Source organism: Dasypus novemcinctus, chromosome 12, assembly GCF_030445035.2.
Source record: "Dasypus novemcinctus isolate mDasNov1 chromosome 12, mDasNov1.1.hap2, whole genome shotgun sequence".
Classification (NCBI taxonomy): domain Eukaryota; kingdom Metazoa; phylum Chordata; class Mammalia; order Cingulata; family Dasypodidae; genus Dasypus; species Dasypus novemcinctus.
In genome coordinates, this window is record NC_080684.1 from 22,425,115 (window position 1) to 22,706,645 (window position 281,531).

General features: G+C 46.2%; 12 protein-coding genes and 4 pseudogenes across 26 annotated transcripts; 8 read left to right on the top strand and 8 right to left on the bottom strand.

Moving 5' to 3' along the window:
* Positions 1-22,864: 22,864 nt before the first annotated feature.
* LOC101421738 (peroxisomal targeting signal 2 receptor pseudogene) lies at positions 22,865-24,199 on the top strand (annotated as a pseudogene).
* A 31,385-nt stretch (positions 24,200-55,584) lies between these two features.
* Positions 55,585-61,399, top strand: MMP19 (matrix metallopeptidase 19). Its single transcript, XM_004468290.5, has 9 exons — positions 55,585-55,805; positions 56,116-56,201; positions 57,128-57,258; positions 57,424-57,639; positions 58,096-58,341; positions 59,104-59,232; positions 59,824-59,988; positions 60,124-60,251; positions 60,420-61,399. Exons 1-9 carry the CDS (start codon positions 55,719-55,721, stop codon positions 60,849-60,851), a joined length of 1,620 nt encoding a protein of 539 aa, XP_004468347.2. The 5' UTR covers positions 55,585-55,718; the 3' UTR covers positions 60,852-61,399.
* A 96-nt stretch (positions 61,400-61,495) lies between these two features.
* Positions 61,496-66,919, bottom strand: LOC101431469 (transmembrane protein 198-like). 4 transcript variants are annotated; one of them, XM_012528932.4, is made up of 5 exons: positions 66,840-66,919; positions 64,571-64,831; positions 63,403-63,984; positions 62,794-62,954; positions 61,496-62,679 (listed from the first exon to the last, which is right to left on the bottom strand). In XM_012528932.4, exons 2-5 carry the CDS (start codon positions 64,743-64,745, stop codon positions 62,542-62,544), a joined length of 1,056 nt encoding a protein of 351 aa, XP_012384386.1. In that variant the 5' UTR covers positions 64,746-64,831; positions 66,840-66,919; the 3' UTR covers positions 61,496-62,541. The 4 variants fall into 4 exon arrangements, with proteins under 4 accessions (XP_012384386.1, XP_023447434.1, XP_023447433.1 ...); XM_023591666.3 differs by lacking the exon at positions 66,840-66,919 and adding an exon at positions 65,840-66,012 and having other exon boundaries at positions 62,794-62,951; XM_023591665.3 differs by lacking the exon at positions 66,840-66,919 and adding an exon at positions 65,840-66,012.
* On the top strand, positions 66,315-80,495 carry DNAJC14 (DnaJ heat shock protein family (Hsp40) member C14). Of its 2 annotated transcripts, none has more exons than XM_058308054.2 (7): positions 66,315-67,370; positions 67,818-69,283; positions 78,216-78,322; positions 78,530-78,649; positions 78,993-79,153; positions 79,245-79,347; positions 79,523-80,495. In XM_058308054.2, the coding sequence occupies exons 2-7, from the start codon at positions 67,874-67,876 to the stop codon at positions 79,731-79,733; spliced, it is 2,112 nt and encodes a 703-aa protein (XP_058164037.1). In that variant the 5' UTR covers positions 66,315-67,370; positions 67,818-67,873; the 3' UTR covers positions 79,734-80,495. The 2 variants fall into 2 exon arrangements, with proteins under 2 accessions (XP_058164037.1, XP_058164038.1); XM_058308055.2 differs by having other exon boundaries at positions 66,338-67,249.
* A 192-nt stretch (positions 80,496-80,687) lies between these two features.
* Positions 80,688-83,756, bottom strand: ORMDL2 (ORMDL sphingolipid biosynthesis regulator 2). The gene is made up of 4 exons (XM_004466074.5): positions 83,660-83,756; positions 82,597-82,771; positions 82,262-82,413; positions 80,688-81,188 (listed from the first exon to the last, which is right to left on the bottom strand). Exons 2-4 carry the CDS (start codon positions 82,768-82,770, stop codon positions 81,053-81,055), a joined length of 462 nt encoding a protein of 153 aa, XP_004466131.1. The 5' UTR covers position 82,771; positions 83,660-83,756; the 3' UTR covers positions 80,688-81,052.
* Positions 83,757-83,996: 240 nt separating this feature from the next.
* On the top strand, positions 83,997-147,106 carry SARNP (SAP domain containing ribonucleoprotein). Of its 2 annotated transcripts, XR_188498.3 has the most exons (13): positions 83,997-84,097; positions 95,957-96,056; positions 98,895-98,941; positions 99,565-99,632; positions 103,227-103,278; positions 104,362-104,435; positions 104,865-104,893; positions 107,353-107,378; positions 109,333-109,401; positions 133,014-133,103; positions 136,670-136,841; positions 137,016-137,062; positions 140,962-147,106. XR_188498.3 is itself a non-coding variant. In XM_004466073.5 (11 exons), exons 1-11 carry the CDS (start codon positions 84,062-84,064, stop codon positions 136,709-136,711), a joined length of 633 nt encoding a protein of 210 aa, XP_004466130.1. In that variant the 5' UTR covers positions 83,997-84,061; the 3' UTR covers positions 136,712-136,982. The 2 variants fall into 2 exon arrangements, 1 of the variants encoding a protein (XP_004466130.1); XM_004466073.5 differs by lacking the exons at positions 137,016-137,062; positions 140,962-147,106 and having other exon boundaries at positions 136,670-136,982.
* On the bottom strand, positions 140,923-150,662 carry GDF11 (growth differentiation factor 11). The gene is made up of 3 exons (XM_004466071.3): positions 150,077-150,662; positions 144,855-145,252; positions 140,923-144,291 (listed from the first exon to the last, which is right to left on the bottom strand). The coding sequence occupies exons 1-3, from the start codon at positions 150,510-150,512 to the stop codon at positions 143,911-143,913; spliced, it is 1,215 nt and encodes a 404-aa protein (XP_004466128.1). The 5' UTR covers positions 150,513-150,662; the 3' UTR covers positions 140,923-143,910.
* Positions 150,663-163,648: 12,986 nt separating this feature from the next.
* CD63 (CD63 molecule) lies at positions 163,649-166,803 on the top strand. Its single transcript, XM_004466064.5, has 8 exons — positions 163,649-163,778; positions 164,302-164,369; positions 165,233-165,418; positions 165,599-165,673; positions 165,775-165,870; positions 165,978-166,115; positions 166,364-166,447; positions 166,646-166,803. Exons 2-8 carry the CDS (start codon positions 164,304-164,306, stop codon positions 166,709-166,711), a joined length of 711 nt encoding a protein of 236 aa, XP_004466121.1. The 5' UTR covers positions 163,649-163,778; positions 164,302-164,303; the 3' UTR covers positions 166,712-166,803.
* Positions 166,804-167,670: 867 nt separating this feature from the next.
* On the bottom strand, positions 167,671-171,295 carry RDH5 (retinol dehydrogenase 5). 3 transcript variants are annotated; one of them, XM_023591040.3, is made up of 5 exons: positions 170,694-171,295; positions 169,505-169,832; positions 169,059-169,317; positions 168,310-168,473; positions 167,671-168,024 (listed from the first exon to the last, which is right to left on the bottom strand). In XM_023591040.3, exons 2-5 carry the CDS (start codon positions 169,812-169,814, stop codon positions 167,801-167,803), a joined length of 957 nt encoding a protein of 318 aa, XP_023446808.1. In that variant the 5' UTR covers positions 169,815-169,832; positions 170,694-171,295; the 3' UTR covers positions 167,671-167,800. The 3 variants fall into 3 exon arrangements, with proteins under 3 accessions (XP_023446808.1, XP_023446807.1, XP_023446806.1); XM_023591039.3 differs by having other exon boundaries at positions 169,505-169,846; XM_023591038.3 differs by having other exon boundaries at positions 169,505-169,851.
* A 146-nt stretch (positions 171,296-171,441) lies between these two features.
* Positions 171,442-175,076, bottom strand: BLOC1S1 (biogenesis of lysosomal organelles complex 1 subunit 1). The gene is made up of 4 exons (XM_004466061.5): positions 174,899-175,076; positions 174,129-174,201; positions 171,931-172,063; positions 171,442-171,645 (listed from the first exon to the last, which is right to left on the bottom strand). Exons 1-4 carry the CDS (start codon positions 174,957-174,959, stop codon positions 171,535-171,537), a joined length of 378 nt encoding a protein of 125 aa, XP_004466118.1. The 5' UTR covers positions 174,960-175,076; the 3' UTR covers positions 171,442-171,534.
* Positions 175,077-182,939: 7,863 nt separating this feature from the next.
* On the top strand, positions 182,940-203,919 carry ITGA7 (integrin subunit alpha 7). Of its 8 annotated transcripts, none has more exons than XM_058308057.2 (25): positions 183,360-183,946; positions 188,097-188,224; positions 188,325-188,404; positions 189,323-189,578; positions 190,085-190,216; positions 191,515-191,722; positions 191,834-192,027; positions 192,390-192,478; positions 192,582-192,709; positions 192,879-192,974; positions 193,105-193,166; positions 193,315-193,484; positions 193,913-194,062; positions 195,199-195,314; positions 195,872-196,064; positions 196,152-196,232; positions 196,314-196,393; positions 196,507-196,581; positions 196,741-196,843; positions 197,387-197,563; positions 197,761-197,892; positions 200,720-200,833; positions 200,996-201,094; positions 201,194-201,319; positions 203,237-203,919. In XM_058308057.2, exons 1-25 carry the CDS (start codon positions 183,741-183,743, stop codon positions 203,465-203,467), a joined length of 3,426 nt encoding a protein of 1,141 aa, XP_058164040.1. In that variant the 5' UTR covers positions 183,360-183,740; the 3' UTR covers positions 203,468-203,919. The 8 variants fall into 8 exon arrangements, with proteins under 8 accessions (XP_071074949.1, XP_071074950.1, XP_058164040.1 ...); XM_058308058.2 differs by lacking the exon at positions 190,085-190,216 and adding an exon at positions 190,482-190,601 and having other exon boundaries at positions 183,364-183,946; XM_071218850.1 differs by having other exon boundaries at positions 183,375-183,946; positions 189,323-189,918.
* Positions 203,920-204,143: 224 nt separating this feature from the next.
* Positions 204,144-206,278, bottom strand: TMT1B (thiol methyltransferase 1B). Its single transcript, XM_004466060.5, has 2 exons — positions 205,647-206,278; positions 204,144-204,595 (listed from the first exon to the last, which is right to left on the bottom strand). Exons 1-2 carry the CDS (start codon positions 206,142-206,144, stop codon positions 204,359-204,361), a joined length of 735 nt encoding a protein of 244 aa, XP_004466117.1. The 5' UTR covers positions 206,145-206,278; the 3' UTR covers positions 204,144-204,358.
* Positions 206,279-210,480: 4,202 nt separating this feature from the next.
* On the bottom strand, positions 210,481-211,974 carry LOC101441347 (E3 ubiquitin-protein ligase RNF14 pseudogene; annotated as a pseudogene).
* Positions 211,975-225,518: 13,544 nt separating this feature from the next.
* On the top strand, positions 225,519-237,915 carry LOC101419993 (COP9 signalosome complex subunit 2-like; annotated as a pseudogene).
* An 11,583-nt stretch (positions 237,916-249,498) lies between these two features.
* Positions 249,499-250,436, top strand: LOC101419544 (olfactory receptor 10P22-like; annotated as a pseudogene).
* Positions 250,437-257,454: 7,018 nt separating this feature from the next.
* LOC101419109 (olfactory receptor 10P1) lies at positions 257,455-258,399 on the bottom strand. The gene has a single exon (XM_004466189.1). It carries the CDS (start codon positions 258,397-258,399, stop codon positions 257,455-257,457), a length of 945 nt encoding a protein of 314 aa, XP_004466246.1.
* Positions 258,400-281,531: the final 23,132 nt, after the last annotated feature.

The window sequence follows — 281,531 nt, forward strand, 5'->3', positions numbered from 1 at the left end:
CCTGGGGTTTGAACTGCGGACCTCCCATGTGGTAGACGGATGCCCTAACCACTGGGCCAAGTCTGCCGGTGTTTTTTTGTTTTTTAAAGATTTATTTCTTTCCCCTTCTGCCCATTGTCTGCTCTCTCTGTCCATTCACTGTGTATTCTTCTGCGTCCGCTTACATTATCCAGTGGCACTGGAAAACTAGTGTCTTTTGTTCCATCTGTGTGTGTGTGGCACCACTCTTGGGCAGGTTGCGCTTTTTTCATGTGGGGCAGGTCTCCTTGCAAGGTGCACTCCTTGGGCATGGGGCACCCCTACGCAGCACAGCACTCCTTGCCCGCAGCAGTTCTATGCATGGACCAGCTTACCACATGGGTCAGGAGGCTCTGGGGATTGAACCCTGGACCCTCCATATGGTAGACGGACACTCTATCAGTTGAGCCATGTCTGCTTCCCTGTTGTTTTTGTTTATTTGTTTGTTTTGAGGCACTAGGAACTGAACCTGGGACCTCCCGTGTGTAAGCAGGCGCTCATCTGCTTGAGCCCCATCCACTCCCTTTCTTAGCCTTTTTTTTTTTTTAAGATTTATTTATTTCTCTCCCCTTCCCGCCCCCCCTCGCCCCAGCTGTCTGTTTTCTGTGTACATTTGCTGCGTGTTCTTTGTCCACTTCTTTTGTTGTCAGTGGCACAGGAATCTTTCTTTTTTGTTGTTGTTGCGTCATCTTGTTGTGTCAGCTCTCTGTGTGCAGTGCCATTCTTGGGCAGGCTGAACTTTCGTGCTGGGTTGCTCTCCTTACGGGGCACACTCCTTGCACATGGGGCTCCTCTATGAGGGGGACACCCCAGTGTGGCACGGCACTCCTTGCGCACATCAGCACTGCACGTGGGCCAGTGCCACATGGGTCAAGGAGGCCTGGGGTTTGAACCGTGGACCTACCATGTGGTAGACGGACACCCTAACCACTGGTGATTCTGCTTCCCCCTTTCTTAGCCTTTTGATCTCAGCTAAAATGTTATCACTGGGAAACCTTCCCTTACCCTCAAATATTAATTTAGGTGCCTTTCTTATTTTCTTCTTCAATACCGAGCACTTAGCTTTATAGTGGTATTTATTGTACTATGTTGTCATGCCTCTTTGTCAGCTCTCCTCCTCATTAGAGCATTACCTCCAATAGCCCGTGGGACTGTGTTTATCATCATTGCATTCTCAATGCCTAATAGTAAATTTTCAAATATTCTTTAGTGACTGAGGCCACATCTATGTGTAGAAACCGAAGATGTGGAATAATTTGTGCCTTGCACAGCTGAACAGTTAATGGGGACTTGAATAGACATCTCAATGTGATACCAATGGCCCAAGTTAACCCTGGTAAGGACATTATAAATAAGATTTAATTGACTTACCTGTAAGTATTTTAAGTTCAGATGTTTTTACGAATTTGTACTTTAAAAATCATTATTAAGGCAAAAGGAGTTACCATCGCTATACTTTAAATTTCCTGGGTCTTTAATGGCTAGATAAAAGTTTACTTTGATACTTATTGGGCCTTGTCAGTCACTTTGCTTGTCAGTGGAAGGATTCAATGATGTATACATTGTGGAACCTTCACTTAAGAAAGTTAAGTCATATAACTCACTAAGTCCTAGGCAGAAAGAATTATATGCTATGATAGAAGGAGCAGCAAGGTGTTGAGGGAGATGTAAAAAAGAAACCATTGAATCTCATTGGGGAAAGTTTTAATGGTTAGTTGGCTTTGAAGTAGGCATGACTAGCATTTCAAGAAAGGTAGGGGATGGGAAACGGACTTAGCCCAGTGGTTAGGGCGTCCATCTACCACATGGGAGGTCTGTGGTTCAAATCGGGGGCCTCCTTGACCCATGTGGAGCTGGCCCATGTGCAGTGCTGATGCGTACAAGAAGTGCCCTGCCACGTAGGGGAGCCCCACACGCAAGGAGTGCGCCCCGTAAGGAGAGCTGCCCAGCACGAAAGAAAGTGCAACCTGCCCAGGAATGGTGCCACACACACACACGGAGAGCTGACACAACAAGATGACACAACAAAAAGAGATACAGATTCCTGCTCCGCTGACAACAACAGAAGCGGACAAAGAAACAAGATGCAGCAAATAGACACAGAGAACAGACAACCGGGGTGGAGGGGGGGGAGAGAAATAAATAAATAAATAAAATCCTTAAAAAAAAAAAGAAAGGTAGGTGAGAGCAAGTATGTGCAAGGGCTTGGCAACATGAGAGATACACGATGAATTTGCTTTCAGTTTTTCGGGGGCACATTTCCTTACATAAAATTAATATTAATTGCTTGATTTAAGAAGAAAATTTTAATGTATGTTTTTAAAAATGTGCATCATGAAATCAATTTAGAAAGTTGTGACCAGTAGTATTTTCTTTAAATAGGTGATAATAGAAAATAGCAGAGCTTGATACTTAATAAGGGTGAATATGATGTGATAACTTTGCTTCAGTTACATATATATGCATATATTTATGGAAGTACTGGGTTAGAATATAAGATATATTCCTATCTTGGGTTTTAGGAAAACAAGTTTGAAAGCCACTGATACAATCACTATTGAGGGGCTGAGGTATCTCCTTCTGGTCCCTATATTTGGAATGGGTGGAATAGAAAGATATTAGTGTAATCATTTCCCCAATGGATGCTTGTAGTAATGGAGAAGTAAATTAGCCCCTGACTTCCTGTTCTATTCCAGAGCCTATGTTACTGTTCATTTGGCATTTTTCTCTTCCTTGCATGATCTCCTAATGTATGAAGAGCAAGGATTCTAGGGATCTGGAAATGAGCTATTTTAGAACTTACCATTTCCTTCAGGGGTCAGGACCCATGTATTCATTTCTTCTTAACATAAGGTGGTACCATGAGGGGTTGTATAGTCAGAGTTCTCCAGGGAAACAGAACCAACAGGAGTAATATGTATGTTTTGGAAAAAAGCATATAGTTTTACTCCTCTAGGTAATCTTTTCTCTCCGGGTCTTGGGCATTCCAGGTGAGACATCTAGATCTCTCTTCTCTCTCCTCTCTCCAGCTATAACCTAGGCCTTGAAATTGAGAATAGAGAATCAGGGATTGAGAGAGTACAATCTTTTATCAGTATTTTCATCTCCCAAGGATCTGGCTTGCTTTCCATTCTCCCCTGGAGATCAAAGAAAATGCTAAACTGCAATGGAAGGGATGGAGGTTATACCCCAAGATGAATCACTGACTGAGTAGGATAACAGAATTAGCTGAAAGGAAGGGAGACGGGATGTTAAAGGATCTCTTCTTATGGAAAGCAAAAAGTCATAGGAATTGATTAAATTCAGCATTATTCAAGAGCCTTCTATAGGCCAGGAGAACATAAACTTCAATGAGTTTTGGCACCTCCTTTCTGGAAGCTCACATTCTAGCCAGAAAGAAGGACTCATAACCAACTACCTACAATGCATGGCATGGGTGCTGTAAGGGTATGGGAGCACAGGAGGAATGGGAGCATGGGGAAAGGAGAGATTTGTTCTGCCTGGAAAGTTCAGAGAGGCTTTGCATCTGATCAGCAGGAATTCATCTTGTAGAGCAGGAGAAGGAGAGTCATCCTGGTCAGGGGAGAAGTAAAGGCATAAAGGAGACAAAACAACATTGTGTCTGAGAAAAGGGTGGCTAGGTCAGGGAAGTGGACCGGTAGTCACAAGACAAACGACTGTGAATGTCTTACTAAGAATTTGGGGCTTCATCCTATAGGCAATGGGAAGCATTCAAAGGGGAGTGCCATGACCAGATGTCTTTGGGAAAAATAACTCTTGTCCAGGAAGAATCTAATTGGAGTGAAAGAGTCTGAAGGCTGAGAACAGTTAGAAGGGCAGAGAAAATGCCCCAAGGAGACCTCTGCTGCCAAGGGTCCAGGCCCATGGAGGTGGGAGTTCTACAGTCTAAACTATTCTCAAAATACCCACTCCAGACACAGGAGCATCTTTTGATTCTCCCTCTAGGTCCATGCTCCAAGAATGGGGCCTCCATAAAGATCAGTGTATTTTCTGCCCCTAACAGAACCTGAAAAGCAGGAAAAAAGTAGAGAGCTGTCCCAGCTCCTGTCATCATACAAGCAAGTGATCCAAAACTATAGACTGTAAGACTTGGGAGGTATAAATGAATTTTGTATTCCCAGCCTGTTGCCTTTAAATGATTATTAGTAAAAACTCCTATAGGTGAAAACCTGGGTGCTTCAAGATCTGGGAAGAGCACATCCTACTGCACAGTCAGGTATTGGAGAAAAGAACTTCCAAAGAAAGCGTGAGTGGCAACAGCATTAAACCAGCCAGGAATGCAGACTGGGTCCCTGAGGCCTTCTGCCAAAGAAGAAACAAGAGCATGAGAAACTAGCCTGAGCCTGGGCTGAACAATAGCAGGGGTGGAAGTGGGTGGGTACTGTGTAGTTCCTCGCTGTCTGGCAGCTGTGACAGTCTAGACAAGGGGTGATGAAGACATGAACTAAGTTGGTGGCAGCAGGAAAGGGGGAGGCAATAAATATTTGGAAGAAGTTTCGGAGGTAGAATCATCAGAGTTGATGGCTGCCAGTTAGATGTGGTGGCTGAGGCAGACAGGTGAAATCAAAGGGAAGTCAAGGTTTCTTATTTGGGATAGAGAATGAATGGTAGTTGTCTTTACTGTGTTGGGGATACAGAGATACCGACATTTCTGGAAGAACAGTAATTTGTTTGGTTTTGGAAGGATTTAGTTTGGGTGTCTGCAGGTAATCTGTGAGGAACTGTCCAAAAGGGAGTAGGAAATTTGGATTTTGCTTGGAGGAATAGCTTTTGGAATCATCTGCCTGCTGGTGAGAATTGAAAGCAGGGGAACAGATATGACCACCTATGGAGAATTTGTAGAAGAGGGCCAAAGATGGAGCCCTGCAAAACCGACATTTAGGGACCAATGGACAGGTTATTGTTTGTGTACAATTTTTTTTGATAACCATATCACCCATTCTCACTTCCTCTCAGCTCTTTCTACCAGGGGCCAATGTATTGAACCTCAGGGACTCCCTATCTTCTTCCACTACTTTGATACCTACAGCTCAGATTTCCTTTCTACAGCTATATTCCTGGTGCTTCAACAAGTACATTTCTAACCCCGGGCCTCACAATTCATGAACATCCTCACATCTAATGATCTTTATCTCCACATCAGCCACCAACCAGCCTAGCCAGACTTTGGACTTTGTTACTGCTTGGAATGACACCAACTTGCTGCACTCAACATCAGGAATCCTCTTCTCGGACCTCAGACTTTGACCTTTATATCCTCTGCCTCTTCCCTTACACCCTCCCACTGACACCTCCTTATTCCCCTGTCATCTCCCTCCTGGCCTCTTTGGCTTCCTGCACTACCTGGACCACATAGCCCGTTCAAAGATGACCTCTACAGCACAAAATTCACTCATGCTATTCCTGTGCAGCTGACTGCTAGTGAGAAAGACATCTAACGGTGCTGACTCAGCCTGTCCTTGATTCACCCTGTCTCAACTTACCTGTGTTCTCACTGCAGGCAGCAATCCTCTTATTAATCTTGTGTCACATCTTGATTATTTTCTCTACAAGAGTTGTTTTAAAAATTTCCCCAAATTTTTGAGCCTCTAAACCCACACGGGTCCTCTTCAGCAACCACTAAGCATATTTCCTCCACCTTCCCTCTTTTCTGCCTTTCCTTTCACCTGTTCGACAAGTATCACCCCTGTTCAAAGCTAATCATTACAACTTCTCTGCTCTTCAAATCTTTATTAGTGTTTTAAACTAAAGAAGAAACTTATGATTATTCTTAAAATTTTTTTCTGTATTATTTTTTTTAATTTTTATTTATTCCGCCGCCCCCCCCCAGTTGTCTGCTTTCTGTGTCCATTCACTATGTGTTCTTCTGTGTCCACTTGTATTCTTGTCAGCAGCACTGGGAATCTGTGTCTCTGTTGTGTCATTTTGCTGCGTCAGCTCTCCACATGTGTGGTGCCACTCCTGGGCAGGCTGTGCTTTTCTTGTGCTGGGCAGATCTCCTTACAGGGCACACTCTTTGTGCGGGGGGCTCCCCTATGCGGGAGACACCCCTGTGTGGCATGGCACTCTGTGTGCATCAGCACTGCACGTGGGCCGGCTCATCACACGGGTCAGGAGGCCCTGGGTTTGAACCCTGGACCTCCCATGTGGTAGGCAGATGCTCTATCCATTGAGCCAAATCTGCTTCCCTGTATTATTTTAATAAAAGTTAACTAAGGGAAGTGGATGTGGCTCAGGCAATTGAGCTCCTGCCAACCACATGGGAGGTCCCTGGTTTGGTTCCCAGTGTCTCCTAAAGAAGACAGCGCACACAACAGGAGACACAAGAAGAAAAAGCAGGAATGGAGGTGGCTCAGGCAATTGGACACTTCCCTCCCACATGGGAGGTCCCAGATTTGTTTCCTGGGGCCTCCTAAAAGCAACAACGGAGACGAACAGACACAGCAAGTGCAAACAATGAAGGGGGGGATAAATTTTTTAAAAAATAATACATTTTTAAAAAGTTAACCAATATATTTATACCAAATACCATTATCTTTTGAGACCTAGTTCAATAACTAATTCTCTTTATTTTTTTGGGTGAATTACATGCTTTACTAATATGTATCAATAAAATTTATTTATTTTTAAAGTTAACCAATATATAGATGCGCAGAAAGTAAAAAGTCTCAATAAACTTATCACTTCAGATGTAACCCGTTCTATGTTTGATCTTCCAAACATTTTCTGTTTTACATCTTCATTTTTCCACTTACTAATGTATAATTATTATCTTTCCTTGTTTTAGTTTGCCAAAGGACTGCTGATGCAAAGTACCAGAAACATTTTGGCTTTTTATAATGGGGATTTATTTGGAGTAAAAGCTTACAGTTCTGAGGCCTTGAAATGTCCAAATTAAGGTTTCAGCAGAGATGCTTTCTCACCAAAGTCATCTGCCACATGGTGAAGGATGATGGTTGTTAATCTCTGCCAAGGTCTCTGCCTTCCCCTCCAGAATCTACCGTCACACAGAGCTCAGCTGAGGGCAATAGGCATAGGGCTTGTCTCTTTCAGGGCCTCCTCTATCAGTCTCAGCTGCTCTGTTTTCTTCCCCCATTCTCGACAAACTACTGGCCTAGCTAAACTGGCATATTCTTAAAATCTTTTATGTATCATAGCAAAGAACCTAGAGGAATCCATCATTCCCCAACTTCCCCTGACTTCACAATTTTTGTCCAAGATTTTGAAAATATGTGTCATATTTTGCTTATAATTTATATGTATATTTAAAGCTTTGCTTTATCTGGATTTATTTTAATGAAAGAGTGAGGTATAGGGATACACTGTTTGGTTTTTTTTTTCTCAAATAGTCATCCCACCTCCTTCCACTTCTATTCTTTATGTCACTTTCTCCTAAATCTTTTTTTTTTAATATTTATTCCCACCTCCTTCCAGATGGATCCCTCGTCTGTCTGCTTGTTGTCTACTGGTCTTCTTTGGGAGGCACCAGGAACCAAACTCAGGACCTCCCATGTGGGAGGCGAGTGCCCAACTGCTTGAGTCACTTCCACTTCCTGCTGGTTGCTGTGTCTGCTCATTGCAGCACCTTGCTAGTTGTGGCATCTGCTTGTTGCAGCATCTGCTTGTTTCAGCATCTGCTCATCTTCTTTAGAGACACCAGAAACAGAAACTAGGACCTCCCATGTGGGAGGTAGGCACCCAATTGTTTGAGCCACATCTGCTCCCCTCTTTTATATCTTTAAGGACCTAGCTCAATAAGTAATTATCTTTCTCTTATTTTTAAAAAAAGATTTATTTATTTATTTATTTATTTATTTATTTATTTATTTATTTATTTATTTATTTATTTATTTATCCCCCTCCTCCCTGCTGTTTTTGCTGTCTATATGCATTTGCTGTGTGATCTTCTGTATCTATTTCGCTTTTTGGTCTTCTCTTCTCAGTTTTTCTCCTCCAGGATTCACTGGGATTCAATCCTGAGGTCCTCTGATGTGGAGAGAGTTTCCCTGTTAGCTGTGCCACCTTGGTTCCTGGTTTCTGCTGTGCTTCACTTTGACTCTCCCCTTCCTCTCTCTTTTGTTGCATCATCATCTTGCTGTGTGACTCACTTGCACGGGCACTGGCTCACCACGTGGGCACTCAGCATGCCACGTGAGCACTAACTCACTGGGCAGGCACGTTTTCTCTTCTTCTTTTTCACCGGGAGACCCCAGGGATCAAACCTGTGTCCTCCCATATGGTAGGAAGAAGCCCTATCCCTTGAGCCACATCTGCTTCCCATCTTTCTCTTATATATTTCACAACTCCCTCTAAACTTGCTCCTTCCTCTCTACCCAAAAGTGTCTTCAGGTTTCCCTTATTTGGCCCTCCACCAGCACTCTGAGGTACTCCTTTTTCATCATTGTACTTGTCTGAAGGGCCTTTTATCCACTGCTCTTATTTCTTCTCAAACCCTCTATATGGAACAATCATAATCTTGAAATAGAATGGCCTATTTTTAAAGTTGTTATTATCTTAGATTTCCCTGGAACTCTTTATACAGTTGTGCTTCTTAAAGTTCTTCTCCCCTTGGTGCCTCTGACACAAAACTGCCTCAGGTTTAAATTCCAGCTCTACCACTTTCTGTCTGTGTGATTTGGGGCACATTAATTAATGCATCTAAGCTTTAGTTTCTTGGACTGTAAAATGAAGAAACGTTACCTATGTCTAACAGTTATGAGGATTAAATTAAATGAAATGATATATATAAAACATTTCATACAGTTCCTAGTTCCCTTCCTTCCCTATTCTTTCCTTCCTTCCTCCTTCAACAAATATGTATGGAGTGCCTACTACCTGGCTAGAAGCTAAGGAGAAAATGCCCCTGCCCTCATGGAGCTTTTTTATTATAGCAGAGGTGTACAAACACATTGTACAGGACAAATGCCATGAAGGAAATAAACAGGGTCCGGTGCTGGGGAGAGGAGAGCCTGCTTTTGATGGGGGTTGGGGTGGGGACTCTGTGAGAAGGGGACATTCCAGCTGGAATCTGAAGGTCGAGAAGTTGCCTTTCAGGCAAACAGCTGAGTGTTCCAGGCTGAGGAACTGCAAGTGGCAAAGGCCCTGAGGGCACAAAAGCTTCAGCTGTTTTTGGAAACAAAGGAACAAGAGTAGCTAGAGGATAGTGGTGAGGGAGCTGCAGTTTGAGAGGTAGGCAGGAGCCAGATTGGGGCAAGGAGTTTCTATTTTATCCTGAATGCAATAGGAAATCACTGAAGAGTTTTCAGTTCAGCTATAACATGATTTGGTTTACATTTTTAATTATTCTGTTACTCCAGTGAGGTACCACACCCACTAGGATGACTATTATTTTAAAAATGGAAAATGAAAAGCCATGATTATAATGTGGAGAAATTGGAACCCTCATGCATTGCTGATGGGAATGCAAAATGGTACAGTTGCTGTGGAAACAGTTTGGTGGTTGCTCAAAAGTTGGGGAAGCAGATGTGGCTCAAGCAGTTGGGTGTCTCCCTAACACGTGGGAGTTCCTGGGTTCTGTTCCTGGTGCCTCCCTAAAAAAAAAAAAAAAAAAAGACAAGCAGACAAAAGATAGAAGCAACCAAAACTCCCATCAACAGGTGAGTGGATAGACAAAATGTGGTGTGTACTTACAACAGAATATTCTTCAGCCACAAAAAGGAGGGAAGTTTACTCTGTGCTGACAGTAATAGATTTCTGTGCCTTCAGGGATATTGGCAAGATCCTGACCATGGGAAACACACCAGGAGAATAAATACCACCTTGCTGAGCCCTTTTGGGAGGCAAATACCAGGTTTCTCCTGGCTATTCCATGATGTTTTCCTCAGTTCTCTGTTTCAAAGCTTCATTAATCATAACTAACTGTAGCATAGGACTTACAGTTTACCAGTGCCTCCATATCGATCTCCTTTTTATTTTTTTTAAAGATTTATTTATTTATTTATTTCCCTCCCCCTCCCCACCCCGGTTGTCTGTTCTCTGTGTCTATTTGCTGCGTCTTCTTTGTCCGCTTCTGTTGTCAGCGGCACGGGAATCTGTGTTTCTTTTTGTTGCGTCATCTTGTTGTGTCAGCTCTCCATGTGTGCGGCGCCATTCCTGGGCAGGCTGCACTTTCTTTCGCACTGGGCGGCTCTTCTTACGGGAAGTACTCCTTGCGCATGGGGCTCCCCTGCACGGGGGACACCCCTGCGTGGCAGGGCACTCTTTGCGCACATCAGCACTGCGCATGGGCCAGCTCCACATGAGTCAAGGAGGCCCGGGGTTTGAACCGTGGACCTCCCATGTGGTAGACGGACGCCCTAACCACTAGGCCAAGTCTGTCACCTCCATCTCCTTTTAATTCTCACAGTGATGTTTGGGCTAGGTTTTTTTTTTTTTAAAGATTTATTTATTTATTTTAATTTCCCCCCCCTCCCCTGGTTGTCTGTTCTTGGTGTCTGTTTGCTGCGTCTTGTTTCTTTGTCCGCTTCTGTTGTCGTCAGCGGCACGGGAAGTGTGGGCGGCGCCATTCCTGGGCAGGCTGCACTTTCTTTTCACGCTGGGCGGCTTTCCTCACGGGCGCACTCCTTGCGCGTGGGGCTCCCCCACGTGGGGGACACCCTTGCGTGGCACGGCACTCCTTGCGCGCATCAGCACTGCGCATGGCCAGCTCCACACGGGTCAAGGAGGCCCGGGGTTTGAACCGCGGACCTCCCATATGGTAGACGGATGCCCTAACCACTGGGCCAAAGTCCGTTTCCCTGGGCTAGGTTTTTATGATGGTTCACATTTTTATAATGGAGGAAAGTAAAATTCAGGGAAATTAAATGTTTTGCTTATGACATGTGGAATTGAGCTTTAAAGCCAGGTCTTCCAACTCTGACTCTCAGGGACCAGATTTGAGGCAGGTTAGGATAGGGAGGGAGGGAATACGAGTCACAGCTAGGATACGAAGGAGAACACGGACCTGAGACCCCACCCAGAAACCCCAAGGAAGGCTGTTACTAAAAACAAAGCTGGAAAGACCCCCGAGACGCTGGCCACGAGGCCCTCTTAGGAAGCCCAGATAACTCCAAATAGGCCTCCCCACCAGTCCTGGATACCTCCAAACAAAAGGCCTCATCATTGGGGGCGGTGCTTACAGGTGGGGACCAAAAGGCAACCAATCAGAACAGCAAGCAGCTGGGGCCCCTCCCCAACATTAGGAAAGGGGAGGAGGGCAGCAGACTTGGCCCAGTGGTTAGGCCGTCAGTCTACCACATGGGAGGTCCGTGGTTCAAACCCTGGGCCTCCTTGACCCATGTGGAGCTGGCCCATGCGCAGCGGTGATGCGCGCAAGGAGTGCACCCTGTAAGGAGAGCCGCCCAGCGCGAAAGAAAGTGCAGCCTGCCCAGGAGTGGCACAACAAGATGACACAACAAAAAGAAACACAGAGTCCCGTGCTGCTGACAACAACAGAAGCGGACAAAGAAGACGCAGCAAATAGACACACAGAACAGACAACTGGGGTGGGGGGGAAGGGGAGAGAAATAAACAAATAAATAAATAAATCTTAAAAAAAAAAAAAAGTAAAGGGGAGGAATGAAGAACGCTTTTAATAAAGGCAACAATCTGACCCCAGGCACTCCTCTCTGCCTGGAGGTAGCCTGCATCCATGTTTGGGTGTGTATTTTTCTTTTCTCTCAATAAACTCGTTTTATTGGTCTAACTAAACTGGCATGTTCTTAAATTCCTTTATGCGACATAGCCAAGAATCTAGAGGAACCCACTGCCTTCTGACTTCATCTGGTGAGCCAGCCAGGAGATATAGAGGCAGGTAATCTCCCCAGCACCCGGCAAGGCCCATCTGTGCCCTCTTTTGGTTGTCCGCCGCCCCTTCTGACATTTTAAGCGGGTTCCTGAATAGGCTCCCATACGACATAACCTCTGTCTGCCCAGATTTCCGGCCCCCTTTTTGGAGGTGGCAGGGGTGAGCCCCCACGCCATGTAGATCTAAGGAAGCTCTGGGTGGTGGGTGACACCTTCCTTGAGACCGGACGAGGCATGCAGCCTGAGTCCTGCAGGAGTCGGCTGCCGACTAGGCCCTCTGAGGTCAGAATGGCTATCACCTGTTGTAGCACTTCCTTAGGCCACTGGTTAACTCCTTTTTATTAGAGGCCACTTAATCTTCCAACTGCTGCTGTTGTTATGGTGGGGTGGATGCATTAGAATGCCTTAGAAACTGCATTTGTTAGGGAGGCCTTGGTCCCACCCTTGGTAGCCGCTAAGTTTAGTTCCTTCTCAGTCACGGGGAGGCCCTGAGTTGACTTTGTGCCTCAGAGGCTGTTTGCTGGCAAGCCACAGAACAAGTAATCTCTAATCTCTCTTAATGGGCTTTTAATGTCTGGTTTAACTGCGAAACTTAGTCCCTGGGAGTGGCTGTGAGATGAACTCTCTCATGGCTATTTTCCAAGACCACTGCAAAAGCAGGCTAAAAGAAAAGTCCCTAGCCAGTTCCTTTCCTAGGGAGAAAGTCTGTCTTGGGAGCTTCGGTCTGAGAGCCGGTCCCAGATGTCTCCCAAGACCTCTAAGGCTCTGGGGACACCCAGAGAACAGAGAATCCCAATTCCTGGAAAAATGGGGTTGGCGAGTAGGACTCCCAATCTCCAGGATGCAGGGTCAGTGAGGAATCCCTTCAGTCAGGCCTAGCAGTGGGACAGCACCAAGACTGACGATATGTTTATCCTCCCCTAGCATAACAGGTGGCTCTTCCAACATTCCAGCAGACTCCCCATTAGAATTTCTTCTCAGAATCTGGGATGACCTGCCTACTGACGGTCCAAAAAGGAAGAAGCTAATCTTTCTCCCTAACACCACGTGGCCGTATTACCAGTTAAAGGACTGGTGACGCTAAATGGGACCATAAAATTAAACCCTATACTCCACCTAGACCTACTGTGTAAAAGGGAAGGAAAAGGGGTAGAATTTTGCTATGCCCAGCTTTTCATAGCCCTATATCACAATAAGCCTAAGGGTTCTTATTGGTTGTGCTTTGCAGAAGGAAACCCCAGAGTGCAGAGTAAGCCCTCTCCCAAGAAGGAAGAAGATATCTTAGATAATCCCCTTCTTAGCAGCCCACCTCATTATGACCTGGTCCTGATGCCCTTTAAGTTCATCTCCAGCAGGCGCATCAGCACCTTCCCCATATACCCTGAAGTCTAGTCCAAAGGCTTATACCTGAAGTGGAGCCTCATTCTACCCAGCTAGGAAATCTGAGGTTCTCTACCCTATAAGAGAAGTAGCTAATGAGGATGCAGGAACTGTTAGGGTGCATGCCCTCTTCTCTATGGCCAGCCTGGCACTGTGCAACGAGAAGTTAGGTCGGTTCTCTGAGGACTCCATCAAACTTACTGAGGGGTTCTAGCACCTCACCATGATTTTGAACTAACATGGGGTGAGATGCACATTATTCTTTCAACTTGCTGCACCCTGGAGGGAAAGCACTGCATCTGGACTGAGGCCCAAGGGTTTGCTGATAGACTGGCTGCCCAGCAGCCTAATCAGTATGTGGTGGGAGCAGCAGCAATTCCTAACACAGATCCTGGGTGGAACTATCAAAGAGGACAGACAGATCTGAAGACTAGAGACCATATGGCCACATGTCTCCTCAAAGGCATGAGAAAGTGCATTACCAAAGCGGTCAATTATAGTTTAAGTTCAGGGAAATTACTCAGGAGCAGGACAAAAACCCAGCCTTATTTCAGGGAAGGCTGGTAGAGGTGATGAAGAAGTATACTCTGGTAGATGCCAACTCTAGTGAAGGACAGATCCTCGTAGCAACTTACTTTATCAGGAATCTGTTCTGGATATCTGTAGGAAGCTGCAAAAGCTTTCTATGGGTACCTAAACTCCCATACACAACTTTTTAGAAACAGCTTTCTCAGTCTTCAACTATGGAGACCACACCGTCAAGATAGAGAAGGTAAGGAGCGGCAGGCATGGGGTCCAGGATAGGCTCACCTTTTAGCAGCTGCTGTTAAAAGCACCCAGTCACCTCAGGTCCACCCAAATTCAGGGTCTACGTCAGCAGGAACCTGCTTCAAGTGTGGAGAGGCTGGCCACTGGAAATGAGGCTGCCCTAAGCTGCCTTGCCACCGGCATCCGCCAGGGCCTTGCCCCACGTGTGAAAAGGATGGGCACTGGGCCCGGGAGTGCACCGCTCCCTAGAGCGGGAAGATGGCGCCCCTGCGAGCTCTGCCCCCTGCAACTGAGGAGGACTGAGATGGCTCGAGGCCAAGCATCGTTCCCTGGACAACACAACGGACCATCAACCAGGAGGAGCCTCAGGTGACTCTTGGCAGGTAAGACTGTTAATTTCTTAATTGATACGGGAGCCACTTGCTCAGTCCTGACCTGCTATTCCAGACCTCTTTCTTCTCTAGTAGGAGCTGATGGAAAATCAAGATCTAGACTGTTTACTAAACCTCTCCCTGTAGACTAGGAAACCTCCTAATAACCATCGGTTTCTAATTATTCCAGAACGTCCGGTCCCATTAATGGGGTGAGATCTTTTCCATTCCTTGGGGACCAGCATTCAATTAGTAGACTCCAGCCTGAACCCCTATATATAATACCTCAGAAACAAGAGTGGGTGAGCCTGGGTTTGAAACCAGCTGTCTGACTGTAGTATTAGCTTCAGAACTGGGGACCCAACTAAGCTAAATCTCCCAAGAAACAGCTAACCAAATAAATCCCTTAGTATGGGATACAGGAATCCCAGGTCAGTCCCTCTGAGTCCCCAGAGTCCCCCAGTTTCCATCGTTTATAATACCAACCAGCCCTACCCTCGTGGAAAGCAGTACCACCTTAAGGAGGAAGCTGTTTAAGGCCTCCAGCCCATGATTAAAAAGTTCTTGGAGAATTGCCTCCTAATCTGCCAATCTCCTTGCAATATGCCCATTCTTCCTGTAATAAAGTCCAGCAGCACTTACCTGCTGGTTCAAGATTTAAAAGTAGTTAATAGCAGTATACAATTGGTATATATTTTTTCCATACCCTGTTGGGAGGATTTTTTTTTTTTTTTGAGGTACTGGGGATTGAACCCAAGACCTCATACAAGTGAAGCAGGCGCTCAACCACTGAGCTACACCTGCTCCCCTCCATAATTTTTCCCCCCAAATTCTCTGTATGTATAAAATTCTGTAATCTCTGCTTTCAATTTTATTTCCTTCCTTCTGCTTGCTTTAGGTTTAGCTTACTCTTCTTTTGCTAGATCTCAGTTATTAGGTTAGGTCTCTAATCTGAGATCTTTGTTCTTTTTTTTTAAGGAACTTTTTTTTTTAACTTTTTTTTTTTTTTTAAGATTTATTTTTTATTTATTTAATTCCCCTCCCCTCTCCCGGTTGTCTGTTTTCTGTGTCTTTTTGCTACGTCTTGTTTCTTTGTCCGCTTCTGTTGTCGGCAGCGGCACGGGAAGTGTGGGCGGCGCCATTCCTGGGCAGGCTGCACTTTCTTTCGCACTGGGCGGCTCTCCTTACGGGGCGCACTCCTTGCACGTGGGGCTCCCCTACGCGGGGGACACCCCTGTGTGGCACGACACTCCTCGTGTGCATCAGCACTGCGCATGGGCCAGCTCCACATGGGTCAAGGAGGCCCGGGGTTTGAACCGCGGACCTCCCATGTGGTAGACGGATGCCCTAACCACTGGGCCAAAGTCCGTTTCCCTATTTTTTCATTTTTTTAAAGCCTTTATTTTTTAATTTATTTCTCTCCCCGTCCCGCCCCGCCCCCCCCCCCAACTTGTCTGCTGAGTCCATTCCCTGGGTTCTTCTGTGACCGCTTCCATCCCTGTCAGCGACACCGGGAATCTGTGTTTCTTTTTTCTGTTGTTGTTGCATCATCGTGCTGTGTCAGTTCTCTGTGTGCACGGTGCCATTCCTGGGCAGGCTGCACTTTCTTTCATGCTGGGTGGCTCTCCTTACAGGGTGCACTCCTTGCACGTGGGGCTCCCCTACACGGGGACACCCAAGTGGCACGGCACTCCTTGCGCGCATCAGCACTGTGCATGGGCCAGCTCCACACGGGTCACGGAGGCCCGGGGTTTGAACCTTGGACCTCCCATGTGGTAGGCGGACGCCCTATCCATTGGGCCAAGTCCGCTTCCCTTAAGATTTATTTATTTATTTCTCTCCCCTTCCCTGCTGCCCCTCCCGCCCCCGTTGTCTGCTTCCTGTGTCCATTTGCTATGTGTTCTTCTGTGTCTGCTTGTATTCTTGTCAGCAGCATCTGGAATCTGTGTCTCGTTTTGTTGCATCATCTTGCTGCATCATCTCTCTGTGTGTGCGGTGCCACACCTGGGCAGGCTGAACTTGTTTCGCTCTGGATGGCTCTCCTTACAGGGTGCGCTCCTTGAGCACGTAGGGCTCCCCTATGTGGAGGACACACTTGTGTGGCACGGCATTCCTTGCGTGCATCAGCGCTGTGCGTGGGCCAGCTCACCACATGGGTCAGGAGGCCCTGGGTTTGAACCCTGGACCTCCCATGTGGTAGGCAGACGCCCTATCCATTGGGCCAAATCCGCTTCCCTATTATTTCTTAATGCAAGCCTTTAGAGCTACAAATTTCACTCCCAGCACTGCCTTTGCAACATCCCATAAGTTTTGGTATGTTGTATTTTCATTTTCATTTGACTCCAGATCTTTCCTAATTCCCCTTGTGATTTCTTCTTTGGCCCACTGGTTGTTTAAGAGTGCCTTGTTTGGGAAACGGACTTTGGCCCAGTGGTTAGGGCGTCCGTCTACCACATGGGAGGCCCGCGGTTCAAGCCCCGGGCCTCCTTGACCCGTGTGGAGCTGGCCCATGTGCAGCGCTGATGCGCGCAAGGAGTCCCGTGCCACACAGGGGTGTCCCCCGCGTAGGGGAGCCCCACGCGCAAGGAGTGCACCTGTAAGGAGAGCCGCCCAGCGCGAAGGAGGGAGCAGCCTGCCGAGGAATGGCGCCGCCCACACTTGCCGACAACAGAAGCGGACAAAGAAACAAGACGCAGCAAAAAGACACAGAAAACAGACAACCGGGGGAGGGGAGGGGAGGGGAATTAAATAAATAAAAATAAATCTTTTTAAAAAAAAAAAAGAGTGCCTTGTTTAATTTCCATGTATTTGTGAATTTTCCAGTTCTCCAACTGTTATTGATTACAAGCTTCATTCCACTGTGTAAGAGAAGATATATAGTATGATTTCAATATTTTTTAACTTGAGACTTGTTTTGTGACCTAATATGTTATGTCTCCCTGTAGAATCTGCAGTGTATGGTGACCTTCTTTGTCCCTCATTACTGCTTTTGGCTAAAACTCTATTTTATCTGATATTAACGTACCTACCACAGCTCTCTTTTGGTTAATCTTTACATGGCATGTATTTTTTCCATCCTTTCAGTTTTCAGCCTACATGTGTCTTTGCATTGAACATGAGTCTCTTGTAACAGCATATAATTGGTTCATGCTTGCTTTTTTATCCATTCTGCCAATCTCTGCCTTTTGACTAGAAAGTTTAATCCATTTTTCTTTATTAGAGATGAGGGTTTACAGAACAATCAAACATAAAACACAGGATTCCCATATACTACCCTATTATTAATAACTTGCATTGATAATCCATTTATTTTCAAAGTAACTACTGATAATGCAGGATTTTCTTCTGCCATTATGCTATTTGGTCTTTGTAAGTTTTATAGCTTTTTGCCCTCATTCTACTATTAATACCACTCTCAGATTTATTTGATTTTTTTTTTGTATTGTACCATTTTGAGTCCCTTCTCATTTCTTTTTTTTTTAAGATTTATTTTTCATTTATTTCTCTTCCCTTCCCTGCCCTCCCCCCCAGTTGTCTGCTCTCTCTGTCCATTCACTGTGTGTTCTTCTTCCACTTGCATTATCCAGTGGCACCAGGAATTTGTGTCTCTTTTTGTTGCAACATCTTGCTGCATTAGCTCTCTCTGTGTGCGGCGCTACTCCTGGGCAGGCTGCATTTTTTTCACATGAGGTGGCTCTCCTTGTGGGGTGCACTCCTTGCGCGTGGGGTTCCCCTACACGGGGATGACCCTGCGTGGCATGGCACTCCTTGTGTGCAGCAGCACTGCCTGTGGGCCAGCTCACCACATGGGTCAGGAAGCCCTGGTGATCGCACCCTGGACCCTCCATATGGTAGACAGACACTATCAGTTGAGCCACATCTGCTTCCTTCATTTCTTTCTGTGCATATTTTCCATATATTTTCTTTGTCATTACCATGGGGCTTAAATTTAACATCCTAAATCTTTAACAATCACTCTTTTTTTTTTTTTTTTTAAAGATTTATTTATTTATTTAATTTCCCCCCCTCCCCTGGTTGTCTGTTCTTGGTGTCTATTTGCTGCGTCTTGTTTCTTTGTCCGCTTCTGTTGTCGTCAGCGGCATGGGAAGTGTGGGCGGCGCCATTCCTGGGCAGGCTGCACTTTCTTTTCACGCTGGGCGGCTTTTCCTCACGGGCGCACTCCTTGCACATGGGGCTCCCCCACGCGGAGGACACCCTTGCGTGGCACGGCACTCCTTGCGCGCATCAGCGCTGCACATGGCCAACAATCACTCTTGATTTGATTCCAACTTAACTTCAATAACATACACATACACACATATATATATATTTCTATATACCTCCACACTTTTTAAAAAAAAGATTTGTATATTTATTTCTCCCCACCCCCTCATTGTTTGCACTTGCTGTGCTTGTTTGTCTTCCTTGTTTCTTTTAGGAGGCACTGGGAACTGAACCTGGGACCTCCAATGTGGGAGGGAGGCACCTAATCGCTTGAGCCACCTCTGCTCCCTGCTTTGTTGTTTCTCTTGTGTTTTTTCTTATTGTGCCTCTTGTTGTGTCATCATGTTATGTCAGCTCACTGTCTTTGGGAGGCACTGGGAATTGAACCAGGGACCTCCCATGTTGTATGTGGGAGCTCAGTTGCTTGAGTCACATCCAATTCCCCACACTTCACCTTTTTGTTGTACTTATTACAAATAATATCTTTACACATTATATGTCCAAAACCACAAATTTGTCATTTTGGACTTGCATTTTAGAACCTGTGAGAAGTAAAAAATGTAGGTACATTCCAAAAAAATACAGTATTACTGGTATGTATAAAATTACACATATGGTTACCTTTACCAAAGGTCTTCATTTGCTTCTGTTGCTTCAGTCTACTGTCCAGTGTCCTTTCCTTTTGGTTTGAAGAACTCTCTTTAGTACTGCTTGTAGGGTTGATCTAAAGGAAATGAATTCCCTCAGCTTTTATTTATCTAAGAATGTCTCTTCTCATTTTTGAAGGACAGTGTCACCAAATATTAAATTCTTGGATGGCAATTGTTTTCTTTCAGCACATTAAATATTTCGTATCACTATTTTCATCTATGGTTTCTATTTTTTTCTTAAAGATTTATTTATTTCCCCCCACCTCATTGTTTGTACTCGCTGTCTGCTCTGTCTGTTCATTGTGTACTTTCTGTGTCTCCTCATCTTCTTTTAGGAGGCACTGGGAATTGAACCCAGGACTTCCCATGTGGGAAGGAGGCACCCAAACACTTGAGCCACATCTGGTCCCTGTTCACCACGTCTCCTTGTCACGCCAGCCCATTGTGCCAGCTTGCTGTCTTGCTCATCTTCTTTAGGAGGCAATGGGAACTGAATCCAGGACCTCCCATTTGGTAGGTGGGCACCCAACGGCTTGAGTCTCATCTGTTCCTGCTTCTCTGATTTCTGATGAAAAATTCACACATTTTATTGGGGCTCCCTTGTATATAACCATTGCTTTTCTCTTACAGCTTTTAAAACTTTCCTTGTCCTTGGCATTCAACAGTTTGATTGCTATGTGCCTGGGCATGGTTTTCTTCAGGTTTATCCTTTCTAGGGGGTGTAGAAGTTTGAAATGGTAATGAATTCCAAACATAGATATTGGATTAAGTTTGTAATCTGATCTGTACCTGGGCCTGATTGAGTTATGATTAGTGCTTTGATTGGGCCACGTCATTAAGGCATTGAGTCCCCACCCCTTGGGTGGGAATTCACAGATAAAAGGCATGGCAAAGGACAGAGCTGTGGGTTTTCTAATGTTAGAGTTTTGATGTTGGAGTTTGATGCTGAAGACTTAAGCTGGAGCCCCGGGAAGTCAGCATGCAGAGGAAAGAGAAGCCAGCCCCAGGAAGAAAGGACCTTGAACCCAGAGAAACGCAAGCCCCAGGAACATAGGAATGCAGGAAGCCTGAATGCTTGCAGATGTCGGTAGCCATCTTGCTCCAAATAGACTTTGATGAGGGAAGTAACTTATGCTTTGTGGCCTGGTATCTGTAAGCTCCTACCCCAAATAAATAATACCCTTTATTAAAAACCAACCAATTTCTGGTATTTTGTATCAGCACCCCTTTGGCTAACTAATATAGGGGGTCATTTGGCTTCTTGAATGGTCATATTCGTGTCTTTCATTAAATTTGGGGCGTTTTCTGCCATTATTTCTTTGAATATTCCTTCTTGTTTCTCTCTCTGTTTGTCTTTCTTTCTCTCTTTCTCTCTCTTCCTTTTGGGACTCCTGTAATGTGAATATTGGTTTGTTTGAAGGAGTCCCACAGGTCTTGTAGGCCCTGTTTGAAGGAGTCCCACAGGTCTCTTAGGCCCTGTTTGATTTTTTAAAATTCTTTTCTCTTAATCATTTCAATTTTTCTGTCTGTGAGTTCACTGTTTCTTTTCCCAATTCTAGTCTGTGTCGAAACCCTCTTGGGGCTTTTTCATTTCAATTATCATGATCTTCAACTCCAGTGTTTCTGTTTGGTTCCTTTTTAAAATGTCCATCTTTTTGTTGAGATTCCTATATTGTATATTTGTTTTCCTGATATCCTTCAGTTCTTTCTCTTTGTCTGCCTTTGTCTTCTTGAGCATTTTAAAGTCTTAGCTAGCATGTCCAAATCTGGTCTTCTTCTTTGATGCTTTCTAGATTTTTATCTTGTTTCTTTGGATGGCTCCTCATTTCCTGTATGTTTGCATATCTTATAATATTTTGTTGCTCCCTGTACATTTAAATATTTTAAAGTGTTAACTCTAGAATTTAGTCCCTGTCTGTTCCTTAAGATTTTATCCAGCTAGTGAGATGACATTTCCTTGAGTGCCAAAAGCTAACAAAGGCAAACAAACCAATGCACAAAACTGCTTCTATGATCTTTGCAAATTGGCTCTGCATTGGCTGGTGCTCTCGTTCAGAGTTTAACCCTCCCATCAAGATGATCCAGGGCAAATGAAGTACAGTATCCCCTCTGTCTTTTCTGAGCCTCTGTCTTGCCCTGAGCTTGTGCTTGCTTGTGGCCTTAGAAATTCCTCTGTTTACAGGAAACAAATGCCCCCTCTACTCCCTATGAAATGGACTTTCTCCCCTTTTCTGATACTCTGTTGTATGATGTAAAGCAGGTGATCATGTATTCCAGGCTACTTTTACTTAATTGTTTCTTACACTGAGGTAGCTGTCTGCAAGATGCTTTTGCCTGCAGGGCAAGTTCTGGGTGACACAGAGATGAGGTTTTGACGCAACCACACATACATTGGCACCGACAGACAGGCATCTTAGTATGCACATAGGGGTTACTCTGCTACCTCTGGAACATGCCAGAGACTTCTAATGGGAGCACAGACTGGCTCCATGCTGCACAGGGGGGTGAATCGCGGAGGGGACAGCAAGTGCACCATGAGCTTCTCCTACCACTTTTTTTTTTTTTAAGATTTATTTTTTATTTATTTCTCCCCTGTTCCCGCCGTTGTCTGCTCTCTGTGTCCATTTGCTGTGTGTTCTTCTGTGTCTGCTTGTATTCTCATTAGGTGGCTCTGGGAAACAATCCTGGGACCTTCCGGAGTAGGAGAGAGGCAATTACTCTCTTGCGCCACCTCAGCTCCCCATTCTGCCATGTCTTCTTATTTTCTCGCCTCTGTGTCTCTTGTTGCATCATCTTGCTGCGCCAGCTCTCGGCAATGGCCAGCACTCCATGGGGCAACTTTCCCACACTGAGTGGCATTTCCATGCAGGATGGCACTCCTATGTGGGGCGGCATTCCCACATGGCCGGCACTCTGCGTGGACCAGCTTGCCCTCACCAGGAGGCCCTGGGCATCAAACCCTCGACCTTCTATATGGTAGATGGAAGCCCAATTGGTTGAGCCACATTCGTTTCCCTCTGCCATCACTTTCTTTAAAATTATTTTTAAATTTATTGAAATACATCACTCCTACATAAACATACATAAACAATAAGTGTATAATAGGTGTGAGCTGGCTGGGGCTCCAACTTCTCCAGACAGCCGGGCGGGCCGCCCTGACTCGGAACTGTGGGCGCGGCCGGGAGGCGGGGACAGAGCGCGGCGGGGCGGCTGCTGCGGGTGCCGGGCCACTGCGGGTGCGGGGCCACTGCGGGTGCCGGGCCACTGCGGGTGCGGGGCCACTGCGGGTGCGGGGCCGCTGCGGGTGCCGGGCCGCTGCGGGTGCGGGGCCGCTGCGGGTGCCGGGCCGCTGCGGGTGCGGGGCCGCTGCGGGTGCCGGGCCGCTGCGGGTGCCGGGCCGCTGCGGGTGCGGGGCCGCTGCGGGTGCCGGGCCGCTGCGGGTGCGGGGCCGCTGCGGGTGCCGGGCCGCTGCGGGTGCCGGGCCGCTGCGGGTGCGGGGCCGCTGCGGGTGCCGGGCCGCTGCGGGTGCCGGGCCGCTGCGGGTGCGGGGCCACTGCGGGTGCGGGGCCGCTGCGGGTGCCGGGCCACTGCGGGTGCCGGGCCACTGCGGGTGCGGGGCCACTGCGGATGCCGGGCCACTGCGGGTGCCGGGCCACTGCGGGTGCGGGGCCACTGCGGGTGCCGGGCCGCCACGGCTCCGCCGCCGAGTGCTCGCCTTACCTGCCCGGCCGCCTGGCCTGCGCCGCCGCGCAGCACTACGGCATCGCAGGCTGTGGAACCCTAGCAGTACTGGATCAAAGTGAATCTGGTCTACAGCTTTCTAGAAGCTTTGACTGGAATGATGGTTTGTTTGATGTGACGTGGAGTGAGAACAATGAACACGTCCTCATCACCTGCAGTGGCGACGGCTCACTGCAGCTCTGGGACACCGCCAAAGCCACCGGGCCGCTGCAGGTCTACAAAGAACACACGCAGGAGGTTTATAGCGTTGATTGGAGCCAAACAAGAGGTGAACAGCTTGTGGCGTCTGGCTCCTGGGATCAAACTGTCAAACTGTGGGATCCAACGGTTGGAAAGTCACTGTGCACTTTTAGAGGACATGAAAGTATCATTTATAGCACAATTTGGTCTCCCCACATCCCTGGCTGCTTTGCTTCAGCCTCAGGTGATCAGACCCTGAGAGTGTGGGACATGAAGGCTGCGGGGGTCCGAATTGTGATTCCAGCACACCAGACAGAGATTTTGAGCTGTGACTGGTGTAAATACAACGAGAACTTGCTGGTGACAAGGGCGGTTGACTGCAGCTGGCGAGGCTGGGACTTGAGGAATGTGCAGCAGCCGGTGTTCCAGCTGCAGGGCTACACGTATGCCATCAGGAGGGTGAAGTTTTCACCATTTCATGCTTCAGTGCTGGCCTCTTGCTCCTATGATTTTACTGTAAGATTCTGGAACTTTTCCCACCCTGATCCTCTTCTTGAAACAGTGGAGCATCACACTGAGTTTACCTGTGGTTTAGACTTAAGTCTCCATAGCCCTACTCAGGTGGCTGACTGTGCTTGGGATGAAACGATCAAGGTTTATGATCCTGCTTGCCTTGTTGTCCCTGCCTGAGAAACACTGCTTTGGTCCAAAGCAAAGAGGATTGGCTGAAGAATGCCTTAACAGGAAATAAATGGATTGTTGATAACATACACATTATGCTTTTCTATGCTATGCAGATTTCAAGTTTGCAAAATTTACCCTGGAATCATTCTTGAGGCAGCTGATAGAGACTTTGTTCCCTTTTTAAACCTGGTACCATAAGCCATTTTTCTTAAAATCCTGTGGAGTAATTGCTGTTATGGCATACCCTGTAATGTCTAGTAAAATGTAATCCTTATATTGTATAATAGTAAAATATAGGAGATCAGTAGATTATACTGATGGTGATATATTGCATTTTTATGTGATTTTTTAAATGTAAAGTATCACTGCTATTGATAAAAATGAACATAAACTGCATCTCTTGACCTTTTATCACTGCATGACATCCCTACAAGAGGACTTTATCTAAAATATTGTATGTCTAAGAATACAATACTATATGCAATGGGACATATGTGTGGTTCAGTAATTGGGTTCCAAGAGGGGTTTATCGTGCATTTATTTGGCAGCTGCTTGAGTGTCTGCCATGTGCTTAATGCACAGAACAAGTAAGACTCTCTCAAGGGCTGGAGCCACACCACAGAGAGTGGGTGCTGTGAGCAACGAGCTTACATTTTTTAATATTTGTTCAAATTTTTTCAGGTATTGTACCCATAACCCTCTATTTTCCTCCTTCCTGCTTCTCAACTATCAAATTTTTAAAAACTGTCACTGAGCAAAAAGTCAAAGGCCCTACTAAGATTTCTAGCAATTGCCCTTGAAATTAGCCCTAATTAATGCTATATCCCCTCCTACTACCTCTTTAAGTGTCCTTGAAAAATCTCTAGGTTTTGAGGGACTATTAAAAAAGTAGCATAGAAGGTAAAATTAGTAAAACCACTTTGCATAACATTTATTATATTTTTAAATAATACTAAAAATGTTATTAAATGAAAAATTGTAACTGATTTTTGACAAGTTTTTGAGAATTTTTCAAAAGTAAAATAAAAGGGTAGTAATCAGAGAAATAAATAAAATGTATGTATGGTGTCTTACATTTAAAAAAAAATAGTTGTGAACTTACAGACCAAACATATATAACATCAAACAAACATAACATCTTACCCTACCACCAATAACTTGCATTATTTTTAAACTTTTTAAACTAATGATTAAAAAGCATTGTTAAAATATTACTACTAAACAAAGTAGTTTTCACCTAACCAATCCTATTGTTATTATCTATATATCATTTATATATGAACATACATAAACAAGTATATAGTAAAAGTTGTGAACTTACAAAGCAAACATGCGTAACATCATACAGGGGTCTCATACATCAACCCTCCACCAACACCTTGCATGGTCATGAGACGTTTGTTACAAACTATGAAAGAACACTGTCAAAATCTTACTACTAATTATCTTACATTTGGTGTGTTTTTCCCCCAACCCACCCTATTATTAAATATTTTTTTATATTTTTAAATATTTTTTTTATCACAGAAGTTGTAAACTTATAAAACAATCATGCCTGTATGCAGAATTCCCAAACAACACATCTCCATCAACACACCACAATGCAGGTGTCATTTGCTACAGATAAAATAATATCATCTGATTGTTACCATGTCCATAGTGTACATTTGGCTCACATTTTTCATACTGCCTCAGTATCAACACAGTATATCTTTTGCACAGATGTAAGAATATTATTACTACTAACCACAGTCCATAGGTCACTCCAGCTGTATTTTTCCCATGCTTCTCCACATTCCCATCACCCTGCAGTAGTGATGTACATTTGCTCTAGCTTACAAAGGACACTCTTGCATCTGTACCATCAACCACAATTCTCACCCACCTCTTGGTTTACTGTGCTATCCAGTTTCTAGATTATTCTCAAGCATTCTATCAATTGGCATTTACATAACTAGACCACCATTTTCAGTCATGTCCCTATTTATAAACTAGCTGTTACTCACTTTGTATTAACCTCCACTCTATAAATTTCCACAATTTTACAGTACAGCTAATTAAAACTTCTATATACATTAAACATCAGTAGTCCACTCAGTCCTTCTCTTATCTTCTTTAAGAATCTACTACCTACCACCAGGTCTTGAAGATATTTTCCAATAATTTCTTCTAGAAGTTTTATGGTTCTTGATTTTAGTTTTAGTTTTTTGATCCATTTTGAGTTAATTTTTGGATAAGGTGTGAGATAGGAATCCTCTTTCCTTCTTTCAGCTACGGATGTCCAATTTTTTCAGCACCATTTGTTGAATGGATTGTTCTGCCTGAGCTGTGTGGGTTTGACAGACTAGTCAAAAATCACTTGACCATACTTGGAAAGGTCTGTTTCTGAACCATAAATTTGATTCCATTGGTCTATTGTGTCTGTCTTTATGCTAGTACCATCTTGTTTTTACCACTATAGATAGGTATTATGATTTAAAGTCTGGAGATGAGGGTTCACTTTTCCTTTTTATAATGTTTTTGACTATTCAGGACTCTTTACCCTTCCAAATTTAATGATCGTGTTTTCAATTTTTTCTTTAATGCTGGTGTTATTTTTATCGGGGTTACATTAAATCTGTATTATCAATTTGAGTAGAATTGACATCTTAATGATATTTAGTCTTCCAATCCATGAGCATGGAATGTTCTTCCAGTTATTTAGGCCTTTTCTGACTTGTTTTAACATTGATTTGCAGTTTTCTGTTTGTTTTTTTTAAGATGTATTTATTTATTTCTCTCCCCTCCCCCACCCACGCCCCCACCCCCGCCCCAGTTGGTTCTCTGTGTCCATTTGCTGCGTGTTCTTTTGTCTGCTTCTGTCGTTGTCAGCAGCCCGGGAATCTGTGTTTCTTTTTGTTGCATCATCTTGTTGAGTCAGTTCTTTGTGTTGGTGGTGCCATTCCTGGGCAAGCTGCACTTTCTTTCCCACTGGGCGGCTCTCCTTACAGGGCGCACTCCTTGTGTGTAGGGCTACGCAGGGGACACCCCTGCATGGCAGGGCACTCCTTGTGCGCATCAGCACTACGCATGGGCCAGCTGCACACGGGTCAAGTAGGCCTGGGGTTTGAACCGCGGACCTCCCATGTGGTAGACGGATGCCCTAACCACTGGGCCAAGACCGTTTTCCTGCAGTTTTCTGAATACAAGTGCTTTCCATCATTGATTAAGTTTATTCCTGACTATTTGAGTTTTATCTGTCATATTTTATTTCCACCACTCTTTTGACACTTTTAGTTACTTTTATTGATATAATCTTCATTTCCAGACCCTCTTTCAGGCCCCTCTCTCCTGTCTTCTTTTCAGGCTCTAGCCACCCTTTAGTATTTCCTGAAATTCTGGTCTCTTGCTTAGAAATTATCCCAGTTTCTATTTATCTGTGAATATTCTAATCTAGCCTTCATTTTTTAAAAATTTCTTTCCCCTTCCTGCTCCCCCACCCTGTTGTCTGCTCTCTGTGTCCATTCGCTGTGTGTTCTTCAGTGACCACTTCTATCCTTGTCAATGGCACGGGGAATCTGTGTTTCTTTTTGGTGCATCATCTTGCTGTGTCAGTTCTCTGTGTGTGCGGTGCCATTCTTAGGCAGGTTGCACTTTCCTTCGCACTGGGTGGCTCTCCTTATGGGGCGCACTCCTTGCGCATGGGGCTCCCCTATGCGGGGGACACCCCTGTGTGGCATGGCACTCCTTGCACACATTAGCACTGCACATGGGCCAGCTCCACATGGGTGAAGGAGGCCCGGGGTTTGAATTGCAGACCTCCCATGTGGTAGGTGGATGTCTTATCCATTGGGCCAAGTCCGCTTCCCAGCCCTCATTTTTGAAATACAGTCGTGTTGGATATAAAATTCTTGGCTGAAAATTTTTCTCTTGTAGTATCTTAAATATATCAGACCACTGTCTTCTTGCCTCCATCGTTTCTGGTGAGAAATGAGCATTTAATCTGATTGGATATCCCTTTTTTTGTTTGTTTGGTTTGTTTTTAAATTTATTTTATTTATTTTATTTTTTGATATCCCTTATATGTTATGCATTGCTTTTCTCTTGCTGCTCTCAGAATTCTCTCTTTATCTTTGGCCTTTGACATTCTGATCAGTATGTGTCTTGGAGTTGATCTATTTGGATTTTTTCAGATGGGAGTACGCTGTGCTTCTTGGACAGAGATAGCTATGTCCTTCAACAGAGTTGGGAAATTTTCTACCATTATTTCTTTAACTATTCCTTCTGCCCCTTTTCCCTTCTCTTCGTCTTCTGGGACACCCATGACATGTGTGTTTGCATGTCTTTTGATGTCATTCAGTTCCCTGAGATTTTGTTCAATTTTTTCCATTCTTTTCCTCATCTGTTCTTTTTTATGTTCACTTTCAGAGACCATTTCTTCAAGGTCACCAATCCTTTCTTCTGCCTCCTCAAATCTGCTATTATATGATTCTAATGTTTTTAAATTTCATCGATTGCACCTTTCACTCCCATAAGATCAGCTGTTTTTCTATGAATGCTTTCAAATTCTTCTTCATGCTTATCCACTGTCTTCTTTTTTTTTAAAACTGGTGATCCCTGGAAGGATTTCTTTTTTCTATTTTTTTCATTTATTTCTCTCCCCCGCCCTCAATGTCTTCTTAATATCCTTAATCTCTATAGCCATCTCATTGAATTTATTTAGGAGATTTGTTTAAATATCTGTAATTAGTTGTCTCAACTCCTTTATATCATTTGGAGGCTTATCTTCTTTAACTGGGTCACAGCTTCCTGTTTCTTGGTGTGGACTGTAATTTTTTTGTTGGTGTCTTCGCATCTGGCTTCCTAGGGTATTTATTCTGGGTACAGTTTTTCTCTTTAGTTTAGGGCTTCCATCCTTTCTTCCTTGCTGGATGTGCAGTAGGAGCCAAGCATGTAGTTGGTGCTATAAGCTGTGGAGGCTCAAGCTGCCCTAATTGTGCCAGGGACCAGTGAAGCTTTTTTCAACTTTCTTCTTTGCCAGGGGTAGGGACAGAGTCACAGCAGTGTGGGATGATCCACGTGTAGGCCTAGACTGTAGTTGCCCAGAGAGACTGATGAAGCTTCACATCCCTTTCTCCCCTGCCTGGGGCAGGAATGGGGCTGCAGGTGTGGGCAGCAATGTACGCAGTGTCGGGTCCAAGATGACCGCAGTTGCCCTGGTAGACTTCTGATTTTTAATCTATGGCAGCCAAAGTTCCCTGCAGTTACCTACATAGGCTGGTTCAGGGTTCCTCAGCCTCCTCCCTGCCAGAGGTGGGGCTGAAGCCTAGGCTAGGGCTGCTGGCTGATGTGCATGAAAGAAACTGGTTCCTGAAACTGGTTCCTGCCAACACTAAGGGTTTCAGTCAGCCCAGCCTCCCCTCAGGCTGGCAGTGGAGTCACAATGGTGGCTACTGGCCTCTTTTTGACTTGGGCTGATTCACACGCCCCTGTTCCAAGGTTTGTCTCTTAGCCAGCCAAGTCTACCAATCAGTAGCCAAAATTGGCAGCCAACTGTCTCCTCCTCCACTGTTTCTGGGAAATGGAGCTTCCAATTCCTGTCACAGAGCAGCTCCTGGGGCCACCAGAGGAGGGTGATCACCAACCTCTGTGGCTTGGCCGGTAATTTCCTGGACAGGCTGGCCCAGGTCCCTGCAGCTTCCACCCTCCTGGAGGTGGCACTGGGGCCTAGACTAGAGCTGCAATCTGACCTGGATGGAAAGAAGCTGGTCTCCACAAGCACTGGGATTCTCAGTCCGTCCCTCTTCCCCTCATGCCAGGCACAGAGTTAAGATGGCAGCTCCTGGCCTCTTTCTTACTTGGACAGGCTCAAGCTCTAGCTGTTCTTAGGATTATACTGTAACCTACTGAGTTTCCGCATCTATAGCTGAAATTGGTGCCCAATGGTCTCTTCTTCCCCCGTTTTGGGAAAGTGGAGCTTTCAATTCCATCCATGGAACAGCTCCCTAAGCGGCTTGTGCCTCCAGTGGAGATGGACATGGGCCTCTGGGGCATGGAGTGCTCTATTTACAAGTCTTCCCTGCACATGGGCATCTCCTCCTTCCACTCCTTCAAGGACATTGTAGGATGCTCTTCTGGTCTCCTGGGGCCCCCAAACAGGTGCTTCAGCTAGCTTAGCGTGCTATGGGTGTTTGCTAACTGCCCTATAGCAGGCGCTGACTCTAGGAGCTCCTTACTCCACCACCATCCTGCTGGTTCTACCACTTTTAAAGCTACATTTTCTTGATTTTGCACTCACCCAGTTACTGCAACCCTTTAACTCTTTTCTGGAGTTTTAAGGAAGATAGCATCGCCTATTTTTGCTAGTTGTTTACAGATTTTGTGGGGGAAGGGAACCCTGGAGCATCTTACATGGGCATCTTAGTTGACTGGCAGCCTCTCATTGTGTTGGGTTTTTTTAAAGATTTTATTATTTTATTAATTTATTTCTCCTCCCTCATTGTTTTGCACTCTCTGTCTGCTATCTGTGTCAATTCATTGTCGTCTGGTTGCATTATCATCTTGTTGCTTCAGCTGGCTGTCTTGCTGTCTATTTTAGGAGGCACAGGGAACCAAAGCTGGGACCTCCCATGTGGTAGGAGGGTACCCAACTGCTTTAGCCGTGTTCTACTTCCCTCACTGTGGTTTTGAGTTCCATTTCCCTGAGACTAATGGTGTTGAGTATCTATTCATGTGCTTATTGAAAAATTGCATATCTCTTGGCAAGATGTCTTTTCTGATTCTTTGCTCATTTTTTAGTTGGGTTATTTGTCTTTTTATCATTGAGCTGTAAGAGTTCTTTATATATTCAAGATATGTGTCTCTTATTGGACATATGATTTGAAAATATTTTCTCCCATTCTTTGGATTATTTTTCACTTTCTTGATGACTGTTCTTCTACAGAAAAAGAACTTTCTCTTCTCAATTATTAGGTAACCCTGAAATATAGTCCTTACAGAAAAGGCACACTCCTTGCGCATGGGGCACCCCTATGCGGGGGACATCCCTGCGTGGCACGGCACTCCTTGCATGCACAGCCCTGCACATGGGCCAACTTACCACATGGGACAGGAGGCCCTGGAGGTCGAACTCTGGACCCTTCATATGATAGACAGATGCTCTATCAGTTGAGTTACATCCACTTCCCCCCATGCTTTCAATTTAACTTTTTTGTAATCTGAAACTTCTCTAAAAATTAAGTTTATTATATAAGAAAAAAAAGAAACTTTATGTACACCAATAATGTCACTAACTGCATCATTCACAGTTGTCAAAATTTGGAAGCAACTCAAGTGTCCATCAACAGAATATGGATAAACAAAATTTGATATATTCATATATTGGAATATTTTTCAGCCATGAAAGGGAATGAAGTTCTGATGCATGCATAACCTGGATGAACCTTGAAGGCATCATGTTGAGTGAAGTAAGTCAGACATGAAAGGACAAATATTGTACGATTCCATTTATATGAAATACCTAGAATAGGCAAATTTATAGAGACAGCACATAGAGGTTTCCAGGGGCTGGAGGTAAGTGGGTGGGATGGGGAATGATTGCTTGATGGGCACAGTTTCCATTTGGGGCAATAAAAAATTTTTGATAATGGATGTGCTCCCTCCCCTACAGTCCTCTGTCCACAAAATCCAGCCTTCTCAGCATCCCCAAACCCTTATCTCTGTCCCTTGGGCTCAGTGAAACCACTGTGGTCTGCTTGGATTGTCCACCCCTGTGCTATAGTCTGGAGAGTATCTCCTAGGCAGATAGTTAGAACAGTTGAAAGGCTCACATAATTTGCTTTCTTTCAGAGATCAAAATCCTGTACTACCTTTGCTCAATATCTAACACAGTTAATTCTTATATTTGTATACTTTTCTAGTTGTTTCTTTCCATGGTGCGAGGGCTAGTCTGATACAAGTTACTCTGTTATAGTCAGAACCACACAGGCAACCTAATTTTCCCTGGGCATAAAATTTTAGATTGAAAAAGAACAAAGTTGTAGGACTCACACTTTCTGACTTTAAAGAAATTACAAAGCTGCAGTGGGAAAAACCAAACCAACCAGCATGGTAGTAGATATATTGCCCAATAGAGTCAAATTAAGAGATCAGAAATAGATCCTCACATCAATGGTCAATTCATTTTTTAAAAAATTTCTCCCTCCCCCCACCAACGCCAGTTGTCTGCTTCTGTGTCCATTTGCTGTGTGTTCTTCTGTATCCGCTTGTATTCTTGTCAGCGGCACCGGGAATCTGTGTTTCTCTTTGTTGTGTCATCTTGCTGTGTTAGCTCTTTGTGTGTGCGGTGCCACTCCTGGGCAGCTCTCCTTATGGGGCACACTCCTTGTGCATGGGGCTCCCCTATGCGTAGGACACCCTTGTGTGGCATGGCACTCCTTGTGCTCATCAGCACTGCACATGAGCCAGTTCACCACACAGGCCAGGAGGCCCTGGGTTTGAACTCTGGACCTCCCAGAAGTCAATTCATTTTTGACAAGGCTGCCAAATTCACCAACTGGGACAGAGCAGTCTCTTCAGCATATGGTACTGGGAGAACTGGATATCACATCCAAAAGAACGAAAGAGGACCCCTATCTCACACCTTATACAAAAATTAACTCAGATGGATCAAAGACCTAAATAGAAGACCCAGAACCATAATACTATTAGAAGAAAATATAGGGAAGCATCTTCAAGATCTTGTGTAGGAGGTGGTTTCTTAGACCTTATATCTAAAGCACAAGCAACAAAAATAAAATTTATAAATAGGATCTCCTCAAAACTGAATAGTTTTGTGCTTCAAAAGACTTTGTCAAGAAAGTAAAAAGGCAGCCTACACAATGGGAGAAAATATTTGGAAACCACCTATCCAGTAAGGGTTTAATATCCAGGATATACAAAGGAATCCTACAATTCAACAACAAAAAAGACAAATGACCCAATTAAAAAATTGGCAAAAGACTTGAACATTGTTCCAAAGAGGAAATACAAGTGAAAAGCACATGAAAAGATGGTTAACATCACTAGCTATTAGGGAAATGCAAATCAAAACTACAATGAAATACCATTTCACAACTACTGGAATGGCCACTATTAAAAAAAAAAAAACACTACAAGTGTTGGAGAGGATGTGGAGAAATAGGAACACTTATTTACTGTTGGTGAAATGTAGAATGGTATATCTGTGAAAGACAGTTTGGTGGTTCCTCAGGAAGCTAGATATAAAAATGCCATATGATCCAGCAATCCTGCTACTAGGTATATACTTAGAAGAACTGAAAGCAGGTACCTGAACAGACATTTGCACACCAATGTTCATAGTGGCATTATTCACAATTGCCAAAATTAGAAACAACTCAAGTGTCCATCAACCGATGAATGGATAAACAAAATGTGGTATAAACGCACAATGGACTATTATTCAGCTGTAAGAAGAAATGAGGTCTTGATGCATAGGACAACATAGATGAACCTTGAGGGCATTATGTTGAGTGAAATGTCAGACACAAAAGGACAAATATTGTATGATCTCACTACTATGAACTAAATATAATGAGAAAACACATGGAGTTAATATCTAGAATATAGGTCACCGGAAGATAGAGAATGGGGAGCTGATGCTTAATTTGTGCAGATTATTTTTTTAGATTTTTTTTTTATCCTCCCCCCTTGTGGCTTTTTGTGTATTGTCTGCTCTCTGTGTCCATTTGCTGTATGTTTTTCTGTGTCTGTATTTATTTTTATTTCCCCTCCCCACTTGCGGCTTGCTTACTGTCTGTTCTCTGTACCCATTCGCTACGCGCTCTTCTGTGTTTTCACTTGTCTCCCTTTTTTGTTGTGTCACCTTGCTGAGTCGGCTCTCCATGGCACCTGTGGGCTGGTGGATCTCCGCAGCATGCAGGTGAGCCTGCCTTCACAGGGAGGCCCTTGGACATGAACCCAGGCCCTCCCATATGGTAGATGGGAGCCCAACTGATTGAGCCATAACTGCTTTCCTGTGCAGATTTTTTAATAAGGTTGATTGTAAACTTTTGGAAATGTTTAGAGGAGATGGTAGCACATTACAGTGAGTATAACCTTAAATCAGTAACAATGCAAGTACTAAATCATATTACAATCAATTGAAAGAAATACAGTTTGTCTTGGGGCAAAGTCCTGTCTGCTATAAACCTCTGAAACTTACAAAACAATTTATCTATCTGTTTCCAATACACAAATGGACAGACAAAAGATAAACATTTTCATTATAATAAGGAGAAATTGGGAGGGAAACATGAGTTACCTGACCTCTATATTTCAGTAAACCTTCAGGGCATCCTCCATTTAATTTCAGCCTGAGAGTCATTCTTAAGAAAATGGTTTCTTCTCCTTGGAGCCATATAGAGACCCACCCTCTCCACTGGCTTGCCTAATGGCCCTTTTCTTGGTTTAACACTCATCAAGCATCTGGGTGTTGACCAAGCTCCAGACCTCACCATCTGAGAGCATTGGGGTGTTGCCACAACTTACCTAATCTTTGGGCTAGAGTCTAACTCCCTGAATTAGTCATGGTTCTCTAGGGAAACAGAATCAACAAGAGATATCTGTCAATAGTACGAGATTCTATAAGAGTCTCTCATGTAGCCAGGGGATGCACAAGTCCAGGTTCTGCAGAAAGGCTGTAACCAGGGGCTGCAATGAAAGTTCAATGAAAGTTCCTGACGAGTTCTGGGAGATGTTGGCTGTCCAAAGATGAGCTGGGAAATTCTCTCTCAATGCTGGAATCACTTCCCCTTTTAAGGCATTCAACTGATTGAGTTAAGCATTACTCATTGCTGATGGCAATCTCCCTGATTGATGTAATTATAACCAGCTATCTATGTTTTACCATTGCAGCAAAGTCAATGGTGACGAAAGTCCATAAATGCCCTTGTATTACAGTTAGCCCAGTGCTTGCTTGACCAAACAACTGGGCACAATTACCTGGCTGAGTTAACACAATAGCCTAACCATCACACGCCCTGGTGTGATGTGAAGACAATATTCCTCCTAACCTTTGGCATATAGGCTCAACCCTCTCAGAGCAACAAGTTGACCACCGGGCCTTCCCTAATCCATGGGAGATAGTTCCACCCCTCTCAGACCTGTGGGGTGCTGACCTTAACTGCCCTAATCCTTGGGGGATGTGCTTCACCCTCTCTGTACCCTGGGGTGGCAAAACTTTCCCAGAACATTGGGTAGAAACATCCACTCTCTTACCTGCTGGGGCAAACTCACCCTCTCTCTACACATGGGTGGGGTTCTTCTTTTGGCCCAAGGTGATGTCTTTTTTTTTTTTTTTTTTTAATTTATTTCTCTCTCCTTCCCCCCTGTTGTCTGCTCTGTGTCCATTCGCTGTATGTTCTTCTGCATCCGCTTGCATTACTTGGTAGCACTGGGAAGCTGCGTCTCTTTTTGTTGTTGTTGCGTCATCTTTCTGCGTCAGCTCTCCGTGTATGCAGTGCCAATCTTGGGTAGGCTGTGCTTTTTTCACATGGGGTGGCTCTCCTTGCAGGACACACACCTTGCACGTGGGGCACCTCTATGTGGGGGTGCCCTTGCATTGCATTGCACTACTTGTGCGCGGCAGAACTGCACATGGGCCAGCTTACCACACGGGTCAGGAGGCCCTGGGGATCAAACTCTGAACCCTCCATATGGTAGGCGGACTCTGTATCAGTTGAGCCATGTCTGCTTACCCCAAGGTAATGTCTAAATTCCAGATCTCAGCTTCCATGGTTCGCCTCTTAAAGCTGTTTCTCCTTCAATCTCTCCTTTCCATGTCCCTTTTAGTTCAAGCTGACAGTGGTTTTGTTTATACAGTTCTCTCAAAAACCTTGTTGGTTTAGCATGCAAGAAGCAGGGGTCTCTAAGCCATCAGGCAGTAAGACTTTCCACAAGTCTTCCTGACATAACTGCATCTTCAATCCTGATTTACTAGTTCCAAGTTTAGTTAAGTCCTCCAATGAGGCACTTTCATCTGGGAGCTTGATTTCCAGAGGCTTGGAATTTCCAGAATTAGTTTCTGTTTTCTTTGTGCCTGACAGTTCACTCTTCAGTATATCTCTTTTGTCTAGCATTTTGCTATAAGCTGCAAGCAGAAGTCAAGCCACATTCTCCAGGTTTACTTTGGAAATTTCTTCAGCTAAATGCCCAGGCTCATCATTTTCAAATTCTGCCTCCCATTAAACACTGGGAGTTAATCTTGGTAAATTCTCTGCAACTTTAAAACACGAATCACCTGTCCTCCAGTTTCCAATAATAGTTTCATTATTTACTTGTAAGGCATCATAAAAAGTCTCTTTATCATCCATATTGCTATCAACGATCTCTTCAAAGTGTTCTAGGCCTTTTCTATCAAGCATCTCACAATTGCTCAAAAAATATCCCTTACCCATTTATAAAACCCTTCCAGCATTTTGGTAATTGCAAAGCACTTCCCTACTCCTCGGTACCAAATTCTGTATTAGTCAGCCAAAGGGGAACTGATGCAAAATACCAAAAGTTGCTTGGTTTTTATAAAGGGTATTTATTTGGGGTAGGAGCTTACAGATACCAGGTCATAAGCATAAATTATTTCCCTCACCAAAGTCTATTTTCATGTGTTGGAGAAAGATAGCTGCCTACGTCTGCGAGTATTCAGGCTTCCTGGGTTCCTCTCTTCCAGGGTCTTGCTTCTCTCTAGGTTCAGGGTTCCTCTCTTCCCAGGGTTTGCTTCTGTTTCCTCTGTGAGCTTACTTCCCAGGGTTCCAGCTTAAGGCTTCAGCATTAAACTCCAAAATCAAAACTTCAACACCAAAAACTCTCAACTCTGTCCTGCCTTTTTTTTTTAAAGATTTATTATTATTTATTTTTCTACCCCCCCTCCCCCCATTGTCTGCTGTCTACGTCCATTTGCTGTGTGTTCTTCTGTGTCCTCTTGCATTCTTGGAGGCACCGGGAATCTGTGTCTCTTTTTGTTGCATCATTTTGCTGCGTTAGCTCTCCGTGTGTGCAGTGCCACTCTTGGGCAGGCTGTGCTTTTTTTCGTGCGGGGTGGCTCAATGCAGGGCACACTACTTGTGCATGGGGCTCCCCTACGTGGGGGACACCCCTGCATGGCAGGGTACACCTGTGCATGGCAATGCTGTACCCGTGGGCCAGTTTACCACACGGGCCAGGAGGCCCTGGGTTTGAACCCTGGACCTCCCATGTGGTTAGGTGGATGCTCTATCAGTTCAGCCATGTCTGCTTCCCAGTAAAATTCAAACTCCTTTGCCATGCCTTTTATCTGTGAGTCCCCACCCTAAGTTGGTGGGGACTCAATGCCCTAATGACATGGCCCAGTCAAATCCTAATCATAACTTAAATATGCCCAGGTACAGACTAGATTACAAACATAATCCAATATCTATTTTTGGAATCCATAACCATATCAAACTGCTACAGTAATATATTAATATTCTTCCATCAATTACCAAACAAAACAAAACACAACATTTTGCTAAGTGAAAGAAACCAGGTACAAAGTACTATTTATTATTTGACTCCATTTATACAAAATGTAAATATAAATAAATTTATAGAGATGAAATTAGATCAGTAGGTAGCTATAGCTGGGGAAGGATAGAGGGAGTGAGAGGCGACTACTAAGGGATAGGATTTTTCTTTATGAAATAATGAAAATGTTCTAATATTAATTGTGATGAATGGAGAACTCTGTGATTATTCCAAAAGTCATTGATTGTATACTTTGGAAGGATTTGTATGGTAAGTGACCATATCTCAATAAAATTGCTTTTAAAAAATTCTAGTTTGACTTTTTTTTCTCTTTTTTACTTCAAAGATGTTATTCCTAGCTTTTGGCTTACATTGGCATCTTTGTTTACCTATATAAAATGTTTCTTTGTCAGAAATTAAAGGAAAAATAAGATATACTTTACTAGCATGTTGGGGAAAAAAAGGAAAATGGGCACTCATATACTTCTAGTGGATATGTAAATTGTAAAGATTTTCTTGGAGGGGAAATTTGTTAAAAATATTAAAAGCTGTATTAGTCAGGGAAGTGGATGTGGCTCAGGGAACTGGGCTCCTGCCTACCACATGGGAGGTCGCTGGTTCGGATCCTGGTGCCTTCTAAAGAAGACAGCGAGCTGAAGTGATGGGCAGTTGTGGCAAGCTGGTGCAACAAGATGATGCAACAAGAGATGCAGGTAGAAAAAACACTCTGAGAGACACAACAAAGCAGGGAGTGGAGGTGGCTCAGGGGATTGGGCACCTCCCTCCCACATCGGAGGTCCTGGGTTTGGCTTCCGGTGCCTCCTAAAGAAACAAGGAAGACGAACAGATACAGCAAGTACAAAACAATAAGGGGGTAGGAAGAAATTAATTAATATTTTAAAAAAAGATCTTAAAAAAACAAACCTGTATTAGTCAGCCAAAGGGGTGCTGATGCACAGTATCAGAAATCTCTTGGCTTTTATAAAGGGTATTTATTTGGGGTAAAAGCTTACAGTTACAAAGACCTAAAAAGTCCAACTCGAGGTACTATAAAAGGTACCAGAGATGGTTGCTGTTTTCTGTGAGGGCTCAGCCTTCTCTCTCAGCTACAGGCTGGCGTAAGACTTGTTTCTTCCTGGGCCTTCTCAGCTCTCTGGTCTCTTGACAAGGTTAGCTGTAAATTATCAGGCGAATGACTCATCTCTCTTCCCAGGGCCACAGGATCAAAGCTGACAAAGTTCTTTCCTCTGGAGCTCTTTCTCTTTCCACATCCTCTGCTGTGAATGTCTGTTTATATCAGCCCACCAAAGGGGCGGAGACTCAACCCTGAGTCACCCCCTACTGACTGTGGTCAAATCAAAGGTCCTAAATTGATTTTATTAAATAAACTTAAAACCTTTGAATTTAACACAAACAAAGGGTATCACACCCAAGAAACAGACCAGTTTACAAACATAATCTTTCTTTTTGGGGATTCACGAAAAATAATCTCGAACTGCCACAAAAGCCTAAAATGATGCATGCATTTTCTTTGACACAGCAATTACATTTTTAAAAAGAATTTGTCCTAAGAGAACTATGAGTGTATGATCTTACTGATTTGGGAAAATTAGAATAATTGAGTTAGAACTAGAATCTAGGATACCAGGGGACAAGATGGAAGCGGGAATAGGAAGTTAAGGCTTAAAATTTACACGGTTCCTTTTGGAATGTTGGAAATGTTTTGATAATGGATGGTGGTGATAGTATTAATAGCACAACATTGTGAATGCAATTAACAGCATTGAAATATATATCTGAATATGATTAAAAAGGGAAATGTTAGATTGTGTGATCACGGAATAAAATATGCTTGGAACTACACTACACGAGCAATAACTCTAAGTTAAAGTATGGACTTTAATTATAGTATAATTGTTCTGTAAACCCACAACCTCTCTAATAAAGAAAAAGAAAAAGAATTTGTTCTAAGGAAAAAACAAGGAGGTATGTAAAGAGTATTTTTACTAAAAAAAAAAATTGTAATGTCTACGAACAGGCCATATGATATACAATGGACTGCCTTTTAGCCATTAAAACAAAACTGCTATATAGAGAAATATTTAATTATATGGAAACACTAAAAGGAAATACTCTAAAATGTTACCAGTGGCTATGTTTGGGTAATAGAATTGCAGGTGATTTTTCTTATTTTTTTAATGCATTTAAAAATTTTATTGAAGTATATCGCTCATACATAAACATACATAAGTATATAGTAATAATTATGAACTTACAAAATGAGCATACACAACATCATACATGGCTCTCATACCTTACCCTCTCACCAATACCTTGCATTGTTGTGAAACATTTTTAACTAATAATTAAAGAATATCTTCAAAATATTACTACTAACCAATGTATTTCTCCCCAACACACACCCTATTATTATTTTTATATCATTTATACGTGAACATATACAAACAGTACCTTTTCTTAATATAATTTTTTATGTTATAAATTTACAACGAATCTCTTATTTTTTGCAATAAACTAAAAAAAAAATTTCCTTTAAAACATTTCATTCATCCTTCAGAGGTCAGCTGAAAAGCTACTTCATCTGTGAACTATTTCCAGAATTTTCCAACTGAACAGTGGTCCTTTCCTTCTCCATATTCTATAGCTCCTCGTACCTTTCTTTTGTGGTCCTTATCAGTTAAAAAGGTGGTTGCCCCCATTGCTGTCAGGCAAGGTGGCCCTCCCTGCACTGTGTGATGCAGGGCTTTGGAGAAATAAGTTACTGGTTGAGAAATCTCACCCAGTTTCTGGACTAACACTCCTCGAGCCACTCCCTTCTCCTCAGTTGCATACAGAAAGAAAGGCTTGTTTAGGTTAGGAATTCCTAAGGCTGGAGAGCTAATTACGGCCTATTTTAGAGCATGGAAGACAGTTTGCTGATCTGTTCTCCATTCTAAGGGATGGTTATCAGCCCCCATAATAGCACTGTACAGCGGCGGATAACAGTCAATAGTAACCAGCTATTCCTAGAAAAGGTTGTTTTTTTGTCTGGGCCTGAGGAATACTAGTGATGACTTGGCACTCCTCCTGGGGAGAGAGCTCTTTCCCACCGGGTGAGAAGAAATCCTAAATAGGAGACTCCCTGCCAAGATATTTGTTCCTTGGATGCCAACACTCAGTAGGCCCTATTGGCTAGGAAATTGAGGACTAAAATGGTGTTGGCATTGGAAATTTCCTTTGTTGCACTGCAAAGCAACAGATCATGTATTGTAAGAGAGCTCTGAAGTGGAGGTGAACTAAGGCATTCCCAAAAATACAGGGGCTGTCTCAGAACCCTTGCAGCAACACAGTCCATATAAGCTGGACCAGAGGTTTAAAGTTGGACTCTTGCCATTCAAAGGCAAAAAGGAACTGGGAGTCCAGGTGGAGCGGAATGCAGAAAAAGGTATTCTTTAAGTGAAGAACAGTAACCCAGGCCAGTTTTCTGGGACCTGGTTTAGCAGAGCGTAAGGGTTGGGCACCACCCGGTGGATTGGTGTAACAAAGCACTATAGACCATAGTTAGTGGTAATAGTCTGATGACGTTCTTTCATAATCTGTAACAACTGTTCCATAACAATTAAGGTATTGGTGGAGGGGTGATGTATGGGAATTCTGCACATTATGCATGATTGTATTATAAGGTCACGACTTCTCTAATTTAAAAAATATATATTAAGAAACAAAACAGGGAAGCAGATTTGGCTCCACGGATAGAGCATCCGTGTACCACATGGGAGGTCCGTGGTTCAAACCCTGGGCCTCCTGACCCATGTGGAGCTGGTCCATAGCGCAGTGCTCACGCGTGCAAGGAGTGCCGTGCCACGCAGGGGTGTCCCCCGTGTAGGGGAGCCCCCTGAGCAAGGAGTGCGCCCTGTAAGGAGAGCCTCTCAGCGCAAAAAAAACGCAGCCTGCCCAGGAGTGGCGCCACACACACAGAGAGCTGACGCAGCAAGATGAGGCAACAAAAGGAGACATAGGTTCCCTGTGCTGCTGACTAGAATACAAGCGGACACAGAAAGCAGACAGTGGGGGGGGGGGGGGGGAAATAAACAAAAATAAATAAATCTTAAACAACAACAACAACAAAACCAAAAACCTCCCAACAAAGAAAAGACCAGGACCAGATGGCTTAACTGGTGAATTTTGCCAAATACTCTGAGACTAATTAACACCAATCTTGTTTAAAATCTCCCAAACTATTGCAGAGGAGGGACTATCTCTCAGCTTATTGTATGAGGCCAACAGCACCTTAATACCAAAGCCAGATAAAGGTAGAAAATAAAATAAAATTACAGACCAAATATGCCTTATGAATATAAGTGCAAAAATCTCAACAAAATACTAGCAAAATGAATCCAACAGTATATTAAAATAATGATACACTATTATCAAGTGGGATTTATCCCAGGATGCAAAGATGTTTCAACATGAGAAAATCAATTAATGTAATACACTATGTTAATAGAATGAAGAGGAAAAAACCACATGGTCATCTCAGTGAATGAAAAAAGGCATTTGCAAAATCCAGCACCCCTTTTTTAAAAATTAAATTTATTTTTTTAAAAGATTTATTTATGGGAAACAGATTTGGTCCAACGGACAGGGCGTCCACCTACCACATGGGAAGTCCAAGGTTCAAACCCCAGGCTTCCTGGCCTGTGTGGTGAGCTGGCCCATGCGCAGTGCTGATGTGTGCAAGGAGTGCCCTGCCACCCAGGGGTGTCCCCTGCGTAGGGGAGCCCCACACGCAAGGACTGTTCCCCATAAGGAGAACTGCCCAGCACGATAAAAACGCAGCCTGCCCAGGAGTGGCGCTGCGCACACGGAGAGCTGACGCAGCAAGATGATGCAACAAAATAAGACACAGATTCCGGGTGCTGCTGACAAGAATCCAAGTGTACACAGAACAACACACAGCGAACGGACATGGAGTGGACCACTGGGGGGAGGGGCCAGAGAAGGGGAGAGAAATTTTTAAAAAAAGATTTATTTATTTTCTCCCTTCCTCTCCCCTTCCCCCTACCTTCTGTTTTTGCTGTGTCCGTTCACTGTGTGATCTTCTGTATCTATTTCTTTTTTTTTTTTTGATTTATTTTATTTCTCTCCCCTTCTCCTCCATTGTCTGCTCTCTGTGACTGTTTGCTGTGTGTTCTTCTGTGTTCGCTTGCATTTTTGTCAGTGGCGCCAGGAATCTGTGTCTCTTTTTGTTCATCATCTTGCTGTGTCAGCTCTCCGTGTGTGGGGCGCCACTCCTGGGCAGGCTGCACTTTTTTCTAGTGGGGCAGCTCTCCTTGCAGGGCACACTCCTTGTGCATGGGGCTTCTGTAAGCAGGGGACACCCCTGTGTGGCATGGCACTCCTTGCGCGCATCAGTACTCCGCATGGGCCAGCTCACCACAGGGTTCAAACCCAGGGCCTCCCATATGGTAGGTAGGTAGGTATTTCTTTTTGTCCTCTCTTTTTTCACTTTGTCTCTTCTAGGATTCACTGGGATTCGATCCTAGAGACCTCTGATGGGGAGAGATTCACTGTCAATTCCTACTATCTGCCACCTCAGTTCCTAGTTTCTGCTGTGCTTCACCTTGACTCTCCCCTGGTCTCCCTTGTCTCTCTTTTGATGCATCAACTTGCTGCGTGACTCACTTACCCGGGGCACTGGCTCACCATGGGGGCACTTGCATGGACAGTAGTGCGGCCACTGACTCGCCATGCAGGCACACACGTGAGCACTGGTTTGCCACATGGGCACACTTTCTCTTCTTCTTTTTCACCAGAAGGCCCCAGGGATCGAACCCAGGTCATTATGGTAGGCGGAAACTCTATCACTTGAGCCACATCCACTTCCCTGATATGTATTTTTTTTCTTTTTTCTCCCCCTCTCTCCATTGTCTGCTCTGTCCATTCGCTGTGTGTTCTTCTGTGTCTGTTGTGTTCTCATTAGGCGGCTCTGGAAACCCATCCTGGGACCTTCCGGAGTGGGAGAGAGGTGATCATTCTCTTGTTCCATCTCAGCTCCCTAGTTTGCTGCATCTCATAGTGTGTCTTCTCTGTGTGTCTCTTTTTTTTTTCCCAAGATTTATTTTTATTTATTTCTCTCCCTTTCCACCCCCCAGTTGTCTGCTTTCTGTGTCCATTCGCTCTGTGTTCTGTGACCGCTTCTATCCTTATCATCGGCACCGGGAATCTGTGTTCCTTTTTGTTGTGTTGTCCTGTCGTGTCAGCTCTCCGTGTGTGCAGCGCCATTCCTGGGCAGGCTGCACTTTCTTTCGCGCTGGGCGGCTCTCCTTACGGTGCACTCCTTGCGCATGGGGCTCCCCTATGTGGGGGACACCCCTGTGTGGCATGGCACTCCTTGCACACATCAGCACTGTGCATGGGCCAACTCCACATGGGTCCAGGAGGCCTAGGGTTTGAACCGCGGACCTCCCATGTGGTAGGCGGACGCCCTATCCATTGGGCCAAGCCTGCTTCCCATCTGTGTCTCTTTTTTGTTGTGTCATCTTGCTGCATCAGCTCTCTGTGTGGGTGGCACCACTCCTAGGTGGTCTGCTCTCCTGCATGGGGGCTGCACTCCTTGCGTGGGGGACACTCCTTGCCCTTGAGCAGGGTAACACTCCTTGTGTGCAGCAGTGCTCCACATGGGCCAGCTTGCCATATAGGCCAGTAGGCCCGGGGTATCGAACCTTGGATCTCCTATATGGTAGGCGGAAGCTCTATCCATTGAGCCATATCTGCTTCTCCCTCTAATATATTTTTAATCTCATCCATCATGTTTTTCATTCCCATAAGCTCTGTTACTTTTCTTTGCATACTTTCAAATTGTTCTTCATGTTCATCCAGTGTCTTCTTAATATCCTTTATCTCTTTAATTATATTTTCTTTCAATTGTTTAAATTTACTTAGGAGAGTTATGTGATTATCATTGACTGTCTTAAATCCTATATCTCTTCAGGATATTTTGTTTGTTCCTTTAGCAGGACTATCTCTTCCTGTTTTCTAGTATGGCTTGTAATTTCTTACTGATGTCTAGGTATCTGAATATGTTGGTAAATTTAATCTGATGGCCAATTTCTCTCTCTTGCCTATTGTTGTTATTTTTTCACAGCTCTTCTTTTATATTTTTTCAAGTTATCCTGAGTCTGTAAAATTTCCCAGCTTAAGTTATCAAAATTGTGCCAGGGATTCACTTACGGGGTGCAGATTTTCTCCCAGAGAGACCGAATTGCAGTTTTTGTCCATGCAATTTCCAGAACAGCCAGCAGATGGCCCTTACTGGTCCATCTTTCCGTGGAGGTGTATCTCTCTCTTGGTTTTCTGGCCAGAGCAAATATTAAAAACAGGCTCTGCTGGCTGAATTCACTGAAGAAAAGCCCCCCAACTTCCCCTCCCTTACCCCCTGTAACATCTGACAGGGAAGAAGACATCTGCTCACTTCTCAGTCAGCTGCAATGAGCTGCGGGTTTTACCCAGCTTAATATCTTGTAACATCTGACAGGGAAGAAGACATCTGCTCACTTCTCAGTCAGCTGCAATGAGCTTCGGGTTTTACCCAGCTTAATATCTTGGGGGTGAGGGAGGGTTCTCTACCTGGCCATTGAGAGGTTTGGTGAGTCACAATTTGAAGTTTCAGGTTCTTTGTCTCTCTGTCCCTCACCTTCCCGAGAGCTGTGAAGCACTGTCCTGGTCTGCTGACCATCCAAAGCAGGTCCCTTGGGCAGCTTTTGGCTCTTTCTTCTTTTTTTAAAATGTGAGAGCTGAGCTTTATATGCCTAAATGATACCATCTTCCCACAATCCCCCAATGTGTGGTTTTTTAAAAGATTTATTTATTTATTTAATATAATAAATGTTCGTAGCAACTTTATTTTTAATAGTAAAAAATTGGAGACATATTAAGATTTATTTTTATTTCTCCCCCCTCCCCTCATTGTTTGCACTCGGAGTCTGCTCTCTGTGTCCATTTGTGTATGCTTGTTTTGCTTTTAGGAGGCACCAGGAACCAAACCTGGGACCTTCCATGTTGGTGGGAGGAGGCACCTAATGGCTTGAACCACCTCTGCTCCCACTTTTTGTGTCTCTCATTGTTTCCTCATTGTATCTCTTCATTGCATCATCTTGTTGTGTCAGCTTGCCACGCCAGCCCATCATGTCAACTTGCTGTCTTGCTTGTCTTCTCTAGAAGTCACCAGGAATGGAACCTGGGACCTTCCACGTGGTAGGCAGGCACCCAACTCCTTGAGGCACATCCCTTACCTAATGGGCTATTTATTTACTTATTTATTTACACACACCCATTTTTTATGCTTACTGTCTTACTTGTCTTCTTTAGGGGGCACTGGGAACTCAACCCAGCACCTCCCATGTGATAGGCAGGCACCCAACTGCTTAAGCCACAACTGCTTCCTTCTAAAGCTTTTTTTTAAAAAAAGATTTATTTATTTATTTATTTATTTATTTCTCTCCCCTTCCCCTCCACCCCAGTTGTCTGTTCTCTGTGTCTATTTTTTTAAAAAGATTTATTTATTTATTTCTCTCACCTTCCCCCCCCCACCCCGGTTGTCTGTTCTCTGTGTTTGTTTGCTGCGTATTCTTTTTCCGCTTCTGTTGTCGTCAGCGGCACGGGAATCTGTGTTTCTTTTTGTTGTGTCATCTTGTAGTGTCAGCTCTCTGTGTGTGCGGCACCATTCCTGGGCAGGCTGCACTTTCTTTCACGCTGGGCGGCTCTTCTTACGGGGTGCACTCCTTGCACGTGGGGCTCCCCTACACGGGGGACACCCCTATGTGGCAGGGCACTCCTTGCATGCATGAGCACTGCGCATGGGCCAGCTCCACACTGGTCAAGGAGGCCCGGGGTTTGAACCGCAGACCTCTCATGTGGTAGACGGACGCCCTAACCACTGGGCCAAGTCTGCCACCTCTCTGTGTCTATTTGCTGCGTGTTCTTTGTCTGCTTCTGTTGTTGTCAGCAGCATGGGAATCTGTGTTTTTTTTTTTTGCGTCATCTTGTGTCAGCTCTCCGTGTGTGCAGGGCCATTCCTGGGCAGGCTGAACTTTCTTTTGCGCTGGGTGGCTTTCCTTACAGGGCGCACTCCTTGTGCGTGGGGCTCCCCTATGCGGGGGCACCCCTGCATGGCAGGGCACTCCATGCACGCATCAGCACTGCACATGGGCCAGCTCCACGCGTGTCAAGGAGGCCCAGAGTTTGAACTGCGGACCTCCCATGTGGTAGATGGATGCCCTAACCACTGGGCCAAGTCCGCTTCCCTAAAGTGGCTTTGATCTTACCTATCCTGTCTTTCATTCACATTAACTCTGTTACTTTTTTATTCAGGTTTCTGAGTTCTTTGTGCTTGCTCAATTTCTTCTTGATATTGTTTATTTCTTTAACCATATTGCCTTTCAACTCATTAATTTGATTTTGGAAAAAAAATTTTCTTCATTTTTGTTTGTTGTCTGCTCATTGTTTTTCCTCTTTCTCTGCTCATTGTTTCTTTCTCTCTGCTCTTTTTGTTGTTGTTGTTGTTCATTTTCTGCTCTTCATTTTTGCTTAATGTCTGTTCATTGTCCACGCATTGTTTTTTTTCTTCTTTAGGAGGCACCAGAAACTATTCCAGGACCTCCCATGTGGAAGGAGGGCACACAACTGCCTGAGCCAGGTCTGCTTCCAGCTGCCACTTTTAATTCACGATTTCGCCGTTGTAATTCTTTTCCTTTGTCTCTCTCTCTTCTTAGTGATGTCCAGCCTTTCCCTGGTGTCCTAAACCGTAGAAGATTTTTTTCCAAGCCATTTATGCCTGTCCTCTAGCTATTTTTCTGGGAGAGAAGAGAGTCCCATGTCTTTCTAGTCCACCATCTTGCCTGACATCTCTATATTTTTGTTGTTGTTGCTCATGCTTTGGGTGTAAGGCCCAAGAAACCACCATCTACCACAAGATCTTTCCCTACATTTTCTTCTAGTAGTTTTATGGTCCTGGCTTTTATATTTAGGTATTTGATCCATTTTGAGTTAATTCTTGTATAGGGAGTGAGATCCAGGTCCTCTTTCATTCTTTTGTTAATGGATATCCAGTACTCACAGCACCGTTTGTTGAAAATACTGTTTTGTCCTGTTAACATGGATTGGTAGGTTTTTTGAAAACCAGATGGCCGTAGAGGTGAGGGTTTATTTCTGGACTCTCAGTTCCACTCCCTTGATAATCAGTGTTCTACCTTTATGCCAGTTCCATGCTGTCTTGAACACTGTAGCTTTTTTTTTTTTTGAAGATTTATTTATTTATTTATTTCTCTCCCCCCCGCCCACCCCGGTTGTCTGTTCTCTGTGTCTATTTGCTGCATCTTCTTTGTCCGCCTCTGTTGTTGTCAGTGGCATGGGAATCTGTGTTTCATTTTGTAGCGTCATCTTGTTATGTCAGCTCTCCGTGTGTGCGGCACCATTCCTGGGCAGGCTGCACTTTCTTTCACGCTGGGCGGCTCTCCTTATGGGTGCACTCCTTGCGTATGTGGCTCCCCTACATAGGGACACCCCTGCATGGCAGGGCACTCCTTGCGCGCATCAGCACTGCACATGGACCAGCTCCACACGGGTCAAGGAGGCCCGGGATTTGAACCGCGGACCTCCCATGTGGTAGACGGACGCCCTAACCACTGGGCCAAGTCTGTTGCCCTTATTATTATTTATTTCTCTCCCCTCTGCCCTCCCTGCCAGTTGTCTGCTCTCTCTGTCCATTTGCTGTGTGTTCTTCTGTGTCCACTTGTATTCTTGTCAGTGGCACCAGGAATCTGTGTCTCTTTTTTTTTGCATCATCTTGCTATGTCAGCTCTCCGTGTGTGTAGCGCCACTCCTGGGCAGGCTGCACATTTTTTTGTGCAGGGCGGCTCTCCTTATGGGCTGCATTCCTTGCCCGTGGGGCTCCCCTCTGAGGGGGACACCACTGCGTGGCACCGCACTCCTTGTGCGCATCGGCACTACGCGTGGGCCAGCTCCACACGGGTCAGGAGGCCCTGGGTTTGAACCTTGGACCTCCTATGTGGTAGGCGGATGCTCTATCAGTTGAGCCAAATCCACATCCCATAGGGTTTAATATCCATGATATATATCAAGATCATACAAGTCAACAATGAAAAGACAAAATATCCTATTAAAAAAAGGGCAAGAGTTGAAGAGACAATTGTCCAAAGAAGAAATACAAATGGCAAAAAAACCCACAAAAAAAACATGAAAAAATGTTCAACATCACTAAGCAAATAGTGAAATGCAAATCAAAAACTACAAAAAGATATAATTTCACACCTATTAAATGCCACTATTAAGACAGAGAACTACAAGTGTTGGCGAAGATGTGCAGAGATAGGAATGCTTATTCACTCTTGGTGGGAATGCAGACTGGTACAGCCACCGTGGAGGACTGTTTGGCAGTTCCTAAGGAAGATGAATACAGACTTGCCATGCAACCCAGTGATACCATTATTAGGTGTAAACCTGGAAGAACTGAGAGCAGAGAAACGAACAGACATCTGGCACAAAAGACCTAGTGTCGTTATTCATGATTGCAAAAGATGGAAACAATCCAGGTGTCCATTATCTGATGAATGGATAAACAAATTGTGGTATATACACACTATGGGATATTATGCAGCTGTAAGAAGAAATGAAGTTGTAAAGCATGTGACAACATGGATGAACCTGAAGGACATTATGTTGAGTGAAGCAAGCCAGACACAAAAGGACCAATACTGTATGATTGTGCTGTTATGAACTAAATATATTGTGTAAACTGATGAAGTTAATTAGAATAGAGGTCACCCGAAAAATAGAATGAGAGTAGAGAATGGAAAGCTGAGGGTTAGTCTGTGCAGAATTAGTAAAAAGTTTGTTTGTAAATCTTTGGAAATGAATAGAAGTGGTGAAAGCACAGAACAGTGTTAATTAGTAGAACTATTATACAGGTATGACAGTGGTTGAAAGGGAATGTCTTAGGTCATGTGTATTACTAGAAGGAAAACTTAAAAATGTAACATGGGACTGTATGACATAGTGAAACCTCATATGAAATATGAATATGGGTAATATTGCATATATAAGACTGTTTTTACAAATTATAAATTCATAAACTAGAGATACAGAAACAGAATAGCAGAGAAAAACAAAACAAAACAAAAAAACTTCTCCTTTCACTGTTGAGAGGCAGTGTTCATTTTGCCAAAGCTGCCTGAAGCTCAAGCTGGAACTGTGCCCCTTTAGCACTTAAAATCCTTTAGCACTCTTTCCCACTAAGGATAATCTATCCTTTTACCTACTGTCAAATTAATGAATTCAGTACAAAACACACATTGAATAGCCACTATCTTTCTTAAGTAACTTAAAGGCAATGCCTTTTCCCCCTCATGGGCAGGCTTCTCACCCCAACAATCCTCTCTGCAGTTGCTGGCTTGGCAGAAACTGAATTGGGTCTTTCCCAGCTCTCCTCCCCCATTCAGTTACTACCCTCTTCAAAAGAGCAAGTCAGCACTGAATCCTTCCCTTGCTAACCCCCCAGCAAGCCCTCTTGCCAACAAAAAACGGAACATGGACTGTCCAGGCCCATGACGGTCCCCAAACTTTAGGACATATCTATTTCTTGGATCACAGAGTGAGGGATGTGAGGCCAAGGTGCTCACCCACATCCCACCTCCCCTCGCGAAGCGTGATAAAAATCAGTTTGAGGGGAGCAGATATAGCTCAAGTGGTTGAGCACCTGCTCCCCATGTACAAGGGTTTGAGCCCTGGTACCTCCTAAAAACAAAACAAACAAACAAATGAAAAAACCAACTCCAGGGAGCTTGGTGGTTGAGCTCCTGTTACTTCAAAAAACAACAACACCAACAACAAAAAATGTTTGGCTTTCATTAAAAAAACAGCTGACATTCCCAGATGGAAGAAAAATGCCTTGAATTGGCCCTGTTTCTTTACCATGCCAGATGCTGAGACCAAGCCTAAGTTTTCCTCTGTGCCTCTCCCCACTCCAGGGGCTAAAATTTATCCCTTCATGCAACAGGCGCTGTGCTTCAAAATGGAACCTGCAGCAGAAGCCTCCAGCAATTTCCAGGGGAGATCTGCAGGTTAATACCTCTTTCTTCGAATTGGAGAAAGGGAGCAGATCCTAGTCTCCCTCATACTCTGGCAGAAATTTAAGGACTGCAGGAATTGGGTCTGATGCCCTCTTAACTGAGTGGATTCAAGTTAGCGCCCCAGTGGACACGTGTGCGAAGCGCAGGCGTGGGGTGGGGGGGCAGGTGGGAATGCCAGGAAGTTTTCATAATCGGGGTTGAGGAAGTTTGGGGCATGATGGGAACACAATGTGCTGGCCTCGTCCCTGAGTCCTCCCCAAACCCCGCCCACTTCCCTGGCCACTAAACAGTCCCAGCTGTGCACAACGCTGATGGTCACTTCCCATTTGGCTTCTAGAAACTCATGACTAATTAAGGGAGTGTGTGTATGTGTGTGTGTGTGAGGGTGGGGGTGGCGGTCCTCTTAAAAGCAGAGGTTTCCAGGGCAACAGCCTGGAGATTTCAACTCCACTCAGCCAAGGGAAACCCCTCTCTCCTGACTCCCTCGGGGCTCTGTGGGGAAAACAGGCCAGAGGCTACCACCACCTGCTCCCACATTTCCCTAAACCCAGAGGTGTCCAATAGCCCCTAGCTTGGTTACAACTTACAGTCTTCTCACTGTCCATTTCCAGTTCCAGGCCCCGAGACTGGCCCTTTATGTACCAGGATGTTCAGTTCTCCAGGCCACCTCATTCCTCTATCCCCACCCTCAGCTCCTCCATGGGGTAAGGGTGGTCATCCGAGGCGGTGGGTGATGGTTCAGAGATTGGATTAGAGATGTCTACAAACCTCTGCCCTCTATCCATAGCCCCATGATCCCGATCATTAAGAAATACTCGGAAAATTTGAATCTACTCCCTTCTGCTACAGTTAAAGAGTATATTAATCAGCAGTATTTCCATACACACTTTTCTGCCACCGTTTGTGGGCACAGAGAGGATCCACGTTGCCAGAAGGGAGCAAACAAGCCAGCCAAAGAAGCGAGGAATTCTTTTTCTCAGAATCAAGTTCTCTCTTGGGGGCAGGCTGACCTCATGGCCTGACGCTTTGCACGCTTTCTGGTCTCCCTGGGTGAGAGATGACAAATCAGAGTGGAAGAGAGCTGGGTCTCCTGACTCGGAGTGGGAACTGGTGGAAGGGTGGCCTCGATGCCCTGATGAGAACAGAGAGTTAGTCATGCAGCCTTTGCACATATGCGTAGCCTCCTTTGTTTGGGTGCCTGTGAGAACTCTTGGAAGGCACAGAACGCAGCTGTAGAGCCTGGGGCTGTGCTGCTCTAACAATGAGACCTGAAGCAAACTTAAAGGTTCCTTTTCTGCAAAAAAAAAAAAAAAAAAAAGAAAATACTGCCACAGCGGGTTGTTGTTGAGATTGCAGTGAGGTAAACTGTTGGGCAGCGTTTATTGTTTCACTCTAGCCTTTCCTGGCTCCTTAGTGCCAGTTTGTGATTCCATCTCTCAGGGCCTTCCCCCTCCCAGTAACCGCCATCTCTCTCACACTCACAAGCACCCCTCTGAGCAACCCCCACCTTTTTCGTGGTGGTTGTTGGCTTTTCTGAGATGCCTAAGGGGAGAGAGTAACTTGCTATTTCATTCACCCCTACTTTACTCCTTTTATTTGTACCCCCCTGTCTGTTTCCCCCTCTTCCCCTACTACCTTCAGCCCCTCTCCCAGTAGCCTCACTAGTTCCACCACTTTCTCTTCCATCCCAGTCAGTCTCCAGAGGCTGAGGCTGGGCAGGCAGGACTGGAGCTAAACTCAGATCCACAGACAATTTCAAGTAAACGCATCAAAGTGTTACCAGTGGTTCTCTGTTGCATGGAATTTACTGGTGGTTTTGTGGTTTTTTACCTTATTTTGGTATTTTCCAAACTTACTGGAATGAGCAATGGATAACTTTTATTCAGAAAAAAATAAAACTTCAGTCAGAAAAAAATAATTTTTTTTTCAATTGGCGCATGTCCTTTTCTCAAAAGAATAGGGACTGGGTGGCACAGGAAGTGGGGAGCAGGGAAAGGATCAGGCAGTGACCTGCAGGAGGCGGAGCAGGAGCTGGCCCCAGCCTCCAGCCTTGTTTCCCGTCACGCCCTCTACCACTCCTCAGTCGGAGGCTTTCTGTTCTTTCTTTCCTGTTACTGGTCACTTGGGACTTAGTTACCCACTTGTTACCTCGTTGGGTGGGGCGGGTCAAGGGCACCAGCATCCCTGAGGGCAGCACTGTGAGTCAGGAGTGTCTCCCCTGGAGCCTGGGGCATCCCCGACTGACAGCCTGGGGTGTGTGGAAGGGCTCAGAAGTGGAGACCTGGGGAGAACCTCAGTTCAGCAACCCTTTCCCCCATGCCTGCCCCTACTTCACTGTGCCTTTGAATGATATACAAATGTTGGGTAATGGGTAAACTAGTGGGAACTTCCTTGGCTCCTAACTACTTGAAGAACAAAGCCCTAAGAGTCAGTGTAATGTATGGAAAGAGTATGGGTTAGGGAGGCAGCGCAGGGATGGGAATACAGGCCAGTCTCTTTCCCTTGGGACTCCATTTCCTCTTGTAAAAAACGGCTAGAATTGATATGGAGAAAGTGGCCACAGTAGTTCCTGAGGCTGGGAGAGGGAAGAAGAGATGTGATGTGGGGGCATTCGGGACTTGGGAGTTGTCCTAGAATGATATTGCAGGGACAGATGCTGGACGTTATATATCCTGCCATAACCCACTGAATGTACTGGGGGAGAGTGTAAATTACAATGTAAACTATTATCCATGCCGTGCATCCAAAATGTATTCACCAAATGCAATGAATGTACCACAATGATAAAAGAGGTTGTTGATGTAGGAGGAGTGGGGTGGAGTGGGTGTGGGGTATATAGGAACGTCTTAGATATATATATATATTTCTTAAAGATTTATTTTTTATTTATTTCTCTCCCCGTCCCCTCCCCTGCCAGTTGTCTGTTCTCTGTGTCCATTTGCTGTTTGTTCTTCTGTGTCTGCTTGTATTCTTGTCAGCAGCACCCGAAATCTGTGTATCTTGCTGTGTCAGGTCTCCATACATGCAATGCAATTCCTGGGCAGGCTGCACCTTTTTCGCACTGGGCAGCTCTCCTTACAGGGTGCACTCCATGCACGTGGGGCTCCCCTACGCGGGGGACACCCATGTAAGGCACGGCACTCCTTGCGCGCATCAGCACTGTGTGTGGGCCAGCTCATCACATGGGTTAGGAGGCCCTGGGTTTGAACCCTGGACCTCCCATGTGGTGGGCAAACGCCTTATCTGTTGGGCCAAATCCGCTTCCCTCTTATATTTTTTAATGTAACATTTTTTGTGATCTATCCAAAAAATACAATATCTTCCAAAAAATACAATAAAAAAATGGATAGAATATGGGAGCGGATGTGGCTCAAGTGATTGAGCGCCTGCTTCCCACATGGGAGGTCCCAGATTCAGTCCCTGGTGCTTCCTAAAAACAAACAACAAGCAAAACAAACAATAACACCAACTCAGGAGAGCCGATGTGGTTCAGTAGTTGAGTGCCGACTTTCTACATATGAGGTCCAGGGCTCAATCCCCGGCTCTACTACCTCAAAAAAAAAGAAAGCTAGAATAATTCCTCCTTCATAGGATGGTTGTGAGAATTAAATAAGATGGTATATAAAACACCTAGCATATAAAAGGTATTTTTTAATGAAAGTTTTTCTTCATTAAATAGCATTCAAAACCCTCTTCAAACTCTGGCTACCAAACACTCTTGTACCCCAGTACAAGACATTTATGAAGCATCCCCTTGAAACCATGGAGTGGGCCCTGGAGTAGGTACTGGGATTCAGTGATGGATGAAGCCCTTTAAGCCTACTCGCTGCCCACAGCAGGCTTTTCTTGGCTCTGCACTTTCACTCAAGACCTGCACTGTCCCTGTTTCCTTAGTACTCTTTTACCCCATCCAACACTTAGCCAGCCTTCAAAGCCTGCTCAAATCCTGCCTTCTCAGCAAAACTTCCCAATAGTCCCTGACACTTAGGATGGGTCGCCCCCTGCCTAACGCCCTAGTTCCCCTCATTTTGAGTAGTGGGGTCTGCCTCCACCCTATCTGTAAGCTTCCTGAGGGCAGGTCTGGGACCTTTACTTCTCTGTGCCCCTGTTAACCCCCACTCCCAGTTTAATGTTCAGCACATATTCTGGGCTTATTAAATGCTTGAAATAATGAATTTTAAAGCAGATACAAGGAAAGAGGATGTGGCCCGAACTGTTGGGCACCCACCTACCACATGGGAGGTCCTGGTTTTGGTTCCCGGTTCCTCCTAAAGAAGACAAGCAAGACAGCAAGCTGATACGACAGGCTTGCATGACAAACTGGCATGGCGAGCTGACACAACAAGGTGATGCAATGAGGAGACACAATGTGAGACACAACAAGCAGGGAGCAGAGGTGGCTCAAGTGACTGTGTGCCTCCCTCCCACATGGGAGGTCCCGGGTTCAGTTCCCAGTGCCTCCTAAAAAGAAGTTGAGCAGACACAGAGAGCAGACAGCAAGTGCAAACAACCGGGGGAGGGGGGGCGGGGGCGCGGAGAATGGACGGGTGGACGGACTAATAGATATAAATAAAACAAATCTTTTAAAAAATAAATAAATAAAGCAGATTCAAGTAGGCATCAAGAGTATTTAAATTCCAACCTGGCCTTGGCTGCAAAGGAACAGACCTCTTGCTTGATTCCTTTGCCTGAAACCCAAGCCCCTCAGCTGTCTCCTACATCTTAGTTTTTGTGTTTTTTTCTCCCATCCTCAAGCCTACAGGGAGAGATGAAGGTTGAAGCAAAAGGATTTGAGAGCCCAGGGTCCCAGGGCCCCAGCAATGTCCATCTTCAGGGGATGGCCATGCTCTTTCTCCCCAGTCTCTCTAGGGACTCTTGCTTCTCATCGTGCCAGGATGCCCAGCCCCAGGACTCTGTGAGTCTTCCCATCACCAGCAGGGGGCTTCAGGGGGAGGGGGTTGGGGGCTTTCCTTGACTTCCGTGTCTTGTAGGGCAGGGGTTAATGGTGAATTGCAACACATCTCTGGGCTGAGTCACATCCCCCTGGCACTCCCCCCAATTCCTCTCAGCTGAAGTTTCATAAAGAGGACCCGAGGTTGGATAGTGAAAGGAACTGGAGGTGAGAATCCCTGCCTAGCACTGCTCCCCTAACCTCCCTGAAATCTCAGGGCAGAGGGCACAGCCAGCTTCTGGAGCTCCTGCCTGGCGAGGCCATGAACTGGCAGTGGCTGTGGCTGGGCTCCTTGCTCCCCATGACGGTCTCGCACCCCGCCCTGGGGCCTGCAGAGAAGGAAGCAGTGGTGAGTCCCCAGGGAAAGAGGGACCTGGGCAAGGGAATGGGCAGGGGGTACTGCTCCACAGTCCCATCCAAGCCTCCCTCCTGTTCTTCATCCTGCCTGCCTTCGCCTCCCTTCCTCTACTCCATGATCTACCTCTGGCCACTTTCCCCTTCCTTCCCCTTGTTCCACCTGAGCCTCTTCCCTGATCTGTGTCTCCTCTGATCTTCCATGTCTAGTCCTCTCCTAGCCTGATCAGCTTGTCAGGCCACTTAGAAGCTTCACCTGGAGGCTGACCTCCTCTTGATTCTGTTTATCCCCACCTCCATCATAGGATTACCTACTACAATATGGGTACTTAGAGAAGCCTCTAGAAGGATCCGATTTCTTCAGGCCAGAAGACATCATGGAAGCTCTGAGGTGAGAGGTCGCAACACCTTCAGGATTGAGGTTGCAAAGTCATCTTTCCCTCTTCTCATCCCTTCCTCTTCCCAGGCTCACTTTGCCTGATGCGAGGCCCTGGGCTTATCACTGTTTGGTTGGTGGAGCACAGGGTGAGATGGGATTCAAGGATGAGGAGTACAGTCACTGGATCTTCCTAGGCTCTAAGCACTCCTTTGGAGGCTCCACCACACATCGTATCCAATATACTAATACAAAATACTAATATTTAGTCACATTATATAAATATAATTTATATGTTAAACTACGAGTTGAGTTGGATTTGAGTTGTTGACATGATGTTACCTTTTGTGTAGATGTAATTCAACATTTATTTCTTTCTATTTTTGTAGTTTTCTTTGTATATTTTGGATCTAATGGATTGTATTTCTGTCTGCTCTCAGTTATGCCCTTGAAAAGCCTGTAGGCTACGGCCTCAGTGCCTGTAGAGCCTGATGGAATAGCCCCAGCACAGGCTGGGCTGGGAGGGGAGTCCAGCCCCGAGAGGAGAAGGCTGGGGGAGGATAGACTTTCAGGCGACAGCACTGCTGGGAGAGCCCCCAGAGCTGGGACTGGGGAAGGGAATGGAGGGTTTCACTTCCCTAGAGCAGAAGTTCAGAAATTGCAGTAGGGGGAAGAAGTAGGGGGAGGAAGGCTATACCTGAGGGGAACTTTACCCAAGGAAAAGAGACTAGGAATGGGGAGGTGAAGCAGAACAGAAGAGAAAGCTCCAGTTATAAGGACTGGAGGCTGGAGTGATCTCCTCAGCTTTGGAGATTCAGTGCCATTCCCAGGCGCCATTTTGGGCAGCGGTGGGCCAAACAGCTATCCCCAGTTCCCAGTTCATTCCGGAGTCTTCCATCTTGGGTGCCATGCTGCTGGATCGTCTCTTTCCCTTCTGTCAGCACTTTTCAGGAAGCGTCTGAGCTGCCAGTCTCAGGTCAGCTGGATGGCGCCACAAGGGTTCGCATGAGGCAGCCGCGCTGTGGTCTGGAGGACCCTTTCAACCAGAAGACCCTTAAATACCTGCTGCTCGGTGAGAACCAAGTGTGGGAAAGGGAGGGAGAGGTGAGGGTGGCATGGCTCTGGAGAGTGGGTAGAGTAGGGACAGCCTGATCCAGCTCAATGTTAAATGGATGCTCAACCCTGGGAATGGCAGGAGGGTCTGCATTTCTAATCTATTTTCTGGTGCCATATCCAGGACGTTGGAGGAAGAAGCATTTGACCTTCCGCATCTTGAACCTACCCTCTACCCTTCCAACCCACACGGCCCGGGCCGCAGTGCATCAGGCCTTCCAGTACTGGAGCAATGTGGCCCCCCTGACCTTCCGGGAGGTGCAGGCTGGCCGGGCAGACATCCGTCTCTCCTTCCATGGCCGAAAAAGCCTGTACTGCTCCAAAAACTTTGATGGGCCAGGTAGGCAACCACTTGTGGCTCCCACCTCACAAATCTGAGATTACCTCTGCCCTTGTGAGCCTGGGACTCGGGGTGTTCAGGCTGCCCCCTATGTCCATCTGTACCCCACGCTCTCTAAACATCTAACATTCTCTAGGGAGCAGCCACTCTATGGAGCCTCCTCTATGGAGTTCAAGCCTCCTTCCCTGGCTCAAGTTTCCCTACCAAAAGCACACTCAGGGAGGACCCAGCTAGAGAGGAGAGAGTGGCTGGGGAGGCAAAAGGACAGAGTAATGGGCATCTCTAAGAACACTGGGTGATGACAGGGAATCAGAAAGGAGAGCAGGAGGTATCCAAGAGACAGTGAATATCAACACGAGAGTTTTAAGGGGATGGAGTAATTCCCTTAAACAGGCGGGGCATGTTCCAGCCTAGTGACCTCTGACCTCCTTCCTATCCTCCTTTACCTTTTTCCAGGGAAGGTCCTGGCTCATGCTGACATCCCAGAGCTGGGCAGTGTGCACTTTGATGAAGATGAGCTCTGGACTGAGGGGACTTACAGGGGAGTGAACCTGCGCATCATCGCAGCCCATGAGCTGGGCCATGCCCTGGGGCTTGGGCACTCCCGATATACCCAGGCCCTCATGGCTCCTGTCTATGCCGGCTACAGGCCCTACTTCAAGCTACACCCGGATGACGTGGCAGGGATCCAGGCTCTCTACGGTCAGTCCCTTGTCCTAGAGGTTATGAGAGTCAGTCAGTCTGACCAGCATCTCTCTTTTTTTTTTTTTTTTTAAGATTTTATTTATCCCACCCCCCTTGCCTGGTTGGTGTGTGCTCATCTTCTTTTTGGAAAGCATCGGGAACTTGACCCAGGACCTTCCTTGTGGGACAGAGGTGCCCAAAGGCTTCAGCTACTTCCACTCCAACTTGTTGTGTCTCTCATTGTGTTTCTTTGTGTCTCTTCGTTGCATCATCTCACTGCGTCATCCTGTGTCAGCTAACTGTCTTGCTCATCTTCTTTAGGAGGCATTGGGAACCGAACCTGGGACCTCCCATGTGGTAGGCGGGTGTCCAACTGCTTGCGCCATATCCATTTCCCCAGACCAGCATCTCTTCAGGCCTGAAGAGGCAGGTCTAGCCTCCACGAAGGGAAGTGGCTTGGCTTCTTTCTCCTCTTGCTGAGTTACTCACGCTTCTTCACTTGCAGGACGTGCTCCTCCCTGATTCTTCCACGTCTAATGGTCCGCCCAGGCCTCTCTCTCCCTACTCCCATTCTTGGGGATGGAGAACACGCTTTCAAGCAAACCTCCTTCCCTTTCTGGTGCCTCTTATAACAAAACCTTGTCTCCTGCTGCTAATAGGGTAACTCTCTAGAATTCCCTTTCTCTTCTCTGTGGAGCCTCCAAACAGAACTTACATTGGATGCGTGGGAGGCAAGGTGCTGTGAGTTCTCTCCCCAGGCAGCATTACTTCACCTTGCAGGCAAGAAGAGCCCAGAGATAGAGGGTGAGGAAGAAGAAGAGGCAGAGTTGCCCACTGTACCCCCGGTGCCCACACAACCCAGCCCCATGCCGGACCCCTGCAGTGGTGACCTGGATGCCATGATGCTGGGTGAGGCCCTTCCCCTCCAGGCGGTGGGCAGGCAGTGAGGGCACAGCCCTCTGACCAAGGCCTGGACACGGGGAAATGACAGGGGACCTCCGCATGAGCAATGGAGGGTAGACCCTGAGCAGGGGTTGATGACTGTGGAAGGAGACATGTGGCTAGGAGTGGGATGGGGGGTGTCAGGGCCAGATTGAGTGTGGGCCAGGCAGAGGCAGCTACCTTGGTTGTCACTCTATAAAGGCCACTAAAACATGTCTGGAGCTATAGCAAGATGGTGAAAATTATATTAACCAGAAGGCCTATTAGAGATTATTGTACCTGGTTGGAAGGACAACTTGGAAATCTCTTGGGTCCAGCTATCTGCAGGGCTTTTGTTTTGTTGAGCAGCCAGAGCTGAATTGCTCCGAACAACAAAGGCGAGGCTGAGGACGAGGTCCTCCTCCTCTGCCTTTAGTCTTCTCTTTGAATTAAAACTGAGAGAATTTTTTGGAAAATCATTCGGTGGGAGGAGGGCAAATTATCAGCCTGACTGAGACACCCAGGAGTCTCTATTTGACCCCTGTTTTTTCTTACTTTTTGATACACTTTTGCTCTCAGGACCCCATGGAAAGACCTATGCCTTTAAGGGGGACTATGTATGGACCGTGACAGAGTCGGGGTTGGGTCCCTTGTTCCGAGTGTCTGCCCTTTGGGAGGGGCTCCCAGGAAACCTGGATGCTGCTGTCTACTCTCCTCGGACACAACAGATTTACTTCTTCAAGGGTAAGGGGGCTGGTTACAGTGTCTTACTTGGGGAGAAGATGAAAAAGGTATATGTGTGGGGGGAACAACGAGAGGTAGACCAAAAGCTATCACGTGAGGACAGAGGTGACCTGTTCTTTCCTAACGCACTCTTAGGAGACAAGGTGTGGTGTTACATGAACTTCAGGATGAATCGTGGCTATCCCAAGAAGCTGAATAGGGTAGGACCTAGCCTGGATGCAGCTCTCTATTGGCCTCTCAATCAAAAGGTGTTCCTCTTTAAGGTACAAAGTTCAAGGGACTTCTCAGGGGTGGGAGTGGGGGTGGGGTGGGCTACCTCACACTGAGGCTTGCTCTTGAAGGGAGATCTTTGCAGCTAGAGTAGGCTGGGTCAGACCTCTGCAGGTCCCTAAGATCTCTCCGCATTCTCCTCTTCCCCGCCTCACACCCAGGGTTCCGGGTACTGGCAGTGGGATGAGTTGGCCCCTACTGACTTCAGCCGCTACCCCAAGCCAATCAAGGGATTGTTCACCGGAGTGCCAGACCAGCCCTCAGCTGCTATGAGTTGGCGGGATGGCCGCGTCGACTTCTTCAAGGGCAAACACTACTGGCGTCTCAACCGGCAGCTTCAAGTAGAGAAAGGCTATCCCAGGGATATCGCCCAGAATTGGATGCACTGTCGTTCCCAGACCTCAGACCATACCCCTGCCAGTGGGGACACCCCTGCTTCAGCCACAGGCACAACGGTGGATACCATTTCCTCACCCATGGATACCACCTTGAACACTGACCACTTTCCCACAGATGCAATCACAGACAGCACGGCTTCAGCCACAGGCTCCACCCTGTCATTTCCTGGTAATGTCACTCTCCCGGCAGCCTAAGGCATGAGTCACATGTCTGCTCACTAGGATTGCGCAGGCCCCGCAGCAGGTGCAGCCCCACAGGACATAGACTGTGGGCCTCAACAGGGTCCCAGCTCTAGCCACCAGTCGCTGTGTTCTCTCCCTCCTGGGCAATGCCTCCCTGACTCTGGGTCAACCTCATCCTTTTCCTCCCTGCCCTAGATAGCACTTCCAGCTGCATCATCTACTCTCCTGAGTAAGTTGGAGGTAAGCTGTCAATCAGGTCTTTAGCTGACAGGAGGCAACAGCTGGGAGGCTGGATGCCTGAGTCCTATTCTTCCTAGATGATGGTACAAAAGAAAAGCTTGACCAGTAGAATGAGCAAGGGCTTTGGAATTCTAGAGGATCACATTTACTTATGACTTTGGGCAAGTTAACCATCCTCTTTGAACCTTGGCTTCCTCATTTGCAAAATAAGATTAATACCAATCTCGCAGGGTTGTTGCATTAAATGAGATACTACAAGTGAAGTTCCTGGCACAGTCTGGCACATTTGTGCTTAATAAAGGCTAACTCCATGTTCATGAGAGAGGAGTGGCTAGCTGTGTGTGTGTGTGTGTGTAGTTCTTATGGTAGTCCAGATTGATAGGAATACCGCTATCAGATCTTTATGGGACAGAGGCTTTGTCAATATGGCTCTTTATTTTGGGAGAGGCAGAAAAAGAAAAGAGCAGCAACAGCGGAGGCCAGACTCCCTGGTTCAGCATTCAGTGCTATTTTATTTACATGCTCCCATGTTCTTCCTCCCTCCCATCATCGCCTTGCTGCCCAGGGGACGGACATCTCTTCTTGCTGTCTGGGGAACCATGGAATAGACCTTGGGCAGCAGAGCTGGTGGTGGGGAGCATTCGAGTGGGTTAGTGGCTGAGGAAAGTTCTGGTTAGGGAGGAAACTAGTATCACCCATAGTGAGAGGCTGAGAAGGCACTTGTCGTCCATCTGGCCCCAAAGACCAGGCTTTTGGGAGAGAGGGCAAGACGCTGGCATACAGGCCAATACTCCGTCCTTGGAGCAAGAAGCCAGTTTCTAGGGAAGCCGGGCTTTGAACCAGGCACTGCCCTGCGGTCTTCCCCAGTTAAGAAGAGAAGGGGAAGCACCATGGAGGACAGTGTCCCCAGCTGAGGTAGGAGGAGGGGGCTCGAGCCTGTGGGGTCAGGGGAAAGGCTAACCAGAAACCAACTACCCCCTAACGAGGGACCTGGGCACTGGGGGCTCGTCTGTACCCTTCTCCCCATCAAAAAGCTATCAAGTGCTTTAGGAGGCCACCTGATTTTCTACAGGTCCTTAAAAAACAAAACAAAACAACACCCCCAAACCTCTTATTTTACCACTGAGAGGCACTCTGAGGTGGGCAGTATAAAAGAGAGATGATTTGGAAAAGGGCCCTCTCTGGCTTGGAGGGAATTACAGAGTCAGTTTCTTTGGGGCCCAAGGCACCTCTAGTATTGGACAGAAGTAGGTGTTCACACTTCCATTCCCTCCCTCCCACTGATACTCCTTTCTATCCCTGAAACATATCCCTACAGAGCTGGGCTAGTTTGGAGCACAGATCCTATCCCCAAGTCCAAGAGGTGGGGGATTTTGTGTGGGGGTCTTGTGAGCTCAGGCCTTGCTCACCTACTGTTCCCAGCCCCCTTGCTAGGGGCGGGGATATCAGTGGAGGTTTAGGCTCAGGTCTGGGTGGAACCAGAGGCTATGGTGAGGGGTACTGTGGAACCACAGTCAGAATCCAGGTCCAAGATGGTAGGGGGGGTTGTGGCCTGCATGCCTGGCCCCAGTTGGCGCTCTCGTAGGCTCTGGAGAAAACTCTGGAGGGGCACAGTGCAGAGAGGACAAAGGAGGGGCCTGGGTTAGAGCCCGTCCCACCCTGACCACCCCCATGTGCCCTCTGCCCCATCCCCTCAGGTTCCTGTCCCACTCACTGGAGCCAGACTGTCAGCAGGGCTCCGGGCGGTAGGGGAAAGCTGGCGCCGGTAGCTGCCCTCACAGAGGCCCACACCAGGGGGTGGCCGGTGCCACTTGGCCTCTTGCTTATGGATCCGAAGGAGATGGAGATGTCTTCGCTGGCGGCTTAAGACCACTGCTTGGGGGCAGTCAATACAGACGCAGGGAGACCTCTTTAGACCCTGAATCCCACCCCAAACACACTTACATGCTAGAGAAACCCATTTGACCTCCCTGGTATGGTTCTCTCAAGTCTCATCTTCCCCTAAGTTATTCCAAAAGGAACTCTTTTGGAATATCTGAAATTGTCCTCTTTCCTCCTGGCCTTCCCCGAGTTCCTCCTTTCCTTCCATAATAGTCCCTAATAACTCTCCTCTGCTTCTCCCAATAATTTCTCTTCTCATTCTTGCCTGGATCTCCTTTGGCTCCTCTAACTCTAACTTTCTTTCAATGCCCTGCCCCACTCACCTCGTGTATCCCTGCTTTCCTGCCTCAAGTATATTTTCCCCTTTCCCCTCCTCAAGTCTGGGAACTGGAGACATGAGTGAGCGCAGGTTGGTAGCTTTGGAACCATGGTACTAACTCACCGTTGGTGTGGCCTCCATGTTCCTCAGCCATGAGCTTCCACTGGGCCAGGGCCCCAAGGGCCCCCAGGGCTGGCCAGGCCCCCAGCAAGACCCAGCTATACCAGCAGAGAGGAAGAAGGGCTGGAAGGGCCTGCAGGCGTTGGCTCAGCCGACTGCCCAGTGCCAGCCCCTCCAGGAAGTAGTCAGCACAGGCCACCAGCACTGCAGCACCCAGCAGGGCTGTGCCCAGAACTGTGAAAGGGCGCGGCCAGCGGAGCGTGAGCAGGGCGCCCAGCAGTGCCAGCCCCACCAGGCTCCCAGCTGGCACCCAGGCCGAAGGCGGTTGGTAGATGGGCTCAGTGCCCAGCAGGACCCCAGCACCCAGGGTCAGGCCGAGCAGGAGACCGGTCAGGAAGAGCCCGACACTGCGAACCAGCATGGTGACCAGGCCGCAGAGGAGTCCGATGCCCAGCGCGATGCCTGCGCTCACCTCCAGGCTCAGCTGTGTCTCCAGTACCCGCTCCTTGTGGCACAGCAGGAAGATCACCAGCGCTCCTGACAGCAGGCCCGAGAGAAACATCACTGCCTTGAAGCAGCGGTAGCCTAGGAAGGGAGGCAGGATACTGAGAAGCAGAAAAGTGGAAGGGTCTATGGGGTGGCTCTGATGAACTGGAAGGGAGAGCAGGCGCTACCTAGAGGAGCTGATGACAGGAGCAGCACCCCAAGGCACCTCAAGGCACCTCAAGGCGAGGGGCAGAAAGGGATAATCTCAGGGAGGGCAGGGGCCTTTTAGGAACTATTAGGAGATGGGAGGGAAAATTAGGAGGTGAAATGAATTGGAGGGGAGTATGGAAAGAATGTCTAGTCCTTCCAGAGATGGCAGATGGGAAGAAATCCACACAGGCCAATTCAGGTTATAGGGGAAGAGTGAAGAAAAACATGGGGGATAATTCAGAAGTGGAATTTTGAGGTAGAAGCCAAGAGAAAGGCAAATGATAGATTCCAAAGGCCAGAGTCAGAGGGCATGGGCATGGGGGATGGACAAGAAAAGGTTCTGACAAGAGAAGCATGGGCCACCCTGAAGGCAGGCATCTCCAGATAGAGGAGTGGAGATGACCCAGGAGCAAAGGAGAAAGTTGGCATCATCCCTGAGGGTGACGTCTTGGGCAGCTGCCCCTCCTGGCCTCACCAAAGCAGCAGTAGATGATTCCAAAGCAGCAGCAAAGGGCACACACCAGGGCAGGCGCCAGTTCAGGACTGTTCTGGGGTTCCAAGACACATCTTGGGTCTGGAGGCTCTAGGAGTTGTTGGTTAAAGGGCCTGGGGTCAGAGGTCACGACCAGGGGCAGCAAGCCTTCCTCCATAGCCCAGACAGGAGGTGCTCGCAGAGGGGGAGGTCAGTGTCAGTTCCTCTCATCCATCCATGAATGTCTTGAGGGGGTTGGGAAACCTGCAAGGCGGTAGGGGGCAGGAACTCAGGCGCCCATGACCCTTGAGGACTTTTGGAAGAAAGGTCAGTTTCAGAAGGGAATATGGCCCTGATGGGCTAGCAAGAGATATACGAGATTGGGTTGAGGGAAATAGGCTGTCTCTACATTTCTGTCTGAAACAAGGACACTAAGTAAAACAAATAAATGAAAATCTCAAAGCTCATGAGCCTTTGTCTGCACATTCCCTCCCAAACCCCCCAGCTTTCCAGGGTGAGGACGGGAGTAGAGAGGCCTGGGTCTGTGGAGGGAGGGGTCCAGGAACGGTACTAGGGTCTAAAACCCCAGCAACCTGTTCTAGCTGAAAAGAAAGCTGGTCCTATCTGCAGCTGGTACTCAGTACTACTCCATTGGACTGGGAAGGGCAGGGTTAATAGAGGGAGAGAGGGAGGAGGAAGAGGAGAGAATGAGTCACTGTAGGGTCTCTGGACAGCTGTTCCAACCCCAGGGAAGGAAGAGAGGGGAAAAAAAACAGACACCAAAAGAGTTTGCAAGAAGGAATCATTCCGAGACAGTCACACATACTTTGTGGGCATTTTGAAGCCTCAGCTCCAAGCGAGATGGAGTTCTTGGGGAGAAGGGGCATCTAACTACAGCCCAACTCACTAGGCCCCTGGAGGAGTAAGCAGGCGCCTTGACCACAGACATCTCAGATCCGGGTAGCCACTCCTGCTCCTCCCCTCCGGACACTGGTGGGACTTTTCCTACCCCTCCCTTCCCCCGGGGGTGTCAGGGCTGCCAGTGGGACTTGAATTTAGTTCCAGAAAGGAGGAGCATACCAAGGAGAGGCAGGCATTTGGATTATTGTGGGAGTGGGATGGGTTGGATGCATGCATGTTCTTTCAGCTGTTTTCTTTTGATCATCAGGCTGGAAGGATCATTTGGGGAATCTCTGGGACTCCTCTCAATCCGCTAGTTAGTTTGGGGATCCTGAACAAGGGGAAATTGGGGAGGGAGTGTTAACTACTCACCACCCTGCCAGGGCTGAGGACAGAAGGGGTGGAACTGCTTCCCTAGACCCCCCGCTGCATCCCTGCCCGGAAGTCCTAGGCGTTGGGGAGGCTGTCGGGCGTAGGCATCCCCAGGGCCACTCTGTTCGTTGCCCCCTAAACTCTTGCCAGTCGTAGCCCAAGCCCCGGGAGCTAACTGCAAGCAGCTTGGGGGGTGGAGGAAGGGGACGGGGGAGGGGTGGGGGAGGTGACATCACGGGGCGGGCCCCTCCAACTCTTTCCCCCGTGCGTGTCGGGGGGAACCACATTGCCTACAATTCTACACCGGAACCAGAGGCCCCCAACAACGGGAGGGGATGGTCTTGGGGGGGCACCGCAAAAGGTTTGAGAAAAGATCTCTGAACACTTAAGAACGAACTCGACCACTCGAAGCTCTCAAAGCTATAACTGGGGTCCCGGCGCCCCCCTAGCACCGGCTTGGTTTCTTCCACTACCCAGAGAATTGAAGTATTGTCTTCTGGAGAACCGGGTGGTCGGGATCCGGAACCCGGGGAAGGGGCTGTTACCGCTGTAGGGCGCCGGCGGGGAGGCTCATGGGTGGAAAAACTTGCGAGGTGTGGAAGGGGCACTAACAGGAATGGTGTAAGAAGCTAGAGGCTTGTGTACAGGAGTGGACAGAAGGCAGGGGGACTAAAGGTCTGCGTGGGGCGGGCGGCGCGTGTCGAAGTCGACTGAAAGGCTCGGTATGCAAATGAGATGCAAAACAGCTCGCAAATGAGCGCGGTGTTCTCTGGCACTGGGCTCCGGCCTTAAGCCTAGAAGAGCGACGCCCCCAGTATCCCGGCCGTGCTCCCCGACGGCGCCTGAGAGCCGCGTCTAGAGGGGGCAGACCTGGGTTGCGGGAACTGCAGTTATAAGAGGCAGCTCGCCGGCTGGGATAGGCGCTGGGGAGACCCGAGGATTCCTAGAAAGGAGACGCAGAGCTGGGAAGCCAGGGCGGGGCCGAGCCGGGGACACCCACCCCTTCGATCCATCTAGGAAGGATTCAGAAGTGGTCTCTGTCCTCGGCTGCGGCTTGCAGGAAAAAGATTAGGGTGGTGTCTACTCTGCACTCCCTGGTTTTGTCTGCAAGGGAAACAGACTGTGGCTCGGTGGCATTCCTCTATCTCCCAGTCTCGACAGAGCTCAGGAATACAGCCAGAGGAACCCTGAGAATCTGCCCCATCCGCCGGCTTTGTTACAGCACCCACTCGCTACGCTTCCAGCCGTGCAACCTGCTGGGATCCCCGACCAGCACGCGGAGGGAACAGAGGAGGCCCCTTTAAGGGGCGGGGCCAGTACGTCACCGGGACCAACTCGCGCTCTGCCAACCGCTTTTTCTTTTTCTTCCCGTCTCTTCCCTGGTGACCCCGGAAGTGGAAGTAGGCGCAGGTCGGCGGCCGCGGCGGGGAGCTGAGCGGGAGCGGGAGGCGGAGCCGGGGGAGCTGCTCTAGTAGCTCCCCCTGGCCTCAGGTCCAGCTGCTCGGGGGGGAGGAGTCATCGTCGCTCTTCGGTACATTATCTTCGTCCCGTCCACCCAGCCCGAGGGTTCCCTGGTTGTCTTCCTCGGGGGCAGCCCTAAGCGCCGCCCTCAGGTTTTCCTTTAGGGCTGCACAGTCCCCACCCTTTTTTGGCGGCCTGCGGTACCCCCGCTTCCGTCTGTTATTCCCATTTCCTTAGAGTGACACGAGGACCACACCCTTTCTGGCACCTCTGTCTCCCTGATTTAGGATTATAGTTTTGTGGGGAACGAAAAAACACTAAGGGGAATTGGAAGAGGAGGGAGGGAGAAGGGTTTTGCTTTGTCTAATTCTGGCTTTTTCCTAGGGGTAATGAATGCCCCAAAAGAATTTAGGAAGATGAGGGGGGTGGGTGCATTAGAATATCCTCGATTTAAAGTTATCTACTCTCTCTCTTAGTCCCATCCTTGACCATGCTCACCTTGACACCTTTGTTACAGGCATCAGAACTTACCATGATGGCTGTTACCTAAAGCCTTCAGAAAGCCCCCGGGTCATGGCCCAGAAGCACCCTGGAGGAAGAGGGTTATGTGGAACCCACCACAGTGGTGGTGCTTCCCTCAGGACTTTAGGATCCTCCGTGGACCCAGACATACTTTCATTCTCAGGACTCAGGGACTCAGTGGGGACTGGTGTTAATGGTACCCATTGCTTTACGGAGCACTCTGATCCTAAGTATTCACAGCCCCCAAACTCACCTCACTGGTCAGATCCAAGCCATGGCCTTCCAAGGGGTCCAGGACCCCCCAAGGATGGAGAATATCCTGATCAGAGTGAAGTATCTTCAGAAGAGTCAGGAGTGGACCAGGAACTCCCAAGAGAGAATGAAATTGGATACCAGGAGGATGGGAACCCTTCTTTTCTTTCCATTCCACCTGCTTGCAATTGCCAGGGAACCACTGGAATCCCTGAAGGACCTTATTCTGAGGGAGGAGAAAGCCCTTCTAGCAACTTTTGCCACCACTGTACTTCTCCAGCCTTGGGAGAAGATGAAGAGTTGGAAGAGGAATATGATAATGAGGAACCTCTTAAGTTCCCCAGTGATTTTTCACGTGTGTCCAGTGGAAAGAAACTACCACCCCGGAGACAGCGGCACCACTTTCCAACCAAGGAGGATACTCGAGAGAGTGGACGCAGAGATACCCGGTCCCCTGGTCGACATCGGCTGGGCCGGAAACGAAGTCAGGCAGATAGACGCAGAGTACTGGGATTGTGGGGAGCAGAGGAATTATGTCAGCTTGGACAGACAGGCTTTTGGTGGTTGATTGAACTGCTGGTATTAGTGGGAGAGTATGTAGAAACTTGTGGGCATCTCATCTACGCATGCAGGGAGCTGAAAGGCAGTGATCTGGATCTTTTTCGACTCTGGGTGGGAGTCTGGGCTGGACGACTGGGGACTTGGGCCCAGGTTATGTTCCAATTTCTGAGCCAGGGGTTTTGCTATGGGGCAGGCTTGTTTGCCCGTTTTCTTAGGCTACTGGGTGCTTTGCTGCTCCTGGCTTTAGCCCTCTCATTGGGCTGTCTACAGTTAGCCTGGCGGTTTCTGGTGGGACTGGGTGATCGGTTAGGCTGGAGGGGCAAGGCCACCTGGCTCTTATCTTGGCTGGATTCTCCTGCCTTACAGCATAGCCTGACTCTGCTGAAAGATAGCAGGCCATGGCAGCAGCTGGTAAGAATTGTTCATTGGGGTTGGATGGAGTTGCCTTGGGTCAAGCAGAGGACTAACAGGCAGGGGAATGCACCTGTAGCTAGTGGGCGCTATTGCCAGCCTGAAGAGGAAGTGGCTCGACTCTTGACTATGGCTGGGGTTCCTGAGGATGAGCTAAACCCTTTCAGTGTGCTGGGGGTTGAAGCCACAGCATCAGATGTTGAACTGAAGAAGGCCTATAGGCAGCTGGCAGTGATGGTAAGTACCGTCCCTTTCTGTTCTCAGTTCCTCTTTTGTTCCCATCTTTTATTTTCTATTACAATTTTTGGGAGAGTGGAGGGCAGAATAGAGCACCAACTTGAATTTGAAGGTTGTAACATTTTTAGAAGAATCATACTTTTCCCCTTTCTGTTAGGGGATTTGAGCCTCCTTACATTTTAATTTTGTCTTTTTTTTTTTTTTTTTTAAGTGATGAGGACTCACTTACCCTGGAATATCCAGGTAAAGTCCTGACTAGGGTGGAGAAGAGGCCTAGTCAGAGAGCTGCTGTAGCATACATGTATGGCTTTGCAATTTTCCCCACAACTCTTCCAGTTCTTTCCTCTTTCAGTTAAGCGTTTCATTTCTTACATTTCATTTCAAGGCTTACATAGCAAGCCTTGAGAAATAACTGTTTGTGAGTTTGTGACTGATAAAGTATGCCTAGAATTTCCTCCCAGGAAACTGTTCTGTGAGTTGTTTAACCCCCTTCCTATCAATAGAAAGAGATAACTTCAGCCTTACTGACTAACATTGTAAATGTTTGTTTTATGTAGTTATTGTGAAAGTGTAACGTTTACCCTGCTGGGAAACACTGTGAATGTCCAGTCCTTGATTATCTGTCCTGAGCCCTGCACCTTTTAATCATACTCTCCCCATCAGTGCACATCATGTAACTCTAGCAGAAATTCTTGTTCTCATATCCTATGGAATGTCTTTGTTTTGAAGCTGTTTATATTGCCCTTTATTTTCCCACTTCTTTTAGGACGGCTACCTTCATTCTCCAGCCTGCTGCCCCTGGAGACACTCTCCTGTATATAAGTCCCAATAAAGCTCATTTCTGACTCAGTGCCGAGTACATTCTTTGGTCTCATGGCTGCCCCAACTCGTGCGGTTCAGGAGTTGGGTTGGAACAATTGACGAGCCAGCTGGGAGACCAAAGGACCACCAGTAGTAGCGGGCATGAGCTCAGGGAAATGAGAATCCTCAGGGGATATCCTGCATTGGCCTGTAATGTCCATGTGGACACCTCCATGTGACCGTCCTCCTGGAGAAGTGGGGACCACTGAGAGAATATGGGGACACCCTAAAAACTCTGGCAGGTATACTGGCTGTGCTACAGCAGATAGCAGAGCAGCTGCACTTAAATGAAAGAGGGCAGCTTGAGCCTCAGAAGTGCCATACTCTCTGTCTGCTGCCACAGAGAGGATTTAGGCCACGACCAGGCTTGGGTCTACCACTGCGTGAAGAACATCCCCATGTAAGCCCCCTATTAAATGCTCTTTTGCTCGCCAAGCTGGCCTTGTGTTGAGTCTTCTTTGGTCTGATGTATCCCTCTCAATTTGGTGGGAAGCTGTTATTTTACATAGCTCCCTGCTATGCTTGGAGCATATGCTATGCTTGGTGTAGTCTGCAGGATACATTAGACCAAAGCACGAGCAGGGGTGGGGAATCCACAGGAGGGGATATTCCAGGGTGGCCTCCAGACTCCATCTGGGGTTGGGTCACCTGCTTTTTTTTCTGTTGTGGAACTACAGGGATGCCCTGAAAGTGCCAATGGGAGTAGAGTGTATGCTGCAAAAACAGAAGTTTATGAAGTTTAGTGATGATAGGCATGCTGCCAAAGCAGGTGGCTGGCCATTGTTATGACCAGTATGGTTAGCTATAGCATATTGTCTAGAGAAAGACAGAGAAATCCACCAATTGAAGGAAGAGTTACATTTACAGCCAGAACAGAATTTGTGGACTTGTATTTCTGCCTTAGTGACAGGTCTCTCTGAGTGACTAGATAAAAAGGATAAAAATATGGAAATATTGGCCTGTTGGTTTTTAAAATTAGGGGGTCATAAAAAACCCAGACCTCAGGTATGGGCTATCTTAGCTAAGAGAGGGTGTACTAGTCAGCCAAAAGGGTGCTGATGCAAAATACTAGAAATCTGTTGGCTTTTATAAAGGGTATTTATTTGGGATAGAAGCTTATAGTTACCAGGCCATAAAGCATAAATTACTCCCCTACCAAAGTCTGTTGACACGTGTTGGAGCAAGATGGCTGCAACATCAGGCTTCTGCTTAAAGCTCCATGGTCCTCTTTTTCTTCCAGTATCAGCTGTAGGCTGGGATAAGTCTGTCTCTCTACCGGGGCTCATTTCTCTCAGGGCTCTACTGCTCCACTCTCCCCACAAGGCCAGCTGTAAACTATCAGGCAAATGGTTTGTCTCTTCTTGGGGCCTCTGCCATGTCTAGTGGAGCCTTCTCTCTTTCTTCACGTATCTATTTCTCTGTGTGTTTACTTCCTGGGGCTCCAGCATTCAAAAACTCCAAACTCTGTCCTCTGCCAAGACTTTTCTGAGAGCCCCTGCCCACCAAGGGAGCAGGGACTCAATGTCCTGATGTGGCCCAATCAAATCCCTAATCATAATTTAATCATGTCCAGAGGAACAGACCAGTTTATAGACATAATCCAGTATGTGTTTTTGGAATTCATAAACAATGCCAAACTGCTACAGAGTTTGGGTTCCTAAGACCTAGAACCCCTCGGAAGAAGAAAATAGTAATCCAGATGTAGCAACTATAGTTAGAATCCTTGTGCAAAGGAAGGCTAAGACACAGATACAACATCTTGCATCCTGCACAAGCAGGAGTTCTAAACAGGGCACTTATCAGTGAAATCATGCTTGTAAGAAAATATTCTGGTGCAGAGTTAATTGAGATAGGGAAGATGTTCCCAGCAACTCTACAAGTCCTGTACCTCCTGGGTGTTGCAACTCTGAGCTAGTGGGGCTGATGGAAATTAGTTTAACTGCTGGAGAAGTGGGAAAACTTAGCAACATTAGTGTTCTCTGTTCTCTTTCCATGTTAATTCTAATTGGACCTGGATAGCCACATTAATGAAATTGGTGCTTTTAAAGCTTAGTAACTTTTATTTACTTTTAATAAAAATTTTTAAAGATTTATTTATTTATTTCTCTCCCCTCCCCCCCACCCTGGTTGTCTGTTCTCTGTGTCCATTTGCTGGGTCTTCTTTGTCCACTTGTTGTTGTCAGCAGCATGGGAATCTGTGTTTCTTTTTGCTGCGTCATCTTGTTATGTCATCTCTCCGTGTGGGCGGCGCCATTCTTAGGCAGGCTGCACTTTCTTTCGCGCTGGGTGGCTCTCCTTATGGGGCGCACTCCTTGCACGTGGGGCTCCCCTATGCAGGGGACACCCGAGTGGCAGGGCACTCCTTGCGCGCATCAGCACTGTGCATGGGCCAGCTCCACACGGGTCAGGGAGGCCCGGGGTTTGAACCTTGGACTTCCCATGTGGTAGATGGATGCCCTAACTGCTGGGCCAAGTCCACTTCCCAAGCTTAGTAACTTTTGAACTGGACTGAGAGTAAAAGAGGGAAAAAAAAAAAAAAAAGAAAAGAGAAAAATTCTGACTGCTTTGTAAGCCTGCAGTTCAGTCATGGCTTAGTCCAACCAGCATCCCCTGCCAATTTACCTCCAGAAAACAGTTTTCAGAAATGTGTCCTTGCAAATGTTTCATAATGTATCTCACTGAAATACTGATAAATAGAAAACTAAAGAAAGCGTATATTTCTGAATACCATCCCTATAAGCTATCAATATTCTAGTATTTGCATGCTACTAGGTATTTAAAATTTTTTAAAGTTAGGTTTGCATGTAACCAAATTGAATCATTATTCTGCCAAGTTTAATTTTTATGTTAATTTTATGTTGTAAGAGGTTTTCTTGGAGACAGTTTACAAAACCACTTTGATAACTTATGTGACATATATAGAATGTGTTTTTTCTTTTTATTAAGGAAAAAAGAAAGTAATTTTTCCCAAAGATAAAGTGACGGGTTATTAAGAAAGAGGAAAATGTGGGGCAAAAGCTAAATAAATACAAGAAGTGCAGAAGGTTTACGGAAAAGGAATTTTTGTGGTCAAAGTTGAGTAAGATTTGATGGGTCTATCTATAAAGTGTTTTTTTTTTTTTTTTTAAAGTACTGGGATTGAATCTAGGTAGGACCTCGTTCATGGGGAGCAAGCTGTCAACCACTGAGCTACATCTCTTTCCCTCTATAAAGTTTTCAAATAGTTTCAAATAGTATACTCATGTAAAGCTAAAATTTTGTTCTTTCTCTCTTAATGTCACAAAGTGTCTAAAATCATTGGTCTGTTTGTTTTTTTTTAATTTCTCTCCCCTTCTGGGCCCCCCTCCCCTAGTTGTCTGCTTTCTGTGTCCATTTGCTCTGTGTTCTTCTGTGTCCACTTTTATTCTTGTCAGCGGCACCAGAATCTGTGTCTCGTTTTGTTGCGTTATCTTGCTGCGTCAGCTCTCCATGTGTGCGGTGCCATTCCTGGGCAGGCTGCACTTTTTTCACACTGGGCGGCTCTCCTTACAGGGTGCACTCCTTGTGCGTGGGGCTCCCCTACGCAGGGGACACCCCTGCGTGGCAGGGCACTCCTTGCGTGCATCAGCACTGCGCTTGGGCCAGCTCATCACATGGGTCACGGAGGCCCTGGGTTTGAACCTTGGACCTCCTGTTAATCAAAGTTGTATGGGTAAAATGTTCATATAAATACTTAGAGATTGTATAAAATTTTTAGAACTATAACAGTGTTTTCTGCATAATATTGTATAACAGTATAATGTTTTTAGTCATGGTTTTAATTATTTTAAGGATGTTATATGTTACAGAAACAACCTCCCCCTCCCCCCCTGGGAATCAAGAGGCAGATGCTCTGGTCTGAATCTGAATGGTCTGCCCTACTCCCATGGAAGAAGCAGCCTTATGGCTAAATAAAAAGAATGGCCATTGAGGGGCTCTCATGGGGTGGCGCATGGCTAAAGTATTTGGTGTTCCCATAAAGTATTCTGATCTGGTATATGTCATACAGGATTGTGAGGCCTGTTCTCATGGACAGTGCCTTCAGCAGTGGACATATCCATAAAGCCACACACTAAGGGGGATGAACTTCAATGTTGATGAACTCCCTATGCGTTTAAACTAGGCCTCCAATGCTGTGTATGGTGTCTCTCTATTTGAGTTATTGGCTAGAAGAGTCACTGTGACCGCAAAAACTTTAAAGGTAACTTTTATCTCCTGGTCATGCTCCTGAAGTAGATGGAAACGTGCTGCTGCTTTGGACTCGTGCAACTCTGCCAGTAGGATGGCTCAATATTGCTAGATATATGATGAACACTGCCTCCAGACTGGTTCTGTTTCATAGTGCCAGAGGGCTCTACGCACTAAGCCGGTGTAACACTGGAGACTACATTTCTGTTCTCTCGAGGACCAACAGTGCTGCAGTATGCTGGCTGTGAGAAGGATATACCAAGTGGAGCAGTAATTGCCAGAGTAATGGAGTAGAACCTAAACCAACACAATTGGCATTAAGGCCTGTTCCCATGGAGGGATAACATGTATAGTATTGCAAACCTGGAGCTTGCCCATTGGCAGCCCATGTCGTAGGCCCTAAGGGAGAAACTTCAACTATCATTTTGCTTACTGGAGAAGGTGTCCCTCTCCAGGTACTCACTAAACTCTTATGTTTGCATCCGTAGACTAATCTTCCTGCTTTACATGAACTCATCCAATGTCTTCCTTGATTGGGCTGCTACTGTGGCAGCTGTACATGACCGAACTGTTGGGTATGCGGATATGTGCCCTTATCCTTGACTAATTGGAGTAATTAGTTAATGACTAAATCACAGCTGCCCTTCTAGGTGGCAACTTCTAGAACCCACAAACCCCTATAGTTACATTGCTTCTGTTAAATGTGTCTCTTCTTTTGTCAGGGAACATGTCAACAAAAACCTTTCATCCCTTGTATCAGCTTGGGATGGCCTCACCTGTATGGTGGCAGAACATGGTGTCCTAGATGCTCGAGCAGCCTTTTGTCTCAAACTACAAATCTGATCTAAGAACCCATTGTCTTATGGGGTAGCTGCCATCACAGGTGTGTAATGGAGTCATAGGAAGGCAGACTGAATGGACCGGAGGACAGAATGCAGGCCTATCTACAGGAGCTTATATACCCCCTTCAGGAGCTGGTTATGTGAAACACACTTTTGGCCATATCTACCCAGTAATTGGACAGGAAGATGTACGTTAGGATATCCTTTTCTACCAGGAAGCATACACGAAATTTTGCCCAGCATCCCCCAAAACCTTCCAGCTTTACGAGACCATTTTGACTAAATTAGAGTAAAGTACTCTCTAGTATGGTGGAAGTGGCTGCTTAGCATTTTCCTTCCTGGTGCTGGAGCTTTGGATACTTAAACTCAAGTAACAGTGTAGGCTAACTTCACTGCTCAAGCTCTTAGCAATACAGTGTAAGTCTCTTGAATGAAGAAACAACTCAAATGAGAAAAGTAGTATCACAGAACGGTATGGCCTTAGTAATACTGCTGCACAGGGGGGCACTTGTGCTATGATGAGCACCTTTTGCTGCACTCATAAATATGCTGTTACTAATGCTTTGAATCATTTACAAAAGTCTATCATATAAAAACCCTAAGCTTAGTGGACTCTTTTTTTCCCTCCTAGCTCACCTTCACATTAGAGCTGTACTTCATTGTTAGGTAGTCTCACTCTAATAATTCATTTGCTTATCTTCCTGTTGTTTATATTGCAGCTGTGGACTAGTAGTACAATACTTCCATTTGTAAGGACCGCCCCCCCCCCCAAGCTCAGGGCTTCATGCAGAAGAGGCAGCAGAAAGATTTTAAGAGTTGTGGGATGGGGTAGACTATCATATGTGTATGGCTTTGCAATTTTCCCCACAACCCTTCCAGTTCTTTCCCCTTTTAGTCAGCATTTCATTTCTAAATAGTTACATAGCAAGCCTTGAGAAATGTTTGTGAGCTCATGACTGATAAGGTGTGCTTAGACTTCTCTCCCAGGAAACTCCAAGAATAATCTATTCTGTGAGCTGTTTAACCCACTTCATATCAATAGAAAGGTAACTTCAGCCTTACTGACTAAACATTGTAAATGTTTGTTTTACGTAGTTACTGTGAAAGTGTAAATTTTACCCTGCTGGGAGACACTGTCAATGTCCTGTCCTTGACTATCTGTCTTGAGCACTGTACTTTTTAATCATGCTCCCCCCATCTGTGTGTGTCATATAACTCTAGCAGAAACTCTTTTCTCATGCCCTGTGGAATGTCTTTGTTCTGAAACCATTTATATTGTCCCTTCTTTTCCCGCCTTTTGCGGAGTACTACTTTTCTTTCTCCGGCCTGCTGCCTCTGGAGACACTCTCCTGTATGTATGTCCCAATAAAGCTCATGTCTGACTCAGTGCTGAGTGCAGTTCATTGGTCTGATGGCTGTCCCAACTCATGCCTTTCAGGAGTTGGGTTGGAACAGCTGCTGACTGTTCTTCCCTCAACAAATAAGTGTTTGTTGAACACGGAAGCTCAACTCTCTTTCCCAAAGAGGAAAGTTTGGACCTTGTGTGGAAGGTTCAGGGAATTCAAATGCATGATTATCTCAGGACCAGTTGGAAGAAAAGAAGCTATTTCAAGACCAGCAACACAAAGTAGGAAAGGGAAGGAGAATGGATTATCGAATCATAGAGTATATAGAGTAAACTTATTGATAGAGTTTTATCAATAAGGGTACAGGTGGAAATGTGATGTACCATATACTTGAGGAAAGTGATTTAATGCAAGCATGCAATTAGAAGTAGATAACAGGTTACTGCTATTAAATGATTGTTGTTACCATTTCTGTACAATTAAACTATTATGAATGTAAGAAATGTGTGCACATTGCATTAGAGGCCTATTTTACTGAGTGTATGGAACTGGATTTGTAAAACATCACTGTGCAAATTGAGGAATGGTGACACCAAAGAGGAATAGACTACTATGGTTTCTCTTAACTATTCAAGGCATAACAAACCATCAGGGGTGTAACCTTAAAAAGGACTAAATTAGTTGATGGGAAATATGTACCCTTTAGTGGATAGCTTAGAGAATTTTTAAGAGTGGGGAACTGCTTACACTCAAATTATTACTTTTCTCACTTTGTCTTTTAACAGATATCCTCTTGGGAAATATTCTTTTTACAAAACATCCCATCTTTAACTTCTGTTAGACCTGTACCCCATTCTCAAAATAACCATCCCCCACACTTCACAAAGTGCTTTCATTCTGGGCCAGTGTGTCTAAGGTTGTTTTTTATAGAACCCCTCACTACCTTTACTAGTCTGGGCTATAGAGTACCTATACCTAAAATGCTGTTTTGCTGGGCAATATGGGAAATTTAACAGCTAGCATTTAGCTACCTTTATCTCTGTATTTTTACAGAATGGTTATCAGGACAACCAGGAAGCTGTAGGAAAAGGGATTATTCATTTTGGAGAAAAAAATTAGAGTGGATAAAGTCTCTGAGGATCACGTTTATGTTGTTTCATTTCTGGGACAGACTATTGTATACATGAAAATTTTCCAGTTAGAAAAGAATGAATTTGAGGACATAGTATCTCTACAACTCTCACTTTATGACTAATAATAAAATTAAAAAAACAGGCTTAGTACATGGGTGCCAGGTAGGGTAACCAACTGTCCCTCTTTTTTGAGGCATGGGATTTCAGTGCTAAAACGGGCAGATTGCATGAGTGCCAGATTCTGTTCTATGTACTTCACATGCATTCTCATTTAATCCTTCCAACAATTCATGGTTGATACCATTATTGCTCCTATTTTACACTGGAGAGGAAGCTGAGCCTTAGTGAGGCTAAAATACTCAAGACCGTATAGCTAATATGTGACAGAGCTAGGACTTGAACCCAGAAGTCTGCAGAGCCAGAACAATTAATAATTTATCTTCATTCTCCAAAGGGCAGGGAAAGAAAACCCTTCGTTAAGGTTATTTTGACCCAAGACAGGGAAAAGAGTGGGAATGGACTTGTGATCGCTTTGTCTTGGTAGGTTCATCCTGACAAAAATCATCATCCCCGTGCTGAGGAGGCCTTCAAAGTTTTGCGGGCAGCCTGGGACATTGTCAGCAACCCTGAAAGGCGAAAGGAATATGAGATGTAAGTTGGAGGTGTGAATTGGTCAAGTGAAATAAATGTAAAATTCTCAGTAGCAGGGACCCCTGGACTTGTGAATGGAGGTTTTTTGAGAGGCTGAGAGAACTGAAGTTGCATGTCTTTCTAGCTGGTTGGGGGCTAAACCAATGGATCTTTCCCCCTTTGTCCCTCCCGCAATAGCCTTTGACTTACAAAGCCTTTCTTCCATAGCAAACGAATGGCAGAGAATGAGCTGAGCCGGTCAGTGAACGAGTTTCTGTCCAAGCTGCAAGATGACCTCAAGGAGGCAATGAATACCATGATGTGCAGCCGATGTCAGGGAAAGCATAGGTACGAAACAGGAGGACAGGAATGGAATAGTCATAGCTCTTGAATTGGGATAGCCCAAGACCTTCCTTGTGGGTATTATTGGTAGCTATGGAATACAGGTGATGAGTTTAAAAAGGCCCTGAGGTTTCTACCTTTGCCAGAGATTGGGATTTGAATTAGCAATGCATACAAAATGAATAGTTTTAGCTCTAAGAGAGTTGAGGGCTGGGTGTGCACAGACGTATGTAACAAGTGGATTGTGTTAGATGTTTCAACCATGTTTGTCAGTAATGAGACTGTAGTAATGACCTGCTTAGACAAACTTGGCAAATAATTGAGAAATTGCCTTTTTGTTGGTTTGTAGGAGGTTTGAAATGGACCGGGAACCTAAGAGTGCCAGATACTGTGCTGAGTGTAACAGGCTGCATCCTGCAGAGGAAGGAGACTTTTGGGCAGAGTCAAGCATGTTGGGCCTGAAGATCACCTACTTTGCACTCATGGATGGAAAGGTGTATGATATCACAGGTACACTTCTCTCCTCATAAGTATGGACCCATACTTCTGATCTCATGTGTTCTAAACTGATGTTTTGGCTAATTATATCTTGTGTTTGCAGAGTGGGCTGGATGCCAGCGTGTGGGAATCTCCCCAGATACCCATAAAGTCCCCTATCATATCTCATTTGGTTCTCGTATCCCAGGCTCCAGCAGCCGGCAGAGGTACGTGGTATTTCTCCACAATCATCTGTCTACTTTTCTAGTTTTGAATATGATTTCAGATAACATTAACATTTAGGACACTTAGTAGGAAGTTTGGGAACTGACTCAGTATCTTTAACTTGGGTAACCATATGACCCTAGCAACATCTCTTGCCTCATTATTTCTTCCTCTTAGAGCCACCCCAGATGCCCCTCCTGCTGACCTTCAGGATTTCTTGAGTCGGATCTTTCAAGTACCACCAGGCCAGATGTCCAATGGGAACTTCTTTGCAGCTCCTCAGCCTGGCCCGGGGACCACTGCTGCCTCCAAGCCCAAAAGCACAGTACCCAAGGGAGAAGCCAAACCGAAGCGGCGGAAGAAAGTGAGGCGGCCCTTCCAACGCTGACACCCCTTCTCTTCTTTCCTCAGATCAATGTCAGGGAGTCAAAGGGCTTTGTACAGCACAGGATGGAGTTTGATTTATTTTTAAATACTTAAAAAGGGAAAATTTTAATCTCAAATTGTTCACTCACTACTTGTAGGAAGCCCCTAACCTTTCCCTCCTCCCTCAGCATGCAGGAACTGAATCTTGTCTTCTGACAATACCAAAGAAATAGGGAGTGACTAGAGCAGAGAACCTAGGGCCTGGACATGGGCTGGACAATATATCCCATAGTGGTGTGGGAAACTTGGTATTTCCCTGGGGTCTGTATGCCTTGTCCTGCCTTTTGCTTTTAGAGCAAATGACATCCCCCCCCCCCCTTAAAAGAGAGTCTGTCCTATTTCTTGAACCATTTCAAAAGTGAACTCCCTCCCCTTTATCCCTAAAGACTAGCTAATATAAGACACCGAACAAGAAAGCATGTAGCTCTAATTACAGGAGATGCATAGAGTTCAGAGATAGCTCTGAATTCTTCCATCCACTTTTACCTTGTTGGTAATCACCCAACTACAGGCTTGTTGCTGCAGGGATGGCTAAAATTAAGAATTTTTAAAAAGCAGACGCATGCCCTCTGCCCTTGGGTGAGGAGGAAGAAAAAGGGGGTTCTCAGCAGCCCCTTTGTAATCCAAGGGTTTGTATTTTTTTAAGTTTGTTCATATTTGTATGTACATATCTATTTAAAGCCAGGGGATTATCTTTCTATAAATACATAATTGGCAACCTTTATCTTCCCTCTCTTCTTTGCCCATATAGCTGGAGTCATTTTTCTCATTTGAGAATCCTTTCCATATTTAGTTGAGAGAGAAGGGCACCCTCTACTGGACCAAGGGAGGATAAAAAGTAGTTCAGAGAAGTTTTATACAGCAAGTCAGCATTCCCTTTCCCTGCCCTTCCTGCTGACCAAATTGTAGCCATATCTGGAAAAATGATCTTTATTATAAGGGAAATACACAGCAAAACAGAGCTGGAAAAGAGGGGGGGGGGGTTGTGGAAGATACGGGAAAACTTAATCATCAAACAAGCTACCCAAACATGGCTTCCTGCTGTGGAGGAGGGACTGGCCCTTGCCTCACCTGCCTTCCGTGATTCAGAGAAACCTGCTCCTAGCAGGGCTGGGCCCAGGGAGCCCCATTTTCCAATCTCTTCTCTTCCTGGGAATTTGGGAAAGGTCGTACAGTTCTGGCCTTTCAAAATACAGAAGACAGTATGAAGGATGAAGTATGTTACAGCCCTTTGTTCTGGTGTCTTCTCCACACCTGTGGAGCTGTCTCTAGCCCTATCCCTTAGTACTTGTTGATGCCAAAGAGACGGACCCCATGGAATTGGGGCAACTTAGGCAGGAGTACACTGAGCAGTGAGGCTGTGTTGATGAGGAAGTGAGCAGCATCATATTTGGTGTAGAAGCTGGCCAGAAGGTAGCTGGGGAGAGAAGAAATGGGAAGAATGAGGTTGGACTTCCCTACCCAGAGTCATGTCTTCCTAGTGACTTTTCTATTTTAAATTACCAGTTCTATTGCATGTAGTCCTAGAACATCTGAAAACACTGCAGCCACATCAACAGGATTTGTTTGGGGGTTGGGGAGATCATCAGATAGCACCTTTAACTGGAGATTATAGGTCAGTTTGTGCATTTCTTCATTGTTAATGACAAGTGGCAAATGACAGCTGACGCTGTTTCAGCCTATATGAATGTTAAGAGTCTTATCTGCTTCTAGTCCCCAGTTTTCACAGATTCTGCCTCCATCAGTTACTTATGTTTGGAAGTGTAAAATCATCTGGTTTTATTTGACATTTTATCACATCTCAGTCCCTCTCCATTCCCCTGCCACCAAGATTGTAGCAAGGAATGCTTGTTACTGTCTTCTACTTACTGCTCTCCCTAGTAACTAGTATTCCATGGTATCTTCTAACTAGTATACCATGTTCTCTTCTAAGGATCTTAGATGGGTAGTCTGCTTCTTAGTGTCCCCCTGTTGCCCTTTGTACCTGGCTTTTTTTTTTTTTTCAAGATTTATTTTTTATTTATTTCTCTCCCCTTCCCCCCCCCGCCCCCTGTTGTCTGCTCTCTGTGTCCATTCGCTGTGTGTGCTTCTGTGTCCACTTGCATTTTTGTCAGTGGCACCGTGAATCTGTGTCTTTTTGTTGCGTCATCTTGCTGTGTCAGCTTTCCATGTGTGTGGAGCCACTCCTGGGCAGGCTGCACTTCCTTTGCCTGGGGTGGCTCTCTTTGCAGGGGTACACTCCTTGCATGTGGGGCTCACCTATGCGGGGGACACCCCTGCATCGCAGGGCACCCCTTGCACACGTCAGCACTGCGCATGGGCCAGCTCACCACATGGGTCCGGAGGCACTGGATTTGAACCCTGGGCTTCCCATACGGTGGGCAGATGCTCTTAATCGGTTGAGCCAAATCCACTTCCCTGTATCTGGCTTTTTAAAAGAGCTTTCCAACCCAGCATCTCCCATTACCAACCCCTCCTCCCCAAACTCACAGTACAATAGGAGAAATGCTAAGGAACTTGCGGGAAGAGGTAAACTGGAGCCCGTAGTCCATTTGCTCCCAGTGTGTCAGGAGCCGTGCCTTTCCTTGGTCAGGGGTCTCAAAGGGTGTTCCTTTCACAGTATGTAGAAAGACATACATAGCCTAGGAGGGGAAAGGGACAGGGTGAGGAGGGACAGAAAGAAGTCTTACAGTTCAAGAATTTAGCTAAGGTAGGAAATGAGATCCCAAAAGGAAGGCAAACATCCTCAAAGAATTGGTGGTTTTATTGGTTTTGGCTGGGGAAGGCCTGGGGGGGTGGGTATAAGGGTGTGGTTTAGTGCTTACCAAGTTATGGATGACGTTGGTCAGGGTCCAGACAACAGGAACGCTGAAGAAGGGGATGCTGAGTAGAACCACATGCAACAGTCCTACCAAGATGATGTAGGCCAGCCAGATGCCACGGCTACTCATGACCCGAGTGTTGGGATTTACTTCACTGTGTGCCACTCCCACATTCATCCTATCAGTGGGGAGGGTGGGGGGTGGAATCAGGCAGGAGTCCAATTCAATTTCCTCCAAATTTCTTTGAGCTTGTTCCCCCACTTATCACCTGAATAGCCAAAAATCCCCTGAACTCCACTGAGAATGAAAGAATTTTCCCATCATGCACAAAGGAAAAATTGGAGTCTTGGGGAAATTTTTCAAAGGCAAGAAGAGCCCTCCCTATATTTTAGAGACATATTGTAATTTTTACTGATCCTTACAGTTCACCTGTAACATGAAGGATTAATTAAGCCTAGGTGTGGGGCGCCGCTTGCAAAGAGCAAGGGGAACTTAGGAGTATCTCACTTTACTCTCATGAAGTTAATAAGGAATCAAGAAGAGGTTACATAAATTCATTATTCAATCAAGGAACGACTAAGGAGGGCTGAAGGGATAAAGCTACCTCAAATTTCCAGCTTTTCCTCTCGGGCTTACCCGCCCTCTCATTTCCTTTGCACGTAACCAACAAGGATCCTCATTCCTCCTTTCAAGTGAGAGGCGCTGTAAGAACTTGCCCTGGACTTCTCCAGGGCTAGAAAAGGACCTGAGTTCAATACCTCGAGGAATGGAGCCCTAGCACCGATTCTGGGGGCGGTTTTGGTAGTCTGAATTCGGCTCTAAAACAGCGTTGGCTCTAAAACTGAAGTCTGGTTAGAGGGCAGGTGTTGCCTGCCATCCCTTTCTACCTAAAATTCCCTAAATCCTAATATTAAACCCTCCTCGTGCTCGTTCCAGCTTTCCTCTCACGTTCGTCGGTTCCCCTCAAAACTCTGTTCAGAGTTCCCCTCACGGCTTTTAACTCCTTCCCTTTCACCTCGCACTATTTTACTCAGCACCCCCTTTCCACTCTCCCGACAACCCCTACCTGCTTTTTTCAAAGGCCGATCCCGCCCGGCGCGGCACTCACTTCTACCCCTGTGGTCTCCAGGAAGCAGCCTCCCCCGCCCATCTGCTCTCTCTTTATTGGTAGAATAGAATCAGCGCTGCCACCACCCGTTGGTTGGCGGTCTACAATGGGACGCACGATTGGTCGCCACTTCCGTCGACCGGAAGATGCAGAACCCGCCCTTCACCCTGTCTCACTTTGAGAAAGGTGGGGAGGGCTGCGGAGAGGAGCGAAAGCGACTGACTAATGGGAAGAGCTGATGGTGTGGGGTGGAAGTAAGAGTGAAAGCGATTGGCTGACCTTCGTTCTCTACGCCTAGGCGGGAGCTCCTGGAAGCGGAGGCAGCGGGCGGGGGCGCAGCAGAGTGGCGGCGGCAACAAGATGGCGGCGGAGACGGTGGAGCTCCATAAGCTGAAGGTACCGTGAAGGGGAGAAAGGGCTGAGTTGGACGTTTCTGGTGGCTGAATTCTGCAGGTTGGCTTGCACCTTCTCGTGCTCTTTGCAGACTTTTTCACTTCGTTTTCCGGCTCTCTCCTTAGTTAGCCGGGCTTTCTTTTGTGCCTCCCTTCTTTCCCGCTATGCCTTCCCTAATTTCCCATTTCTACTCGCGGTTTTACTATTATCTTTATATGTTATTTCGGCGCCCTAGCTTTCTTCAGTGCTTTATCAGCCATCACCCTCTCTTTGTCTTTTCTCGTCAGAGAACGACATTAGGGGTTTCCTCATTTCCCGCCGGACCCTGACATCTTTTTCTTCCTTGGGTTGATGCTTCTTGTCTGTTATCCACAGCCGAGATTCCCCCGTTAGTTGTGTTTTTCTAAGTCCCAAACGTGATCCAGAGAATGCTTCCACTCCTTTTTCTAGTGGGGTTAAGCCCCCTGGAGCGAATTTTGAGAGCTGGGAAAGGCCTTAGGCCTTCCCCTTTCAGGCCTGGACTCCAGGAGGGCTTAAGAGTTAGTGAAGACGTTGACGCCTCAGATAAAAGTTTTTCTAGTTCTCTCACGTGTTTTCCCGGCAGCCTCCCTTTCCGCTCTCCCCGAGAGAACCTAAGGTTGTAATACTATAGAAAAACAATTCCAAGGATATGGATATCTCTGTCCTGTTTCTTATCGCGGGGGAACCCTGCAGCTCTTGGTGTCACCACTGGGTGACACTTCGAATCATAGAACCTTTTTTTAAGATCTGTGTCTTTTGGGACTCTTGATAGCTTTTTCATACATAGGTTATCATTACTTGGAAGAAAATAATAGATTCTTTCAGGGTGAATTAAGATAATATTTTGATTAGTTGTCCATTTGTGATTTTGCAGCTAGTTTTCCATCACAATGTTTTGGCCACATAGTCCTGAGACTTTGAACAAACTAGGCTGATTTCAGTTGAAGCTGAAAACTGATCCTTCAGAGATGATGACCATTAGTTTAAGGGGAGAATGGTAGGGAGAGGTTCTTCCTTTATTCACTTATTAGTTGACACCAGTTAGCCTTTCTGTGAAATCTGATATATTTCCCAGCTTTGGATTCTAAACTGTACTAGTGAATTTCCGTGTTGTTCTGCTGTTACTGTTAAGTTGATGGGACTGACACATGTAGATTATACCAGTATTCTAATATTCATCGTGATGAATTTTAAAAATTGAGCAACCACCTCTATATGTATGCTTATTTATATATTACACAGTACTACTGTACTGTTAATGTGTTATAAAATATACACAAAAAGGAATTTTTGAATGAGTTAAAAAGAAAATAATAATAGAAGATCTAATATATCCTTCCTGTTTATCCCATTTTTGAAACCCCTGGAGTAAGTAACTGACTTCCTCTGTGACTTGATTTTATGGATGACAAATCTGTTTGTCAGGTTTATATTAAATTTGCATTTAATAAGTCACATTTTACAAAATGTCCTCTTAACCTGACTTCAGGCATTATATCTAAAAGACCTTGAGGCACTCCTGACAGCTTAAAAAGGACTCACTCTTTTATTTATTTATTTTTTAAAAGATTTATTTATTATTTCTCTCCCCTCCCCCCCACCCCGGTTGTCTGTTCTCTGTGTCTATTTGCTTCGTCGTCTTCTTTTGTCTGCTTCTGTTGTTGTCAGCAGCACGGGAATCTGTTTCTTTTTGTTGTGTCATCTTGTGTCAGCTCTCCATGTGGGCGGCGCCATTCCTGGGCAGGCTGCACTTTCTTTGGTGCTGGGCGGCTCTCCTTACGGGGTGCACTCCTTGCGTGTGGGGCTCCCCTACACGGGGACACCCCTGCGTGGCAGGGCACTCCTTGCGGGCATCAGCACTGCGCCACATGGGTCAAGGAGGCCCGGGGTTTGAACCGCAGACCTCCCATGTGATAGACGGATGCCCTAACCACTGGGCCAACTCCGTTTCCCGGGACTCACTCCTTTAATCACATTTACTTGTCTTTGCTTTTTCTCTAGAGCACTTCTTAACCTTTTGGAGGTCACAGATATCTTTGAAACTCTGATTAAAGGTATGGACCCTTTCCCCAGTAAAAGGCATGTACACATACTTTGCATGCAATTTGAGGGGCTTCATAAAACTACCTTGTAGCCCTGAGGAGTCCATGGACCTCTGGTTAAGAACCCATGCCTTTAATTCTGATGGACAGTTAATGTTTGATTGCACTGGTGATTTTGATGGAATGATCATGACTTTTGGCTTGATTCAGGGTTTACTCTTTTTTAAAAAGAAAAAAAATTCTTTACATTTTTGTAAAGAGAACATGGGAGTTTAGCATGGGACCTCAAAGGAAAGGAACAATATTTAAAACAGGAAAGAAAAGTTTTGTATTATCTGTCTGAGTTAATATAAAACTCCACAGTGATTACCAATTTCTGAAGATTTTATAGAAATGTGGTCAAAACTGTCTTTTGAACGGTTACAGTACCAGATTTTCAGTCAAATGTGAGAAAAGTGACTCTCTTGCAGAGGAGAGAACAGTGTGACATTTATATTATTGAAGTATAAAGTGCACATATATGGGTGTTTAAAGATCAGAAAGGAAAGAGGGTGAACTATGTGACCATAAAGGTAGATTGGAGTGATATTGAAAAGGTCAGGAAGCGAACCTGGCCCAGTGGTTAGGGTGTCCGTCTACCACATGGGAGGTCTGTGGTTCAAACCCTGGGCGTCTTTGACCTGTGTGGAACTGGCCCATGCGCAGCGCTGATGCGTGCAAGGAGTGCTGTGCGTGTCCCCCACGTAGGGGAGCCCCATGTGCAAGAAGTGCAACCTGCGCAAGAAAAGTACAGCCACCTGGGAGTGGTGCTGCACACATGGAGAGCTGATGGAGCAAGGTGACACAACAAAAAGAGACAGATTCCCGGTGCCACTGACAAGAATACAAGTGGACACAGAAGAACACACAGCAAATGAACACAGAGAGCAGAAAACTGGGGGCAGGGGGAGAAATAAATTAAAAATCTTTTAGAAAGAGAAAGGGGCCTTCTGAGTTATGTGAGGAATTTGGCTTTTCATGTTGGCAAAAGTGGGAAGTCTTTGGAAATTTGAAAGGAGTTGCTGATGTGAACAGCTTGTATTCTTTTGGCATTATGGAGTGAGGGAGAGAGATTTTGTCAGTTAGGTGTTTATTATAATAATCACTCCTCTGCTTAAAACTTTTAATATTCCTGCCATTCTCTCCAGCTTAGTTTTTCACAATCCAACCACAGTTGCCATATTTATTTCCTCATAATGGCTGTGTTCACTGATAACTAACACTAAGTGGCAAGCACTGGTGGAAGCTATGTACGTACAATAACTGATTGAATTCTCTCAATAACCTTATAAGGTAAATACTTCATACCTTTTTAAGATGTCAAATTGTGAGAAAGGTGGGAAAGAGGGATAGGTAGTAGAGTAGGAAGGACATTGTAATTTTAAATAGAATGACTAGAAGGCCTCCTTGAGAAGGTTATGTTTAAGCAGACTTGAAGGAGTCAACCAAGTGGAAAATGTTAGAGGAGTAGCAAAGAAGCTAATTTGGCTTATCAGAGTGAGCAGTTATAGTAGGAATAATAGGAGAGGAGGACTCACAAATAATGATGAGGATGGGTAGCAGATTGTATAGAGCCTTGTAGATTATGATTGTTAGGATTCTGGCTTTTACTTTTTTTTAGAGGTCCACAATATTGAGTCCAGGATCTTGTGCAAGGGAAGCAGGTGCTCATCCATTTGAACTACATCTGCTCCTCAAGCTTTTACTCTTAAGGAGTTGAGAAACCAGTGGATTTGTATTAGTAGCCAAAGGCGGGTGCTGATGCAAAATACCAGAACTCGATTGGTTTTTATAAAGGGTTTTTATTTGGGGTAGGAGCTTACAGGTACCAGACCATAAAGTGTAAGTTACTTCCCTCGCCTAAGTCTGTTGTCATGTGTTGGAGCAAGATGGCTGCTAATGTCTGTGCAGGTTCAGGCTTCCTGGGTTCCTCTCTTCCCAGGACTGGCTTCTTTCCAAGCTTAGGGTACCTCTCTTCCTGGGGCTCCAGCTTAAGGCTTCAGCATCAAACTCCAACATCAAAACTCCAGCTTCAAAAAATCCTCAACTCTGTCCTTTGCCATGCCTACTGGCACAAGAGGTTTACATAATTACTTAATCAAGTAAACCTCTGAATCCAATATAATATAATATGCCCAGAGGAAAAGATTAGTTTACAAACGTAGTCCAATATTTCTTTTTGGAATTCATCAGTAATATCAAACTTCTACAAGATTTTTCAATATTGGAGTTATATGATCTGATTTAAATTTTTGAAGGATCACTCTGACTCCTTTGTTGAGAATAAACTACTAGTGAGGCAGGGGCTAAAGAGGTTTTTGAAATAATTTGTATGAAAGGCCAGGGCAAAGTAGTGTTTGAGATGGTGAAAAGGGTTTAGATTTTGGATATATTTTGAAGTAGAAGTAACAGGATTTGCTGATTATATCCAGGGTAGCGAGTAAGCATTTGGTACAGGGGGAATGAAAGAGGGCTAAAGAAAGGAATCTTAGTGAATATCAGTAATTTATGAGGTTGGGTGGAAGAAGAATTAATAAGGAGGCTGAGGAGGAGAGGTGAGAGGAGAATCAAGAGAGCTGTGTCAGCACCTCAGTAAATTAAGATTATGGGTTTGAATCAGAATTGAGCTGGCATATTGCTCTACTCTTTACCGACTGTAATCTTAAGCAAGTTACTGAATCTCTTTAAGCCTCATTTTCTTAATTTATAAATTGGGAGTCATAATACCATCCACATAGGTTTATTGTAAAGGTTAAATGAGAAAATAAATGCAGAGTACTTAACCCTTTGCTGGTACATACTAATACTTGGAACACACATTTGAGTTCCTATTGTATGAAATGTTACAGGTAATAGAAAATGTCTCTGCCCTCAAAGAGTTTATAAACCACATGGAGAGAGAACAAATGAAAAAGACTTCTAATAAAAGATTTGAATAAATATTCAAGATTAGTAATAGAAGGGATCACAGGGCATTAAATTCACTAATGTCAGATGTATTATAAGGTCAGTTGATCTATCTTTCCTCTGCTTATTAAATAGGTAGAATGGAGAATGCTTATTAATACTGAAAAATAGGTTTTTAAAATTGTTTTTTGAATCAGTAATTCAGGCATAAGTTCACAATTATAAAAATACAAAAGGGTATATGGTGAAAACTTCCCTCCTACATCTGTCCCCAGCTAGCTTCCTCTTCTCAAATTCAGCAAGCATTACTTATCTGTTTTTTGTCCAGGCATCTTGTGTACATACATCAAGTGTGTGTATATCTTATTTTTTACAATAATGTTAATATGCCATCTATAATCTGTAACTTTTTTTTTTCATTTTTAAAGATTTATTTTTATTTATCCCCCCGCCCTGTGCCGTGGCTTGCTTGCTGTCTGCTCTCTCTATCCATTCACTGTGCGTTCTTCTGTGTCTGCTTATCTTCCTTTGTTGTGTCATCTTGCTGCGCAGCTCTCTGCGAGTGGGAGGGCGGGCTGTCAGCTCTCTGCGGGCGCTGGCCATCAGCTCTCCACAGGCGTGGGCCAGCCTGCCCTCACAAGGAGGCCCTGGCACACGAACCCAGGGCATCCCATATGGTAGATGGGAGCCCAATCGATTTAGCCACAGCTACTTCCCTAATCTGTAACTTAAAATTTACAACTTTATTGAGATATAATTTGCATACCATAAAATTCACATATATGCCTTGTTTTTTAAATAAATTCTTTTAAAATGTTTTAAAATAAATTCTTGTAGAAATGGTAAGGGTTGATATGGTAGTTCTTATTTGAAGTTTTAAAAAGTTTTTGTTTCATTCACAAATGTGCTGAAATATGTGTGAAAGAAGTTACTTCATTTTCAACTGCTTCATATTTTTGCTTATCTATTTTTCTTTTAAAACAATATCCCTGGGTTGTGCTATGACAGTGTCTGCCAGAAAACCAAATCCTGATTTGAGCAAATCAGTTGGGGAAGGAATTGGCAGCAATTGGTTTAATTTTAGTATGTATTAAGTATTAGATAATATAAAGGAATCCTTTTGCGGGGGGGAGGTAGGTACTGGGGATTGAACCCAGGACCTCTTACATGGGAGGTGGGTGCTTGACCACTTGAGCTACATCTGCTTCCTAAAGGAGCTCTTTTTAATATTGATAGTTTGTTCATGATATTGTAGTTTTGTAAGAAAATGTCCTCATCTTTTAGGGATGCTGTTTGAGGTATTTCACAGTGAAATTTCATTCTGCAATTTAATTTAAAATACTTTGGCAAAGAAAAAAATGAAATAAGTATGGTAAAATGTTATAAATTATTAATAGTCTTTGTGATGACTATATGAGGATTTATTGTACTGTTCTCCCTACTTTTTTGTATGCTTAAAAATATTCATAATAAGTTATTTTAAAGCATCTGAAAAAAACCAAAATAATATCCTAATATGTTAAAAGAACCATTAATATGATTCAAGTAATACATTATATAGAAACTATATATAATATTCCTGTTTAACCAAGGAGGGGACATGAAGGTGCTAAGAGCACCGCTGAATGAGGAGAGACCTAGGATTAGGGGAAAACCATTGGGGACTTAGACCTTGGTGACTAGAAGCATTTGGAAAATCAGTGGTCAGCAGTGATGGATGCTGTTCATGCTAAAAGATCAGTTGGGGGCAGCGGACTTGGCCCAGTGGTTAGGGCTTCCTTCTACCACATGGGAGGTCCGCAGTTCAAACCCTGGGCCTCCTTGACCCGTGTGGAGCTGGCCCATGTGCAGTGCTGATGTGTGCAAGGAGTGCCCTACCACACAGGGGTGTCCCCTGCGTAGGGGAGCCCCACATGCAAGGAGTGCGCCCTATAAGGAGAGCCGCCCAGCGTGAAAGAAAGTGCAGCCTGCCCGGGAATGGCGCCACACACACACGGAGAGCTGACACAACAAGATGATGCAAGAAAAAGAAACAGATTCCTGTGCCGCTGACAACAACAGAAGCGGACAAAGAACATGCAGCAAATGAGCACAGAGAACAGACAACCAGGGTGGGGGGGGGCGTGGAAGAGAGAGAGAGAAAGAGAAAGAGAGAAATAAATAAATAAATCTTTTTTTAAAAAACCAATTGTGGTAATGGTGAGCTACATTAAAAAAAAAAATCAGTTGGAACAAATTGTACCACTCTTTGTCAGCCCCAAGTCTAGATCAGATCATACTAGATCAGCATACTGTGCATAGTCATCGCTGTCTGTTTTCTTGTCACTTAGAAGTCTTTGTAAACTTTTGCCTACATCTAGGCACACTTTTGGGAACTAGGAAGAAGAAGGAACAACAAAAATATTTAAACCAGGAAAAAAAAAAATAGATGGAAGCGGCTGTGCCTCAATCAGTTGGGCTCCTGTCTACCATATGGGAGGCCCTGTGTTCGCGTCCCGGGGCCTCCTTGTAAAGGCAGGCTTGCCCACACTGCACAGTGCCGCCCGGCTGGCAGATGCCACAGAGAGGCGACTCAGCAAGGTGACTCAACAAAAAGACAAGCAGAAAAAAACACAGAAGAGTGCTCAGCGAATGGACATGAGAGCAGACAACATGAAAGCTGAAAGCGGGGAGGGAAAATTAATAAATACAGACACAGAAAAACACACAGCAAATGGACACAGAGCAGACAGCACACAAAAAGCCACAGGGGGGGATAATTAAAAAAAAAAAGGAATGGAGGCTTATGGAGGTTTAGGAGTTAAAGGGAATAAAGCAGCTATATTTCTTTGTAAACAAATAACCAGCATTTTCCCCTAACAAACACAATATATTTAAAATCTTAAGTGATCACATGAGATTGGGATAATAGATGACTTATTTTCCTCTGTACTTTCTAATAGTTTCTAATTATTCTGCAGAACATAGTACTTTTACAAACCAATAAAAGTTGTTAAGTATGGACTGCAGTCCAGTGCTGATCCATGAATTAATTTTTTGTCACTGGTTATTGATAAGTACAAAAATTGAGAATAAATTTTTAGAAATATATAGCAGCTTGACATCACTGTTATACCCAAGTTTGTGATACCCAAGTTTTTCTAGTAATTAGTTTTTCGGTTTTTCTTTTCTTTTTTTAAATGAAAGTATTGGTCTTTGACCCAGTTGCAATATTATAAAAAGTTGGCAGCCCTATCAGTCTACTTATTTAAAAAAAATATTGATCTCAGAAATTTGAAAATTGCTCATTTTATCTAATCTTGCCAAATCCCTCACCATTTTCTATCTAACAGACACTTAGAAAGTGCTTACCAGCTGCCAAACACCATTCTAAATACTTTACAAATATTTACTGGTTTAATCTTTATTATAGCCATATGAGATATGTACTGTTATTATCCCTATTTCACAGATAAGAAAACTGAGGCACAGAGGGGTTTAAGTTACTTGCCCAGTGTCACACTGTTGGTAAGTGGTAGAATTGGAATTTGAACCCAGGTGGTCTGGCTTCAGGGTCGTATTCTTTACTATGCTCTGCAGCACTCAGCAATCACTATTGTATGTAGAAGCCTTTCTTTGAAAATAACATTTTTAGTGGGTAATTATCTACCATGTTTCTCAACAGAGGGTTTGTCTTAGTTTGCCACAGGAATGCCGATACAAATTACCTGAAATGGGAATTTTATTTGAGGTGAAAATTTTCAGTTCCAAAGCCGTGAAATGTCCGTATCAGGGCACCATCAGAGGTACTTTCTCATGAAAGTCAGCTACTGGTAATCCTGGTGTCCTGCCCTTGGGGAGTGGGCATGTGACAGGGCTCCTCTCCTCAGCCTTGAGCTACTCAGTGGGCCTGCGCCTTTGGGTCCTCTTTCTGAGCCTTTGTTCTCTGCAGATTCCAGACTCTGGAACCTCTCTCACCCTCTTGGGGCTTCTCTGACTTTTTGCAGCAGTAAGGGAACCTGGAGTCCTTTCTCACATGGCAGGATCAATATGGCAGCTTCCTTTCTCTGTACTTTCCTGTGTGTCTCCATTTATATCAGACCCAGCAAGAGGGCAGAGACCCAAGACATGCCTCACTGATGCAGTTCAATCAAAAGCAATCTAGGGAGTGGATGTAGCTCAAGTGGTTGAGCACCTGCTTCCCAGGTATGACATCCCAGGTTCGATCCCTGGTACCTCCTAAAAAACAAACCAAAAAACCAACTTTCATTGGGGAGCAGATGTAGCTCAGTGGTTGAGTACCTGCTTCTAGTGCACAAGGTCCTAGGTTCAATCCCTTATACTGCCTTAAAAAATCAATCTAGTCAAGTGATCTAAAGCAGTCAAAAGTTATCACACCCACAGGAATAGATTAGTTTAAAAACATAATCTCTTTGGAAGGCATCAAATCCAAACTGACAGGGTGCTATTGGCATTTTGGGTAGGACAGATCCCCCTGACTAGCATCCCCACCTGTTCCACTCACTGAATGCCATTAGTACCTCACCTCTTCAATGATCGTGATATCCCCTTTTCCATTTCCAAATACTTCCTACTAGGGATGGACTGCTGTCCTTGTTGAAAACCTAGAGATGCCGAGCTTACTGCCTTAGTTATAATAGTTCTTTCTTCTGTTGGAATCTGCTGTCTAACTGCTATTGGTCAGTCTTAGATCTGAACTTCAAAACTATCAAGGCCTACTTCCAGGCTGAACATTTATTCATGTTCTGATCTGCCTATAGGATTTCTGGGGCCTTTCTTTTCCTGCTTGTTCTCCTTGGATCACCATGTTGGCATGCTGCTTAAAATTAGAGTATAGAACCCCTAAAGGCTATTAAATCATTTATTATAGATTCTATATTTCACTTACCCATAACCTAGAATTATTGTTAACTCCAAGATTATCTTTTGCATTACTCTTGAGCCAGATCTCCCACATCTTTTTTTTTTTTTTTTTTTTTTTTTGTACAACTGACGTTTTGAATATACATGCAGAACTTTATAGTTATATCTTATTCCTTTTAAATTGGGTCTTCGTTTTGGCTCGCTGTCTTCCCTAGAGTTTTTTTTTAAAGCTTAGTTATCAGTTTTCCATCGATTCTCCTTTTTCATTTTATCCACAAAGGTGATAAGCATGACTTTTATATGACTTTTATCTCCTTAAGCTACTAGTTTTAATTTTTAGATTTAATTTTTTTTTTTATCCCACTCCCCCCACCATTGTTTGCCCTATCTGTCTGCTCTCTCTGTCCATTCACTGTGTGCTCGTCTTCTTTTCAGGAGGCACTGGGAACTGAACCTAGGACCTCCCATGTGGGAGGGAGGTGCCACATCTCTTGAGCTACCTCCACTCCTCACTTCGTTGTGGCTCTCATTGTGTTTCCTTGTTGCATCTTTTCATTGTGTCATCTTGCTGCGTCAGCATGCTGTCTTGCTTTTCTATAGGAGGCACAGAGAACAGAACCTGAGGAGTTACAGATTTTAAAATCTTCAGCAAAGCTCTTTGGCATGCCATTAAATATTCTTTCATATTGATATAGATCCTTTTCACAATTTATTGTTGACCTTAAGCTAGCCAAAACATCTGCCTAATTCTACAGTGGTCAGATCAGTATGCTTGTATATTGTAGATTGTGGTAAAGGATTTGGGATAATAGGTGGTGAGGAGAATCTACTTTTTTTTTTTTTTTAAGATTTATTTCTCTCTCCCCTGTCTTGTTGTTTACATTCGCTATCTACTCTCTGTATCCATTCTCTGTGTGTTCTTCTGTGCCTGCTTGCAGGAGAAAGCCCTCAATCTCTTGTGCCACCTCAGCTCCCTGGTCTGCTGTGTCTCTTATTGCTTCTCCTCTGTGTCTCTTCTTTTTTTAAAGATTTATTTATTTATTTATCCCCCCCCCCCCCCCCCCGCGTTGTCTGTTCTCTGTGTCTTTTTGCTGCATCTTGTTTCTGTGTCCGCTTCTGTTGTTGTCAGCGGCACAGGAATCTGTGTCTCTTTTTGTTGCATCATCTTGTTGTGTCAGCTCTCCGTGTGGGTGGCACCATTCTCAGGCAGGCTGCACTTTCTTTCGCACTGGGCGGCTCTCCTTACGAGGTACACTCCTTGCGCGTGGGGCTCCCCCACACGGGGAACACCCCTGTATGGCAGGGCACTCCTTGCGTGCATCAGCACTGCGCATGGGCCAGCTCCACACAGGTCAAGGAAGCCCGGGGTTTGAACCTTGGACCTCCCATGTGGTAGACAGACGCCCTAACCACTGGGCCAAGTCCGTTTCCCTCTGTATCTCTTTGTTGTTGCGTTATCTTGCTGGGCCAGCATTCTGTGCAGGCCACCTTGCCTTCACCAGGAGGTCCCGGGAATTGAACCCTGGACCTCTTATATGGTAGATGAGAACCCAGTTGCTTGAGCTGCATCTGCTTTCCAAGAATTTGCTTTTTGATAATTGGATTTTCTGCTTAAAGACTCATTCTTCCCATATGCTAGCTGGCATGGTAATTTTTAGGGGAAAAAAGGCTTTTCTTTTTTCCTTAGAACTATTCGGAAATAGCTAAAGATTTGTAATAATAAATAGGTACATGAACAGATAGGAATTTTATTTAAGTAGGATGATTGTTCTTCAGCATCTATTAGAGAAGTCCGCTTGCATATTTGAATATTGTTAGCGGGAAGTGGACTATCTCAGGGGTCTCAGAGGCTCAGTGGAATTAAGGGCAATAATTTGGGGTTGAATCTTATTTTTATTAAGCTTTTTTGTTTTTTTTATAAAAACTACCTTTTTTCATTGACCAAAATTAATCTTGTTAACTAAGGATAAGTTTTATTCCTTTTTCTCAGCTTGCTGAACTAAAGCAGGAATGTCTTGCTCGTGGTTTGGAAACCAAGGGAATAAAACAAGATCTCATCAACAGGCTCCAAGCATATCTTGAAGAGCATGGTGAGTGCTTCGATATGGAGGCAAGGAGTGATGTGAACCAGGGGATTCGTTTTCAGGCTTTGCCACATAGATTTCTGTTTTTTGTTTTTGTGTGTGTGTTGTTTTGTTTTTTTTGCTTAGGTCATTGGTGGTGTAAGCTCTTAATTAACCGCATCAATCCAAAACAATGGATATAAAGCAAAAAAATGTTCCTTTTTTCTTTTGACATTATGATTTTGGTTCAGCAAGTTATTTAAAAACATTATGATTTTATTTCAGCAAGTTATTTAAAAGTTAGCATGGTAATACAGTATCATTAGATTAAGAATTAGAAGATGTGAGTTCTAATTCCAATTGCCAGAACTTTACTAGGTAACTTTGGACAGTCCTACTTTTACATGGCTATGTCTGATTTTGATTTATGGAATAAGAAAATGTCGACCCTAGAAATCCAAAACTGTAAGTAGTCTCTGGTCTCTTCTAGCTCTGACATTCTCCAATTCTGCTTTTTTAAAAAACCACAAAACTTCTTTAAGGTATACTCTCACTCAGGTTCTACAGATTCCCTCTCTAATTTTTATTTATGTATTCCTTTTTATTCCATTTCTCATTTCACTTCCCCCCCCACCCTCCTTAGGCAACCATTCTCATGTGTTTGATATTTTTCCTGTCTTAGTTCTTATAACCTATATTCTGTTCTTAGTGTATAATATTTTTATTTACATAGATGTTACTGAGTTCATAGCCTTACTTTTATTTTTCACTTCTTTCACTAAGTACTGTTTTTTGAGGTACCAGGGCTGGGGATTGAACCCCCGATCTTGTATGTGGAAGCCGGCACTCAGCTACTGAACCACATCAGCTCCCCTGAGTTGGTTTTCTTATATATTTGCTTGTTGTTTGGTTTTTTTGTTTTTGTTTTTTTTTTGCTTTTAGCAAACACTGGAAACTGTACCTGGGACCTCACGTGTGGAAAGCAGGTGCTCAATTGCTTGAGCCACAACCACTTCCCTGTACTGTGGTTTTTAAAGATGACATGTGGCTGTGTGGTCATCTAATACATATATATTTTTTAACAAATCAGTTTTATTGATACATATTAGTAAAGCATAAATGCATCCAAAGTACAATTAATGGTATTTGGTGTAATCACATATTTATGTCATTTAGTATATTGATTCCAGTTTTTTTTTTTTAAATTATTATATTATTTTATTGCTACGTTTGAAAGGAAAATAAATTGAGAAGTTGCTAGGGCGTGCAACTTCCTGAAAATTATGGAACAATGGAGGCAACCATTGGAAGATGTTAAAAGTGACCTAATTTGTAGGGAGTACAAGGACTACATATACCGAGATCATCAATGGTGAGATTACTGATAGCATTAGCTATCTGGAATTGATGCACCAGTGGGAGTTTTTAAATGAAGGTGATGGAGCATTGGCTACCCCATACCCTTTAACTAGTAAGTATGGATGAGAAGATTGAAGAAGATGCCTAAATTCTCTACAAACACATTAGTTTACAAAAAATAATCTTATAACAAAGACATCCAGACAATGTTGAAATTTGCTCTTGCAAGGAGAGCCCCATTTTATGATGATTGGACACATTCTTTCTCCTGCTGGATAATTTCCTTTGATGGGAGAATATTTTTTTCTTCAGTGTTAGTTTTCTTCAGTTTTGACCTGTCGAACTTCTCCACTTCAGACAAGTCTGGTTTATCATTCATCTTGTTGTTAATTCCTAACAGAGCTGGTGCACAGACTCTCAAGAGCAGTTTGCTGATATCTTATACTGTTGCTGTTGACTTTCAGTCTAATGCCACTGAGGAGGAGAGGGCGAGGGGCGGCCCCCAAACTCCTGGTCCTCACTGCATCGGGACTGCAGCTATGGTGGCTGGGTCCCCTCCTCTGCCTTGAAGGGCCAGCACCCCTCCAATTGTTGATAGTATTCTGTCATCTATGTTCATCATAGTTTACTTAATTCACTCAAGACACATACCTATATTGACTCTTCCAAGTTCCTGCTACTATAAATAATGCTGGGATGAACTACTACTTTCATGGCCTCTTATGTGTCTGTCTGGGAATATGGGATATATACCCAGGAATGGGATCACTAGGTTACATGTGTTAATATGACTAGGCATGGCAAAATTGTTTTCCAGAATTGTTGCATAAATCTTTACTCTCATTGGCAGTGCATGAGAGGTCTTGTATCTTTGTAGTTGTAAATTTGGCACCATCCTATCAAATGCCCTAATTTTTCCTAATCTGTTGGTGGTTCTTATTTTCATTTCTCTTAATTATTAAAAAGTTTAAACATTTCTTGTGTTTATAGCTATTTGCTCTTCCTTGGCCATTTTACTCTTGAACTTTCATTTGTTGGCTGGTTTGCACGCATTTCTTTTATATTCTAGTAATTATTCCCTTGTTAGTTTTAGACACATATCTTCTCTTTCATCTGTCAACTTTGTCCATGGTGTCTTTTGTTAAATAGAAGTCAATAATTTTGGAAAAAATCTTTAAATTTTCATCTATTATTTTTACTTCTGGGCTTTTTAGAAATCCTTCCCACCACTAAATGTCAAAGATATTCTCCCATATTACTTACATTATTAACTTTATAGTTTAAACTCATCACATTTAGTCCTTCAATCCAGCTGGAGTTCAACTATGTATTGTTAGGTGGAAATGCAGATTTATGTTCTCCGTATGGAGCAAATTTTACGAACATCAGTTCTTCCTTTTTTATTGAATTTTATTCTGAAAAAGCAAAATGGTTATAATTTTAGTCTTAAGTACAGCAAGGTAGTTTTTTAGCAGGGCTTGATCTGAATATTTTCATATTCTTTAGCTGAAGAGGAGGCAAATGAAGAAGATGTACTGGGAGACGAAACAGAGGTGAGTTGGAGTCACTGGCCTGGCAGTATGCCACTGCTCTGGCTGCATTGTTTCACATTAGTCATTTAGATGGCTTAGGTGCTAACCCATTAGGGGAACATAAAAAGGGAATGAAAGTCCTGAGAGACTGGTTCATTTTGAAATTCTCATATTCTTCTGTTGATGGATTTTTTTTTTTTTAGATTTGTTTATTTATTTATCTCCCCTTCCCCCCACCCCAGTTGTCTGTTCTCTGTGTCTATTTGCTGCGTCTTCTTTGTCCGCTTCTGTTGTTGTCAGTGGCACAGGAACCTGTGTTTCTTTTTGCTGCGTCATCTTGTTGTGTCATTTCTCTGTGTGGGCGGTGCTATTCTTAGGCAGGCTGCACTTTCTTTGGCACTAGGTGGCTTTCCTTACGGGGTGCACTCCTTGTGTGTGGGGCTCCCAGGACACCCCTGCGTGGCACGGCACTCCTTGCGCGCATCAGCACTGCGCGTGGGTCAGCTCCACACTGGTCAGAGAGGCCCGGGGTTTGAACCGCGGACCTCCCATGTGGATGTCCTAACCGCTGGGCCAAGTCCGCTTCCCTGTTGATGGATGTTTACTCTTGATTTATATTAACCATCTTGTTCATTTGGTTTTAGGAAGAAGAACCAAAGCCCATAGAACTGCCTGTCAAAGAGGAAGAACTCCCTGAAAAAACTGTTGATGTGTAACTATTCCTTTTTTATAATCTGAGTACAGAGCAGATAGTTGAGGGTCTTGTACCTTTGTGTTTAGTGTTGGATTTAGTGTTTCATTCTGTGTTCCTCTTCTACATTCCCCTTGTCCTTTTTCACTTCTGATTAGATCGTATGTTTTCAGAAGTGTCTATTTCACTCCAAATACATGGTCCCAATGAAGCCAAGCATTTGGTCTCTGGGTTATATAGTAGATAATTGGGACCAGGTGGCTGCAATTCCAGACTCAAGTTTAGTTCTCCTAGCCTTTGTTGTTTTTTTGTGGGATCACCATAATAGATGATTCAAAATGTTCTCCAGAGAAGTGTAAATATATATATAAGGAGTTTTGTAAAGGAGAAGGGTGTTGGGCAGATATTATGTCTCCAAGTAACAGTGTATTGTCTCTTGCTTTTTGATTTATGGTGGTAGAGGGGAGGACAAAGTACCAGAGTAGAAAGTGGATCTTGGTTTATTTAAACTCTCCTAACAAGGGTTATCGTATATATCTTTTATTTGGGGCTTTTTCCATAAATGTTTACCATTTTATACTCTAGCACTTTAAAAACAGTTGAGACCCTTCTAAAATATTTTTCTTTATAGCTGTATTAATACATTTAATTATCATAAGCAGTGTATGTACTAGTAAAAAAATCAGACAGTACAGATGAATATAGAGGAGTTTATAAATTGAAAATTGATTCTTATTCCTACCCCTATCTGACTTCCCAGAGGTCTTTAGTATATCCTTCTGAAATATTTTATATATGGTGTGTTTTCATTTAATCCTCACATCGACCCTCTGAAGTAGGAATTTTTATCCTATTAAGTGGCAGATCTCCCTTTTTTTAGTTATTACTGAAATTACAAGTTAATAGTATATGACCCACATGACCCCATCATTCAGATTTAGTAGTTATCAACTTGGGACCTTATACTCTTTCTAGCAGTTAATAGTACTCTCCATTCTGTGGATGTCTTGTAATTTATTTATCCAGTTACCTGATAATGGACATTGAGATTATCCATAATAGCAAAAAAAGTGCATTGTTGGCATCTTCTTTATCAACTTTTTAAAAAAGTATTTTTATTGTGGTAACTTACACAAAAACTTATTCCTCATATTAACTACTTATATGTATACAATTCAGTTGTATTAATTACATTCACAATATTGTGCTACCATCACATCACCACCATCCATTACCAAAACTTTTTCCTCGCTTCAAACAGAAACTCTGTACCCACTAAGCAGAAACTCCCCATTTCCCCCACACCCACCCTTCCAGCCCTGGATGTCTATGAATTTGCCTATTTTAGGCATGTTGTAGCATATATCAGAACTTCATTCCTTTTTATGACTCAGTAGTATTCCATTGTATAGATATACAACATTTTGTTTATCTGTTGATATACACTTGCATTGCTTCCGCTTTTTGGCTATTGGAAACAGCTGCTCTCAACATTGGTATAGTTATCTGTTTGGGTTCATTTTCAGTTCTTTGGATATATTCCCAGAAGTGGCATTGACTAGTAATGTGATAATTCTGATTTTAACTTTCTGAGGAACTGTCAAATGGTTTCTACAGTGCAGCACCATTTAATATCCTCAATGACAGTGTACAAGGGTTCCTTTTTCTCTGCTTTCCTTGTCAACATTTTTTATTTCCATTTTATTAAATAACAGCCTAATGGTTATGAAGGGGTATCTCATCGTGATTTTGATTTGTGTTTCCGGATGGTTAGCTGTTTTATACTTGGGCAAGTATGTTCATAGGATAAATTCCTAGAATTGGGTTTGCTGGGTCACAGAGAATGTGCATTTAACATTTCGAGTGATTTTTCAAATACTTCAGCTTTCTAAAGCCATTTAGTTATCTTCCCATTAAAAGAGATTTATGATTAGATACAGTGCCTTGAGAAAATACCTTACTGGGATAGCTTTAAAATAGACATTTGGGAATTTTGGGGGCAAGAAGGAAGATAAAGTAAATGAAGTGATAATTGGCTTTTGTGGACTAAAAAGAATTATCTTTAGAATATGTAAAATATATGTAATTCTAATGTTCAGAGGACTTTAATTTTATTAATGAAGTTCAAAACAAAGGGAATTGAAAGCATGTGTGTATGTACAAAGAAGTTCTGCATCTCTGTAGTTTTAGGGAGTATTTTGTATTTGACTATGGGTAGGAGAAGCATATTTCTTAGTGAAGAGTGGAAATTTCCCCTGAGTCCCAGAATATGATGTGTTTTTATTGTTTGAGTTTAATTGAGCCTAAGGGAGTTGAAATAGAGCAGAAGTAAGCTTCTCTGGGGCTCACTTTCTGCCATGAGGTGTACTGCAATGATCATACTTCAAGATGGGAATGTGAAGGAATTCATTAGCTTGGTTTGGTGGAGAGGACGACTCCCTTAGTGACCTTGGACTTCAAGTAAAACATTAAACTTCTGAGGCCCTTTCTGAACAAGATGGGGAGGTGTGGGGAAGAAAATCTGGCAAGGAAATGGGAAAATTTTATAAATTTCTTAAAACTAAAATATCCAGGACTTATTTAGGTTCTTGGAATATTCAGAAGGAGATCCCCTTGCTTCATTTTTGGCTTGAGAGTATCCAGTAATGTATAATTGTTACTAGTTTGATTTCTTTCACCTTAGGCAACCAAGTATTGTAGGATTAAGTTGTGGTCAGCAGGGGGCACCCATCACTTGTTTCTCATTCCTGGGACCGCCAACAAAAGGATAGAGGAGAAAGTTCTGTTCCAGAATTGCTTCCTCTGAAAATGTCATTAAACCATTACTACCTTTCAGGGCATCAAATGGGAAAAGTGTCCGGGATATTGGAACAAAAGCCTCCTCTGTCTCTAAATGAGGGACCTTAATGAGACTGGTTATGACCCATGGTTTTATGGGAGTTGTTTGGTGGAGGGTTAATGCCCTTCCATTTATCCTGGATACTTCCGAACTTTGTCTCCCACCCCTATGTTCCCCCTTCTTTTGTTTTCTCTTAAACCTTTTGACCAGTAACTTGCCATGTTTTTCTAACTCAAACTCCCCTTAGCCTTTTTTCTTCTCATCCCCTTTGGCATTTTTATTTGTCCCACTTTGACTATTCCAGCTGGAGCACAGGCCCCATGGGAGAAATAAGGGATTTGTAAAAGACGGAAACCAGGACCTGTAGAGTACTCCTTAATTGTTGAGATGAAAATTGAGAGCTGGTATTTAAATGAGGATTGGAGAAACAGTCAATAGTCTAGAAGTAAATTAAAAGTTCCTAAAAGCAAATGAAATGTTTTCCAGTTTTCCAGTGTCATTTGAGTGTTTCCCTTCAGCCTAATATATTTAACCAGACTTCTTTCCTGATTTTTGTCTTCTACTTTAGGTAACGTAACTTCATTGGTTGAACTCTTTCTTCTCAGTAGATGACAGTTCAAGGAACCAAAGTTCTAATGGATTTCATGTTTTTTAGGTTAAGGGGTGGTAGAGAGATAAGAGGGCAGAGGACATGATTCAAGTGAATTCTTACACAGCCCTAAGGTTTTGGTTTAGAATATCAATTTTCTGATTTTTAGGAATCTTTTCATTTTTAGGTCAGCAGAGAAGAAAGTGGTAAAAATTACATCTGAAATACCACAAACTGAGGTAGGTGTATGCCTTCTATTAAATATCTGCTCCCTAATAGAAAAGCAGTCTTTACATTTATCTCTCTGTTTCTTACCCTTTATTCTATCTACATAATCATTTTTAAGTTTTTACTCATAGGCAGAAAATTAGTATTTCAGATTTTGGTGTTGCTGTGTTTCTCTGTTGCTATCTACCAGCTACACTTGTGGAAAATATTTGGGCCAGCATAGTGGTTAGCCACCTTTGAAGCCTTAGTCTTTTTATATGTAATACTATGGTCTTAATGATAACTTTCTCTTAAGATATTTAGAAACCTAGAGTTTGAGAGGACTGTGCCTTAGAAGAGTTAAAAAGTAACAAGGAAAGATATCACTTTCAAGTTGCTATTACTAGCAGATGAGATTCCAATTTCTCTAGATTCTTTCTCTAAGGTCTCTGAAACTAGGTTCTAGTCAAGATCTTATGTTTTATTTTGTACTCTTAAGTTAGAGAATTATTAAACCCTTTTAGAATAACAGCACAACACTCTCTCATTTCAGAATTAAAAGAGTACCACTAGTGTTGGAACCAAGCTGTTCTTTTGATCCCTTTCAAAGGTCAAGCAAACATAGCTTTTATTTTGTTGGCTTCATGCAGAATGTAGATTTTATTTTATTCCTTTTTTTTTTTTAACATTTAAATTTTTTAAAAATTATTTATAGAAGTTATAGGTTTACAAAATAGTCATGCATAATTTACAGGATTCCTATACACCACTCCTCCACCAACTTCTTGCATTGGTGTGGAACATTTGTTATAATTGATAAAAGTACATCCAAATATTACTACTATCTATAGTCTATAGTTTACATTAGGTGTTCCCTAATGTATTGTTTTTGAAGGCGTGGGTATAATGTCTGTTTTCTGGAAAGAGCTGTTGAGTTAAACCCTAGGATTCATACAAATTGATATCCTTTAGGGTTGTCATTATTCTTGGTTTTGACCTTAAGAAATTACTCCAGGTGTTCTAAAGATATCCATCTGTAAACATTTTTTCCCTTAAAAGAAGCAAACCAAAAATTGAATTTTTTTCTTCCCTTTCTTTTATCTGTTATCCCTTAGAGAATGCAGAAGAGAGCTGAACGATTCAATGTACCTGTGAGCTTAGAGAGTAAAAAAGCTGCCCGGGCAGCCAGGTAAGTATGCCTTTTGGATATGAGATAGTGATGATATGAGGGCAAGGTATTCTGATCTTAGGTTTAGATCTAACTATTGATTTTAAGTAGAATAGAGGCCTTGCTCAAAGGAAGTGACCACTTTCTTGCGTTATTTAGGACATCTCTGCTGATTTGCATGTAGTAGCTATTGATTGTGGTTTATGATAGAGCACCGTTTTTGTCACAGGTAAAAGTCCTATTTCTGATAAGGCTCCCTTTTAGTTTATTTCTGGACTCATTGTGAGAAGAAGAGTAAACTGAATCTCTTTCATGAGGTTGTTAGAATTAGCTAATGATTGCAAGGCTTGAGATCACAAGTGAGAAGTGCCATATGTACACTTGACACGGAGACAGACAACCAGGAGTGTGAATAGCTTCCTAAAATTTAGCTTGTTTTTCTTTCTCCAGGTTTGGCATTTCTTCAGTTCCAACAAAAGGTAAGAGTACAGAGATTCTTCTGAGAAAGTTTTCTTTATAGTCTTACTTTTGTTGTACAACATGTTTCATTTCTCCAAATTAGGGTCTGCTTTTTAACTTTAGATCTTAAGAGGTTATAACATTCATCTCTTTGCTTTGGGGAAACCCATACTTAAGTATTCCTGGGCAAATAAGAGGAGAAGGTGCTGAAGTTATGAGAGGATAGAAGAAAGTGCCAGTATTTGTCTTTTCTTGGACATCTTCAGAGAAGTTTCTAATACCTTTCTTGTACACTTTTCATGTGGTCTCATATCAGCATGTAATTATTGTGTACCCATCCAGTATTATACTGGCTAGATTGAGTGGTAAAAGGAAAAAGAGAATATCTTCTACCTTGTAGTTTTACTTCTAGGAATTTATCTTAAGGAAATAATTCTTAGGTGTGCTTACTTAAAGACTTAGCTACAAGGATTATCACAGCATTGGTGTAGTGATCAATAACTAGAAACAACCAAATACACAATAAAGAATTGGTTAAATAAATGTGTACCACACTATAGTGGAAGATTGTGCAGATGTTAAAAATGATATTGAGGCATATTTGTCGGAAAATTTTAAGTAAAAAAAGCAAGTTACAAAATCATATTAATAGTGTGTTTCCATTTTAGTAATAGAAAAAGGCATATATGGATAGGAAGAAGCAGTAGGCTATATACCAACTTTTTAATCTCTGATTGGTGGAATTTTTAGTGACTTCTTTTTGCTTGTCCATGTTTTTGATATTTTTGCAATGAATGTGTTATTTTTGTAGTAAATTAGGAGAAAAGGTGTTTTGTTTTTTTGTTTTGTTTTTTGTTTTGTTTGTTTTTAAAGAACATATCCCTGTTCTCAGGGACTTAAAATTTAGATGTAGCCTCTTAATAAAGTGATAACAGATTTCCCAGTCATCTATGAGTAGTTTTAAGTGTGGTAAGAAAATGTCCCCCGAAAGTTCTGTCATAGTGTTTTGTTGTGCTTTTAAAAAGACTAACAAAATTCTTAGTACTTTCAGCAAGTATTTTAGAAACAAAATACTTTCTGGCTCTTGGTTGTATCAAGAGACATAATATTAATAGAATTGGTGAAGGTACAACAAAAATGATCATAGATACTTGGTGCTGCTATTTAGAGGAAGGGTAAAAGCTAATACTGTTGCTTGGTCTGAAAAGGCAACTTGATCAATAAAATAATGTTTAGATGACATTGCAGTGTTAATCATAATTCTGACATTTTAGAACTACAGATTAGCTCTAAAAAGAATACAATTTGGAAACATTTATATACCATACAATTCATTCATTTAAAATAGGCAGTTCATTAGGTTTTGGTGTATTTCCACAGTAGTGCAAACATCACCACAGTCTTATTTTAGAACAGTTATCATGGCCAAATAAGAAACCTTGTGGGAAACGGACTTGGCCCAGTGGTTAAGGCGTCCGTCTACCACATGGAAGGTCTGCGGTTCAAACCCCCGGCCTCCTTGACCCGTGTGGAGCTGGCCCATGCGCAGTGCTGAGGTGCGCAAGGAGTGCCCTGCCATGCAGGGGTGTCTCCCGTGTAGGGGAGCCTCACGCGCAAGGAGTGCGCCCCATAAGGAGAGCCACCCAGCGCGAAAGAAAGTGCAGCCTGCCCAGGAATGGCGCCGCCCACACTTCCCATACCGCTGATGACAACAGAAGCTGACAAAGAAACAAGACGCAGCAAAAAGACAGAGAACAAACAACCAGGGGAGGGGGGGGGATTAAATAAATAAATAAATCTTAAAAAAAAAAAAAGAAACCTTGTGTTCATTAGCAGTTATTCCCCATTCCCCCTTTTTTCCCAGCCATAAACAACCACTAACTAATCTTTTTCTTTTTCTATGAATTTGCCTATTTTGGATATTTCATATAAATGGAATCATACAATATCTGGTCTTTTGTACACTGGCTTCTTTCACTTAGCATAATGTTTTCAAGGTTCTTTCATATTGTAGCCTGTATCAGTACTTCAGTCCTTTTTATTGCTGAATAGTAGCCATTGTATGGATTTAACCTAATTTTATTTGTCCATTCATGAGTTGATAGACATTGGGTTATTTTCACTTCTAATATGAATAAACTTTTGTGAATATTCATGTACAAGTTTTTGTGTTGATGATTTTCATTTTTCTCGGGTATATACCTGGGAGTGGAATTGCTGGGTCATATGGTAACTGTATGCTTAGCTTTTTGAGGAACTCCCAAACTGTTTTCCAAATTGGCTGTTCCATTTCACATTCCTAAATGCAGTGAATACAGTTATGATATGTAGATACAGATTCTGCCTTTTCTTTCTCATTATAGAATAAAGGACATTTGTCCTATATACTATTTATTTGCTGTCTAATTTGATTTGAAGGTGGTTAGCTTCCTTTCTCGCTTTTAAAAATATTTAAAACTTTTTTTATTTGCTTCCTTAGGTCTGTCATCTGACACCAAACCTATGGTAAGAAATCTTTTTATACTTTGCAGAACCAGACCATAGCTCTGTACAGTTAGTTTTAACGTTAGAGATGCCTCCTTCTCTTCATTTTCGGTTCACTATTAAATGTCCTTTAAAAAAAAGAAGAAAAATAAAAAATAAATGTCCTTAATAGGTATTGAGAACTCAGGAAAATTGTCACATCGTCCAAGTCACTGTGGACATCTCTTCTTGAAAAGATGAATAGAGTTTGTTAGCCAGAGGCCAATCCATATAACTCTTTGTTTTATGGTTCTGGTGTTTTAGATCTTGTCTAATGATTTTGGATAATGTCTAATTCTTAAATTAGCATTGGAGAGTCTGGGGAAAAATATATGAGATTTATTTGTATATGCTGTTGTTTTGAAAACCCTACACATTACATTTAAAGTCAGAGTAAAGATAAGTAGATTTGGATGCCTTCTGAGCCATTGTGACTAGTTTGTGTAGTTAGAAATGGGGCACAAATGCTGAAGTGAAATACATTCAGCTTTATGAATCTTGCTCTTGGTGTTATTCAGTATTTTAAGTGAATGTGAATATTAATAAAAATGTCCCTGACATCCTTGTGAGAAGTCCTTTAAACCAAAGATTCCAAGAAAGAGGAGGGAAAACAATTAAGTTTGGTAGTAATAGAGTTGTCTTATGAAGAAAGAAAAGCTGCAGTGCTAGTTTCTGGGATATAGAAAGAATTAAGATTATTCTAGAACTACTTGTAGAGACTATGTATAAGAGTGAATGGTTTTTGGACTGTGAATGATGGACTTGTTTGGAGGTGATGATTCAGACATATGTTTGCTTTTTCAAGCAGTGTTTGGCCTCTTTGATCTTAAACCCTGCTTAGGCTCTTGCCACCTTTGATGAATGAAGGAAGCAGGACTGACTTTCACTGCATTCTGGAACAGGCCTTTTAATAATTAGCAGGGTGTATGTGTGCTGCTTAGTTTCGTAGTTTAGCACATAAGGTACCTTTGATTAGGAGTCTTACTTGATCACTTAGCTTTTCTGCCTTCTATATTTTTTGCCTTCTATATTTTTTGTTTTGATTTTTTAAAATATATGTTTCTTTCCTATGGTTTTTGTTTGTTTTGTTTTGTTTTTGGTTTTGTTTTAAATCAGTTTTATGGATACATACTTAAACTGAGCCTAAGATCCCTCCTACATGTACAATCAATGGTATTTGGTGTAATTACAGAGTTTATTCATCACTTCAATAAATTTTAGAGCTTTTTTTTTGTTACTCCAATAATAATAATAATAAAACCAGAAAGACAAAGACAAACACTACTCATTAATAATTACCTCTCAATCTGTCATCTCCCTGCTGTACATTGATGCCATTCTGTTTTTATCACCCTTATTTATTTATATTTTGTATAGATGGAGTCAAACAATATGTAATACCTTTTATATATATATATATATATATATTTTTTTTTTTTTAAGATTTATTTTATTTATTTAATTTCCCCCCCTCCCCTGGTTGTCTGTTCTTGGTGTCTATTTGCTGTGTCTTGTTTCTTTGTCCGCTTCTGTTGTCGTCAGCGGCACGGGAAGTGTGGGCGGCGCCATTCCTCGGCAGGCAGGCTGCTCTTTCTTTTCACGCTGGGCGGCTTTCCTCACGGGCGCACTCCTTGCGCGTGGGGCTCCCCCGCGCGGGGGACACCCTTGCGTGGCACGGCACTCCTTGCGCGCATCAGCGCTGCGCATGGCCAGCTCCACATGGGTTAAGGAGGCCCAGGGTTTGAACCGCAGACCTCCCATATGGTAGACGGACGCCCTAACCACTGGGCCAAAGTCCGTTTCCCCCTTTTATATATTTTTTATAATTTTATTGATACATATTAATAAAGCATAAATCCATCCAAAGTGTACAATCAGTATGTTTAGTGCAATCACATATTTTTGCATTCATCACTTCAATCACTCCTTTTTGTAGGTTAACATGGATAAACTAAAGGAGAGAGCTCAAAGATTTGGTTTGAATGTCTCTTCAATCTCCAGAAAGGTAAGGTACATTGGATGGAACATTAGAGCAGCTTGGGAGCTACAGAGGCTGAAAGGTCTCCCCTGAAAATAATTAGCTGGCTACTTGGTACTTCATTTCACACAATCATTTGAGTCTCATCTCTTCACTGACTATTGATTACATTACAGAAATTTTTCACAAGCTAATTATTTTTGTTCACAGGTTGTCGTTTGCAAATTTGAACATGTTCTGTATTTCTTTCAGATAAAATGTTGAGTTCAGTAATGCTGAAGTTTGTTATATCTGCTTTGACTTCTGATATAGGTATAATGGGAATTAAATAATGAGAAGATAGTCCTGTCTTTAAGTCAGAGGTGCCTAGAAACAGAATTTTGAGGTGCTGTGGAACAAAAATGAGGAAATCTTTCATTCTTTCTGATTCTCTTCTTGTTTGTCTAGATCAGGTAGCCTATTAACCTTTATTCTATGAGAATAAGGAGACACTGTGTTTCCTTGTTATTTGAAGTGGTGGTAAGATTAAGACAGGACTGTTGCAGACATAGAAAAAAGGATCATTTTAATAAAAATCATTATTTCCTACTTTAGTCTGGAAGCATTTAGCTCTGGAAAACCCTTGGAAGGTACCTACCGGACATAGTTACACGTTTGTGTAGGAAAAAACCTGAACACAAAAAAAGTACACACTTGATGTGTACCCCTATAGGACACATAACTTTGCACATAACTGTACTCCATCTTCCTTCCCTTTAGGTAAATTTATTTTATTTATTTATTCCCTCACCCCAACCCCACCCCGCCTGTTGTTTGTGCTCGCTGTTCTCTGTGTTCATTTTAGGAGGCACCGGGAACTGAACCCAGGACCTCCCATGTAGTAGGTGGGCGCCCAACTGCTTGAGCCACATCTGCTGCCCTAGGTAACATTTTTGATGTTTACCAAAAGTATCATCAGGTCTGTGTACCCAGTGTGATGTTGAGACCACAGGTGCTTCAGGGAAAATTCTTGTTGGTTTCTATGAAATAAGAAAAAGGTATGAATTGAGAGATAGGCAGAATATATGCATCTTAAACTCATGCAACTTAATTGGGAAGAATTATTATGAACCAAGTCATTTATGTTGTGCTGGATAACTAAGGAGAAAGGTGCCTTGAATTTATGGCCCCAGTTCTCATCTATCTCTTTCTTTTGTATATGAGGGCTAGGTGTCCAAGGATTCGAGCTGTAACTTTACTCCGTTTTCCACGGAGTGGTGTGTATATTTGTGTTTCTGATCATTCTATCTCTTACTACTCAGCTCCTATGTATACATTCCTGAGAGGAATTTGTCCATCCCACTATTCTGTCTACCTGAGTTATTTTTACAGCATTTTATTGCCTAGGTATCAGCCCCTTCTCTTCCCTTCCCTAGAATTTTCCTTTATATTTGACCTGTTTTCATTTTTAGTCAATAGGAGGTTTAGGAAAGCAGGAGAGATTTTTTAACTTTATGACCTTGAGCAAATTATTAAACTTCTTTGAACATCATCTGTAAAACTGTGAGTCACCTAACACCATTCTTGTGAAGAGTAAATAATTATATATTTGAAGTTACTGGCATAGTGACCCTCAATAAATGTTAGCTTTCTTCCTTTTTTAAGTTAAGCTATGTCAGTAAACTGTCTTTGTGACTGGAATTGAGTCAATCAACTTCTCTGTTTCAGTTGATCCTTGATAAGATTTCTTTTTAATTCTAATTTTATCTCTCTGAAGAGTTATCAGTTATGGTGGTTGGCAAAGAGTACTCTTGACTTTGAGCTCCATTCTTTAATAATTTATTGTTAACTGGTATTTATAGTACTATATATATATTCTAGAGTAGTGCTTTTCAAAAATTACCTTGGCAAAAGACTTCCTTTTTTAATTTCCAATTAGTTGCAGACTGATACTTTTGTAAAGTACAATAAAAATTCACAGCAGTGTTAAATTGTTCTGAAAGTTTCTAAACACGGTTTCTTTTTTTTTTTTTTTAAGATTTGTTTATTTAATTAATTCCCCCCCCCCCAGTTGTCTGTTCTCTGTGTCTATTTTGCTTCATCTTGTTTCTTTGTCCGCTTCTGTTGTCGTCAGCAGCACGGCACGGGAAGTGTGTGCGGCACCATTCCTGGGCAGGCTGCACTCTCTTTTGCGCTGGGCGGCTCTCCTCACGGGCGCACTCATTGCGCGTGGGGCTCCCCTACGCGGGGGACACCCCTGGGTGGCACGGCACTCCTTGCGCGCATCAGCACTGCGCATGGGCCAGCTCCACACAGATAAACACAATTTCTTAACTTCATGTAGACTGGTAAAAAACAGTTTGGGGATCAGCACCTGGAGGCAGACCATATTTTGAGTACCCCTACACTAGAGTCTATTGTGTCTTCCAGGGACCACTTTACTTGAAGGATTGTGACTTTCGAGATCTCCTCTTTGACTGTAGACCCCAATTATGTTGATGTTAAATTTTTAGAACTATCCTAATTTTAAGTTTGTTCCAGTTTGCTCCCATAAACCATGAAAGTGCTCCAGAAATGCTGATGTTTTGCTGTCTAGACTAGTGCTGTCCAATAGAACTTTTTGTGATGATGGCAAATATTCAATAGGATCTTTTTCTATAGAATAATATGTTGTCTAATAGAGTAGTTGTTAGTCATGTGGTTCTTGATCATTTGAAATTTAGCTAGTGTGACTAAGGAACTGAATTTTTCATTAATTTGAATTTAAATAGCCACATGTGGCTACCATATTGGACAACTCAGGTCTAGATTATGTCTCCCACACTGCTTTCATACTTGGAAGTGGCATAGAAATACTTTAGCAGACCTCATGTTTGGACCACTGTTTCTCTAGCCCAGAATTTTTAGTATTTATAGAAAACACAGGCAGTTTCAGAGTGAATCTATGGAAGGAGAGAAGTTGGAAGAAAGGAAATAAGAAATCAGAAAAGTTTTTCAAGTAACTTGGAGAGTCTAGCAGTGTTTTAGTTCCAAATCCTGAAATCACAGCTGGTTACATTCTCTGGTGAGAGTTACCTGTTTCAGAGTGTTGTGCATTACTGTCCTCTATCACCAGAGATGAGTTGCTACCTCGTATTTGTTTGGTTGGCCAAAGTTAGTGACATGATTGAGTTTGTGTTTATCAGACAGCTTGATCAGTGCTTGTAGTAGTCAGCCAAAAGGGTGCTGATGGAAAATACCAGAAATTGGTTGGTTTTTATAAAGGGTATTTATTTGGGATAGGAGCTTACAGATACCAGGCCATAAAGCATAAGTTACTTCCGTCACCAAAGTCTGTTTTCACTTGTTGGAGCAAGATGGCTGCCGATGTTTGTGAGGGTTCCTCTTGGCTCAGCTCCTCTGTTTTCTCCACAAGGTCAGCTGTAGACTATGAGGCTCTCTAGGCAAACGACTCTGTCCCTTTCCCCAGGGCTCCCGCTTAAGACTTAAGCATCAAACTCCAACATTAAGAACCCCCAACTCTGTCCTTTGCCATGCCTTTTATCAGTGCCCTAATGACATGGCCCAATCAAAGCCCTAATCATAATTCAGTCACTCCCAGGTACAGACCAGATTACAAACATAATCCAATATCTATTTTTGAAATTCATAACCATATCAAACTGCTACAGTACTCTTCTGTCCTGTTTATCTTAGGGTCCTGAGTTCTAATGTAGCATTCTCTTGTAAAATTAGGCCACCTGACTTTAAGCTTTACGTTTTTCTAGACACAGATCTCATTCAGGTAGGTATGGAAAAAATAGTGAAGGGTTAGTAGGTGGTGTGGAGATGATGCCTTTTTTCTATCCTAGTATCCTAGAAGGCCAGTGAGAAACTGTCCTCGCCATTGCAAAGGCCTTGTGTATTCTTGATCCAACTTAAGGCCCTGATTGCTTACTGATTTCTCATCAGTGAACTCTGCTGTAGAGTATTGTATATGAATATCGGGACAGAGTGTGTGAGAGCAATTGAGCCATGGATCTGTAGTAGTGTTTGACTGAAAAAAAAATTTTTTTAGCTGTTTCAATCTGATTATCTTGTCATCTTTCGGATTTACAGCTTGAACATATTACAAATTTGAGGAAACTAAGTTTCTGCTCTTCTTCCTGGGCTGACTTTTGCATGACTGCCCATATATTTCAGTTTTCATCTCCATTAGTATACTATACACATTGAGCATTACATAGAAACTTAAACCTGCTTCCCCTCTTCCCCCCCATCTCTTCCCCCTGAACCCCACTCAATAAAAGCCTGTCCGGTCATGTTTCCAGCTGAAGTCTCAGTGAATACAATCCTCTTGGTTTAGGGTAATGGAACGTGACAGAGCAAAGAATGGCATTGGCATTTATAGACATTTTTTATACAAGAGGCTGTAAATTGCCCCCTCTAACTCTTTAGACTATTTGAAGATAGAATGGCATGCCTTTTCTCACATACACCTTATGGTGACTATGGGCTGAGCAACCTCCAATCCCCTCAAACAATACAAAACCCAGATAGATAACCTCTGTCTGGTTGGTTCTGATTGATCAGTCACCAGGTTTTTAGTCTTGTGCTTGAGCAGCTGTTTGTTTCTGTAAGTTAGTTCTCCGTGCTTCCTAAGAGAAGAAATGTTTGGGCCACTCATTGGTGAAGAACGGGACTTAGCCTGGCACATAAAAAACTTATCTCTGAAAGTTGGAGATAGAAGGAATAAAGATGGAAAGCCAGCTCAGTTAATATATCATGGTTGTGTTTTTTCAAACATGGGAACATTTGAGAAGGTGAAATAATACTTGAGGTTCTTACAAGAAATCCAACTAGGTGAATATTAAAAAGCAACAGAAAGGCCAGACTCTAAACAGAAAACTGGTCTGGTTGATGTTGTTCTCTCTCTTGGGGAATGTGAGGAGTACATGATTCTGTTTCTTTTTTATTGATTAGTAGTAGAAAACATAGGTTTCTTATATCCTTACTGACCTTAGTATATCTTCCTTATGTCTCTTTCAGAATATTACTGCATTTTGTCTACTTTTAGGTTGCAATATAGGTAACTGTCCTAATTAAAGAGTTGTCCTGAAGGATGCTTTTCACCTGTTTGAAATACTCTGGTTTTCTTGTGACTTCTGTCAGTTTTCTTCCCTGATGATTACAATCTGTTACACTGTGTCAGAATATAAAAAGGTTGAAAACAAACTAAATGTCACTGTTGATCTTCTTGTTGGTGGAGACTGGTAGATACAGTGATTATTTTCATAAGTATTTCATTTAATGAAATAGTTTTGCTCGCTATTGGTTGGGGGTAAACTGCTTCAGAAATGAGACAGAGGTTCTGCCTTGTTTTTTGAGGAGCTATTCACTAAAATGTGCTGAAATATCAGAGATACCTGGACAGAGAGTCACTTCTAAGCAACAGAAGGGCCCATTGTCTTCCAACTACTAGATTCTTTTCCAGCATCTGAAATAGATGAAGAATTATTTGTTTTTTTGTTTCTTCCTCCCCTTCAGTGCTGGGTTTTGGTGTAGAGGTGAGCCATTGGGATGTGCAGCATAAAGGAATAAATTCATACTATAGATTTAGAAGTTGGTCACCGGCCTTTTCACAGGGTCTGTTTTGGGATTTGTTTGAGAGGTGGTATATGGGTGTATCAGCCTTTTCCAAAGGAAGAACTGTGGTGCCATACATAGGACATTTCCGTCATGAAACTGCAAAAACCAAAGAACCATAAGCTATGGTGAGGAAATTGATAGAATATTTTAAAAACAGATGGTGGTAGAAGAACTGAGGTCAGTGGCATAAATAGACATCTGCACACCAGTGTTCATAGCAGTATTATTCACAGTTGCCAAAAGTTGGAAACAACCCAGATGTCCATCAACCAATAAATGGATAAACAAATCGTGGTGTATACATGTGATAGAAATTTATGCAGCTGTAAGAAATGAAGTTGTGAAGCATTAGATAACATGGATGAATCTGGAAGATGTTACTTTGAGTGAAGCAAGCCAGGACAAATACAAAAGGACATACAAAGCCAAAAGGACAAATACAGTATGATTGCGCTATTATGAACTAAATATATTATGTAAACTCATGGAGTTAATAATTAGAATATAGGTTACCAGGAAATAGAATGAGAATAGAGATTGGAAAGCTGAGGGTTAATCTGTGCAGCACTGGTAAAAAGATTGTTTGTAAATCTTTGGAAATGAATAGAAATAGTGAAAGCACATCATAGTGTTTGGAACTAGCAGAGCTATTATGTGGATATGACAGTGGTTGAAAGGTTAAGCCTAAGGTCATGTACAGTACTAGAAGGAAAACTTAAAAATGTAACATGGGACAACCAGCAAGATGGTGGCAGGGTAAGGCACTCCTGGAGTCAGCTCCTGCTACAGGGTAGATAGTAAACACCCAGAGCTATCTGGAGCTAGTTAAAGCACCTGTTTGGGGGCTCCAGGAGACCAGAAGAGCATCCTGCAATATCCTTGAAGGAATGGAAGGAGGAAACTGCCCATCTGCAGAGAAGTTTTTTAAGTAGAGCACTCCATGTCATGGAGGCCAGTGCCCATCTCCACTGGAGGCACAAGCTGCCTTGGAAGATGTTCCGCTGCTGGAATTAAAAGTTCCACTTCCCAAAAACGGGGGAGGAGGAAATGGTTGGACACCAACTTCAGCTAATGATGAGTAAATTCGGTGGGCTCAAGTATAATCCTAAGAATAGCTCAAGTTTGAACTTGTCGAAGTCAGAAAGAGGCCAGTAGCTGCCATATTAACTCTGCGTCTGGCACAAGAGGAAGTGGTGTGGATTGAAAATCACAGTTCTGGTAGGGACTGGCTTCTTTCCATCCAGGTCAGATTGTGACTCTAGCATAAGCCCCAGCAGGGAAGAAGCTGGGGGGCCCGCACCAGCCTCTCTGGGAAATTACCGGCAAAGCAGCAGAGGCAGATGGTTATCCTGCTTTGGCAGCATAAGCCACCCCAGGAGCTATTCTGGGGCTCGAATTTGAAGCTCCATTTCCCAAAAACGGGAGAGGAAGAGATGACTGGCACCGATTTCAGCTACTGATTAGTAAATTCTGCTGGCTAAAGTATAACCCTAAGTTAAGAATAGCTCAAGTTTGAACCTGTCCAAGTCGGAAAGAGGCTGGTAGCCACCATTTTGACTCTGCCCCCAGCATGAGGGGAAGCCTTGCTGACCGAAAATCACAGTGACAGTAGGAACCATTTTCTTTCACCCAGATCGAACCTACAGCCTTAGCCTAGGCTCCAGCTGCACCTCTGGCAGGGAGGAGGCTGGTGGACCTTGTAACAGCCCATCCAGGTAGCTGCAGGTACATTTGACTGGCACAGACTGAACAATTGGAGGTCTATCAGGGCAACTATGGTCATCTTGGACCCACACTGCATAGATTGTTGCCCACATCTGCAACTCCATCCCTACCCCAGACAGGAGAGAAAGGGGCATGAGGCTTCATCAGTCTTTCTGGGCAATTACAGTCTAGACCTGCATGACTTGGATTATTCCACAGCTGTGACTCTCCCTACCCCTGGCAAAGGAGAAAGTTGGGAGAAGCGTCATTGGTCCATGGGGCAATGAGGACAGCTTGAGCCTCCACAGCTTATAGCACCCATTACATCCTTGGCTTCTACTGTACAACCAGCAAGGGAGAAAGGGCAGGAAGCCCTCAATTAAAGAGAAAAACTTCACCCAGAATAAATACTCTAGTAAGCCAAATGCCAAGACACCAACAAAAAATTATAATCTACACCAAGAAAGAAGAAGATATGGCCCAGTTAAAGGAACAAGACAAGCTTCCAGATGACATAAAGGAGTTGAGAGAACTAATCATAGATGTTCAAACAAATCTCCTTAATTCAATGAAATGGCTAAAGAGACTAAGGATTTAAGACACTGGATGAGCACAAAGAAGAATTTGAAAGCATACATAGAAAAATAGCAGATCTTATGGGAATGAAAGGTGCAATAAATGAAATTTTAAAAACATTGAAATCATATAGTACATTTGAGAAGGCAGAAGAAAGGATTGGCGACCTTGAAGAAATGGCCTCTGAAAATGAACATACAAAAGAACAGATGAAGAAAAGAATGGAAAAAATACAGCAAGGTCTCAGGGAACTAAAGACAGCAAAAGACATGTAAACATATATGTCGTGGATATTCCAGAAAGAGAAGAGAAGGAAAAGGGGGCAGAAGGAATATTTGAAGAAATGATGGTAGAAAATTTCCCAACCCTATTGAAGGAGATATATATCCACGTCCAAGAAGCACAACGTACTCCCATCCGAAAAAATCCGAGTGGAACAATTCCGAGAGACAAACTAATTCAGAATATAGGATGCCAAAGACAAAGAGAATTCTGAGAGCAGCAAGAGAAAAGCAATGCATAACATGTAAGGAATACCCAGTAAAATTAAGTGCTGATTTCTCACCAGAAAATATCGAGGCAAGAAGACAGCGGTATGATTTATTTAAGATACTACAGGAGAAAAACTTCTAGCCAAGAATCTTATATTCAGCAAGATTGTCTTTTAAAAATGAGGGTGAGTTTAGAATATTCACAGATAAGTAGAAACAGAGAATTTCTAACCAAGAGACTGGATTTTCAGGAAATAAAAAAAGGCTGTGCTAGAGCCTGAAAAGAAAAGACAAGAGAGGCCTGGAAGAGAGTCTAGAAATGAAGATTATATCAATAAAAGTAAATAGAGTGTCAAGAGAGTGGTGAAAATAAAATATGACAGATAAAACTCAAATAGTCAGGAATAAACTTAACCAACAATATAAAGCACTCGTATTCAGAAAACTGCAACTCAGTGTTAAATCAGAAAAGGCCTGAATAACTGGAAGAACATTCCATGCTCATGGATTGGGAGACTAAATATCATTAAGATGTCAGTTCTGCTCAAACTGATATACAGATTCAATGCAATCCCAATAAAAATTCCACCAGCATTTAAAAAAAAAATTGAAAACATGATTATCAAATTTATTTGGAAGGGTTTAGGGGGTCATGAATAGCCAGAAACATTTTAAAAAGGAAAAGCAAACTCTCATCTCCACACTTTAAATCATATTACCTAGCAGTATTGGTGAAAACAGCATGGTACTGGCATAAAGACAGACACATAGACCAGTAGAACCAAATTGATGGTTCAGAAACAGACCCTCACGTGTATGGTCAAGTGATTTTTGACTCCCCTGTCAAACCCATACAGCTTGGGCAGAACAGTCCATTGAATAAATGGTGCTGAAAGAACTGGATATCCATAGACAAAAAAAGTAAAGAGGACCCCTGTTTCATACCTTATCTAAAAATTAACTCAAAATGGATCAAAACCCTAAAAATAAAGGCAAGAACCATAAAGCTTCTAGAAGAAATTGTAGGAGAATATCTTCAAGACCTGGTGGTAGGTGGTGGATTCTTAAAGGAGATAAGAGGAGACCTGAGATGGACTACTGATATTTAATGTATGTAGAAGTTTTAATTAGCTTTACTGTGAAAGTGGATGGCAACACATAGTAACAGCTAGTTTATAAATAGGTATGTGGCTGAAAATGATGGTCTAGGGATGTAAATGCCAGTTTACAGAATGCTAGGGAATAATCTAGAAACTGAATAGCACAGTAAACCAAGAGGTGGATGAGAATTGTGGTTGATGGTACAGATGCAAGAGTGTCCTTTGTTAGCTAGAGCAAATGTACATCACTACTGCAGGGTGGTGGAAATGTGGAGAAGCATGGGAAAAATAAACTGGAATGACCTATGGACTGAGGTTAGCAATAATAATATAATATTCTTGATTCTATGCCAAAGATGTACTGTGTTGATAATGGGACAGTATAGAAAATGTGGGCCAAATATATACTATGGATATGGTAACAATCAGATGATATTATCTCTAACAAATGTTCCACCACAGTGTGGTGTGTTGATAGAGGGGTGTTGCTTGGGAATTCTGCACATGTGCATAATTGTTTTGTAAGTTTACAACTTCTGTCATAAAAATATATTTAAAAAATAATGATAGGGTGGGTTGCGGGGAAAATAAAACAAATGTAAGATAAGGACTATAAGTGAGATTTTGACAATATTCTTTCATAATTTGTAACAGATGTCTCAGGACAATGCACGGTGTTGGTGGAAAGTTGACGTATGGGATCCCTGTATGATGTTATGCATGTTTGCTTTATAAGTTGACAACTTTTACTATACACTTATTTATGTATGTTCATATATAAATGACATAAAGATAATAGGGTGGGTTGGGAGAAAATACTTTGGTTAGTATATTTTGACAGTGCTCTTTAATCATTAGTTAAAAATGTCTAATAACAAGGCAAGGTATTGTTGGTGTGGTGAGGTACGAGAGTCCTGTATGGTGTTATGGATGCTTGTTTTGTGGGTTCACTGCTATTGCTATATGTATGTTTAAGTATTTTTGTGCATGAGTGATATACGTCAATAAATTTTTAAAAAATGTGACATGGGAGTGGATAACAGTGAAAGCACATGTGAAATACAAATATGGATAATATTGCATATATAAGGCTGTTTTTACAAAATATAAATACAAATTAAAAACAGAAACAGATGGTATTAGGAAGAATTGGATCCTAGGGTAAGTTGGAAAAGTAGCCTGCTGTGAATAGGTTTGGGTTCTTTTCTGAGTAGGTTTGGTTCTTTGCAGCGGTGCCTATGTCAAGTGCAACACTGAATTCTCCATTTCCTTTTTTCATGGGGTCCCACAGGACCAAGAAAATTGCAGGAATGTGGTGAGAAAAAACTCAATGTAGGTTTTATTACTCATTGAATCTCATTGATCAAGGCTTTTGGGAGAATTTCCCCCCTCCTTTCTTCTAGATCATCAGTATTCCCAAAAATGCTTCCCAGCTGAAACATTGTATTCCTTTAACTTGAATTAACCAGGAAGAAAAAATAAAGTGGATTATATGTATGGTAAAGATAGCAATTGGGAATAATACTAGAGAAGGGTGAATTTTAGGAAGAGCTGAGACCCAACCCCACAGTCTTCGGCATTTCTCAGATAACTGTGGCATTTTGGGACCCATCAAAAATTTATTCCTGTAAATCCCCTTCTAATTCATAATATTTTGAAAGTAAATGTTAGGCACTTTGGAGGGGAAGAGAGGCATAATTTGTAATCCTGTCTTTTTTTTCTTCTCTTATTGCTCCTCCCCTTTAAGATGAAAACACATAGACTGCTCTCAATGCACCCGCCCAATGAAACAAACCTTGAGGGAGTGGTAAAGGAGCTGTTTAAAGAGGAAACAATAGGGGAAACTCTCTGACCTCAGTTTATCCTGTCATCTGGTTCTTCATTTGTCCCTGCTGAGGAACAGAACTTGTCTTTTGTCTGTAACACAAATACATCTTCACCTCCCTCTCTCCCCACTTTCTCCCCCACTCGCTTTTCTCACTCTCTTCTATTATGGTTCCAATCAATGATGTCATTATGTGTGCCATTCACTGCTGTTGAACCACTTTACTATAGGAATTTGGAAGAGCAAAGGGGCAGAATGGAATTTTTCTCTCTTGCCCAGTGCTCTTGAAAATATATTCTAATTCTTACTAGACAAATGGGAGTGAGGTTTTCCTTTGCTCAACTTCTCCTTCTACCTTCCCACGTCTCCTAATCCTCAGACACACTTCTCTAAGGAAAAAAAGGGACAAAAATGTTAGGAATATAGATTGAGCACTTTGAAAAGGAAAAACTTTAAAAATTGGGGGAAGCAAAATGATTTTTTTTTACCTCCCTAGGTTGCTGCTCCAACTTTCTCCCGGGGCCCGGCCTCCCTGGAGAAACTTTATTGCATTTACTTCCAGCCTCACTAACCCCTGACCCTCTACTGCAAAATGAAATTTTTGATGCTGTATCAGTGGGCATGGCTGGTGCGTTGCTCTATTTACTATAAATTGGATATTTTGTCGTTTTTGATAGGTTAGACTTCTCTAAGGCACTTGGTTGACCCCACTAGAATCTTGTACCTATTAATTTTATTTTTTCCTATCTGATTTCATTCACTGAGTTTGAACCCAATGAACCAGAGGTAAGAAAGTTTATAGGGATTAAAAAACTCACTCTCTTTTCTCCCTTCCCTGCTCAACACCCTGCTCCCACTAATGTCTTTGCATTCCTTCTTCTAGCATGTCAGAACTGATGACTGATAAAAAACAAGTTTTATGCTTCTGTGGTTCTCCAGTTTGTGGTCTTTGCTTCAAGAGTAAACACATGCTGGTTGAGTCTATTTTCCTTTTAAATACCTTCAGTTACTTTTGCCAGCCAAGTTTTTGTGGGATCGTTCCCTGAGTGGCAGTTAAAAAAAAAAAAAAAGTGTGTGTGTGTGTGTGTTTATGACTCAATAATTTTTAAAATCCATGCAGTGAATCATTATATCTGGTTGTATGTCTAATTTGGGGTGGCCCAGTAGCTGGCCTGACTTTTCACTGGTGAAATTTATCTGAATCCAAGTCTATCAGCCTTCAAAATCTGTATGAAAGGGGAAAAAGTGGTGTGGTGTTAGTTTTTTGGTGTTAAAGGGTTCTCATGATGAGAGAACTGTAGCAGCATAGGGATACTTAAGATACCTTTTAACACTGAGAGGCTAATTTTTTTTTTTTTTAAAGATTTATTTCCCCCCCCCCCCGTTATCTGTTCTTTGTGTCTATTTGCTGCGTACTCTTTGTCCGCTTCTGTTGTTGTCAGCGGCACAGGAATCTGTGTTTCTTTTTGTTGCATCATCTTATGTCATCTCTCCGTGTGTGTGGCACCGTTCCTGGGCAGGCTGCGCTTTCTTTCACGCTGGGCGGCCCTCCTTATGGGGCACACTCCTTGCTCGTGTGGCTCCCCTACGCGGGGGACACCCCTGAGTGGCACAGCACTCCTTGCACTCATCAGCACTGCATGTGGGCCAGCTGCACATGGGTCAAGGAGGCCCCGGGTTTGAACCTTGGACCTCCCATGTGGTAGACGGATGCCCTAACCACTGGGCCAAGTCTGCCACCTGAGAGGCTAATATTTGAATAATACTGTTCTTTGGGCTGGCACTGATAAGGAAAAGTAATACATTTTATTTTTAAAAATACATATGGATTCAATTTAAGTAAATTTTAATAATTACATGATAGATAATTTTCTTACATATTCACCAGGATAGCAAAAGTATGCCTGAGAGCTTGAAGTAGGTCAGGTAAAATCCTGTAGCATTTTGGAGATGGTGGTGGAGAATAAGGCAGGGCATCAAATTGGGGGATATGCTACATGGTGATACTAGGTGGTGATTTTTGCAAATGAGCAAAGGCCCCATTTGAGATCCCTTGGTAATATCTAGAAAATGTTAATCCCTTTCTTCCTTGCTCTTTTCTTTGCTACTCTTTTCATGTTTTCAAAAAATAGTATTTTAACCAAATCTTACCTTCTCATTCCCAGAGCTGATTTTTAGGACAGATATAGAAATGTTATTTTCAGGGTATACCACATTTAGTGTTTATGTCAAATATTGAATTTTAAAGTTTCTAGCAGTGAAGGGGTGTTATCAAGAAAGAGATTGTTTTAAGCACTTTGGTGTCTAGACTTTTATTTTAGAAAGTATTAATGAGGTGGGTAACTTATTGGGGTGTAGAGGAGACAGAAAATTCCCTCTACCCTGCTCATACCTTATATGTTGAAGAAGAGGAGCAACTGGAAATGAACAGAGATAGGTGAGCAGCTTTATAGGATGGACCTCTAAATAAGTAAAACACACAAACCTTAAGAGAAATCCAGTCTGTTGTTCTCTCCTTCCTCATGTTATTGATATTCCCCCACTTCCTCTGTTTCAGTTATATAGAAAAAAATACTTTTGTATGCATGAACTTAGTTTTCTCCCTCTTCCTCACACACCTGAGATGTCTGGATCTTACTTTGGCAAGTTCTTCCTGTATTGTAACTATTTGAAAATTCTGTTTTAGTTCTAGGAAGGCAGTTAGACAGGTGTGCTCCTTAGAGAATTCTTCATTTCTTTTCTTTCCTTTTTTTTAAATTTTGGTTTATACTTGGCCAAAGCTATTTGCTATTGTTCCCAAATAAGGCTGCACATAAGGATCACCAGAGAGCCTTTTTAAAATAGAGTTCCTTGGGCCCTTCCCTTTGAGATTCAGATTTATTAGGTTGGGGTAAGGCCAGGAATGTGCATTTTTAAATAATCCAGATGAAGTATCTGTTTTCCTAGTGCTCATGCTAAATTTCTGAATGCTCAGGTAACTGTCCTTTGTTTTATATTTTAGGTAAGACTGCATTACCCACCTTCTCATCTCAAAAAATTTAGCTTCCCTCTGCTGACTTCTTGACATTTCTGCCAAGCTCTGCATGGCTTATCCTTAAAAGCAGCAGCTTCCTGGCTTTTAGGGGAGGGAGGGAGGTAGGGACTTTTAATAGAAACTTGGTTCCGGGGGTCTCAAGTGTGAAGCCTTCATTTCCTCCACCTGCCTTGCTTTGTCCTACAGTCAGCTAGAGCAAGACCGAGACGGCCTCCTCTGGTGTTGGAGAGGAGTGGGGGTTGGGGAAAGAACTAATTTGGACAAGAGAAGGAAAAAGAAAAAGAAATGAGAGCTAGTGAATCAGAAGTTTTTGATTCTGAGCTTACTGTGTTCTTGGGCTTCAAAGCCTGTGAAGAAATGAGGAGATAAAATTCTTGGTGGTCTTTCATTCTGACATAGCTTAAAAGTTCCCAGCACTCTACCGGCCCTAGAAAGATGACTGATCTCACAGTAGAAGGAGATTGCTGAGAATAGGTAAGATGGTTGTATGGGGGAGGTGTGTTATACGTATATGTATGGGGAATGTTATAGTGGCTCATTACCACAAAATTGCTAAGGTAGCATACCCCCTGCTTGTCCAGCCTTCCTTTAGTTCTGCTTAGGCTCTGTACATTGGTCTTTAAGATCATCTCATGTTCTGTGGTCTGGCTCTGACATAAAAGCACAGAAATAAACATGTTGAGATGAATTCAGAAACTGGGGCAGGAAGGTGACAGCTGTGTGTGTAAGCATTGAAGTGTTTCTGAGAGAAAAAACATCAGTTGTTGTCATTCACCCTTAGAGTATGAAATTGGAAGCCTGCTTACCCTGGAGTGTTTCATAACCTTTACCTCTAGGAAGTCAAGGCTATGTCATCATTAATCTACCATCGCCTGAAAGCCCCCAGGCTCTGCTTTTCATCCTGCCATCAGTCACACAGCAGTGAGATGCAAGAAAGTGACCATAAGGCTCCTCTTTTCCTTTTTGCCTCAATATTACCTTACATTCCCTTGGAAAATCATATTGGCCTGAGAACTATTAATATTTTAGTATGGTGATTTGTTAACAAAAAGGGGAAGTTATTTGTTATTTTTGCAGAATGTGAGCCTCTTAGCTCACTGCCAGCCTCTTTTCCATCACTCCAGGGAAAAACTTCTAAGGAAATATAGTTGCAGTACCTGAGTTTCCATGGTATGCCCCTTTCTACTTGTAAGGATATCATTGTCTGAATTTTTTTTAGATTAGAATTCCTGCTTCACACACAGTTAAGGAGGGATGATAGGTGGGTAGGTTTGTTGCACTGACCAGAAACAGTGCCTGACTAGGTAATTCTTTTGGTCTCAAGAGAAGAGAGAGGATATCTCTTATTTGGATTCAGCAGATACTCTTGTTTATGTTCCTGGGAATTACTGAGTTAATATTCCCTAAATATGCCTGGGTTACACTTGGGTCACTGCTTTGTTTTTCCTAGTTTCTCTTTATGATTCAGAGTGGCACTGGTAATAAGATTGAAGAAGGTGAATGCTTTCAACACACCCGGCCTGTGGAGTGCTAATTAAATCAAATTGGACTCCTTTTGGCAAAGCAAATAGCCCTAGCACTTAGGGCCACTAAGCTTAAAGTAGTATTCTTTATTGTGTTGAGGATAGTTAGTAAGTTTTGGAAAATGTTCTCTTGAATTTGAAGCTTGAAGATACAATTTGGGTTTGAAAGATGATAAAGTAAGAACTTCATTTTGGGTAAAGATAACCTTGGTACTCTTTGCCATAAAAAGGGCAGTCACTTTAGAAAACATTTATGGTATCCATCTGCCAGTTGTTCCACCTTAGCTTCTTTCAGGGCTTAATTCCTAACTATATAACTCCTTCCCCTCCCTTTTTTTCTTCTCAAAGCATTAAGGTATTTTAAAATTATTCCCATATTATACCATAGGAGTAAGTTCCTAAGGGATCAGCAGCAATCCTGTAACTAACTGCACTTTATCCTGCCTTTTAAACTTCTTCTACCTTAAGAACTGGGTGTTGGGTATCTGTTTCTGGATCTCGTGTTTCCTCAATGTTCTGTCCTTTCCTTTCTAATAAAATATTTTTCAAAACGACTACACAAAGATAGGCTACACATTTAGCTTCTAACTTTTTAGCAGTGAATATGAAAAAGTAAAGCATAGTTGCAAAGTTCACAGTGATTCACAGGGCTCACAAGGTGAAATCAAGTTGCTTGGGAAAAACATAACTCTTCGGTCTGGAGACCAGAAAGAAAGTTTTCCCATAGGTTTTCATAATGCAGTGATGTAAAGATGACACACAGATTTACAGTAACTCAGTGGTGGACTCATCAGCCCCATGAAGTTAAGGATCTTCGTCTCTGTGTTCGTAATGCTCAGAACAGTGCCACTCACCAAAAGTAGATAATTGATACTTGAATGACTAGTGGGTGGGTGAATTAATTTTATGGTTTCATTGTTTTGGAAACTGTTGATATAAACTGATATCACATAATTTAGTGAAAACAGTTCCTCAGGAGCCTTTGGAATACCTGGGATTGGGTTTACAGAGATAGTCTCTGTATCCTTGCTCAATCCCCTTGGATGTTACCTTACATAAATTTTTTTGGGGTAGCCGTTAAAGTCTAGCAGCCTAGGTTTTTAGGGTCCCTAAATGAGAAGCTGGTTAATAGGACTCGGTATAGAGGACTGTAGTTTTGTCCAGTTACTACTCTGCCATGCCCTAGATTTTCTAGTCATCTGTCTAGATATTCATTTCTCTTGGAGCTAGCAGGAGTTTCTTTATTGCCCTGATAATGGGTCCAATTTTTACCAGCCTTTTGTGACCTTACTTAGAATAAAAATAAATGGTATTTGGTTGTTACTTTTTTTTTTTTAATTTTCTTTCTTTTTTAAATTTATTTCTTCCCCCCTTCCCCCCACTGTTGTCTGCTTTCTGTGTACATTTGCTGTGTGTTCTTCAGTGTCTGCTTGCATTCTTATCAGTGGCACTGGGAATCTGTGTCTCTTTTTGTTGCATCATCTTGCTGCATTAGCGCTTCATGCGTGTGGCGCCACTCCTGGGCAGGCTGCACATTTTTCGTGTGGGGTGGCTCTCCTTATGGGACGCACTCCTTGCACATGGGGTTCCCCTACACCGGGGACACCCCTGCATGGCACAGCACTCTTTGTGTGCATTAGCACTGCACGTGGGCTAGCTCATCACACGGGCCAGGAGGCCCTGGGTTTGAACCCTGCCTGGGCCTCCCATATGGTAGGCGGACGCTCTGTCAGTTGATAGAGCAATTCCACTTCCCTGGTTGTTAACTTTTGTCTGGTGCCTTTGTGGCCTTTGTTAACTTCAGAAGTTTGTTGGTTGTTTCAGACTTTTGTCTCAAGGACCATGAAGAATGTTGCAATAAAATAACATTTATTGAGTACCTTGTATATGATAGTTCCTATATGCTAAGCACTTTCAAACATGTAATTTTTATCTTGAAGTAGCCTTGAATCTCTTATCCTTTTCCCTTAGCAAGGTAGACTGCTTAACAATTTTCCAAATTGAAAGGGAAGCATGGATAGAAATAAAATATAAAAATTTGGAGATGTCTTTGAGAGGGCTGATTTTGGAACTGTCTTGCTGCATAGTGGAAAGCCCAGTGGTAGTGATTCATGGGGGTATTTGACTTTATTAAATACAGATCATGCTTTCTGTCCTGTGCTTCTTATATGGACACTCTCTTTTATACAGTTCTCTTTCTCATTTGTATCAATGAAATTTTAAAAAGAAAAACAAGCAGTTACTGAGTGATAATGAAGGATAGTGTGTGCTGAAATTATTGGTGTCAATTATTGGCTTACTCTTTGAATCTTGAGGAATGAGAAGATGGGGAAAGTGGAGTTTATGTATCAATCTGAACATCCAGTGCCTGAATTTGGTTGGTGAGGACAAGTTTCCCCTCTGGTTTTGGATGTAAGTTATATGTTTTGATCAATTTGCATTTGATAGGAAATATGGGTGCTTCAAATTCAAGCACTTATCATCCCACACAGGAGTGTGCATAGAAAGAAGAAAGAGATTTGTTAATGGTTAAGGGTTTGGGGGAAGAAAGTGGGGGAGGGATAAAGAAGGGAAAGGTTTGCAAATGCATATGACACAGAGCTTGAGGGGTCAGTGCTGCCTGCAGATGCACAACCCCATTTGTGCACTTGAGCATGGCCTGGGGGAGCATTGGGCCTGATGAATGCAGGGAGAGATGCGTTTTGATCGAGGTAATTTCCCTCAGATGGGTCTCACCATCCCATGAATCAAAACCTGTCAGCAAGGAGCTAAAGATGAAGTGAAGTTTATTGTACGTTTGTTTCCATGCGACACCGTCACGCTAGAAGGGTCAAGTGAGAGAGATCATTAGAACCGTGTTGATTTACTGGGCCTGTTGTGCACTTTCCCTGCAGGGCAAGGAGGAAAGAGGCTTTAGGAGGGGAGTTGAGGGGCACTGGGTGGGGAGGGACTGGCCGGCATGCACAAAATAAATAAAACCCTCACTGGTCTCTGTCGGTGAGGGGAGGGAAGGCTATTTGTTGGGGGTGGGGAGGTAGGAAGAGCTGTATTGTTTTTTTTCTCCCTAGGGCCGCTGGTGGGTTTGGAGCAGATGCTCTGCTTGGATATCCAGAAAATACCCAAAATATCTGATTAAAAAGGGAAGCTTATGCATGGGGAGATCTCTGATACTTAACACTAGCGTAAGTGGCCACGGACATATGTTCTTCTCTTCTTTTCCTGTTCCTCTTTCTTTGCTCACTTTTGAACTCAAAAGGATATACAGGAAGGAATAGATGTGGCTCAAGGAGTTGAGTATCTGCCTTCCCACATGGGAGGTCCCAGGTTTGGCTCCCTAGTGTTTCCTAAAAGTGGAAAAAAAAACAAAACAAGCAAACAAAAAAAAGACCCAAGAGCACTGATGTGGCTTAGTGCTCGAGCACTAACTTTGGCGGGGGGGGGGGGGGGGGGGGGTGGAGAATATACAGGAAATTTAATTTAAAACCTGAATTCCCCTTTTCAGGAGGTAGCAAAATAAGTGAGAGCCAGGGTAAAGACTGTTCCACACATTCTAATTCTAAATGGACATAGTTTGTATTGAGTTCTGTGACGGGAGTGGCCTCAGTGTTTGTGCAAAGAGAATGGTTGGGATTCAGAAAGTAGCATCTTCCTGTCTATGGCTTGAACTTGCTGATATACCCCTAGCACAAAATTGTATGAAAAAGAAATATATTGGAGATTGAACAAGATTTAGTCCTGCCTCTTCCCATGAATGGTTTAGGATACTCCCCACACACACCCCAAACTGTTTTCTACTTGGCCAGGAGAGTTACTGAAACGAAGATACTTCATCTAGAACATTCTGGTGGTTTTCGTTCTGAAGTCTCTGATTACATACCTTATTTGCTTTTATATTAATGATTGTAGACAAGAGAAAACTTACCCTAGTGACCTTGGTAAAGAAAAATTTGGTCAGGGATTTGTTCTTTGGAAACCCTCCTAATTCTTTTATTATAATTCAACAGATAAAATAAATGATTAGCCAAAATTAGAAACAAATTCAGGTGAGAAAGGTTAATTTGCCCAAAGACTCACAAACAAATAATAAGTGGCAGACTTAATATTTGGAGCCCAGGTCGTTTACTCAAGAACTCACTTTCGGGGAGCGGACTTGGCCCAGTGGTTAGGGTGTCCGTCTAGCACATGGGAGGTCCGCGGTTCAAACCCGCTGATGTGCACAAGGAGTGCCGTGCCACGCAGGGGTGTCCCCGCGTAGGGGAGCCCCACGTGCAAGGAGTGTGCCCCGTAAGAAGAGCTGCCCAGCGCGAAAGAAAAGTGCAGCCTGCCCAGCTGACACAAGATGACGCAACAAAAAGAAACACAGATTCCCGTGCCGCTTATGAAAACAGAAGCGGACAAAGAAGACGACGCAGCAAATAGACACAGGACAACCGCGGTGGAGGGGAGGGGGAGAGAAATAAATTTAAAAAATCTTAAAAACAAAACAAAATGAAAAAAAACCCACTTTCGGGAAGCAGACTTGCCCCAATGGGTAGGGTGTCCGCCTACCACATGGGAGGTCCACAGTTCAAAGCCTGGGCCTCCTTGACCCATGTGGAGCTGGTCCATGCGCAATGCTGATACGTGCAAGGAGTGCTGTGCCATGCAGGGGTGTCCCCCGCGTAGGGGAGCCCCACGCGCAAGGAGTGCGCCCAGTAAGGAGAGCCGCCCAGCACAAAAGAAAAGTGCAGCCTGCCCAGGAATGGTGCCGCACACATGGAGAGCTGACACAACAAGATGACACAACAAAAAGAAACACAGATTCCTGGTGCCACTGATAAGGACAGAAGTGGTCACAGAGGAATGCGCAGTGAATGGACACAGAGAGCAGACAACTGGGGAGAAGGGGAGAGAAATAAAAAAAAAAGGCAGCATGAACACAAAATACTCAACAACAAAAAAAGAACCCACTTTCCTAACTTGACTATCTCAAGATCTCAAGTATCTCACAAAAGCATTTCTTTCGATGAATAGTGGCAGAATGGAGGAAATACACAAATCCCAAGAGAAAAAGGATCATTATGACCCTTAGCTAAATTACTTGTGAACTACATGATCCACTTCCACATCACTCAGGTAACTTGGGTCAAAATAGTATCCCACCCCCTTTCTACTATACCTTGTGACTCTACTTTATAACTAACTTGGAATCTAGAGAAAGGACCCCAGTTAGTAATCCTATACTAAAGTTTTTCTCACCTGAATTTGTTTCTAATTTTGGCTAATCATTTATTTTATCTGTTGAATTATAATAAAAGAATTAGGAGGGTTTCCAAAGAACAAATCCCTGACCAAATTTTTCTTTACCAAGGTCACTAGGGTAAGTTTTCTCTTGTCTACAATCATTAATATAAAAGCAAATAAGGTATGTAATCAGAGACTTCAGAACGAAAACCACCAGAATGTTCTAGATGAAGTATCTTCGTTTCAGTAACTCTCCTGGCCAAGTAGAAAACAGTTTGGGGTGTGTGTGGGGAGTATCCTAAACCATTCATGGGAAGAGGCAGGACTAAATCTTGTTCAATCTCCAATATATTTCTTTTTCATACAATTTAGTGCGGCGCCATTCTTGGGCAGGCTGCACTTTCTTTCGCGCTGGGTGGCTCTCCTTACGGAGCGCACTCCTTGCGCGTGGGGCTCCCTTATGCGGGGGACACCCCTGCATGGCACAGCACTCCTTGCACGCATCAGCACTGCGCATGGGCCAGCTCCACATGGGTCAAGGAGGCCTGGGGTTTGAACCACGGACCTCCCATGTGGTAGGCGGACACCCTAGCCATTGGAGCAAGTCTGCTTCCCAAAAGTGGGTTCTTGAGTAAATGTCCTGGGTTCCAATCCAGGGTCTGCCACTTAATATTTGTTTGTGAGTCTTCGGGCAAATTAACCTCTCTTCTCTAAGCCTTAGTTTTCTTACCTGTGAAATGAATTTAATCTTAGTGCCTACTTCATAGAATTGTTAAAATAAGTAAATGAGGTAATGCACATAAAGAACTATGCAGTGTTATACTTGGCACATTGTAAGCACTCACTTGTTAGTGGCTAGAATATTTTTTCTATTCTTGGAATCTGGCTTAGTGCTTTACAGTAGTGTCGATTCTCTTACTTATGAACCTTCTGTGGATTTTTTTTTGACAGTTATGATGGAAAAGGAAAACTGTAGGCAATAACCTATTCTAGTAAGACACTGATTAAATAATTTATGTGTAGGATTCCTCACTCCTTTGTAACTACCAGCCTATTTTAGTGCTCTTGCAACTCACTGGAAAGCAGGTGCAGCAAAAGAAAGAAAAGGAAAACATTTTTCAAGCTGAAAGAGCCAAAGTCGGATGCAGGCAGTATTCCTGCCTGCTCTGGAATAGTTAAACAAATTGACCACAGAAAGTCAGATAGCCCTTTTGACTGTTTTTAACTGTAGAGGGGGGTTCCTGTGGTCATAGGGACAAGGGCAAAACTCCTTGGTTAGTGTTGAGGGTAGAGTTATTGAAAAGTTCCTGTTTCTTCATTTCCCTTGATTGCCTTTATTTTATTTTTACTTTATTTTTTATTTTATTTTTAGAGCAGTTGTAAGTTTACAGAAAAATCATGCAGAAAGTACAGAGTTCCCCTTTACCACCATGACACAAACATTGCCTTTGCTTTCAACCCTATGGTTTAAGGGCACCTATAGTCACAGCTTGCCTGTAGACTGACTGCAGGAACATAAACTCCTTGGGGTTATGGGGGGGAAAGCACCACACAGAGCTTGTTCTAAAGTTTGTTTGAACTATTGGCCTGGCCTTATGTTGGTTATCTTTTGTAAATCAAGTAGAGGATGGGTATGTCTATATGAAGTAGAGGGTCTCTTGAACTGTGTGAGAGGAAGGTATCTTTATCTGGATTTGCCCGTTTGATTTCAGGTGTTTACTAAACCTAAGACTGGCTTTTGGTTACAGGTGAGTGGGAATGAAGGAAAAGTGGAGAAGAAGGAAATAAAGGAGCTAGGTTTAGGTCCTGATGGGAATAAAATCAAGATTCTTCCATTAGAAGTAGACAGTACAGTAGCTCAGTCTTTAAAAGAACTATAGGAAAATGGCCAGCTTCATTTGTAGTTAGCTGAAACACCCTTTCCAGTTATGGGGCAGACAGGTGAATCTTGAGTCTCTAGGATGCTTGGAAAAGGTCCAGAGCCTCTCTTAGAGGGAGATGACTGCAGCTGACACTTTGACTCACCTTCTTCCAAAATCATTTAAAACTTTGTTCAGAGCCTTTAGTCTATATGACTTTGCAGTAAATTCAAAACACTTGGCTTTCTTTATAGTTCTTCAGAAACAGTATTCTGGACCTCTCCTTTTCCCTTCCTTTTTAAGAAAATGGAGCTGTAAGCAGTGTTTAACAAGTAGTTTGGATACCTTCTACCAGCCTATTCTCTGCAGGTATTACTCGGTGAAACCTCAATTTTCCACATTGTTAAACTGTCAAAATTTCTTAAACAGAGAAATTTTGTTTTACAGGTGTTTCTTACTGTTTCTTAACTACTTGTCTTATGAGTTTCGAGGTACTACTTAAAATATTTTTTTAGTTATTCTAGGGACAATACGCTGCCTGCTGGCCTGTTTGGTTTCTAATTTTGTGTTTGTCTGATCCTTAGTTCTTGGCATGAGGTTTGTCGGTATAATGTGACCAGTAAATTATAATTCCATTCCCATTTATGTTGTGAATGGGCGCTAACTTGTTCAAACCCTTTTCTTTTTCCGTGAACAGTCTGAAGATGATGAGAAGCTGAAAAAGAGGAAGGAACGATTTGGGATTGTCACAAGTTCAGTTGGAACTGGAACCACAGAGGATACAGAGGTAAAATATACTTAGAATGCTTCATAAAGCCCTTGAAGGGAAATAAGGGTAAATAAACTGGAGAAACATATTTCTCCCAGTTTACTTCTTTTTTTTTTTTTTTTTTTTTTAAGATTTATTTTTATTTATTTAATTCCCCTCCCCTCCCCTGGTTGTCTGTTTTCTGTGTCTTTTTGCTGCGTCTTGTTTCTTTGTCTGCTTCTGTTGTCGTCAGCGGCGCAAGGGAAGTGTGGCGGCGCCCTTCCTCGGCAGGCTGCTCCCTCCTTCGCGCTGGGCGGCTCTCCTTATGGGTGCACTCCTTGCGCATGGGGCTCCCCTATGCGGGGGACACCCCTGTGTGGCAGGGCACTCCTTGCGCGCATCAGCACTGCGCATGGGCCAGCTCCACACGGGTCAAGGAGGCCCGGGGCTTGAACCGCGGGCCTCCCATGTGGTAGACGGACACCCTAACCACTGGGCCAAAGTCCATTTCCCCAGTTTACTTCTTTTTTTTTTTTTAATATTTATTTATTATTATTATTTTTTAATTACATTAAAAAAAAATATGAGGTCCCATTCAACCCCACCGCCCCCGCCCCCCACTCCCCCCACAGCAACACTCTCTCCCATCATCGTGATACATCCATTGCACCTGGTAAGTTCATCTCTGAGCATCACTGCACCCCATAGTCAATGGTCCACATCATAGCCCAGACTCTCACGTTCCATCCAGTGGGCCCTGGGGGGATCTACAGTGTCCCATAATTGTCCGTGAAGCACTATCCAGGACAACTCCACGTCCCGAAAACGCCTCCACATCTCATCTCTTCCTCCCGTTCCCCACACCCAGCAGCCCCCATGGCTACCGTTCCCACACCCATTCCACATTTTCTCTGTGGACATTGGATTGGTTGTGTCCATTGCACACCTATGTCAAGTGAGGGCTTAGATTCCACATGGGTACTGGATGCACTCTTCCCGCTTCTAGTTGTAGACACTCTAGGCTCCATGTTGTGGTGGTTGACCTTCTTCAACTCCATGTTAGCTGAGTGGAGTAAGTCCAATAAGTCAAAGTGTAGGAGCTGAAGTCTGTTGAGGCTCTGGGCCTGGGTGTCATATTATCAGTCCAGAGATTCAAATCCCCTACATATATCTTAAACCCAGCACCAACTACAATTCCAATAAAGTAGCATGCAAGTCTTGTGAAAAGAGATCCCCTCTGAGTCCATTTCCATCACGCAGAAACACCAGCTCCAAAGAAGGGCCATCTGTCATGGCAGTGAACCCCTTCTGCCATGACCATAGAACCCGTGGGTCTCTTTATCCCTCAAAAGAACCAATACCTGGGGTTGTATCTACCTTATCTGTCTCTTAGACTCTGTTCAGTTGTACATAGGGGTATTCCTTCTGACAACCTCCAGACTCTTTTTTAGAGACTCACAGCCTTACAATCTCATTTCTTCTTTCCATTTCCCCCTTACATTAGGTCAAACCGCTTCCCGAAGTCATGTTATTATATGTAGACAGGTATATTCTGCTGTTCCGCATTGAATCTTTAATTCAAGGTCATTTTCTAGTTGCTTCTTCAGCTGGTATGTGGTAGTGATCCCTCAGTGCCAGGGAGGCTCATGCCAGGGAGGCTCATCCCCGGGTGTCGTGTCCCACGCTGGGGGGAAGTTTACTTCTTAAATGCCTAAATGACAAAGTGTTTTGCCTTTTTCTTGATACATCTTTTCTGGATGAAGTGGCCACTCTGAAACCCATCAATATACTTAATTCAATGTTAGAACCTGTTAATTTAGTAGGAAAGAGCAAAAGCTTTGGAACATGTAGACTTGGGTTTGAAGATTGACTCTGCAACTTAGTATTATAATATTACCTGCAAGTTATATTTCTTTCTGAGCCTCAGTTTCATTATCTGTGACATGGAGATAATATACCTACCTCTAAGTGGTATTGTAAAAATTAAATGAGTTGATACAATATAAAATGCTTGGCACAAAGCCTGCCATGTTGTAAGTATTCAATAAATGGTACTGTCTTTAATTGTTACCCGTCAGGCATATTTCTCTTGGTCATTTAGTGAAGGCCATCTCCAATCCAGGCACAAGTACAGTTGTGTCTGCTGCTCTAGAATAGGACAGTGGACTGAAATGAGATTTCTCATTCTTACCGCTTTGTTTACAAGTAGTTTCTCAAGGTGAAAGAAGGACTTTTTTTTTTTAAGACTTGTGTTAATCCATATGCCGGTTTCCCCTGTGGTACCACAGTGATTTGCCAGTTTGAAAGTATCATTATAATAGGGATGAAGTGTCACCTGGGGTGTACATAAAAAGCAGATGGAATAAAGTTTCCTGATGAATAAGTGTTGAACAACTTGGTCTTGTAAATAAACCCTGGAAGTTTTAGAGTCTGATCAGTTTACCCCTTTCCACTAGCAAAAACTAAAGGAGTTTGTATCCATTGTGCTACTATACTAATTCAGAATAAAATGTTACTTCTGTAAGTATCTGCTTACATACTTACTTACCAGGATGAGATAGAAGTAAACTTAAGTTTTTAAATTTTAATAAAAATTACTCTTTGCCAAGGAAATATTATTAAACCAGCAGTGATCACTAAGAGGGTAAATTTGGGCTCTCCAAGATAAGGAAATGAGGATTTTGTTGGGTAGCAAGAAACAGTGGTTTTTCTTGGGAAAGAGCCCGTGTAGGTAGGGAGTAGTAAGTTCTGAGGTTGATGGAGTTTATATAAACCAGATGACTTTTGTTTGATTCCAAAGAATCATATCAGTAGTCCAGGTGAAATAGACTGGGCTTGTGTGCACTCAGTTTTTCTTTTTAATCTAAATTAAACTTCCTGTGTAAAAGGAATGGAAAAAGGTCCTCTCTTTGCTGGGGGCAGTGATTGGAGTGAGGGTAAAGAACTCAGTGCTGTTTTGTAAGTCACTCCCAGAACAAAAAGGTCTTTCTCCTCCCCCTACCCCCCCACGTCCTGGTTTTGTGCCCTCTCTCCAACGGTGCCTCTCTTAAGAGATCCATGACAGGGACTCACCCACACCCCCAACCCCCATTTATTCTGTTGGCATTGAAGATTTATATGCCTCTCTATGGTTTGGAGGCCTCAGGAATAGCTGCTGACTGTGCCTGACTGCCCAGAAGGGCATCCCCCTCACCTCTATGAATAACAGTGGTTAACCCTTTGTCCTCTGGAATCTCCATCTCCCCACTGACTGGAAGACTTTGGCCAGCCTGTATAGAGTCCATTGTTTCCAGGCTAGCTTGCTGTAAGGCTGAGTAGTCTTCTCTACTTCAGGAATCTCTCCATTTCTACCACTGCCACCTCCTCCCCCCACCAACCTCCATTTTCTCCCCTTCTCACTCTCCCTTTCCCACCAAACTTCCCCACTCTAACTGGATATCTAGAAAGATTCAGAACTGAAATCTGTAGCTGCCAAGTTAAGGCTGAGTTATCTTTCGTCCCTGGACCTTGTGACAGTCCATGTGAGTTTGGATTAAATCAGCCAGGAACCCAGGGTGCTGTTATCTTTAGGATATTTTCTTTTTTTTTTTTATTCTTTCTTACAGGCAAAGAAGAGGAAAAGAGCAGAGCGCTTCGGGATTGCCTGATGAAAAGCTTTTGATGTTTTCTCTTCTCCAGTGGTCCTCCATCACTCTGATTCTTCTTGGTCACATATATACCTAAATGCACAGTCATGTGCCTAGGTCTTGCCTTGCAGTGAGGGAGCATGTACCCCAGGTACATCTGTGAACTCCAGCAGCAGTTTGACTTATTGCTATTTCAACTTTAAGGTTGTCATGTGTATGTGTGTGTTTTTTTGTTTTTGTTTTTTAAATATTTTGCTTGTTAATAAAAAAAAAACTGTAGAAAAGAGAACAATGTGTTTTATTAGGTGTTTCTTTGAATTTTTAGAGCCTGATAAGAACAGATAAAGGGATCTTCAGCAGTAAACACTACAGGTAACAAGCCATAATGCCTTTATCCCTTAGAAAATATGACAAGGAAAAGAATTGTCTGTCTCTCTAAGCCTGTTTATTCCTTTCTCTCATACTCAGAGGTGTCCTTTTATCTTTTTATTCTCCAAGAAAAGGCTAAGTTACTCTCTGAATCTTTGCTTCAGCAGGTTGGGGTAGCCCAGTGTAATAAAATAAGGAGAACTCTGTGGGCTTTAGAAGGTGTAAGGGTTATAAATATAGGACTAAAGATAGGTAGTAGTATTATTGTTCAATAAAGAAGCCATTTTCTTGAATAAAGTGGAGTCCAGAGTCCCCCAGGAAGGAGAAGGGGGCGATTTTCAAGGGTGACCTGGCCTGGAGAGTGGAGATGATTGTGATAGTCTGGTTCCAGGAGAGAGAAGTCAGTTTGTAGGACCCTGTTGGTTTTATAGTTCAGGAAGGGAAATGGGCTGGATACCCCTCAACAGAAAGCATAGGTAGGTATTCAGAACATGACAGAGGATGCCAGAGATGTTAAGCTTTTTTACATAGCACATTGGAAACATGAGCAGTGAATCTGGAGGTTTCTACCTCCTAATCAAGCCTTGTGCTCGTTTGTTCTCCTCTGTTGCAGAAGGATGCTTTTGTAGGTTTGGCGTTGGTGTTTCTTGGAAATTACCAAAATCCATTTGTTTCCTCACTGAGCCTCCTAAGAGAAAATCTGGCTCTTGCCAAGCTGGCTGCTTTTTTGCTTTTGAGGTTTCACATAGATCTGATATCTATTTAATCTTTCTGGATGTGTTAGTGTAGTTTCTCCTCTTAATCTTTATTTTTGGATACCTCTGGAAGGTCATTTTTATTTGTTTTTCAGTAATAAAATTAAGAGCCTTTCACCTTACCTGAAAACTTTGTTATCATGATCAGATTCTGTGTTGCTGTGGCATGACCCTTTGTTCTCTATAATAGCTGAGGAAGGACAGGGACCTAAGTTTGGACTCTTAGGTAAAACTGCCTTGGAGAGTGGATCCAAAGATTGCCCATTTGTTGTGAATTTTGCCCCATTCTGAGACTTTGGAGAAATGCACAAAAGGGAAAATTGGTTAAACTTTGACACCTCAACCAAATAAATCTGACAGTTGGAATGACCTCTCCTTTCTCTCCAGCCCTTTCTGTCATCCTCTCCTTTTCTTTATTCCAGGCTCTGATTTTTAGGCTAGCTTTTCCTCTCTCTACTCTGTCTTTATATGAAAGCAGAACCAGAAAGAATAGTTCTGTTGTAGCATGAGAGAGATTAAAGTGTTTTCTACCCAATGGTGGTGAAAATAAGAAACAGGAAGGGTATTGAACAGACACTAATAATGGAGTAGAGCACTCTGTCCTTCAGAAATTTTCTTCGCTTTGTCTCATCCTCCAGACATGTATTCAGCCAGAAATGTATTCAGCCTTCCCCCTCTGCATTCTTTTCCTGAAGCCTTATCATTCTTAGCTCCCCCCCCCCAACTTACTTTGCCCATACTGTTTCACCATTTGTGGGGGTTTTTTTTACTAACTTTTTTCATCGCATTCCAGCAGCTGTTCATATGTTGGTCAGAAGTCTCTAATTTTCAAAACCGATCACCAGATCTGCCCCTTCCTGTCTCATTGTAGTCATTCCTCAAATACTTTCTGAGTATGAATAGTTCAGGATGCCTAAGGTCTTTTTACCAATTCATTCTTAGAATAGTAGGTCCCCTTAGAGACAGAATAGACATGCAGTTATTTATCTGGGATCCAAGTACCCTTCCTTCCCTATCCCTTCTGTATTCCTTGTGTAACCAATCCAGGATCCAGATGTGGTTAGCTGACTTGAGTCATCTTTTCCCTGTCCTGAAGCTGTGACATTCTCTGCATACCTGGAAGCTCTTAATGAGGGAGTCTATAAAAGCTGTGGAGGGGACTAGTTTCCTCAGCTATAAATCTGTTTCTTTTTATGGTTCTCCAGGATCATTCTCTTTTCTCCACCACCACTCTAAACTGCCCCTTCCCCCACCTCAACTCCTGGGAACTGCTGAAGATGGGAGAGTAGAAACTTCTGGGGGCTTGAGGGCTATAGATAGGAAAGCGAGAATAAGGGTAGAATTTCTTGTTGAGCCAGTTCCGTTGCCATGTGTGATGTGAGCAAAAACATAGATGAAGGGGAAGGAAGGCACTGATACAAATAGGAAGGGTAACTGCTTTTCCCATTTCTCTTATATGAGGGCCTCTGATGGCAATGTCACTTCTGAATATTGAAGTCCCCCTCTCCCCCCCAAATGTAACCTCCTCCTCTCGCTAAACTTCCAGACCCTTCTCATTTTTCCCTCCAAAGGGATTGAAAAATGGCAGATTTCACACCTTTGCAGACCATTTGAGCCTAAGGTGCTCCCAATGTTTATCTCTCCTTTCTTAGTGTCCCTGACACCATCAGCTGACACACCATCAGCTTTGAGTTCTAGAATATAATACTGCTTAGCAACTAAAGTTTAATTTCTTGTTCCACCACATTAGGTCTGAGGCTCTGGGCAAATTAATCATTCTGACTCTCCATACCCTGTACCTAATAGGAACCCTCTTACGAAGGTTGTTGTGAGAGTTAGATGATTATATATTCAGCACAGTGTGGCTACTGTAGTTTGCATAGTAAGCATTCAGTAAATATTAGCTCTTAATTTTACTACATGTGTAAGTTACAGTGGAAATAATTTATTTTTTCTCCTGGAGTAGATTTCCAGTCCCAGGTTAGGAAAGTGAGTGGACTAATTTGGAAGTTTGGAGAGTGGGAAGAGTTCCAGTTGTCCCCTCACCCCCAGGTTACTGTGAGAAAAATTGACAATATGGCCTGGGGCATTGACTTCCCTGCCTCTGCCCCACTACAGGCCAAAGCTATAAAGCCAATCTACTGATGCTTAACATCCAAAAAAAATAGGTAAAGGCAGAGTATAGAAAGGTACTTACCCATGTATTGGTTGGGCACATATTTTGGAATAAAGAACAGAGACTTAAAAGTCGTCCTGCTGTCTCTTCTGGGTGTCGTTTCACACCCAGCATGGGAAGCAAGTGAGCAGTAGAGGGAGAAAATGCATTTTTAGCTCAGGCCAAAAGCTGGGGTTCAGTATCAGTAAAGCAGTTACCTTGGAAAGATACAGTATTTTTTTGTCCTCCCTCACTGCATCCCAACCTCAGTCTTGCTGTTGGTCTGCGATGGGGCCAACCTGTTCATAGAACCAACTGGACAGGGAAAGCATGATGGCACATTGACCCTTTCTGGATAAAGTTGATGTCACAACTTTTTTTTTTTTTTTAATGTTTGTCAGGCAAGATTTCCTTTGCCACCCCCAATGCTTTTTCCGTGGGAATTTTGTGCTCTAAATACAATGGTAGAATCAAAGAAGGAATAGTTAAGATGCTTAATCACTCTTGTATTGGCAAGTTGAATGGCTATGTTGGGTTGGTTTATGGATTTTGGTGAAATTTTGTAGAGGAAAGCTAGGATCAGAACTGCAGGTGAATAGGACAGACAGCAGGATTATCTGAGGGTTTTTTTTCCTTAATAAACATATTCTCAAGAGAACTTTTGGATCTTTCTTTCTGTGGAGCCTGGTTTTTATAATCTTTGGGACTGTTTTGGATCAAGCTCTCCAGAAGAGTTTTTTTTAGGTCCTCCCCCTTTCCCACCCTTTGGCCACCATCCCTTGGGCTGCATGTCCCAGACCATTCTCCCACATGCCCTTTGTGTTTTTCCCTTGCTCCAAGGGCCCCATCTCCATAGTCCTTGAGTACAGAGTTCTTCCCTCAGATCCTCTTCTGTTCCTGGTGTCTGTGATATAAATGTGGTGCTTGGCTAGGGAGAAGAGCTCAGCACTGAATTCTAAACTCTTTGACTGCTTTTATTTTTCTTTTTTCAGGTTCAAGTGCTGGATTGTGTCATGTGACCATCCCAAAACTCAGAGCACCCTATGGCCATCTTTGCCCTCTGTCACATAACTTGAAAACTGCCTGATGGCCTTTTTGATTCCCTCCAGGAAGCCTTGATCTCAGTGAAGAAGTCCTTTCCCAACATTCCAGTGCCCCTGTCAGTCCCAAACTCCTCAGACACCCTTAACAAAGGCAATCGCACACACAGTGTAACAAGTACACAAAGTCAATAATAATTACACTAATTATGATATGTTCAGAGGGGCACTGGCCAGGTGCACACACATCACACGGTGGGAGAAGGTGCTAGTTCCCACTGGGTCTCTGGGCTGTGATCCCAAGCCTCTTTACCCCATGCCTCTTTTGAGGGTAGGGAGGAACAGGGGAAAGAGAGACTTCAACTCATAGATTCATGTTCATGAGAGAAAGACCACCCCCCCTCAAAGGTCTTTTATTTGGTGGTATTAAAGGGGCATATTCTAAGTGTCCCCCAAGTTTAATGCCCCAGCTCTGTAGAAGGAAATCACCTAATGCCAACTCCCATGCCATGCCAAAACCAAAGAGACATGGGCATTTGACCTTGAAGGAGGCATCTTCTGTTCTTCACCTCTACCAAGGGAATATTGAGAATGAGAACTTCTGTTCTTCACTTCTGTTCCTCACTTCTACCAAGGGAATATTGAGAATGGCGTTGATCAGGTGTATCTTGTTCTCCAAGATAGGGGCAAGAAAAATGAAGAAGAGGGCCAGAGAGGAGAGGCTGGGGGTTGGAAGAGCTGCTCTGTGTGAGGCAAGTTGAAAAGCTTAACAGCCCCTGCCCATTCCTCTGCCAAAACACCTTTTCTTATTTTCTCACTATGGGAATGGAAATAAGGTGCTGAAGCTCACCAGCATCGCCTTCCCAGGCTGGTCACATAACTTTGCTTCTTCTGCCTGAGCCAGGCAGGAGAGTCATGTTCTGGGAAAGAACAAGCCTGCCAACCCGGATTTTACCTTAGTTTAGTATTGTATCAGACCCATAACTGCTGACACTACTCAGTGATAATTTTGCTGAAGGGTCTTTCCCCTTCCTCCTCACATCCTCTAGGCTTTTGCAAGTAGCCAAGAGGTCTGGTGGTGAGGTATGGGTAGGGTGTGGATCAGGAGACTTTTCCCCAGCCCATTGGCTCAGGTATTCAGGCACTGTCCAGCTGGGAGGCAGAGGGAACTTGTACTCTGAAGCCTGTAACTCTTAAAACGCCTCACATTTCTTCACCACTACTCTGGTGCCCTGGTTATCTGTCCCACAGCGAGAGGTATTTTATGTCCATAAAGTGCCCGTGGTAAGTGCTCAGAATTCATCTCTTTGCTGTGGCAGGTGCTGCTATTTTTCATTCCATCGAGGGGAAGAAACAGGCACAGTAAGTCCAGAGGAGAGTGGGTCAGGATTGTGGGAGGCGTGAGCAGGCCCAGCTAGTGACTCGGAGTGGCAATCAGTCTCTGCCTGCTTTCTACCCCTCCAAACCAGGGAGTCTCCATCCTTTCCATTCTCCGTTCTAACTGGCCTTGTCAGATGCTTTTCCCTACTGTACTGTCCCCTCCCTGTTGCCAGGTACTACTAGATTCCAAAAATAAAAGATAAAAATAATTATAGACACTCTGCGTCCTTGTTCTCCCCCCTTCCACCCTGAGCTTTGGGGTTGGGGAACTAAAATGTCCCCCCTCCAGAATCCCTTCCCCCGTGGTCTGCTGGCTCTATTCCCTAACCCAGAACAGTGATTTGGATTCAAATGCCCTGTAATCTTCAGCCTCCTTAGTACTCCTTTCTTGACCTCCTAACCCAACCCAGACCCCGGGGGACTCTGGGATCTCTTTATTCTCTCCTTTTCATTGACCTGAAGATAGAGGCTGGGAGCAGGGGCATTCCACAGGCTCTTTGGTCTCTCTCTTGGCTGAGGGGAATTTGGGCATAAGCTGTCCGCAGCCTCTAGCTAAATAACTCGGTACTGTGAGGGTGCGCCTGAGGGTTAGTTTAGTGGCTCTCATATAGATTCTGGATGTTGAGGGCTCTCTCTTCACTAGCTCCTAAACCCAAACCTCTTACTGTTTACATGGCCGCTGGCTTCAGTTCAACCTGTTTGGCTCCAGAAGGTTGAGTAGGGTGATTATGGGTTGGAAACGTGTCAGCCCTCGAGCCCTCTACTCTGATTCCCAAACCCGGAGGCTTTATACAAGTGCTTAAGTGGGTGGGTATTGGGGGAAAGCTTTGGGGAATAAGGGACAAATGGGGCACAGTGGGCAGGGGCCTTCCTAATTCGGTAAAGCCAAATACCAAAAAAATGAAAAGTCACAATAAATAAATAAATAAAATTCCAAAATCCTCACTTTGGCCCCTGCCCTTACTTCCCTCCTCTTGGCCACTGTGAGAGGGAAAGAGGGAAGGAATTAAGAATGTATGTTTGATTTCCTCTCCTACTGAGAATGGTAGTCAGGGGATCTCCCCAAACTATGCCAAGCCCCTCACCTTGACAGTGGAAGAAAGGAGGCTTGGTGTGGGGCTTTCTCTTGTTACTCCATTTCGGTCTCTTTCTCACTGTTTGTCTCTCCTAGTCCCTGTCTTTTCGGCATCTCTACCCCTTTGCCTTCTTACTGCTGGTCTTTTTGTCCCTCTTTTTCTACCTCTCTGTCTCTACCTCTGTCTCTACATCTCTCTGTCTTCTCACCAAACCTTCTCACCTGCAAACCTCAAACACTCCCCTCCCTGACCATGCCTCCTCCTTCCCCTCTCCCCTAAACCTCTCAACCCCTCACCCACCACCTGCCTCCCTCTGTTGTATTGCACACTGCTTGGGCAGGAAACAAGGTGTGATGTTCATGAGAAGAGGTGGAGGGAGTTCTAGGGCCTGCGATCTGGGGGTCTAGGGGTAGGGTCTCTGGGGGAGGTATCTCTGTCCCCCACCTTAGGAGCAGCCACAGCGATCCACCACCATGCCAGGGATCTTGCCGTAGATAATCTGCTGCTTGTCATTGAAGTAGAGCATGTTGATTGGGGACATCTTGGTAGGAGTACAGCAGGGACCGGCAGAGCCTCTTGGATTAGCCTGTTGCACCAAATGGGTATGCGGATACTTTTGCATGAACATGTACTCGCATTGGCCGGAGCAGTAGTTGGCCTTGTAGCGCTTGGGCGCGATGATCCAGTCCCAGCCGAAAGCCTCAAAGTCCACTGTGAGGGGATATCGGCAGCAGCGGGACTCGCTTGAGTGCTCATCACAGTCCAGGCCCAGGTTCCGCCGGGACCGTTTTGTGTTCTCAAGGACTCGAAGCTCCATGAAAGGATGCTGGGGGTGGGGGAGAAGAGAAAAAGATCTGACGCAGCCCTGAACAGCTCCTGCTCCCTTTTTCCTTTCTCACTGGCCTCTCAACAGGGGCACCAGAACAGAGACCATTGACTTCTCAGCTTTTCCACTGCTCCCACCCCCAGCTCATATCTTCTGCCCATTTTTCTTGTTAGCTAGCCATCTCTTCCTTGAACTCACCTTCCCTAATTCTTCCTCCACTGGCAACCCGACCCTCATCAGCTCCTCGGCCCAGGGCTTCAACAGCAGCCAATTTTGGTGTTCCCACGGATCTCCCATTAGCTGCGGATCTCCCATTAGCTGCCCGATACTCTCAACCCAAGTCCAGTGATCAGCTGTTGCCTGGCTTGGATCCCTGAAAAGTGATCGCTGCCCACCCCACCCCTGCCCCAATCCTCCTCCTGAATTAGATCCCGGCCCCAGAGAAATAATGCTGGTCCCCAACCCCCTTCACATTCCCGGTCTCTCTTCAACATCCCCACTTCCTCAGGGCCAGGTTACAACATAACCACTGCTACCACCACCTCCTCATGTCCCTTGCTCACCAGCCCCTCAGCTCCCGGCCCCAGAGAGGTGACAGCCAGGTCTGTGCCGCTGGGGTCAAAGGCGTTGATCTCGATGCCCCAGTTGCTCTGTGGTTGGCGGAACCAGCTGTGTAGCACCTGCTTGAAGTCGATGCTTTGCCAGTGGCCTGAGCGCGAGTGCAGCTCGATCTTGAGTGAGCGGATACGGATATGACGCCGGCCTCCGCCCCCTCCCCCTGCGGTCCCTTCCCCAGTTAGGGGTTTCAGTCGCAAGATCTGCAGGTAGACCGTGGCCGGGCGGGGCACAGGCCGTAGGTACACCCACAGCTGGGCCTTCAGTACCTTCGTGAACATCACCTTGGGGCTGAAGTGGAAATGGCAGCAGAGAGGGCTGCCATCTGTCTGCACTGCAGGGTCCGCTGATGGGAGAGAGGGGCATAGCATCAGCAAAGGGTGTGGAAGGAGGTCAGCAGCCTTGGGTGGAAAGGGCAGGAGCCAGGGGACCTTGGCAATTTGGACTCCTCAGCCTGAGTTTTCCAGTTCTTCCTTACCCTTCCTCTCCCCTGCCTGTCTTCTTGACCTCCATGTCTGTGGTGTCCAGCACAGTGCCTCCTGTCTTTTCCTGTAGGATGGCTCTGTCTGGCCTTACTCACTGAACTGAATCCATTTGCGCTAATGGGGAGGTTTACCAGATAATCTACAAAGATAGTTACTAGATAATTCTCCTTCCACCTGCCTCCTCCCCTTCCTCCAGCTTTCCCCAGCACGTAAGCCTCCAGTGTTTTCTGAACTTTTGATGCTCCTCGCAGGAGTCATACTGCTTTCTCACACCTGCTGTCTTCTGGTCATCTTGCCCTGTTTCAGGTGGAACCTGGCATAAGCCCCCAAACGCAGAGAGGGGATAACTCAGATTCTAGACAGGGAACATGGTCTAAATTTATCCCATGAAATAAACCAGAATTCAGATCTAGGCCTCTTGCTCCTTCCCATAAGAAATAACACACCTAACAGAATGGACCAGTCCAAGCACTTCCTGTGCATTTGACTCCCCATTCCCTCTGCCCTGAGAAGTTCCCTCAGCTGCTTCCTCTTTCTTATCACCATTACAGCCTCAGCTTTCCAGAAAGGGAAAAATTACCTTCATTTTGTTTCCTTCTGTTTGCCTAAAGCATCAGAAATAATTTTCAACACACCGAAGCTATTATAACCAGTCTTTTCTCCCCTGAGTCTCCTTTGGTTCCTCTGCCCAGTGCCAGTAAGTCTTTACAAAAGCCCAACATCCCACCTTTCTATATTGGCCCATTTCCCCTTGTTCTGGAAAATAAATTGACCCTTTGTGGGTCTAAGTGATGATTATTACTATCCGCTACTGCTTCCCTTCCAGTTCCTCCCAGTTCTCCTTCCTAATCTCCTGGGAATGCCCTAAATCATGTCTCCCCTGGACAGAAATGCAGATTGACTGAGAAAGGAAGAATCAAGACAGCCTCCAGAGCCATATAGGTATGGCCAGGAAGTCCAGGCACTTATGCATCATGCCCAGCTCTTGAGTTGTACATGTCATGGAGATCATGGTCGACCTAGTTAGCCTCAGTTGTCTTCCAACAGCACTTGCCTACCCCCATCCAAGAGAAGGAGGACCCTCCAAATGGAATAGAGTGGAAAATGCTTAGTGATCTTTATTTATTCAGGGCATGATACACAAAAGTTTCTCTGCAGCTTCCTTTTCCTTGGATCTTCTCTGAGATCTCAGTGCTCTGATAGCCCTCCCAGTTATCCTACCTGCTGGAGTTGCAGGGACGGTGCAGTGGGGGTAGGGTTTGGGGAGTAGATATTCAGAGATTTAGAGAGTAGCTGGGCAGGGAAGCTGTTGGTGAGATAAAGTGTGAAAAAGCAATATCCAAATAGCCTAATTTCAGCATAGGAATTGTCTCTTCTCTTGCCTGTCTTTGCCATTTGGCACTAATCTCCATGGGGGTGGAGTCTTCAGCACCTATAGAGCCAGGCAGTGCTCAATAAATACATGTTGAATGAAGTCCCCAAATCCCCAATCTTAAATTATGTAGGCATGAGTGTGAAAGTTCTTTCTAGCATTGAAACACTATTCTTCACTATTCTACAATTAAGTGGGTTTAATCACTGCCCAATTAACCAGTATCTGACCTTAGCAAACTTCTCAGTGTGGTACAGATAATAATCCTTGCTTCATATGTGTGCTGAGCATTAAAGAATATGAAATAGTAGTAGCTTCTCAATAAATGTTGGTTCATTGTTAATTTTCCTTCTCTACTCTCCAAAGAAAGACATTGCTTCTTTTCTAAGCTCTAAATATATCCCCACCTAAACTGATGCTTTACAATACAGGACTTGGAGATGGGTGACTGGGCACCACAGCCCCATCCCTCCCTCTATGTCTGAGTTTCCTTTGGACAGAGTCCCTCATCCCCACTTCACGGAATCACCATACCTCTCCACAGGTGGATGTGAGGACAGTCTGTGCTAAAGGGGGACAGGACACAGAAAGAAAGGGAGAAGGGGAAGAGATGGGCGGCGAGGGAGAGGGAGTGAGGGAAATATGAATGGAGAAGAGCCTGCTAGAGATGGAAACAGAGAAGAAAGAAATGGAGGAGAGAGAGGAAGAAAGGGGGAAGATCATGGTAGGAAGAGAAGAAATAAGTTTGAGGGTTGGAGAGCCCTGTGAAAGAAAAGGGACGAAAAGGAGTGGGTTGTGAGTTCGTTGGGAAGCTAAAGGACCCATTTAAACCTAGTAGGGTGAGTCGGAGAAAGGCTAGAAAGGGTACAGAGTGAGGAACAAAGGAGAAGCAGGTAGAGCCACAGAAGCAAACAGGGGGCCGAGAGAGTCCCCAACATACACACAGGCCCAGCCCCCGCCGGGAGGGGAAGGGGCCACATCTGTGTTGGATTGATCGGGTTGGTGGCAGGCAGCAGGTCAGGTTTAGTAGGCGGAGTTGGTCTGGAGAGAGGTCATTGCACTATTTTCAGCAAAAGCCCAACCCCCTCCCTGATCCCCACCCACCCCCCAACACTCGCTGGCAACTGGGGCTGGAGGGCCTAGGGGCAGGAGGTTGTTGGGCAGAGAGGGCAGGGGCCTCCAGGAGTAGGGAGGAGAGAAGAAACTGAGGGGCTGGGCTGGCTCCCAGAAGGGCAGGGGGCTGGGTTCCCAGGATGAAGGCTGGGGTGGGAGAGCCAGAGGGTGGAGGGAATTAGGGCAAGCACTGTAGAAGGTGGGGGCTGGGGTCCAGGGTTGAGGGATGGGGGAGGGGAAGGAGGGAGGGGGAGGGGAGCGGAGGCCATCTCTGCTGACAAACACCTCCCCCGATTAGCAGAGCACAAGTCTCTTATTAAAGCGGGTCCCTGGGGATTAGACTATAAAAGTCTCTTTTTCCTTTTCCCCTCTCTCCCTCCCTGCTCCGCTCCCCCTCCCTCTCTTAAGAGCTCAGGCTTTTTCTTAAAGGGGACGTACAATACCTGGCTGAAGATCCAGCTCCCTAGTTAGCAGTCCTGAGGCAGCACGGGGTGGAAGTTGGAGTGGGACCCCTCCTGTTGGTGCTCCCCCCAGCCTCACCTGCACTGCCCAGTCCATGCATGCAGGGTCCATTCATTTCCTGCATCTCTATCACCAGAGCTAAGTCTGGGCTCAGGCCTTTGGGTTAAGGGATGCTAAGGGATAGAGAGGGCCAAGGTGGGGGAGTGGTCCACAGCCCCATTACACATTCTGGAAATCCTCACACACACTATTACATACACCAGAGTATCTTTTCCCTCTGCAGCCTTCACCTTCCAGCAAACTCCTTCAGAATTCCTGTCCAACTCTAGAATTCTAGAATCCACTACCATGACCCCTGCCATCAGTCAGTCTCAGACTGACCCTAGCTTCTATAATCAGCTCCTTCAGAACAGAAGGGAGACTCAGGGACCCAAGACCAGATCCCCTAGTCCTTCTGGTTCTCTTTTCTTTACAGCCCCGACCAAGAACAGTGGAATTGGGGTATGCAGAAATACGTATGGCCAAATGTGGTACTCAGTCTGCTAGATGCACACCTGGGTTCCTGTACGTCTCCCAGGCGGGTGGGCCACTAGGACTCCCCTCAGCCCCCAGCTTTTTATGACCCATCTGCCAATAAACCAGGCCCCCCCCCCTTTTTTTTCTGTTTAGAGCCATTAAACCAAACAGTATGGGGGGGGAGGGGAGGTGGAGGGAGACTTTGCCAAACCACTAGGGAAGAAGAGGGCCTGTTTCTCTGGAGTTGAGGGGGTAGGGGTGAGGGGACCTCGGTGGGGGAGGGGAGGAGGGAGTCACCTGACCCTAAGGACAGCACGGGGGTGGGGGTGGGGGGTTGTCCAGAATTTTCCAGGCCATAAAATTTCAAAGCAGCTCAAGTCTATTAACATGTTCATCTTCCATTTGGCCAGAGGCTCGGATGCCTGGGTTCTGCGCTGTCCCCCACCCTCTGGCCATCTATTTCTTTCTCCCTTTCCCTAGGTCCTTCTCTCTCTCTCAAGTCTGGTTGCAGATAGAGGCCGGTGAATGAGGGATGGAACACTGCTAAGGTCTGAACAGCCAAAAAGGTGCCCTTAGCCCTCAGTGCAAAGGAGCTGAGTTCTCTGAGCTCGGTCAGTACCCAGGAGGCGCGGCTTTCCCGGCCCCTAGGGAGACCGGTTGGGGTGGAGAGGGTGCCAGCTGGGCTGCCGGGAGAGATCCTATTCTTGGGAGAGGGAGAGGAGCACTCGGTTCCCTGCGGCCCGCTGAGCGCGTTGCGGAGCACGGGGTGGAGGGGGTGGGGTGTCGGTGTCAGGGCCACTGGGGGACAGAGCACCACAGCCAGGTTGGACTGCGGGAATCTCGGTCCCGATTCTGTGCCAGCCTCCCCAGTATGGCCCTTTAGGACAGAGTCGCTGACCCGTCCCCTCCGTTGCGGGCCCCTGCTTTGCCAGACACCCCCCAACATGGGTCTTTAGCGCACACAGGAGTGGGAGGCAGGATCTCTCAACCCGCCCCATTGCCACCCCCCCTCCCCACCTCCGGGGACGGGGCGTGCACACAACTCCTTAGCCCATCTCCAGCGCTGGAAAAACTTCTCTGGAGCAGCCCCCGCTCCCCAACCAGTCAAGTTTTCGCGGACAAACCTTCCCGGCCACGGCAGCAGGGAGAGCCCCGCTCCCCAGCCGGAGGCGCTCGACTTCCCGGCACAGGAGCCAGTACCGCACCGCTAGCGCCCACTTACTCTCTTGGGCCATGCTAATGACGGTCTCGGTGGTGGCGTGGTACTCATCCTCCTCCAGGAAGTCCTCGGGCTGCAGCGCGTCGCCCTGGAAGTCGTGCAGGTCCAGGATCTGCTGCAGCGGCGGCGCCTTGGGCAGCAGCTGCTTCACCACCTCGCGGCTGATGTTGGGCGCCTCCTTGAGCCGCAGTTTGCTCAGGATCTGCGACTTGATGCTCTCCAGGCGCAGCTCGCGGCTGTGCTGCCGCCACACGCAGACGGGGCAGCCGTCCGGCTCCGGCGCCGCGGACGGGGCTGGCCGGCTCGAGCGCTCCCCCCCGGCCCCCGCCGCCGCCGCCGCCGCCGCCGCCGCCGCGGGGCCCTCGGCCGCCTCCCCCCGGGGCCGCAGCTCCAGGGCGAGGAGCAGGAAGCCCAGCAGCAGCGGGGCCGCGAGCACCATGCTGGAGGGGAGGGGAGGGAGGACTGGGGGGCGGGGACGCCGGAGTCCCGCGGGGAGGGGGCGGGGGGAGGGGGAGGGAGGAGGAGGGGGTCCGGGCGGCGCGGGATTGGGGGCTGCCCGGCCGAGGGGGGGGCCGGGGGGGCCGGGGGCGGCGGGCGCGCGGGCGGGGCGGGCGGGCGGCCGGGGCGGGCGGCTGGGGGGGCCCGAGGCCGGGCCGGGCCCTTTATAGCCCCGGCCCCCGTGTCGTCAGCGGCCGCGATTGGCTGCGGAGCCAACAAAAGAGGCAGCGCTGTCATCCGAGGCGAGAGAGGGAGCCGGAGGGAGCCGAGGAAGAGGGAGAGGGAGGGAGCGAGGACCCAAGGAGAGGGGGAGAGACAGAGAAATTGGGGAGGTGGGCGGGGAGACATCGAGGCAAAGTCAGAGTCAGAGAGAACTAGGAGAGACAGAGAGGGAAATGGGGAAGAGACAGATCCAGAGACTGAGACGAGGAGGAGGAGCAGGGGACGGGCAGAGACAAAGGGGGAAAGCTGGTCAGAGGGGGAAGCCACAGAAGAGACTTGGCTAGAAATAGAGATCGTATGTCTGTGGGGAACCAGAGACGGGGTCAGGGACAGGGATAACGAGTGAGAGAATTAAGAGCGGGGAGAGCCAGGGACAAAGACAGGGAGGACCAGAAGGAGAGGTGCTAGACATCTGGGGAAGAGAAAGGGGTCTACAGAGATTGGGGAGCGAAGAAATGGGAACAGGGAAAGAGGAACAAACGAATGGAACTGGTGGGACAGGGCCATGGGGAGAGAGAGGCAGAGGAGGGGGTAGCAACTAGAGAGGCAGAGTTTGGGCCATAGCAAAGGAGTTCAGGGGATCAGGGGAAGGCAGAGATGGGAGACCCAGACTCCTGTAGAAAGGAGAGTGACGACCAAAATCAGCTCTGGGGGGAGCCTGGAGAGCTCCAAGGGGAAGGAAGTGGAGACTGTCAGTCCAGACGGGCCCCAGCTATAGGAGGTGGCCTAAAGAAGAGGTTAAAAGAAGCCACGAAGGAAAGCAGCGGGCTGGGCTCCTAAGGGGATCAAGAAGAGAGACATGGAAGGATTGCCCGTGAGGGTTAGCAAGAGACTAGGAAAGGAAGAGCCCAGGGACAGCCTGAGAAGGTGGGGAGGTGATGGGAAGCACTGCAGGAGGAAGACGCGGAGCTGGGAAGAGTGTGAACTTGAAATTGGGCCTGAAAGAGTTAAGAGGGTCAGCAGGCTGGAAAAAGCAGGGGCTGGAGGCCTCTATACTAGAGGAATCGGGGTCTCTGGATTCCTAGCTGTACTTCTGGATCCTTAGGGTCTTAAAAGCCTGGGAAGGGGGTTGGAGTTGCAGAATGAGGATGGGATGAGAAGTCTGCATTCAGTTGCCTGAGTTGGAGGCAGCAAGTTGCAAGGGGAGAAAGGCAGATGTGCGACCAGCCCTGGTTTTCAGGTGTGACCCTGCACAGTCAAAGGGCAGAGCAAAGGAGTGCCAAGGTGCCAGGGTGCTCCTAAGATACTTAACTTCTCTTGGATCTGGATACCTCCTCCCAGACCTCAGTTTCTCTAGGTTTAACTCCCCCCCCCCCAAATCATAGAGTATTTATTAAGTAACTTACATATTTCAAAATATACAAGACACTAAGGGATCAAATATTAATTACCAAACATTAAGTATAAATCTCAATACTATGTAGAAGGAAACAAGCCAAGTGGCCATAAACTAATGAACAGATTTTAAAAATGTGGTATATCCAGGTTTACCTTCTTAATCCCAAAACCCCAGAGGTCAATAGACAAATATGCACTAGAGTGAAAATTTTTGAGGGGATCAACTCTTGCTCATCTTTGTCTTGCTAGGGACTAATGGTGCCTGGCACACACAATGTTTGTTTTTACTTATTTATTTTTGAACATTTATTTTTTATTTACCCCCCCATCCCATGCCACTTGTGCTTGCTGTATGCTTTCTGTGTCCATTCGCTGCACATTCTTCTGTGTTTGCTTGTCTTCTCTTTAGCAGTCATCACGGGGAACCTGATTCCAGAACCTTCCGATATGGGAGAGAGACACTCAATCTCTTGAGCCACCTCAGCTCCCTGGTTTGTTGTGTCTCTCATTGTCTCTCTATGTCTCTTTTGTTTTTATCATCTTGCCATGCAGGCCAACTGGCCTTCATCAGGAGGCCCTGGGAACTGAACCTGAGATCTCCCATTTGGGAGATGGGAGCCCAATGCTTAAGCCACATCTGCTTTCTAATGCTAGTTGAATAAATAGATGAACTTCCTTCTTGAGCATCCCACACAGAATAGCGGTGGCATGAGCTTCCTCTCTGGAATAAGAGCCTAGTACACTGTCCTAAAGCTGGCTTTTTTTTTTTTTTTACATACTAGGGCCAGGGATTGAACCCAGGACTTTGTATGTGGGAAGCTGGCACTCAACCACTGAGCTACATCGGCTCCCCTGAGCTGGTTGTTTCATTCGTTTGCTTGTCATTTTGCTTTTGTTTTTAGGAGGCAGTGGGGACTGAACTGGACCCCAGGACCTCCCATGTGGGAAGTAGGTACTCTATTGCTTGAGCCACATCTTCTGTCCCCTAAGGTTGACTTTTAATAGCACTAAATTATATATATATATATATATATATATGTATGAGGTTAAAAATGGAAATTTTAGGTTGTATATATGTTATTAGAATAAAATTTTTAAAAATCCATGCAACTGCACAACACAGTGAACCCTAAGATAAACCATGGGCTATAGTTAATAGTGCAATTATTAAAATGTGCCTTCATCAATTGTAACAAATGTAGCACACCAATGCAAGGTGTTTTTTTTTTAAAGATTTATTTATTTATTTCTCTCCCCTCCCCCCACCCCGGTTGTCTGTTCTCTGTGTCTATTTGCTGTGTCTTCTTTATCCGCTTCTGTTGCTGTCCAGCAGCACAGGAATCTGTGTTTCTTTTTGTTGCGTCATCTTGTTGCATCAGTTCTCTGTGTGTGCGGTGCCATTCCTGGGCAGGCTGCATTTTCTTTCACGCTCGGTGGCTCTCCTTATAGGGTGCACTCCTTGCGCGTGGGGTTCCCCTACGTGGGGACACCCCTGCATGGTAGGGCACTCCCTGCACGCATCAGCACTGCACATGGGCCAGTTCCACACGGGTCAGGGAGGCCCGGGGTTTGAACCGCGGACCTCCCATGTGGTAGACGGATGCCCTAACCACTGGGCCAAGTCCGCTGCCGCAAGGTGTTATTAATAATAGGATGGTATATGGGAATTCTGTATTTTATCGTGATTGCTCTGTAAACCCACAACTTCTCTAGTAAAAAAAATTAAAAAGTTGGCTTGATAAAGCACCAGGCATAAGGACAGAGTTGAGTTGAGGAGCTGGAGTGGAATGAGGGAAGAAATGGGTCTAGGTGTGAAGGGAAAAGACTAGGTTAGGACCAGGTTGGGAGTTTTGGAGAAATGATCCATTTCCAAGAGGAAAAGGAACTGAGCCTCCAGCAGAATGGAAAAACCAGAGACAACCCCTTCCCTCCTTTGCTTTGGACCAAGACATGGGCATCTCAATATTTCATCATTTCTTCACTTATAAAATGGGGAAATGGGGATCACAATGCTGACCTTCAACTGGTTGTGTGACTGGCATAGAAGTCAATCAGTGGTGGCCTTTGTGCTCCTTCTTCAGGATTCTTTCCTTTCTGACCTCCCAGAGCAGCATTTGCCTTTACCACATATACCAGCATATTCTGTTCTCCAAAATGTTTCTCTGCAAAATTGTAACCTCCTTGAGGGTAGGGTGGTGTCGCCTCCTGCTCCATCAGAGAAAGTAACCCTGCCTTTGCCTCCTCATCAAACATGTATCTAGTAGAAGGCTATGAGAGACACAAAGACACAGGCCCTTCCTTCCTTTGGGGGACATAGTGATCTAGACAAGACATTAGGTCAACAGTGCCGTCAAAACTCCAGGCTAAATGTAAATGTCTTCTCTTTATCTCCATCTGCCACCTCTAACTTCACAGATTAGAGAACTCGTTAATCTCCCCCAGAAAAGTGGCCCCATTCTGAGGTTTTTCATTTTAGTGCATGGCCTTCAAACATCCAGGCTAGAAACCTGGATGCAGCATTACCCCCTCTTTCTCTTGATTGTCTTTGAACCTTTCCACAGGTTGTTGTTTCCTCTTCCTCGGACAGCTTTCCCTCCTCCCTCTACCTTCCTTCCTCTGCACCAATCTCTTGGCCATATTTATTGTTTTTTCAGGCCTCAGTAGAGATGAGATTTAAAAAAAAATCAGTAAATATTTAGCTTCTTTATGTCTAATTCTGTAATGCACTCCCAGTAGTTGTACGTTTGATCTGATCATCTAATACCAGTTTTTTGTTTTGTTTTGTTTTGTACTGGGGGCCAGGGATTGAACCCAGGTCCTCGTATGTGGGAAGGTGGTGCTCAGCCAGTGAGCCACATTGGCTCCCCTGAATTGGTTTTTTCATTTGTTTTGCTTGTTGTTTTTTTTTTCAGGAGGTACTGGAACTGCACCCCGGACCTTCCATGTGGGAAGCAGTCACTCAACCGTTTGAGCCACACCCACTCCCCTAGATGAGATTTTAAACATGTCTTCTAGGAATCCTTTCCTGACCTTTACATCTAGATTAGATACCCCTACCCCAAAGGACAGATGTATCCGCATCATTCTGTGTAAAGTGGAGGTTAATCACATAGCTTCTCTTCTAGATCAAGTTCAAGTCCCGGTTTTCCCCCTTATCTGTCTGTGTGACTCTGGACAATTAACATCTTTATGTCTCAGTTTTCTCATTTCTAAGATTTAGGGGATAACAATATTATACCTATTTCATAAGGCTATGAAAATTAAATGCCTGACACTATTCTAAACGAATTATTACTATCACCCCAACTGATTACCCTCATCACACTGTGAGATCCAAGAGATCAAGAACTTGTTTTCACCAAAGTACTTCTCTGCACCTAGTATAGCTGTTTGGAAGAAGGAGTGAATGAACCCTATTAAGTGGACCTGGTCAGTGTTGCCATTCCTGTGAAGCTGGGCTGGGGAGAGCAAACTGTATTTGAGGCCATGAGGGGTGATGGGTGTCTGCCGAATACCGGGAGCAAGAATCAGGAACAATCGGTGAGGTAGAAAGGATTTCCATCTCTTGGCTCCCACCCCGCCAAATTCCTCAATTACTTGTTATTCAAATAGGTGGACAATACTGCCATCAGGTGGTAGAATCTGGAACTTCAGTTCCATGGAGATTGGACCAAAATCACTTTTTTGTTTGTGCATACTTTGCATATTTTCACTTTAGGTTTTTAGTCTGAGAACTTTCATATCATGATGCATTAAGCCTTGTCCCTCTCCCCAACCCCTCCTACATCTTGCCTTCTTTTATTTCTCTCAGGCCTGGTATTGTTGGGTTCCCCAGATTTGTAGGAACTAACCCCCAGTAGGTCTCTTTTAGGGACTTGGGGTTTCCAGCAGTCCAGACTCGGTCCTGAGGATGGGGTCTGGCTGGCTTTACGGAAAAGAAGTTGGGAGAGATCTGGACATTTAGATATTTTCTCACCAGCACAGGTTTATCAGGGTTTTGGGCCCCACCTACTGTCCTGGTCTCCTAGGCAACTGTCCCCTGGCCAGGGCTGCCCCTCAGAGGTCCGGGCGTTACCCAGGCAACCTTCAGGCCCCGCCCCTTTCAAGGTCCTGACTGGTTCATAGCAAATCTGGGCCTAAAGAGCGTGAGCAGTGCGGAAAGGAAAGAGGCCGCGTCCTGGGGAAAGAGATGAGGTTTCAGGATGGCAAGGAAGGAGAGAGGTGCCATGTAGCCTCCTGTATAGGATCTGTTACATTCTCAGGAAGAGTTGCTGCAGGTCCTGGAGCCCGTCGTCAGGGTCGGAGGTCAGAGACGCCTGGGCCACTGTCAGGCTGTGCTGCCAGGACGAGACCTCACTGTAAGGAGGAGGGACCAGACTTGCTACCCTGCACCCACCTCGCAGGACCCCGGGCCCGTCAGCTAGAGAGCTGGTTCAGTGGGTCTTTCTCCCTTACCAGGGAGGAGCTGGAATCTCATCCCTTTTCACGTTTTCCTCAATAGCGTCCTATTTGTGGGGGTGGAGGTGGGGGTCCGGAGAACCCATTCTTTGGCACCACAGGCTTTCCGAGGAGGGGAGGGGGCTGGGTCGTTGGGAAGTGCCAGAGGAGGTGGGGCTTCGCCCCAAGGCTCGCCCGTCCCCGCCCCTGCCCTCCCGGCAGCGGCCTCTGGAGGGCTGTGGGGCGGCTATTCTGGGATGGAGGTCGTGTGTTGGTGGAACGGACTCCGCCCAGGCCTCTGCCCACAAATCCTGCAGCCCCCAGAGAGGACCTCTCCATACCACTTTCTAAACCCTGTAATTATCCCGCCTGGTTCCAGGCAGCCTTGTTAACCTCTTTAGCCCCAAGGCCCTCGAAGAGAAGTTGGCTCTTGGGAGGAGGAAGCCAAAGAGTTTGTGTTTGGGGATGGAGGAGGGACTCCCAAGACTCTTTCAGGGTCCCATCTTCCTTTGCCTCTGGCCTCCCAGGAGACTCCGCATCCCACCCCTTTCATCAATCACCTCTCATCCTGTTAGTACTCGCCCAGACCTCAGCTCCTGAGTGCACGTCCTTTCCCATCTTCACTCTCCATTTCTCCCTAGGTGTTGGGCCTCTCCACCTCTTCCCTATCTTTCTCACCTATCACCTTCTCTCCAGGCCAATGGCAGGGTGCTTACTGCAGGTGCTACTGGGGGCAGTGGCCAAGGCTGGCCGCATTGCCCACCTGTGCCAGCACAGGCTCCACTATTATAGCTGCTGCTCAAGGAAAAGCAAGGGCCTGAGCACAACTTCTCCAGGAACTTCCAAATCCCGGTGATGTGCTGATCCAGGAGGTGACAAAGCACCACCTGGGCTGCCAGGTGGGGCGCCAGTGGGACGCAGCGAGGAGCTGGAGGCAGGAGTGTTCAGAGGGAAGAAGTTAGATGGGGCAATGAAGGTCAAAGTTGTTGTTACCAGATGATGTGTGTGCACGTGTGTGGCAATGGTGAGGGTGTGAGCACGACCTGGGGTTCTGGATGTGGTCCCAGAATGCGGACCAGAAATTAGAGATATGAAAGCAGGATAAATCTGCCTGGGGGTGCTAACATGACCCTTGCAGTGCCCCTACCCATTTCAGCTCTGCCGCACTCTCCCCATCCCCAAATTCCTGAGCTACAAAACCACATCTGTAGGGAAGAGTCTAACCAGTCTGAGAACAGCTGGATGAGTGCCCCCCAAAGAGGCCTCCACTCCTCAGCAGGCATCTTGGATCCTTCAATACCCTGTTGTAACCTTAACCTGTGTTATCACCCACTAGCCAGGGCGTCTCTTTGTCCTAGCCTTCACCACTCTGGTTTTTTTGTGATTTTTTTTTCTCTGTTTCTACAAGGTTGCAAGCACCTTGAATGCCGGAGCATGTGTCTTACTCATCTCCGTATATTCCCAGTGCCTGGAATGTTTAGGCTCTCAATAAATCTTTGTTGGACAGATGAATGAATGAATGAATAAATGAATGAATGAATGAAATCTTCCTCAGCTCCTGCTTAGGCCTCTCAGTCCCAAGAAGAGAAGACTGAGGTCATCACCCTGTGCCCACTTCCCACCCCCAGCATTGCTTCTCTCATTTCTCCCATGTTCATCTCTGCTCCATCCCAGGAGAGAACTTAGTTGTACGCATCTGTGACTATCAAGCAGAGACTGCTGTGCTCGTGAGCCAAGTCCTGGACCTGAACCCAGTTGTGGACCAAAACCACATGGCAGCTCCTGGCCAAGGCGGTGCACAAGGAAGCCACAGGCCTGGTCATGGTCCCCGAGCTGGAGGGGCTGGAGCTGCCCATCCTGCCCACTCATTAGCTGGGCATCTGGGTTGCCCTCATTGGTAATGGGAACACTGGCTTGGAAGAAGCCGGGGCAGGAGTTAGGGAAGCTTGGGGTGAAGGAAGGGCCAGATGTCAGGTGTTGCCACCTCATTTGTGAGTGGCAGAATTGGTCTCCCACCAGGGCTTCTGACCTCAGGGAGCTTCTTGCTGGTGGTGGGCGTGGTGGGTCCAGCACTGGAGTTGGTGTGTTAAGATTCTGGTTCTTCCCTACAAGTTGGACCTGAGTTAGTGGCTCCATCTCTCCGAGCCTGACTTTGCTCACAGAGAGGCTATAGGGTGACTTTGTCAATGGCCGGTGTTTTCCTGGGTACCAGGATGACCTAGTCTTGCATACCACATAGGGTATGGCAACCCCAGACAGCTGACAGGCGTCACAGCTGACCTCCTACAGTGACTGGAGGCTTCCTTGTCTGCCTCCAGAATCAACCAACCAGTGACGGGGCGAGGATGCATGTGCCATGGAGTCAGTGCCGGGTCTCTGCACATGGCCTTGGTGCTCATCAGGGTCTGTGTCGACTCTCTGGGGAGCCTGTCCTAGGGGTGGTCCAAGAGCCTTTCTGCCCTCAGGACCTGCAAAGCCACAGGCACAGCCCCTTCCCCTCCCTTGTATTGCTCTGACCTTAGGGACTGGGAGCTGCCATCAGGCACCCAAGCCTCCTCCATATCCAAAGTTGAGGCCTCGATTTAAATCCCAGCGCCCCAATTCACACCCAGCCTTTTGACCTGAAGTGCCAGCCACCACTCTTCCAAGCAGAGAGATGGCTTGATGCTGATGCTTCCTTCTCTCTCCCATCCCCATCTCCTCTTTGCCCCACTTCTAATGTTCCCCACTGCACTCCAATGACTCCCCAACTCTTCTCTTCCCTTATTTCTCCATCTTTCTTTTCTCCTCCCCAACCTCCTCACCTCTCCTCACTCCCTTCCCATGCTCCCCCACTCCCGCGGGGGCCTCCCCTATTGGGGTGCAGGAAGGAGGCCCCACGACCCTGCTGCCTGGAGGGGAGAGGGTGTGTGTGCAGCAGTGCTGGACTCCCTGTCTGGGGCGGGACTTCAGGAGCCTTGGCACTTGCTGCAAGGTGCTGTGCGTCGCCCCAGGCCTGGCTGATGCTGTCGTGCTCTTAGAAGGCACCACCTTTGCGTGGGACACCTGTAGCCCCCATGCACTGCTGCTGGCCCTGGCTGGGGGCGTGGTGGAGCTGGAGGCAGCCTGGCCCTGCTAATGTGGGGAGGGCCAAGGGTGTCTGCCCCACCTCGCCTACCACCCAAGGGGCAGCAGCCTGGGCAACGAGGGGCAGCTTGGTGGCCTATCAAGATGCCAGGCACTTGGAGCAGGTGCTGGAGACTCTGAAGGATGTGACATGAAGGTCCAGGTCCAAGGTCAGCCACGCTCCACTCAGAGGCCTTTCTCCCCTGGAGCCCAGCAGGCACCCAGAGCTCTGTGCCAACTCTCCGGGCTGTAGGAAGAGGCTATTATTGGCCCCCCACTTCTACCACCATACAAGCTTCTTTGCTGCGGGGAAGGGGCGGAGGCAGTATGGCTTGTGGCCCTAGCACCATCTTCCCTGTCCCCATTGCTTTACCAATTTGCTGTCATCGCTCTGCATTCGCCACGGTTGCTCTCAGCTTCTTCCCCTGCTGTTCCTTTAGAAGGGTCCCATTCTCCTGGCCCCTCACCTCAGCAATCCCCCTGCCCACCTGGATAGCTCCACTTTTTCCTCACTCAGGTGCTCTGGACCCTGCCCTAGCACTGCTCTGGAGAAGGCCACCTTATCCAATGGACTCTTCTCCCTTCTCACTCACATTGACCTCTCTACACTTTTTGACACTTCTGGCCACTGTTCTCTCCTCATTTTCTCTTTCCTCTTGGCCTCCTAGATAGAAAGGAAAAAGCATGGGCTATGGAACACCCAGTGATTTGGGTTCAAATTCTAAAACTGCCCTTTACTGGCTTGGACTCTGGGTATTACTCCTTTTTTTTTTTTTTAAGGTTTCTTTTCTTTCTTCTTTCTCTCCTCACTCATTGTTTGTGCTTGCTGTCTGCTCTCTGTGTTCATTCGTTGTGCACTTGTCTTCTCTTTAGAGACACCAGAAGCTGAAACCGGGATGTCCCATGTGGGAGAGAGGCGCTCAATCGCTTGCACCACCTCCACTTCCTTTGTTGTGTCTCTCACTGTCTTTATACTTTGTGTCTCCTTGTTGCATCAGCTTGCTGCGCCAGCTTGCTTGCCACCCTATGGCACCAGCCCATCATGCCAACTTGCTGTCTTGCTCATCTTCTCTAGGAGGCACCAGGAACCCAACCTGTCACCTTCTATGTGGAAGGTGGGCGTCCAAATGTTTGAGCCACATCTGGTTCCTGTGTTACTCCATTTATCTTAGCCTTGGTTGCCTCATCTCCAAAATGGAAAAAATAATACTGACCTCAAAGGGTTGTCAGGATTAAATGTGCTAATGGTTATAAAAGCCCTGCTCAGTACCTAGCACAATACAGAGGCTTGGTTTTGCAAGTTCCTTTTCCTTGCAGCCCCTTTACTGGCTCCTAAACTCTCCCCGTTAAGGCTTTGCTTCCGTTTTCCTTTCTTGCGCTGATTCTCATCCATTCATGGCTTTAGATCTCTAGTCTGACTCCTCTCCTGAGTTGCATGTGACCACTCCTGGTGGGATATCCTGTGCCCCTCATGTGCCTCCTTCCTTGGGTGACCTCCTCCTCCTCCTCTGGGCACCCGGTTTCAGAAGCTTCCTCTGATAGCCACCCAGTCCTTTGATCAACCAACTGAAATGCTGCTCTCCTCTCCTTGGTTTCCTCTCCTCTCCTCTCCTTGGTTCCAGCTCTCACCGTCTCCCTTGGACTGTAGCACTGATGTTCCAACTATCCTTCAGGCCACTTGACATTTATCTCTCCTCACTTTGATGTAGTGTTGATTCATGTGTGTTCTGTGTCTGCTTGTCCTCTCTTTGGGTGGCATTGGGAACTGATTCTGGGACCTTCCAGAGTGGGAGAGAGGCACTCAGTCTCTTGCGCCACCTCAGCTCCCTGGTCTGCTGCATCTCTTATTGTCTTTCCTCTGTGTCTCTTTTTGTTGTGTCATCTTGCTGCGCCAGCTCTCTGCACTGGCCAGCTCTCTGTTTGGGCCAGCTTGCCTTCACCTGGAGGCCCCAGGAATTGAACCCTGGACCTCCCATTTGGTAGACGGGAACCCAAGCACTTGAGCCATATCCGCCGCCCCCCATTGCCATTGCCTTTAGAAAAGTGGTCTAGTCTAGGTCCTCAACAATCCTAAGTCCTTGACTACCTTCTTTTCTGTTTCATCTGTTCTGAAGTATTCCAAAGCAAATTACAGACATAGCATTTCACTCTTAAATACTTTAGTATGCACCTTTAAAGAATAGGGAAATTTTCCTACATAACCATAATATCATTATCACAGCTAACACAATTTTCTGATGTTGAATTCTTAGTCCATATTCGAATTTCCCTGTTTCCAAGAGGTCTTTCAGAGTTGGTTTATTCAGACAAAGATTCAATGAAAGACTAAGCAATGTACTTAGTGGGTCTGTTTAAGTTCTCAGTCTTGATCAGTCAGACCATCTTTCCATCCATCTTTCACCATATCCTTCCAACGAGCCTTTTGAGCCAGCCAAACCCAGCCTGTCCTGTACTTTTTTTTTTTTTTTTTAAGATTGCCTGCTTATTTTCCAAGGTGGCCTCTAGGAACACCACTGCCTCTGAAACCTGTTCTTCATTATGCGGAGGCTCCACTCGTCCCTGCCTCTGACGCTGGAGGCTTCTCCCCCAGTTCCCTGGTCCCCCAGTTCCCTGGTCACCCTGCTGAGTGCTCACTGCTTGGTTCTGCCTGAGGGCAGAGCTGTCTTCTTCCTGGGCTGCCCATGGCGTGTAGCGCATATCTAGCATCCAGCAGCAGTGCAATAAAGAAACTGGTGAATATTCCTTTCTTAAACAACCTCCACAGCCTGCCTGCTCTTATAAAAATGACTAAGGTCCAAAACAGGCTTTGTATGTCCTGCCAGAGGGATTATGATCTGGAAATTGGTTCTCAGCCCAGCCCACATCTCCTTCCTTTGCTCTTAGTTTTTTTTTTTCTTTCCCATTCTTCTATGCACACACACCACACACCCTGACTCAGGAAGTGGTTCTTGAGGCAGGACCCTAAAACCTAAGTGATGGGGCCCGGGCTGGGAGAGTTGGGGTCCGATGGCTGACCCACTTCTTCGCCTGTTCACACCAGCTCCTTCTGGGGACCACCAGTGGCAGCGCACCCCCACCCCCTCCACAACACACACATCAGGGAGAAGGCAGCTTTAGCCACCACCTCCCCTCCCAGCCCTCAGTGGCCCTGCCTTCTGGGATGACACGTTGTCTCCTAGGATGGGGCGTCTTGGTGGCCCCCTCCTTTCCCATCTTAACCTACTCCAGGAATGGTGGGAGCACAGACCCTGTAAACCCTCCCCAGAACTCTTGATGTCTCATGATTGCCTGGGTGCGGTGGCCCTGGAGCAGGGCTCCCTCCCCTTCTCAGCCTACTGCCCAGGGGCCCTGGGAAAACCGAGAAGTTGCTCTAACAGAGATGGGGAACAGGGATCCCCACTCCGCTCTAAAATGTTGGGAGATTCCCAGGAAGAAAGGCCAGGGGCTTTCTGGAAGTGTTTACCTGGCCCCACCCGACCCCGGGCACCTCCCATCTCCTGCGGACCTGGGGATGGGGAGGGGCCGGGGGCTGGAACAGAGTTGGAGCCGGAGAAGGGGGGTGGGCTCTAGGTAAAAGGTAGAGAGGCCTCCCGCGGTCCACCTTGTCCCTCGGCCTGAGCTCCGCCGCTCAGACTCTCCGAGGTGACCTCGGGGCCGCCCACCCCTCCTTTGGTTCTCCCCCGCCTCCTCCGCTTCTCGGAACCGGGGGCATCCAGGAGGCGTCGGGACCCCTTCTCCTCCCCGGAACTAGCACGGGGTTGGGGGCGCCGGGAGGGTCCCAGGCGCCCCGAGGTCCTGCCCTTGGGGCTCCCCCTTGCGGAGGTGGGCGCTGTTTTGTGGGCGGGGGCCACGTGGCCCCGACCGGGCTGGGGGCCCGGCCCCCCCTTCGCAGGCCCGGGTGACTCAGGCCGCAGCTGTTCCCGCGTCACATGAGGGAGGCCGGCGGCCCCCGGCGGGGGGCGGAGACCGGGAAAGGGCTGTGGCTGGAGCCCGGGGCGCCGCGAGTGCGGGGCGGGGCCGCGGCGGGGCGGGGCCGGGGCCGGGGCCGCAGCCACAGAGCCCGGAGCCGCGGCGGGAGAGCAGCGCTCAGCCTCGGGGAGCCCAGGTGGGGTCCCGGGCCTCGGCGGGCTCCCGGGTGGGGGGGCCCGGCGGGCCCTCCCCGCCGCGCGCCCCGCCCGCTTGCGTTGCCCGCGAGCAACTTTGCTTCGAAGTTCCCGCGGCGGGGGCGCGGGGAGAGGGAGGGCGCTGGCCGGACTTGCCTTTCTGGGGTGGGGGTCGGATCCAGGGGAAGGTGGCCGGGGACGCGGGCTCGGGCCGAGGGTCTCTGCTGGGCGTTTAGCGCCCGGAGCTGGGGCCCGGGGCTGGCGTCCGGCCCGCGCCCCCGGCCGCGCCCGCAGACCTGCCCCGCGCGCGGGCAGCCCCGGGGCGGGGTCCCGGCGTGGCGGCGTCGCCCCCGCCGCCCGCGCACCTGGGAAGCGGGGGGCCTGGGAGACGTGGATCTGGCCGCGGGTTTCCGGGTGGGAGGGGCCGGGGATGGAGGCCGGCGGGGAAGGGCCCCGGGGCGGGCCGAGAGCCCGGAAGCCGGGCCCCCCCGCGGGGCGCTGACGCCCGCGCCCCTGCCCCGGCAGCCATGGCGGTGGACGGAGGAATGAAATGTGTCAAGTTCCTGCTCTACGTTCTTCTGGTGGCCTTTTGCGTGAGTGGAGGGGAGGGGTGGCGTGGGGGGCGGTGACAGGGTGCGGAGCGACCTGGCTCCGGAGCGGGGAGGGCCGCGGGACCGAGCGTGAGGGCAGCTGGAGCCCAGATGTGGAAAGCCCGGGGAACCGGCAGGAGACGGCGCAGCGCCCCGCGCGCTCCCCGCCCCCGCCCTGACAGCCACCCGGGAACCCGAGACTGGTTTGGGCCGAGAATGGCTGGTCCGGGTGCTTAGCACCCTACCCCTAACCCCTCCTGGCCCTTCCTGTCTGTGACCCAACCACTTGTGATACGGGTAAGTGGGGCAACCAGCCAACGGCCTGATGCTATCGCCGGGAGGCTTCCCTCCGCTTCCCATTTTCCTCCTCCACCGTTTCTTCTCCGCCACCCCTCGTCCCTCTCCGTCCCCTCGTCCTTCACCCCTCTCACCTGCTTACAGGCTTGCTTCTCCCTTGGGCTTCTGGCTTGTGAGGCTGCTGTACAGGGAGGGGCTCCCCACTCTTGTCCCCCTTTACTCAATCCCGCACCTAGGGAAGAGCCCTGGCCCCTGGTGGTGGGCGTGGGGTGGGCTTGGGAGTGTAGTGAGGGGCCAGTTCTGGGAGAGGCAGGAGCCTGGAGGCTGGGAGGAAACAAGAACTTTAGGTCAGGAATGTGCCCTGGGGTCATGGCTTTGTGGGAACTTCTCTTTTTCACTGGTGGGGCAAGGCTGGGTCGTCCCCCATCCCCCCACACAGTGAAAAGTTTCCTTGTAGATGTAAGAGTGGCCCTCTTCAGTCAAGCCTGTGTTCTGGGTGCACCCCTGCCCTCCACCCCAGGGGCTGCTGGGGTGTGGGTCTGTCTAACCCTGAGCTGCTTTTCTCCCAGGCCTGTGCGGTAGGACTGATCGCTGTGGGTGTGGGTGCCCAGTTTGTCCTGAGGGAGATCGTTACCGAGAATGGCAGTGCCTCCTTGCTGTCCTACGTCATCATCGCCCTGGGTGTCTTCCTCTTTCTGGTGGCCTTCGTGGGCTGCTGTGGGGTCTGCAAGGAGAACTACTGTCTTATGATCACAGTGAGTGGGGTGTGGGGACAGCCTGGGGGCCTGGGATTAAGGAAGGACATTTCTACAGTGGGGGACGGAGTGGGGTACATGAGATGGAGGAAGACCTTTGTGAGTGTTCATGGGGTGACTGAGCCAGAACGGACCCGCTTGTCCAAACTCCAAACCCGACTCATGTCCTTGGATCTGCAGTTTGCCATCTTCCTGTCTCTCATCATGCTGGTGGAGGTGGCCGCTGCCATTGCTGGCTATGTGTTTAGAGACAAGGTAAGCAAGGAATAAGGGGAGGGCCCTGCTTCAGAGGCGGGGCTGTTCTGGAACCCAGGTGCCCTGATTCTGATCTTGACAGCTCTCTTCCTCACTCCCAGGTGATGTCAAAGTTTAGCAAAGACTTCCAGCAGCAAATGCAGAATTACCCAGAAAACAACCAGACAGCTTCCTTCCTGGACCATTTGCAGAGAGATGTGAGTGAGGTTGCTGGGAGAAGGGGAATCGGGAGGAGAGAATCGCCTCTCCACACTGAAGGTGGAGGTTCACGTGACGACAGCCTCACTCCTGCCTCTCCTTCCAGTTTAAGTGCTGCGGGGCTACTAACTACTCGGACTGGAGTACCATCCTCACCCCCAAGGGCAGGGTCCCAGACTCCTGCTGCATCAATGTCACGCAGAACTGTGGGGTTAATTTCAAGCCAGACACTATCTATACCAAGGTAAGGAGGAGGCTGAGATAGTAAGAGACTTGGGAAACCTGAGAAATGTTTCAAGAGGGATGGAAGACCAGGGATGGAGGTGGAGAGGGTTCTGGCTCTGGGAATTTAGATGTCGACTATGGGAAGGTATTAGGAATGCTAGGGGTGGGGTGAAAGGGCTTGAGGGTGGGAAAGAGCTAGATGGACCATGGTAGGTGGGTGGAAAGTTCCTGATGGTGTTTCCCCCTTGTGTATCTCCCACCCATCAGGGCTGTGTGCAGCTTATCGGGAATTGGCTGAGGAGCAATGTGTTGGTGGTGGCTGCAGCAGCCTTGGGCATTGCCTTTGTGGAGGTGAGAGGTGCACTGAGCAGGGGCTGGGGCTCAGTCCTGGGCCTCTGAGGAGCAGTGGCAGTGGGGAGGAGGGTGCTGAGCAGGAGGTACTGGCTTGGGTTTGGGGTCCCTTTGGTGGTTCTGGGATCCCACTGTTCTCTCCATCCCTTCTCCATCCCCCCACTGTTCTCTCCATCCCTTCTCCATCCCTCCTTCCAGGTCCTGGGAATTGTCTTTGCCTGCTGCCTCGTGAAGAGTATCCGAAGTGGCTATGAGGTGATGTAGGGGGTCTGGTCTCAGCCCCCCTCATCTAGGGGAGTGGAATAAGTACACGCCAGGTTTTTCAATTAAACGGATTATTTTTTAGACCAAAAAGAGACAGTCTCAGTATGTCTTGAAGAATGGTACTTGTCCCTTTCCTCCCCTCATCCACCTTCCCTATCCACTAGGACTATATGCTCTTAGCATCTCTGGGAAAAGGCAGGCCCAGTTGGGGGGTGGGTTGGGGAAAGACGATGTTTGCTGAAGACACTGGGTGGGCTGGACATTGAAGAAGGGGAGAGGTCTGGAGTGGGCCTGTGGGCCAGTGGCCACCCCCCAGGCTTGCCACCTGGCTGGTGCTGAAATGCTCCTGAAGCCATCTTCTGCCAAAGTCAAAAGGATTCCCCAAAAAGGTCCTACTTGGGAGAGCCCAGCCACATCTATGTTGGATGACATCTCTCTGGCCTCTGCCCACCTCTAGGCACCCAAGAGTCCCCAGTGCCACCAATCCTTAAAGGGGCCCGACTCCTTTCAGGGTGGTGATAAGCTGTCTCCATACCTGTGTCCATCCTTCTTGACTTAGATTGTGGCAGTGGGAGAATTTAAATAGGTATTGCCTTTTCTTCTATGAAAACTACCCAGCCTGGCCCTGAGCCCCTCTTCAACCCTTCCTCCCCTACTTCCACCTTCCCCCAGCCCAGGAGGAAGAAAGAGCTAAAGGCCAGTCCTACTCCAAACATCTTTCTCCATACAGGAAATACTTTTATAAAGTGCCCTCTTGTGGCCATTCTTCCAGATGCAGCTTCAGAGATCACCTACAGATGCCAGACACTAGTGGGTGCTAGTTGTTTTGCAGACACTGAACAGGCCAGATACCGTGGGCTACAAGTCAGCGGAGAGTAGTTTGCAGTTAAATGGTGGTGTCAGTCTCCCACTAGGCACCTTCATTTCTGTCCATGTATGTATGTATTTTAAAACAACAATAACGACAACAAATACACATTTATTGAGTGCCTCCTTTGTGCCAGGCACCAGGCAGTACCAGGATGGGTGCAGAAATAAGCAGACTTAGTTTTTGCCTTTGAGGAGCCATCTCGTGCTGGAAGGCTACATTCAGTAGGCTGGCTGAGCAGGTTTGGGAAGGACCCAGCCAAGTGCAGCATCCACCAGGCAGGCTGGCAGGTAGGAGGCTGGCAGCCAGAGGAGCTTAGCATCCCAGCCTGGGCTGTAGCGGGTTCGGGGGTGACGAGCAGTCAGGGCATGCTCCAGGCACCTGCTCACCTTGGTCAGGTCTGGGTCACAGAGCAGGTTAATGATGTGCCGTTGTACTTTCAGGTCTGCAGCCCAGTGGGGTGGATGAAGTCAGTGTCCCTCCTCCAGTCTAGCCCCTATCCTTGGGGTCTTGGGGCTTGTTCAGCAGGAGTGAGAGGGTCCCTTAGCCCCCCTCCCAAGCTGGGGGAGTGGGCAGGTTCCATATGGGTCAGGTGCTCTCTCGAGGTATCCCACTTACCCTCACCCCTTCCCTGGCTGCCCTGCCCATTTCCTCCCAGCAGGGTGGAGTGGGACCGACCTTGGCATTCACAGTTCCCTTTACATGCCCCTATATGGGCCCAGTTACTCACACTTGGTGAGGAAGGCCTCCCCATAGCGGGCCTGTGTTGATAGAGGTAGTCGTGCCCAGCAGGCCTGCAGGGAGTTCTCCAAACTCTCCAAACAGGTCACAGGAGTTTGGAAGAAGCCAGGTTCCACGATGGAGACTTGGACCCCAAAAGGAGCTACATCTCTCCTGGATGGGAGCACGAGATTTCTGGGTTCTTGCGTCATGGGGTGGGGACCAAGAGAACATGGGTGGGGGAGCTACAGTGGGAAAGTTATCAGACTAGGTGCAGGGTTGGTGAAGCGGTCCCTGCTGCCCGGGGAGCTGCAGTGGGAAAGTTATCAGACTAGGTGCAGGGTTGGTGAAGCGGTCCCTGCTGCCCTGGAACTAGGGGCAAGTGGGACAGAGGAAGGGAGTCGTGCCTGGTTTTTCTTTATATTTTCTCCTCTGAGCTAGAGCAGGGGCCAGCAAACTTTCTTAAATGGCCAGATAAAAATTACTTTAGGCATTGTGAGCCAAGAAACAAAATCAAGAATGTACTGTAGGTACTTATATAACTGTTTACAACATAACATTTGAAAATGTACAAAACATCCTTCACTTGGAGGTTATAAAACTAAAGACTGAGAAATAGGGACAAAGCCCTAAATTGTCCCCCTTCCATATACTGTGCTGTGTCTTAGCCACCTCTGCTAGCCCACCCCTAGCAGACCCTCAGCTGCTTTGCTGAGTGGGCCGCCCTTGGGCTGGGAGCTGCAGCCCTGTACCTCTCACCTCAGGCTGTCTGAGAAGGCCTCCAGGCCAAACTTGGAGACACAGTAGCCACCACCACTGGCTGCCAGGCGACCCAGGACGCTGGTGATGTTGACCACTCGGCCCTGGGCCTGCTGCAGCAGGGGCAGCAGAGCAAGGGTGACTCCAATGGGACCCAGAGTGTTCACACTCAGCACCCGATGGAAGTCGTCCTGTGTCAGCCAAGGTGTGGGCCCGATGATGCCAGCCACACCAGCGTTGTTCACCAGACCGAAGAGCCCTGTGGGGAGATGAGACAGACACCAGCTAGGTGAGACACCCAACAGCCGTCTTCTTCCTGGGAGGATCTGAGCACTGTTCCTCCCCCCAGTTAGCTTCCCGTAGCTCCTGCAAGCGGCCCTCCCGGGGTCACTGAAGGGGCCAGGGACCCCTCACACCATGTTCCTTGTGGCCCTGGGCATACACACCTGCTTCCCCAACACGTGTCTCTACCCACTTGGCTGCCTGCCGGACACTCTGGGGATCAGTGACATCCAGCAGGGTGGTGTGGAGACGGGAGGAGGCCACCTGCTGTAGGTTCTCAGCTCCTGAGGGTGTCAGGCAGCTGGCCAGGACACGGAAGCCCTTCTGGTCCAGTCGCAGTGCCAGAAGCCGCCCGAAGCCCGAGTCACAGCCGGTGATGAAGACAAAGGCGTCGCTGGCGGGCAGGCTCTGCCGGTCCCGGAACCACCACAGCGCTGCCCAGAGCAAGGCACCCAGCAGCAGAGGCAGCCACATGGCTGCAGCCCAAGTGACCTATAAGCGGCAGCCTATGCTGGACAGGAAGACTTGGTTTACTCTGATTCTCAAGCCTCAACCTAGTATCCTTCCTAGCTAGAAGTCCTGGACTGAGCAGACTGAAGTTATTTCACGATTGGAGAGCAGAGCTGTGGCCAGAGCCTGTATCTGTGGCTAACAGGTCTAACTAGCTGAGCTGGGTCCTGCGTGCAGATGTCATCCCACCCCTTTTACTAAACCCGGGATGTGTGGGCCCTCTAAGTGTAACCTGGACCTTACTGTTGGAATTAGGTGCAGGCCCAAGAGCCCTGCATTTTAGTGCCAGTGGCCCCAAACTTACTGTGTGAGGCTGAGCATCTCCCTGAATCTCTGAAACTTTTCTCATCTACCAAGAGAGGCTCACTCCCACCACGCCCAGCATGAGTGGTGGAGAGAATCAAGGGGGATAATGGGTGAGGAAGCACTTCCAAAGTTTAAAGCCTTGTTAATCCATGTTAATATCTAAAAAAAACCTGGTAAAATACATACATGACATTTCCCATTTTAACTACAAGCATTCAATTCAGTGATATGAAGTACATTCACAATGTTGTGCTGTCATCACCACCATCCATTATTAAAAGTTCCATCCCCCCCAAAAAGGAACTGTACCTATTAAACAATACCTCCCCACTCCCCCTTACCAACCTCTGGTAACCTGTAATCTATTTGCCGTCTCTATGACTCTGCATATTCTAGTTACTTCATACACGTGATAGCATACAGTATTTATCCTTTTGTGTCAGGCTTATTTCACTCAACATGGTATCTTTAAGGTTAACACACGTCACATCTTGTCAGTCTTCTCGCAGTACCCCCAGCTTCCAGGAACCGGCTTACCTCCTTTGGGGAAAGCTGTCGGATATCACAATGCCTACGGCTTCTTTTGCTTTGAGAAACTGCTTCCAGTCTTCCCCAGCTCCCACACTAAGCCACATACTCCGTGCCAGGAGTATTGAGTGTGAAGGGGGAGGGGTCTGAGGAGGAGGGGCTTGGCTGGCTGAAGCAGGTGCTTGGCACAGGCCAGGCTTGCCCAGGCCCCAGGCTTGGCTGGCTTTCTAGGCCTGTGTTCCCAACCGCCCCTGTCACGGTCTCCTAGGAGGAGGGAGCTGTCATGGATGGCAGCTGCCCCTCTCTGTTGGTGATCTTGGAGTTGTCATTCCTTTCCCTTCCCAGCTCCAAAGTGCCCCCATGCCCAGGAGTTAATCTCCCACCTGGTCTAGACTCATGATACTGCTTAGCACCAGCCTGGGAGAGCTCATGAGCACATGGAGAGGCAAGGTGCCAGGGCTGGGCTTGTTCCCTGCCTCATTTCTCTGCAGGAGCCTGAAGTCCTGGATTAGAAAGGTTCTGAGTAGGAGCCATTAGGACCTTTTTCTGGGAGGAGGAAGAAACTTTCAACCTCCACTTAAACCACTGGCACCCGCACTGGATTCCAGGGTCAAAAAAGAGAAGAGCATTGGGATAGTAAAAGGAAGCTAGTTCCACCCTCTACCCAAAAGGTACCTGTCTCTTCAAGAAAACAACTTGTGAACCTTCCAAGACCTTCCACACTGAGCTGTAGCCCCTTGAGTCATACACATAGAGATGGAGTCTTGTGTTTTATTTATGGTCCTGTCAGCCTCCCTCCTGATTCCATGGTGAGGTAGAAGGGCTGGGGTAGAGGGGAAGGGGAGTGAGGCTAGGAGTGGGCAGACTGCAGCTGCCCTTTGTAGACATATTCCAGGGCAGTGGCGATCGTGCGCATGTCCAGCTCAATGCTCCGAGCCCAGTTCTCCACATCCCCGATTTCCTGGGGAGGGAAGAGGGGGGCGGGAGCCCAAGAATCAGCACAGTAGCAGTGGTTCCCAGTCCGGGGGCACTTTCCATTCATCCCCGGGGAAGGGCTTTCTTGGACCTGCCAACTGCTTTTACCACCTCCTCTTGCTTCTCTGCTGCTGGGGCCATAGATGGGGTTTCTGGGACCATTCTCCCTTCCTCCCTAACCCCAGCCACAAGGTGATCTGAGTGGAGGCAGCTAATGGGAGCCTAGGATGGGGTGGGGGTGGGGGTGGGGGTGAGGTAGGGAGTGGCCCACCTTGAGTGCCTGGTTAAAGTTCTCCACCATCCCGATCCATTGGCCTGTCTGCTTGGCAAACTGGGCAGCCTGGACCTGCAGAGTCTTTACCTCATGGTCTAGCTTCCTCTGGTTCATGTAGGCCTGGGCCACCCTAGAGGTTGGAAGAGGGAGGGGAAGGAGGTCAACCCACCCAGTTAGTGAGAGATGGTCTCCAGGACTAGTTTTCCACTGCAGGATGGGACGCCAGCCAGGAGTCAGGACTGGGGCAAACCTCAGGACTGCAGCCATTTTTGGATGAGATACAAATGATTACCAGTACATGCCAATGGACCCAGCTCTCTCTTCCTACTCCCAGGATTCCCAGGAGAGCTGAGCTGGGAGCTGACTAGAAACATTCATCGCCTACCTCCCCGAAGAGTTCCTGCAGCGGGGTGTGGAAGGGAGGGCTGATCTAGGGGGAGCTGGGAGGGAGAAGGGTGGGGAAGTTGGAAAGATCCAGGCAAAGGGACACATCTGGCAGTGATTGGAGGCCCAGGGGTCTGTGCAGAAGTGGAACTAGCCTAGTTAGGGAAATTGGGCCCCTCCCTGAATCTGGGGTGGGATGGAAGAGAAACCCGTCTCCCCAGAAACCCTGGGTCAGGAGGGGCTTCTTCTTGGCTCTCTCCCCCAACTCTTCTCCTTTCGCCCACACAGATGAAGGAACACACACACACACACACACACAATCCTTCCTTTTTGTCTAGGCAATACAGTGTTTTCTCTTCACTCAAGGTGGTGGCTGCAGTGAACGTTGCTGCCATGGGAATGGTGTTCCCAGTGCTCTTCCCTGCCCCCTGCAATAAGTTTTCTCCCTTATTGGGTGGTGAGTCTTTTATTCCGTTCCCCAAAGCTCTGGGTCAGGCAGGAGACTCCACATCCGGTGCCTACTCCCTCCACTGGAATCTGTGGGGGCAAGGGGTTGGAGGGGGGGTTGAGAGAGTGGGCAGGACACCTGACAGGGGCTGAGATAGAGAGAGCCTTTGTTTTCCTTTCCTGGGAATGAAAAGAACTGTGGGCAGCAACACAAAACCCTTTCTAATCCAGCTTTGGCTTAGCTGCCCTCTGAGTTGAGAGTGGGGTGGCCCCTAGCAAAGGGAATGGAGAAGAGGGAGAAGCCTGGGCCAGCCTCACAAGTGGCGAGCAGAGCCTGGAAGGCATTGATGTGGGAGGGAGGAAAGGGGGCAGACCCCGTCCCTTTTCTTTGGGAGGTAGCTGGGCCACAGTAGGAGAGCTGAAATAGGAACAGTCAGAGGCCACTCCTCAATGCTGCAACAGATTCCCCTGGGAGTTCCTGAAACCCCAGTTTTCCATATCAACTCCTCGCTTTCTCTTATTCACACTGGGTGAAGGAAGAGGCTTGCAGGGGAGGAAGATCAGAGGCCCCAACCACAGCCTTCTCTTCTAATCTCCCCCTAAGATGAGTAATGAAGATGATCCCAGTCCCTGCATAGTTCACTTGCCTGACTCAGTCTTTGGAATCACAAGGAAACGGTTCTCCTTGCCCTGGGGTGGAAGGCATCATACTGCATTTCTTCCAACAGATAAACTATCGAACCATCATCTTTGCCTTACTCAGGGTCACTCAGGATGGGGACAAAGCTCTTTGTACTTGTTTTTTTTTTTTTTAGGAATGGCAGTTTATGTATTGAAAACCTGTTCCTGGTATTCTTGTTTAAGAGAAAGGGCAGGGGTGGCCCCTGGAGACCCAAAAGGAAGGGAAGAGGCAGCTTGGCTCTGCTTTAGCTCCTGGCATAGGTTCTGCCCTAACCCCCACCAGCTGTACCATCTCTTTCCGGCCAGCTGCTCCCCAGGCCTGCCAAAGAGGGAGATGGCGGAGAGGGTGGTAAGTTGTGGTGAAGAAGAGTGCTCTCCCTCCCACTGAAGTGACAGCTGGACTGGAGGGGTCCAGGGAGGTAGGCGATGGCATCAAGTTGTAAGCACCAGGAAGTTGATGTGGGGAGGGGGAAATCTGGCTGCTTTACTAACCACTGCAGTTGTTCCAACCCTGTCCAATGCTAGGGTCAAGGTTGACTCAGGCCTCTCTCTCTAAAGTTATCTGGGTGGTGGTGGGGGGAGGGGAATGAGTGAAACACTCTACCCCCTCAAGAGCATCTGAAGGCCAGACCTTGTCAGTGCCTAAACTTGGGGGTCTGGTGTTGATGCAAGGAGGTTCATACCCTACATTGAGGTGATCCACCAAAGCTTCTGTCAGGCAGGTCGCTGCAGTGATAGCCTCTCGTCTCCTCTTTTCTGAGGAATTGAAACGAAGAGTTAGGGTTTTGGGGGGTGGTGCTAAAGGGTCCTCACACATTCATTACTATTTTGCTAGCTGACGAAGCATCTCAAATAATTTCAGAATGTCAGGGCTAAAACGGTCCTTGCAAAATATAAAGCAAGTCCATTCATTTTAGATATGCGCACACAGGTACTTGAGAGAGGAAGGGGCTCTCCCGGGGATGCCAAGGAGTCAACCGCACAGGGCCCAAGATTTCTGACTCCTCGGCACTCTTTTTCCACTCTGTCAGCAGAAGGATCGGTAACTCTGCGATTCCCAACCAGAAGTTAGAAAACAAGCGCCAAAGCCCCCTTTCGATGGTTTCTGGCCTCCACGAATCCCATCTTCTGTCGGGATCCCCAACACCCTCCTCCCCTCAGGGGCGTCTCTTCCCACTTCCAGGATGAGACGCTCGCTGGACCAATAGGCACCGCGGCCCACCGGGAGGGGGCGGGGCTGGGATGCCGCGGAGCTGGGGAGAGGGGGCGTGGCCGAGGGGCGACGAGGGTTGCCAAAAGGCCCAGAGCCCGTCGCTGGCGCAACAGAAATTCCGAAGAGACTGTCCTCTAGCTCCTCCCTCCTCACGCCCCGCTAATCCGTGTCCTTCTCTGGCTCGGGGCTGAGGCTAGGCCGCGGCCGGAGAGAAAACTGTAGACCGAATGTTCCGCTCACCCTGCAGCTCCTTGCGTTCATTCTGCTTGGCCTGGTGCTCTTTCAGAAGGCGGGACAACATGGTCAAGTCGGGCTGGGGCAGGGTGCTGGGCACGGCGAGAACGCTCCGTTTCCAGGAGCTGGAACCCGCACGTCGGCTCCCGCGGGGCCAGGGTCACGTGACCGCAGTGTCACGTGAGGCCGGGGGCCGCCCTCTTTTGAGGCGTAGGGTGGCTGGTAGTGAGTTCGGCTGAAGAAAGGAGAAGATGGTAGAAGGTCGGAGGGGTGGGGGGTGGGGGGTGGGACAGGCAAACTTTTTTTTTGTGGGGACTCGCATTTTGGTGAGTGTTGAAAGAAGTTCTCCCTAGTGTCCTTGCAGGGCCTCAGGCTCCCGGGAGGGTAGATGTTAGCGGGTGGAATATCACGGTTCGGTTGTTCGGGAGCAGAGCTCGCTGAACTCGTTGAAATTCTCTTCCTTTCCCCGCCTTTCTTTCCTGACAGTTCTGGCTGGTTCTCAGAAGTTGATTCCCAGCTCCCCCTCCCTCTAGGAGGAAATGCTTTCATTTATTTTCCAATCCTCATTCTTCTCACCACCCCTTAGAGGACCCTCAGTTTTGGGTGATCATCCTAGAGAAGCATTTTAGGCACTTCAAACGGCTTCCTAGGCAGCTTTGCTAATTCGGTTGGCTACGTGTGGTGAATGTACAATTTCATCTCTGTCCTTTTGTGGTCAGGGAATGCGAACTCATTCCAGACTTACCAGAAACGTAAGTGCTGCTGCCAAAGTAAAATGCAAATTATATAACGCCGGCCTGAACTAAAGAGAAATGCTTTCGGGATTAACTAACAACAAGAAAAATGATAAACGTCAATATATCTTGCTATTGCCACTCTCTTGGTAAGCCTTGTACCAACATGCTGGGTGCCTATGGTTTTATCTTTAGCAAAAGTTTTATCTTTAGCAAAATAAAGGGTTGGAGCAAATCAGTGGTTTTCCACGACGGCAAAAATGAGAATCACCTGGGGAAGCGTTTGAAAATGCCTTGGCCTCAGACCAGTTAAATAGAAACTTTGAGGTGAGGAGCTCAGGCAGCAGTAAATAAATCACGAAACTAAATCATATCTAGGCTATTTTCAAGACAGGTGTTCTTAAAACTTTGTGATTCAGTGACATAATTGAAAATAGACTTCATTATGTCTTTACTTGTAGGGGGACGAAAAATGGGTTCTGATAGGTTGTTAGAAGAAAACATTTATTTGCAATTTTCTGTGTGAGATTTGAGAATTACTGATTAAGTCATTCAGCTCCTTGCAGAGGATCATCCTAAACCTTGGGAGATGTGTGATCTCCAGAGGATTGGTGAGATGAGGTAAGTGAAATGTTCATGGCATAAAGCAGAACACTAAAGGCCAAAATAAAAATTTTAATAAAAATGTTGAATACTGGACATGTATGTGTCTTGTTTATAAGTGTAATATTACTCCCTTTTCCAGTATTTACTGAGTGTTCAGCATGAATCAAACATTTTACATCGATTAATTTATTTAGTCCCTAGAACAATCCTGTGAAATATTTTTATTATCTTCTCCAATTTGCAGATGATGAATCGGAGGTACAGAGCAGTTAAGTACTAGAGCTCATAAATGGTAGAGCTGGGATACAGTTCCGGCTGACTCCAGAGTCTGGGTGTGACCATGGTGCACCTTGCGTGAGCTAAAGGAGAGACAGCAGGAGGGGAGGCCCAGAAGCATTTTGGGGGCGGGATTCTCAGTTTCTGGTCAGTGTGGCCCTCTAGCTTGTTGGGTATCAGCTAAAGGGAATCCTGGCAGAGGATGAGTGTTCGGGAACAGGCTTTGCTCTGGAGAGGGGCGGATCAATAGAAGCGGGAAGAATGAGAACATCACTGGACAGCCAGACTTGGTCCTTCCCTGCCCCCCTCTGGCTCCAGCTTCCAACTTCAGTGAACAAGCAAAATAGAAGCAGATTTGAAGGTGCCTCGTGTTTTACTTCCAGAGCTGGGGGCTGCCTGGAAGAGAGGGGTGGGGGTGAGAGGCAGTGCCAGAGAATGGTGACATGAGGGAAGAGAAACAGAGGGTGGGTACTGAGTGGGGATTGTGTTGGAGGTTTCAGGGGTGAGACTGTGAATGTTAAGATTAGGCTCACTCAGCGTGCATGCCAGGCCCATTCTGTATTACCCTCACCCCTCTTGGCACAACCGCCTGACATTTCCACAGTCAGCCCAGAGACTGCCTGGCATCTGCAGACATCAGCTCCACCTCCTCTCCCCTGCACTGGCTGTTCCTTTGCCCAACTCTAGGGCAAAGGACATGGAGTATCTGTATCTGGGGGGACCCCTTATCAATCTCTTCACGGTCATTCACCATCTACTGTTTTTCTGGGCCCTTGTTCATCACTGCTAACCCTCTGCTGTGGTTGAAGCCCAGCCCCACTTGCACACAGCTGCATACATATTCAGAACGACTCTTGGGATTTGAAATCTTTCTACCCACCTCTCCCCATAACTTGCCACCCAGATTATTTTCCCTTAGAGTGAATGAACTCAACTCCATGCTCTTTTCTTCAGGTGATTTTGCTCTCTGTTCCTTTGAGGCTTCTTTCAGAGTTAGATTTTTTAAATTAGCAAACACCAAACTGACTGGCTGGACCAAACATTAGGGCTGGAAATTGCTGAGATATTAGGGGTTGGGTGGGTTGAGAGACAGCATGGAGCAGAGAAGGCTTCATATGCTGACAAATCTGGCTCAGCTTCCGGAGTGGGGGCCTGTTGGTGGTGTGTTCCAAATGTGGGCCCAAAGCCAAGTATCCAAAGAAAAGGAACTTGCAAGGCAGTCTAATTGGCTCCCTGTGGGAAGTGACCTTGCAATCCTTCTTCCCAAGGGTTAAGGGTTTTTCTTGGATTCCTGAAGCCCAGAGTGGTCAAACTTATTCCCCACTGAAACCCCCTCACCCCCAAACATTTGTGTTCTTCCTCTCCCAGCCCCTCCTACAGTTCAAACTGTGGCCACAGCCAGAATTCAGAGGCAAGTAGAAATATACCATTGCTGGAGAGATAAGTGGGGTGAGACAGTTCTCCTGTTGTATATTTGGGGAGGAAGAGCATGACCCTGGGACAGTTGCTCAAGATTCTGCTGCCAGATGAGGTGGAGGAGAAGTTAACCCTGGAGTGTATATTCTGGAAGGGTTTGCTGGTAAACTAGAAAATGTTGATGGAAAAAGTATGATCTCCTTCTGGGGTCACAGATGGAGAGAAAGAAGGCTGGTAGATTGCGAAGGGGCTGGGGAAAGCCTCCACTTTCTCCTAGACAAGGACCAAAGTCGTCTTTGGGTCTGGACATTTATCCATTTTTAAATACTTTTAAAATTATTTTGAAATAATTACAGACTCAGAGGAAGCTGCAAAGATAGTGCAAAAGTCCTATGTACTCTTCCCTAGCTTCCCCCAGTAGTGACATCTTACATAATTGTAGTGTGTCAAAACCAGGAAGTTGATAATTGATACAATACTGTTAACTAATCTACAGGCCTTATGCAGTTTTCACCATTTTTACTTGCATTCATTTGTGTGTGTGTATGTGCAGTTTTATAAAATTTTATCCCCTGTATAGATTCGTATAGCCAGCACCATCAAGATACCAAACTCTCCTATCATCACAAAGGAACTCCCTAGTGCTACCCCTTTCTCATTGTACTGCTCAGCTCCATCCCTGTCGCCTGGCAACCACTAATCTCTTTTCCATCTGTTGTTTTGCCATTTCATTTCATTGCCATATAGTATCAACATTGGTTTTTTAAGCAATTTATTGTAGTAACATATACATAACATAAAATTTCCCATTTTAGTTACTTTCAAGTATACAATTCAACAGTACTAATTATATTCACAATGTTATGCTACTGTCACCACCATATATTACTGAAAATTTTCCATTACCCCAAACAGAAACTCTGTACCCTTAAGTGTTAACCCCCAGTCACCCACCCCTTGTACTCTGGAATCTTCTTTCTCCATGAATATATATATTCTAGTTATTTCACATGAGTGAAGTCACACAATATTTGTTCTATTGTGTCTGGCTTATTTCACTCAACATGATGTCTTCAAGGTTCATCCATGTTGTTGCATGTATCAGAACTTCATTCCTTTTTACAGCTGAATAATATTCCATTTTATGTATATACCACATTTGTTTATCCATTCATCTGTTGATGGACACTTGGCATTGATTCCACCTTTTTGCTGTTGTGAATAATATTGCTGTGAACATTGGTATACAAGTATCTGAGTGCTTGCTTTCAACTCTTTTGGATATTCACCTTGTAGCAGTTTGATATGGTTATGAATTCCAAAAATAGTAATCTGGTCTGTACCTGGACGTGATTAAGTTATGATTAAGGCTTTGATTGGGCCACATCATTAGGGCATTGAGTCCCCACCCCTTTGTGGGTGGGTACTCACAGATGAAAGGCATGGCAAAGAATAGAGTTGAGGGTTTTTGATGTTGGAGTTTGATGCTGAAGCCTTAAGCTGGAACCCCAGGAAGAAAGGAACCCTGAATCCCGAGAGAAGCAAGACTGTAGAAGGGAGAAACCCAGGAAGCCTGAACACTCACGGAAGTTGGCAGCCATCTTTACTCCAACTTGTGAAAATAGACTTTGGTGAGGGAAGTAACTTATGCTTTATGGCCTGGTATCTGTAAGCTCCTACCCCAAACAAATGCCCTTTATGAAAACCAACCAATTTCTGGTATTTTGCATCACTTCAGGCGCTGACTTATACACACCTAGAAATAGGATTGCTGTGTCATATGGTAATTCTGTGTTAACTTTCTGAGGAAGCCCTAAACTGTTTTCCACACCAGCTCCACCATTTAACATTCCCACCAACAATTTCTCTTCATCTTTCTCCTCATCTTTACCAACACTTGCTCTTCTCATTTTTAAAAATGATAGACAACCCAGTGAGTGTATTTATTCCCCTCTCCCCCCGGTTGTCTGTTCTCCGTGTCTATTTGCAGTGTGTTCTTCTTTGTCTGCTTCTGTTGTCAGTGGCATGGGAATCTGTGTTTCCTTTTGTTGCGTCATCTTGCTGAGTCATCTTCTCTGTGTATTCGGTGCCATTCCTGGGCAGGCAGAACTTTCCTTCGCGCTGGGTGGCTCTCCCCACGGGGCGCACTCCCTGCGCGTGGGGCTCCCGAGCACATCAGCACTGCACGTGGGCCAGCTCCACACGGGTCAAGGAGGCCTGGAGTTTGAACCATGGACCTCCTGTGTGGCCGATGGATGCCCCAACCACTGGGCCAAGTCTGCTTCCCTCTTATTTGTGATTTTGATTGTTCTTTCCCTAATGGCTAATGATGTTGAACATTTTTCATGTCAGCACTGGGTTTTATTTAATAAAGTTCCGAGGTCTTGCCTTAAACACAAGAATTTCTTTGGTAGGACATTTTATTCATTTATCTATCTATCTATTTATATATTTATTTATTTATTTTTGAGGTACTGGGGATTGAACCCAGGGCCTTGCATGTAGGGAGCCAGTGCTCAACCACTGCCCACATTGGCTCCCTGAATTGGTTCCCCCATTTGTTTTGCTTTTTTTTTTTTTAGGAACCTGGACCTTCCATGTGGGAAGCAGGCACTCAACTGCTTGAGCCACACTGGCACCCCAGAATATTTATTTATTTACTTTAAAATTTAATTTTTAAATTATCTTTTTGAAAAGTTAATAGATGACACAAAATGTTACATTAAAAAACATAAGAGGGAAACGGACTTGGCCCAGTGGTTAGGGCGTCCATCTACCACATGGGAGGTCCGCAGTTCAAACCCCGGGCCTCCTTGACCCGTGTGGAGCTGGCCCATGCACAGTGCTGATGCGCCGCAAGGAGTGCCCTGCCACGCGGGGGTGTCCCCCGCATAGGGGAGCCCCACGCGCAAGGAGTGCGCCCCGTAAGGAGAGCCGTCCAGCGTGAAAGAAAGTGCAGCCTGCTCAGGAATGGCGCCACCCACACTTCCGGTGCTGCTGACGACAACAGAAGCGGACAAAGAAACAAGACGCAGCAAATAGACACAGAGAACAGACAACCGGGGGAGGGGGGAGAATTAAATAAATAAATAAAAAATCTAAAAAAAAAACCCAAAAAACCCAAAAAAACATAAGAGATTCCCTTATACCCCACAGGATATTTTAATGCCAGGCTTCCTCCATTCTCTGGATCCTCCTTCCCCTATAACGTTTTTCCCTCCCCTTACATATTCATATTGCACTTTTTGTCAGCATTCAGGTCTCGCTCCTTTTTTTTTTCTTTTTTTTGTAATGGCATGATATTTTATTTAAAGAAATCCAGTTTTCTCTGGAATATAAAACATATATTTTAAGCCATAAATGTGAACTTAAGCATAAATAGTTGAAAATATTAATAAACCTCTATTTTCTTATATTTCTTTTTTAAGACGGTTTTAAATATATATATTTTTTTATTTTTAAAAGATACATAGATCACACAATGCTACATTACAAATGGTCTCACTCCTTTAGGGAAATCTTGATGTCCGAATTTACTAGGCTAGTCTAGCGCTCTTGTGTGTTCTCTGCCCTCCCTTCCCCCACTATTTATAGCCAGGCTAATTCTGGGCAGCCTCTCCTTTCCTGCACCTTCCTTCTGTGGCGGGTGAGGTGACTTCTCAAATATTTGGACAGAGGAGGTCAGAAGCAGATTCTTGGCATCTGATTTCATTCTCAGATTTAGCAGGAGCCAGTGTGGTGGAGCTAGACACAGGCAGAAGCTGCAGGTGCAGGGAGGAGGGCAGTGGGGACTCTAAAAGCATTTTGACCAGGGTTGGAGGTTTGGACTGGGAGTTAGGAGTCCCAGGTTCTTGCTTGATTTTACTGCTCTGTGCTCTCATATCAGTTCCTCTCTACTGTCTGGGGTTCTGGAATACAAAAGGAATGGAGAAGGTATATCTGGGGGATTATAAAAGTAGAATTCTGGTGCCACCCCTACTGGTAGCACATATATTTCCTTATAACACCTGTCTAGAGGTGCACTAGTCCCCTGGAGGGGATGTCTGCAAATGCAGCATTGCAAAATGGAGGCCCAACCTTCAATTGTATATTAACTTATCCAGGGAAAGAATTGTCCCATGGTCAGCAAAGTGAGAGTCCCCCTGTTTTTTTTTTTTTCAGTATAATCCTGGAAAAAGAAGTAAGAGGGACAAATGGGACATAGAAAGAGGAATTAGATAGGACAAAAATCAGGGCTTTAAAAAAAGGGAGGGAAAAGAGAGAACCATAAAAATATGACAGCATTTGAGGGGCTGAGACAAATTAGAGACACTGAGAAATGGTCTGAGGAAGATTCCACGGGTGAAAGAGACAAGAAGCCAGACAAAATTAGAGTTTGGAATGAGACAAGATGAGAGAGAAAGAAGGGAAAGATGGACAAATGGATATACACAAGACCAACACCCAGAAAGAAAGATCTGGGAAGGGGAAGGGAGAACAAAAAGATTCCAGTTGTGCCAAATGATTTCCTATCTCTCCTCCTGGCCCCAATTTTGGATTGGAGTTAAAAATAGCAGAGTTGGAAAATGCCCTCCCTCCCTTTGCTTCTGTCCCAGTTGGGGGTGGGGGGAGGAGGAGGAAACCGGACAAGCCTGCGGGTCCCAATAGAGATTCCTCCAGTCCCACCCAGACTCAGCCTGAGCCAGCCCAGGACTCCGGGCTGGCGAGTCCCCTCCCTCTGGCTGGATGGGAAATGTACAGACGTGGGAAGATTCTGCGAGCTGGAGACACCCTTTCCATCCCTCTTCCTCCTGGGTTCAGTCTCTTTCATCTCTGCCTTTCTTTGACATCCTCCCCCCCCATCCCCCCCTTTTTTTCTTTTCAGCTTAATTTTCTCTCCCAGTGTTATCCTCTGGTCTTTTTTCTTTCTTTCTTTCTTTGCTTTCTCCCTTCATTCCACTCCTTGTTGCTCAAACTCTTGCCTTTCTTCATCTGCTTTTTCTTTCCCTTGTCTTTTTTTTTTTTTTTTTTTACCTGCTTCTAGCCACCCTCTCCTTACCCCCTGAGCTTTTCTCTTCCCCCTGCCTCTTTTTCTCCTTTCCCCTGAATGGTCAAAATGTGGCTAATATTGCCTCTGTCTCTGGGGAGGGGAATGGGACGGGGTGGGAAGTGGTTTGGTTGTAACAACATAAGGGGCGCTCTTAGTACCAGGCAGAGAAGGGAGCATTCAGGCCCCCCACCCCCCTCACGCCCCCGGGCCCAGGCCCAGGCCCGGGCACGCTCTCCTTTCAGCTTCCTTCTATCTGCTTATCTCTCTTCCAGGTTGCCCTCCAGCCATACCCCACTTTTCATCTCTTACCCGCCTTCTCTTTTCGGGCCCTGCTTTCTGTCCTCCCTCCCCAGGGCTGGGCGCCGCCTCCTCCGCTCGCCGGCTGAGGCAGGGGAGGGCCGGGCCGGGGAGGAGAGCGCCGCGCGGGGTGGGGCTGGGGCGGGCAGCAGGGCCCATCCTCACCGGGAGCCACCAGCCTGGGCACCCCTTTGCGGCACCCTCAGGGCTCCACCTGCCCGGGGCGCGAGGGGCGGGGCCGAGGGTGGGGCCTGGGTGACACCCCTGGGAGAGGAGGCGGGAATAGGAGTGGACGCCCGCGCGCTGCTGCTGTTAGTCTTCCCAGCCGGTGCTGAGGGGCAGGAGTGGCAGGCGAAAGATTGGGAGACCCCTGAAAGACCAGCGGGACTTCAGAAACGTCTCCAGAGAGACGGGCCTGGGGAGACCTGGGGCTCGGGGGCGCGCGCGCGATTTCCCCAGCGCTCGTGGGGGCGTGCCCTGGATTCGCCCTATGGCCGGGATTCGGGGCCGCGGTCCCTCGGGGGGCCCTGGGCTTCGCTACCTTCTTGGCTCCCTGCTCGCCGCACTGCTCTTCCCAGCGGTTGTCGCCTTCAATCTGGACGTGATGGGCGCCCTGCGCAAGGAGGGCGAGCCCGGCAGCCTCTTCGGCTTCTCCGTGGCCCTGCACCGGCAGTTGCAGCCACGACCCCAGAGCTGGTGAGTCACCGTACCCGCCCGGGTCCTCGTGCCTGAGCCCCTGACCCCCTCCCCCTAGCCCCCGGCCACCTCATTTCTCTATCTTCCAACCCACCAAGACTCAGTTTGCCCACACAACCTAGGGCTTGCCCTTTCTATCTTGGGACTGGAGCAGGACTCCCAGACCCCGAGACCCATCGTCCTGCTCTGCGGATGAACTGGAGAATCATTCATGTCTCGGCAGGGAATTCTCTCCTTCTGCCTTTTCCACCAACTTCCATCTTTGCTCTAGCCTCGGAAGAGGGCTGAATTCCCCGGGAAGGGAGGCTGACCGCCCTGTCTCTGCGTAGGACAGGAGGAGAGGGGAAGGGCAGAGAGGCTGAGGATGGCAGGGAGGGATACTCCCCACACACCTTCCTGTCAGAGCCTTGCGGCGGCATGGATTGAGGGCAGCAGGGCGCTGGGAGGCCAGGAGAGAGCTGCCAATTCTGTGGCTCAAGGCCAAGACGACAGGACAGTTGGGAGAGGATCTGGGAGAGTCTGCTAACCTGCACGAGGTGGCTTGGCCACAGAGAGTGGCAGAGAACTGTGTCCTCAAGGAGCAGCAGCAGCAGCAGCAGCAGCAGCCACTGCAGCAATGGGAGAGATCCGGGAAGGATGCTGGCCAGGCTGTTCCCCCTACTCCTCCTCAGGAAATTTCCAGCTCCAGGAATCTCAGCAGTGGGGGAAGATGGGAAAGAGTGAGGGGAGAGGACAATTCTAGTTCTTTTCTGATCACTTCAGGATCCATGGGAAATGGCCACACTTGTGTGTGGGATCTGCGGCTGGCCACTCTTCCTGCACCCTAGGCTCTCGCTGCATGTATTAATAAAAGAAAGGGGAGAGGGGAAGAAGCCTTCCCACTCCCTCCTGCCAGGGGGCTTTTCTCCCGCGGAGTGCCTAAGCCACGTAAAGTGGCCTTTACTGGGAAGGAGCCCATCTGCCGGGCTGTCTTCTCCCCCTTTACTATTGGCCTGGAGGCAGAGGGCAGGATGAGAGCTCATTTTTTCTCCTTCCCCCCTTGGGAGTGCGGCTGGCTCTCTCTCACTTCTTTCATTATCTCCATCTTCTGGGAGGAGGGTCAGTGGTCCCCAGACTTTGGGGGAGATAGACAGCAGCCGACTTCACCTCTTCTTCAGCCTGGCGTCTGCTTCTTCCCCATCTCTGATCTCCCTCCCACTGTCCCTCCCTCCAACTGCCAGAGCGCCAGGACTGGAGGCCTTTTTAGGACATGCTGAACTCTCTGAGCTATTTCCAGGCAAATTCTAGGTTATTTTTAATAGCTTGGTCTCTTGTTATTTCCCCCTCTTCTCTGAAGGTGGCCCCTGATTCTGTCTCCTAGGGCAAAGCTGAGGGCATTCCCAGAGGTACCCGAGCCTGCCTTTCCTCCAACAGGGGGCGCTCTGCTGCTGGGTGACCTGGGCAAGGCAAGGTACCTTGCTAGGTCCCTAGCTCTTGAGTTGCAGGTTACCTTCCCCAGAACTCACTGATTGAAAGACCTCACCTGTTTTGATATTTCAGTCTGGTTGGATGAGACTTTGAGGACTATCCTTACTTTGTGCTGTGCTTTCAGCCTCATTTATTTCCTTCAACTCTAAAAGGGAGATAAATAATAGTCCTACCATACAGGGCTGTTGTGGTGGATTAAAAAAGTTCTCAATATTCGTGAAGCACTTAGATTGGCACATGAGGATGTTAATATTTCTTTTATTCTTTTTTTTTTAAATTATTTATTTTTTTAAATTACATTATGAAAAATATGAGGTCCCATTCAACCCCACTGCCCCCGCCCCCCACATATTTCTTTTATTCTTGTACTGTGAGACACAGAGCTAGTGAAGAGCTTTAGCAACTTACAGTAGTTCTGATCCAAAGACTTGGCTAGCACCAATCCTCCCCACCTGCCTCCCAGGCCAAGCCCCTTCCCCAGAGGGCCATGCAGCTTAGGATGGGTTGAAGAGGGGCTGGACGTGGGCAGGAGCCCCGGAGGGTGTGGAGAATTGAAAGGTGGAGTGGTGGTGGGCTACTTCCCAGCCTCTGCTTGGCTGGGCTTCCAGGGGGGTCCTCTGTCCCTAACTGCCGAGTGGTTGTCGTGGCCACAGCTGGGGTTACTGTTTTTGTCCAGAGGCCTGGAGTGGTGGGACTCCTGGGATGCAGCCAGGAAGTAGTGTGTGGCTGGGGCAGTGGTGGGGGGACGGGAGAGGCTGGGTGTGGACAGTCTCATTCCAGGAGGGATGGGCTGGCCTCTTGCAAAAGTGGAGCTGGGCAGATCCCTGCGCTCCATTTCCCTCCTCCCTGCTCTTGGCCTCCTGAGTGAAGTGAGCGTTGAGTGCTGACTAATAGCTTCTCCAGGTGCTCAGCTGTGCTCTGGCCAGCTGGGGCACTGGGTGTCTCTGTGACCCACACATCTAGTTTGGCCCCAGCCAGTGCATCCCGATGCCTCCTGTGGGGCAAGCAGAAAGATGAATAAGATGCCCCTGTCCTCTAAGAGATGGCCATCCTTGGCTTGGAGGGGTGGGGGCACTGCTGACTTGTCTGAAGGTTAGCATTTATTTGCATGAGGCCATGCCATCTGGTTTCCCTTTCTGCTCAGCGTGCCCTCTCCTTGCTTCCCCTCCTCCCTTTTGGGGAGTAGTCTCAATGTTCTGGAGGTCAGTCAGTCACTGGGTGTAGTGGAAAAGGCATGCGTATCAGAGCTGTGTGGATGTGAGGTCCAGCGTTGCTGCTTCAGGTCTGAGTGAGTTTCCTTCTTGTGTGGGGTCTTTGTGAGGATTAAATGATATACTGCACATAACACACCTAGCCTGGTGACAGTACACCCGTGGAGAGTGATAACCATTTGCTCTGCATGTCCCTGGCCTCTAGCAGAGGGCCTGACCCACAGTAGGTGCACCAGTGCCTGGTGCTGGGCTTGGCAGATGGTGGGCTCTCTATAGATCGCTGTTAAATGAAAGCCGCATGTTTGTACCCTTTCCTATCACTCCCCACCCCCTTCACTCTCCTGACACTTACTCTGACATGGGATGACAACTGCTAAGAGCTGGGAAGCGAGACCGGCCTGTGCCCTCCCCCTGCCCCATCAGAGCTGGCGCAGTGCCCGGCAGATGCCTGTGTGTAACAGCGCCCCGCCACAGCCTGGGCCTCGCCCACAGCGGGGAGATGGAGGAGAAGAGCATGAAGAGGGCTCTCGACCTTTGCCCTGGGTGTCAGTCACCTCGCCTCACTCGGTCCTTCACTCCTGGCCTGGGGATTCAGCCCCGAGGGACCCAGGCCGCCTCCGTTCCCAGCACAGTCCTCCCCGGGGAAAGAAGCCTTGGCTGTGATCGTGGAAAATTGTTCTGCCAAGAAAGCCATAGCTGGGAAAGAGTCTGAGGGGGAGGTAGGGGAGACGACTGGGAAGGGGGTGGGGGGTAGGGGAAAGGGGGAAGATAATGGATAAATGGAGGAGGAGGAAGAGGAGTGGGCAAGGGGCTCAGGCTGTGGGGAGGACAGTGGGAGTAGGACTGGAGGCAGGATGGGAAACTTGTCCCTCCCTCGTGCCGGCTAGAATGACTGATGGAGTCCTGGGCTGGCAGAGCCGCGGGGTTGGGGTGGAAGTCTTTGTGGAGTCCGTGATCGGGGGAAGCAGGCCCACATCTGGCCTCTTGCTTGGCCTCTGGAGCTGGACCCTGGGCCACCCTGTTACTTTGCTCAGCATTCTTGCCATTTCTGGCAGGGTTTCAACTGGGCTGGTGTGGGGGAGGAGGGCAGGGCTTGGGGATGGGGCCAGGGAGGGAACAGGGAAGGCCTGGTCAGGAACAGGTGCTGGGAACAGGCGGTTCTTTCAAACCATAGTGCTGGCCGGATGGCTCGGGTTGGCGCGTTTGTGTGCGTGTGTGTGTGTAAGTGCATACGTGTGTGTGTATGCGTCTACTCTGTGTTTTGGGCCCTCATCCGGATAGTTCATGCATACGCAACATGATGACTGCATAGCCAAGTGTATGTATTTGTTCCTGCCCAGGACTCGGGAAAACGGATTTTCTGTCTTTCCTAGTCCTCGTCCACTCTGCTTGGTACTGAGAGGGGAGCCTGGCCAGCTCTGGGGAGGTGGGAGCACCCTGACCTCTAACTCCTCCCCTGACCCCTCATACAGGCTGCTGGTGGGTGCTCCCCAGGCCCTGGCTCTCCCTGGGCAGCAGGCGAATCGCACTGGAGGCCTCTTCGCGTGCCCTCTCAGCCTGGAGGAGACGGACTGCTCCAGAGTGGACATTGACCGGGGAGGTGCGGCCCCTGCGGGGCAGGATGGGGGAAGCACACGAGGAGGGGAGGAGAGGACTTGGCCTCCTCTTCCCTCCCCTGACTCCCACTGTCCTGCCTCCAGCTGATGTGCAAAAGGAGAGCAAGGAGAACCAGTGGCTGGGAGTCAGTGTTCAGAGCCAGGGGCCCGGGGGCAAGATCGTCGTGAGTACCTCTGGTGACTGTGTGTAAGGGTGCGGTGGATGAGGATGCACGTGTGGTGCGCATATGCACAAGTGAGCTTTCAGGACGCAGGCTGGGTACACAGTGTGAGTCCCAGGACCTCAGGGAGACAAAAGGAAGTGTAAGACTTGGTCCCTCTCCTTGCCAATGTGAAAACATCTCACCATCCATCTATCCATTTACTTGCCACACTCTTAGTGAGATCCTTTTATGTATCAGGTATTGTGCTAGTTACTGAGAGACAATGTCCAAAGGTGGAAAAAACTTGGCCAGTGCCTCAAATAGCCTCTGGCATAGTTATGGAGATTCTCGTTCTCTCTTTTTTCTGCGTCTCTCTGTTTCTCCCTGTATCTTCTTTCACAAACATGCACAAACCTACATGTCATGATACGAGTCAGTATGGGGCAGAACACGGTTAGAGTTAAGTGAATAGCATAGCCACCAGCCTATAAAAATCCCGAGGAGGAGTGGGGACAAAGGGTACCTGCAGGTGGGGGTGACTGAGCCAGGCTTTCAAGACTAGGTAATACTTGGGCAATGTGGAGGGTAGGAAATTCTTTGCAGGTGAGGTGGTGGCACTTACAGAGGGCCAGAGATAGGACCGAGCTTGGTGTATTAGGGAATGGTCACCTGTCACGTGGCAAGGAAGTCATGCTTTCTGTGCCCGGGCAGAATGTGGAGCTGGGACTTCTTCCTGAGAGGGCAAGGAGGCGTGTGCAGGCAAGATGCTGGGTTCTGCACGGACCTGCCTAACCCTGGGCTGGGTGGCGGGACTTAGGAGTGTGCGTGTTCGTGTGTGCGTGTGTCCCTGGATATGCCAGATGTCTGCCTGTGGGCAGTGTGGCTCACGCAGGCCCCTGGCCCACGTGGGGGAATGGCCCCTCGTCCTTCCTCCCCCAGACCTGTGCACACCGATACGAGTCCCGGCAGCGCGTGGACCAGATCCTGGAGACGCGGGACGTGATTGGCCGCTGCTTTGTGCTGAGCCAGGACCTGGCCATCCATGACGAGTTGGATGGTGGGGAGTGGAAGTTCTGTGAGGGGCGCCCCCAGGGCCATGAACAATTTGGGTTCTGCCAGCAGGGCACTGCCGCCGCCTTCTCCCCGGACAGCCACTATCTCCTCTTTGGGGCCCCGGGAACCTATAACTGGAAGGGTGAGTCCCTCCTCAGGGAGAGGAGGAGGGGACCCAAACCTCTTACCCTCCACACTGGACTGGGGGCAGCATGTGGCCAAGCATGACCACACGTTCCCTGTCATCATGCCCCGGGGCACCACCACGCCCTCCACCCTCCACCACCCGAGCACATGTGAATGAGGGTACCTCCTCTTCTTCGCCTGGCCGAGTGCTCCCCAACATGCTGGCATGGCCCGGCCCCCCGTGCGCAGCTGGGCCTGCCCCCCCAGCCGGCGCCTGCATGCTCCTTCACGCCAGCCCACCCCTCATCACTCCCATTCCCGTCTCTGCACGCAGCCGCCTGCTGAGCTGCCGCTCGGTGAGTGTGTGCCACGTCAGGGGGTCCCTGGCAGCTTGGGCTGGGAGGGGATGGGGGCAGGGCTGAAAAGGGGAGAAGGGGCTTCCTGGGTGCTCGTCTCCCTCTGCACGGCCTGAGGGGTGCTGCTCACTCCCTGCCCTGGCCACTGACGGGTCTGTCCTTGCAGGCACGGCCAGGGTGGAGCTCTGTGCTCAGGGCTCAGCGGACCTGGCACATCTGGACGACGGGCCCTACGAGGCGGGGGGCGAGAAGGAGCAGGACCCCCACCTCATCCCGGTCCCCGCCAACAGTTACTTTGGTAGGGACGCCTGCCTGGCGCAGAGCCACTTTAACGCTCTGCTCCTCTCTCTTATCCTCCTCTCCACACTCCCATCCTTCTGTCTCTGTCTCTCTCTGTCCTCCCGTGGCGGATTCTTATCTCTGTGGTCGCTTTGTCTCTTCTCTGTCCACCTCTTCCTCCCCGACCTCCTTTCGGCCTTCTTGTCCTGCTCTGTTTCCCTGCTCTGTGGCTCCTCCTCTGGATGTTCCTTCCCTGGTGTCTCCCCCCTCCCCGCCCCCCGCAGGGTTGCTCTTTGTGACCAACATTGATAGCTCAGACCCTGACCAGCTGGTGTATAAAACTTTGGACCCCGCTGACCGGCTCCCAGGACCAGCCGGAGACTTGGCCCTGAATAGCTACTTAGGTTTGTAAGCTGCTGCCCGTGTCCTCCTGGGCCCTCGGGACTTGGCCTTGGCCTCCCCTTCTCCCCGAGGGAACACATGCTGTCCTGCCCCCCCTCCCTGTCCCCGCAAACACACACTCAGGGAAACACACGCTGGGCTCGAAGGGCAGAGAAGAGCCGGCCTGTGACCAGAGAAGAGGAGGCCCTGAGAGAGAGAGCCTCAGGGGCCGTGGACGGAGGAAGATCCAGATGGGCCGAGAGGAACGCGGCTGAGTTTGAACCGGGAGGGAGGGAGGTTAGATGGCAGGCAGACCTTCTCTGAGGGATGGATGGTGGGCCCTCCTGGAGAAAGGTTTAGCTTAACAAGTAAGCTCTTCTCATTGTCTCATCCACATCCCTTCTGCCGAGGAGGAGGAAAGGAGTCCTGGGAGCTGTTTGGGTGAATCAAGCTCTTCCCCCCATCTCCTTGCGTCACCCCCTCCCCATGTGAAAGCTTTCTCTCCTGCTAGGGGGGTGGGGGTGGGGACAAAGAAGGTCCATTGGTTGGGATTGGGGGTCTTCTGGGGTATGCAGATGGCAGAGGTATACAGATGGCCTTCTGGGGTATGCAGATGGCCCATCCCCTCTCCTCTGTCCCCTGGCCCCAGCTCCTGCCATCCCCTGGAAGCTCCGCTCCATCCTGCCCAGTCTCCCGGCCTCTCTCTCCCCCTCAGGCCCTGAGGCTGCCCTCACTGCCCTTCTTGCACCAGACTCCAGCTGTGGTCCAGGGGGGTGGGGAGGACTGCCCGTTGTGCCAGTTGTGGTGGTGATAACTAGGGGGCTCCTCTACCGTTTGGCTCCAGACCTGTCCGGAGGGGGTGAGGGTGGGGGAGCTGTGACGCACCCTGGCTTCTGAGTGTCTTGGAGTGGACTCAGTAAGTCACCTGCCACCCAGGTTTCTCCATCGACTCGGGGAAGGGGCTGGTGCGTGCAGAGGAGCTGAGCTTTGTGGCAGGGGCCCCCCGTGCCAACCACAAGGGCGCCGTGGTCATTCTGCGCAAGGACAGTGCCAGCCGCCTGGTGCCTGAGGTCATACTGTCTGGGGAGCGCCTGACCTCCGGCTTCGGCTACTCGCTGGCCGTGGCTGATCTCAACAATGATGGGTGAGAGGGGCAGAGGGAGCCTGGGGCCAGGAGGTATGGGGGGCCTCTGGGCTCTCCCCACCTCCCCTGGCCTTGGAGGGCCCCACACTGACCATCTCCCTCTCTCCATAGCTGGCCCGACCTGGTGGTGGGTGCCCCCTATTTCTTCGAGCGCCAAGAAGAGCTGGGTGGTGCTGTGTATGTGTACATGAACCAGGGGGGTCACTGGGCCGGGGTCTCCCCTCTCCGGCTCTGCGGCTCGCCTGACTCCATGTTCGGGATCAGCCTGGCTGTCCTGGGAGACCTCAACCAGGATGGCTTCCCAGGTGTGCCTGGGGGCTGGAAAGGCTCAGTGGAGGGAGCGGCTGGGAAGGGGTGCAGAGGGGCTCAGAGCTCGGGGGGTGGTGGGTGCGGTTCTCTTTCTGAGGGTTCGGGGAGAAGGAGCCTGGCTCTCACCTGAGCTTTACCATTTGCCAGCCCTGCGGCCTTGGGTGAGCCCTTAACCTTCTGGAGCTAGTACTATCTGGAGAGGATTAAAGATGATGGGTGGAAGGTGCTTGGGACTTAGTAGCCTATCGATAAAAGAGCAATCATATTGCCTTGGACTGGGCCGGCAGGAAAGTTGGGGCCTGGATCTCGGGTCCTCTCCCCGCCCCCCAGTCTGACTGCCTTTCTCCACGCCCTGCAGATTTCGCAGTGGGTGCTCCATTTGACGGGGATGGGAAAGTTTTTATCTACCATGGGAGCAGCCTGGGGGTTGTCTCCAAACCGTCACAGGTGAGGGGAGTGTGGTTGGGATGAGGGAATGGCCGTAGAGGGCAGGGTCAGCAGGGACTGGGGAGCAGTGGGGCTGGGGGAGGCTGACCTTCCGGTCCCCCAGGTGCTGGAGGGCGAGGCCGTGGGCATAAAGAGCTTCGGCTACTCTCTGTCGGGAGGCCTGGATGTGGATGGGAACCATTACCCCGATCTGCTGGTGGGTTCCCTGGCCGACACTGCCGTGCTCTTCAGGTGAGCTGCTTCCTTCTGTTGCCTTCTCCCTCCCTGAGGCCATAAGCCCTCCCTGAGACTTCTACCCCCACTCCAGTGCCCATCTGATTCTGAAGACTCTTCCCAACCCCTCTCTTTCCAGCCTCATGTTCTAATGTTCCCCACACCCTTCCTTCCCCTTTCCTCCCAGAGCTAGACCTGTCCTCCATGTCACCCATGAGCTCTTCATTGCTCCTCAGACCATCGACCTGGAACAGCCCAACTGTGCTGGCGGCCACTCGGTCTGGTGAGGCGGGATCCAGGGGCAGCCAGGGAAGCCTTTCCCTCCTCCGTTTTGGGCAGGAGCGGGCAGGGTGGACCTTGGGGTCTTGGCACATCAGCCTGCCTGGCTCAGGAGCTGCCCTTTGCCCCCACAGTGTGGACCTGAGGGTCTGTTTCAGCTACACTGCAGCCCCCAGCAGCTACAGCCCTGTTGTGGGTGAGTGAGGTCCCTGGTCCCACCTCCCACCCCACTGAGTTTCCAGGGAGGGTCACGCTGAAGTGGGGAGAAGGGCACCCTTGGGACAGATTTAAACTGGAGTAGTTCCCCAGCTTGCTGGCCTCTCTCTTCTCCCCACACGCTTCAGGCCTGGATTATGTGTTGGATGGCGACACAGACCGGAGGCTCCGGGGCCAGGTCCCCCGAGTGACCTTCCAGAACCGTGGCCTGGATGACCTCAAGCATCAGGCCTCGGGCACCATATGGTTGAAGCACCAGAATGACCAAGTCTGTGGAGACACCATGTTCCAGCTGCAGGTGGACACTGAGCCCCTAGCCTCCGAGGGGCATTGTCATTTCCTCATCTCTTTTCCTTGATTCCTCTCAGCTTCTTCCTCCATAACACACTCACACCTCATCCCATGATACAGACTTTTGGGAAACCTCCCTTTGGGGTTTACCTCCTCCTTATCTACTACCTTCTCTCTTGTCAAGTTCTGTGCTTCCTGGAGATGGAGATGGCAAGTTCCATCATCAAATTTGGTCCTTAAAGCCCTAAATCCTGCCTCTTTCCTTCCCTACCCCAGTGTCTCTCCCTCCTCCTTGCTCAGCTCTCCACCTCTCTCCTTCAGCTCCCTAAGCTTCTTTCCAAGTTTTGGAATCTATCCTAGGTCAGGCTGGGACTTTGGGCAGAGCTGGGGATCTGGTGATTGTTTCAGTATCCATATCCATCTTTCCCTTCCCAGGAGCATGTCAAAGATAAGCTTCGGGCCATTGTGGTGACCCTGTCCTACAGCCTCCAGATTCCTCGGTTACGGCGACAAGCTCCTGGCCATGGGCTGCCCCCAGTGGCCCCCATCCTCAATGCCCACCAGCCCAGCACCCAGCGGGCAGAGGTGAGTATGGGTTCTGGTATGGCCCAGGAAAAGGAGCTGGGAGGGGTCCTGAGCATGGTCCCTCGCCCCTGACACCCATTTATAAGTTACAAAGCTCTTTATCCCAGGAATCCCTCATATCTGTAGGTGGTAGAACAAGTAGGCTCCAAAATGTAAAATGGTCCAAACGACTGAGCACTCCTGATGAGAGCAGACCATGTTCTTTCATTCAACCATTCAAGGACCCAGGCTGATGGGGGCTCTTTCATCTTCAAATGTGGCCTCCAAGTTCCTTAAATCATCTCCATTCCATTTAGCAGAAAGGGGAAGCGGCACAAAGTTCCATGCATGGGTCTAATGGTTGGTCTGGAAGTGGCGCTCCTCACCTCTCATCAAATTCTAGTATCCAGAATTCAGTCGTGTGTCACACCACGAGGGAAGCTGGGGAAATGTGCTCCCTTGTGCAGGTGTGCCAGCCTGCTAGTAATATTGCACAGTAATATTGCCATTATTATTATTATTATTATTATTATTTGGTCTTTTATTTTTGTGATACATTTATCGCAGAGAACTTGACATTAAAAAATAGAAGAGGTTCTCCTACACCCCAGCCCCCACCCAAGATACTCTTCCCACATCAACTGCCTCTTTCATCACTGTGGTGCTTTCATTGCATTTGGTGAATGTTTTGGAGCACTACTAGCCTGCGTGGATTAGTTTCTGTTTACACTCTCACCAGTCAATTCAGTGGATTAGGGCAGGATATATAATGCTCCGGATCTGTACCGGCAATATCATTCAGGACAAGGCCAAGTCCAGAAAATGCCCCACATCACAGCTTTCTTGCCACTCCCTTCCCTCAGCAACTGCCATGGCCACTGTCTCCACATCAGTGTGGCGGGTCCGACGTGTGCGGGGGCCTGCGTGCCAGGGAGGAAGTGGGCGCGGGCTCCCTGGCTGGCTGGAATATTGCTATTATTTTACTGATGTGGATACAGCTCAGAGAGGTTACGTGACTAGCCAGTACCACACAGTTAGTAAGTGACAGATCTGAGAGTTAAGCGCAGGGTGTTTAATCTTGTCCTACTTCACCCGGTAGGGTGGTAACATCCCGCAGTGACACACTCACCCCTCCATCTCCTCCAATCTATCTCCAGATCCACTTCCTGAAGCAAGGGTGTGGTGAGGACAAGATCTGCCAGAGCAACCTGCAGCTGGTTCACGCCCGCTTCTGCGCCCGGGTCAGCGACACGGAGTTCCAGCCTCTGCCCATGTGAGGGGGAGCAGGCGGGGTGGGAGGGCAAGAGTTTAAGGACTGGAAAGACACACCCTCAGGAGGACTTGGCAGAGGGAGGGGAGAGAACCTGCAGAGAGAAGGTGAAAACTAGGGAAGATCTGCTCTGATTCAGACGCTGCAGGTGAGGGCCAGCCACGGGGTCCACGGGGCTCCCCTGGCCAGGGATAACAGTCCTTCAGTTATTCAGTTTACATGCACCCCATTCTCTAGTCTTCATGGCTCTGTGAGGTAGGAACTATGATTAGTACCACTTTATGGGTGGAGAACTGAGATCTAGGGAGGTTAAGCTCCTCGCCCATGGAAATGGTGGAGCTGGGAGCAGAATGATGGTCCCTGACTCCCAGCCTGGTGTTTTCTCCAGTGTGGAAAGAACTTAGGTGTGGACCGGTATGTGAGGAGATTTGGGGTCCTAGAATGGGAGGAGAGGTTCAGGGAGTGGAGGGAGAGCAGTATACTTTGGGGGAAGGAGGCTGGGAGTGGGAGAGTCAGCAGAAGCGTTTAGATCTTAGAGGGAGTGGGGTCTGACCCTCCAGGGATGCGGATGGGACAACAGCCCTATTTGCACTGAGCGGGCAGCCGGTCATTGGCCTGGAGCTGAAGGTCACCAACCTGCCCTCGGACCCAACCCAGCCCCAGGCCGATGGGGATGACGCCCATGAAGCCCAGCTCCTGGTCACCCTCCCTGCCTCTCTGCACTACTCAGGAGTCCGGGCCCTCGACCCTGCAGTGAGGACCTGGGGTGGAGTGGGTGGGGTGGGGTCTTAGGGGCCTCCAGTAGCCCTAACCGACCCTGTCCTCTCTTTCCCCACCCAGGAGAAGCCGCTCTGCCTGTCCAATGACAATGCCTCCCATGTCGAGTGTGAACTGGGGAACCCCATGAAGAGAGATGCCCAGGTGGGCATTTCTGCCCTCATGCCCCTCCAGGGAAGTCCCCAGCACCCCTCTGACTGCATTCTCGCCCCACCCTTGTCCTAGGTCACCTTCTACCTCATCCTTAGCACCTCAGGGATCACCATTGAGACCACGGAGCTGGAGGTGGAGCTGCTGTTGGCCACGTAAGCCTGGAGGGGCCAGGGTGGGGTGACGGTGGGGTCTGCTGTCCTCATCTGAGGCCCCTTAGGCTGGGGCCTGTGCCCACTGCCCACGCTTGCCCCGGCCCACATACCAGGATCAGTGAGCAGGAGCTGAATCCGGTCTCTGCCCGGGCCCGTGTCTTCATTGAGCTGCCTCTGTCCATCACAGGGTAAGTCCTGCTCAAATGAGCACCTCCAAGGGAGGGAGAGGGGCATCGCCACTCCCAAAGCCTGGCCTGAGCTCTGCCCTGCCTGGCCTTCATCCCTGGCTCTCCGTTTGGGTCAGGCCCAGGCCTCCTCAGCTCCTGTTTTAACTCCTTTCACGCCAGGGTGGCCATCCCGCAGCAACTCTTCTTTTCCGGTGTGGTGAGGGGCGAGAGGGCCATGCGGTCTGAGCGGGATGTGGGCAGCAAGGTCAAGTATGAAGTCACGGTAAGTATCCTGATTTGTGGTCCCTCCATGGCCCCCTCTCTCCGTGGCACAGAGGAGAGGCTGGGAGATGTCCCAAGGGCTGGGGCTCTTCTACCCTATGGAAGATGGTGGTCCAGCAAGTTCATGGTCTCTGCCCTCTCCCTGGACCTGGATATGGGCAGGTGTTTGTATGGGAGCCTCACTTGACCACCTTCTGGTCATCCGTCAATGACCACTGCACTCCACTAGCTTGAGGAGGGGGCATGAGAACCCAGAAAATCTTCTCTGCTGGGGTGGGATGGGGTAGGGAGCTCAGCTGGTGGGTGGGAACATAAAGGGCTGATGTCTTTCTTCCGGAACTCTGCCTCTCACCTCCCAGGGAGGCCTCCAGGTTTTCCTGGGCTTGGCCTCTGGAGGGAATGGTGCTTGGTAGGGTCTAGGATCCTGAGTCTTTGCTGGGACTCTGCCTCCTGAGGCCTCCCCTCAACCCTTCGCCCCTCCACCTCTGGGGATTTAGGGCCGGCACGGAAACTGATTTCTCTTCACGCTCCTTCGTGTCCACAGGTCTCCAACCAAGGCCAGTCGCTCAACACCTTGGGCTCTGCCTTCCTCAACATCATGTGGCCCCACGAGATTGCCAATGGGAAATGGCTGCTGTACCCTATGCGGGTGGAGCTGGAGGGCGGGCAGGGGCCTGGGCAGAAGGGGCTCTGCTCCCCCAGGCCCAACATCCTGCACCTGGTGAGGCTTAGGCAGGGTGGGTGGGGGCTGCTGAAGCTGGACGGAAGGGGCTTAGACTTTGGGACGTGTTACAGGAATGGGGGCTAGTGCGTGCGAGTGGTGGGCCTGGAGGAAGGTGGGGAGGAGGAGAGGAGATCTCTGGATTGCCGAGTTTAGACTAGAAGGACGCTCATTAGGTTCTCCCTCCCCACGTCCAGGACGTGGACAGCAGGGACAGGAGGCGGCGAGAGCTGGAGCCGCCGGTGCAGCGGGAGCCTCCTGAGCAGCTGGAGCCCAGCACATCCTGGTGGCCAGTGTCTTCTGCTGAGAAGAAGAAAAACATCACCCTGGTGAGGGCAGGGCAAACGTGGTAGCTGCCAGAATGGGGCGTGTGTGTGGTGGCGCGATGGCGGCTGCCTTGGGGGCATGGAGCTCCAGAGTGGTGGGTTCCCGGGAGGTGGCATGCTAACAGTTGTATGGTCAAATACCTGCGTGAGTGGACAGGCCAGGCCACATCATGGCTCACAGGAGGAGGTGCTGAGCCTGTGGAGCCCCCCTTGTCTGTCAGACGCTCACTCCTGTTAGTCAAGCAACCGATTTTCATACATTTATATAAAACATAAATTTTATATTTTATAGGGGATAGGAAAATTTTAGGCACCTTTGAGATTTTTTGTTCTTTTGAACTCTTTTAGGATAAAAAAGTCAATTTGGGTAAGGAAACCTGCTTAATTTTCGTAACGTCAAACAAAACGCACATTTTGTAAAGTTCTAATAGCTAAAATCACAGCTTATCACATGTGATTCATGAAGTCTATCCCTTTTAAGTAGTTTTGCCTCCCTTTATTCTAATTGTTTCAAATAGTTTTTGATCTCTGAATGGAATCACTGAGTAAATTAGCGGGTTCTCAGGGCTCCACCCTTCCAGGATGGCACTGCCAGCATTTGGGTGTGGGGAGAGGGGCTGGGCGGGCCTGGGCCTTCCATAAGAACCATGGCCGGCAGGGTCTTGGAGGCAGGGAGTGTGATCTGATTTAGCTAGACTGTGGTGGGGACACAGGTTAAAGGGGCATTTGGCCTGGTTGTGCGGGGGCGAATATCAGGGACGGAAGGGGGACCAGTAGAGTCAAGGGGTCAAAGAGGCCATTTGAAGAAGGCTTAGGTTGCAGAAGCAGGAGGGCCAGATTTATGACTTGGGAGGGCATGCCACTGCCTGTCTGTCCTCTGGACCCTCAGCTTCCCCAATTCCCTCAAAGTGTGGCAGGAGGCTAACTAAGGACTCTGGATTGGCAAGCGTGTGTGTGTGATCTTCCGTTACCGTGGTTTCTCTATTAAATGGAGAGTCCTCCTGTCTTCTCCATGTTTGATTCCCCTTAAAAGGCCTTCCTCCCCTTTTTAAAAAATATATTTTTATTACAGAAGTTGTGAACTTACAAAACAATCATGCACGTGTAGAATTCCCATACAACAACCCTTCACCAACAGTTGAGGGCCACTTGCTTCAGATCATGAGACATATCAGACCATTACCACCAACCATGGTCCATAGCATACACTTGGCATATTTTTTCCATACCCCCCTCCATTATGACAGTACATCTTTGGCATTGATGCAGAAATATTACAGTATTATTAACTATAGTCCATAGGTTACATTAATTATATTTTACCCATGCTTCCCACCTACCTGCAATAGTGCTGGTGACGTATATCCATTCAAGTTCACAGAAGACATTCTTGCATTTGAACTATTAACCCCAATTCTCATCCACTTCTTCGTTCAGTCCCTAGATTATTCTCTCACTTTCTTTCAATTGATACTTAGATCCCTAGACTGCTCTTTTCAGCCACAATCCCATTTATAAACCAGCTGCTACTCACTATAACGTGTTACCATCAATTCTATCCATTTCCACACATTTATAGTCAAATTAACTAAAACTTCTACATACATTAAGTAGCAGTACTGCTTCATAGCCCTCCTATCTCCTAATAACCTATACTCTGTTTTTACTCCATGTATTTAGGTCTTATTAGTGAGACCATGCAATATTTGTCCTTTTGTGTCTGGCTTATTTCACTTAGCATAATATCTTCAGGATTCACCCATGTTGTCATGTGTGTCCCAATTCCATTTCTTCTTACTGCAGCATAGTATTCCATCATATGTATATACTATATTTTGTTTATCCATTCATTGGTTGATGGACAGTTGGACTGTTTCCATCTTTGGGCAATTGCGAATAACCTGAAAGTCCTCTCTTTTTAAATAAGAAGTTGGAAATTCATTCTTCTACTTATAATCAAGGCAGATGGCCTTGCTTTTAGACAAAGTGACTAAAATGTTTTTAGTTGCTCAACAGTGGCAAAATAAAAGCTGACTCAAATAATTCAAATATCCTCAGTGCTGGTATTCTGTACATGGAATGTGCTAAGTGTGATGACTAGAATATGACTTTTATGCAAATGAATCTTTAGGCAGTGTTTGGGCCTAATGGATTCAGGTCAGGCTTGAAAGGAGCAGTCCTGGGGCAGCCTCCTCCTCTTCCGCCAGTAGTTTGGGTTTAGCACAGGAGTGTGGCTTTGCTGAATATTGGAATATCAAATATCTGCTCTACGACTTACTAGCTTTGCTAGCTGTGTGACCTGAGGCAGGTGACCTGGCCTCTTTGGGCCTCAGTTTTCTCATTTGAAGAATGGGATGATAATAATATACACCCTGCAGGACTGTTGCGAAGTTTAAAAACTGAACATAAGTGCCTGGAAGATAGTAGGTGCTCAGTAAATGGGGCTGTCATTAGGTAACATGAGCATCATTGGAGGAAGCTGCTCTGCTGCTGCAAAGTGAGAGACTCCCCTCCCCCTCCCCATGCATTGTAAAGCCAAATAGCCCCAGACTGTGGGTAGGCTGCTATTTTGGCTTATCCAGGTAGACCACAGAATTAGTTTGGGAAGCCTGGCTGGAGGAGGGGAGTTTGGAGCCAGCTAAGGAGAGTGGGAGAGATGAGCGAGGAGCAAGGGGAAAAGGAGCGTGGGGGGGGTGGAGGAATGGAGTGGAGGCTTGGGCAGTTCCTGCCAGTTGACCACGCTTGTGAGTGTACCAGGCCGGCTGGGCCCTGGGCAGGCTCAGTGGGGTGAGGCCAAGTGGCTCAGAGCCCTACCCGTCCTTGTCCCCAGGACTGCGCCCGGGGCACGGCCAGCTGCGTGGTGTTCAGCTGCCCGCTCTACAGCTTTGACCGAGCAGCTGTGCTGCACGTCTGGGGCCGCCTGTGGAACAGTACCTTCCTGGAGGTGAGGGTCCTCCTTCCCATCAGCCCCGCTTCCTTCCCCCAGTCCTACACCCCTTTACCCAAGGGCACCATTGGACACCATTCCATTTACAATTTCAGGTGCTGGGGGGCCGGAGGGACGCTTGGGGTGCATTTAGGAGCAGTTCTCTTCTCCCCCCCTTAGGAGTACTCAGCTGTGAAGTCCCTGGAGGTGATTGTCCGAGCCAACATCACGGTGAAGTCCTCCGTCAAGAACTTGCTGCTTAGAGACGCCTCCACAGTGGTGAGCTGCGGGCTGACCAGGTGGGGAGGGGGCTCTCCTCTCTCCTGCTCCCCCCCCCCCCCCCCCCCGCTCTTGCTCCATTAACCCCTCGCTCCCCAGATCCCGGTGATGGTGTATTTGGACCCCTTGGCTGTGGTGGCAGAAGGAGTCCCCTGGTGGGTTATCCTCCTGGCCGTCCTGGCCGGGTTGTTGGTGCTGGCACTGCTGGTGCTGCTGATGTGGAAGGTGAGGCTCGGGGAGGGGCGTGGCCGGGGGGGTGGGGTGCCCAGGCAGGGCCCATGGTGGTTTTCAAAGAACTACCCATGTGTTCATTCGCTTAGCATATATGGAACCCTGTCAGGCCCTGGAAGTTGTAGCTGTAGCTCTTGTCTCCAGGGATTTAAAAACCTAGTGGGGGAGGTGAGCCTTGTACTTAAGGACAAGCCCAAAGGTGCGAAGAGTCGAGAAAGTGCAGTGAAAGACCAGAGAAAGACCAGAGGAGGGGAGGCTGGAAAGGAGATGGACCTTAGAGGAGGGTGAGAGCAGGATTTGAATGTGGGGAGATGGAGTGAGTGGGGCCTGGGCCTCCAGAAAGACCATGGCAGGCAAAGTCGAGGAGGCAGGGAAGTGTGATCTGATTTAAGTAGAGTGTGGAGAGGAAACTGGCCAGTAAGGCCAACCAGCGTGGAGAAGCACCTCCAGGGAACTGCCCCCAGGAGCGTCTCGGAACCACCACTACAAGGCTCTACACTGAACTGTTCTTATTCGCCTCTGGGGCTCACATAAAAGCCACACGAGCACATGTCATTTCAGGGAAGCACATGTATCTCCAGGGGCCATACCCAGAGCCACATGCCATGTGCGGCTGTATGTGGGACCCTCTCTACCCCCCTCCTCGGGACCATTCACAGACCAAGCACCCCCTTTGGCAAATGGTGGCCTTCAGTGGACCAGCTTCTGCAGTAGCATCCAAACTGTTGCGAACCAATAGTCTCAGGGGAGATTGATTCCTTTGTGACACTAGGCCCCAGTCCCTGCTCCCTGCTTTCATGGAAGGGGGACAGAGCAGAGATACGGGCCCCTATCCTTCCTCCACCTTCCCATCCTCTGCCTCTTTTGTCCCCATCCTCCTTCAACATCCCAGTGTGGCTTCTTCCATCGGAGCAGCCAGAGCTCATCTTTCCCCACCAACTATCACCGGGCCCGTCTGGCTGTACAGCCCTCGGCTGTGGAAGTGGGGGGCCCGGGGACCGTGGGGTAACTGTTGTGTGTGTGCACATGTGTGCAAATATATGTGTGTGGGTGTGTATATGTGTGAATATAATAGAGCTCCCAGCATTCAGGGAGTTGTGAATGTGCAAGGTGAAGAAACGAGATTGCACGAGGGTGGTGTGAGTCCTAGGAGCTGGGTGGATGGTAAGTATTGTAGAAGGGTGGGCATGCTCAGAGGGTTGGGGGGCCCATGGAGTGTGAGCATGTGGGAGTGCCGGGAGGTACCCTGCATGTCTTTTCTATGGGCATGAGTATGCAGAGATGATTGTGCAAGGAGACGCTGGGCAGGAGGAGTTTGAGCATGTAGAGTCTTGGGCGATCTTGAGTGTGAGTGTGCAAGGAGCGCATCTCCACCTTGGTGTGGAAGGATCTGCACATTCATGATTCAGGGAGGGGTTGGGTACTGTATTCAAGGATGAGAGGCCTTGTCCTAAGGGGGCTGCTGGCCAGTGTCTGCATACACCATGAGTGTGAGTGTGAGTGTGTGTGTGTGTGTGTGGCTTGAGGGGCTTCCAGAGTAGGCCAGGGTCTAGGAAGCTGTTTTCTTCTGCAGATCTCGTTTGTGTTCTGGGGGAGTCTACTGGATCTCTTAAAAATCTTGGATGGTTGGGAAACTTTGGGGTCAGAGGTCCCAATGTTCCACCTTCAATCCCGTCTTTCAGGGGCCAAGGGAGATGTCCTTGGTCCTGTCCCTCGAGCCCCCCGCTGGAGGGGAGCTCTTCCTGGGGAATGGCACTGGGTGCTAGAGCATGGCTAGCCTGTCTCCCCTCTGCGGCAGTCGTTTCCTTCTGTCCCAGGGGTGGTGAGGGCGAGGAGCTGGGCTGTGCTGGGCATCTGCCCAGGGACCTCAGCCCTGCTGGCTCCTCACGGGTGGGCGCGGTGTCCTTACAGATGGGATTCTTCAAGCGGGCGCGGTACCCCGAGGCCACAGTGCCCCAGTACCATGCGGTGAAGATTCCGCGGGAAGACCGGCAGCAGTTCAAGGAGGAGAAGACGGGCACCATCCTGAGGAACAACTGGGGCAGCCCCCGGCGGGAGGGCCCTGATGCACACCCCATCCTGGCTGCCGATGGGCACCCCGAGCTGGGCCCTGATGGGCACCCCGTGCCAGGCACTGCCTAGCTTCCTTTGTCCCAGCCTTGGGGCCCCTTTACCCCTTCCCCAGAAACGGTCCTGGGGTGGAGAGGGCGGAGTGGGTTGCTGGTGTCGCATCAGGATGTGTCAGGATCTGCTTCCTCAGGGGCGTAGACACCCCCACTAGGACTACCCCTAGAATGCTGTGAGGTGAGAGGGGGTATATCAGGGATGGGGCAGTGGGGTAGGGTGAGAAGGCCAAGGGTCCTGCCTCAGAGGTGGGGAGAAGGGACCCCAGCCCTTCCTCCCATTCACTCTGTGTAGCAGGACTCCAGGGACCTGTCTCCCCGGAAGTGCCTTAGCCTCGAGGGTCAGGGAGGAGGGTGCATCGCTGACTCAGGGGCTCCTCCCTCCCTAGCCTCCCCTCTCCTCAGACCTTAGTTTGCTGCATCAGTCTAGTGGGTTTTGTCTATTTATTAAAAAATATTTGAGGACGAAAATTGTGACTTCTTTACTGAGTCTTGCTTCCCTGCCCCTAGGGACTCCGGGAGGGCCGCCCTTCATTCTGGCACCCTCGCAGCTCAGGACAAAGGTGCCGGTGGGGAGGGGCAGGTGGCCTGGCGTGGATGCACAGAGCAGCGTGGGGGCCGGAGGACGGGGGCAACCTCACTATGGGAAGAAGGGAAGGGAGTGTGTGCGAAAGTTGGGAGCCGCCTTTCAGAAGTTTGACAGAGCATACCGGCTCCCTTTCTTTGGTTAGGGAGGCAATCGTTTTTTTTTCACTGTGGAAAGGGGGAGAACGAAACTAGGAGTGGAATCGAATGGCTTCTCTCTTCCTAGATTCTTCTCAGCTAAAGATTGTTGTGGCTGGTTGGGGGGATGGCGCTGACGGGAGGCAGGGGAGGGAGCGTGTGCTCGCCCTGGAGCCTGTGGGAAGGGTTATTTCACAGCCTTCCCCATGATGTGGGGCCCCACGGGGAGCCACTTGAAGGGAGGGGGCTGTCGTTCCATCTGGAGTTCAGAGAACTGCGCGCGCTCGAGATCCTTCCAGGTCTCTCTGGTGAGGCAGCAGCCGTCCCCAATGTGTTTCCAGGTAGGTTCTAAAACTTGCTGCCACCAGAAGGCCCAGCTTCCGCGTGGCTCAGCCACATGCTCCCAGAAAAAGAACAATCCTTTCTGGAGAGAGGAGAGAGTCAGGGTCACTTACCTGCTCCCTCTACTCCTTCCCTCTGACCTGCCTTCACCCCGCTGACAGAGCATGCGCAGACCATGCGCAAACCGTGCGAGAACCGCTTGGCAAGATAAAGCTGCTGGTCTGAGATTTACAGAGCGCACCTTCCTGCTCCTGACTCTGTCTCTTCTGGCACCTACCCTCCCACTCAGAGTCCTTGTAAAGACCATCGCGTGACTGAGTGGGGACCCCTGGAGAGAGATCTTTAAAGCAGGCCCAGAAGGGTAGGTGGAGAAACAGGAGCCGTCACCTGTCTATACAGAGACGTTCTCTGCCCTCTCCCGACAGTGGGGCGCACGCATTCGCCTTCCCTGACTTCCCAGTAGACATCCCGGGGAGGCTCGGACCCAAGTCCTGACTGAAGCTGGGCTTGCTCGAGCTCTTCTCTCCTCTCTGCCCTCTCCATCCCCTGGATCTGAATTTACCAGCCACTGAGCTGGTGACTTCCAAATCCATATCTTTTTCCGAGCTCCAGGTGTGGAGCTCAGATTGGCTTTTCTGCTTGGCAGTCTTAGTGGCACCTCAGACCTAACAAGTTCCAAATAGGTTTCTGCTTATTCTTCCACATTTCAGCAAATGGCACTTTCACCCCCGACCCCTGCCCCACATTTGCCCATGCCAGAAGCCTGGCAACCACCCTAAACTCCTTTCTTTCCACACACAGTTCAAAATCTTGAGAATCTACTCCCCCCTACTCTCTCTACATAGAAAACGTTTTTTTATTTCCTCCTTCCTCCCCACTGGTCTTGCCCCCACTTTAGATCTCAATTTAAACATCATGTTCTTCAGGAAGTTTCCCTGACTCCTCCACCCTCCCTGCTTCTAAAGCACCCCAATCTTGCCCGTCATGACCCTGTTTCTATTCACCAGCAGGCGGGGGTGGAGCGGGGTATCTATGTGCTAGCAGGTCGACTTCCCCAGCCCGCCTGCCTCGCTCGCTGGGCGGCGGATGCCGTGTCTGCCTGTCCCTTGCCCATTCCCTGTCCATCTGCTCACCGGCCTCAGCACCCTCTGCACCTCCTGCAGGACCTTCCTCGGGCTCTGCACAGAACACAGCACCAGGGTGCAGACTACCACGTCCATGGAGCCGTCAGCCAGGTGTCTCATGTCCTCTCCGGGAGCTACCACAAACTGCTCGTACTGGAGGTGGCTGTTCTTAGCCATGCTCTTTGTCAAGAACTTCTTAAAGTGGGGGTTCGGGTCCAGGCAGGTAACCTTGCAGCCAGGCGGGTAGAACTGGAAGTTAGCACCGGTGCCACAGCCCAGCTCCAGCAGGGCCACCTTCCGAGAGCCTCCCATAAGCCCCTTTATATGGCCAAAGAGCTCCCGCTTCTTGCTCTCCATTTTGCGATTGCTCTTCTCGGTCAGCACAGCCATCAGGTAGGGGAAGAAGCTTTTGCACAGGGGCTGCCAGCAGCCCAGCAGGGCCATCAGGTGCAGGGGCAGGGTCAGGAGCAGCACCAGCAGCTGCACGAGTCGGGCCAGGATGTCCATGGCGGCCTGTCTCTGAGAGGTGCTGCCGTCAGGAACTGGCCTTTCTTTCTGCCCAGCCTTTGCAGACTCCCTGCCCCACTCCTACCGTGTGATAGGACTTTGTTTCCTGACTCCTGCTCAGCGAGGGCCTCTTCCACGGGGCACAGGCTCTTCAACAGGTTTTATGGGGGCAAAAGGGCAGGTGGCACAGGAGTCCTGAGTTCTGAAGGGGGTGGAGTGTGCCCGCTCACCTCTGAGTGGTCGGGAAGGGGATGTGTCTCAGCCCAGGTGTCACCGGGGTTGAACTGGCCCATGGGTCACCTTCTGGCTTCATTCTGTCCTCAGGGTTTCCCTGACTTACCCTCAGGGGTTTTTTAACTGTCCCATGCCTTTGCTCCCCGAGCAGGCCAAACAGAAAACAGCCAGCGGTGGCCTGATTGGTCAGGAGAAGGAGGAGGTTCCTGGCCCAAAGAGAGGCACTTTCTCCAAGGGCTGGTGTTTATTTTCAAATCCAAGGCCTCAAGGTCACAGAAATAGAGGAAAAGACAAGGGAGGAAAAGGCCAAACAGGGAAGAAGAGTCAGGAGACCTGAGTTCTAGCCTTAATTCTGCCATTAAAACTTGCTGTGTTGGGAAGCGGACTTGGCCCAATGGCTAGGGCATCCGTCTACCACATGGGAGGTCTGCAGTTCAAACCCTGGGCCTCCTTGACCCGTGTGGAGCTGGCCCATGTGCAGTGCTGATGCGCACAAGGAGTGCCCTGCCACGCAGGGGTGTCCCCCGTGTAGGGGAGCCCCACTTGCAGGAGTGCGCCCTCTGGGGAGAGCCTCCCAGCGTGAAGGAGAGTTCAGCCTGCCCAGGAATGCCACCACACACACGGAGAACTGACGCGGTGGAATAATGCAACAGAAGGAGACACAGATTCCCGTGCTGCTGACAACAACAGAAGCGGGCACGGAAGAGCACGCAGGGAATGGACACAGAGAACAGACAACTTGGGGGGGGGATGGGGAGAGAAATAAAATAAATCTTTAAAATAAAACAGAAAACAAAACTTGCTGTGTTCCTTTGTTTGCTGGGCCTCAGTTTCTCATCGGTAAAATGGATGGGCCTTACATACTTTCCCAGGTCTCCTCCAGCTCCCATCTGAGGAGAGTGGGTAAGCTGCAGCAGCAGGTGGCTGTAGGTGAACGCCCAGACCCTATGATCCCTGAACCACAACCGAGGACAGTATTGCCAAGGCCTCCAGACCAGGCCAGCGGGGGCCACCTAAGCAGGGAAGTCTCAAAGGTCAGACTTTCGGGTCATAGGCGGCTTTGCAGAAAGTCTCTAGGTTATTAAATGACAACTTCTCTTTTGGCTTAAGCCTCCTGCAAAGTCTTGGGGGCAGCTCCCCATAGATGGTCCTGAAGGCTGTAAACTAAATGCACAGTTACCAAAGGAGATTTAATTAAGAAAACCAACAAATTGGTGTTATGCAACAGGGAAGTCACAGCAGTCTAAAGTCTCACGAGGGGTATTTTCCCCGAGCCAGTGATGGCTTTGGGGGAAAGGCTGAGCTTAAACAGAGTCCCTGCCAAAGTCCACCACCTTTGTCCTGCTGGTCAGTCCTGCTGGTGGGTCTGCCCCGGCCAGCTAGGGTGTTAGAGGAAAGGTTGGGGGACAGCTCCTGAGTCAGGCAGGGAGGAGCTGATTCAGGAAAGTGTCTTTTCTACGGGGCTGCCCAAGCCAGCGTGGTCTTTCTGCTCAGGCCCAGGAGAGAGGTATCTGTGCTGCCCTCAGCTTCGACACATTCTCCTCTGGGCTTCATTTCTGCCATGGACTGTAAAGGAGTCAGCAATTCTTCCTATAGTAGGATGTGAGTTCCTGTCCTCCAGTTCACAGACACGTGAACAAAGGATCCAGCAACGAAGGAGGGGCAGTGTTGGAAGCCTGCTCAGAGCACCAGTGGGCACAGGACCTGTTTCAGTGTCCTTGACTGCTCAAGCAAATACCATGAAATGGTGGAGCTTAAACAATGGGAAATTACTCACTCACAGTTTTGAGGCTGGGAAAATGTGCAAATCAGGCATCACCAAGGCAATGCTTTCTACCCTAAGACTGGGCGTTCTGGGGCTGGCTGCTGGTGATCCTTGGCTCCACTGTCACATGGCAAGGCACACGGCGGTGCCTCCTAGTCTTTCCCTCCTCTTCTAGGTTCCATAGATGACCTTGTTTCCTGTGGTTTTTTCTTTCTTTGTTTGAATTTCGTTCTTTTATAAAGGACTCTGGTGATAGGATTAAGACCCATCCTGATTGAGGTGGGTTGGTTATACCTTAACTAAAGTAACCTCAACAAAATTCCCACTTAGAATGGGTTCACACCCACAGGAATGGGTTAAATTCCTGTTTTTCTGGGGTACATACGACTTCAAACCACCCCAGGAACTTCTGTGGAGAAAGACAGGCACAGTCAAGCAAACGGAGAGACAAAGAGGTCTTCAGAGCGGGGATAGGAAAGGAGGGTGTTCCTGGCAGAGACAAAAAAACAGGTGTACTGGGCAGTGTCTCTTTCTGGAAAGGGTGAGTAATTTAGTTTAATGGAGTATGGTGCGAATTGGAGAAGTGGTGGGATGTGAAGTCAGAGACTAGTCATTCTTTAGATGAAGGTTTCTTTATTTGAAGAATCACTAAACAATTTTTAAAAATAAAAAAGTAATACAGTCACATGGTACAAAATTTAAAAGCTGTAAAAATTCTCTCTTCCACTCCCAATCTCCCAGCCACTCAAGACCCCTTGATGGGAGCATTCAATAAATTCACCAGTTTCCTGTGACTCCTTTGGAGATAATGTGTGAATGAACAAGCAGTACACACACACACTACATATTTCAAAGCACATACATATATATGTAAACACATTCCCCTTTCTTTACATAGATGGTAGTATATTGAACACACTCTTCTATGTTTTGTCTCCCTCTCTCTGCTCTTTTTTTTTCTCTAAGTACAAGACAGTTTTTTTTTATTTTTATTTTTAAGATTAAGCATCCTCATTGACAATCCTGAAATATAATCCCTGCTGATTCAATGGACCAAAGCACACTCCCAAAATGGTTAAAGTGATTCCCCAGTTTTTAAAGACAAGGTAGAAAAAAGCACATGTTCACAAGCTGCCCCTGAATTCTTCTGTCCTCCCCCTCCCCCCGGATTTTCTTTTGCTACCAAGCCATTCACCAAACCATAGGGAAAGACAATTTTTCAAAAAGCCAACAAAAACCCATAAACAGGGATCTAGATATTAAGTAAAAATTATTCCCCACAACACTGCTGTTTGCAAAAAAGGTAAGGAGCCAAATGTCCATAGCTCATTAAAGAATACCTTAAGAGAAGACAGAGAAAGGAGAGAGAATCCAAAAAGTTAGGGTTGAAATACAGTGGTATGGACAAGTAAAGTTCTCAGTTTGTTCAATTTGGGAATATATTGGGCTTCCTTTATTCCAGCAGAGGAAATAAAAACATAAACTGCTGCTGAAGTTAAATATTAAAACTGTCCTTACCAACTGAAGGTGAAAGGACGTAATGTGGAACAAAAGGTAGCAGAACAAGTCATGTCAAATCTAGACTAGAAAGTCAAAAAGGGCTGCAATTCTTTAGAGCCAGGAGATTTGGCTCAAAACCAGTGGACTTTACCTTGCTAATGAATATCAGGTCATGTACAGTGTTTGTGGTATTAAAATATATCTTTAAATGATCTGTAAACTTCTATTCTGAAAAGCAGTTCAAAATGACTTTGGGCCAGCCAGTTAAGTTATAGATTAAAGCACGCCCTCAAAGGAAAACTAACTCAGCAGAAATTTAGGTTGGAAGGAATATGAGTAACACGGAGGAAATGAGATCAGGCTTGTAAAAGGATATAATTCTCAGTACAATTTTAACAGGGCTTCTACCCACCCTGGGTATAAGGAGTAGTACTGGGGGGGCGCCAACGGAAATGCCTTAGACGGGATGATTCTCAGAGACAAAAGGGTCTGTAAATTTAAATCTTAACCCCTCTCCTTACCTTAGGAAAAGAAATATGTAATTTTTAATTATTCAGACTTTGTAGCACATTGTAATATTTAATATTCTCTACTTTTCATTTTCTAAACATTTGGCTTATCATTTTCTCAGTTTATATTACACTGAAAAATGTATGAATGTGCCTTAATCTGTAGTACCAACTAAAAATATAAATCTGTACTCCTGTTATCTTTCACATAGAATGAGTGATTGAAAGATACCCTAAATATCCTGCAAGGTTAATTTGTGTACTCGACAAAAGATTGGGGCAAACCATTCCACTTCCATAATCTTGAGCAGTAGGAGTTAATTAATCTTCAATCATCTTCCCAAATGTCTCCATTAACATCTACATCACGGAACAACTGGTTCAAACTAGGAGAAGAAGGATCAGTGAAATGTTGATAAGGGTTTGTTTGCTCTAGAGAGAGAACCCATGCAAATCCAGCAGATAAACTGCATGCAGCCAGTACATGTCATCTTGTTACATCCCATTTCTCTATGGGAGTCCCACAACACGGGCAGCTATTTGAGTTCCTTTCTAGTCACTCCTTACTTTCCATCTCTTCAAGTACCTTCTGAATCACCCTCTTATCATACCTCTGTTCCAAAAATCTCTTATTGGCCTCATCTGCTTGCAAGTATTCATTTCGTAAGTCCATTAACTTCTCTGTGGTGAACTTACACAGAGAGACTCCACGGTAGGTCAGTCTGCACAAGGTGCAGAAGGCAAAATTGCAGCTGGAGCAGAGGCCCATGGTGCAGCCTGGCTCCTGCATCACAGGCAGTTGGTGGCATGGGTGGGGGCAGTACACCACATCTGCCATCAGGTCCAAGGTGGACTGGAGGAGAAGGTGGTCATAACGAGCAAATAGCTCTGCTTCCACTAGCCCTTTGACCTGACCAGGGGTGGCCACCGAAGGGCACTTTGGTTCTGGGCAGTTGAGGCAATGAACTTTGCCATCTTTGATCTGGATTTTAAAGTAGTCCTTCAGAAAGGCTTTGCAGTATACATGCCTGCACTCTAAGAAGTACATGTATTCACTACCTAGCTTCTCACAGAAACAATTATTGCACAGGAACAATTTACTGTTAAAACATTTTTTCTGCTGAGCTTGATCAAAGTCCAAGATTTCCTGGATCAGACTCTACAGTGACTCCATGTCCTGTACAGCTCTTTTGTCCACCACTTCCTCTTGGTCTACATCAGATCCAGCAGCACCACCTCCAAAATCTAGCTCTTGTTGAGAGTTGCTTGAGCTGTCCTCCTTTGCACTTTTCCCTGAGAACCCATCTTGAGCTCAAAAGGGGAGACAGTATTCAGGTAAGCTAACATCTCTTCCTTAAGAAACTGTATCCAGGCAAACAGGACCACTTGCCATGGTGTTCTTCCCACAGATTGTCTAAGTGCTTGCACAGAGCAGATAGCTGAGTTGTGACAGCCATTTGCCACTAAGTGTGAATGAAGGTGAGGAGGAGGATGGATAATCTGGTGGCAGTTCAAAGTTCAGCACAAGTGGAGGCAAAAGCAAATGGTGTATTCAAAACCACTATTCTGGAGACACTCATCTGAGTTGCCGCTCACAAATATCTTGAAATTTTGTGGCAAATCCAGATAGATCCTGGTTTCTCCACCCTGGATGGACTCTGCCTTTCTAAATTCATCTCCATCATAAATGCTTGCCAAGGCCAGCAATTCATCCTCCTTAGCTTCTCTGTCATCTGACGACATTTAATTTTCTGAGGAGCTGTTAATGACAACCAGAAGAAAAGGATATCAACACTACAGTCTGTATCTCTGTTCAGGGAGTTTGGAATTCATGCAAATCTCATTTACTCTCTGGCCAGTGGAGATGAGACTGCTGATGCTGGATAAGAGGCCAGGATGTGGGCTCATACTAGGTACACTGTGGAAATCCTGCCATCGCCACTCACCCACTATGCCTAGCGACACCCGCTTCAACCTGCGCGCCGCCTCTTCCGCCCTAGGAGCTGTCAGCTGGGTCCCTCTCCCTGCTCTTAACAGTGTTTAGTAGATCCTGCTAAACGGTTTTCCAAAGTGGTTATACCAATTTACCCTCCAACCAACAATGTTTGCTATTATGTGTCTTTATCCATTCATTTATTTATCTGTATTAGGAATTGACAGATTCTTATTTGAAGTTTCATTCAATGCGAGAAGTGGATGTGGCTCAAGGGATAAGGCCTCTGCCTACTGTATGGGAGGACCTGGGTTCAATCCCTGGGGCATCCTGGTGAAAAAGAAGAAGAGAATGCATGCCTATAAGGTGAGTCAGTGCCTGTGTGGTGGGCCGAGTGTCCGTGTGGTTAGCCAAGTGCGCACGAGGTGAGCTGAGAACCTGTGTGGCGAGCCAAGTCTGCATGTGGGTGTCGGTGCAGCGAGCTGAGTGCCCACGTGGTGAGCCAGTGCCTGCGTGGCAAACCGAGTGCCCGCACGGTGAGCTAGTGCCCGCGTGAGTGAGTCACGCAGCAAGACGATGATGCAACAAAAGAGAGACGAAGGGGAGAGTCAAGGTGAAGCCCAGGAAAGACCAGGAGCTGAGGTGGCCCAATTGACAGGAACCTCTCTCCACATCAGAGTTCCCCAGGATCAAAGCCCGGTGACTCCAAGAGGAGAAAGACAAAAAGAGGAGACAAAAAGAAAAATAGATACAGAAGATCACACAGCAAATGGACACAGACAGCCAAAACAGAGGGTGGGGGAGGGGAAGGGGGAGGAAAAACAAATAAATAAAAGACTATTAAAAAAAAAAAGATCTTTCCTTACATTTTCTTCTAGTAGTTTTATGGCTCTGGCTTTTATATTTAGGTCTTTATCTATTTTGAGTTGATTTTTGTATAGGGAGTGAGATAGGGGTCCTCTTTCAGTCAGTTATAGATATCCAGTTCTCCTAGCACCATTTGTTGAAGGGACTGTTTTGTTCTGTTAACATGGATTTGGTAGGTTTGTTGAAAACCAGTTGACCATAGAGGGGAGTGTTTATTTCTGGACTCTCAATTCTATTCCACCAATTGATGTGTTTATTTTTATGCCAGTACATAGCAGTTTGATATCATTTATGAATTCCAAAAATAGATATTGGATTATGTTTGTGAACTGGTCTGTTCCTCTCGGTGTATTAGACTGTATTAGGTTCAGAGGTTTCACTTTTACTTGATTAAATTAAGATTGGGGTTTTGATTTGGCCACATCAGTAGGACATTGAGTCCCTGCCCCCTTGGCGGGTGGGGACTCACAGAGAAAAGGACACTTTAGGGGAGAGAGTTGAGTCTTTGTTGCTGGAGCCCTGGGAATAAATAAACAAGAGAAGAACACAGAGGCATGGAGACAACTCCATAGACATAGCAGCAGCCCCGGGAAGAGAATGAGCCTGACAGCCTACCGCTGCAGCTGAGCCCAGAGAGAGACAAGATTCACCCCAGCCTACAGCTGAGATTGCAAGAAGCAGGGACCACGGAGTCTCAGGAGGAAGAGGGAGCCTGAGCCCTCGCAGAGACAGGCAGCCATCTTGCGCCAACTCGGGGCAACAACCTTTGCTGAGGGAAGTAACTTACAGTTTATGGCCTTGTGACTGTAAGCTTCTACTTCAAATAAATACCCCTTAAAATGTCAACAGAATTCTGGTACTTTGCATCAGCACCCCTTAGCTAACTAATACACAGTGCCATGCCATTTTGATCACTGTAGCTTTGCAATATGTTTCAAGTTCAGGCAGTGAAATTTCTCCCATGTTGCTCTTCATTTTAGAATGCTTTTGGCTATTTGGGTGCACTTTTCCTTTCAAATGAATTTGGTAATTGCCTTTTCTATTTCTGTAAAGTAGGCTGTTGGGATTTTTAAAAAAATAAATGTTTTTTAAAAAATTAATCAATTAATTTTATTTATTTTTTTATTTCTCTCTCCCCCTCCCCGGTTGTCTGTTCTCTGTGTCTATTTGCTGCGTCTTGTTTCTTTGTCTGCTTCTGTTGTTGTCAGCGGCCCGGGAATCTGTGTCTCTTCTTGTTGAGTCATCTTGTTGTGTCAGCTCTCCGTGTATGCGGCGCCATTCTTAGGCAGGCTGCACTTTCTTTCGCGCCGGGCAGCTCTCTTTCTGGGGTGCACTCCTTGTGTGTGGGGCTCCCCTACATGGGGGACACCCCTGCATGGCACGGCAACTCCTTGCGTGCATCAGCACTGCGCATAGGCCAGCTCCACACCTGTCAAGGAGGCCTAGGGTTTGAACTGCGGACCTCCCATGTGGTAGACGGACACCCTAACCACTGGGCCAAGTCCGCTTCCCTTAATCAATTAATTTATTACTCCTCATTCCCCAACCTGTTGTCTGCTCTCTGTGTCCATTCACTGTGCCTTCTTCTGTGTCAAACCAGTATCTATCTATCTATCTATCTATCTATCTATCATTTATCTTATCTACTTATATCTTATCTACAGCTTAATTGAGTTATAATGATATTCAAGAAAATAGACATATTTAAAATGTACAATTAGATGAGCTTGACATATGTGTACTCTTGTGAAACCATCACCACAATCAAGATGATGAACATATATATTCGGCATCCATGGAAGTTTCCTGTACTTCTTGGTAATCCATCCCTCCTTCTCTCAGCCCCATTCCTAGGTAGTCACTGGCCTGCTCTCTGTCATGATAAGTCAGTTTGCATTTTTCTGGAATTTTATATAAATAGAATTCTACAATATGTATTAAGTTTTTGTCTGGATTACTTCACTCACTGTTATTATTTAGAGATTCATCGAGGCTGCTGTGTGTGTCAATAGTTTTTTTTTTTTTTTTTAGGTACAGGGAACTGAACCTGGGACCTTGGGCTCAACCACTAAGACTAAGCCATATCGGATTCCCCAAGTTTTTTTTTTTTTTCCCAATTTGTTTTGCTTGTTGTTCATTTTTGTTCTTTTCAGGAGGTACCAGGAAGTGAACCAGGACTCCCATGTGGGAGGTAGGAGCTCAACTGCTTGAGCCACATCTGCTCCCAGTAGTTCATTTTTTATTGCTGGATAGTATTCCATTTACATGGGTATACCTAAAATTATTTATCCATTCACTCTTTGATGGACATTTGAATTACTTTCAGTTTTTGTCTATTACAAATAGAGCTTCTATGAACATTTAAAAAAAAGATTAATTTTATTTATTAATTTCTCCTGCCCCTTTTTGTTTGCACTCGCTGTCTGCTCTCTATGTACATTCGTTGTGTGCTCTCTGTGTCTGCTCATCTTCTCATTAGGAGGCACCAGGAATGAATTTGGGACCTCCCATGAGGGAGAGAGGTGCTCAATTGCTTGAGCCACCTTTGTTCCCTGCTTTGTTGTGTCTCTCATTGCGTTTCTTCTTTGTATCTCCTTGTTACATCATTTTATTGTGTCAGCTTGCTGTGCCAGACTGTCACACCTGCTTGCTGTCTTGCTCCTCTTCTCTAGGAGGCACTGGGAACTGAACCCAGGACTTCCCATGTGGTAGGTGGGTGCCCAAATGCTTGAGCCACATCTGCTTTCCTGCTAAGGACATTTTTCAAAAAATATTTTATTTATTTATTTTTTTATTTCTTCACCCCACCCCCCAATCTGGTTGTTTGTGCTTGCTGTGTCTTGTTTGTTGTGTGCCTGTCTTCTTTTTGAAGGCACCGGAACCGAAGCTGGGATCTCCCATGTGGTAGGCGGGAGCTCAGTCACTTGAGCCGCATCTGCTTCCCTGCTGTGGACATTTATGTACCCATGTTTGTGTGGACCTATGTTTTCATTTCCCTTGGGTAAATTACTCAAAATTTCCTAGATTTGACCTAGAGGACTCCTTCAAGGTGGCTTCTGTATCCTTTGAAATGGCCCCATCATTCTTTGAATATTTTCTTAATTTCTACCGTTATAACCCCTCTCACTTTAAGACATCTTTTTTTTTTTTAAGAAAACAGCTTTATTGGGATAAAATTTACACGCTGTAACGTTCACCTGTGTAATGTTCATCCGTTTAAATTATGAAATTCAGTGGCTTTTTGTACATTCACAGAGTTGAGCAACCATTGCCACCATCAATTTTAGAACATTTTCATCACTCCTCCAAAATTCTCATACCTATTAGCTGTCACTCTCCATTTCCCCTTAACTCTTTCAGGGCCACTGATTTGCTTTCTGTCTCTTGGACTTACCTATTCTGAACATTTTATATAAATGGAATTTAATATACATAGCCTTTTGTGACTGGCCTGATAGTTTTTTTTTTTTTTAGGTTAACGATGATATTTTATTAGGGTTTTCTTAATTGTATCTTCCAGGTATAACTGTGGTATTCAGCCTCCACTACACTATAGGTAAAGAAGTACAATGTGATAATTGTTTGTTTAGAAGGCAGATTTTCAAATGCTAACCAGCCGCAATACACACAGTGGTTCAAGACACATCACCAACTGTGGTTGTGGTTTTCTTGATTAGAACACAAGGGCTTTACTTACCTACCTCTTAGGAAGTGGAAAAACAATCTGCACATGTAAGGTGCTTTGAGAAGTTTTGAGCCTTGGATAAAAGAAACCAGGCAAGAAATAAACCACTGGTGCTATGTTCTCCTGAGACTAAGTTACAGAAAAACTAAAATCAAGGCCCTGTGAAAAAGAAAATGTTAGAGATTTTTAAGAGAATCAACAGCGCCTGAGCTCAATGAGATTCTTGCCTGGTCTGTTTACCTGCTGCCTCCTCCCGTGGCATTGTGGGAGTTCCTTGGGGCCCTGTGTCCCACTGTTCTTGTCACTGTTGTTTTCCCCCTGGCTGCCTGCTGGCTCCTGGGATTTCATCAGCTGGTGCAAGGGAATACCAGCATATTCTGCATGTCAGCTTGTGGGCTTGATGCTTCAGGGGTCATCTGATCTGCCTAGGGCTGGACCGCTGGGGTAGGGAGTGCCTCCTCCAAAGACTCCTCTGGGGCGATGGGCTCTGAGTCCTGCTGCTGGGAAGTGGCTTCTGTCAGGGCACTGATGGATTGCTTCAGGGCCTCCAGCGACTGCTGTGTCTCTGGGTTAGAGTGGAGGTTAGGCAGCTGTGCCGTTTGAGAACATTGTTTTCAGGGTCACCGGTGTCGCAGCATATATCAATATGCCATTCTTTTTTATGGTCAAATAATATTCCATTGTATGGATATACAACCTTTTATCCATTCATCAATTCATGGCCATTTGGTTTGTTTCTTCTTTTTGGCTACTGTGAATAATGCTGTCTGAATTCTTGCCTTAGTTTTATTTCCTCTCTTTCTTAAATCACTAATCTCTTCCTCTCTATGGATCTTTCTACATACTAACCCACTTTCCTCACCTGTTCACCCTCCCCCTCCAGTCCTTGACTCTACTCAAAACTGCTCTCATCAAGGCTCTCTAGGACCTCCACATTGCCAGATACAGTGGGTATCCCCTGTTCTCATCTTATATGACTCCTTAGTAGCTTCAGAAACAGTTTATACTTCCTCCTTGACGTAGTCTCTCCTTTATGCTGTCCCAGCATTGTGTTCTTGTTTTTATATCACGTCACTGGCTGTTCCTTCTCAGACTCCTTTCCTAGCTCTTTTTCTTCTATTTAACCTCTAAATTTTACTTCTTTGGTTTGGTTCTGTTTCCTTGGTCTACATACTCTCATTAAGTAATCACATCCATTTTCATGGTTTTAAATACCACTTTTATGCTAATTATTACCATAGTTATCTCTTTCCAGCAGATCTTTTCTCTGAGTTTCAGATTTGTGTCTCCAGGTGACTCCTAGATTTCTTTCCCAGCATCTCCTGGATATGTCACACTTAATATGTTCAATATTGGAATCGTGGTACTCCCCAAATCTCTTGTCTATCCCCTTCTCCGTCAATAAATAGCACCATCAGTGGCCCAAGTTCAAGCAAAAACCTAAAACAATCTTTTTTTTAAAAAGAAAATTATTTTTTATTTATTTCTCTTCCCCTCCTCCCCCCCAGTTGTCTGCTGTGTCCGTTCACTGTGTGTAGAACTTAATCTTAAACTCTCTTTTTTTTCTATCTTTTATAACATTATATAATGGAGAATTTTGAATATACACAGAGGTTGATAGAAGAGTGCAATGCATCCTCACGTTTCCATCACCCAGCCCCAAAAAGAAATATCATGGCCAATCCTTTCCTAGCCACAACTCATCTACTTTCCCCTTTACTCCCCACATATTGTTTTGAAGCAAAATCTACACATCATGTCATTTTATCTGTATATCTTTTTTTTTAAAGGTCTATTTTTATTTATTTCTCTCCCCTTCCACGCCCTCCCAGTTGTCTGCTCTCTGTGTCTATTCACTGTGTGTTCTTCTGTGTCTGCTTGTATTCTTGTCAGCAGCACTGGGAATCTTTGTCTTGTTTTTTGTTACGTCATCTTGCTGCGTCAGCTCTCTGTGTGTGCGGTGCCACCCTGGGCAGGCTGCACTTTTTTTGCACTTGGCAACTCTCCTTACGGGGTGCAGTCCTTGCATGTAGGGCTCCCCTATGTTGGGGACACCCCTGCGTGGCACGGCACTCCTTGCGCACATCAGCACTGCGCATGGGCCAGCTCCACACGGGTCAAGGAGGCCTGGGGTTTGAATTGTAGACCTCCCATGTGGTAGGCGGATGCCCTATCTGTTGGGCCAAATCTGCTTCCCTGTATATCTTTTAATATGTATCTTTAAAAAATATATAATGTAAAAAAACATAACCACCATGCTATCACAGCTAAAATAATTTAACATAGTTCCTAAGACCCATTAAAAATTATTTATTTTTAAAAGATACATAGATTACATAAAATGTTACATTAAAAAAATACAGGAGATTCCAATATGCACCACTCCCCACATCCCCCACTTTTCCCACATCAACAACTTCATTCATTAGTGTGGTACATTCAGTGCATTTGATGAGTACATTTTGGAGCATTGCTACACAGCACGGATTATAGTTTATGTTGTAGTTTACACTCTCTCCCAGTCCATTCAGTGGGTTATGGCAGGATATATAATGTCCAGCCTCTGTCCCTGCAATATCATTCAGGAAAACTTCAAGTCCCGAAAATGCCCCCATATTACACCTATTTTTCCCTCTCCCTGCCTTCAGCAACTCCAGTGGCCACTACTAAAACCCATTTTTGATTTTTCTTTTTCTCTCACTCCCCCTTTCAAGTGATTCCTGAATCCTGTCAGCTCTAGTCCCAAATTTATCTTTTTAAAAAAATTTATTAATAAAGCATACAATTCATGCCCAAACTTGTCTTAACATTACCCACTTCTTTCATCTCCACGGCCATGACCTTCCTCTGCCTGGCCCACTCCAATAGGCTTAAAACTGGACTCTCAGCTTCCACCCCTGCTTAAAAGCTTTTAGCGGATTCCCGTGATCTTTAGCATGAAATCCAGACTCCTCAGCACGGCCCTAAGGCCCTGCCTGATCTTGCCTCTGCCTGCCTCTCATGCTAGCCCCGGTGCTTCCGCCCTGTGGTCTTCCTTCAGTTCCTCCGGCTCTCACTCTTTTTTGCTTCAGGGCCATTGCCTTTGTCATTTCCTTTGCCTGATATACTCTTCTCTTCAGCAGCCCCCTTCTTCTTCTTGTTTAGTTAATTTTTACTCACCTTAGATCACCCATTCCTTTCCTTCCCCCATCTAGGTGAAGAGCTCTTAGCTCTCGGTTGGTAATTAATGTTTGTTGCTGTTGTTATCTGATCAGTCTGTCTATAAACTCCATGGGAGCAAGGATTGTGCCTTTTTTGCTCATTGTCATACGTCCTACACCCAGCACGGTGCCTGGCAAATAGTAGGCACTACAAATGGGTGTATCAAATAAAAGTTGAGTAGATTTATCACAATTTTTAATGACTTTATTTATTCGTCTATATTTTAAAATCTGATGTCTCCTCTAGCAGGTTAGTTCTTTTGTATCAGAGAGAATGTTTTTCTCTTCATTACCATAATCTCAGGGTCATTTCCAGAACTGGTTGCAGTGATCACTCAATACTTATTTACTGGGGAGATAGGAAAAATGACATATCATTGAGAAGAGGTCTACGTTATTGGTGTCTTAGATGTCAATCTAAGTGGTTTGGATCTTATCCTACAGGACATGGGAAGGAGTCACATGATCAGATTAGCCTGTTGGGAATATTTCTCTGATGGTTGATTTAAGGGAAGAAAAACTGGGGGCTGGGTGACAAGTCAAGAGATAATTTGCAATGGTCCAAGGAAGTGGTGAGAAATGAAGCAATAGTGGTGGGGACTATTAGTGGTGGAGAGCAGGATATTTTTAAAGAATTGTTAAGAAAACAGCTTTGATAGTGCTTAGAACCTGATTATTCTAAGGCTTCTGACTCTCATCACTTGATACAATTTACTGGAATTAGGGGATTTTTTTTTTAATGGTGAATTTGATTGTGATATACTGACTTTGAGATGGATATGTTCAGTAGCAGTTAAAAATGAGTCTGGAACTTCAAGGAGCATTTTAGGCTAGAGAGAAAGATTTGAGATCCACCAGTATGGAGGTAGGACCTGAGCCCACACCCAGCCAGTAACTCCTGTCTCTCTGATTTGGTTAGATGTGTTGTAGACCCCCTAGCCAAGCACCTGGGAACCATTTGTCACCCTGCCTTACTCTCACCCCTATCCCCTTTAACCCATCACTAAATCCTGCCATGTATTTCCAGATACCTTCTAAACATATCTTGAGTCTGTCTGCTCTTCTTTATCCCAGCCACAGACCCACATTATCTGTTATCTGGATCAAGCCTCTCTGCTTCTAGCATTGACACCCTCAAGTCCATTATCCACAAGATTGCCAGAAGTGATTTACCTAAAACTCCAAAATGACCATCACATGTACTTATTTAAAAATCTAATATTGTTTCCTCATTGTGTATAGGCTAAATTCCAAGTCGCTCAATTTGGCAGACAAAGCCCTCTGTGACTGGCCCTTGCTCAACAGCTCAGCCTCTTCGCTGAGGCTTTCGCCCTCACCAACTGTGCTCCAAAGACGCCAAGGGTGAGCAGTGTTTCTCGACCCGGCTGTTTCACACTGGAGCCACCGCAGGCTGCTCCTCTGCCTAGTGGGCCTCCAACTCCACCCACCCCTCACTCATTCACTCCCTCCCTCTCTTTGTTAAGATTCAGCTGAGCATTCTCTAATGGAGCAGCGGGAATCCCCTGAGTACAAGGTCAGAGTCTAGCAAAGGAGGGCAGACAATTATGCCAGGCCCTTGATATGGACAATTGTACCCAAGAACCCTGTGAAATGGAAACTGAGCCTAGCATTTTGTATTGCCTATTAGTTGCCTCCTGGGGGCCTTCTTGTTGCTCAAATGTGGTCCCTCTCTAAGCCAAACTCGGCATATAAACGCTCTACCTTCCCTGGGTCGGTTGTGGGGCATGACTCCCACGGTCCCTGGCACTGAGGGATTATTACCAAGTGCCGACTAGCGATGCATCTCGAAAAAGACCTTGACCAAAAGGGGGAACTATTAAATACAAATGAGTTTTTATGGCTTAGAGATTTCAAAGTGAGTTGGAGGTCATTCCAGAGATTGTGTTTGTGCAGGTCCCAGCAGGATCTCAACTGCCACAGTAAACAGTGCCTCAGGCAGCAGGTCTCCTGAGGGTTCTGGAGACATCTAGACTCTGTAGGCAGGGCAGACAATCTCAGGAATTCAGCACCCTGTCAGTATATTCCCCAGTGTGTCAGAGTTAGACTCATTTATAATTTCCCTACACATGGCTTTTCTGCCCCTTTTATTTGAACCTGTAATTAGCACTATCCTTGTTAATTACATGTTCAGAGACTTAAATCTTCAGTCTGTTCATACGCAGGTTGAACACTGAATCTCAGCAGATTGCAGCCAACACCTACTCTCCAGTTCATTGGACTCACCCAGAACAACTAGCAAAAGGCTGATGATGGACAGCTCCCATCCCAGAAAACAGTGAGTGTCTATCACTGCAAGCAAGACAGTTCCATCCGTCTGCCCCATGGAATCTGGGCCCCTTCTCAATCAGAAGCAGAGTGGGCATCACCACCGCCAAATCCTCAAGATTGGGGAATGAACAACAGACTAAAGTAGACTTACTATTATTCTTTTATAGATATTATTATTCTAGCAATGGAAGAACTTGTATCACTGAAATGGAGGCAGTGGCCACCGGAAGGTCTGAGGGGAGAGAGAGGGAAGAATGGTTGTAACATCGGGGTACTTTTGGGACATTGAAATTGTCCTGCATGACATGCAATGACAGATGCAGGTCATTGTAACTTTTGTCAAAACCTGAGATTATGTGGGGCAGAGTGTAAACAGATTATAAACTGTAGGTTATAGTCCATGGTTGGTAGCAAGGCTTCAATATGTGTTCATCAGTTGTAGCAAGTGTACCACACTGGTGAGGGATGTTGTTAATGTGGGAAAGTGTGGGAGGGGAAGGAGGTGGGTTATATTGGAATCCCCTATATTTTTGATGTAACATTTATTTAGAGCTTCTTTAAAAAAAAAAAAAAAGATTCAGTTGAGGCACCTCTTTGTACAGAATGTCTTTCCTGATGATTCCCCCACTCTGTCTAGGTTATGTTGGCCTCTTTCCCCCTACGATATATACAGACACAATGATTGCATTTACTATATTGTGCTGAAAATAGCTGTTTACATAGCTGTGTCGCTTAGCAGCCTGTTGACTTACTGAGGACAGGGACTATATCTCATATATTGCTACAGCCCAACACACTAATAATGACTAATGTTTGTTGAGTAAATGAATGCTGTATCAGATGGATGGGTAATAAAACATACATACAGGAAACTTTTGAAATTCAGAGCAGTCGCTGAATGGGATTGGTGCAAAATCTGTTTGGGACAGTCTCCAAGTTCTCTTGGCAGGAGCTTACAGTAAGGGAATAAGTTCTCCTCTTCCCTTGTTGGAAGTTAGGCCTGTTGTTACTGTGAACTATTTTTTTGTTTTGCAAAACTGCAGTAAATAGTGTTCTAGAACCATGCTACTCAAAGCGTCTTCCCAGGACTAAAAATATTGGCGTCACCTGAGAAATTTGTTAGGCATGCAGAATCTTGGGCTCCAGTCCAGACCTGCTGAATCCGAATCTGGATTTTAACAAGATCCCCAGGCCAATCAGTCATATGTGCAGAGGGAGAAGTCCTGTTTTAGAAAGCCACTTTATCAGCTGGAAGAGGGGCTGGGGTTTATGAGTTCAGGGTTTGTGGCCTTTTCTGCTCTTCCAGAAAACAGTACTCTGGGGGTTTGGGGCAGACCAGACTCATCAGAGCCTGACTTCAGAGCGGGCAAAAGACTCCTTGGAGCAGTTGGGTCTAGATGGGGCAGGTCAAGAGGCCCAAAAACTCACAGGCAGGGCCAAACAGGAGCTGTCTGGGGACTGGGATGGGGCTTGGCTCAATAAGTCAAATGGAGTGTAGGCAGGATCAGGCAGGCTAGGTGTGGTCTCCTCTGGCCGTGGGAACACTGCGCAGGGGGTGGAGGACTAGCACTTGCCCTCTCAGCGCCCCCATGGACTTTCTTGTTAAATATAGTCCTGGTGTGACCCCTGCGTGCTGCCCTCCTGTGTTCAAATATGATGTTTTGGTGTTTCATAGGAAAAATAGTTGGAGCCTTCAGATTTGAGTTAGAACACGAGCTGTGCTATATGTTAGGAATGACTGAAATCTCCCTTTTTATTCTGTCAGGGGAGATATTTGTGGATCAGAAAGAATTTGGAGCTTGCTCCCATGACCTGGGAGGGACTGAGCAACCTATTAGAGCTAATGCAGGTTAGGGAAGGAATCAAGTGTTCCCTAGCACATCTGCAAGATACAGGGTCAAAATCTTATCATTAGGAGAAGAAAAAAAGTCACGCGGTTTCTAACGTCAGACCAGGTGTTATTGACTTCGGAGGAAAACTATTTGCCAGGGTGAGGTGTGCTTGCTTTTGAAGTAATTTGTAAGGAAATTGGCTAGAGCACGCCGCATCTCCTCCCTTCAGGGAAACAAAACTACATATTCCTCACATTGGGCAGGGCAAAACCTGGGCAGAGGAAAACATCTTTTAGCATTTGGCCAAAATATCAAACTTGAAGATGAGTTAAGAGAAAGGGAGAGTCCACGAGAAACTCCTGTCTTCATAAGGCCTGGGTCTGTAAGGGCTTTTTTGTTTGTGTGATACTAAGGAATGAGTTGTTTAGATAAAACCACAACTTCTGGGCCTCTTAGTCTGGCCTGCTCTGTGATAGCTCCCCTGCCAGGCAGGAAAGGAATGGATCTCCACTATAGTGCTGGGAGTGATGTTTAAAAGTAAATTTTATTGATATGTATTCATAAAGCACACAACTCATCCAAAGTGCTCAATCAATCATATTTGGTGTAATCACAGAGTTGTGCCTTCATTACTTCAATCATTATCAGAGAATTTTCGTTATTCCAGCAATCATAATAATCATAATAAACAAAGAGCCAACAAAATAAAAATCTACCCCTTAATAATTACCTCGCAATCTCTTTATCCTGCCCCTGCTGTAGGTAGCTGCTATTCTGTCTCTCTAATTTATTTGTATTTCTGTTTTGTATAGATGGAGTCAAACAATATCTAGTACCGTATGTCTAGTTTTTTTCACTTAGTATATTTCCTTTTAAAAAAATCCTTAATGAGGGAAGCGGACTTGGCCCAGTGCTGAGGGCGTTGGTCTACCACCTGGGAGGTCCCCAGTTCAAATCCCGGGCCTCCTTGACCCGTGTGAAGCTGGCCCATGCGCAGTGCTGATGTGCACAAGGAGTGCCCTGCCACGCAGGGGTGTCCCCCCTGTAGGGGAGCCCCACGCGCAAGGAGTGCACCCCGTAAGGAGAGCCGCCCAGCGCGAAAGAAAGTGCAGCCTGCCCAGGAATGGCGCTGCACACACGGAGAGCTGACACAACAAAATGATGTAATAAAAAGAAACACAGATTCCCATGCCGCTGACAACAACAGAAACAAACAAAAAAGAAAGCGCAGAAAATAGACACAGAGAACAGACAACCGGGACGGGGGGTGGGAGGGGTGGAGAGAAATAAATAAATAAATAAATCTTTAAAAAAAAATCCTTAATGGAAGATTATTAATATTACTATATGGTACTGTCCATAGTTTGCTTTAGTTATATTTTTCACGATAGTAACATATTGTAACATTAACACACACTTGTTCTGTTTCAAAGAAAAACAGTCATATATGCGATATTACCCATACTCATTTCACATGAAGTTTCACTATGCTATACAGTCCCATGTTACATTTTTCAGCTTTCCTTCTAATAATATACACGACCTGTCTTCCCAGCCAAGATGTCTGCCATAGAGGATGATTTCATGTGCAATGATGAGAAGGACTACAACCTGAAAGCACTTAGGAACACTTTTTGTATAAATCAAGCAAACATTGATTGAGCATTTTCTATATCCCTGGCTCTGGGGATACCAAGGAATGTTCTGAAGACAGTAACTCTGAACCAAATGAGGATTTGGAAAATCAGTTCTATAATTACAAAGCATTGAGAGAAGATGACTCCATAGCAGTATTAAGTAGCTTCCAAAAGGTTTTGGAACTTGAAGTTGAAAAGGAGGATGGGGATTTAAAGCACTGAAACAAGTGATTAAGTTAACAAGCTTTCCAGAAATGATGAACAGATATAAACAGTTATTGACCTATATCCGGAGTGCAATCACAAGAAATTATTTTGAAAAATCTTATTAATTCTATTCTTGATTGTATCTCTACTTCTAAACAGATGGATTTACTGCAGGAGTACTGGAAGTTCAAAGACGCTAAGAATGATAGACTGTGGTTTAAGATAAGCGCACAGCTTGGGAAATTGTATTTAGAATGAGAGGAATACAGAAAACTTAAAAAAATTACGCCAATTACATCAGTCCTGCCAGACTGAAGATGGAGAAGATGACCCGAAAAAAGGCCACAGTTATTAGAAATAACTGCTTTGAAAATTCAAATGGGGGAGGCGGATGTGGCTCAGGTGATTGGGTTCCCATCTCCCATATGGGAGGTCCTGGTTTTGATTCCTGGGGCCTCCTGGTGAAGGCAAGCTGGCCGCACTGCCGTGGAGAGCTTGATGGCAGACAGTGAATGCAAACAACAAGGGGGAGAGAATAAATAAAATAAATCTTTTTTTAAAAAGATTTATTTTATTTATTTTTCTCTCCTCCCCCCCCATGTCTGCTCTCTTGTGTTCATTTGCTGTGTGTTTTCCTGTGTCCCCTTGCATTCTTGGTGGCGGCGGAAATCTGTGTCTCTTTTTTTTGTTGTGTCATCTTGCTGCGTCAGCTCTATGTGTGTGCCGGTGTGCAGCACCACTCCTGGGCGGGCTTTGCTTTTTTCTCACGGGGCGGTTGGGGTGCACTCCTTGCATGTGGGGCTCCCCTATGCAGGGGACACCCCTGTGTGGCATGGCACTCCTTGCACATGATAGCACTGTGTGTGGGCCAGTTCGCCATACAGGCCAGGAGGCCCTGGGTTCGAATCCTAGATCTCCTATATGGTAGGTGGACACTCTATCAGTTGGGCCACGCCTGCTTCCCTGAAATTAATCTTAAAAAAAAAAAAAGGAAATTCAAATGTACACAGCACAGAAAACTGACAAAAAACTTAAAGCAAGAAAGAAGATATGGCAAGTAATAAGGCCCCCGCCTACCAGATGGGAGGACCTGGGTTCGATCCCTGGGGCCTCCTGGTGAAAAGAACAAGAGAAAGCTTGCTTGCACGGTGAGCCAAGTGCCTATGTGGCGAGCTGAGTGCCTGCGTGGCGAGGCTAGTGCCCGCGTGAGTGCCTGCGTGGTGAACTGAGTGCCCACGTGAATGCCCATGTAGTGAGCCAGTGCCTGCGCAATGAGCCGAGTGCCAGCGCAGAAGCTGAGTGCCCGTGCAAGTGAGTCACACAGCAACGTGATGATGCAACAAAAGAGAGATGAAGCGGAGAGTCAAGGTGAAGCATAGCAGACACCAGAAACTGAGGTGATGCAATTGACAGGGAACCTCTCTCCACATCAGAGTTCCCCAGGATCGAATCCCAGTGAATTCTAGAGGAGAAAGACGAGAAGTCAAAAAGAGAAATAGATACAGAAGATCACAGAGTGAACGGACACAGCAAAATCAGCAGGGTGGGAGTGGGGGAGGGGAAGAAAAAGAAAAATAAAGCATTCTATGAATAGTCACTTCACATAAAGTCTGCCATCCCTCATCCACTGATCGTGGGAGTCATCAGAGAATGTGGTGGTAAAATGCACTTGAGAGAAGGTGAATTTGAAAAGGCACACACTGATTTCTTTTGAAGAGTTCAAGAATTGTGATGCATCAGGGAGTCCCAGATGAACCACTTGCTTAAAATATTTGGTCTTAGCAAATATGCTAATGAAATTGGGAATAAATCCATTTGACTCACAGAAGGCTAACTCGTATAAAAATGATCTGGAAATTCTAGCCATGGCGAATTTAATAAGTGCTTATCGGAATAATGACATCACTGAATGTGAAAAGATTCTGAAAATAAATCACTGCAACACCAGAGATGAGCCTTTCGTAAGGGAACATGGCGAAGAGCTTTTATGAAACATCAGAATACAAATGCTCATAAAATTAATTAAGCCTTACACAAGAATACATATTCCTTTTATTTCTTTAAAGATGTGTCTGCTGCTTATGTGCTTGTCATCTTTTTTTTCTTTAAGGAGGTACCAGGAAACGAACCCAGGACCTCTCATGTGGAAGGCAGGCACCTAATGGCTTGAGCCACCTTCATTCCCCCTTGTACTTCTAAGGAGTTAAACACAGATGTAGCTGATGGGGAGAGCTTGCTGGTACAGTCATATTGGATAACACTATTCATGGAGGAACTGATCAAGTCAACCAACTCCTTGAACTGGATCATCAGAAGAGGGGTGGTGCATGCTATATTGCACTAGATAAATGGACCAACCAACTAAATTCTCTCAACCAGGCTGTAGTCATAAACTGGCTTAACAGAGAACAAGCTTTTACAGATGTTCTTAAGGCAACAGTGCAGAGATATAATCTTCAAAAGAACTGGAAATGGAAAAACTACTGTTGGTTGATGTGTCCTGAAAATTATTGGAGTTATTGCAGAGGTGCTTTTTTGATCAACTGGTTTGTGTTTTCCTGCTGCATTTATTTCCAGAAGAAAACCAAATGCCATGGGATTTATGCTATAGTGACATCTTGCCCTAAACATACAGCATCACAGTAATTTGTCAGGGCAACATGACCAGAGAGGAGATTTTTGTCATGATTTTAAATATACCAACATGCTACTGTTGGCTAAATTTAAACATATTTTACCCACAGAAATTCTCTCACAAACGACCTGCAATAATTTGAAATGCATACCCTTTTGAACACTTCCTTTTCTCATGTATAAGCTAAAATGTTTGCTGCATTTTGCAAAGTGTCAATTCTCTAAAAAGGTGTCAATATATTTTTGTACATGCAGTGTAGTAAAGGCTTGGCTGAAACCCCATAATTATAGTGGCATGCTGCCACTTAGGTTTCAAGCAGCAAAATAAACAGTGCAGCTGAGAAATTGTAAAAAAAAAAATACACGATCTTTGACTTTCCCTTTCAACCACTGTCATACCCATATAATAGCACTGCTAGTTATAAATACTATGATGTGTTTTTCACCATGTCTATTCATTTCCAAAGATTTATGAACAGTGTTTTTACCAATTCTGCACAGATTAAATCTCCACTTCTCATTCTATTTTCTGGTGACCTGTATTCTAGTTGGGAGTACTTTTTTTATTTTCTGAGGCTGCGTAGAGAGACAGGAGGATGCTGGCAGGGTGGAGATGGAGCTGGGATGAGACGGGAGGATGCACTGGCCCCCAACCCCTGGGGTTTGCTGTGAGGAGCCGCCACTTTGGCTTGCAACTGAGGCTCGATCTACTAAACTACAGGTGTGTGAATTCTTAGGCTGAGGTTTCTGAATTTTCACTCCCTTCTTCCCCTATGGGAGCAAGGAAATCTCCAGGAAGACAGAAAGGAGGGGACTTCAGTGGGGCCTGTTATCACTTGGGGAAACTGGGAGAACTATTTGGCTTTATTCATAAATAAGAAAATTCTCAAGCACAGACTTTGCTATTATTGCCAAATAGGGTTATACCTATGGTTTTTGTGTTTATTGGTTGTATTCAAAGTTTGGGTTGATTAAAAGTAGAGATGCAGGACATTGTATATCCTGCCATAACCCACTGGGTGGACTGGGGGAGAGTATGAACTACAACATAAACGATGGTCCACGTGGTGTGGCCGTGCTCCAGCGTGTGTTCACCAAATGTGATGAACGTGCCTCACTGATGAAAGGGGATGTCGATATGGGAGGAACAGGGGGTGGGGGGGTGGATATATGGGAACCTCTTATGTTTTTTAATGTAACATTTTGTCTGATCTATTTATCTTAAAAAAAAAACAATAATAAAAAAAGAGTTAAAAAAAAAGCAAACACCTAGGAAGTGGATGTGGCTCAAGCAGTTTAGCACCTGCTTCTGACATGGGAGGTTCTGGGTTTGGTCTCTGGGGCCTCCTAAAAAAAACCCCAAAAACAAATAACAAGCAAACAAACAAACAAAAATCAACTCAGGGGAGCTGATGTGGCTCAGTGGTTGAGCGCTGGCTTCCCACATTCCCACATATGAGGTCCCTGGTTCAATCCTTGGCCCCAGGACCTCAAAAAAAAAAAAAAAAGGTAAACATCTAAAATATACCATTATCTTAGTAACTGTTTTGGCATTTCTCCATTTTGAAATATACCCACAGCCTGGAAATGGAGGAAGTCTAGTCCTTTCTCAACCTTGAAGGGCTCTGCCTGCACACTCAGGTTATAGACAGAAAATGAAATCAGCTATGACAGTCGTGGAAAAATCACTCATGGTTCTGTTTTGCAGCAGTGTGAAAATTGCACTTCCTGCTTTAAATTAGACACTAAAGACAAAGGAAAAACAAAAAACCCATGAATGATAGCCCAATTAACAAATAAGCAAAGGACTTGAATAGACATTTCTCCAAGGAATATATAAAATGACCAAAAAGTGCTTGAAAAGATGCTCAATAGCGTTAGCATTGAGGAAATGCAAGTCAAAACCACAATGAGATACCACTGCACATTTTAGGATGGCTAAAATAAAAAAGACAGGCAATATTAAGTGTCTTTGGGGAAGGGGACTTGGCTCAATGGATAGAGCGTCCACCTACCACATGGGAGGTCCAAGGTTCAAACCCCGGGCCTCCTTGACCCATGTGGAGCTGGCCCACGTGGAGTGCTGATGTGCGCAAGGAGTGCCGTGCCACGCAGGGGTGTCCCCCACATAGGGGAGCCACGTGCACAAGGAGTGCGCCCCGTAAGGAGAGCCGCCCAGCTCGAAAGAAAGTGCAGCCTGCCCAGGAATGGTGCCGCACAAATGGAGAGCTGAAGCAGCAAGATGATGCAACAAAAAGAGACACAGATTCCCAGTGCCACTGACAAGAATAGAAGCAGACACAGAAGAACACACAGCGAATGGACACAGAGAACAGACAACTGGGGCGGAGGTGGGGTGGGGTGGGGGAAGGGGAGAAAAATAAATAAAATCTAAAAAAAAAAAGTGTCTTTGGACAGCCAACATCTCCCAGAACTCATCAAGAACCTTCATTCGACTTTTATTGCAGCCCCTGGTTGCAGCCTGCCTGCGGAACCTGCACTTGTGCATCCCCACTACTGAGTGGGGACACTTACAAAATCACATACTATTGACAGATAGCTCTTGTTGATTCTGTTTCCCTAGAGAACCCTAATACAACTCTTTGCCCTCTTGGTGGGCCAATATAAACAGACACTCACTCAAGAAGACACACAGAACAGGAGAGAACGTTACCATGTGACAGAAAGGAGAAGGCTCAAACAGCTAAGGCCCCAGGGAGAGATGAGCCATTTGCCTGATAGTTTGCAGCTGAAGAGAACAGAGCAGCTCAGTGGCTGGGAAGACCTGGAAAGAAACAAGTCCTATGCCAGAGACTGCTAGAGGAAGCCTTAAGAGACCAGGCAGAGATCCGCAACCAATTTGCTTGAACACATGGCAACTGACACTTCGGTGAGAAAGCAACTGTGAGTTGGACTTTTTAGGGCCTTATAATTGTAAGCTTCTACCCCAAATAAATGCTCTTTATAAAAGCCAATAGATTTCTGGTACTTTACATCAGCACCCCTTTGGCTGACTAATACGCTAGCTATATATCCCAAAGAATTGAAAACATACTTTCTCACAAAAACTTGTGCACAAGTGCTCATAGCAGCATTATTCATAATAGCCCAATAATGTAAGGGCTATATCAACTGATGAACAGATAAATAAAATGTAGTATATCCATACAATGTAATATTATTTGGCAATAAAAAAGATTGAAGTACTGATACAACTATAAAGTGGAAAAACCTTGAAAACATTATGCTAATTGAAAGAAGGCCATACAAAGACTATATGATTCCTTTTATTATTTTTTTATTTTTTAAGATTTATTCTTAATTTATTTCTCTTCCCTTCCTGCCCCCTCAGTTGTCTGCTTTCTGTGTCTGTTTGCTGTGTGTTCTTCTGTGTCCGCTTGTATTCTCGTCAGTGGTCCCAGGAATCTCTGTCTCTTTTTGTTGCATCATCTTGCTACGTCAGCTCTCCGTGTGTGTGGTGCCATTCCTGGGCAGGCTGCACTGTTTGCATGCAGGGCGGCTCTCCTTACGGGGCGCACTCCTTGCGTGTGGGGCTCCGCTAAGTGGGGGACACCCCTGCGTGGCAGGGCACTCCTTGCGTGCATCAGCACTGTGCATGGCCCAGCTCATCACACGGGTCAGGAGGCCCTGGGTTTGAACCTTGGGCCTCCCATGTGGTTGGCAGATGCCCTATCCGTTGGGCCAAATCCACTTCCCTATATGATTCCTTTTATATGAAATGTCCAGAATAGTCAAATTTATAGAAACAGAAAGTAATTTATTGGTTGCCAGGGACAGGGGGCAGGGGAGAATGGAGAATGACTGCTAGGAGGAACTAGCAGTTTCTTTTTGGAGTGAAGAAATATTCTAAAATTAGATAGTGGTGATATTTGTACAATTCTGAGAATATACTTAAAACAACTGAATTGCATCTTTTTAACAATTAATTTTATGGGATGTAAATCATATCTCAATAGAGCTGTAAAAAATAATATATATATAAAACTAGATGTTTCTTCTTGACAGCTCCATATTTTAAAAAAATACTAGCACGGATTTCTCCCAAGGGGACATTTGGCAATGTCTGGAGACATGTTTGGTTTTCGCAGTTGAGGGGTGGTGTACTGATGTCTAGAGAGTAGAGGCCAGGGATGCTGCTACACATCCTACGATGCCCAGAACATCCCCCTAGAACAATGAATTACTCTGCCTAAAATGTCAATAGTGCTGACGTTTGCCTTAGATCAAGCTGGATCAGGAAAGAGCAGGGTACTGGTGCATCCTGTCTCTCCCAGCACCCAAAGGGCCCTTGATGCAATGGCATCCTCTGTGAGGAGGGCAGTTACAGGTAAGGATGTGTGCCAAGGTCACCAAGTGTCCTTGGGAGAAACTTCTGTCTAGACCTGGTTCCTTGAACAGTCGTGTTTCCCTGAGTAATCTGTCTCTGTTTTATCTCATAGAGGCTGTGAACCCTAAAACTGACCAGACTTCCCTTTTTTAAAATTTTAATAATTCTTTTTATTTTTTAAAAAGATACTTAGATTATACAAATGTCACATAGAAAATATAGGGGATTCCCATATGCCCTGCTCCCCACACCTCCCACATTTCCCCAAATTAACATCCTTCATTAGTGAGGTACATTCATTGCAATTGATGAACACAATTTGGAGCATTGCCACTAAGTGTGGATTAAAGTTTACATTATGGTTTACACTCTCACCAACACAATTTGTAGGTTATTACAAGATTTATAATGGTCTGTATCTGTCGTTGGAATGTCATTCGGGACAATTCCCAAGTCTCAAAAATGCCCCTGTATTATTCCTCTTTTTCCCTCTCCCTGCCCTCAGAACCTCCAGCGGCCACTGCCACCACATCAATGACATGATTTCTTCCATTGCTAGAATCACAATAAGTTTATAGTAGAACACCAGCAAGTCTACTCCAGTCCATAGTTCATTCCCCAATTCTGAGGATTCTGGGATGGTGATGGCCCCTCCACCTCCAAATGAGAGGGGTCTGCAATCTATTAGGACCTATGGATGGGACTCTCTTGTTTGCACTCATAGACTCCCTCAGTTCCTTGATGTGGTAGTTGTCCATCATCACCTCTGTGTTAGTTGTCCTGGGTGAGACCCATGAACTGCAGAGTAGGTGCTGCAACTCCATGAGATTCAGGGCCCAGCTGGCACATGGACAGCCCAAAGATTTAAGTCTCTTGGATGTACACCCACCAGCTATAGTATGAATTATAGGCTCAGATAGATGGATAGAAGTGCCATCAGTAGGAAAACCACAACTAAGTCCTACTCTGGCACTCTGGGGAGCAAAAATTCCAAAGTAGGGCTCACTGGCAAGGCACCAAACTCCTGAGCTATCTGCCCTGACTATAGTGTCTGGATGTCTCTAGAGCTCTCAGTAGCCCTGCTGTTTGGCAGTCAAAGAGATCCTGCTGGGATGTGCATAAGCATGAGATGAGCTCTGGAATGAGCTCCTGACTCACTTTGAAGTCTCTTAGCCATATAAACTCATTTATCTTTACCTTTTCCCCCTTTTGGCCAAGGTCTTTTTCCAGTTGCTAGTTGGTGCTTGTTAGTAATCCCTCGGTGCCAGGGAGCCTCATCCCTGGGAGTCATGTCCCATGCTGGGAGGAAGGTAATGCATTTATATGTTGAGTTAGGCTTAGAGAGAGACCACATTCGAGCAAAAAGGAGGCTCTCAGGTGGCAACTCTTTGGCACCCTACAACACTAGGCTATGTTTCCATTTCAAGAATGGAAGGTTCATAAGCATAGCCATCAGAATTGCCTTTTTAGGTTGGCTATTAAACAGTTTTGGGCCAAACTTGTGGCCCCCCCCTAGGAAAGGTCCTAATATTTGACATTTTTTTAGAGTCATTCCCGGCTCCACTTTATATCCTTACCTTTATTTTCCTTCTTCCTTTGTTCCTGCTCTATAATTTTTGTCATCCTATGATGTTCTATGTGTCCTTGTAAGCTATGTATTCTATCCAACAATGCACGGAATAAATAAACGTAAATGGTGAGCCTCTCGTTAGCTCTGGGGATGGGGGTGGGAGGTAGGAGGAGGCAGATACCCAGGCACAGTCATGGTGGTCTCACAGAGGCCAGTGAGGACGTGGGCAGAGAATAGAGTGCACTCTCTCCTGCTCCAGGAGCCTGGCTAGGTGGTGAGGAGGCAGGGGGTGAGGAAGGAGGGGATTTCTAGAGAAGGTCTGCTGTTCCTTGGGGGCTGCATGGGACATGCTGTCCTCTTACTGATGGAAGGAGCTGGGCCTTCTGAGGACAAGTAACAGGTGTGGGGAAAGGGCTGGTAGGAGAAGGGGCCCAAGATGGGCAGAATTGGATGACATATTAGAGAGCAATGTCCTGACTGGGCACTTGGCTTCCAGGTTTCAAGTCTCAGTTCCACCCTTGCTGACCAAAAGACTTTGCAACTACATGACTCTTTAATGTCTCTGTCACTAAAACAGGGCAGTAATACCTGCTGGACCTCTCAGGTTGAAGTGAGGACCAAATGAGATAATGGAGTAAAATTGTTGAATTGCACTGTTCATTGCTAGGTTGCAAATTTTTTTCTTCTTTTAAATGTTTAGGGACAAAAGTAATTGTGAAAAGTTATTGTGGCCATGATTACTGTTGAGCTGCGCAGGGATGTTCTCATTTGGAGCAGGTTAATTACCGCCGGCAGAGACCCTTGGGGTTGCGGAGCTGGGGACCGACCTGAAGGAAGCAGGGAGACTTGGCTGGCTCTGAGGAGTTAATTAAAACTTCCGTGGCATCCATGGGGAGAAAGTATTTGTTCATTATTAAGTTACATCTGGGTGGATGCAAATTACTGCCTTAGACTTTCGGAGAAACAAGGATCTCCAGGGGTCAGAGAGGACAGTCCCCTGCCCCAACTTCTCTCTCTCGGGAGCTCTTGGTACCTGTGAGTTCTTTGCTCACCCATTATCCCTGAAAAAGAAAAGCTTGGCCCAGGAGAGTCAAGAAGTTCTGGGGTTCAGGTTAATGGCTTTCCCAGACATAAGATTATGTCTTTTCTCCTTATTTCTAGGGAAGACATCACCGCAGCCCTAGTTTCTTGGTTCTAATTGCAATGTCTTCAGCTGTAACTTGAGACCAGTGTCATTGTCTAACTTTTGTGGGGTGTCCTACAGCCACTGGTTCCTTTTCTCACATCTTCACATTATCCTTCAGTTCATTCTCTCTCTCCTTGGCTTTCCTCTGGTCCCTTCATCAACACACATCCCAGATACTGCAACTATTTTCTATTTTCACATGTATAAAAATGATTTTCTGAGAAAGGCCATAGGATGTAAACAAGAAAGCTCTCTCCTTGTCCTCTAGGCTGGGAGAGGAGGGCCCCTAAGCCTTCTTTCCCCGTAAAGTAGTAATTTTCAAGGTGTTTTTTCCTCCAGTGCTATACTTTCTTTGATCTTGGTATCTTTTGGATAGCTTTTATGGCTTTGAAATTTTGTCTTCCCAGTCCATGGTGAAAATAGAAACAGCAAACTCACCTCTGGGTCCTGATTCAGGACTGTGAACCAAGTCAGGAAGTATGCAGCAATGCTTATTTTTTATTATATGCCCAACGTTGTGCTCAGGATGCTAAGTGCTTTCCATTCTTTTTTTTTTTTCTTTAAAGATTTATTTATTTATTTAATTCCCCCCCTCCCCTGGTTGTCTGTTCTCTGTGTTTATTTGCTGCGTCTTGTTTCTTTGTCCGCTTCTGTTGTCATCAGCGGCACGGGAAGTGTGGGCGGCGCCATTCCTGGGCAGGCTGCACTTCCTTTCGCGCTGGGCGGCTCTCCTTATGGGGTGCACTCCTTGGGCATGGGGCTGCCCTACGTGGGGGACATCCCTGCGTGGCAGGGCACTCCTTGAGCACATCAGCACTGCGTATGGGCCAGCTCCACACGGGTTAAGGAGGCCCGGGGTTTGAACCGCAGACCTCCCATGTGGTAGACGGACACCCTAACCACTGGGCCAAGTCCGTTTCCCTCCATTCTTTATGTTGCTGAGTTCTAGTGACAACTCTGTGAGGTGGGTATTGTGCTTGTTTTACACATGAGAAAACAGTCATGAGAGGTTAAATAATGTGCTTGTGGTCACACAACTTGCAGGTGCCGGAGTCAGGAGCCTAACCTAGAAAGTGATCAGTGGCAGGCATTGGAGGCGGAGAGGGGGCAGAGGCTTGGGTTTGAAACCTGGCTCTGTCACTGAGTAGTGGGACCTTGGACAAGTCACAGAACCTCTCCTGGCCTCAGTTTTCTCATCATAAGGTAGCATAATGCTGGCCTCACAAGAAGGTGATGGGACTTAACTAATGTGACTGCCCAGCCTAGCTCCAGACTCAGAGCAGATGCTGGGTGAAAGCTCACTATCACAGAGGTACATTGGTGTGGGAGGCTGCCTCCTGGTATTCTTGCATTCAAGTACCCCCTCCCCTTGAATAAAAGGAGACAGCAGGTCCTTGTCATATGGGTGTCCCCACAGGGCCTCTCATTTCCTCTGAGTGGGAGAGGGAGGGAGTACAATAGACTGAGTGAGGGGGAAGTCACAGTCTTTCTGTAATCTGAAAATTTGGGGGCTGAATGGGTACTCACTTTTCTCTAAGAGTATACAGCAAAAATGATGGGATGTAACCTTTGAGATTAGGTTACAAGAAGACTGTGACTTCCATCTTGTGCCCTCTCTCCCGTTCTCCCCCTTGCTCACTCCCTTGGAGCTGTGAACTGCCCTTTGGAGGTGCCCGCATGACAAGGAACTGGTATCTCCAGTCGGCAAGGACCTGCCGGCCACCAATAGCCCTGCAAGCGAGCTGGGGGCCATCATTCCTGGGCAGTCTTGAGATCAGGGCAGCCTGGCAGGCGTCTCCATCACAGTCTTGTGAGCGCCAAAGGCACCCAGCCATGCGCTGGATCCCTGACCCACAACTATCGTGAAATAACAAATGCTTGTTGTTGTAAGTCACCAAGTTTTGAGATAATGCAGCATGGAAGGCCATGCGGAGTGGTTTGCTTTCTCTCCGGGAACCAGGTCAAACTTCTCGAAAGAGGTGCATCTCTGCTGGCCTGGAAGGCTGGCAGGGTGTCAGCTGGAAGAGAAGGCGGAGAATTGTTCTCAGGCAGGAGGACAGCAAACAGGTGTGTTCCAGGAATGCTGAGATCTGGTTTGGTGGGAATCACCTCACCCACAAGGGCACCTGGATGGAAATGTCAACTCTGGGGTGAGAGCGTCTGTCTTCACAGGGCCTGTGGCCTCTGTCCTGGGCTGTCTCTCACCCTCAGGAGCTCTGGCATTGAGGCCATTGTCACTGAGGGTACCCTCCTCGGGGGCCTAGGGAAGGTCTGCCCCTCGTTTCTGGCCGTGTCTTCCCCTTTCCTGTCAGTGCCTCCCCTTGCACCACTGCTGCCCCTCCTCTCCAGGCTCCATGGAGCGACCCAGATACTGAGCGGTGCTGCTGGGCCAGGAGCACCGGTGAGGCCTCCATTAGACTCCTTGATTTAGGGGAAGAGGGGGCTTGGGGCTTGATGCCCTGTAGGCTCCATGGCCCTCCGGGCCTTGCACACTGGACTTGAGGGAAGAATGCCCTGGGGCTCTGGCACACACCGAAGCACCCTTAGACCCTTTTATCACCGATGGCTCCTTCCTTCCCCTAAACTCTTTGATCCCTGTCTCTCACTTAAAGGCTCTGCAAAGGGACAGGTGCTGATTTGGGAAGTTCCTGTTACTGGCAGGGATTATCTGGGGCTTTCTTGGCTACTGTTCCTAAGGGAAGGACTGTCCCTGCACATGCAATACATACACACACATGTCTACAACACATGTGCACACACAGAAGACACACAAGCACGCACAGAGTCATGGTAGATGGCTAGTTGGAAGAGGCCCAGAGAGGGCATTAGACCAGGAGCCTGGAGACATGGGTTCCAGTGCTGGCTCTGACCCGTGGTGCCCGGGGCTCTGACTGGATAAATTATGCTCCTTCACTTTTGTTTCCTGTTCTATAACATGATGGAATTAGAGCCTGTGTCTCCAAGACATCCCCTTTCTGTGATCTACCTACAGACACATTCTAAAGACGTGGTGTGGGTGTGGGTGTGGGCGTACAGTGTTTCGTTACACTGACCTTGCAGGCTATGTAACCTCGGACAAGGTACTTTCTCTCACCCCGGTTTCCTTATCCATAGAGTTAAAAAAAAAAAAAGAGTTATTTATTTATTTCTCTCCCCTTCCCTCCCCCACCCTGGTTGTCTGTTCTCTGTGTCTATTTGCTGCATCTTCTTCTTTGTCCGCTTCTGTTGTTGTCAGCGGCATGGGAATCTGTGTCTCTTTTTGTTGCATCATCTTGCTATGTCAGCTCTCTGTGTATGCGGCGCCATTCCTGGGCAGGCTGCACTTTCTTTTGCCCTGGACGGCTCTCCTTATGGGGCGCACTGCTTGCGCGTGGGGCTCCCCTACGCAAGGGAAACCCCCTTGTGGCACGGCACTCCTTGTGCGCATCAGCACTGCACATGGGCCAGCTCCACACGGGTCAAGGAGGCCCGGGGTTTGAACCACGGACCTCCCATGTGGTGGACGGACGCCCTAACCACTGGGCCAAGTCCGCTTCCTGTCATCCATAGAATTTAATTAATTTTACATGCCTCATTGTGTCAGGCTTAAGCAAGGTGATTTATCAAACAGTGCCATGCTTTCTAAATAATACTTCTGATTATTGGTCCCAGTTCTGTCTTTAATTCACTTGCATAATTTATTTAGCTTTTCTAGATCCCAGATTCTTCATCTGTGGACTGAAGAGTTTGGACCGGTAGAAGATCTTCAAGGCACCTTCCTTTTATCATCTCAGGCTTCAGGGAGTGTGTGAAGCCCACACTGAACGTGGCGACTTCAATACCCACCACACAGGGGTGGTGTGACCCCATTTCGAACCAACTCCAGAATTGTGCTGCTCCTTAGGAAAACCTATCATTTTTGATCTATTGATCAGATTCCTCCCCTTCTTGTTTTTATTTGTAACTTATTTTAATGGGAAGCTACAGAAACGTTCAGTGTTACAAAGCTGGAAACAACTGATGTGCCCATTGCTCCAGGTTCTGCTCGTAGTGAACTTATTTCTGTGAAGCATATGTCATTTTTTTCACTGACGGTTGGAAATATTCGCTATCGACCAAATTGCAAAATTAAACTGTTGATAAAAGCATTTGCAAACGGGAAACGGACTTTGGCCCAGTGGTTAGGGCGTCCGTCTACCATATGGGAGGTCTGCGGTTCAAACCCCGGGCCTCCTTGATCCGTGTGGAGCTGGCCATGCGCAGCGCTCATGCGCGCAAGGAGTGCTGTGCCACGCAAGGGTGTCCCCCGCGTGGGGGAGCCCCACGCGCAAGGAGTGCGCCCGTGAGGAAAAGCCGCCCAGCGTGAAAAGAAAGAGCAGCCTGCCCAGGAATGGCGCCGCCCACACTTCCCGTGCCGCTGACAACAGAAGCGGACAAAGAAACAAGACGCAGAAAATAGACACCAAGAACAGACAACCAGGGGAGGGGGGGGGAATTAAATAAATAAATAAATCTTTTAAAAAAAAAAAAAAAAAAAGCATTTGCAAAGACTTAAAGTGGGCATAATTGGTTTAAAATAAACTATACATTTAAAAATACTAAAATAAGTTAAAACAAATTCCATCTTTTTGTTATATATTATTTTTTTCCAATTGCATCAATAGAGCTAAAAAAAAAAAAATCCTCACACATAAAACGGAAAGAACATAATGAACTCCCCAAATCCATTTCTCTCCAGAGACTCTCATTGTTAATATTTTGGTTTCTCTTTCTCTATCATTTATCTATCAGTCTATCTGAATATATAATTTTATGTTGTGAATTTACTTTTTTTAACTTTGCTTTTATTGCATTATCATATTGTGAACATCATTTCATGTCAACAGATAAACTTAAAATATTAAAACATTTTATTTTAGAATAATTTTAGGTTAACAGAAAAAATTGCAAAGATAGTATATGGAGTTCCTATATACTCCATACTTGGTTTCCCCCATTAATAACATCTTAAATTATTAGGGTGCATTTACCACAATTAGTGAACCGATTTTGATACATTATTAACTAATATCCATAATTACTCAGATTTCCTTAGTTTTTATCCAATGTCTTTTTTTTTCTCCCTGGATACCACATTAGTTGGACTTTAAGTCACAGCTCCTTAGTTTCTCACACTTTCCTTATTTTGAGGAGTACTGGCCATGCATTTGGTAGGATGCCCTCTTTTGGGATTTGCCCGATGTTTTCTTTTCCATGATTAGAGTAGGGTTATAGGTTTTTGGGAGGAAGGCCACAGAGGGGACATGCCTATGCATTCGTTTCCTAGGACTGCCATAATAAACTCCCGTGGACTAGATGGCCTACCACAACAGAGATTTATTCTCTCACGGTCCTAGAGGCCAGAAATCTGAAGTCAAGATGCCAGTGGAGTTGGTTCCTTCTGGAGGCTCTACAGGAGAAGCCGCTCTATACCTCTTTCCCAGCTTCAGGCTGCTGCCAGCAATCCTTGGTGCTCCATGGCTCGCAGCAATGTCATTCCCGGCTCTGCCTCTGCTGTCACATGGTGTCCCCCATGTGCCTCTGTGTCTTCCTGTGGTGTTCTCCTCCTCATCTGTGTCCAAATTTCCTTCTTCTTATAAGGACACCGGTCATTGGATTATGGCCCACTTGCATCCAGTATGCAACTGGATTAACTAATTACACCTGCAAAGATCCTATTTCCAAATAAGGCGACATTCTGAGGTTCTGGGTGGACATGAATTTTGGGGGGACACTATTCAACCCACAATGTGACCTTCTCATCTTATAATATCAAGAGTGCGCTCAATTGATAGAGCATCTGCCTACATTATGGAGGGTCCAGGGTTCGATCTCCAGGGCCTCCTGACCTGTGTGGTGAGAGGGCCTATGTGCGGTGCTGTCCCGTGCAAGGAGTGCTGTGCTATTCAGGGGTGCTCCTGCGTTGGGGAGCCCCATGTGCAAAGAGAGCGCCCTGCAAGGAGAGCTGCCCCTTTGTGAAAAAAGCACAGCCCACCCAGGAGTGGTGCCGCACACATGGAGAACTGACGCAGCAAGATGACGCAAAAAAAAGAGACGCGGTTTCCCAGGGCTGCCTGATAATACCAGTGGACGCAGACGAACACACAGCAAATGGACACAGAGAGCAGACAATGGGGGTGGGGGAAGGGGAGAGAAATAAATAAAAATAAATCTTTAAAAAAAAAATAGTGCACACTAGGAACATGATTTATCATGGTTGTTGACCTTGATCACCTGACTGAGGTAGTGGTTTTTCATTATAAAGTTATTCTTTTCCCCTTTCCGGAAACTCACTATGTGCAGGCCACATTTATGCTCCCCCTTCTTGAGGGGGGAGAATCTGAAGAAATTATTTTAAACTTTCACAACTTAAAAACCGGATAACCCAAACAAACAAAAGATTCCCTTGTATTTGAAGGATTTCCTCAGAACACTGAAAAAGAAGTTAATCTGTAGTAAAAGAAGAAAGCTTCCCAGATAAGTGGTATACATAATTTGAAGGAACTGCTGTTTCTCTCTGGTCTTTATTCGTTGAGCTTTTACCACCCCAGGTATCTTCTCGGGCCACCCTGTCATCCTTTATTGCTGGGGAAGTTATTTGTCTCTGCTGATATCTAGGCAGCATTTCCTATTTCTAAAGTTCAGAGAACGCTGAAGCTTCTCTCAGCAGCTGGGGAGAGGGTTGAAGCTCCGGGCTGGGTGGAGCAGTTCTCCCAGAAGTCAAACTTGAGGCTATTTCAGCAGTTTCTTTTCTTTGAGAATTATAATTGTTTAAAAAAAAATTTTTTTTTAAATTTTAAAGAAACTTCAGATTATGTCGCAGTGTGGGCTCGTCCGGAGGGCCGCTGCAGGGGTGGTGTGGACTCGGGCGGAGGGCTGCAACACACGGAGGGGCCTTCCGAGAAGGCGCTCCGGGGCCGGCAAGGTGCGGAGGACGCGCGGTAGGAAGAAGACTACCGAGGAGACCAGGATCTGTGCGAAAGTCTGATTTATTCAGGAAGTACAGCGGTTAATATAGGGCGAAGACGGGGGAGGGGCAGGGGGCGTGGCCGGGGGCGGCAGACGGCTGATAGGTTCGTGCAGGGGTGCATCACTGGTTGCGGGCAGAAGACGGGGTAGCCAGGGTTCTCGGCGGCAGCGAGGCGGGGCTGTCATGGCGCGGCGGTGGCCCTCGGGGGAGAGGCGGGGTTAGGCCACCGAGGGGGAAGCAGGTGCAGCTGGGCAGAGGGGCGGGCAGTACGCCTGAACCCCAAGCGGAGGGCCTTAACGCCCGTTCCCGCCACCCAGGTCCGACTCGCACCGGCGCCTGGAGACGAGCCGACCCTTGCTGTCACCGTGCTCCCACACGGTGCCATCCTACATTTCCCCCTTTTCTTTTATTAAGCGCCGAAGCAGGTGGAAGAGGAAGGGCCAGCGCTCATTTTGTTGGGGGGGGCCTCGCCAGGCAGCGCGTTCGAGAAGCCTGTCTTGGGGGGGGTGAAGGTGGCTGGCGGCGGCCGCCGGGCCCTTTCAGCTTGGGCTAGGTGGAGTAGCCGCAGAACTTATTGGCGGAGAGGGTCGGGCTCGGCATTCAGGGTCATCATGGCCATCCGAGGGGCGAGGTGTCGCTGGCGACGTTTCTCTCTCCAGGTCAGGCGGTTCGGCGGTGGCAGGCCGGATGAGGCGTCCTGGGATCCAGATGGGCTGGGCGGCGTCATCTGGAAAGACACAAGCAAAACCCCTTCCCTGGGCAAGGAGGGGGGCAGGCCCTGACCAGATGTTAGTCTTGGGGTCTTTCCACTGAACAAGGGGGGCCTGTGTGGGCCGGTAGGATGGGCCCCAATGAGCATGTACTGGGGAAAGGCCATCCTCATCAAAGCAGAGGAGGTTGTGGTGGATTAAGGCAGAGGTGACAATTTCTCCAGGTGTGTGGCGGGGATGGTTGCTCCTTTCCTTTTGAATAAGATGCATGAGGAAGAGATGAGTGCATTCAACCATGCCTTGACCTTGGGGGTTGAACAGAATTCCAAAGTGATGAGTGATGTTGTATAGCCTCAGGAACAAGGCGAAGGAAGCGCTGCGATATGCTGGTCCATTGTCGGTTTTCAGGTCCCATGGGACGCCCATGAAGAGGATGGCTTGTCTGAGGGCCTGAATGCAGTGCTTGGCTGTTTCTCCTGGGAGGGGAACGGCATAGCACAGGTGGGAGAAGGTGTCGATGGCCACATGGAGATACTTGAGCCTGCCGAACTGGGGCACGTGGGTGACGTCCATTTGCCATCAGGCATTGGGGCGTAGCCCGCGCGGATTAACTCCTTGCGGCTGTAGCGGCCCAAGGGGCAGAAGGGGTGCACAGGTTTGGCAGCATCTGACCATGTGCTTGCAGGCCTGGATGGAAAGTTCCGGGAACAACTTGTGAAGGCTCCTGGCAGAGAAGTGAAATCGAGAGTGGAGTAGCTTGGCTTGGTTGAGGAGGTCGCCAGGTGGAGGGGCGGGCGGTCGGCCTCCTGAGCGCTCTACTGAGGCTGGGAGGGCTTGGATGGCTTGATCGGCGAGGTTATTGCCGGCAGCGATAGGTCCAGGAAGGCCAGAATGGCTCCTCACATGGGCGATGTACCAGGGCGCCGTGCGGTTTTCCAAGAGACTCTGGAGAGTTAGGAGTGCTTGGTCGATAGGCCTTTTGGCAGGAAAAAACATGGCGAAAGCCAAGACTTGGCAGACTTGCAAGGTGTACAGGCTGTCGGTGAAGATGTTGAGGGGTCTGTCGGGACAGGCGCGGAGAGCTAGGACGACGGCTTGGAGCTCTCCTACCTGGACAGAGTTCATGTTGATGTGGATGAGTATTTGAGGCTCTGACGTACCAGGCGAGTAGATGACAGCTGCGAACTTGTGCTTGGAGGCGTCAGTGAAGGCGGTGGTGGCATGTGGGTAGGGGCGGCGAGACGGGAAGGGGTGGTGCGGCGGAGGGATGAAGGATAACTGAGAGATGCCCTGAAGCAGCCGATGGCTGGGGTAGTGGTTGTCAAATTCGCCATGGAAGAGTTCCGCAAGGACTTGCATGTCTGGACTGGACAGAAGCAGCGCGGTGGTTTTCTTGGCATCAAGCGGCCACACAATGGTGTCAGGGGGAGTACCATAAGTGTGGGTGCATTGCCGGACGAGGTCAATGGCCAAGGAGATCCAGAGGGTGACTTGCGGGCCGATTTTTCTGAGCTTGCTTTTGGCGGTATGGAGCCAGAGAAGGGGCCCCTTCTGCCAGAGGAGCCCGGTGGGCGTACCCGTGGTAGGCAGGATCAGCACCAAGATGGCTCGGTTGGGGTCGTGACGCTGCAGTTGGCATTCTCGCAGGGCATCATTGACAGCTCGGATGGCCTCCTGCGCAGCCGAGGTAATAGCGATTTTCTTTGTTACTGCCTGCGGAGGGTCTGGGTCGGTTTGCAGGAGGGCGAAGAGGGGTTGTAGTTGAGCGGTGGTGATCGGGAGAGCCGAACGGAGCCAATTGATGTGCCCACAGATTTGCTGTAGCTCTGTCAGAGATAGCTTCTGCGGAATGGCCAGTTGGGGGGCCGCAGGCGTGATGGTGTTGTGGATGTTGAAGCCTAGAAAGGTGAAGGGGAGCTCCATGCATACCTTATCTTGTTGGACTTGTAGGCCAAGGTCGTTGAGATGGCGCAGTAATGCCGTGACGATGGCTTGGAGGCCTCCAGGGGTTTCATGCGCCACGAGAAGGTCATCCATGTAATGAACAATGTATGCAAAGTTCTTTAATGGCTGAATTGCCTTATTGACATAAAGCTGGCAGATGGCTGGGCTGTTTCACATTCCTTGCGGGAGGACTCGCCATTGGTAACGCTCAACTACTTCTTGGTAATTGGTGCACGGGAGCGTGAAGGTGAATTTTGGACGGTCTTTTGGGTGCAGTGGAATGGAGAAGAAACAGTCCTTGATGTCGATGGTGGCGGCGCACCAGTGTCTAGGTATAGCCGTGGGGTGGGGGCACCCCGTTTGGGGGGAGCCCATTGGGCGGATGTGCTTGTTGATCTCACGCAGGTTGTGGAGGAGCCGGTACTTGCCTGACTTCTTCTGAATGACGAAGACGGGTGAGTTGTACGGACTGGTGGATGGCTCAATGTGTCCTGCGTCGAGCTGGTCATAGACAAGAGCTCGGAGAACTAACAGTTTCTGGGATGAGATGGGCCACTGCTCCACCCAAATGGGCTCCTCGGTATCCCATTCAAGAGGAGTGGGTGCTGGAGGTGTAATGCGAGCAGTGGAGTATATCATTGCGGGGGAGCCGTGGATAGAATGGCTCCGCAGTTCAAGAGGACATCCTGGCCCCAGAGGATATTGTCGATGCTGGGCAGGACAAGGGGGCAGAAGGTGCCTTGGCAGCCTTCCTTGTCCTTCCAAATAAGATCTTGGCTGGTTTGGAATGAGGGAGCTGTTCTGGTGGCTCCAATGACGTGGGGGCCAGGGAGCACACCCCAGTTGTGTGCGGCTGTTTCTGGGAAGCAGGATATTTCTGCCCCGGTGTCAAGGATTCCCTCGAACCATTAGCCTTCAACCTCTAACTCCATTATTGGTTTCTTGGGTCCCAGTGGAACGGTCCACATTACGGCAGGGGGCGGTGGCGTGGATGGGCGGCCTCTTGCTGGTGGGGCTGAGGCCTGCCCCCTCTCGTGTTTAAAGGCTGCCGTTGGCTGTTGACGGTGTGGCAGTCACGGGCCCAATGGTATCCTTTGCCGCAGCGGGGACATGGGGTGGGAGGCGCGCGTGGTCTGGCTCCTCCGGTGTCTCGAGGCGTGTTCGTGGATGGTCGTGGTCGGGCGGCATGAGGGCATTCGCGGGCAAAATGTCTGGTTTCTCTGCATTTGAAGCAGTCGGAGGAGAGGGACATGGCCGTGGCTATGGCCTGAGCCAGCGCGGTGGCCTGCGGGTCTATGTGGGAGCAGGCCAGGATCCAGTCGTGTACTCCCCTTTCCTTCATTGGTAGGATGGCTTGTCGGCAGGCATTGGTGGCCCCTTCCAGAATGAGTTACCGGGCAAGGGCTTGTTGCGCACGCTCGCCAGGGACCTTGTGCTTGCAGGCCTCCTGAACCCAGGATACGAAGTCGGCGAAGTCTTCGTCTTTTCGTTGGACTAGCTTGGCAAGTGGCTCAGGTCTGGTGGCGGAGCAGCTGCGGAAAGCACGTAAAGCCAGCTCGCGAAGTTGGAGCCAGAACTCGGGGGGGGCGTTGTGATATTGGGCCGGATTGGCGAATTGGCCCATGCCTGTGTAAGCGTCCAGGGGATGGCGAGCCCCGACACGGGCGTTGTGTGCCACTTGCTTTTCTGCCTCTGATGTAAAGTGAGCACGCCAGTCGATGAATTGGCCGGGGGTTAGAATGGCCCGAGCGAGGGAAACCCAGTCATACGGAACCGCGAGCTGAGTGCTAAGCTCCTCAAGCAAATGTTGGGCGTACGGGCTACCGAGGCCGTCCTCTTTAACAGCCTTGCGGAGGTTTTTTATTTCGTCGGCTGTAAAGGGGTACCAATCCTGCGGACGGTGCCGCGAGGGGGCGGCATTCAGCAGGTATAAGAGCGGCGTCTGATGCGCGGGGGCCTCTACCCGCGGGGGCCAAGTACCCATGGGCCCTCTGGCGGATGAGGGATCCGCGGCGGGGGGTGCCCAGGGGGTGGGGCGAGAACGTGGCTCGTCCCAATATGGCGGCGCCTCACAAGATGGTGGACTGCCCCAGGGGGTAGGCGGCTTGTAAGATGGCAGCCGCTCCTCTTCTGGCGGGGGCCAAGATGGCGCCGTGGCCGGAGGGGGTGGGTATAGGGGGAAGGACTTCCCTTTATCCTCCCAAGAAGAAGGCGGAAGTTCGCCATCTTGGGGCGAGGTAGGCGCTTCCGGTTTGGGCAGGCAAGAGTCCAGGGCGTTGTTGAGGCAGCTGGACAAGGACTCGGTGTCGGAATCACTGTCTGACTGAGACCCCTCTCCCTTGCTCTTACCGCAGGTGCAGTGGAAAGCGTCCCGATTGACGGGGGTGCCCTGGAGGCACGAGCGAATGGCGATGAGCGTGGGGAGAAGGCTGGGGGGAAAACGCTTGTTCTCATACTCCATAGCCGCCGTGACGCGGTCAATGAGGTTAGTGTACGTGTCCGGGTCCCACAGCTGGCAAGTGGAGAGCCAGGGGTTGAAAGGCAGCAAAAGGTCCCAGTACGTTTGGAGCTGCTTTACTGAGACATTCATATGATTGGTGTCTAAAAGGCCGGCAAGGGCCCTAACCTGAGGCGCCTGGCGGGAGGAAAGACGGCCGCCCATGGCGCCGACGGCGGGGCCTAGCGAAGACGGGGGTCCTTACCTTGCGGGCGAGGCGGGTGGGGGTCTGGCCGGGAAGTTGTTGCCCCCACGTTGGGCGCCAAAATGTCGCAGTGTGGGCTCGCCCGGAGGGCTGCTGCAGGGGCGGTGTGGGCTCGGGCGGAGGGCTGCAACACACGGAGGGGCCTTCCGAGAAGGTGCTCCGGGGCCGGCAAGGTGCGGAGGACGCGCGGTAGGAAGAAGACTACCGAGGAGACCAGGATCTGTGCACAAGTCTGATTTATTCAGGAAGTACAGCGGTTAATATAGGGCGAAGACGGGGGAGGGGCAGGGGGCGTGGCCGGGGGGTGGCAGACGGCTGATAGGTTCGTGCAGGGGTGCATCACTGGTTGTGGGCAGAAGACGGGGTAGCCAGGGTTCTCGGCGGCAGCGAGGCGGGGCTGTCATGGCGCGGCGGTGGCCCTCGGGGGAGAGGCGGGGTTAGGCCACCGAGGGGGAAGCGGGTGCAGCTGGGCAGAGGGGCGGGCAGTACGCCTGAACCCCAAGCGGAGGGCCTTAACGCCCGTTCCCGCCACCCAGGTTCGACTCGCACCGGCGCCTGGAGACGAGCCGACCCTTGCTGTCGCCGTGCTCCCACACGGTGCCACCCTACAAGATTACGTAAATGTTACACAAAAAATATAGGGGATTTCCATATGCCTCATCCCCTCCCCTGACTTTTGAAAGTACTTTCCCTCTTTTCTAGGGGCTGGAAAGAAGCAGCTGAGGGACTGATTTTGGGAACTGGCCCTTGGGGCGGTGGCCTGAGCACTTCAGCAGATAGAAACTGGCCAGGGAGCTGGAACACTTGGTTTCGGGGCCCAGCTCCATTGAGGCCTTGCCCGAGTGTGTCCCAGACTCCTCTGCATTGAGGCCTCTCTGTTGTCCTTGGGGTGGGAACTCCAGAACGCAGGCCTGACAGCAGGGACTTCAGAGGGCCTTAGGCAGGAGGAAGCTGCTTCCTCCTCTCTGGTGTCCTGGGCCAAACTTCCTTTGCCCCATCTTCATCTTCCCCTGCCCACTTTTCCGCTGTTTTGGGAATCAGGCTCTTGGGATGAATGAGCCGCTGTGATGTGCTGGTGGGGAGGGGCCATCCAGGGCCATGGGGACCGGATCTGCAGGTAAAAGCCCCACCTGCCCTCTCTCTGCAGGCTTTGATCCTGTGTCTTCTTTCTCCCTTTTCTTCTTGCTCTCACTCCCAGTCTCTCTCTGCCTCATGGTGGATCTGTATTTTCTTTCGGACTCCTTCTGACAGCTTTATTGATTCTGCCTTCACACCCACCTTTTTGCCCGTATTCTCACCACTTTCTTAAAGGGAGCCATCCTGCTGACCCAGATCTTTGCTCCCCGAGCTCTGGATGAGTGGACCAAACCACTCAGCTATCTGTCAAGTCCCCAACCTCCAGGAAGGTCTGCCCTTCCTCAATTTTATCTTTTTTCTCTGTTGAGAGGTTTCCTGGGTGGTGACTTGCTGGCTGCCCAGGCACAAGAGCTGGGAAGTGCCTGTGGACGGTCGCACATCTTTCCTGCTGTAGCCGGAGCCTTTCTCTTGGCCTGGCTGGTCCCTGGCGCTTCCTGAGCCCTCCCCTGGCACCTTCCTCCAGACTGGCCTAGGGGCATGGGGGACTGCAACGGCACAGCAGTAACTGAGTTTGTTTTGCTGGGGTTCTCGGGTTTGGCTCCCTCTGGGGCTCCCTGTTTTGGGGGGTGCTCTGCATCTACCTGCTCACCCTGCTGGGCAACTCCCTCCTCCTCCTCCTCACACTGGCTGACCGTGCTTTGCACCTGCCCGTGTACTTCTTCCTTCGCCACCTATCCATGGTGGAGATCCTCTACACCACCACTTTCGTCCCGAGGATGCTGGCTGATCTCCTCTCCTCCTGGCCCACCATCCCGCCTGCTGGCTGCCTCACGCAGCTGGATCTCTTTGCCCTCTTTGGCATCACTGAATGCTGCCTGCTTACCGCCAGGGCCTAGGACAGCTATGCTGCCATCTGCCGGCCCCTGTGTTACTCCACCCTGCTGAGCTGCGGCGTGTATCTGAGCATGGGGGTCGCCTCCGACCTCATGGGCATCCTCTTGGGCATCACCCACTCCGCCCTTATCTTCACCTTGCCCTTCTGAGGTGCAAACACCATTCATCACTTCCTGGGTGACATCCTGCCTGGGCTGAGACTGGCGAGCGGGAGCACCTTCTGGGGTGAGATGGGGAAGCTGGGCGACACGACAACCTGCATCCTGACCCTTTTTTTCCTGATCACAGCCTCCTATGCCTGTATCCTCACCACCATCCTTGGGGTGGCGACATCCCAGGGAGGTCGGAAAATCTTCTCTGCGTGTTCCTCCCACCTGTTTGTGGTCGTTCTCTTCTTTGGGATGGGGACCATTGCCTACACGAGGTCTTTGGCAGACTCCTCTCAGGACATGGATCAGATCCTTGACCTTTTCTACACGGTTGTCAACCCCATGTTCAAACCTTTTGTCTACACTCTGAAGAACAAGGAGGTGGCAGGGGCCATGAGGCAGTTGGTGAAGAGACATCTTTGGAGCCCTTGATCCGCCTGAGTTCCTGGAGAGGCTCGGACCTGTTCAAGGAGGAGGGCATCCTCAGAGCTTTGGACCCCTGGTTGGTGCGGGGTGGGCTCCCCTGCCCTGCTCAGGACTCTGATCTCATGGCCTTGACCTGATTTTTTTGTAGGTGAAGAACTGGGAAAACGCGCTCCTGAGGGGAAGTTGAGGAGGGAAGGCAGATGTGAAGATACAATTTCTGGTCTTTCCTGAGGCTCAAGGCACCTTCCTGGGCTCTGATTCCTGGAGACATTGCTCTTCCCAGCTTCCTCATTGTAAGCCTTGGTCTCTCACATCAGCTGTCTCTGGTGCAGTGAGAACTCCTTTACTTCAGGTTTGAGATCCCATCTTGGTGTCTTCTATGGTAGGAAAGGAAGGGTATAGGGAGTAGTTGGTCTGGATTTGGCACTTCGGGGGCTGAATCTCGCTGTGTAAAACTTCGGGCCTGGAGGCATCTGCCTAGTTACTCTGCTCCTGACTTACAAGGCCTCTTTCCCTGCTGGGATCTTGTATGTGGGATGCCAGCACTCAACCACTGAGACACATCAGCTTCCCTTGGTTTTTTCACTGTTTTGCATGTTGTTCATCTTTGTTTTTTTTAGGAGGCACTGGGAACTGAACCTGGGACCTCCCATGTGGAGGCATAAGCTCAACAGCTTGAGCCACATCCATTCCTCACTGAGGTTTTGATTTTCATTTCCCTAATGGTTAATGATGTTGAACATCTTTTCATGTACTTTTTGTCATTTGTATATCTTATTTGGAGAAATGTCTTTTCAAGTCTTGTGCCCATTTTAAAAAATTGGGTTGTAATTTTTGTTGTTGAGTTGTTATCTTCATTAACTAATCACCAGATATGGAGGTATGAGAAGGCACCGTAGGAGATCCTTAGGTTCCAGTATACTCTGCCATCATGTAGAAACAACTTCTATTTTTCCTTTGGAGTCATGTTTGATTACCGTAGCAAATACTATAATTGACCTCTTTTGTTGGATGTTCATTCGGTGGCATGAGGAGTGTAAAATGACCAAGACACTTCCAATTCCATGGGACTATTCTTATTCTTCCCCTGTGTACCAAGGACTTTAAATGAACAAGCATTTGTGAGAGACTGAGAGATGCATAGTCCTCCTTCCTCTCTGAGGAAGTCCTCTCTCAGACTTCAATTATGGCTGTGTGAGAAACAATACTGTGTATTGGTTACTGACTCAGAACATATGCTGTTTTGATTCCCAGTCTCACAAGATGTTAATTCCCAGAAGGTGCCATAATTAAGTTTTCAATTGACCATTTTATAATTCTATAAGATTTAGTTACTTCTGAGTAATGAGATATAAAACAAATCCAGTGAAACTTGTGGACCTCATTCCATTGTTTTATTTTTTTTCACTTTGGAGTGAGTTCCTTGGTCAGAAGCAATGTTATGGGTGAGCTTAAAAACCATTCTGTAAGTCTATGAGGGACGTACAGTGCTGGCAGAAGGATTATTGGCAAGGAAAATAAATCCAAATCCTGAATGGGCATTTTCCTGTGAGAATAAGTTGTTGTTCCCTCCATGAAGGGAGAGATCCAAACCAATACACTTGCCATCCAGGAGCTGCCTGATTGTCTTCCTGGAGAATGGTACCGCATTGAGGGCTTAGGCTTACGTAGTTTGCTGGTAATGACAATTAATACTCATACCTTTACTACTTACTAGGTACTGTTCTAAGTCCTTTACATGCATTAAATCGTTGAACACTCACAACAGTGAAATAATTACCTTATGAAGTGAATACTATTATCACGCCCATTTTGTGGTAAGGAAACTGAGACTCAGAAAGATTAAATAACTTGTCCAAGATTACAGAGCTGGTAAGTAGCAGAACTGGAAGTGAACTCAAGCACCAAGCAGGTTGGCTCTGAAACTGTGCTCTTAACCACCAAACCAAAGTGAGTGGCAGGTTGGGTTCTCAGCAGTCCTGGTAACCATGTCAGCTTGGTGAGGGGAAGCCCCTCTGAGTTCCTGCATGGCCTCCATTTCTGCCATTATGACCATTCTATTCACATGTCCATTAAGAGTGAACTGGGAGTGACTTGCTGGGGAAGGAGGCAAATGTAACTTGTCTTCATTATGTGTTTGGGTTCAATCTAAATTTACCACTCTCACCTGTTGATGTAGTGTTATTGGGACTACCCAGCTTCAGTCCGGGTGAAACAAATTACATCCAATTCATGTTTGGCAGTAAAGTTCGGCATAGGCACCTGGTGTCCAGTGGTCAGGAGTTGAGTATGTACTGCAGCCTACAAGCAGCTGAAGAACAGTTTTACAAAAGGATGCTTATTATATGCCCCGAAGAGCAAGGTTTGTCTCCTAAATCTGTGGTTCACCTTGGACTTACCAGACTCTAGGGCCATAGACACTGAGCATCTTAGGGTCTGTTATATAAGTTCAGAAGGCACAAGTGACAGAGCTATATTCTGGACAAGCCAAACAGTCTTTTCTTTTTAAAGATGTATTTATTTATTTATTTATCTCCTCTTCCCCCTCCGACCCAGGTTGTCTGTTCTCTGTATCTATTTGCTGTGTGTTCTTTTGTCCGCTTCTGTTGTTGTCAGCTGCACGGGAATCTGTTTCTTTTTGTTACATCATCTTGTGTGTCAGCTCTCCGTGTGTGTGGCACCATTCCCAGGCAGGCTGAACTTTCTTTGGCTCTGGGCAGCTCTCCTTGTGCGCATCAGCACTGAGCATGGGCCAGCTGCACACAGGTGAAGGAGGCCCGGGGTTTGAACCGGGGACCTCCCATGTGGTAGACAGACGCCGTAACCACTGGGCCAAATCTGCTTCCCAAGCAGTCTTTTCTTACTCTAGCTTTTAGGGTGTCTGATAAATTATTAGAAGCAGCGTATACAAATAGGCTATATGATGCTTCAAAAATCCCAAAAAGCATAGGAGGTCTCTTTATTATTGTAGAGAGAAAAAGGTGAGACAACTTGTACTTAACATTTGAGAATTATCTTGTCTTCTCTGGAAATCCTTCACTAAGTTGGAAGGCTCACAAAATTTATGGGATTTATCTCCTACTTTCTGGAATGATTATACATCTAGAGTAAATACTATTTTCTGCTCTTCTGGTGCTATCAGCGTAGTATCAACCATATAATGGACTGGTGTGGTGTCCTATGGGGTGGTGAGATGATCAGATGCCTGTGTATTAAATGGTGACATAGAGCTAGAGAGTTTTTGTAATCCTAAGGAAAGACAAGAAAGGTAAATTCTGTCCCTGCCAGGAGAAAGCATATTACTTCTGGAGCATTCTCTGATAATGAGGTAGGGAAAGTGTGGTTTTTCTTATTCACTATTTGCAGATGAGAGAAGTAGCTTTCTGGCTGTCCTGTTCCTCCCTCTCTGTGCTACTGATGTCCTGTTCTTTCATCTGCCCACCTGTTTATTCTCTTTAGCTCCTTGTCCACTCTTATTTTCCAGACTCTTTAAGCGCACATTATTACAGAAAGGAACCATAGCATAGAAAGTTAAAAGTATGGGCTCTAGAGTAGGAAACTAAACTCTGTCACTTCCTGTGTTACGTAGGGAAAGTATATAAATACATTTGTGCTTCAATTTCTTTATTGGGTTGAAACGGGCATAATAACAGACCCTAATTAGATGTGGATTTACTGTGAAGCTTAAGCTTTTGGGACTTTTTTTTTGGGCTTTCATACAAGGCCTGGAAGGAGCCCTAGAAATTATGTTTGTATGGTCCTATGTTCTTACAAAAATTGATAAAAATTGTTAAAGTGGTATATTTTAACTGCAGTCTTTTATGACTTCTGATTCTGTCCACTCTGGATTCCCCTCCATCACATTTCTCCTTGTGCTGGGTGGTGTTGAAGTGGCTGTGAAAACTTCTTTCTAATCTATTTTCCCCATGCCCTCACTAAAATATGACTCCCATGGTGGGCAAGAACTTAATCAGTTAATTCCTGAATGTCGGGAGCGTAGCATAGGGCAGGGCTCCCTGACTCTGTGTTTAAGGATGTCCTCTGACCCCACGTTTCCTTTAGCTGGTCTCTAAACAGAGTTCAGACCATTGCATTTCTAGGGTTAAGGTTTTCCCTCTGCTGCCTCCAGCTTCCAAAACTTATCATATAGGTCAAAACCTTTGACAGCAACAGAAGATGCCTGGGTGAGGATGCAGGGGAAAAAAAAAATATATTTTATATATTTTAAAGGAATATATATTTTTAAGGAAGTTCTGGGATTGAAACCGGGACCTTGTATGTGGAAACCAGTGCTCAACCTCTGAGCCACATCGACTCCCCTGAGTTATTTTTTTCGCTTGTTCCTTTTTTTTTTAAAAAGGAGGCACAGGAACTGAACCTGGGACCTCCCATATAGGAAGCAGATGCGCAACTGTTTGAGCCACAATCCGCTCCAGAAAAAGAATTTATTAAAAAAAGAAGAAGAAGAAGAAAAAAAAGAGTTGTTGGGAGGTCTGGAGACCATGCCAGAGAATAAGCTTCCAGGAATAATTCCCAAGCACGAACTGCTTAGTTGAAGAAACTACTGTTGCTGCCACCAGGAACACAGATGCCACTTCTATGCCAGAAACTTGACTTAGCAGCCACCTTTGCTGCCTGTAATGACAGCATGCTGCTCCTTGCCTCCTATGGGTGCCAGCTACTCAATCAAAGGCAGGCATAGGTGTATCTGATTGGTAGAATCCAGGTCCCATGGCTAGGAAGCTGGGAAGCATTCTTAACTCCACAGGGAAAGATGATCTTTCTCCCCACCAGAGTTCTAAAATGAAGAATTTCCCGAACACTGAAAGTCAGATGCTGGTGGCCACAGTGAAGGTTGTGCTCACTCTCCAGGTCCTATCCAGGAAAGCCTCAGGGTATCATCTAGTCTGTGGTGCTGGTAAAGGAGGGGCAGGCGCAAGCTGATGACACAGGGTGGAAGGAGGGCAGGGAAGCCAGAGAGATCATATTGTCCAGGTGAACATGTTACCACCAGTTATAGATGATGTCAGAAATCAAAGGTGGGAAGGGCAGGGAAGAGAGTTCATGTGGGATATTTCCAGAGGGAGCAGGTTCAGGGATTTAAGAGAACTCACATTGGGATTTATGAATCTCACTAGGACTCAGTCATAACATGGAGTTTAATAGTTTAATACACAGACTTTTATATAGTACTTTAGAGTATATGAAATGCCTCTATAAGCTTTATACTTGAGTGATTCATTAAACTCATTAAAGAAATTCACATTTATTGAACTATTTAGGGAGTGATAGGGACTTAGTTCTCTTCTCTGCCCTAGGTTTTGAACAACTTACAAGTGGATTCAGAAATATGAAAAATAGTTGCAATTCATTTGGAAAATGGTTTATAATGGCAGTGGCATAAAGGGAGGAGTAATTAAATGTGTATTTGGGATAACAAATGAACGATTTCCAAGGAGGAATTTTTTGAGCTGGGTCTTACAGGATGAATAGAAGTTCTCTAAAGGGAACATGTTGGCTAAGGGGTGTTGTGTGGAAATTCTGGCATTGTGCAAAGAGAGATCAGCTTGTGCAAAGACAGAGTTATAAAAAACCTCCCTGGGGTGATGAGATCTGTGGGAAATGAACTTAGAAAGGGAAGAGGAGTACAATGATTCCCATGGCTGAATCACCACTTCTCTGTGAGGAATGAGGCCTGCTTGAAGATCAGAGGGGCGGTGGAAGGGAAGACATCAGTGTTATTGGTGAACTGTTGGCAGCTCCTCACTGAGAGCCAGAGTTTCTGAAGGCTCTTGCCTGGAGCGTATGGAGGTATGTGAGAGGCTATGGGAGCAGAGAGGCATTACCCAGACTAGTCTATTCTTTTATGTCATCCCTCTGCTGCCATCTAGTTATGGGAATACCCAGAGGAAAAAAGTAACAAACTGCTGTCTCTGACCTGAGGGGAGGCAGGCAGGCAGGCAGTGGCAGCTCAGCGCCAGAGATGGGAGTACATTGCTTTCATGGATTCCTGCTTCTTGCTCCCCACTTATCACCTGCCCAGGATCTTTCCCTTCAAGTGGTGGCTCTTCTGGATTCCTTGACAGGCTACCTCTTGTCTTAAAGGCATCCAGAGCATGAGACTCCAGTATATTCCTGGGAGACATGTCATAGCATCTGCTGAAAAAATGTTTTTCCTGATGTCTAACCTCAGTCCTTGGTATAATTTAACCATGTTCACTTAAAAAAAAGAGATTTATTTATTTATTTATTTATTTCTCTCCCCTCCCCCCACCCCACCCCAGTTGTCTGTTCTCTGTGTCTATTTTGCTGCATGTTCTTTTTTTTCCTCTTCTGTTCTTGTCAGTGGCATGGGAATTGTGTTTCTTTTTGTTGCCTCATCTTGTTGTGTCAGCCCTCTGTGTGTGTGGCGCCATTCCTGGGCAGGCTGCACTTTTCTTTCGCACTGGGTGGCTCTCCTTATGGGGTGCACTCCTTGTGCGTGGGGCTCCCCTACGCGGGGGACACCCCTGCGTGGCACGGCACTCCTTGCGTGCATCAGCACTGCGCGTGGGCCAGCTCTGCATGGGTCAAGGAGGCCCAGGGTTTGAACCGTGGACCTCCCATGTGGTAGACGGACACCCTAACCACTGGGCCAAGTCTGCTTCTCCCATGTTCCCTTTTGTGATGGTATCCGGGGAAGGAGAGAGTATCTGCCTTGTAACTACAAATTCAGACACCCCTCCTTCCTGGAGAATCAATGTACCACTGAGTAGAGTGAGACTCAGACACAGGGCGGAGAAAACTCCGTGAGTGGGTCACTTGGCTGGATGTCACGTTCAAAGACATCTGCCTTCATGACTGACGTGGGCTCTGGCCACCGGAAGTGGGATAGGAGGGTATATGGTAGATTCACCTGCTTTAATTCTCACACTTTCTTCCAGGCAATCTTCTTTCTTTGAGGTCCTGCCTGGTTTCTGTTAGGCTGGGGTCTAAGTCCACAGCCCGAAAGCTTGGAGGGGTCAGCCAGTGAGCAGATGTCCCCTCAGGGGAAGGACACCTGCCTCTTCACTGTGTGCCTCAGGGCCCCTGTCACCTCCTTGTTGCGAAGGGTGTAGATGATGGGGTTGAGCATGGGGGTGACAACAGTGTAGAAGAGGCTGAGGAGGCGGTCTGTGGTTACTGAGGAGCCTGCCCGGGGCCGGATGTAGGTAATGCTGGCTGTTCCAAAGAACAGGGACACCACGAGCAGGTGGGAGGAGCAGGTGGAGAAGACCTTGCGGCGGCCCTGGGTGGAGGTCATTGCCAGGATGGCACCCAGGATGCGGGCGTAAGAGGTGACAATCAGAGAGAAGGGGACCATGATGAAGACCACCGTGGCTGTCATTACGGAGACCTCACTCTTGTGCTTCCCGGCACTTGCCAGCCTCAGGACGGGCAGGATGTCGCAGAGGAAGTGCGGGACCATTGGGTGGCTGGGAAAGGGCAGAGTGAAGATGAGGGAGGAATGGGTAGTGGCTGTGACGATGCCCATGAGCCAAGAAGTGCCTACCATGGCCATACAGACCCTCCGGCTCATGAGGGTGGAGTAACGCAGGGGCCAGCAGATGGCAGCGTAGCGGTCGTAGGCCATGGCGGTGAGCAGGCAGCACTCTGAGATGCCCAGGACAATGAAGATGTACATCTGGGCTGCACAGTTCTGGAAGGAGATGGCCTGGGGGTGCGGGGAGGTGAGGTCAGCCAGGGTCCTGGGCACGATGTTGGTGGTATAGAGGAGCTCCAGCACTGAGAGATGGCGCAGGAAGAAGTACATGGGGGTGTGCAGGGAAGGGCTGGTCCATGTGAGGACGATGATCATGGCGTTGCCCAGCAAGGTGACCAGGTAGACCAGAAGCATCAGCCAGAACAGGGGGCCCTGTAGGGCCCTGATGTCGGAGAATCCCAGGAGGAGGAATTCAGGCAGAGCAGATGTCTGGTTTACCTGAGCCATCACTCCAGGCCAGAAATTATGGCACAGCCAAGAAAGAAAAAGAGGAGTTTGTATAGAAACAAATCAACATTTTTGTAATTTGGTGAAGCCCTTTCCATAAAATCCCTTTCAGTATCAACTAAAAGAGATGGATCTCCACTTTATGGATAACGCCATAGTTTCAGAGGGGTTAAGTAATTCCCCCCAGGTCATATCAAGGGAGTGGCAGGCCTGGGGCTTGAATCCAGATCTCCGGACTCCAAATTCTAAATTCCATGCATTTCCCACTGTTCTACATGCTCTGCAGCTTCTGTTCCAGGGCCTGACCCTAGCGTGTACTTTAGGTCTTTCCCCATCTTGGGGGATGGAACAGCTGCTGTGACTTAGGCTTCTTTGGACTCCCTGAACTTAAAACCCCCAGTTTGAAAGAAATCAGGCAGTACCCCTACAGTCAACTCAGGGACTGTCCCGAGTTAGTGTTTAATGATCACTATGACTGAGTGTGGATGCAGAATGCCAAGCAGGTAGATGACTACTTGTAATGATTCTGTTGTGATTTGGGATTCTGTAGGGCCTGTTTCTATAAAGTATTAGATTCTGGCACTTGCCTTATGAGGAAAGTGGGGCAGGGGTTGGCCATATAGTCCTTTGTCCTCCTCTTATCTGCCCTGTGATCAGCTACACCAGCTACTCTGTCCCAACACAATGTTTCTGAGGCCTCCATGCATTTCCAGTGTCCCTCCTGCAGGGAATGTTTCTATTCATTTTATCAAAATCCCAGACTTCTGGGAAGATGGAGGATTAGAAAGGCAGAGAAATCACATCTCTCTCAGCAAAAAGAGCTAGACCACAGGTGGAGACTGTCTGGAGGGCTGCTCTGGGGCTCAGCACACTAGGGGAAGGGGAGGCACCACTTAGAAGAGAGAGAGGGGTGAAGGAAAGGAGTCTTAGCTGGCTGAAAAATCCCATGAGTAAAGCTGCAGTAGCAGTAGCTAGTGCCCATCTCCCCATCTTCGGAGCAAACAGCAGTCTGCAGACTGCAGAAGCTGTGGACTGTGGTGGCTGTGGACTGAGGAGGTAGCAGGGTTCTTCTTCCCCAAGAAAGGGGAGGAGGAGGGACACAGCCTACAGCAAATTCAGATTTTGGCCAGCAAACTTGGTCTGCTGCTTTTGGAGGGGTCGCACACTTCCAGGCTGGGGGAGAGGGAACAACATTGTCTGCACTGAGAGTTGGCATGGAGCTAAAGATAATTTGCCTACTCAGACACCTTCCCTACTGTCTTGGGCTGGTTGTGGAGGAGGCAGAGGGAGGGTGTGGTCACCCAAGGAAGGAAAATAGCTTCTGAGAAAGTTTGTTTGTGAGGCTTGGCTAGCCCTGCAGACATTGCTTTTGCACCACCTCCACAGAGTTTCACTGAATTCATCCCTTCTAGCACCTGGGATCTGAGCTGAGAGGTCTGTCAGAGTGACATCTGCTGGCAGACTAGAAAAGTGCATGGAAAGGGAAAAATGATAAGAGAGAATCAGGTGTCTTTACTATCTCCCTCTCCAAGGACCTTAAAAACTGGCCTGCATCTCATTACTGGGTCCTTAGCCCTAGTTTGAGCAGTTAAACAGGGGTAATCCTAAATAACTAGAACAAGTTGAACCAAGAGTCAAAGAACAGTGGTAGCTCACAGTCACTTAAGGGTGGTTCCCTAGGCAAGAGAGAGAAACTGAACATCAGAGTAGACTCAGCATCATAATCAGATGCCCAGACATCAGCAAAAAATTACAAGCTATACTAAGAAAAAGGAAGATGTGACTCAGGTAAAGGAACAAATTAAAGCTCCAGATGAGACACAGGACTTGAAACAACGGATCAATGAGGTTCATACAAATCTCCTAAATCAAATCATGGACTTGAAGGACACATGGCTAAAGAAATAAAAGGCATTAAGACACTGGGCGAGCATAAAGAAAAATTTGAAACCTTGGATAGAAAAATAACAGAGCTTATGAAAATGAAAGACACAGTAAGTGAGGTTAAAAAATACAATAGAGGCATACAACAGCAGATTTGAAATCATGGAAGAAAGAATCTGCAATGTAAAGGACAGAACAGCTGAAATAGAAGAGAGAGAAAGGCATGGAAATAATTGAGCAGGGGCTCAGGTGATTGAATGGTAGCACAAAGTGCGCCAACATATGGGAGTTCCAGAAGGAGAAGAGATGGGATAAGGGACAGAAAGTGTATTTGAGGATATAATAGCTGAAAATTTCTCAACTCTCATGAAAAATGTAAATATATGTGTACAGAAGCATAGCATACTCAAATTAGAATAAATACAATAGACCTACCCTAAGACACATGATATTCAGAATGCCAAATGCCAAAGATAAAGAGAAAATTCTGAAAGCAGCAAAGGAGAAGTGAAATATCACATACAAAGGATAACTAGTAAGACTTATTGTGGATTTCTCTTCAGAAATCATGGAGGTGAGAGGATAGTGGTATGGTATAATTAAGATACTGAGAAAGAAAAACTGACAGCCAAGAATTCTTTATCTGGCAATATGTCAGTGAGTTTAAAATATTCACAGATAAACAGAAACTGAGAGTTTGCAAATAAGAATCCAGCTCTGTAGGCAACACGAAAGGTTGTTTTGAAGCCAGAAAAGAAAAGAGAAAAGAGAGAGGCTTGGAAGAGTATAGAAGTGAAGACTATCAGAAAGGGTAACCAAAAGGGTAAAAAGATGGACAAAAATAAGAAATGAGACATGAAAGCCAAAAGATAAGATAGTTGAAGTAAGTAATGCCTTTACAGTGATAAAACTGTTAATGATTAAACTCACCAATCAAAAGATATAGGCTGAGAGGATGGATAAGAAAACGTGAGCCTCCATATGTTGTCTGCAGGAGACTAACCTTAGACCCAAGGATGCAAATAGACTGAAAGTTAAAGTTGGAAAAAGATATTTCATGCAAATAGTAACCAAAGAAAGCAGGGGTGGCTATACTGGTGTCAGACAAAACAGATTTTAAATGCAAAAAAATGATAAGAGATGCAGAAGGCCATTATATGTTAATAAATGGGACAATTCACCAGAAAGGAGTAACAGTCATAAATATCTATGCATCTAACCAGGGTACCCTAACATACATGAAACATGAGGCAAACTCTGAGAAAACTGAAAGGAGAAATAGATGCCTCTATAATAATAGTTGGGGACTTCAATACACCCTCATGTCAATAGCTAGATAGAAGATCAACAAAGAAACAGAGAACTTGAATGATATGATAAATGAGCTGAACTTGACAGACATATACAGAATACTGCACCCAAATAAGCAGGTTATACTTTCTTCTCAAGTGTTCATAGATATTTCTCCAGTGTAGACCACATCTTGGGCCAGAACATAACTCTCAATAAATTTAAGATGATTGAAATTATACAAAGCACCTTCTCTGATCATAATGGAATGAAGCTGGAAATCAGTAAGAGGTTGAAAGGGGGAAATTTCACAAATATATGGAGGCTAAACAATACACTCCTAAACAATCAGTGGATCAAAGAAGAAACTGCAAGAGAAATTAGTAGATATCTCAAGATGAATAAAAATGAGAACACAATTTATCAAAACTTATGAGGTACAGCGAAGGTAGTCCTGAAAGAGAAATTTATAGCCTTAAATGCCTATATTAAAAAAGATGAAGTAGCAAAAATCAAAGACCTAACTGAACACTTGGAGAAACAAGAAAAAGAACAGCAAACTAATCCCAAAGCAAGCAAGCAGAAAGAAAGAAATAACGAAGATTAGAGCAGAAATAAATGAAACTGAGAACAAACAAACAAAACAATAGAGAAAATCTGCAAAACCAAGATCTGGTTCTTTGAGAAGATCAATAAAATCTAGCAAGACTAACAGAAAAAAGAGAGAAGATGCAAACAAATAAAGTCAGGAATGAAAGGGGGGACATTATGACTGACCCCACAGAAATAAAAAAGGCTCATAAGAGGATATTATGAGAAACTGTATGCCAACAAACTAGACAACCTAGATGAAATGGACAAATTCCTAGAAATTCACAAATAACCTATATTGACTCTGCAAAAAATATAAGAACTCACAAACCAAACACAAGTAAAGAGATTAATTTTTGTTGGAGATCAAAAATCTTCCAACAAAGAAAAGTCCAGGTTCAGATGGCCTCACTGGTGAATTCTACCAAACATTTCAAGAAGAATTAATACCAAACTTGTTTAAACTCCTCTAAAAGGAAGAGGAGGGAAAATTATCCAACACATATTATGAAATCAACATTATCCTAATACCAAAGCCAGATAAAGATATTACAAGAAAACTACAGATCAATCTCTCTAATGAACATAGATGCAAAAATTCTCAACAGGTGGCAGACTTGGCCCAGTGGTTAGGGCATCTGTCTACCACATAGGAGGTCCATGGTTCAAACCCCTGGCCTCCTTGACCCATGTGGAGCTGGCCCTTGCACAGTGCTGATGTGTACAAGGAGTGCCGTGCCATGCAGGGGTGTCCCCTGCGTAGGGGAACCCCACGCTCAAGGAGTGTGCCCTATAAGGAGAGCCGCCCAGCGCAAAAGAAAGTGCAGCCTGCCCAGGAATGGTGCCACACACACAGGGAGAGTTGACACAACAAGATGATGCAACAACAACAAAAAGAAACACAGATTCCCATGCCGCTGATAACAACAGAAGCGGACAAAGAAGACGCAGCAAATAGACACAGAGAACAGACAACCAGGGTGGGGGGGGGAGGGGAGAGAAATAAATAAATAAATCTTTAAAAAAAATTCTCAACAAAATACTTGCAATAAAATACAACAGCATATTAAAGGAATTATACACCATGACCAAGTGGGATTTATTCTTGGTATACAAGGGTGTTTCAACATAAGAAAATCAATTAACATAATGCACCACATTAACAAATCAAAGGAAAACAACCACATGATCATCTCAATTGATGCAGAAAAGACATTTGACAAAATCCAGCAATCTTTCTGGTAAAAACAATTTAAAAGGGGGTATAGAAGGAAAGTTCTTCAGTTTAATTGAGGGAGTATATGAAAATCCCACAGCCAACTTTGTACTCAGTGGGGAGAGGTTGAAAGCTTTCACTCTAAGATCAGGTACAAGACAAGGATGTCCACTATCACCACTGTTCTTTAACGTTGTGTTAGAAGTTCTAGCTAGAGAAATTAAGCAAGAAAAAGAAATAAAAGGCATCCAAATTGGAAAAGAGGAAGTAAAACTGTCACTATTTGCAAATGACATGATCCTATATTTAGAAAATCCAGAAACAGCTACAGCAAACCTATTAGAGCTAATAAATGAATTCAGCAAAGTAGCAGGGTACAAGATCAAATGCAAAAATCAGTAACATGTCTACTCTACTAATGAGCAAGCTGAGGAGGAAATCAAGAAAAAAATTCCATTTACTATAGCAACAAAAAAGACTCAAATACCTAGGATTTAATTTAACCAGGAATGGAAAGGCTCTGTATTCAAAAAACTACAAAACACTGCTAAAAGAAATCAAAGAAGACCTAAACAAATGGAAGGACATTCTCTGTTCATGGATTGGAAGACTAAACATAGTGAAGGTGACAATTCTACCCAAATTGATTTATAGATTCAATGTAATATCAATCAAAATTCCAACAACCTACTTTACAGAAATAGAAAAGTCAATTATCAAATTTATTTGGAAGGGAAAGGAGTCATGAATAGAATTCTATAAAAGACAAGTGAAGTCAAAGGACTCTGGCTTCCTGAACTTGAAGTATATAATAAAACTACATGGTCAAACAGCTTGGTATTGGCATAAAGATAGACACATTGATCAATGGAATATAACTGAGAGTTAAGAGAATAGACCCTTACATGTATGGTCAACTGATTTAACAAAAATTATTTTATTTATTTATTTCTCCTCTCCCCTCATTGTTTGCACTTGCTGTCTGCTCACTGTGTCCTTTGTGTGCTCGTCTTCTTTTTAGGACGCACTGGGAATCAAACCTGGGACCTCCCATGTAGGAAGGAGGTGCCTAATCACTTGCACTACCTCTGCCACCAACTGTTTTTTGATAAGTCTAACAAGAAGTCTAACAAGTCCACTTTTCTGGGACAGAACGCTCTCCTCAACAAATGGTCCTGGGACAACTGGATATCCATAACCAAAAGAATGAAAGAGGACCCTTATGTCACTCCCTATACAAGAATCAACTCAAAATGGATCAAAGACCTGAACATAAAAGCCAGGACCATAAAACTCCTAGAAGATAATGTACGGATACATCTACAGGAACTGGTAGTAAGTGGGAGTCTCTTAAACCTTACACCCAAAGCACAGACAACAAAAGAAAAAATAGATAAATGGGACCTTCTCAAAATTAAACACTTCTGTTCCTCAAAGGACTTTGCCTACTGGGAAGCAGATGTGACTCAAGCAATTGAGCTCCCACCAACCATATGAGAGGTCCAGATTCAGTTCCTGATGCCTCCTAAAGAAGATGAGCAAGACAGTGAGCTGACAAGACCAGCTGGCACAGTGAGCTGATGCAACAAGAGCCACACAGAAGAAAAGATAATGAGAGACATAACAAAGCAGGGAGCGGAGGTGGCTCAAGAGATTAGGTGCCTCCCTCTCACATGGGCGGTCCCAGGTTTGGTTCCTGGTGCCTCCTAAAAAAGAAAAAAAAAAGACCAGCACACAACAAACAGGCACAGCAAATGCAAACAACAAGGGGGTGAGGAGAAATAGATAAATAAAATAAATCTTCACACACACAAAAAGGCAGCCTACTGAATATTTGGAAATCACACATCCAATAAGGGGTCAAATATCCATGATATAGAAATAGATCCTACAACTCAACAATAAAAAGACAAAAGTCCTGATTAAATAATGGGCAAAAGACCTGAATAGACATTTTTCTAAAGAAGAAATACAAATGGTGAAGAAACACGTGAAAAAACATTCAACATCACTAGCTATTAGGGAAAGGTAAATCAAAGCTAAAATGAAATATCATTTCACACCTACTAGAATGGCCACTATTAAAAAAAACAGAAAACTACAATGATGGAGAGGATGTGGCGAGATAGGAATGCTTATTCATTGTTGGTAGGAATACAGAATGGCACAGCCACTGTGGAAGTCTTTTGGGCATTAGATTTAGATCTTCCACATGACCCAGCAATACTACTACTAGGTATATACCCAGAAGAAATGAGAGCAGTGACATGAACAGACATCTGCATACAGATGTTCATAGTGACATTATTCACAATGGCCAAAGTGGGGACAGCCCAGGTGCCTATCAGCAGATGAATGGGTAAACAAACTGTGGTGTAGTCACACAATGGAATATTATGCAGCAGTAAAGAGAAATGAAGTTGTAAAGCATGTGACAACATGGATGAACCTGGAGGACATTATGTCGAGTGAAGCACGCTAGACACAAAAGGACAAATACCGTATGATTGCACTATTATGAACAAATATAATGAGCAAACTCATGGAGTTAATAGCTAGTATATAAGTCACCAGAGAATAGAACATGGTTAGAGAAGGGAAAGCTGAGTTTCGATCTGTGTAGAGTTGGTAAAAAGTTGTTTGTAAATGTTTGGAAATGAATAGAAATGATGAAAGCACCTCATAGGATTTGTAATTAGTAGTGCTAACATATGGGTGTGATAGTGGTTTGTTTTTTGTTATTTTTTTCCTCATTTTTTTGAGTAATGAAAATGCTCTCATATTGATTGAACTGATGAATGAACAAATCTCTGATTATACCAAATGCCACTGATTGTATACTTTAGATAAATTGTATGGTTTATGAACAAAAGAAATAGTAGGGTGGTTTCATTTAAAAATATACCAAATATAAGATAAGGGCTATAGCTAGTAGTAATACTTTGATGAAGCTCTTCCATAATTTATTAAAAATGTTTCACAACAATGCATGGTATTGATGGTGAGGTGATATATGGGAACTGTGTGATGTTATGTATGTTTGTTTTATAAATCCACAAATTTTACTATACACTTTTAATTTATGTGTGTTCATGTATGACTGAGAAAATATTTGGAAACCACATATCTGATAAGGATTTAATATCCAGAATATATAAAGAAATCCTACAACTCAACAATTAAAAGACAAACAACCCAATTAAAAAATGGGCGAAAGACTTGAATAGACATTTTTCTAAAGACGAAATACTAATGGCATAAAAGCACATGAAAACATGCTCAACATCACAAGCTCTTAGGAATACGCAAGTCAAAATTACAATGGGAGCATTTCACAGGTACAATGGCCACTATTAAAAAAACTCAGAAAACGACAAGTATAGGCGAGAATGTGGAGAAAGAGGAATACTCATTCTTTGCTGGTGGAAAGATAAAATGTTGTAGCCACCGTGGAAGACAGTTTGGCATTTCCTTAGGAAATTAAGTATAGAATTGCCATATGATCTGGCAATCCTGCTACTAGGTATATATGCAAAAGAACTGAAAGCAGGGATGCGAAAAGACATTTGCATACCAACATCATAGTGGAATTATTCATCTTTCCAAAAAGATGAAAGCAATCCAAGCATCCATCAGCTGATGAATGGATAAGCAAAATGTGTTATGTACATATGATGGGATATTTTTCAGTAGTAAGAGAGACTGAAGCACTGACACATGCAACAACATGATGAACCTGGAGAACATTATGTTGAGTGAGATAAGCTAGATACAAAAGGACAAATATTGTTTGATCTCACTGATATGAACCAATTATAATAAGCAAACTCATAGAGTTAGAATTAGAATATAGGTTACCATGAGGCAGAATGGGGGTAAATAATAGGCAATTGATGCTTAATTTGTGCAGAATTTCTCTCTTGGTTAATTATAAATGTTTGGAAATGGATAGAGGTGATGGTAGCACGTTACTGGGAGTGTAATTAACAGCGCTGAATTGTCTGTGTGAATGAGGTTGAAAGGGGACATTTTTGATTGTGCATGTTACTAGAAGGAAAGCTAAAGGATAAAACAGGGAACTCATAACAGTGAATCTTGTGGTGGCCTATGTCCACGGTGAATAGTACAAATGTAAGTTTGTTCTTTCATGAACTGTAACAAATGTACACTATTATTTGAAAGTGTTAATGATGAGTATATGAGAAAAATACACCTAATGGAAACTTTGGATTAGAGTTAACAGTGATATTTTAATATTCTTTAAATATAAATAAATCTATAGAGACAGAACTAGAGAGTATGTAGTGCTGGAAGGTTAGAGAGATTGAGAGGTGACTGCTAAGGGGTATGGGGTTTTTTCTTTTTGGAGTAATGAAAATGTTCTAAAATTAATTGTGATGCATGTACAACTCTGTGATTATACTAAAAGCCACTGATCATACACTTTGGATGGATTGTATGGTATGTGAGTATATCTCAATAAAACAGCTTTAAAAAAAATTTCACCCTGCCTTCAAGCTTCAGCTCAAATTCCACATCCACAAAGGCAGATTTCTCTGTTCCTCCTGATCAGAAATAATTACTTAAGACATTTCAGGATTAAAAGTGACTTTAAAGGTCATATATTTCAAGGCTTAGATCTTATGTACACTTTTCAGTTTTTTTTCTTTTTAAAAAAATTTATGTAAAACTTTTTAGAAGTGTAGTGTTTGTTTGAATATCTGCCGTGATGGGAAACTCAACCCTTATCAAGATAGACCTTCTAGCTTTAGCTTCTTCTGCCCGTAGGAAAAGTCTTTATCATATTGGTATTGGTTAAATTCCTACTCTTTTACAGAGTATCGAACAGTCCATCAAGTTTTTAAAGGAAGCACTTTCATCCCTTGCTCTCATGAGGCATTGCTTGTGCCTCCGACCCAAAACTTATTAGTGTGAAGTCTCCTCTGTAAGATCCTGCAGGACAGGGTGGGAACGTGGGGGTGATCTGTTTTAACAGCACCTAAGGTATCCTGAGTGCTCCCCCTTGCCAGGCACCATGCAAGGGCTTGACATTCATTAAATCATTGGCTCTTTGCCCTTCCCCTATAACATAGAAACCTTTATTTTCTCCATTTTGCAGATGAAGAAACTGAAGTGCAGACAGTATAGGTAACTTTCTCAAAGTCATGTAACTTGTTAGTAATAGGGTTTGGGCTCAAGTGCGGGCCTGCCTAAGTTCAGAGCCTGTGCTCTTCTTAAGAGCTAAGCTGTCTACTGTCTCAGAGGTTATTTCATTCACCAGAATGACTAGCACAATACTTTGCATGTGCCTACTGTTCATTAAGCATTTATCAAATGAATGAGTGAATCCCAGTTGTAAGACAGGGGAACTGATGAGCAGAAAGATTAAGTGATTTGACTAAAGTCAGGCAGCTAGTTAGAAAAAGACAGGAAACTGGGTCCAAGTGTTTAGGAAGTCCTGGTTCCTAAGACTGGCAGAGCTTTCATCACCCACGATCACCTCAACATGAGGTTCGCCCAGTCATCTTCATCTTTAGGCAAGGGAGCCTCAAACTTTCTGCCCATTTTTCATGGTCCTAAGTATCCCACTTTCACCCCACCCTCTCACCATATTTTTTGCCTTAAGCCATATACTCTATAGCTAATGTTTATACAGGGGTTCTTAACCAGGGGTTGGAAATATTTCAGGGGGTCCATGAGTTTGAATTGAAAATTCATAAAAACGTTATTCTTGTTGGGCCGTATTGTGCAGGAGTGATATATTTATTAAATAATACACAGTATAATGTGCACTTAGTATGATTTTTATTTTGATGTAGTGTGTTCTGAGTGCAGTGGATAACTGCTCTCAAAAAAGTTGATAAGGATGGTGAAGATGGTTTTATGATGCTGTGGGAAAACTCGAATTTCTAAATGTTTGCTGAAAATGACCATTTGAACAGATGCTGAACTACATTAGGTTATCAGGTATGAAAATTATGGGAAAGTTGTAAAACGTAATTTTGAGTAATCCTAAAATTTAATTTAAAGACATGCTGATGTTGAGCGTCATAAAACTATCTGCCACTACATACTGAGAAAGGGTCAGTGCTTTTCACTGACTGGCAAAGGCAGTCTGTGGAACAAAAAAGGTTAAGAACCCCTAGTTTAGAGACTGCTGTGTGCTGGGCATTGTGTGGTATCTCAGGTGACCTTTATAATAATTCTAGTGAATTCATTGTTTTATCATTGCAGATAAGGAACCAGAGGGCAGAGAGTTTAAATTACTTACCCTTGACCACATAGCTAGTGAGTAGCAGAACCAGAATTGTAACTTTGAGCCTGAGATTACAACCCCATACCATGCTGTATCTCCAGTGAGGCCAATAGCCTTATACTATACTTCTGCGAGATGAACTCTCGTCTAGTCAGTTTGGGCAGAAAGAGGATCTGACTCCATTGGTCCTCTTCATTCCTGTCAATGACAATCAGATAAGCACACCACTTAGATATTTTATGGAAAAGGTCCTGTCGTTTTCACATTTTAAAAATGTTGTTTTTCAATTTAAAATATTTAAGAAATATTTGGAAAGAAGCCATCCATGCTCTCATTACTTTAATATCATTCTTTTCTTTTTTGTATATTTCCTTCAAGTATGCACAACTGCAAACCCATTTTACATGGTTGTAATCATAGTATATATACACTATTTTGTATTTTTCCTTCTTTTTTTTCAAAGTTTTTTTTTTTTTTTTTCCTTTTCTTTTAGGAAGTACCAGGGATTGAACCTGGGACCTTGTACGTGGGAAGCAAGTGCTCAACCACTGAGCTATACCTGCTCCCTCCCTTTTTAATATTTGCTCTAAGCATTTTGCCGTGAGATACACAGTATTCTGAATGATCCTTTTAAAATTTCCGGTTGTAGTCCATCAGAATTTTTCACTACCACTTAAGAAACATTTCCTAAGCCCTTGCATTTAAGCTGTTCCATTTTTTTGCTATTGTAGATCATGATGCAAGCAATATCTTCATATGTATATCGTTTTGCTTCTAAGTTATTCCCTTAGGATAAATTTCTAGGAATGGACTCATGCTGGCTAAGGTTCTGAACATTTTTTATGGCTCTTGCCATGTCGTATATGTTTTTGGCTCCCTTCCCTAAGTAAAGCTGGGATTCTTTCTGCTCTTGTCTGTCCATGCGAAGACTTTTCCTGCCACACCCACTTCCCCTCTGCTCTATTATGAGAGTCTCTTCACTCTCAATACTCCAATTAAATTTTGTCTCAAGATATCATCTCTGAGTGGAGAGGCAAGCTTTTCCCAGACCTTCTGCTGTTCCCTTCCCTGCTCCTCAGCTCCTATCATCCCTGTCTCTACTCTGCCTCTATTATATAATTTCCCTTTTCTCCTTCTCTTCTCCCACACACCCTGACACAGTTGGGACAATCTGCAGAGAGACATTGCCCTGAGGCCACTACTAGTCTTTCCAAACCCTCTCACAAAGGGACAGAGAAACACAGGAAGTGACTTCCAGTGGGTCATGAAGAGGGGATTTTCTTTTTAAGACAGAAACACTCCTACCCCCCATAGCCCCCACAAAACCCTCTACCCTTCCAACAAGTGTTAGTGAAATAGGCTGAGGGATAAATTGATCAGCTGATGGGTTTGTGGATGGAACAACAGGTAACCTGTGGATAAAGGGCTAGATGGACAGAGGGTGAACCAACAGAAGTGTGGCTGGATGGCCCAATGGCTGACACTCCTGGAATACAGTAGATGAGGCTCTTGGAAGGTGAATGGAATAGAATGCAGCTCTTGTTGGATACATTTGGCATCTTGGGGGCAGAGGAGCCAGGATTCTGGAGGCTGAAAAGGAGGGGAAGGGCAGCTTTTATTGAGTTGTGGAGGTTTGGGGGAGCATGGCCAGGCAGCTCACTTTTGTTCTTTTTCTCCCTAAACTCTCTGCCTGTTTTCATATATATATATTAATATATTAATCGGAGTTGGGCATGTGCGTGTGTGTATTTGTGTTGGGGAGTGGGTGAGGCAGCAAAAGAGGATGCAGGTAGCTTCATCTATGGGCAATGGGATGGGGACTATCAGTGGAGACTTGAGAAAAAAGTGTCCAAAGTTTTCGTCACTGATCACAGATAATAAAGAGGCAGTGAATGCCCACCTTATTCACATACTGTCTGGAAACCTTTTGACCTGCATACACTTCCCACTGCTCACCTCTGCCATTTCACCACACACTCCCATTTATTAGACACACTACCAACTTGCATATTACACAAGCACCACACATTACACCACACATTCTGGGAGAGGTTGTCCAGGGTACCTTGTTTCCTTCCCGGCTCCTCTCCCTGTTCAGCCAGGCTGGTAGCCTCTGAATCACACCTCTGCAAATGCAATAGTAGAGATTTGGGAGCCTTTTTCCAGGCTTTCCCCCATGCCTAGGGACAGGTACTAGCTCCCCACCCACAGAGAACGGATCTGAGTTCCTGAGTGGCCCAGTTCTGCTCACAGCTCTTCTTCCCTTTCTGTCCCCTTCAGCTTCCAGCCCTCTCAGGGAAAGACCCAAGGCTGCCCAGGACCATGTGGAGAACTCACCCGAGAAGAGGTAAATGGCCTCCCAGTCAGGGCAGAGGAGCTGACACAGGCTCCCACTCTGCTCCTTTCCTTCCTTCTTCCTGAACTCTCAGCCTCTGTGGTGCCCACAGATATTCTCCAGCTGGTGTTGTGCCTCTTGGGGACGTGGGTGGCCCTAATGGTGGGGATTTCCCTGGGCAACTCAGGCTGAGCAAGCTTCATGGGCTAGGAGATTCTGCCTGTGGTCCCCAATGCCTGTCATGAACTCCTCATCTCCTTAATCCCATTCCTCTTGGATAATGTGTCCTTCCCCTTTTTCTCACACCTTGTCTCTTCTCTTGGATAACTGCTTCCTCGCCACTCGTGGTCTCTTTGGACAAAGAGAGCATGAGATTTGAGTGTCTCCCTCCCTCATGTCTTCTGGAGATAATTCCCTTCTCTGAATAACATCTTTGTTCCAGTTAAATGGGGATGCTTTTGGCAGATTCTAGAAATTAAGAGTGAAGTAGGATGCAGTTGAGTTGATCTGCATGCTTGGTTTGCTCTTCAGAAGGAACGTGTTCCTAAGAGGACATTGTCTGTCTGGTTATCCAGGGGTTCGTGGAGGGAGGACCTGGTTCCTGTTAACTTCCAAGTCTCTGATTTGACTGCAGAGTCAGGTTTTTTGAGCATCTTTGGTCTGGAAGTGGGTGGTGGTGTATGAGTGTGGTGGGGGTGTGTACTGGCAATAGCTTGGACACTTGCCTTCACCCCTGCTGCCCTCTAGTTGACACTTGCTGTCTCTACTTATCTCCCATTTTCTTCATTTGTCCTTACTACTTCCCTGATCCTCCCTTTTCCAGATCATGAACAAATCCTGTTGTCAAATATAATGGTCAAATTTCAGTCTACATCTCACTCAGGCTTTCAGCAGTATATGACACATTTGATCTCCCTCCTTCCTGAAACATTTTCTTTTTCTTAACTTTTGTGAAATCTCACTTTCCTGATTTTTTTCCTACTTCACTGGTTACTTCTTTGTTGATTTTTCCTTTCTGCTTGACCTTTAAATGTTGTACTGCTCCTGGGCTTTTTTTTCTCTTCTCTTCTCTTCTCTTCTCTTCTCTTCTCTTCTCTTCTCTTCTCTTCTCTTCTCTTCTCTTCTCTTCTCTTCTCTTCTCTTCTCTTCTCTTCTCTTCTCTTCTTTTTCTCTTTTCTTTTTTCCTCTTTCTATAAACAATTTTGCTAAGTGATCTCATAAAGTGCCTTGGCTTTAAATGTCAAGGATTCCCAAACATACAGTTCTGGACTTGGTCTCTCCTTATATAACTATCTCCCCTTGGATATATTAGATGCATCTCAAACTTATCTTGGCCTTAATAGAACTCTTGCTACTCTCCCAAGCTTCCTTATCACTTGAAGTGACCAGTTTGCTATATAGTTTCCCAGATCAAAAATCTAGCTGTCCACTTTGATTCATCTTTTTTCTTACACCCCACAATTTTTTAATGATTAATGTCAGTTCTGCCTCCAAAGTTTAATCTAAAAACAACCACTTCTCACATCTTTTTTTTTTAAGATTTATTTTATTTATCTCCCCTTCCCCCCTGATGTCTGCTCTCTGTGTCCATTTGCTGTGTGTTCTGCGTCCGCTTGCATTATCAGGTGACACCGGGAAACTGTGTCTCCTTTTTGTTGCATCGTCTTGCTGTGTCACCTCTCCGTGTGTGCAGCACCACTCCTGGGTGCTTTTTTCATGTGGGGCGGTTCTCCTTGTGGGGCGTACTCCTTGCATGTGGGGCACCCTTACGCGGGGCACCCCTGTGTGGCATGGTACTCCTTGCGCGCAGCAGCACTGTGCATGGGCCACCTCACCACATGGGTCAGGAGGCCCTGGGTTTGAACCCTGGATGCTCCATATTGTAGGCAGATGCTCAATCAGTTGAGCTACGACTGCTTCCCCCGACTGCTAAAATCCTAGATTAGCAAAGTATCTCTCACATAGGCCACTCCTGCTGTCTACAAGCCTATCATACCCCAGTTGGTGTGATTTTCTCCAAGTGTAGATCAGTCGATATCACCCCCCTCCTTTAAGCCCTCCAATATTTCAATAGCTTTTCATTATAGGTGAAAAGCTATAAAATGCAAACTCCAATAATTTACAGATGCTAATAATCATTAGCTTCCTGTTCTTGTCTTCCTTGTCCACTATGCTCCAGCCACACTGGACAGCTTTCTCTTCCTTAAATACTCTGAGTTTTTTGTACTCACTGTTTTCTCTGCCCAGAGGCTCTTAACCTGGATCTTCCTATAGGTGCCTTCTCATTATTCAAGTTGCAACTCAAATGTCACCTCTTCAGAAAGACTTTCTCTGACTGTCCTAGATGAAATAGCATCATACACTGATGACATTATTTTATATTCTTTTTGCACATACCTCAGAATTATAATATTTGTTTACTTAGGTGTTTAGTGTATGTCTCCTCCATTGGGAGATAAGCTACATGAAGTCAGGGGCTTTGTTTTGCTCACAGCTGTTGCCTCAGAGCTTAGAAGAAGAGCTGGAACATAGTAGGTACTTTGACAGATATTGCAGATTGCTAATTCAGTTCCATTCAAACCATTTTATAGCATGCTTTACTGTCTCCTGGAGTCTGAAAAGCTAATTATTACATTCTCTAGACTCATTACAGTTCAGGTTCTGTACATGACCTAGTTTCCACTAGGTTGAAATACTGTGTAAGATGTGCAAGATGGAAGAGTGGAGACTGTATTTCTCTTAATTCTGCTGTTCTTCCTGGCAATTTAATTGTATTTTTTTTCTCCTATAGAAGCTATAGCAGAGGTCTCAGTAATGTGCATGCCAAGAGGATGGATCTGGGGTGTTCATATTGTCTGACATGAATGGAGGTAGAGGTAATGTGGTTTTGGAGTCAGCAGTTGGGGCAGTGGCTTCTTAATGCCCCATCTTCTTAATCTTGGCAGTGATAACAGCTTCCTTGGCCAGTGTGATCTACAGCAGTATTCTAAGTCTCACTCCTAGAAGCTCAGTTGAGATTCTTCTCTTCTAACCCTTTCATTAATTTTGTGTTTTAAGTACCTAATTATCTGAATTAAATATATGTATTTTCTTTATTTTTAAAGAAACTTTAGGTTACATAAATCTTACATAGAAAATATAAGAGATTACCATATACTGCACTCTTCTCTCTCCCTTCCTTTCTTCCATTAACAACATCTTTCATTAGTGTGGTACATGTATTACAATTGATAAACACATATTGAAATGTTGCTACTAACCATGGTCTATAGTTTACATTATAGTTTGCAACTCATATGCACAATTTTATAGGTTTTGACAAAATGTATAATGGCTTGTATCCATTATTGTAATATCATACAGAACAATTCCAATGTCACCAAAATGCCCCATGTTACGCCTATTCTTCCTTTTTCCTCCCCTCAGAACCTCTGGTGAGCACTGTCTTTATATCAATGATGCAAGTTCTTCCATTACTAGAATAATAAGTCTAATTTTGTTCATGGTTACATTCCCCCTGTATATTTTTTCATTCCTCAATCTTGAAGATTTTGGGATGGCAATGACCACTTTGCTTCTGATTGAGATGGGGCTTAGATCCCTTGGAGTAGATGGATGGACCTGTCTTGCTTGCAGTTGTGGATACTGTTTTTTTTCTGGATGGTACTTGTCCATCATCTTCATTTTGTTAGTTGTCCTGGGTGAATTCAATGAACTGGAGAGTAGGTGTTGTTTGCAACTCTGCTGAGATTCAGGTTCAGCTGACATGTGAATAGCCAGAAGATTTAAGTCTGTGGAACATATATTTAATGGATATAGTGCCAATTATAGGTTCAAATAAAAGGGGCAAAAGAAATATGTGTAGGAAAATTATAAATGAGTTTAACGCTGATACATTAGGGAGATAGGTCATCATATATTCCAAGGTAAGGCCCACTGATGAGGCACTGATTTCCTGGGATTGTTTGCCCTACCTCTAGTGTCTAGATGTCTCTAGAGTCCTTAGGAGCACTCCTGCTTGAGACACTGTTTACTGTGGCAGTCAGTGAGATTCTCCTGAGATGTGCATAATCATAACATCTGGAAAGACCTCCTAACTCACTTTGAAATCTCTTAGCCATAAAAACCCATTTGTACTTAATCATGTGTATGTTCCCCCAGGGTCTTAATTCCCCCCCCTCTTATTTCCAAGAAGGTTTAGCAGAAAAGTCACATAGAAAATTTATGGTTTTGGCCCCTTGCCCTTTTAAATAAATTTCATAATTGGCGCTTCCAATTCAGTAAAAAATGCTGTTGTAATTTTTGATGGGGTTGCATTAAATCTGTAAATCAATTTGGGTAGGATGGACATCTTAATAATGTTTAGTCTTCCAATCCATGAACATGGAATATTCTTCAATTTACTTAGGTCTTCTTTGATTTCCTTTAACAATGTTGTGTAGTTTTCTGCGTACAAGTCCTTTACATCATAAGTTTATTCATAGATATTTGATTCTTTTAGTTGCTATTGTATATGGAATTTTTTCTTGATTTCCCCCTAGGTTGCTCATTTTCAGTGTACAGAAATTCTTCTGATTTTTGCATGTTGATCTTATATCTCACTACTTTACTGAACTCACTTACTAGCTCTAGAAGCTTTGTTCTAGATTTTTCAGGATTTTCTATGTTATGGGATCATGTCGTCTGCAAATAGTGAAATTTTTACTTCTTCCTTTCCAATTTGGATGACTTTTATTTCTTTTTCTTGGCTAAGTGCTAAAGCAAGTACTTCTTTTTTTTTAATAATTAAATTTTTTAATTTTTAAGAATAAAATAAATTTTTTTATTTTTAGATTACATAAATGTTATATAAAAAAATATAAGGGATTCCCATATGCCCCGCTCTCTTCCCCTCCCACACATTCCCACATTAACAACATCCTTCATTAGTGTGGTACATGTGTTACAACTGATGAACCCATATTGAAGTATTCCTACTAACCACAGACTACAGTTTACATTATAGTTTATACTTTGTCCTGCACAATTTTGTTAGTTATGACGAAATATACAATGGCCCATATCCATCACTGCAATGTCATGCAGGAAAAATCCAATGTCCCCAATGCCCCCAAACTACACCTATTCTTCCTTCTCCCATACTTCAGAACCTTTGGTGGTCACTGTCTTTTCATCTATTGATAAGAGTTCTTCAATTGCTGGAATAATAATAAGTTTATAGTAGAACAATAAGTCTACTTTAGTCCATTGTTCATTCCCAAATCTTGAGGTTTTGGAATGGTGATGCCCACTCTCCTTCTAATTGAGAGGGGGCTTAGATCCCACAGGCAGATGGATGAGGCTATCTTACTTGCAGTTGCAGACCTCTCTGTTCCTGAGCAAATACTTCTAACCCAATGTTAGATAAGAGCAGTAACTGTCGCCATCCTTGTCTTTTTCTAGATCCTAGAGGGAAAGCCATTAGCATTTCACCATTGAATATGATATTAGCTGTGGGTTTTTCATATATACCCTTTATCATATTGAGGAAATTTCCTTCTATTCCTATCTTTTAAAGTGTTTTTTTCAACAACGGATGCTGTAATTTGTCAAATACTTTTTCTGCATCACTAGGGATGATGATGTGATTTTTATCTTTTGATCTGTTAATGTGAGGATTTTCTTATGTTGAATTATCCTTGCATACCAGGGATGAAACCCACTTGATCATGGTGTATATTTCATTTGGTGTGTTGTTGAATATAATTACCAAGTATTTTGTTGAAGGTTTTAGCATTCAGGTTCATTAGAGAGATTGATCTGTAGTTTTCTTGTGGAGTTTTTATGTGGTTTTGGTATTAGGGTGATGTTGGCATCATAGAATGAGTTAGGCAATGTTCCTTCCTCTTTTATTTTTTTGGAAGTTTAAGCAGGATTGGTGTTAGTTCTTTCTGGGGTGATTGGTAGAATTCACCCCTGAAGTCATCTGGTCCTAGGCTTTTCTTTGTTAGAAGGGTTTTGTTGACTAATTCAACCTCGCTACTTGTATTTGGTCTGTTGAGTTTATCAATATCTTCTTTCGTCATTGTAGGTTGCTCAATTGTTTCTATAAATTTGTCAATTTAATCTATAAAGTTATCCATCATTTTGGCATACAATTTTTCAAAGTATCCTCTAATGATACTCTTTATTTCTGTGGGAATAGTGGTGGTATCCTCTCTCTCATTTTTTATTTTATTTATTTGCATCTCACTTTTTTCTTTGTTAGCCTAGCTAAGGGTCTGTCAATTTTCTCTATCTTCTCAAAGCCAGCTTTGGTTTCTAGTTTTGTTTTTTTTTTTAAATTCTCAATTTCATTTAGTTCTGTTCTAATCTTTGTTATTTCCTTCTTTCTGCTTGCATTGGAATTAGTTTTTTGTTCTTTTCCTAGTTTCTCCAGGTGTGCAGTTAGGTCTTTGATTTTAGCTCTTTCTTCTTTTTAAATATAAGCATTTATGGCCATAAATTTCCCTCTCAGTGCTGCTCTTGCTGCATCTCATAGTTTTTTTTTTTTTAAACAACTGTATTTATCAATAATTCAAAAACTATTTTTTTACTTGCTTACAATATATTATAACTAAAATATTCTGGGAGCTGGAGTTTTCTTTTTTTATCATCATAAACTTTATTTTTAGAGAAGTTTTAGATGACAGAAAAGTTACATTAAAAAAAAGTACAGGGGATTTCTAGTTGGTGTTCATGGGGGAATGTTTGGAATGGTAGGAGGCATGCCTAGAATGGCAGGTATGCCTGGGCTCAATGAAATTCTTAGTGATCCAGAGGATCTTCCAGCCTTGCAGGATCCAGAAGTTATGGTGGTTTTCCACGATGTGGCCCAGAACTCAGCAAATACATCAAAATATCAGAGCAACTCAAACGTTATAAATCTTATCAGTAAATCAGCCAAATTTGGAGGTCAAGCATAATGCCCTTTGGACAAATAAAGCCCTGAAGGAAAAGCAACATAATTAAAAAAAAAGTATAGGGGAATCCTATATAGCTTGGGTTTCAATGATTTACCAATGATAATGGCCTCAAGCTACACTCTTTTGAAGGCCAATAGAACACCTAGAGATAGGTTCATCATTAAGGCTAAAGGATATAAAACCATATTCCAAATTCTGTTCTTGATTATTTTTGCTTCTTTGTCCAATTTTGATCATGTCTAATTAGATCATGGTGGGCTTTTACTTTTTAATGTGTCTGATGAAGACTTGTGCTAGGTGCTAGGGAAGTGCTAACTCATCTATGTAGAAGGGGCAGAAAGGAAGGACATTTGAGGAGGGGAGAAATAAATAAAATAAATCTTTTTTTTTAAAAGGAAGGACATTTAGTCAGATGAAAGGAAGTAGGATTTCTCAGTAAAGAAAACAGCACAGGACAGTATGAGCTTAGCATGAGTTAAGATCCAGGGGTATGAAACAGTTGTTGGATTCAGAGAACTCTTTGATTAGCATTGCTGTGTGTAAACAGGGGTAGAGATGGTCTTAAGAGCTGCACATGGGTCAGCTCACCACATAGGTCAGGAGGTCCTGGGTATCAAACCCTGGACTCTCCATATGGTAGGCAGACATTCTATCAGTTGAGCCACAACCACTCCCCACATCTGTTTATCTTGATGGGCTTATTGAGATGGTTAGCTTCTCTTTCTACTCTAGGGCTTTACTTCATTTAGTTTTGTGTTAGATTACTCTTTGACACTTTGTTCCACTTATTCTATATCCTTAGAGTTGTCTGGATTCCCCTGAAAAAATATTAAGACCATAGAAAAGGAAAGAAAGGAGAAAAGAAAAAGAAAGAATAAAGAAAGAAAAAGATGGAAAAGAAACCCTAAAAGAACCAGGAATAAAAGAAAAACTAAGTAATAAAAGTGAAAAATCAAAAAATAAAAAGGATTTAAGAACAAAAAAGGTGGTATTAAAAAAAAGAAAGAAATGGGGAAAAAATAGAATAAAAGACCAGAAAGAGAAGAAAGAAAATGAAGAATAAAGAAGGGAAAGTGTAATGAAAGAAAATCTATGGAAGTGGGAAAAATAAATGAAGGAAAGAAAGAAACTAAGGAGAAAAAGAGAAAAAAGGAGGGACAAGGGAAGCAGGCTTGACTCAATGGATAGGGCATCTGCCTACCACATGGGAGGTCTGCAGTTCAAACCCCAGGCCTCCTTGACCTGTGTGGAGCTGGCCCATGTGCAGTGCTGATGCATGCAAGCAGTGTCCTCCCATGCAGGGGTGTCCCCCGCGTAGGGGAGCCCCACGTGCAAGGAGTGCGCCCCGTAAGGAGAGCCACCCAGGGCGAAAGAAAGTACAGCCTGCCCAGAAATGGCGCTGCACACACAGAGAGCTGACACAACAAGATGACACAACAAAAAGAAACACAGATTCCCAGTGCCGCTGATAAGGATAGAAGTGGTCACAGAAGAACACACAGCGAATGGACACAGAGAGCAGACAACTGGGCGGGGGGGGGGGGGGGGAGTCTAAAAAAAAACAAAAAGGAGGGGGATAAAACCCCTCCAAAAATAGGTTTCCCTCTCAGGCCACTAGCAACCATCTTAGGCTGCCAGTGCTCTCCAATAAATCGCCCTGCAGCCTGCCCTCCCCCAGGTATGTTAGCCAGATATAGAGAAAAGAATAAAGAAAAAAAATCAAATGACAGAAAAAGTCTCAGTCTAAGTTCCCTTCCTAAGGCTGCTTGTCCTTCAACTCCTGCTCCCTATAGCTCCTAGGGTGCCTCTCCTTATACCCCATCTCTCAGGCTGCTTTACACCCTAAAGAGTCCAACTCAAAGTTGCTTCCTCACCAAACTCAGTTGCCATGTGTTGAAGCAAGATGGTTGCCAGTCTCTGTGAGGGTTCAGCCTTCCTCTATCTCAGCTACAGGCTGTCATAGAGTTTGGTTCTTCCCGTCATCTCTCCCCAGGGCTCCAGGATCAAAATTCTCTCTTCTGCCATGTCTATGGAGCTCTCTCTCTTCCCCTGTGGATATTTGTTTATATAGGTCCAACGAAGGGGCAGGAACTCAACCCAAGCTACACCTTACTGATACAGCCCAATCAGAAGTCTGAAATTGATTTTAAAAAAAGATTTATTTATTTATTTATTTACTTCCCCCCTTGTGGTTGTCCCTTTCTTTGCTTTCTCTTCTTTGTGTCCATTTGCTGCACATATTTTCTGTATCTGCTTGTCTCCCTTTGTTGGTCATCTTGCTGCGCCAGCTCTCTGGGGTGCACGGGCCATCAGCTCTCCGTGGCTCATGGGCTGTCAGCTTGCCTTCACAAGGAGGCCCTGGGACGTGAACCCAGGGCCTCCCATATGGTAGATGGGAGCCCAACTGATTAAACCACAGCTAATTCCCCCTAAACTGATTTTTATGAAGTAAACTTAATCAGAGGCATCACACCCAGAGGAACAGAACAGTTTACAAACATAAGCTCTTTTTTGGAGATTCATACATAATCTCGACTGACACAATCACATAGAAAGTATGAGCACAAGGTGTTCTTGTTTCTTTTTTTCTTTTTGACATTTAATTCAGGTTTAATG

Bases quoted from the DNA above. Each gene is read 5' to 3' on its own strand.
- MMP19 (XM_004468290.5), top strand. From the start codon at position 55,719: ATGAACTGGCAGTGGCTGTGGCTGGGCTCCTTGCTCCCCATGACGGTC. The intron at 55,806-56,115 runs GTGAGTCCCCAG...CCTCCATCATAG, and splicing joins CTGCAGAGAAGGAAGCAGTG to GATTACCTACTACAATATGG. The intron at 57,259-57,423 runs GTGAGAACCAAG...TGCCATATCCAG, and splicing joins CCTTAAATACCTGCTGCTCG to GACGTTGGAGGAAGAAGCAT.
- LOC101431469 (XM_012528932.4), bottom strand. From the start codon at position 64,745: ATGGAGGAAGGCTTGCTGCCCCTGGTCGTGACCTCTGACCCCAGGCCC. The intron at 63,985-64,570 runs GTGAGGCCAGGA...CTCCCTTCCTAG, and splicing joins AATCATCTACTGCTGCTTTG to GCTACCGCTGCTTCAAGGCA. The intron at 62,955-63,402 runs GTGAGTTAGTAC...ACTGCCCCCAAG, and splicing joins ACATGGAGGCCACACCAACG to CAGTGGTCTTAAGCCGCCAG.
- DNAJC14 (XM_058308054.2), top strand. From the start codon at position 67,874: ATGGCCCAGAAGCACCCTGGAGGAAGAGGGTTATGTGGAACCCACCAC. The intron at 69,284-78,215 runs GTAAGTACCGTC...TTGTCTTGGTAG, and splicing joins ATAGGCAGCTGGCAGTGATG to GTTCATCCTGACAAAAATCA. The intron at 79,154-79,244 runs GTACACTTCTCT...TTGTGTTTGCAG, and splicing joins AAAGGTGTATGATATCACAG to AGTGGGCTGGATGCCAGCGT.
- ORMDL2 (XM_004466074.5), bottom strand. From the start codon at position 82,770: ATGAATGTGGGAGTGGCACACAGTGAAGTAAATCCCAACACTCGGGTC. The intron at 82,414-82,596 runs GTAAGCACTAAA...TTCCCCTCCTAG, and splicing joins CCAACGTCATCCATAACTTG to GCTATGTATGTCTTTCTACA. The intron at 81,189-82,261 runs GTGAGTTTGGGG...TTCTCTCCCCAG, and splicing joins AGCATTTCTCCTATTGTACT to CTACCTTCTGGCCAGCTTCT.
- SARNP (XM_004466073.5), top strand. From the start codon at position 84,062: ATGGCGGCGGAGACGGTGGAGCTCCATAAGCTGAAG. The intron at 98,942-99,564 runs GTGAGTTGGAGT...ATTTGGTTTTAG, and splicing joins TACTGGGAGACGAAACAGAG to GAAGAAGAACCAAAGCCCAT. The intron at 109,402-133,013 runs GTAAGGTACATT...TTCCGTGAACAG, and splicing joins TCTCTTCAATCTCCAGAAAG to TCTGAAGATGATGAGAAGCT.
- GDF11 (XM_004466071.3), bottom strand. From the start codon at position 150,512: ATGGTGCTCGCGGCCCCGCTGCTGCTGGGCTTCCTGCTCCTCGCCCTG. The intron at 145,253-150,076 runs GTAAGTGGGCGC...CTCTCCCATCAG, and splicing joins CATTAGCATGGCCCAAGAGA to CGGACCCTGCAGTGCAGACA. The intron at 144,292-144,854 runs GTGAGCAAGGGA...CCCCACCCCCAG, and splicing joins GGCCGGGAGCTGAGGGGCTG to CATCCTTTCATGGAGCTTCG.
- CD63 (XM_004466064.5), top strand. From the start codon at position 164,304: ATGGCGGTGGACGGAGGAATGAAATGTGTCAAGTTCCTGCTCTACGTT. The intron at 164,370-165,232 runs GTGAGTGGAGGG...CTTTTCTCCCAG, and splicing joins TTCTTCTGGTGGCCTTTTGC to GCCTGTGCGGTAGGACTGAT. The intron at 166,116-166,363 runs GTAAGGAGGAGG...CCCACCCATCAG, and splicing joins CAGACACTATCTATACCAAG to GGCTGTGTGCAGCTTATCGG.
- RDH5 (XM_023591040.3), bottom strand. From the start codon at position 169,814: ATGTGGCTGCCTCTGCTGCTGGGTGCCTTGCTCTGGGCAGCGCTGTGG. The intron at 169,318-169,504 runs GTGTGTATGCCC...ATCTCCCCACAG, and splicing joins GACACGTGTTGGGGAAGCAG to GGCTCTTCGGTCTGGTGAAC. The intron at 168,025-168,309 runs GTGAGTAACTGG...ACTGGGCTGCAG, and splicing joins GGAGGCCTTCCTCACCAAGT to ACCTGAAAGTACAACGGCAC.
- BLOC1S1 (XM_004466061.5), bottom strand. From the start codon at position 174,959: ATGTTGTCCCGCCTTCTGAAAGAGCACCAGGCCAAGCAGAATGAACGC. The intron at 174,202-174,898 runs GTGAGCGGAACA...TCAATTCCTCAG, and splicing joins TGAACGCAAGGAGCTGCAGG to AAAAGAGGAGACGAGAGGCT. The intron at 172,064-174,128 runs GTATGAACCTCC...TCCAACCTCTAG, and splicing joins GTGGATCACCTCAATGTAGG to GGTGGCCCAGGCCTACATGA.
- ITGA7 (XM_071218848.1), top strand. From the start codon at position 183,011: ATGGTCAAAATGTGGCTAATATTGCCTCTGTCTCTGGGGAGGGGAATG. The intron at 196,233-196,313 runs GTGGGCATTTCT...CCCTTGTCCTAG, and splicing joins CCATGAAGAGAGATGCCCAG to GTCACCTTCTACCTCATCCT. The intron at 196,844-197,386 runs GTAAGTATCCTG...TCGTGTCCACAG, and splicing joins AGGTCAAGTATGAAGTCACG to GTCTCCAACCAAGGCCAGTC.
- TMT1B (XM_004466060.5), bottom strand. From the start codon at position 206,144: ATGGACATCCTGGCCCGACTCGTGCAGCTGCTGGTGCTGCTCCTGACC. The intron at 204,596-205,646 runs GTGAGCAGATGG...TCCTCTCTCCAG, and splicing joins TGCAGAGGGTGCTGAGGCCG to AAAGGATTGTTCTTTTTCTG.
- LOC101419109 (XM_004466189.1), bottom strand. From the start codon at position 258,399: ATGGCTCAGGTAAACCAGACATCTGCTCTGCCTGAATTCCTCCTCCTG.